Genomic DNA, 288,358 nt, shown 5'->3' with positions numbered 1-288,358 from the left:
CTATGGATTACTAAGTCATGCCTATTCCAGCTCAGTGGTTTTTGTTTATGCAACATGCACTTATATTACGTAAATTAAACAAGCCATATTATAGCGTAATGCAAGACCTGAAACTAGCTATTGATTGGCATGTTTATAAACTAGTTCAATTAACTTACATCCTCTCCAATACATTAACATTGTCTCTTTTCCCGAATTAACACTGCATTCTATCAGTGCCCTCAATTCATAGGTTTGCCTTAATTAGTTTCATAGTGCCACCAATGATTGATTAAGGCTAACATTTCACATCCATTTAATAGCACGGACGGAGATTAATAGTGGAGCCAATTGTTTTCTAAAATAGGGGAAATGGCATCCTTCCAGTTTTAAAAAGTGTTTTTTTTAAATCTTTTGTTGGCTGGGGTCTACATTTGCAATTATAAAGACACGGCATTCTGTTCTCTCTGTCTCTTGGGCATACAGGAGTAAGTTGTCTTTGAACATAGTATAGGTGGTATCTTGCTCAATAGTAGTAACTGTGAGAGGGATCTCGGAGTCCTAGTAGAATAGACAATCACTTCAATAGGAGCCAGCAGTGTGCTGCAGCTGCCAAAAAAGCCAACACAGTGCTAGGCTGCATTAACAGAGGGATAGAATCAAGATCACGTGAAGTACTAATACCACTTTACAATGCTTTGGTAAGGCCACACCTGGAATACTGCTTCCAGTTTTGGTCACCACAATGTAAAAAAGATGCCGAGACTCTAGAAAGGGTACAGAGAAGAGCAACAAAGATGATTGGAGGACTGGAGGCTAAAACATATAGGGAACAGTTGCTGGAATTGGGTATGTGTAGTTTAACAAAGAGAAGGGTGAGGGGTGACATGATAGCAGTGTTCCAATATCTCAGGGGCTGCCACAAAGAAGAGGGAGTCAAGCTATTCTCCAAAGCACCTGAAAGCAGGACAAGAAGCAACGGATGGAAACTAACCAAAGAGAGAAGCAACCTAGAACTAAGGAGAAATTTCCTGGCAGTGGGAACAATTGATCAGTGGAACAACCTGCCTCCAGAAGCGGTGAATGCTCCAACACTGGAAGTTTTTAAGAAGAGACTGGACAGCCATTTGTCTGAAAAGGTATAGGGTTTCCTGCCTGAGCAGGGGGTTGGACTAGATGACCTCCAAGGTCCCTTCCAACTTATTATTATTATTATAACATCAGTCTTAAATTCAGTACAGGTAGTCTTCAACTTATGACTTCCAAGGAGCTCAAAATTTCCATTGCTAAGCCAGACGGTTGTTAAGTGAGCTTTCAAAATTCCGATGCTTGGTGACTGGTTCATATTTATGATGTTTGCAGTGTCCCAGAGTTATGTGAATACCTTTCGCCACCTCCTGACAAGCAAAGATTCACTTGTTACTAACTTAGCAGCTGCACGGTTCACTTAACAACTGTGGCAAGAAAGGTCGTAAATAGGGCAAAACTCACTTAACAAACATCTCACTTAGCAGCAGGAGTGTTGGGCTCAATTGTGGTCGTAAGTCGAGGACTTCCTGCATTGCCCTATCCTGCCCTTCACGAGACAGCCATCTGCTTTCTGTCGGGGGGGGGGGAGGGCTGACTTCAGAAAGTCTCAGCCAAAGCCAATTAGCAGAACTCTTGAGACCAGAGTACCAAGCAAACATTTTTCATTTCAATTCCCTGAAATGAAAAAAAATTGATTGATAGGTTGTCATCCTTTCCTCTATCTGGCTCTCTCTTTTAACCACTTGTTCTTTTCAATTAATGGGGAAAAATATTTTAATTGGGTTGTTTTGCAGGCGAAGATTGTTGTGCTACTTGCTTGTTTATTAACTCTTGTGCTTGAAAATTGGTCTCAAAAATCAAAGTGGAATTTTAAAAACAGAACATTATTCAATTCAGATGCATTAAAACTCCAGTCTGGATGCAGCCCATGAATGCACTGGGTATGACCCCTAAAAACTATCCGAACTTAGTTAAAGCTTTAATTTGAAAGAAGGGAACAATTATTCAATGCATGTTTGGGCAGTAATCAGATGCAATGTATTTAATTCGGACTGAATATTTGTGCTAATGAATGAATTCAAACTCAGCTTTTGTCCTGACAAGTTTTTAGGGGAAGCAAGTCTTTAATTCAGTTGGTGACTGTCATGATTGGCCCCTGCATGGTAAGGTTTTTCAGAAGTGCATTGACATTGCCTCCTTTCTGAGGCTGAGCAAGAGGGGCTGGCACAAGGCCATCAACTGGCTTCATGCCAAGGTGGGCCTAGAACTCACAATCTTCCAGTTTCTTGCCTTGTGCCTTAACCATTACATCAAACTAAGTCTCTTGTCCCAACACTATTTCAAAATGTGATGGGTGGCAAGTAAATTTAATGATAGACAGATAGATAGATAGATAGATAGATAGATAGATAGATAGATAGATAGATAGATAGATAGGTAGGTAGGTAGGTAGGTAGGTAGGTAGGTAGGTAGGTAAATAGACAGACAGACAGACAGACAGACAGACAGATAGATAGATCTTCCATACACTAATATTTGGAATATAGCCCACAGTCTGCTTTTCAGATGCCAAGTATGGCACTTAATGCAGAAAAAAATGCAATCTTCCTTGAAAATAGATATAAGTAGATTTCAAGATAACGACACATGGCATCACTGCTGAAAAAAGTTTGAACTTTTTCAAGTTCATTCAAGTTTAGAACTTGAATGAAAAAGTATCAACAAATGTCAGTGCTGTAGGTTAGACTGGGAAGTCAAAAAGCATATTAGATAAATGTATAATGGGAAACCATGTTTATATTAGTGCCCTGAGAACCAGGGCTTTTTTTCTCATAGAACACTCAGAACGGAGTTCCGGCACCTTTTTTGGATGGAACCTTGTAGGGCAGGCAAGGCGGGTTGTATGACATGTGTGAGTTCCGGCTCCTTTTTCTTTTACAAAAAAAGCACTGCTGAGAACTATATATATTGTACATGTGGTCCTCGACTTACAGCCATTCATTGAGCAAGTGTCAGGAGTTACAACAGCACTGAAAAAAGTGAGTTGCGGCTGGTCCTCACACAACTATTGCAGCGTCCCCAAGGTCATGTGATCAGAATTTGGTCACTACTTGGCAACTGACATGCATTTATGATGCAGCATGCTGGGATAATGGGGTTGCCATTTTTGGCTTTCACAGCCAGTTTTGGACATGGAAACTCAATGGGGAAAGCAAGATGTGTTTAACAACTATGTGATTTGCTTAACAGCTATGTGATTCACTTAACAACTGCAGTGATTTGCTTGACAACCATGGCAAAAAATATTGTAAACTCCCTCCACAACTGTCTTGCTTAGCAAGGGCAACTTCTGATCCCAATTGTGGCTGTAAGTTGAGACCTACCTGTAGATATATTCATGAAGTCATCAGTAATCAAACCAGCAAAGTCTTTGTCTACTTGGATACAGAATTGTTCTTCTTTCTGAAGAAGCTCTGACTGATTTTTAGTATTGTCTTTTAAAGCAATCTCAACCAACAAAGGTTCATTTTCAAAAAAGAGAAGCTATGGAAGGCAGCGTGTAAGAGGTCATCTAATCCCGATTGTTTATTATCTTACCAAAATCTTGGTTGAACTGTATTGTCTAAAAGAAGACAGCCAGGTGAAGTTTTCTAACTGATTGTGGATTCTCTTTTACTAATTATGGCCTAAAGTTGTGTTGAAAGAAAAATCTTCATCGGGGTCCAGTCCAAACCTGGAATAAACAAAATGGAGACTGCTTTAGGAAGAAGGTTGTAGTTTATTGAAGAGGAGAACCACAAGACATGTGACTCTGGAGCAGCTGACCACAGGTTGCTGGGAGTGGTGGGTTTTTATACCTTCTTGGGCTTTTGTGTTTGGAGCTGTTCCTGTTCCTGTGGCTTTGTATTTCCTGTGCCATATACTTTGACTTGAGTGTGCCCTTTTTGTATTCTGATGGTGGTGGGTTAATCCTATTATGTCCTAAATAAGGTCATGTCCTGCTTTCCTGGGGCTGGGGCTGATGGCTGTGTCCTGTGTTGGATGTGGTGAGGGGTTGCTGCAAGCTTCCTGGCTCCAGTCTTTCTGAAAGGATTATCAAATTTGCATTTCTACACAGCTGGTTTCTGCTTGGGGCAGAGAGACTTGGGGTGGGTGGGTGGAGTTTATTTCTTTCTCTGCAGGGTGTGTGTGTGTGTGTGTGTGTGTGTGTGTGTGTGTGTGTGTGTATGCTGTCTTCCTCTAGTTGGAAGGTCATGCTGCCAAAATTAGACATACAAAAATGATGCCAGATCTCAAAATTGAATATCCTAAATTATGTTACAGTCTGCACCTGATGAATTCCACACGTCTGTGTTTTGCTTAGATAATTAGGAACTGACATACATGACTTACAACAGATTAGGTGACCAAGTTCATTTCAAAAAGACATTTTTAGTGGATTCTATTGTTATAAACATCACATCATCTCCTGGAAACCATCTCTGATTATCTGTCTTTTGAAGCAGAGGTGCTTAAATCAAAGGTGTTGAAATTTCAATGCAGACAGAGGGGGAAAAATACTAGTACTCTGGAGCAATATCTGAGCACAAAACTGGAATAGAATTCTAAATTCCCTCTTGGAAGAAGGAGTGATTTCTTAAGTAGACTAGAGATGGCTATCTCACTTTGCAATAAAGTAAGGCAATTGTTTATTTAAAACAAAAACAAGTAACTGTATTTTAGTTGGTATATTTCTTTAGCTTGTGGGCAGAGATGGACTAGAAGACCTCCAAGGTCCCGCCCAACTCTGTTATTCTGTATTCTGTGAAGTGGGAAAAGATTGGTCTTTGTTACTGGAATTCATAACCTGTAAATAGGGACGCGGTGGCTCAGTGGGTTAGGATGCTGAGCTTGTCGATCAGAAGGTCGGCAGTTTGGCGGTTCGAATCCTGAGTGCCACGTAACAGAGCGCCTGTTACTCGTCCCAGCTTCTGCCAACCTAGCAGTTCAAAAGGACGTAAAAATGCAAGTAGAAAAATAGGGACCGCTACGGTGGGAAGGTAACAGCATTCCGTGCGCCTTTGACGTCTAGTCATGCCGGCCACATGACCACAGAGACGTCCTCGGACAAGCGCTGGCTCTTCGGCTTTGAAACAGAGATGAGCACTGGCCCCTAGAGTCGGAAACGACTAGCACGCATGTGCGGGGGAACCTTTACCTTTTAAATACCCCAAGAATATCAACTTGAATGCTTTTATCTGAGTAGTCCATGGAATCTTCAGGGAATTTGAACAAACCTTATAGTAATGTTTTTTTTTAATTTAGTGTATCTGACTCCATTGGTTGTCTTGGCAGCATCTGGTGATAGCTTGGCAGTATTTCTTTACTGGAAAAGGTTGATGCCATTTCTGGTGAGCAGAACTTTTTCCTTCTGATGAGATTTTTAACTGCCTCACTCTGCTTTAATCCGATATTGATTGTAGAGCCGGAGGACTCCTCTGGCAGAATAATCTACTCTGTCAAAATGAGTGATCAATGCAATCTTGTGAGGATACAAAAGGTAAGCCTAATACCTGGTTTCTTGAACATACTTGGAGCTGAAAAGGTCACATCCTTCCTACATTAAAGGCAATTGTGCAGAGGGAAAAAGGAAGGCCAGGGATGTGCTAAGCTTTCATGCCTTCATGTCAGATCTTAGCAAAACTCTGAAGAAAACTGAAAGTATGAGCCATAGACCATTTCACCTCAGGGCAACCTTGGACATCCCATTATACAGCTAACCAGAATTAAAGCTATGGTGGCACAGTGTTTAGAATGCAGTATTGCATGCTAACTCTGCCCACAGTCAGGAGTTCAATCCTGACCAGCTCAAGTTTGACTCAGCCTTCCATCCTTCCAAGGTCGGTAAAATGAGGACCCAGATTGTTGGGGGGGCAATATGCTGACTCTGTAAACCACTTAGAGAGGGCTGTAAAGCACTGTGAAGTGGTATATAAGTCTAAGTGCTATTGCTGTTGCTAATTACCCTGCGGTAAGATGGGTGGCCAATACATTTGATAAATAAAGTAAAATAATAAAATAGAATAAAATAAATACTATTTCTGTCTCGGATTATTCAACATAAGTTCTTCTTTACTTCATTTTTTATGGCTTTGGGTTTCGAGAGAGATACAAAGTTCTGGTTTTGGTCTTCTGGCAACCTCAACCATTGTTATTTGCTGCTGTTGTAGTTTGATGTTGTCTCTCTATCTTCTTCTGGGTCTGCTTCATGTTCTTTGACCTTCTCCTCTTTTCATATATGCCTTGTACAGTATATATGGTATTGTATGGTATAGTACAATATAAGTAGTCCTCTAATTAGGACCATAATTGGGGCCAGAACTTCCATTGCTAAGCAAGGTGGTTGTTAAATGGTTGTGCTTAATTTCACAACCATTTTTTCCTTGGTCAGTAAGTGAATCACAGTTGGTAACCAAATCAAATAGTTGTTCAGAAAATCCAGCTCTCTCCTCACCCCCCCTGACTTTGCCTGTAGGAAAGTTGCAAATGGTGATCACATGACCATGGATGCCACAATTGTCATAAATACATGCCAGTTGCCAAGAGCCCAAATTTTGATCATGTGACCGTGGGGATGCTATGATGGTTATAATGCTGATATTTTGAACAGTCACTAAATGAATGGTTATATGTTGAGAACTACCTGGACATGCTCATCTGTTGTAGACTAACTAGGACTTCTAGGGAGATACTTTCATTGTTTCTACAGACCCAACATTAGAAAGGACCCTGAGGCTTCAGAGAAGCCATGTGCTTCTGAATTTTAAGTCAAAAATGAAATAGCTTTCAGCCCTTAGTTGACCACAGACATAAATGGAAAAGGTTTTAGAAATATCTTCACACAGTTCTCCTAGATTTTGAAGACACCTTGTGCAACAGTAGCCTAGAATAATGTTTCTCAACCTGAACAACTATAATAGGTGTGGACTTCAACTTCCAGAATTCCCCCATCCAGGACAGGTGGGAAAAATTCTGGGAGTTGAAGTCTACACCTCTTAAAGTTCTTGAGATTGAAAAACATGAGTCTAGACTCTAGACCAAATGATGCAAACAAGACAACATCTCCAGGTATTGTTGAATTTCAGATTTCATCAGCCCTTACCTTTTACATCAGGACTTTAATACTTGTGGGCATCGACACTCAGAATTCCCCAGCCAGTTCTGGGAGTTGAAGTCCACAGCTCTGAATGCTGCCAAGTTTGGACTCCCCTGTTTTACATAGTTCCCAGGGATATTAGTCAGTCAAGGTAATGATTTAACAGCTAACCAGCTTATGTAATATAAGATGTAAGATGTAATGATGGGAATGACTCAACAGGGTCTGTGTCTCTTTAAGAGCCTTTTTATAAGGGAAGGCTCTGCTGATGTGTTCTCTCTCTTCTGTTTCCTGCTATAACTGTGGTTTGTTGGATATTGCTGTATTAGCACGTGTATGTATATTGTTCCTGGTGTATGATATTGTAGATAGTGTAAGATAAACCACCATTTAATACAAACCACTGTTTACTGTGTTTACTCTTGGGTTTTCTCAGTGTAATAAGACTGTGCACGCTCTGACATAGTCTTCATTAACATGCAAAGGTCTGTTAAGCAGGAAACCAGTTCTGGTTCGGCATGCATGAGGAGGCAGGGGCCAGATTCTCTTTCTAAGTCACATGCTTATTCACTGCTGGACAAAGATTGGTCCTCCCATAGGGCTGGAAGAACCCCCGAATGCAATTCAAAGCATATATATTTACATAAGCAGCAAACATAGTTCATAGCAGATAAGGCATAAAGGTTACAAAAATACTTGTTCACTGTATTGTCCATGGCAATGAACACATGCTTGATTGCCAGCCTTGTGGTTTCTTTATCAAGGACTTCACAAGGTCTTCACAAGTCTAGACACCTGCTTTATTTCTGTCATTTCAACATATGGATCAAAATGATTAGACCAGTTTTGAGACCAAGAATCAGAATCCTGATTAGCAGGTCCATTGGCTACCTAAACCTGCCCTTATTCAAAGTCCTCGTGAAGGTTGATGAAGTCCAGGATCTTGAGACCATTCCAGAACTGTTCTCAAAATGCTGCTCAGGTATCTTCACCATCCAAGCCTGGAGAAAGGAAGAAAGCTGTCACCATGTAAAATGGGAGGAAGAATGTTATTTTTAAATCCTGGTTTAAGCATTTAACTGGTTTAAATATGGCTTGACTCCTAAATATTGCAATGGCTAATTATCTTTGCTATTATCTGTAGAAGCTTTAATAAAAGCAACCACTCTGCCAGACTTAAGCTACTTCGACGCAGACAGCTTTTAAAGATTTTCCCCTCTTCCAACAAGCAATTATAGTTTCTTGGCCTGTGCTCTGTGCCTGTCCCCACAAATTATATTTCTAGATGAATGTGACTTGGCTCAGAGCCTCATGATAACCCCACTGTATTCCCACTGTGCTGGCCCAAGAGAGGATGCCATCTGCAAAGCCATCCTTGGTAAACAAGAACAACAAAAAGGTGTTTCTTGGAATACCAAAAGTGTGACTTGGATTTTTTCCCCCGCCTGTAGCAACTGCTTTGTGTTTGTCACAAACAGCCTCCTCCTTTAACTGAAGCATGATTATGAATTCACACCGGTGTGGAGGCTGCCGTGGGCATTCTCAGCATTTTAATCTCCTGATCCACAGTCTTACATTCTGGCAACCTATTTGTAACCATACCAAAAAAAAAAAAAGAGCTCCTGGTTTGGTACAATCAATTCAGTTGGAGGCACAGCGAATTTGTTTTCTCCTTTTCTCCTCCAGCCCAAGATTAAGCAATAGGGTGAATCTACCACTTTTCTTTTATTTCACATGAAATTGTATCTTTCTCCCCACCTCATTTATGAAAGTACTTCTTAGGGCAGGGGTCAGCAACCTGAAACAGTGAAAAAGCCACTCGGAACCGGTTCCCTCACAAAAGGAAAAACTGGGAGCCGCAAAAAATGTGCGCATGCGCGTACATGCGCACATGCGCAGAACAGGGTTTGACTGAAGAGTAGAGCCAAGGCGAGATATGCATGTACCCTGCATATTTGAATTGATTGGTTGAACTTTTTTAGTCCCACTTTTTCTTTTTTTTTTGGACTGCACATGGCAGAGGACCGGGAGCTGCAGGAGTTGGCTGAAAGAGCCGCATGCGGCTCCGGAGCCGCAGGTTGCAGACCTGTGTCTTAGGGGAAAAAACCCTACCCTGAACCTAGGATGGCCAGCTTCAATAGATACAGCTATTCAGTGCTTTTTTGTGAAAGAAAAAGGTGCCGGAACTCACACATGTCATACAACCTGCCTCGCCTACCCTACAAGGTTCCATCCAAAAAAAGGTGCCGGAACTCCGTTCTGAGCGTTCTATGAGGAAAAAAAGGCCTGTAGCTATTCTTTGCAAGGAAAGGACCATACAGGTAGTCCTTCCATTTACAACAGTTCATTTAGTGATGGTTTGAAGTTACAAAAAAGGGAAGTATTTCTACCACTTTACAATGCCTTGGTAATGCCACATTGGAATACAGTTCACCACGATGTAAAAAAGATGTCGAGACTCTAGAAAGAGTGCAGAGAAGAGCAACAAAGATGATTAGGGGACTGGAGGCTAAAACATATAAGGAACGGTTGCTGGAATTGGGTTTGTCTAGTCTAATGAAGAGAAGGGTGAGGGGTGACATGATAGCAGTGTTCCAATATCTCAGGGGCTGCCACAAAGAAGAGGGAGCCAAGCTATTCTCCAAAGCACCTGAAAGCAGGACAAGAAGCAATGGATGGAAACTAGTCAAGGAGAGAAGCAGCCTAGAACTAAGGAGAAACTTCCTGACAGTTAGAACAATTAACCAGTGGAACAACTTGTCTCCAGAAGCGGTGAATGCTCCAACACTGGAAGTTTTTAAGAAGAGACTGGCCAGCCATTTGTCTGAAATGGTATAGGGTTTCCTGCCTGAGCAGGGGGTTGGACTAGATGACCTCCAAGGTCCCTTCCAACTTTTATTATTATTATTATTATTATTATTATTATTATTATTATTATTATTATTGTTGTTGTTGTTGTTGTTGTTGTTGTTGTTTGTTGTTGTTCTGTTATTATTATTATTATTATTATTATTATTATTATTATTATTGACTTATGTCCAATTTTCACACAAACATTGCAGCTATCCCCATGGTCACATGTCAACTGGCACATATTTATGATGGTTCCAGGGTCCTAAGGACATGTGATCCTCTTTTGCAATCTTCTGACAAGCAATGTCAAGTGAGATTCACATAATAGCTGTATTACTAACTTAACAATGGCAGTAATTCACTTAACAACTGTGGCAAGAAAGGTCATAAAATGGGGCAAACATAACAACTGTCTCACTTAGCAACAGAAATTTTGGGCTCAACTGTGGTTATAAGCTGAAAACTACTATATCCTGCTTCTCATTATGGCACTTAAAGAACCCCCCCCCCCAAATGAGACATCACAGCAAATTGTTTATTCGACCAACTGCCCTTTTTGCCTACTGTTGGTACTCAAGGTGGGAGCTACGCATTAGAAAAAAGAGCATTTCTAAGGTTCAGATTATTTTATATTTAATTCTGATCATTAAAAGTTACTGCTCACGTTATCACAAAAGAACACAAACACCCAGCATGACTCAAGTATCAGCAACCATTCCTGCTTCTCCTACACAAGTCTTTTAAAGTGTTACAGTCCTGCCTCTGGAGATTTCACAGCACTGTTGTGATAGGATGTCCATCACCAAGGCATCACTTATTCATTGCTCTGAGCTTCATGTTTTGTCACTTTCTAAGACAGTGTTTCTCAAGGTTGGCAACTTTAAGATGTGCAGATTTCAACTCCTGAAATTCCCCAGACAGCCAAGAACATTGATCTAAAGCTTACCTTTTATGTGTTTGGAATTTTCTGTTTCTTCCTTTCCTTCCAGGTTTGTGCTCTACAAACCTAACATTTAGAGAGCCAATAGGGTCTTGTGCAGGGGTTCCCAACCCTGGGGGTACAAGACGATATTCCGGGAGGTGGAAAACCATGGGTTTAGAAGTTTCAAAACTATAGTGTATATTGATAATTCGTTGCCATTATTTCCAACTTTTCTAACGGGTGTGAGAATATATCAAAAGTGTTCTAGGGGAGTGGGGTATAGAAAAGGTTGGGAACTGCTGGTCTAGTGGTTAAGATGCCAGTGTCATGGTTCCAACAGATGAAACTCTTCAAAGAACTCCGAGGCATTGTTTACTTTAAAGAATCTTTATTCGAGTGGCATAGCATCGGCACGTACATGGTTGAAGCCAAAATCTGAATTCTTTTCCCCTGAACACATACAGTAGTATCAAAAAACAATTCCCTCCTCTAATCGGCAGTCATAAATCACATTCTCCAATTAGTTTCAAATGCAGACTTTCCCTCCAGTTCTCCAACCTGCCATTTCTTATTGTCTCTTATTTCAAACAACTTTGAATCATACACTACTATGATATTGTTATGTCTAACTAATTCCCATACACATTCTTCCTCCCCCCCCCCGAATATCATCTAATTCTAACTCTACGAGTAACACACAAGTTAAAGAAAAAGGCTGCCTGTCCATATGTTGTCAAGGCAAGAACATCCGATGTTAGCAGCGTTGACAGCCAGACTAGAAACTAGGAGACTGTGAGTTCTAGTCCTGCCTTAGGCGTGAAAGCCAGCCAGGTGACTTTGGGCCAGTCTCTCTCTCCTAACCCACTTCAAAGAGTAGTTGTACAATTGCTGTTCTGGGGAAAATAGGAAAAGGAAGTGTATTAGTTATGTTCACTGTCTTGAGTTATTTATTAAATAAAGGTGGGATGTGAATAAATTAGAATACGACTCATTGTCTTTCCTCCCAAGCACTCATTTTTTAAACTGAAAACCTTCAAATTCTTTCCCCTTTAATAATGCATCATGTCAACTTATAGATTCCATTAAGTATTTGACACTGATTAGGTTGCTGTGTTGTGTTGCACTGTTGAAATGTCATAGCTGCTTGCTGAGATCTGCAATACATAAATAGAAGGATTTTTTTCCCAGTGCTGCACTGAAATATCCAACTATGCCTATTATTCTAACCCTACCGCACAATATTCTGCAGAACCCAGCATTCTCCCTCTGAATCATCTCCCACATTTTTTTAAAAATAAATCTACAAATCTCATGTTTTGGATTTCCTCATACTGTATACGTGGGTGGTGCTGTGTTCACTATATAAGTGTTGGCACATCAGAAAATTGGTACTGTATATAAGATTATTAAAATGAAATGAGGCCAAGGATTTCAAAGCAGCCCAAAGTGTCCTCATTCTTTTAGAAAGATGGACTAAAACGTGTTGCATGAGCAATGAAACGTATTTTGCAATGTTAGGTTTCTCCTGCAAATAAACCCTCTGCTCAACATTGGTTTTTTAATTTTAAAAAGGCATACTGTTTTTCAAACTGAACTTCAATCATTGATCCTTGTTCTGTTTTTTTTTAATATTCTCATCAACAAGGTAGTAGTCTCTTCAGAAATGAAGTAATTTGCGCATTGATTTCTTTTAAAATTCTAGCAGGCCCTGTAATTGAGTGGCACGGACACATGGAGTCTTATTGGAAAAATAATGAAATGGAATTATGTTGAGTTAAAATGAATGTGGCTGATGAATTGATTGCATCTGTAAGTGTTGTAATTGCACAAATGAATGAATGAACAGTGAGGATGGTGAACACTTTGTGGTACCCAAAGAAAATTTGGGGTGAAAAAAAATTGCTGTCTCATTGGAGAGGGGAAAAATTCCTTGTATTTTTTATTATTGTTATTGTTTATAACGCTTTTATTTGAAATGCTGGTCTGTGATTGTAATAAAAAATTGATTCATTGACTAACTTTTTTTCTTTTTATGACCCTGTAATCCCTTGATTTGAGGTGGGGTCAGGGCATCTAAATGGGGCTAAGTGTTCACTGGCTGGCTGTGCTTCCTGATGCCTACACGGAGTTCACAGCAGATATTTTCTCTTTGCACCCTGATAAACATCTGTCGCAGCCTAGGAATGAACTCTCAACTTTTTGACTGGGTGGCAAGTGTCTTCCTCTCTAGGCCACCACGCTGCTCTGACTTAACTATGCTATTAATAGCCATTAATTGGAAGTATTTTGAAATAAAGGAAATTTTACAGGAGGAGGCAATGGGGTGGTTGCGTGCTTTCAAAAGATTGTAGAGTGGCGATTCTTGGCTTCACTAAGCTATATTAATCTGAAACCTTCTCTAAGCATATTCCATTAGCTAGAAGAGGCATTTGACTGTGCATTGTACAGAAATCTGTGTAGGAGAAGAGCAGGCAGAGCTGGGGGCAAAGTTAAATGTGTCATCGCCTTAGAGTAATTATGTTGCCACAAATGATCCAAGTCTATACCCCTTGAATTCCATTGATACTTATCTGGTGCCAATCTAGTGTTGAAGTTTAGTTGATTAGGTTCTTGTATATAAGCTAAGCAATAAGCCCTTTTTGAGCTGTAAGCTAAGGTATGGTCCTGATTCTTTGTGCCTGTCAATCTCTTTCTTTACGTCCTTTACATCTGTCGTAATTGACTGGGAGTGTTGGAAGAAGCCTCCATTCGCAGGCTTCTGGTCATGGGGAGGAAGCAACATGGCTACTTTGCCTACGTTTATCTTGAAGACCCCTTAGATGTTTTGCACAAGCCTACTGACTGACTGTTATTGTAATGTATTGGGGGTTTTTGCTTGTACTGATTCACGTGTCTGTTTAAATTCTGCTTAACGGTTGCTTAATGGTGTGTATGTGCAACGGCTACTGGCTTAAGCCAGACTTGTTGTCTCCAGGGCTATCATTGGTAGATTTGGGGCAGGAATGGCTTCCTTCAAATCTATTGGCCAACCATATAAATAGCCACGCAGCAGCCACTGTTTCAGTTCTGTTCTGCTTGACTTCAGTAAAGCATGTTACTGTTTGGAACCTTCGTCTAGCTTATTGCCTGCAAAGAACCGACTACACAACAGTTATGACATGTTAAAAAAAATGTAAACCAAAGAATCAGCAAGAATTGTTAGCTTTCTTTCCCCCCCCCATACTATTTCTAAGCTTAATACTTATATCCCATCCTTTCCCAAGAATTCTAGAGAGCCTACTGTATATGTGTCATGGTTCCAACAGATGAAACCTATCAAAAGTACTTCAAGGGAAGAATTCTTCCTCAAAGAACATTTTATTCAGGAATCAAAGTATCGGCACTACATAGTTGAACCCAGAACTAGATTCCCTTCCCCCAGATACAAAGTAACAAATTGCAAGTCCCACCCCCACAAAGTAGTCATAAATCACATTCTCCAATTAGCCAGGAGTGCCGGCTCTCTCCTCAGCTCCTCAGCCCGCCAAAATGTTATCGGTTTGTGTCCTTGAGTTCCCACGGAGCTGCATTGTTATTTTGGCTAGCTGAGCTCAAGCATTCACCCCATCCCCTCTTCAACACCTAATTTCTAAACAGAGGAAAAAGCATGTTAAAAGCAAAATAAAAATGGCTGCAATTTCCTTCTTTTGTCAGAGCAGGAACATCCAATGTTACAGCGTTGACATCATGGTGTTTTTCTCTTTGTTCTATCTATACAACAGTAACCATGTGAAGCAGGTTGGGTTAAATGACCCCATTTTCCTTTATCTAAAAATAGTGTCAATAAAAAGAGCCTCTTCTCTAATTAGGTAGCAATTTTCACACACACACACACACACACACACACACAAATTTTTTTGGGGGGGGGTGTCTGTGAAATCTTCACTATCCGCTTCTTCATTCATCTGTGCAATTAAAGCCTTAGAGGGTGAGGTCAATTGAGCCTTGGTGGAGCAGTGGGCTAATGCCTCCTTAAGTAACACCAGCTGCCTGCAATTAGTGCAGGTTCGAGTCCCACCAGGCTCAAGGTTGACTCAGCCTTCCATCCTTCTGAGGTAGGTAAAATGAGGACCCAGATTGTTGGGGGCAATAAGCTGACTTTGTAATAATGCCGCTTGGGGGGGGGGCTGAAAGCCCTAATAAGCAGGCATATACATAGAATGAAGGCTATTGCTAAGCACATCGATTTGTGCTTTAGATTGTAAGCTGCCCTGAGTCTTCAGAGAAGGGCGGGATATAAATGGGATAAAAAAAAATTCCTAAGCCAGGTTCACTTTTCCTAGGGTCACCTTGGTCCTGTTTCAGCACTTTAACCACTCTACCTGACTAACTTTCAGTCCTTTGCAGTGAACTGAAATCCAGGCTGGTTTGGTGCTTCTCACATTTCCATCAGCATCTGAGGAACCTGAGGAGATCTTTCAAGAATGTTAAGGTGGGAAACATCTGCTTTATTTCGCTCATTTCAGCCCACCCAGTGCAATAAAGGGCCAAACATTTTGACCCCACTCATTTAGGGCAGGGCTAAATGAGGGGCGGGGGGGCGGGTTGGTGAGCTTGCCTCAAACTATTGGCTGAATGTTATGAACTGTGACAGAAGCCAGCAGGCCTCTTTCAACATCTGATGTGAGATGAGAGGAGTGTATAAATTTGCCACGCATTGCTTATGACTCAACGCTTTTGAATCCAAACAGGGTTTGTGACATTTTATCTCTCCAGTTCTTTCTATAAAAGGCACCCCATCCTTCCTCAGGCAGCAACAGAAACGCTTTCCTCCCCCCCACACCCGCTTCCACTTGTGCCATTATTCTTAAATCTTGATGCCTAATAATAATCTATTTTCCATTCTGTCCCCTCGGCTGTTGCTTTGTGAACCAAGCTGCTTTAATGAAGCTGGGAGAAGCTTTTGAAAACACGCTAAATGTCCCATTGTGACAAATATCTTGAATTCAAAAAGGTGGTTAGGATTTGGGCTGGAGGGATGGAAAAACCAAGATGGGGGGAAAAGCAAATGAAGTAATTGTTTTTAAGAGGCAGCATTACAAGTGGATGAATCATTAAGGGTGATAATTACTTACAGAATTAGACTCCCCGTAGATGAAGACGAGTATGCACAGAATTAAATTATTTTCATCTGTTGCCTGATGCTGTTTTCCAAATGACTTTTCAAAAGCAAATGTGTGATATTTTCCCTCCAGGGGGAAGAGGACATTATTCTTGGATTCCCTAACCTACTTTAACTTGGCAAACTCACTTGCATCAAGGATCCTACCCCAAAGTGTTTGTAGACGCTGATCAGAAAAAAGCAGCCGGTGTTTGAAAATAAATAAATAATAATAGCCCAGTTGAGGTGTGGTTTTCAAAGATGCATTGTGTGGCATGGTTAGGCAGTACAAATAGTAATCCACTTGCCTCTGATTAAAAAAAAAGACATATAAAAATTTGTATCTCCCTTATTTGGGGAGATGCAAAAAAAATTAAAAGACTTTCTTTTGAAAGTTACACAAAAGGGCTGTTCTGAAGATTCCCTGATCCTTTAGAACAGGGTCCCCAACCCCTGGGCTGCAACCCACGAATAGGCTGTGGCTTATTTGGATTTGGGCCACATCAGTGGCTGGCCGGAGCACACAGGTGCACACAGCTCAACTTGCACAAGCAGTGAGCTGGTGGGCACTTGCGTGTATGTGTGTGACAGCCTGCTGCTCTTTTCAGTGCACAGCTCATTCAAGGGCTGCATATGCGCACACACCAGCCCACGACTTGTGGAAGGGCGTATGCATGTGCATATGCATGTGCACAGGCCTGCCACTCGTGTGGCCCACTTCCCCTCTTCCCCACCCTCCCAAGCCAGGCTGCTAAGGTGGAAAGGTTGCAGACCGCTGATTTAAAAGGACTGGGGTGATATGATAGCCGTCTTCCAATATCTGAGGGGCTGCCACAACAAAGAGGGGGTCAATCTATTCTCCAAAGCACCTGGAGACAGAACAAGAAGCAACGGATGGAAACTAATGAAGGAGAGAAGCAACCCAGAACCAAGGAGAAAGTTTCTGACAGTTAGAACAATTAATTCAGAAGTTGTGGTTTACTCCATCAGTGGAGGTTTTAAGAAGAGATTGTCTGAAATGGTATAGGGTCTCCTGCTTGAGCAGGGGGTTGGATTAGAAGACTAAGGAGGACTGGAGGCTGAAACATACAGGGAACGGTTGCTGGAATTGGGTATGCGTAGTTTAATGAAGAGAAGGGCAAGGGGTGACATGATGGCAGTGTTCCAATATCTCAGGGGCTGCCCCAAAGAAGAGTGGGTCAAGCTATTCTCCAAAGCGCCTGAAGGCAGGACAAGAAGCAACGGATGGAAACTAGTCAAGGAGAGAAGCAACCTAGAACTAAGGAGAAACTTCCTGACAGTTAGAACAATTAACCAGTGGAACAACTTGTCTCCAGAGGTGGTGAATGCTCCAACACTGGAAGTTTTTAAGAAGAGACTGGACAGCCACTTGTCTGAAATGGTATAGGGTTTCCTGCCATAGCAGGGGGTTGGACTAGATGACCTCCAAGGTCCCTTCCAACTTCTTCTTCTTCTTCTTCTTCTTCTTCTTCTTCTTCTTCTTCTTCTTCTTCTTCTTCTTCTTCTTCTTCTTCTTCTTCTTCTTCTTCTTCTTCTTCTTCTTCTTCTTCTTCTTCTTCTTCTTCTTCTTCTTCTTATTATTATTATTATTATTATTATTATTATTATTATTATTATTATTATTATTATTATTATTATTATTATTATTATTATTATTATTATTATTATTATTATTATTATTATTACCCCCAAGGTTCCTTTCAACTCTGTTAATTCTATATTCCATTCTTTTTCTTTTCAACCAAGCCATTCCATTACTTTGTGCCTCCTAGCTGCCACAATTTTTTTTCAGACGTCTTTCTCCGCCTCAGACTAGCTCAGACTGAAGGGCAGGAATCGCCAAAGAAATGATTCAGAGAAAAAAAATGGATCTGCATGCCTTTCAGACATTTAGTGTGTATATATTATGCCCGAGAACCATGCTTGCATGCACAACCCCCCACCCCACCCCCGCACTTATATTTATAACGAGAAGAGACAAAAGCAGTTTTGTTCCAGGGAAATTGAAGGGGCAACTAGAATGGTTGGGGCCAGGTGTTGGACAGACTGCATGGCTAATCTTTAGGTAAAACACTTGAGCTCCCATTTCTTACCTATTTACTTCCAGACAGAGGAGGCACTCGGTTTGAGGATGATATGAAAAAGCAATAAATAATGTATTCTTGCTATGGGTTTCCTTTTCACTATGGGAGAAGAAATGTATTTGGGAGGTTTTCTGCCTTAAGAAGCAGAATCTGTGCTTCGAGCTAGAGAAATTGAGGATGCTATTTGCAACCCTCAGGCAAGAAACTGGATGTAAATAGCACTCGTGTATTGCTTGCTTTTCTGGGCAAATGAAAGACAGAACACCCCAAATGGCTAATCAAGTAAATAAACAAATGAGCCAATGGTGGACCAATGCTTCCCATGTAAGCGGGAGGAAGGGATGGGAGAGGTTTGCTGGAGAGAAAAAAAAGGAAGTGATGAAGAAGGAAGAAGGAGAAAAGGAAAGGAGAAAGCAAAGGAGTGGGCCACTGTCTTCTGTAGCTCCATTTTGAGCCTTTTGGTTTCCATCGGTGACTTTGCTTTCTGTATCTGCCTGTGGCTTTCAACAGATCTCTATCCCCTACTCAAATTCAGATCCCCCCCCCCCGCTTGGCCTCAAATCTTCCTTCTTTAAGAGGATTCCACAGATGATTTCGTCAAGGCCACCTTTAAGAACAGCTCTAGCTATTCAGAAAGCTGGTGCATTCAGTCACTCCTTGTTATGTATAATGGGTCTCCAGGTGCTTCTGGAAAATTTACACCGGAGATTGATGGCAATAATGTCCACTTGCTGCTGTCACTGCTTTCCAGCAACTGGCCTTCAATGGCATATTGTCTTAGAACCTAGAGACTCCGTTAAAAATCCTGATTAGTAGCTATTGTAGAGGCAGATTTTGTCCACTGGCATATTTTATGGCGGGGAAAGAGACACAACTTTGCCTTCCTTCTCTGGAAGAAGACAAAAACACCTCTTTATATTCAGTGGCATGTGTTTGTTTTGGTGCTTTCATCAAAGGTTGACTCCCAAGAGTCACATAAACAAGTCCATAAAGTTTTCTTGACAATGTTTCTCAGAAATACCTTAAATTAGTATAGAACTGGAAGGGACCTTGCAGGTCTTCTAGTCCAACCCCATGCTCTAGCACAGGAGTCTTCAAACTTGGCCCTTTTATGACTTGTGGACTTCAACTCCCAGAATTCCTCAGCCAGTGTGCCTGGCTGAGGAATTCTGGGAGTTGAAGTCCACAAGTCATAAAAGGGCCAAGTTTGAAGACCCCTGCTCTAGCAGGAGATTTTATTTATTTATTTTTTATTTTAATCCCATTTATATCCCGCCCTTCTCCGAAGACTCAGGGCGGCTTACAATTTTAAGCACAAATCAATGTGCTTAGCAGTAGCCTTCATTCTATGTATATGCCTGCTTGTTAGGGCTTTCACACACACCCCCAAGCGGCATTATTACAAAGTCAGCTTATTGCCCCCAACAATCTGGGTCCTCATTTTACCTACCTCGGAAGGATGGAAGGCTGAGTCAACCTTGAGCCTGGTGGGATGCGAACCTGCACTAATTGCAGGCAGCTGGTGTTACTTAAGGAGGCATTAGCCCACTGCTCCACCAAGGCTCCTATAGCATTTCAGACAAGTGGCTGTCCAGTCTCTTCTTTAAAACCTCCAGTGATGAAGCACCCACAACGTCTGAAGGCTGTCCCACTGGTTATTTGTTCTCACTGCTAAGAAGTTTCTCCTTAATTCCAGATTGCTTCTCTCCTTGATTATTTCCCATCCATTATTTCTTGTCTTGCTTTCTGATACTCCAACACTGGAAGTTTTAAAGAAGAGATTGGACAACCCTTTGTCTGAAATGCTATAGCGTTTCCTGCCTAAGCAGGGGGGTTGGACTAGAAGACCTCCAAGGTCCCTTCCAACTCTGTTATTCTATATTCTACTTTGGAAAATAAGTTGACCCCTTCTTCTGTGTGGCAGTCCCTTAAATCCTGGAATATTGCTATCATGTCAGCCCTAGCCCTTCTTTTCTCTAGACTAGCCGCCCATATCCAGTTCTTGCAACCATCCTTCATATGAACAGTTAAAGGCAACTTGCCATTGCCTTTTTCCTGGGGTTGAAAGAGGAACCAGCCACCGTAGTTGGCTTTATGCCCAAGACAGGATTGGAACTCATGTTCTCCTAATCCAAAGCCTTTAACACTACACCAAACTGGCTCTCTCATATTTGTCTATGGAGATTCTCAATCATCCATATTGTGGTTGTGCCAAAGGTGCTTTTCTAAAAGGCAACTGGAATTCCTTGCTTTTTCCCCCCCTTGAAAATGTATCGCTTCTTATCCAGAAAGCTTCTTCAGTGAAAATACCTTTGGGACTCTCATACTTGTTGATAGCCTGAAAATGTCCCCTAGAAAGTTGTGCCTTTTTCCATCTTTCCATACTACCTTCCAACCTGTGAAGATGTACCTTCAGCTATCTTTGTTCCTACTTCAAGCTTTGACTATGAAGCAAGGGAAGCGATTAAACAGGCATTTTCTGTGGCTTCGGTAGCCAGAGATTGAACTACAAATATTTTTTTTAAAATTCATGTAAGGTCCTTCTTACTTGGCTGCCTTGGAAATGCCTGCTCTTGGCCATCTGGCCAATTTTGTTCCTGGAAAACTGCCATGTGAAGATTGTTGTTTCATGATCAGAGCTAACAATGTTGTAGTGAACATCTGAACATATTTTAGTGCCAAAGGGGGGGGACACAAAAAAGGAGAGCACGGCAGACGTCTTCTTTTTAATCATGTAAACAACATTGCCCACTCTCAATTTCTTTCCTCCCAGAAAGGCATATATTAAATTGTGTTCTGGAGACATTTATTTCTTATGGAAGGGTGTGATTTAGTGGGTAAAATACAATGTATAATGAAATAGCTTTTAAGGTGTGCAGCATGAGAGGATGAGGATTGCAAACAAAAATAAGATTGCCAGAAGAAGAAAAAATTAAGCCTAACTGGAGCAATGTTTTAATAAGGGCATTGAAGTTTGTTAGTTCTGCTGGTAATGAGTAAGATAACAGTGATAAAATGCTGTCTGAGGATACTTTATAGAACTTAGAATTATAGGGATGGAAGGGACTTCAAAGGTCTTCTAGTCCAACCCCCTCCTCAAGACAGGGGTAGGCAACCTTGGCTCTTCTATGACTGGTGGACTTCAACTCCCAGAATTCCTGAGCCAGCCGTGCTGAGGGGAAAGGGAGAGGTTTCCAAGCTGAGCCATGCTGGCTCAGGAATTCTGGGAATTGAGGTCCACGAGTCATAAAAGAGCCAAGGTTGCCTACCCCTGCCTTATACTATCTCAGTCAAATGGTTGTACAGTCTATTTTTGAAAACTTCCAGGGATGGAGCACCCATAACTCTGGGAAACAATTATTCTAATTGATTAATTGTTCTCATTGTCAGAAATTTTTTTCTTACTTTTAGGTTGGATCTCCATTTCATGAGCTTTCACCCATTGCTTCTTGTCCTGCTCTCTGGATAACTGGAATGTTGTGATCTTCACATTATTGAATACAAGTTAGTGTATTAAATTTTTATCCTGCCTTTTCTCCTTAAATGATGTACAAAATGATGCGTGGACTAATGTTAGAATGTCTAATATTAATTTATAACTAATGTTCTTATTAATCTTTTTAATGACTAACATTAAGTCCTTCCATCCCTGTGGGATGGAAAAGAAAAACGATCTTAAGTAGCTCAGTTATCAAGTTTATTATAATATGGACACAGATTAAGCACACATAAGTTAAAAAATACCTTACACTGCATCTAGTTAAAAAGAGAGCAGCCATAACCACAACCCTACTCTTCTCCTCCTCCTCCTCCTCTTTCTCCTCCTCCTCCTCCTCCTCCTCCTCCTCCTCCTCCTCCTCCTCCTCCTCCTCCATCTTAGCCATTGTTTTTCCACTGCAGGATGAAGACCTCTTCCAATGTTTCCAACCAAAATGGTCCTGAGCTTTCTTTTGCAAATTGGGCCTATAATACTTGCTGATGTCATTGATCCATCTTGTTTCAGATCTCTTTTGTGGACACTTTTTATCAAGTGGATCCATTCTATGACTGCCTTGGTCTACCTGCCCTCGGTTCTTCTTGCTATGTGACCAGCCCATTTCCAATTCAATTCTTTTACTCTCTTGATGATATCACATATTTAAACCTACTATTCATGGCCCAATGTATGCCTGGAAAACAGTTGGGTTCCCAAATTTCTAATTCTCATGGTAATGTCACAAAATTTAGCCCCACAGTTCTGGATACTTCCTGATTCTGAGTAGGAAGCATTCACTGGCCATAGAAGAGTGAACTGAATAGGTTCACTCATTGATTTGAAATTTGAATCTTTTCTTCCCCTTTCTGGAAAAATAATGAGAAGTGAGCCAGTCAGAAAGAGCCTGATCTGGTCTAAGGCAGCAATTCTTACAGATTTCCTTAGGAGGAATTCCCTTAAAGGTTTCCATGGGCTGCATGACTTCTGTGCTCAAATGCAGAGGCTACAGACAGATGATTGCATTGGTTGCTTTTCTCTCTATGCGTAAAACTTTCTTTAGCAAACACAAGGGCTTTTCAGCTTATATACAAAAGATGCTTCAGGCCTGTGGTTGGAGCTTTATCTGGGGTAGGATGAAGACATAAACAACAGAGGACAGTAGACTGCTGTGTACACCTGAATACATGCTGGGAAGGCAGGTGCTTGTAGTAGCAATGAAGAAGACCATTGTATGTTGAGGAGTTTAATGACATATTTTTTATTTCTCCTACATATTAAGAGAAGATTAGAAGTTTAGAGTCATCCTAAGCTAAGCTGACTGTTTTTTTTTACTCGTTTACTGAATAAAGGAAAGGGGAAGAAATCTTCACATACCTTCAAACCTGTGAAAGTCTTAGACTTTCAGTTCCCATCCCAGATTCATATACCACCCAGTCAAGGTCAGGTGTTGCAGTCCTATTACAATAGTAGGGTCATGAAATCATGGCACTGTCAGGCACAAAGGAACAGGACCATATGTTAAGTGGCAGTTCAAAAAGGAGTTATTGCTCATCTTATACACAAGCATCTAGTCAACTAAAGTTTAGTATTAAATTGGTGCCAGATAAGGGCCAACAGAATTCAAGAGGGGTTAGACTTGGACCATTTGTGCCAAATAATAATTCTAAACTGATGACATGCTTAACTCTTCCCTCCAACTCTGCCCGCTTTTCTCCTGAGAGCAACTGTGAGCTGGGCATATTTAATTTGCAGAAAAGCAGAATAAATGGGTGCATGGCGGCTATTTTAGATATTTGAAGGATTATCACATACCAGTAGACTTCGACTTACAACCATTTGTTTAGTGACTGATTGAAGTTACAAAGGCAGTGATAAAAATGACGTGACCATTTTTTCACATGTATGATTGTTGCAGCATCTCTGTGATTATATCATAATTAGGATGCTTGGCAACTAGCATGTATCTAGCATGTATCTATGATGGTTGCAGTGTCCCTGTTGTGGGACATGTGATCACGTTTTGCAACCTTCTGATAAGTGAAGTCAATGAGGAGCAACCTTGTTACTAACTTAACAATTGCAGTGATTCACTTAACTGTGGTAAGAATGATCATACAGTAGGGCAACTTATCAACTGTCTGGCTTAGCAACAGAAATTTTGGGCTCAGTTGTGGTCGTATATCAAGGACTACCTGGAATAGGAAAGAGACTCCAACCAAGGACGAAATGTTATGGAAGTAGATTCTGGATGATTGTTAGGAGAAAGTTCCAATCATGGGATCTACTGTCCCAGGGGACTCGGCTGGAGGTATTTGAATTGAGGCTGGAGGTCAGTAATATTAGTAATTCTTTAATGAGATCAATTTGTTTTATGTCCTTACTAAGCCATGACACAAAACAAACACTGGTTACTATGAATATAAATAAATATTCATCAAGATTATGGCCAAAAATATTAGCTCATAATCCATCAAGAAAATGTAAAACCAAAGGGAGCAAAACAACAATATTTTATTTAAAACATCTTCAGGAATAAAACTACACACACACACACACACACACACACACACACACACACACACACACAAATTTAAGTCAAGTGTTAATCTGGAGATGCTACATAAGAGAACAGTGCCTTTCATTAGGGCAAAACAACTGCAAGTTGTCAGATTATTGTCTTTCTCTAAAGTCACAATATCTCTTGTTTACACCTTCCTCTCCCGTAGTATAAACATACGGAATCCCTCTTGTCTTTATGCAAAAGGCTAGGGATCTCCTCTGGTCTCATTCTGCAGTCCTCCAGCTGGCAGCAGAAAAGATGGACAACCGAACATCTTTCTGACAATAACTTTTCAGTTTGCCCCAAGCTGCTATAAGTTTTAAGCAGCTTGTAAATTACAAGCCACATTAATACCCATCAAACGGTTCAGCTAAACTGCAGGGAAAGCAATAAGATAATATGACTGGTGTCCTAAAATCAAATAGGCCATATTGCAACTAGGGTGTAGGAACAGAGAGGAAGGGGGAGGGAAGCTGCAGTGTTCCCTTGAAATAGTGATGAGAGTTCCTCCTTTTGCAGATTTATCTCTGCATCTGGCTCATATATTAGGGCATTTTAGGGTGAATCACTCTGGTCCTGCAGCTAAGGGGAGCAAAACTGATGGGGGAAAAATTTTGTTTCTTGTTTCTCCTTTTCATTATCTCTTTTGTCTTTGTCCCTTCCCCAGTTAGAATTGCAGTTTTCTTGGCAAGATTTCAGATTTGCCATTGCCTCCTTCCTGGGGCTAAGAGACAGTGACTGGCCCAAGCTCGCCCAGCTGGCTCCATGCCTATGGTAGAATTACAACCTATGACAAGTCTGATGCTTTCACCATTCCACCAAACTGGCTCTCTCTTTAACATTAAAGGTAAAGGTAAAGGTTCCCCCGCACATGCGTGCTAGTCGTTTCCGACTCTAGGAGCCGGTGCTCATCTCCGTTTCAAAGCCGAAGAGCCAGCGCTTGTCCGAGGACATCTCCGTGGTCATGTGGCCGGCATGACTAGACGCCAAAGGCGCACGGAACGCTGTTACCTTCCCACCATAGTGGTCCCTATTTTTCTACTTGCATTTTTACGTGCTTTCGAACTGCTAGGTTGGCAGAAGCTGGGACGAGTAACAGGCACTCACTCTGTTACGCGGCACTCGGGATTCGACCCGCCAAACTGCCGACCTTCAGATCGACAAGCTCAGCGTCCTAACCCACTGAGCCAATAGGGGATCCTGGAAATTGCAAGGGGAATTTCCCAGCCTCATTTACAGGGAGTTAATTAAGCTGGAATCTCTTTGAACATGTTGACAAAATTCCCAGATTTTGCTTCACCTGGGTGAAGTTGCCATTTATGAGTCACCCACTGTCTCTTGATTGTTTATGTTTGTTTTCTCATATATTCTTTTCCCAGCCTTCTCACAAGGTCTGGCAATGTGTTTGCAATTGTAAAAAACAAAACAAAAAAACAACCGAACTCAAACATCTTGCAGTGTCTGGGATGATACAATGGACAAGTGCCATTTTATTGTTTCGATTCATGTATTCTATAACCATAACTGTTGGTAAATATGTGGGATCCTATTGTAGTCAGGTATAATTCTACGTTGTTGTTTTTTTTTTAAAAAACCCAGCCCATCTGCTTTCAGAAGTCTGCTACCTACTTAGTAAAAAGAAAGAAAATTCTAAATAAAAAATGTCAAAAAGAAAAGGAAACGTTTTTAAAGTTTATTTCTTATTTTACTGTATCTACATATCCAACACAATATTCCCTTTTAGGATAGGAAATACTTGTTCTTAAATCAAGATGTTCTGCTTACAAGCACTCAGATCTTTGTAGTCCTTGATTTATAACCACAATTGGGAGAAGAATGTCTGTTGTTAAACAAGGCAGTTGTAAGGTGAGTTGTGTCCAGTTTAATGATTTTGTTTTGCCATGGTTGTGAAACAAATCACTGCAGTTGTTAAGGGAATCATATTCCCCCCCCCCGACTTTGCATGTTGCAAATGATCACCTGACCCTGGGATGCTGCAGCCACCCAGGGGTCATGTGATTATACATGCTGGTTGCTGGTTGACAATTTTGATCATGTTACTGCAGGAATGCTGTGATGGTCATATGTGTGAGAACAGGTTGTAAGCCGTTTCAGCCCCTTTCGCCTATGTTAATGTTTGAACCAAATGCTCTTCATCAGGTATACATTTTTCAACATTATTCCGGAATGCACTGTGTGTATAAAAATTCAGTGGTAATTTTTGGCTTGGCTCCAGAAGTCTAACTTAAAGTCACTAGCATTTATCATCCATAAAAAGTTACCTGTTATTCAAATTTTGGGCCCCCAAGTCCAACACAGCTATTCCTTGACTTACAATCAAATCGAGCCCAAAATTTCTGTTGCTAAGTGAGATAGTTGTTAAGCACATTTTGCCCCATTTTATGACCTTGCTTCCCATAGCTGTTAAGTGAATCACTGCATTTGTTTAGTTAGTAACACGGTTGCTAAGTGAATCTGGCTTCCCCATTGACTTTCCTTGTCAGAAGGTCACAGAAGGGGATCACGTGACCCCAGGACACTGGAACCGTCATCAGTATGAGTCAGTTGCTAAGTGCCTGAATTTTGACCACGTGACTATGGGGATGCTGCAATGGTGAAAAATAGTCATAAATCACTTTATCCAGTGCCGTTGTAACTTCAAATGGTCACTCAACAAACTGTTGTAAGTCGAAGACTACGTGTATCATAAAAAAGTTGATTGCTACTCCGATTTTTGACCACCACCCCCTCCGCCCAAGTTGTCTATGGACTAGAAGCATTGTTCAGCGGTTTAGGCTTCTCGCCTTTTCTTACTGAATCCTGGGGGTTGAACCATAGATTTCCAGCTTGCAAAACAGATGATCTGCTGCTGAGTTACGGTTCATTGTTTCACTGGGCTTGAATCCAACCCAGCGTAGACCAGAAAGAAGCCAGATGACAATCCCCATTTGCTCCTTCTGACTAAATAAAAAAGAAAAAGAAAGAAAAAGAGAAGGCAAACAACTTCTGAACCAACAGCCTGACGATGTACATATTAGAAAACAAATTTGGATGCATACTCAGGAGCCAAATTAACAGCTTTGTTTGCGCTTGACATCTGGGCCATGAATGAATTAGATGCCTTGAATGTATAACCATATAATGACATCACACTGAATCAAATCACTGCAAACTTACATCTATCTTTTCCTACCCTCCAAAGCAACCCCTTAAAATGGTAGATTGTCTCACACTTTCTGATTCACGCTTTGTGTGCAGTGTTATGTACCTTTAGGTGAATCAATGCTCCATCAAATCACAAAAGTTCCAGCTGATAATTTCTTTTCACCTAATAGATTTTGATCAGTTGAAGATGATCTTGATACTATAGGCAATTGGTCAATAGATAGTGGTTTCATCTAATTCTGTACTAAAATGAGCAACGCCCTATATTATTAGTTTCCTCAGAAAAAAAATTAATCTACCACCATGTTCCTTTCTAAATAAGGGAGAGGAAATTCCATATCTGTAGATGGCAACTTCAATCTTGCATATAACAGATTAACAGCATTGGAAGGGGCCTTGGAGTCTTCTAATCTACCATCTCGGACAAATGGCTGTCCAATCACTTCTTAAACGCCTCCAGTGATGGAGAACCCACAGCTTCTGGAGGCAAATCATTCCACTGGTTAATTGTTCTAATTGTCAGGAATTTTTTCTTTAGTTCAGTGTTGGATCTTCCCTTGGTAAGTTACCATCCATTACTTCTTGTCTTACCTTCAGGTGCTTTGGAGAATAGCTTGACTCCTTCTTCTCTGTGGCAGCCCCTCAAATATTGGAAGACTGCTATCATGTCACCCCTCGTCCTTGCATATAACAGAATAACAGCGTTGGAAAAGGCCTTGGAGTCTTCTAATCTCCCATCTTGGACAAAATGATTGTCGAGTCTCTTCTTAAAAACTTTCAGTGTTGGAGCATTCACAGCTTCTGGAGGCAGGTTGTTCCACTGATCAATTGTTCTACCTGTCAGGAAATTTCTCCTTAGTTCTAGGTTGCTTCTCTCTTTGGTTAGTTTCCCTCCTACCTGTCCTGCCCTCTGGTGCTTTGGAGAATAGCTTGACTCCCTCTTCTTTGTGGCAGCCCCTGAGATATTGGAAGACTGCTATCATGTCACCTCTCATCCTTCTCTTCATTAGACTAGACCAGGAGTAGGCAACCTTGGCTCTTTTATGACTCATGGACTTCAACTCCCAGTGGCTCAGGAATTGGAACACTGCTATCCTGTCACCCCTCATCCTTCTCTGATTGATTACTCCAGTAGCAGAAATTGTTTTCCATAAGGAGAAGAGGTTTTGGTAGAATTCTCATGGGCAAAGTCCTGTTCCTTCTCTTGGAGAAAAGGCACCAACAGGAGAATATTCTGTACAGGAAGGAGTAGTCCTTGATTTACAACCATTTGTTTAGCAACTGTTTGAAGTTAACAACAGATCTGGAAAAAGTGGTCCCTGCACTCATGACTGTCACAGCCTCCCCACAAACACATCATCAAAATCTGGATGCTTGGCAACTGGTTCATATTTATGATGGTTGAGTGTCCCAGGGTCACGTTATCACCTTTTGTGACCTTCTGACAAGCAAAAGCAACGGGGACACCAGATTCATGTAACAACCGTGAATTTAATTTAAGACCTGCAGTGACTCATTTAACAACTGTGTATAGAAAGGTCATAAAATGGGGCAAAACTCACTTAATGAAACATTGGGCTCCATTCTGGTGGTAAGCAGAGGACTACTTGTATGCCTTTTCCATGACTGGAACTCATTTAAAGAAAAGTCTTTGTCTGCTCTCGAAACAGTGACTGCATAGGGACAATACTGTTCCACTCAGCTAAGTGATGTTAGCACATTCCACCCTATTCCATCTAGGAAGTAAATTATATCACCCATATTTCAAAGTAGAATTGTCATTGCTGACAGGTCTTCATTCATCTGACTGAAATAAGAAAGAAGGAGAGGCAACCATCTTCCCCTACTCCGGAGATCTAGCATTATTGAAATATGCTAATTATCCACATCTTTTTTTTCTCCCCTCCATTCTCTCTATGTATCTGACACATTTCCTCAAAATTGTATTTTAAATTTAGGGGAATTGAATTGTTTCTGTGGCGCTAAAAAAAGCGTGTTTGCTTAAATGTTGCACATGGCTGCTTATCTGTAACATCATAACTTACAAATAACTTCTGAAATTATTATATCTAGTGGCTTAGAGGGAAGTGTGAGCATGCTCCCATCTTGACCGAGTTTTCACTTGCTCCCTGTAGTTCCAGTGGAAGGTTATGAACCAAATGATAAAGAATCCACAACAAATGATTTGAATTCTTCAAATCACCATAACTTCAACATGATGTAGACCAGCGGTCCCCAACCTTTGTGGCTTGGTGGCCCTGCTGGGGGAGGAGGAAGGGGGACCAGGCTGCGTGAACAGCAGGCCGGCACACACATGCAGCTCAACTTGCGTGAGCTGTGGGTCAGTGGGCATGAGCTTACAAGCCAGCTCGGCGCTCACGTGAGTTGTGCTGCATAGGTGCCGGTTCCAAATAGGCCATGGCCTCGTAGTGGGACACAGCCCAGGGGTTGGGGACCCCTGGTGTAGGCTACTGTCGAAAGAAAAAAATCTTCATCAGGGTCCAGTCCAAGCTGGGAATAATCAAAATGGAGACTGCTTTAGAAAGAAGGTTGCAGTTTACTGAAGAGGAGAGCCAGAGAGAAAGATGGCTCTGGGAAAAATTGACCACATGTAGTAAGGGGTTGGTGGGCTTTTATACTTCCTTTGGGCTTTGTATTTGGAGTTCTTCCTGTCTGAGGCTTTGTATTTCCTGTGTTGTGTACTTTGACTTGTGTCTGAGTGTGCCCTTTTGGTATTGGTGGGTCAATCAGAGCCTTGGTGGAGAAGTAGGCTAATGCCTCCTTAAGTAACACCAGCTGCCTGCAATGAGTGCAGGTTCGTGTCCCACCAGGCTCAAGGTTGACTCAGCCTTCCATCCTTCCGAGGTAGGTAAAATGAGGACAATAAACTGGGGGCAATAAACTGACTTTGTAATAAAGCCGCTTGGGGGGGCCTGAAAGCCCTAATAAGCAGGCATATACATAGAATGAAGGCTATTGCTAAGCACATTGATTTCTGCTTTAGATTGTAAGCCGCCCTGAGTCTTCGGAGAAAGGGCGGGATATAAATGGGATTAAAATAAAATAAATAAATAAATCCTATTATGTTTCCTGTCCTTAGAATTTGGGGGGTGGGGTGGGCGGGTATGTAGATTTTAGGTGTCTTTGTCTTCCTAATCTTTTCAGTTTCTAGCTGGAAGGCTCAAGCCTTTTTTCTGAAAGGGTTATATTGGATTTGCATTTCTAAAAGCTGGGTTTTCTGCTTGGGGGGAGAGGGGCTGGGGCTAGTTTCTGTCTTTTGAAAGATCTTCTCCATTATTCCTTTGGGGAAATATATGCCGCCTTTTTGAATGTTCCCCAAAATATTTCTTTCTCTGGATTCTTCCCACACTACATTCTGTGGAATGTGAGACCTCTGCTATAGTAGTGTGCTAAAGGTCGAAGCATCCAGTGTTGCACTTGAGTGCTTCTGAAGGTGGGAATCTGACATGTGAGCAATGATTAATGAAACAAGGTACATTATTATGTCAGAAAGGAGATGTATGTGCAGTGTATGCCTCCCAGCATACACAAAGGACAGCACAGCAGGAGGCTGATGGTGCAGATCAGCAGAGGGGCTGGACAGCTCCGGGCGATGACTGCTCACTCAGGATAAGCCTAATGACTTAAGCTGTTGACAGCCCCAGGCATGGTCAGCCTGGTGGGAAGCCAGTGTTCTGAGTCAGCCCTCTTCTGGCCTTGTAATTAGGCAAACCCCTATTCAGAAAGAAGAGACTGGAGAGCGTCCAAGGCTAAAAGGCATCTGCCAAGATTTATTACGCAGTTAACAAAAACACTAGAGCTTGTCTTCTCAAGCGGAAAAGTTGCTTTCAGCAACCAGCCCCTCCCAAACACTCCTTTTATAGAGAGCTCAGGGCGTGGTCTCCCTGTGCCTCCTCCCGAGGAGTCCTGCAGCCTTTCTTTGTTTGTTCCTGCTCGACTGCCTCCTGCGTCGGGCGTCCTTGAACAGGGCCAGCTGTGGGTCATCTTCCTCCGCACTCTCGGGCTCACGCAGCTGAGAAGAGGTCCCCGGCTGAGGACTCTGCAAAGCCTCCAAACCATCATCAGCCGGTTCGTTTCCCTCCTCCCCCTCAGAGTCATCCGATACATCGGAGCCGGCTGTCGGACCCACAGGCTGGCCCTGAGTCACAACAGCCAGGATCTACACCCATTGTCACCTGCACTGGCAGGAAGCCCAGGTTTGAACTGATTGGATGCCATCCACCTGGGCAGGTACAAATAGACACCAGGCTTCCCTGTTTCCCCAGTTCGTTCTGTTCAGAATAAACTCATCTCTACCCCAGCTCTGTGTCTGTCTCTATGTGAAGCACGCAACTTTACACTATGCATAGGAAATACTGACAGAAGGGAACATTAGTCGCTCAGGGTTAACACGAGGGGGGTCCTTGGTGCTCTCTGAGCTTGGTGCTTTTCTTGCAGACATTTCATTATCCAACTAGGCAACATCATCAATGATAATGAAATGTCTGCAAGAAAACAACTGCATAGGAAATATATTATAGCAGTGCTTTTCAAACTTGGCAACTTGAAGATTTGTGGACGCCGACTCCCAATGCGCACAACTCCCAATACTCTCTCTATTTTCTCCGAAGGGAAATGAAGGTATAATTAGAAGCATGGAGCTGCAACTCAAACTAAACCAAGGAGAACACTTAGTAATTTAAATCAGTTCAGATCTCCAGGGTTAGATGAATTACATTTTAGGATCCTGAAGGGATTAACAGAGACAAACACAGAAGTCTTAATTATAATCTTTGAGAACTGGTCCAGGTTTTAAAAGACCTGGCAGAGATATCTTTAAAAAAAACACAAAAGAAAGGTCCTGATAAAGGTAACCCTGGATTTACAACCATTTGTTTAGTGGCCGTTTGAAGTTACAACGGCACTGAAGTGATTTTTGATCATTTTTCACACTTACAAGCACTTGGCAACTGGCATATATTTCTGATGGCTGCACTGTCCCGGGGTCACGAGCTTTTGTGACCTTCTGACAAGCAAAATCAATGGGGAAGCCCATTTCATTTAACAACTGTGTTACTAACTTAAGAACTGCAGTGATTCACTTAACAACTGTGGCATGGAAAGTCATAAAATGGGGCAAAATTTGCTTAGCGACTGTCTTGCTTTGCAACAGAAATGTTCTGCTCAGTTGTGGTCATAAGCAAGGTCTAGCTGTAGCAGGAACTATCAACCTTAAACTACGTTCCTTTTAAATTCCCTTCAATAAAGGATTACTGATGCTGCTTGCCATCTGTCCAAAATGGCTTTTCAGATAATAATAATAATAATAATAATAATAATAATAATAATAATAATAATAATAATAATAATAATAATAATAATAATAATTATTATTATTATTATTATTATTATTTAAATAATTGATAAAGTTAAACTGCTCTGGGACTTCAGAATTCAAACAGACAAGCACCTGCAACATAACACCCCAGACTTAACAATTGTCGATAAGAAAGACAAAAAAGTCTGGATAGTGGATGTGGCAGTGCTTGGAGACAGCAGAATAGACGAGAAAGAACTGGAGAAGATAACAAAATACAAAGACCTACAAATAGAAATAGAAAGACTGTGGCAAAGGCAAGCAAGGGTAGTACCAATAGTAATAGGTGTCTTGGGAGCACCACTTGAACACCATTGGCATTGACAAATTTGCCATTAGTCAATTGCAAAAGGCGGTCTTACGAGGAACCGCTTCCATCCTGTGACAATATCTGTAATACCATCCAACATCCACATCTGCCTATCCCAGGTCCTTGGTAAGGACTCGATAGGTAGACAAAAATGCCAAATCCAGTCAGAACATCTGGATGACTGTGCGATGATCAATAATAATATTAATAATAAAATGGAAGGGACTTGGAGGTCATCTAGTCCAACCGCCTGCTCAGGCAGGAAACCCTATACATTTCAGACAAATGGCTGTCCAGTCTCTTCTTAAAAACTTCCAGTGTAGGAGCATTCACAACTTCTGGAGGTACGTTGTTCCACTGATTAATTGTTGTGTCAGAAAATTTCTCCTTAGTTCTAGGTTGCTTCTTCTCTTTGGTTAGTTTCCATCCGTTGCTTCTTGTCCTGCCTTCAGGCGCTTTGGAGAATAGCTTGACTGCCTCTGAATCCTCCCCTGAATAGGGGGAATGGACTACTACATAACCCTCAAGTTTCTTTACAGTTCTATGAAATATGTAATAAATAGTTAATGAAGCGGAATAATTTTAAGTAAAGGCAGTTCTGATTTGATATAAAATATTTCCCATAATCTGTTCCCTTTAGATAGAAACTTTAGAACTTCACTGAGCAGGAAAGAGGATTTTGTTGTTGTTGTTCTTTTAAGTGATTGATATTTAAATCAGCATAGTTCACTTTGCACCTATGAACCATTTCATTTATTTCTTGTGAACATGCACTTTGTGCATTCAAGAGTAAAACCCTGCTTCTGTTTAATCTTGTCATATTTTGGGTAGTTTGCATTATAAAGAAAATGTAGGAAGAGAAAGCTTTGACAAACAGAAATGGCAGAAGCAATAAATAATTTCTAAAGGTAGATTAAGCCCAGAAAGTGCAAAACTAACATGAACTATTTTGTTGTATTATTCCTGAGCTTTCATTTGCATTTAAATTAAAATTTCAGTTTTTAAATCATGAGGGTATTAATATAAAACTGCAATTTAGTACACTGTCACTCTGCATTGCCTTAGAAAATGATTTTGTGACTTTTAGTTATTATTTAACCCACGGGCACACACAGATTGATAGTTGCTATTGTTATCAAAGACCAACACACTTTCTTGAGTCACTATGACTTGCAATATTTACTGTCCTCTGAATTCCCATAGTGTTTTTTTAACAGGACGCTAGGCCTTTGGTGAGCCAATATTTAGCGTAAAATTCCTTACTTGCTGAATTTTGACAGAAAGTGGAGCTTAAAGTTAGGCTTATATCCACAGATTTTTCATTAAAGTCAATGCCCGAGTTAGATTTAGTTTCAGTGATTAAATGTGCTTCTTAATTTGCATTGTGGTTGAAAGAAAGTGAGCACATTGGATTTTGAAGAAGCAGGATAGGGGGAGTACAGTATTGATGTTGGGGAAGACTCCTGGCGATGGTGGGTTCCATGGTGCTCCATGATGGTGGCTTTCTTGCAGACGTTTCATCACCAAACTAGGTAACATCATCAGTGCTGGTCAGGTACTGAAACAAGAAAATCACCAAACTCGGGGAGCACCAAAGAAAACCACAGTTCGGCCCGGAGCCACAAATGATCTCTTCTATATGTCGTCCTGAGAATACCGTGGCCAGCTAAGAAAACAAACTTTGGAGTTGAGTGACTGTAATAATAAATAAGCAAATCCTTGAAGAAATCGTCCCAGAGTTCTCACTTGAGGGACAAATTACAAGGGTCAACTCATATTGTGTACCTCCAAAACATTATGGGAAGATCCAACATCCTGAAGAACACTAATGCTGGGAAAGGTGGAAGGAAAGAGACGACAACAACCAGCAACAGGGTGAATAGACTCAGTTACAGATAGTCCTTGACTTAACAACCATTCACTGTTTGAAGTTACAGTGGCAATGGAAAAAAAAAGACTTATGACAATTTTCCACACTTACAACTGTTGCTGCACACCCATGGTCATCTGATCGAAATTCAGGCACTTAGCAACTGTCTCATATTTATGATGGTTGCAGTGTCACGGGCTTACCTTTTGCAAACTTCTGACAAGCAACTCCATGGGGAAGCCAGATTCGTTTAACAGCCATGCAACTAACTTAGGTGCAGTAATTCATTTAACAAGCGTGGCAGGAAAGATCACAACAGAGGGCAAAATTCATTGAATAATTGTCTCGCTTAGTAACAGAAATTTTGGGCTCAAATGTGGTTGTAAATCAAGGACTAGAGCTGTGATATGTGTACACATTGGAAGATCTGAAAGAAAATGGGAAAATCTTACCTACAGTATGTGGTCACTAAGAGTCAATAACAACCTGATTGTACATAATCAAAAAGTGAACATATGTTGTTGTTTTTTGCCAAAATACTATTAATGTTGGGATGTAATCATTGCTTTGATCCCACTCTAGGGGAGTTCATTTCCAATTTTTCTCCTTCACTTTCTTTGTTTTTTGGTTAGTCTAATGGTTGTAAGAATGGTTTCAATATAATTGAAATAATTGAATTGAATATTGAATCTACTGAATATAATTTCAGTATAATTGTTATTGTTAGGTACACCGAGGGATGGAAAAGTCAGAGCAACGATGTTGTCATAACTCAAGAAGATTTAATAACATGTACAAGTTATTTGCCTTGATGGAAAAGTGAACTACTCATAGACAAACCTGTTGGACCTGTTGGACCATCCTTTGAGAGAAAGGTAGTAATGGAGGAATAATGGTAATGGTAGACAAACTTCAATAGTAAAGGTAAAGGATCCCCTGGGGATCTTACTCCACTAGTCATTGCTGACTATACGGGTTGGGGCTCATCTCTGTTTCAAGGCAACTGAGCTAGCGCTGTCCAAAGACATTTTTGTGGTCATATGGACAGCATGACATCACAGAGCACTGTTAGCTTTCCACTGAAGTGGTACCTGTTTATCTACTTGCATTTGCATGCTTTCAAACTGCTAGTTTGGCAGGAGCTGAGGGAAGTAATGGGAGCTCACCCCGTCACATGGTGCTCAGGTCTCAAACCTGGGCTGCCGGCTTTCTAGCTGACAAATTTAGTTACATAAAGAGATAAACAGAATGACCACAGGCTGGCAAAAAAGCAGGAGGAGGAGGAGGTATTTCTGATTTCCTGCCAGCTTCCCCATTGACTTTGCTTGTGGCTGAGAATTTAACCGTGAGTTTTAGTAGTACATAGACAAGTAGCATAAATATTACTACTTGGCTTGATCAGTTCCTCATTTTAGAGCATTCAGTTTCGTTGGCTCCTACATTGGGTCACTGATATATTATCAGAAGCTACGCAAAATATATGCATATTTTCATGGCTTTTTCTCCATATATGTGTGTGCTTGTCTGCTAAGCTATGCATCCTTCCAAACCATGTTTTTGAGTGCACTTTTCTGGGTGCTTTTACGTAATAATGGCCTGGGGTGTGTACTTTTCTTAACACTGGCATTGCCCATCACAGGTACCCATTAGAATTTAGGTCCAGGGGTTTGTGTCTATTTAATAGTGGGGCCTTGAAATATTAAGGCATATTATATGCTTGCATGGCTGGACATTGTTGCCCATGGCAACAGTTCCATGGATTTCCACACACAAACATCCTTTGGTGAGTTCTTATTAATGTATGAAAAGAGAAAGCAATGAGTCATCTTCTCAAAGTTGTGTATTGAAGATACAGTAATTGCATTTTTTTTTGCAGAGACCACATGGTATCATCAGTTTTGGATTTTTAATATATATTGACCATGCATGATGAGCTGTTGTTTTTTTCTTTTGGAGAATTAAAAGACTTGCAACTCCAGATAATGGTGGTGATAAAAAGTTAGTGGGAAGACACAGGAATATATATCCAGGGGAAAAAACAGAAGGTAATTTTCTGCTTCCCTGCTCAGCTATGAATGGAAAAATCATTTGCTTGACTTTCACATTGCATCACTCATACATCTGTCCTATCTTCTTTTCCAATGAATCTCATTATTAATTTATCCCATCCTTAATTCAGTGGCAAAGGTTTGATGCAGCTGTACTCTAGGTGAAAAAAACACAATCAGCCCTCAACACATCACGGTAATTCAGTCTGGAATTACAGTCATAAATCATTACAATTATAAGTTGAGGCATCACAGGAGTAGACCCGATTTTTGCAGCCGTCGCTAAATGAACACCACAGTCCTTAAATCAATTTTCCTCAACAGTGGGGATTTTTTGCCAGAAACTGGAAGTAAACATTGGAAATTGGCAAAAAAAACCAAACCAATGGCAAATTGTGGTCATATGACCATGAGATGCTGCAAACAGCTATAAAAGTTCTTAATTTTTGCAATTGTTGTATTGTTATTTTGAAAACCTTGTGAACCGCCCTGAGTCCTATGGGAGAAGGGCGGTATATAAGTCTAATAAAGATCAAGATAAAGATAAAAGTGAGCCAGTTGCCAAAATACAAATCACATGATCACAAGGAAGGTGAGGTCACCATACCGTGTTTTCCCCAAAATAAGAGCCAGACTTATATTTTTTTTGCCTCCAAAAGAGGCAGTGGGTCTTATTTTGGGGGGGATGTCTTATTTTTCCCCCGACACCTGTCTCGCCTTGTGGCAGCTGCAGCAACAGCCCCGTCCAGCTGGGGAATTCTGGGAGTTGAAGTCCAGATCTCTTAAAGTTGCCCAGGTTGAGAAACACTGCTTTACATCATCCCAAACAGATGAAAATCCAGCCTTGTTGGCAAAAACCCCAGTGAAGGGGAAAAAAACCTACCATGCGGGACCTATCCCATGACTGACAGCTCTTCCTATCAAGAAATTCTTTCTAATGCAGACCAGTTCCCGGGGACCTCTGTCAAGTAGACTCTTCTTCTTGCTATCAGAAGGATCTCATTGGATTGAAGACCTTTGGCTTGGTTCTGACACTTTTCTGGAATGTTTGATGGACATATCTGGATGGTTCTATGAAGTCTACAGCTGTGATGGTGAGTGGAAAAAAGTTGACTTCTAGTTAAGAGCTGCGTGTGAAATTTGGGTTCCAAAGGGAGAAAGTGCTGGGGAACATTGCAGATATTGGTCATCCATTCTAAACTTGTCCAAAATTTTGCAGCAGTTTCAAATTCCCCCCAAAAGTTGTATCTGCTTACAAAGTTTCAGATGATGCATTGTTTGCACTTTGCACCTTTTCCACTTCTGTTCTGAAGTGCTGCACAGTCCTGATAATTCGTTTAAATCAGGCCCTAGTAATGGGTGCATGTCTTAAAATCCATTTTTCAATAAGTTGCAGATAAGGGCATCTACCGGGAGGGGGGGCATCCAAAGAATCATGATAGCAACTGCAGCCACATGATTGTAGCCCCATTCCTTTTTTTGTACATGTGTCAATGCATCTGCTGCCGGGAACGAATTCCCATCGCCCAGTACACTCACACAGAGAAGGCCTCCTCAGGGTACCGTCGGCTGACAGCGATGTCAGCTGGCGACCCCCAGGGCAAGAGCCTTCTCTGTGGGAGCGCCAGCCCTGTGGAACCAGCTCCCCCCTGAGCTTCGGATGGCCCAAGATCTCCAGTCCTTTCGCCGCGGCCTCAAAACACTCCTTTTCCACCTGGCTGACCTGGACTGACAGGGATTTTAATTATGTTTACAATTTTTAACTCTAATCTTTAATTTATTTTAATTTTTAATTTTAATTTATTGTACAGAGACCTTTAATTTTGTTGTTGTTAGCCGCCCTGAGTCCTTCGGGAGATAGGGCGGGATATAAGTCCCATTAATAAATAAATAAATAAATATCATGTTCCTGTTGTTTGATCTTTTTTTTTTACTGATTTCATTTTAAAACAAAGCAAAATAGAAGTGTCAACATTATCAGATACTCAACATGTCTGTTTCATTGCTTACTTTCTGTTTTGTTTTGCATTTAGTAGAAAATTATGCTACTAAATTCTGATGATGTGATTTGAAAAAATTCATAGAGCTGCTGTTTCATCTGAGTGTTCTTACACACACACACACACACACAGAGAGAGAGAGAGAGAGAGAGAGAGAGAGAGAGAGAGAGAGAGAGAGAGAGAGAGAGAGGGAGAGAGAGTACACAAAAACAGCTTGTATTGAAGAAAAAGTTTCAGCCAATCTATTTTTCCAATTGTGACATGTTTAAGCACATTGACTTAACTATGTTTCATCCTCTTAACTACAACTCAATTACTAGGTTTCTCTGCTTGTTTTAAAAATTGCTGCAGGCATAATATTCTTGGACAGGAAGAGGACAATCATTCTGATAAGATTCAGTGCACAACACTCTCTTGTTGGTACTTATGGGTATGCTTCTCCTTTTATTTAACAGTGGGGGCCCATTAAAATGTGCTCATCTCATGTACAGTCTGCAGCTTCAAATAGCAATAGCATGTAGACTTATAAACCGTTCCATAGTGCTTCACAACTCTCTCTAAGCAGTTTACAAAGTCAGCATATTGTCCCTTACAATCTGGGTCCTCATTTTAGAAGGATGGAAGGCTGAGTCAACCTTGAACCGGTCAGGATCAAACTCCTGGCTGTGGGCAGAATTAGCCTGCTATATTGCATTCTAACCACCGCACCACCACAGTACCATTCAGGACTGTCTCAATTCATTCTATATCCAGATCTTTGCCCACCAACCCCACCCCCCTAAAGCAGTAACATAAAATCTCAGTTAAAAACCTCTTCAAGTGGTACAAAATTCCTATAGAAAAACTCCTGAATTTTTCCTGGCAAAAGAACTGAAATTGTTCCAGTTTCTTCTAGAATTCTAAATTTGCACAAGTGCTGGAATTTTTTTGCTCATCCCCTGTCCACGTACCAAGCAATCCTGCTTAGTTTCTGAGGCCAGATAAGCTTGGCAGGAGGGCTCTGTCATATGCCTAGGAAAATGGGTTGACATATTATAAGAACATTCATTACTCAAAGCTTAATGCATTTTGTATTGTACCAACCCAACCATTATCAACATATGTCCATTGAGGGGATGATTTCAAAAATACCAGGGCGATAAGAAAGATAACCTCTAGGTATCTGCATGCAAGCCACCTGGAGATTTTCTGGCTGTGGGTTTCCTGAGTCAATGTTCAGGTTTAATTGGATTGAAACTGAAGACAGGCTACAGAAAAGTATGGAGAAAGGATTTGTTTTTTCTACCCTTTGATGAGATTTCAACAATGCTTTTTCTTTCCGTCTTTTGTGAAAGGTCAGACCTGATTTTATTTCTTGAGTGAAATGAATAATTTATGCAGTCACTCAAGAGAACAATACCTCTTTAAACGGTAGAGGCCTCTTCAGCTGAACTGAAGCACTCATGTTAACACCACCTGATTTTTCTTGGCAGTGCTGCAGAAGGGGCTTCATGCTACGTTCCTCAGGAAACGTTTATTTATTTCCTAAACCAGCCTATGGACCATAAGAAAGGCTGAGCGCCAAATAATTGAGGCCTTTGAACTATAGTGCTGGAGAAGACTCCTGCAAGTCCCTTGGACTGCAAGGTGATCAAACCGGTCAGTCCTAGAGGAGGTCAACCCTGACTGCTCTTTAGAAGGCCAGATCCTGAAGTTGAAACTCAAATACTTTGGCCACCTAATGAGAAGGAAGGACTCACTGGAGAAGAGCCTAATGCTGGGAAAGATTGAGGGCAAGAGAAGAAAGGGACGACAGAGAATGAGGTGGCTGGATGAAGTCACTGAAGCAGTAGGCGTGAACCTAAATGGGCTCCAGAAGATGGTAGAGGACAGGAAAGCCTGGAGGAACGTTGTCCATGGGGTTGCAATGGGTCAGACATGACTTCGCAACTAACAACAACAGCAAAGCCAGCCTACACATTGATATGTCCACATAGTCTCCTAAACAGGCATTCAACAGCTTTGATCCCGCTTAACCCTTTGGAGATCGGTTAGATTGGCCACAGGGCACCAGTTATCAATAAAATCCTAGAATTCCCCAGCCACACAGCTTAAAAATGCTGAGGTTGAAAAACACTGCACTAATGTCCCCCATCCAAGTATTTCAGTTCAAAAGCCCAACAGGCATATCTTACACATAGATCTTGTTGGTGTGGCATTCTGAATTAGATCACAGGTCTAAGAACATCTTAACCAAACCTAAGACAAAATAACTTTCCTGCCCAATTTGGCCATCTCACTTAAAGAACAGAGAAATTGGTTCATTCTCGCATTTTGAAGATGAGGGGTTTTGCTGATATCAACACACTGGACACGTTGGCAGCTGGTAGCAGGCTCTTCCCACCCCTCAAGCATTAATTAATTAAATATTAAATTAATAAATTCACTCATTCACTCCATTCAACCATTCAGTTCCTTTGTTCATTCACTTACTCCCTCCATCCATTCATTCTCTGCGTTCATTCAGTTAAATTCATTCATTCAGTTAAAGGGGACAATTTAGGACTTCTGCTTCAACCCCTTACTCAGTACAGGAATCCAAATAAAATTGGGAACTTCCACATTGCGGAGGGGGATGTTGTCAAAAAAGTTGAAAATGTGGCTGTAGAATCTTGTTGACTTTTTCGCCCACAGTGAACACTTTTGGTTTAGCCTCTATTGAAATACAATCAATGAGCAACTTTTCTGTGTACTTGATTCAAGTTCTGAACTGCTACCAGCCATCCATCTTTCCTAATATTCATCTGAATCTGTCTTTCTGCAATGTAAATCTATTATTCTCCTCCATTCCTTCTACTTCCTTATTTTATTGCCTGTTCATTCCTATGCCTTTGTTTCTGCTTTTTAAATGCATAATTTTTGTTCATACATTTTTCTAACCCTTCACAATCTCTTGAATGTTGTTTCTCTTCTTCCAGTTTGGTGTCACTGCAAATTTTGCCTTCACCTCCTTGTGCAAATTATTCTTTAAAAAAATTGAAAATAATAGAGATTGGATTGAAACTTGAATAGTAGTGCCCTTACTTGTTATCTTCCTCACTGGTGGAAGAATTGTTCATGAATATTCTTTGAATACAATTTTTGCTTAATCATCCTGCTCTGCACCTTTCAGGTTAGTCCTGCAGGGCAAATCCATGGTGACTTCTGGTAACGTTTAGTGCCTTCTTTCCAAGGTGCTTATGTATCAATTGCTTTATGATCTGCTTTAGAATATCTCCAGGGTTCAGTGTTGGAGTGATTTGCCCCCATTTCCCCTGGTGAGTCAATTTCTAGGATTACTCAAAGATTATTCATAAAATCTTGGCCAGGTCATCATCAGTTTTCCTCAGAACTCTCGTTCGCATTTCTTCTGGCCCTGGAAATTTAAAGTCATTCATAAATATTTCTTTGTCATGACCTGATCAATCCCAAGCATCAGTCCTTCTTCCTGAACTTCGTGGTTTTGATGGAACATGCATTCTCTTTCTTCTGGGGAACATCAAACCACTCAAACAGCAGGAGACTGGAGAGGGGTAAATTGTGTAGTGGTAGCGGCAAAAAAAAAGAGGAAATATGGGTATTGGCTGATTCTTTGTCCTCTAACATCTCTGCCCTCCCCAGTGTTGTTCTACAAACTTTTAGCCTAAGATCTTTCCTGTAGACCTGAATAATAGATGCACACTGCCCTTAAAAATGATAATAACATCTTTCAGTTAAAATTGATTCCATGTATCCCTATGGACACAACCATAAAGTTTTCTGGGCAACAATACAGAAGTATTTTGCCATTGTTATTTTTCCCCCAAGATGTTGGCAAAGCCTTTCTTTGTCTTTCCACATTGAACTCTATTCCAAGCAATGCATTCTAAATGGATGAAGCATTGCATGGAAAACAACAATCTGCTTTTTATGCATGTAAATCAGTTCTCTATTCTATGATGCCATTTAACAGTATAACAGAGTTGGAAGGATCCTAAGAGGTCTTCTAGTCCAAAGCCCTGCTCAATCAGGAGACCCTATACTACAGTATTTCAAACAAATGGTTGTCCAATCTCAACCGCAACCTCCGAAGGAAAGCCATTCCACTGATTAATTGTTCTAACTGTCCAGAAATTTCTCCTTAGTTCAAGATTGGTTCTCTCCTTGATTAATTTCCATCCATTGCTTCTTTTTCTGCCTTCAGGTGCTTTGGAGAAGAAGTTGACCCCCTTCTTCTTTGGGGCATCCCCTCAAGTATTGGCACACTACTATCATGTCATAATATCATATCGTGTTAGGGCTATAGACAGTCTATGTTACTATTACTGTCCACTGTTACTATTACAAGTTATCTTAGAGATTATTATTGTCTGAAAACATTCTATGAGCAGGATAACACCCCAATGCAGCCAGACTGGAACCTTAATGCCACTGAAGGCAACAGAGGACAGTTATGAGTGTGGCCCAGCGTTAACAAATAGTTTCGAATGGGATGAATATTACACAAAGTGAGTTATTTCTTAGTGTTTTGCAAAATCCTTACCCTAAACTCTGCCATAATTATGGCAAAAAAAAGTAAAATTGGATGTGACTTGCTTAACAATCACCTTACTTAGTAACAGAATTTCTAATCCCCATTGTGGTCATAGGTCAAGAACTACTTCTATATGCAAAAACAACACATTCCACCCATGAGTTTCCACAACCTTTTTAAAAATATTTTTTAAAGCAAATTGTCTAAAGGTTTGTTTTGAAGCCATTCACATCAAACTGAATGAGAACTGAAAGAAAAATGCTAAAGCCAGTTCTCGATCAACCTAATAAAAAGGAAATATCGCATAATTCATTGACTGCATTTTATTGAGCCCACTATGCCACTGAAATATGAATCCTCCTTAACTTGACAAATGATTTCACATCAACCCCTGTTCCAGACAACGCCCTAAATGGATTAGAGATTGTATGGGGAATGCAAAGGGCCACCTGATTTGCAGCTTCTATGAGGGCCAGGCAATAATAGCAATACAGAAGTGGCTGAACACCCAACACTTAAGCAACCTAAGAATGTAAGTCATGCCTGCTGGACCAGACTAAATGCCTATGCAGTCCAGCATTCTGTTTTCACAGAGGCCAACAAGATGCTTCTAGGAAGTTGTCAAGCAGGACACAAGTGCATCTGCAATCTTTCAGCTCTGCCTCATGCAATCTCAGTTGCCTAAAGCCCAAGGAGCTGCCTTCTGAGTAACCGTGGAGTACTGGTACAGGTTCATATCTACAGTGAAGAACAATCAGTTACATCTTTGTTCCATGATAGAGTTCCTGAGCAGATGTACCAAAATGTTGCAGAGTCTCTTGGAGGTACATATAACAGAACAGTCAGGAAAACACCCAAGACGTGTTTACAAGGAAGGATTTTGGGCTGCTCAAGACCCTGGTTTGAATTTGTAGTCTCCACTATTTATGTTGCTTTGTGATGGTGGAACATTGAGGAAAATGAGACTTTGCAAGGAGGTTGCTCGCCATGGATCATGGCGAAAGCCGGGATGAAATGTTTTTGTCAGTTTCCGGTGTTCAATCTCTTTCCATCTAGAGTTCATAGTTCTCTGGAACCAGGAAACCAACTCTTGTTATGGAACCATGGTTTCCTTCTTTTCCTGGCCTTTTGAGAAGCAATATAGAAGGAACACCACTGAACAAGGCATGACATCCACAAGAATCTAGCCTGCACTGCCAAATAACACTGATTACACAGAGATTAAGTCACCAATGGTCGAATTTTGTATCATGGGTTCATTGCTTTCCTGGTTTCTTCAGAGGCAATGATTTGATATTCCAACTTTACAAATCAAAGGCTATTCTTTCTTTCTCCAAATAGATAACTAGGTTTTGTAGCCATTAGAAAGTTTGGTTTAAAAATGTATGGCTTTTTAAAAATATCCCATTTAACTACTTTGGGAGGCTTCCACTGAAGCATAGCAACTGTTAAAGCGGGTTCTGACACTGGTTTGTCAAATGCATATAACGGGTGAGAGAAGGAAGGCAGAAGCCATCAATCAGACCCTAATTGGTAAAGCTAAAGTTAAAATATCTTCAGCAAAGCAGAAACAGATGCCATGAGTTTTTCAAAACATTTGAAGGCATTGATTTCAGAAATAAAAAAATGTATATGTGCATATGGGCATGAAGGGGCACACATACACAGCATCCATTTACAGTAGTGGCCAAAATTGTGGAAAACTTTTGGGAAAAGTGTACAGTAGAAATGCCACCTTTGGTTAAATTTCCACCAATTTTTCTTCTAATTTCTTTATAACTGTAGCCTTGTTCACTTAATAATACTATTTTACATCGCTTTCTGGGCAACCAGTCAACTCTTTACACCATTACTTTAATTTTACTACGTTTTACAAGCTCACTAAATGAAAGAACACAAAAAAACCCAACCAACTTGATAGTGATCACATAACACACCGACAAATGTCCTCCTCTCAGCTTCGATACATGACCTCAATAACTGAATCCTACTGTGATCTGATTGGCTCATTGCCAAAACAAGATGACACCTGATTGGCTCTCTAAAGACTCGTGCTCATTGGCTACAGTCAGGTGAAGGAAAGCTACCTGATATCGACCTAAGCAAGTTGTGCTTCCTTTTTCTGGTTATTTGGCTATAACTTTTCATAGAATACAGTACAGATAATTGAACAAACTTTGTTGCACTACATTCTTGATTAAATTGTCTTTCCATTGATATATAATTTTATGGTACTACTCCAAAAAAGAAAGTGGTGTTATTAGCCATTGAACCTCAAAAATACACTTTTCCCGAAAGGTCTACAGAATTTTGGCCACTACTGTAGTGCCTCTTGGAGACTTTGTTCAAAAAAATTAAAGATTTCCGAAGAAATTTGAAGCCATATAACAATTGACAAACTGAGACCTTTTTGCAGAACAAAAATTTGGCTTGTCGTAGGTCAAACAGGGGGTGGGGGGAACCTAGCATGTCTTTCCCCAAATAAATGGCCCTCCACATACAATGGAAGTGCTTAATAGGAATTTGGAGAACTGCAGTCCCAGTGTATCAGCTTTGCAGAGTGATGCCCTAAATTACTCTGAACAGTTCACAAGATTTGTGGTGGTGCCTTTTCCTGAACGGCTCCTGGATCAGTTCAGGCTAAAATTCTGTAGTGCTGACCTGGGTCACTTCAGAATGCAGCTCTTCTCCTCTGCCTCCTCTGCTGAAGCCTCTTTTGTGGCTGTCCATGTCTAGTCATGCTGACTTATGAAGAACTTCTGAGGGAGTGCAGGTAGAAACACGTTCTCTGGTGCTGTTCCGGGCCTGGCTAAAGCTGCTCTGCTCCATCCGTGATCGGAACGGGAGGCAGAACTCCCTAAAACATCTCTTGAAGTTTTCATCCAAGAAAGCATAAAGGACAGGGTTGAGGCTGCTGTTAGTATAGCCCAGGGCGATACAAAAATGCAGGCTGGCTATGACATACGGGTTGTCCCTGTCAATGCCCACCAGGGTCCAAACAATGACAAAGATCTGGATGGGAGTCCAGCAGATGATGAAGGCAGCTACCACAATGAGCACCATGCGTGTAATACGGCGCAGATTGCGGTCCTTCTCCTTGGAACCTGAGAGGAGACGGACATTCTTCAAGCGGAGAATCATGAGCCCATAGCAGATGGTGATCACCAAGATGGGAACCAAGAAAGCAAAGATAAAAACACAGATCTTGGTAACAGTATCCCAGTAAATATGAGGTTCAGGAAACTGAAGGAGACAGATTGTAATGCCACCTACATAAAAGGAGGAAGAGTACAAAGATGAGAGATGAACAAACAGGAGGACCATAGCTCAGTGGACAATGGTATTGCTACTCTCTTGGACATAGGGAAATATATCCGCATGATGGAGCCCCTTTCGACAACAACCTAATGGCTATGTTAATGGGCGTTTGGGAGTATGCTGCTGTTGTTCAGATGCTAAATTGTGTCTAACTCTTCGCAACCACATGGACCATAGCCCACCAGCACCCCCATCCTCCACTGTCTCCCACAGTTTGCCCAGATTCATGTTCGTTGTGTTGATGGCGCTATCTAGTCATCTCTTCCTCTGCCTTCCCCTTCCCCTTCTGCCTTCCATCTTTCCCAACATTGGGAGTATATTCCTAGTGAATTAGTTGACCTTTATTGCTGGCAGGGTCCAATTCAGGATGAGTGGACCAGCTAAAGAACAGCCATGCTGTTAGTCTTCTCAGCCACTACGAAAGAGGTTGGAAGGCCACTGCAACCTTCCAAATTCCTTCTTTTTAAAATAGGCTACAGATGGTTGAGAAGGGAGATGTGTACCCTCTCATCATTTCCACTCTTTTTCATTCCTCCTTATGGATGCAGAGTGGGAAACGGTACAAAGCAAACCATAGAGATAGAGTGCCTAGAACAACTTTGTTTTCACAGAGTTTCTCTAGGACTTTGTCTCAGTTGACAAAGTTTCAGAGACAGCTACTTATCAAGTTAGTAGCTTGTAAGGGACCAGGTAGGTATTTGATTAGCCCCAAATAAGCCTGGGTCTCTTTGTAGTTATTTTTTCTGTCTGGATTAATTGACTGGGATTTGGAGTTTGTATGATTTTCTTATCCCTATCCCACAACCCAATTCAATATTGGTGTGAACAGGATTAATGAATGAACATAGAATTCTTCAGATTATTTCCAAGCCAGTACGTGCAGGTCTGTTATTTACAAGCCCCTCTTGTTACTGAAATATGAACATTCTTTCCTAAGTGTTATGTACGTAAGCCTGTTTCCTACATAATGGAATCATCCCTGAGAAGCGAACTGAATATAAGATCCTCTGCTACTACAGGACAGAAAAAGTCGGAGTACCCCAAAGGTCTGTATTAATTTAGCAGTGGGAACCACAGCCTGATCACTGCCCAGACTGAGTGGTAGTCTTCAGGGAAGTCGTTGGAATTAAATGGCAGCCCACTTGCCTTGAGATTTAGTGACAGCCATGACCATGATAGGCACTCCAACCACAGAGGAGAGAACCCAGATGCAAACATTGATTAACTTTGCTTTAGCTGGGGTCCGGAAATCCAAGGCCCTGACTGGATGGCAGACAGCAATGTACCGGTCTACGCTCATCATCGTGAGGGTGAAGATGCTGGTGAACATATTGTAGTAGTCAATGGAGAGGACGACTTTGCAAAGCAGTTCCCCAAAAGGCCAGGTCTCCATCAGATACTTAGCGCTCTGGAAGGGCAAAGTACTGGTGGCCAAGGCATCTGCCAGGGCTAAGTTGAAGATATAGATGTTTGTGGCCGTTTTCAACTTGGTGTATCTAGAGAGAGGAGATAAGGAGAATATGACATGAATTGCAACTGACACCGGGGCTCATTCTTTGCAAGAAATACATTCATTCTTACTAAATAAGCAAAGCAACACAAGGTAAAATGGAATAGAACTGTGGCTCGTGTTTAGATTGAAGTCAAGTGACAGACAAAATGCTTCTCCTGAATCCTTTCCTGGTATCAGGGTTCAGTTAATGGCGCTAGAAAATTACAATCTAGTTTGGTGGATTTAATCTGAAGGGGAGCACAGGAATGCCAAGAATGTAAACATGGTGTCAACCATCCATCTAGCAAATTCAAAATTAAGGGATCCTCGTGGCTTTGGGGTGCGAGAAAAAATAAATTTTATTGAATACACATCCCAGTACTGAAGAAGCAAATCCAGTTCTAGTTTTCTAGCACTAAAAATCTGGTTAGTTAACAATAGCTTTCCATAACCTCCACCCACCAAGTTGCCCAATGACACTTCCTTGATTTGTTATGACAACAGTCCACTTCTCCGTCAGACACATGGCTCCAGCAGATAATAGGAAGACAAGAGATAAGAAGAAATTCAAGCCAACTTATCAGAGAGGGCCATACTGAAGGAGAACATGAAGAGTTTAAGTTCTGATTAGCTATAAATTCTGAATTATCTTTTCTGCTTGCAGAGAAATGGTCAGTTATTATAATTTACTAGGATACATTCCAGATATATATTCTAGTTTCAATTTCCCTTGTTTCTTTGACAGCCTGATACCCAACTTACATAAATACCCTTGCTAGCTTCTTCACCAAATACCCTTGCTTGCTTCTTCACTGATCCATTTCTCCTTTCTTATCTCCCATCTAGTGGTATCAGATCCTCATGTTGTATTTGCCACCCGTGCTCGTTTCCTTGTGCTTTTAATCAATTGATTAAAAAGGGGGAAATCATCCTTTTAGTGTAATCTGAATTTCTGAAGGATGTAAGCAGCAAAAGAAGCTTCACCTGTGCTGTGTCATTGTTTAAATGGTGCTGAAATCCATCCTTCCTGTTCCTGAAAACATTCTGTTCCTTGAGCAAGAGATTCTGTTTTTACAGCTGATTTTCAGTCTATATTTCTCTAAGGAGGCCGAGACTCCTGCTGTTTTTACTGCTGACGCTCAAGTTCTTTAGGTCAGCCTGCAACCACCTCTGCTGATCCTTGATCTGAGAAAGCTCCATTAGAGGAGCCAACACAGGACCAAATCCTTTGTGAAAAATTCATTATTTTTTCCTACTGCTTTCTTTCTTTCTTTCTTTCTTTCTTTCTTTCTTTCTTTCTTTCTTTCTTTCTTTCTTTCTTTCTTTCTTTCTTTCTTTCTTTCTTTCTTTCTTTCTTTATCTATCTATCTATCTATCTATCTATCTATCTATCTATCTATCTATCTATCTATCTATCTATCTATCTATCTATCTATCTATCTATCTATCTATCTAACTATTTGGCCAAATTTGCTTTCATAAATCTCTCCAGTCACACTGGAAAACTGACCATCTGAATAAATCCATGGCTGAGAATGTGTGTGTGAAGTTTCAAAAGATGCTACAAACTATGCATAATTGTCATGGATTGACAAATTGCAAATGTCCAACATCACTGCACCTGTTAGAGGGAGTGAAAAATTCAGGATGGAGGAAATCATTGTTGAGTGACAGAAAAAAAAAGGAAAGGGATTTTTCCAATGTTTGTCTTCAATCTGTTGACACTTTTCCTTTTTAAAGCCAGCCTTTCGTTTAATGCCAATGTTCTTGGGATCACTGGACTACATATTTTTCTTTTTCTTTGAAGGACCCTATACTCCCTTGCATCGTGGTGGAGTCGGGGCAACTGAATGGAGCTGAGTGTTTACTGACCTGACGCCCTTCCTGATGCCTATCTGGAGTTTGCAGCAGAGAGATATATCTGCCATTACCTAGGATCGAACTCACAGCCTCCTGTGAGGTGAGAGGTCCTCTTCTAGGCCACCACGCTGCTCGGTGGACTTTATGAATAAAGGCTATAATGATTAGCTGAAAATGTTGTAGCAATAATACGATGAATGAAAAGACTGAGAAAATTAAAAAGAAAAATTAAAAGAATGCTGCCCAAAAGATCTGGGGGGAAAATTCTACAGATGGAGGCCCCCAGTGAAAAGACAGGGACCTCATTCACCTGTATTCCTACATCCAGTGGTGGGATTCAGCCGGTTCGCACCACTTCGGCAGAACCGGCAGCTAATTTTTTTGTTGCCCAGCCCCAAAATGGACTTCCGGAAGCGGCATCCACACAGAGAACCAGTTGTCTGAATCCCACCACTGCCTACAGGGGTTTGCAAGAGTTGCATTGGGAAAGTTTCTGAGGTTAAAATAGGCTACTTGAAATCTCAATTCAAAATGGAGCCATTCTGGAGGTTTCAGCAATGTTCTTGGCTTGGTCTGGAGGAGGACCACTTCAAGAACTGTTGGAATAAACAGTTCAGTGGTTCATCCTGGAGCTACAAAATCATGGCTCAAATACATGTGCTGACCAAGTATCCCTGGCAAGTTTGAAATGACGATATGAGAATCTTATAAATACATTTAAAATAAATACAGATGGTCCTCAACTTACATCCATTCACTTAGTGACAGTTCGGAGTTACAATGGCACTGACAAAAAGTGATTTATGATGGTTTTTCACACTTGCCATAATTGCAGCATCTCCATGGACATGTGATCAAAATTTGGACGCTTGGAGATTGGCGTGCATGTATGACCGCTGTAGTATCCTGGGGTCATTTGATCCCCTTTTGTGACCTTCTGACGAGCAAACTCAATGGGGAAGCCAGATTCGCTTAACAACCGTGTTACTAACTTAACAGTTGTGTCAAGAAAGATCCTAAAATGGAGCAAAACTCACTTAACAACTGTTTCGCTTAGCAGCAGAAATTCTGGACTCAGTTATGGTCATAAGTCAAGGACAATCTGTACACACAGATTCTGCTTCAACCTGAAACTAGGGAAGCTCACTGATTAATATCTCTCTCAATCTCAAACTCCCAGGGAAGTGGCTAGGTAGAAAAATTAGGAAGGAGTGCCATGTGTGTATAGTCTCTTGATCTCCTGAATGAAAAACAGGCGATCAATTGATGAAATAAATAAAATCTGCATCTGATCAGAGCTACTCTGCATCCCGTTGTATTAACAGAACCTTTCTTAGGAGAATCCTCTTAAGAGCCTTCCTTTTTAGAAAACTCCATCGGCATTTTGCTTTGAATGATTCTGGTTATTTTAGAGTAAGGGGGCATGATGGCTCAGTGGTTAAAGATGTTGAGCTTGTTAGCTAGAAAGCTTGACAGCCCAGGTTCGAGACCCCAGCACCATGTGACAGTGTGAGATCCCCTCACTTGTCCCAGCTCCTGCCCACCTAGCAGTTTGAAAGCATGCAAATGCAAGTAGATAAATAGGTACCACTTTGGTTGGGAACATAACAGCATTGCGTGTACCTCTGCGTATAGTCATGCTGACCACATGAAGCATGTTTGGACAATGCTGGCTCCCTCCGTTGAGAAACAGAGATGAGGACTGCCCACTAGAGTCATACACAACTGGAGAGGCGAAACATTTACCTTATTTTGGAAAAGGATGTGAGGACCTGGAGGGAGCTACATCATTCCCACCCAAAAATAATATTTGAGGATATATTCTCTAATTCTTCCATAAAACTAAAGACTCCTTGGCCCTTAATAGACACTGCCAGGTGCAGTGTGGAAATAGAATCTATATAACCACCGTGAAATCTCTCTTGAAATACATTGATCAAATCCTACCATATTTCCAGTTGCATATAAAATGCCCCTGAAAGCTGATTTTGCTACCTTCGGAGAATCTTACTGCCAAGAAATACCAGGAAAATGGGAAGGAACAAGAAAACAATGAGAAAAATACCTTCCAGCCATCATAACCGAAGCACGTTCTTTAGAGAAGATGTGTCACCTTGATTTTGATCTATACCTGGCAGGCTTCTATAAAACAGCAGTGATTTATTGACTGCATTCTAGCCTGAAACCTCTGGTGCTTCTGTGGGTTGCGGCTATGATGTAGAATTGTTTATATGGAATGGAGGAATCAGTGGGAATAATAACTCATGCACATAAATTCACATTGGTAGGAGCTGCAGGAGGAAATGGGGCTGTAATCATTTGTCCATCTCTTCTACGAATCCTGATCTCTTCTATTAAACCCTAAAGGGATATCTGCCAAAGGATTGGATGAATGGCGGATATTTCTGCATCTGCTTTCCCAACCCCACAAAAAGATGCTCATCCTCCAAAGCAGGGATGTCAAACTCAATTTCATTTGAGGGCCGCATCAGCATTGCAGTTGCCCTCAGGGGCCGGGTGGGTATGGCCTGGGTGGGCGTGGCCTACTGGGTGGGTGTGGCTAGAGTGTGTATGGCCTACTGGGTGGGCGTGGCCAGCTCTACATCATTCGCATCAAGAGTGCCTATGGGGGCCTGGGCAGGAGTGGGACAGATCTGAGGGTCTCTGGCAGAAGGAGGGTCTGTGGGCCAGGGCCAAGGCAGTGGGGGCCGTTCCTTTCACTGTTTCCAGGATGGCTTTGCGGGCCACATGAAACCACTTCGCAGGGTGGATCTGGCCACCGGGCCTTGTGTTTGACATGTCTGCTCCAAAGGGAGAACCAACAAAGATGCAGGTCTGCATCAAATTTGAAAATGTTGGGGTAGATAGTCCTGTGTCTGAAAGATTCATTCCAAATAGAAGTAAAACACCTCCCTTGGTGGACAAGCCCCAAAGCTAAAAGATTCTGGTCAAGAATACACATATAGTTAAAGAAAATGACTAAAAAAACATATAGATTTTAGGCCAGTTATTTTTGTTAAGCATAATTGTAGGAAATTATGAGAAAGAGCGTATATATCTAATTTTATATGTATTAGCCACAGCGAGAATTGTATTCGCTCAATATTGGAAAAAAGAAGATTTACCAATGGAGGAAGAGTGAATTAAAAAAAATTAGATTGTGCAGAAATGGATAGATTTGACACTGAAAATGAAAGAGAAAGAAGAGTCAGTATACTTTAGAACATGGGGTACCTTTTATCAATGGTTAGAAAAACAAGGTAGAGAGAAAGGAATTTAACTTGTATTAGTAAGTTAAATGCTGGAATCTAGACAATGTGTTGCTGATAAAATATTAAGCACTTCTGATTATAAAAAATGCCCAGAAAAACAGATTATCTACTAATTCTAACTTTACATGTAGATTTTAGCAGTAGAATGATGTTATATACATAATTTTAGATTTTTGTTCCTTTCTCCAAAGCAAGTATACATAAACATTTATACTGGACAATACTGTAGTTTCCATAACTTTATTTTAGCTAAGTATGAGCTTTGTGCTAACATTCTGATTGTAGTTATTTTTTCATAGTTTATGGAAGGGAAGGGTTGCCATTGTTCACCATTCTAACATGAATTGATGCTGGTCAGTGGCTAAACTCAAGGTTTTGCCTGGCCTTGCTTGCTTTTATGGTAGCTAGTTCTCCCCCAAATGCTTGGCTTCCTGAAGTTTTCGTTTACTGGTTCAGATGCATCCTCAGCTCTTCTTGTGTATGTGTGTTCACCATGAACCACTTGGATGGCAACTAGACATGTGAGATTTCACTGAGATTTTCACTAGAGATGTGAAAAGATGCCACAGAGACTGTGGAAAGAATGCAGAGAAGAGCATCAAAGATGATTAGGGGACTAGGGGCTAAAACATATGAATAATGGTTGCAAGATTTGGGTATGGCTAGTCTAAAGAAAAGAAGGACTTGGGGTGACATTACAGCAGTGTTCCAATATTTGAGGGGTTGCCACAAAGAAGAGGATGGGTCAACTTATTTTTCAAAGCACCAGAAGGCAGGACAAGAAGCAACAGATGGAAACTAACCGAGGAGAGAAGCAACCTAGAACTAAGGAGAAATTTCCTGACAGTGAGAACAATCAACCAGTGGAATGACTTGCCTCCAGAAATTGTGGGTGCTTCATCACTGGAGGTTTTTAAGAAGAGACTGGACGTCCATTTGTCTGAAATTGATACAGAGTCTCCTGCTTGAGCAGCGGGTTGGACTAGAAGACCTCCAAGGTCCCTTCCAACTTTGATGTTCTTCGTTCTACTCATTCTATTAGGAAGAGAATAATCCATTCAGGCATTCATAAAGAATAGTTGGGTTCATACAATGGACGTAGCATGTTTAAAGAACCTGGAGACACCAGATGAGATGGCATATAAAAGGGGACATAGCTCAATACCTGGCTACTATTTTCAACATTTTGTTATAGTTTGGTTTATCCTTCAACTCCTTTAATAAATTTGTTTTGATATTTAAGTGGGCTTTTTTTAAAAAAAGAACATATTTATTCTGACGGGACTTGAGCTTTGCCATAGTTGGCAATTCCCTGTATTTCATCAACATCTGTCTTTGCTTCTTTGAATGTTTCCCTTGTTTTCAATGTTTTGCAGAAAAAAGCATCTTCCTACAGTGAAACGTCTGCAAAATGATGAAGACCAGAAGTGCATCCTTTGCACTCCCTGTATATGTTTCATAATGTGTCAAGAGAGGGGGAGGGGGAAAGGCCAATCAATACTCAGAGCTTAAATGGTGAAAGGACTGAAATGATGCTGATCTTCTGTAGGGTAAATCAGGCAGAGAAGGCAAAGAAGAAGTCAGGAAGATAAATAAAAGATGAGTAAAATCTCTCTCTTCTTCTTCTTCTTTTTTTAAAAAAAGATTTGTGACTGTAACCTAATTTTACTTGTTCTCATGAATATGCTCATTAAATTGCTGTGCCAAAGGAGTGGTAGCCTTCTCAGAAGCAGAAAAGTTTCTTTGCAGCAGCATATATTATCTTAGCCATATAGCTTTTGCAATTACCCTGCTTATTTCGGTAACATATTCAACTTATAGTTGGGAAAATGCAAAACAGCTTCTGTTGAAAATTTTCCTGCCGCTCCTGAGATATTGACAGTTCGGGGAGCACCTTCCCTTCTTCCCAAAACAGTCTAATCATGATGGAGTTTATTCTATGGCTGTGAGATGGTGCCCAGGGGGATAGGAGGGTACAGGGGTATAAAAGCTCATGAAAAAGGATGTAGTAAACCAGAGACAACCTGAAAAAAGCACTGAACACTGAACACTTTTCTTTCCGATTCCATGGTATGCATTGGTGTGTGGGTGTTTGTGTGTGTGCCCATTCTTAGTGCATACAGGTAGTCCTCAACAACTGAGCCTGAAATTTTCGTTGCTAAGCGAGAAAGTTGTTAAAGTGAGATTTGCCCCATTTTATGACCTTTCTTGCCAAAGTTATTAAGTAAATCACTGCAGCTGTTAAGTTAGCTACAGGAGGGTTGTTAACTGAATCTGGCTTCCCCATGGACTTTGGTCACCAAAGGAGATCACGGGACCCTGGGACTCTGCAACCATCATAAATACATGGCTGTTGCCAAGCGGCCGAATTTTTGATCACGTGACCGTGGGGAGGCTGCGATGGTCGTAAATGTGAACAATTGTCCCTTTTTTTTCATTGCTGTTGTAACTTTGAATGGTCACTAAATGATGGTTGTTAGTTGAGGACTACCTGTATTTCTCTACATTTCCTGTCTCCATTGGGGGGCAGAGTTTTTGTGGGTATTTTGCATACAAACCAAGTAACCTCTCTGGTCCCCTGTCTTACAGGTGGTCCTTGACTTACAATCATTCATTTAATGACCAAAGTTAAACAGCACTGAAAAAAGTGACATATGATTTGTTTTTCACACTTATGCCAATTGCAGCATCCCCGGGGTCATGTGATCAAACTTCAGACAGTTGCAAGGGGTTCCTATTTATATTGGTTGCAGGATCCCAGAGTCATATGATCACTTTTTGTGACCTTCTGACCAGCAAAGTCAATGGGGAAGCCAGATTCACTTAACAACTGTGTTACTAACTGAACAACTGCAGTGATTCACTTATCAACCATGGCAAGAAAGGTCTTAAAATGGGCAAAACTCACTTAACAACTGTCTCACTTAGCAACTGAAATTTCAGGCTCAGTTCTGATTGTAAGCCAAGGACTACTTGTGTTATGACCTATTCATGCCTCGTTAATCACTATTAGATTTATTATATTTTTATCCTATCTCTAATATTTTGTAAGTAACTCAAGGCCACGAACGTATCTAATACTCCCCCCTCGGCCTATTTTCCCCTTTAACAACAATTCTGTGAGGTGAGTTGGGTGGAGATCCATATTTATTCAACATCCATTCTTGCCTGCAAAACTAAACTTTTATATTGCTCTCAATATAGTCAATTCTCGGTTCCTCATAATCAAGTGGGTAGGAGCACATTCTTATACGCAGCCCTATTTCTGTCCTTCAACAAACATTCATTCCTTGCAAAAAAAAAACACAAATTAGTTGCTACATTTCTGCCAACATTTGTACGTCTTGAAATGTCCCCATCCAAGATAGGCAAATTCACTTACTTATTCTGATTATGACTTTTAAGTGCTAGGATGACAGATGGAACGTGTGTGAATTATCCAATTGAATTGGCAGGGCTATTGTTGTGAGGAACATGCAAAGGGCTTGTAGAAGTGATATCAACATTCGCTTGAGCTCCTGAATGAAGAGAAGGATATAAATCTAATAAATAAATCATGTTGTGGATAAAGCTATTGAGAGCAGCCTTACTCCATGAAGTGATAAGAACTTTCCATTAGTCTTTAAAGGTTTTCAATCAGCAAAAAAAAAAACTTCTAGACTACACAGTTTTATGTATGCCTGTTCTGCCTTCACTTTTATGTGGAAGAATCCCTCAGAAAGTTTAGTCCCCATCTGTAACTTGAAGCAATACGGACTAAGTACAATTATCCATTCTGATAATGCTAGGCTCATACAGCACTTGACACAGTCTTTCTGTTTCTAGTCTTTTTCCTAAATGCTAGCTGAAGTACCATTTGCAGTTTTGCAATTGCAGTTCTACTGAATGTTTATAAATAACCCTGGAAACAATTTGAAGACTGCATAATCCTCCCTCTGATTTGCTTATCAATAATGGTACCTAATGGCCACCTAATGAGAAGGAAGGACTCACTGGAGAAGAGCCTAATGCTGGGAAAGATTGAGGGCAATAGAAGAAGGGGACGACAGAGAATGAGGTGGCTGGATGGAGTCACTGAAGCAGTAGGCATGAGCTTAGATGGACTCCAGAAGATGGTAGAGGACAGGAACTGAATTGGACGGGACCTTGGAGGTCCAACACCCTGCTCAAGCAGGATACTTTATACCATTTCAGACAAGTGGTTGTCCAATCTCCTCTTTAAAATCTCCAGTGTTGGAGTACCAACAACCTCTGGAGGCAAGTCGTTCCACTGATTGTTATAACTGTCAGGAAATTTCTCCTTGGTTCTAGATTGCTTCCCTCCTTGATTAGTTTCCATCCATTGCTTCTTGTCTTGCTATGGAGAATAGGTTGACTCCCCCTTCTTTGTGGCAGCTCTTGAGATATTGGAACACTACTATCACCCCTTCTTTTCATTAACCTAGATATACTCAATTCCTGCAGCAGTTCTTCATATGTTTCAGCCTTCGGTCCCCTAATCTTCTTTGTTGCTCTTCTCTGCAATCTTTCTAGAATCTCAACATCTTTTTTTATATCACGGTGACCAAAACTGGATGCAGTATTCGAAGTGTGATCTTACCAAGGCATTATAAAGTGGTAGTAACACTGTCAGGCAGAATGATCAAAAATGAAGTCAGATAGGAGCTAAACGCAGCTTTCCACAGAAATGCCCGAAGCTTCCTTGGTCAATATTCCCAGACCAAGTCTGAAATAATGAAGTTGAGCTGATGTTAAACTTTTAGCTATAAGGAGCCTTTCTATCTATGCTCCAGGGTAGACAGCAGTTGAGTCCAGGAGTAAAATTTCAGTAGGTCTTGAAAAGCCATAGGCTTCTTTATAACTGAATTGCAAAATTTAACTCATCAAAGCTACAGACCTCCCTCCAAACCCTAAGCTGTGGCCCTTGGGACTTTCAAAAATTCTTAACGAATGGTATTTTAATGTGCCAGGGAAAATATTTAAATGCATCACCGTAGAATAATCATATTTACTACAGTGAGCTTAATTAAGTACAAGCTGAAGTGAAATTATATTTTTCATTTGTTCTGATGCCATTCATCATTTTTTGGAGTATAGCCCAATGGGATACAATGCCATGTCACTCAAATACCCAATGCTGCCTTTAATCAGGAAAAAGTCACACGACTGGGATTTTATATGGATTGATATCATCCGAGAAGCTTGTTTTGTCTTAACATTTGTGGAAAGCTAGCTTCTTCTAACTTTAGGATATTTTTACCATAATCAGAACAAAACTTTAAAGAAGTGGAGCAAAACAGCAAGAGGGAAAATGAAATTTCAAGGTACAGCTAACTTTATGAGTAGAATTCATAAGAGTCATGAGATTGACTTGCGAGGCTGGTGTGTTGTGCAATTACCTCACATGGTGTAACAAGACGGTGGGTTTGTTGTCACTGTGAGTTGTGGGGGGGGGCACAAATGGAGGCTCAGCCAATCTCAATGCATACATGGTTGTACTTTGACCATAAAGTTTCATTCATTCATTCATTCTTGGTTCCTTTCCAACTCAGCAATGCAGCTTCTTGTGTTTAAAAAAATGCAACTGTAATTCATCAGTATTAGTATTATTATGGATTTATTGAATCTTCCAGAATAATGATTCCAAAAGGATGGACTATTTATGGTGTTTGAAGTTCTTTAAATCACATGATTTAGTCTTGTTCTCTTCTAACATTGTTTTGGAAATATTCCATACCAGACACAAACACCTCGCTTCCTAACCTCCCTTAGAAGAATTAGGAAATACCTACAGTACTTTGATCATCTAAAGAACACCTCCCTTGTGTTACTCCTGTGAAGACATCTATGTGCAGTTGGAAAACTGGAAATGAAATACTGCTGCCTTTTGTGACTGAAAACCTGGTCACGTCTCCGGTTTATCCTAGAGCAAATCATTTGGATTCCACATCTAGCTCTCACCATGTGCATGAAATAAAGATGCCTCATTGATTTTATTTTGCTACGCTCATTTCTATTTCTTGGGGAGAAGGGGAAAGAAGAAGAGGAAACTGCAAGAAAGGAAGAGTGCTGGAGTACTACTCAACTTTTGGAGGCCTTATCCACCTTCCTTTTTAGCTGCTGAGATTTCAGCAGGTGTTATCCAAACCAAAGTAGACATAAAGGCCCCAAACCTGTTTGTTTTTTTGGGTTTTTTTTGCTTTTTCAGTACTAAAAATGCAGTTCACAGAATTTGTAAAGGGTTGAAGAGCTGGATATGAGGAGGTTAGATGGCCTGTTGAAAGATTTTTGTTGATTGTTCTCAGTGGTGGGATTCAAATATGTGAACAACCGGTTCTCTGTGTGAATGCCACTTCCGGAAGTCCATTCTGGGCCTGGGCAACAAAAAATTTAGCTGCCGGTTCTGCCGAGCTGGTGCGAACTGGATGAATCCCACCACTGATTGTTCTGCTTGATGACCACTGTAGGTTTTCCCTCCTAAAACTTCTTATTGCTGGGTTTTTTTATTGTTTTACATGTTGTTAGCTATCTAGAGTTGCCATATAAATCAATTAAAAAAAACAACTTGGATTCTGATGTCTCCAGTCCATTACTGCTATAAGCAGGAGATCAGACAAACTCACTTTTACCAAGGTTCTTTCCAAGTTTGTATTTTGCAAAAACAAATGAACAAAAACAGGGTGTGTGTGAAGGGACAAAATTCTGAAGATTCAAGGAACATTTAGCAGCCTCTGATGCTAGCAGCTCCTCCAATACCAATGAGCTTAAAATAGCCATCACACTTCTTTAACCAAGCTTCTTTAAGCCACATAGCACATCTTTGATTTCTAATTGCAGTAATAGCTTGTAAATTTTTGAGATTGTTCCTTCTGGTTGTTCCACATTGTGAAGGATTGAATTCTTGAGTTTCAGACCACGTTACTGAAACTCTAATATTTCTATTGCCCAAAAAAGATTTGAGTGGACACCAAAAGAGCTATTTATCACCTATTCATTGCTCAGTTTGATCTTTATCAAGAGGTTCCTATAAAAAAACTATAAAAATATTTCAGTCTATAAAGATTATCTCAAAATTTCATTTTAACCAAACCATAAAGATTATTCTAACCTAACCTATATAATGTTATTAAAAACAGTTAAAGGAAAATTAAAACTGTATATATACTGTACTCTTCCAAATCTGAAGCATTATTCTAGTGAAAATACTTCCAGTTCTATTATTAAAAAGTATTTTGAGTGAAATAAAATGATTTATATCATTATTTGGCTCTAATTAAGTTTCATTTTGGTTTCCTAAAATATTAAAATGTTTTGAAGACCAGTTTTATTTCCCTATTTAATTTCTTCCATGTTGGCATATAATAGTAAAAATTGTATTAATATTCTTAGCAATAGTAATGCCTAAATATTTTCAAGATTTATCTACCATTGGAATCCCTAAAACTGTAGAGCTTTCCTTTTGAATTTTTGGGTGTGTGTGGAGAAAATATTGATACAATTTCTGGAAAATTAACTGATAGTTCTGATACCTTTGCCCATTCCTTTAATTCCTTAATATAGTTAATTGAATGGGGAGCATGGGAACCTATTAAAAGTGATTTTAAGTAAGTGAACCTATTGAGAGAAAAAATATTCAAATGGAACAATCTGGTTTTATTCCAAACTGAAATATATCTATCCTTAAAAAGAAGTTATTAAATATTAGACCAATCAATAAATCTTTACTAGCCATATGTTCTTTCGATATATTTAAAGTCTTTGATTCTCTGAAACTACCATTTTTAAAAGAAATATTAAGTACATTTAAATTTGAGGCTGGCTTTGATTGAATCCTCCTTATTATTCAACCTAGTTGGTAATAGATCCAACAATCAGATTTGCAAGATAAAAATTGGGACACAAGACTTATCTTTTAAATCTATTTGCAGATGATACGGTTCTGACGCTCTCCAATGTTATACCACTGATAAAGGCTTGTGAAATTAATGCTCTACTGAAAACTAGACCAACATGAAATCTACATCTGGGGGCTAAACCAGAGAGAAGATTATTAAGTTTTTGGCCAGCGAATGTGCAGATTGTTTATGACTTCAATTCAGACCATACTTTATAGGGAGGGTTTATTTATTTTATTTATTTATTTATTTATTTGTTTTTATAAACCGCCCTTCTCCCGAGGGACTCGGGGCGGTGTACAGAATAAGGTGGGCATACAGAATGAACAATAGTGAAAAAAACAATAGTAAAATACAAACTGGGACCCCAATTAGAGCTATCAGGCCAGGCCGGACTGGTGGAACAGGTAAGTTTTTAATTCGCGTCGGAAGGTGCGGAGGTCGGGGGCCATCCGGATTTCGGTTGGTAAGCTGTTCCAGAGGGCTGGCGCACCCACTGAGAATGCCCTCCCCCTGGGGGCCACCAGCCGACATTCCTTGAGCGGTGGCACCCTGAGGAGGCCCTCTCTGTGGGAGCGCACAGGACGGTGGGGTGCTGACATTGGCAGAAGGTGCTCCCGTAGGTAGTCCGGACCCATGCCATGTAGGGCTTTGTATGTCATTGTTAGCACCTTGAACTTCACACGGAAGGCAACCGGAAGCCAGTGCAGCGCACGGAGGAGAGGTGTGATATGGGAGTATCGGGAGGCTCCCAAGAGTGTCCGTGCCGCTGCACTTTGCACCAGTTGAAGCTTCCGAGTGGATCTCAAGGGCAGCCCCATGTAGAGAGCGTTACAATAGTCTAGGCGAGAGGTCACAAGAGCATGGGTGACTGTACGTAAGGCATCCAGGTCCAGATAAGGCCGTAATTGGCGAACTAGTCGAACCCGGGAGAAGGCCCCCTTGGTCACAGCTCCTATGTGATCTTCCAGGGAGAGCTGCGAGTCAAGGAGGACACCCAGGTTGCGGGCCCTATCAACAGGGGGTAGTAACTTGTCCCCGATGTTAAGGGATGGGATGTTCTGAGTATCCTGGCTTGCCGGTACGTACAGCCATTCAGTCTTGTCCGGGTTCAGTTGAAGCCTGTTCCTCCCCATCCATTCCCGGACCGCTTTCAGGCAGCTGGACATCATGTCGAGGGCATCACTGATGTTGTTTGGAGTTGAGATGAAAAGCTGGGTGTCATCAGCATACTGATGGTACCCTACTCCAAAGCTGCGAATGATCTCGCCCAGCGGTTTCATGTAGATGTTGAACAGGAGAGGCGAGAGGACCGACCCCTGAGGGACTCCGCAAGCGAGAGGCCTCGGGGTCGACCTCTGTCCCCCTGCCAACACCGACTGCGAGCGACCCTGGAGAAAGGAGGAGAACCAGCGCAGAACCATGCCTCCCACTCCCAGTCCCCTGAGGCGTCGCAGCAAGATACCATGGTCGATGGTATCGAAAGCCGCCGAGAGGTCTAATAAGACTAGGACAGAGGAATGGCCCCTGTCCCGGGCTCTCCAGAGATCATTTATCAGAGCGACCAATGCCGTCTCCGTGCTGTAGCCCGGCCTGAAGCCCGATTGGTACGGGTCTAGATAAACCGCTTCATCCAGGATCTGAGGGAGTTGGTGCGCCACCACGCTCTCAACAACCTTCGCAAGGAAGCGAAGATTGGAGACTGGACGAAAGTTATTCAGTGAGGATGGGTCCAAGGTGGGCTTCTTGAGGAGAGGTCTCACCACCGCCTCCTTCAAGGCGGTGGGGAAGTGACCCTCACTCAAAGAAGCGGAGATGACCGCCAGGAACCAGCCTCGTGTCCCCTCTCGAGCTGCATATGCCAGCCAGGAAGGGCACGGGTCCAGTAAGCATGTGGAGGAGCTCAACCTCTTCATAATCCTGTCCACTTCCTTAGGAGTCACAGGATCAAATTCCTCCCAGATGACGTCGACAAGACTGTCCATGCCTTGTTCTTCCAGCTCAGCCCAGTTGGAGTCCAGGCCGGTTCGGATCCGAGCAATTTTATCCAGCAGATATTGACCGAATTCCTCGGCTCGACCCTGCAAGGGTTCCTCCCTCACCTCTTGGTTCAGTAGGGAGCGAGTCACCCTGAACAAGGCAGCCGGGCGATTATCTGCGGATGCGATGAGGGTGGAAAAGTAGCTGGATTTTGCCACCCTTATCGCAGCGAGATAAGACCTGGTGAGGATTCTTAATCGCAATCGGTCGGATTCGGATCGACTGGATCTCCAACGGCTCTCTAGGCCCCGTCTCCGACGCTTCATCTCCCGGAGCTCCGCGGTGAACCATGGGGCTCGCTGGGATCTGCGCCGGGTCAGAGGCCGCAAGGGTACAACTCGGTCCAGAGCCTCCGTGGCTGCCTTTTCCCAGGCTTCCACTAAGGCATCCGCCGAGCTGTGAGCAGGGAGTGCATGTGCGTCCCCAAGCGCTGCCTGGAATCTATCAGGGTCCATTAGGCGCCTAGGGCGGTACCATCTGGTTGGCACCGCGCACCCACGGCGGGGGGTGGTAAAGGGGAAGTCTAGCCGCACGAGGTGATGATCGGTCCATGACAGGGGCATAACAGTCGTGGCACCCCCACCGATATCATCGCGCCACCGTCCAGACAAGAACACCAAGTCTGGGGTGTGGCCTCTCTCATGAGTCGGTCCAGAAATTATTTGCGACAGGTCCATGGCCGCCATGGAAGCCATGAACTCCCGAGCCAGATCGGACGATCCTCCCAGGGACGGTAGGTTAAAGTCGCCCAAGACCATGAGTCTTGGGAATTCAACCACCAACCCTGAGAGGGCATCGAGTAGCTCGGGCAGGGCTGCCGCTGCACGATTAGGTAGTAGGTATGCCAGCAGCAGGCCCAACTGCGCCCCCGGGCCGTATCTCAGAAGGAGAGACTCACACCCGACCATCTGAGGGACGGTGATCTCTCGCGGGCTAAGGGATTCCCTGATGATAACTGCCACTCCCCCGCCCCTCCCATGGGTCCGAGGCTGGTGCAGCACCTGGAAACCTGGCGGGCAGAGGTCAACCAGAGGGACACCACCCTCTTGGCCCAGCCAGGTTTCCGTGATGCAAGCCAGGTCCGCGTGCTCGCTCTCCACTAGGTCACGAACAAGGTGTGCCTTGTTAGCTACGGACCTGGCATTCAGGTAGACCAGCCTTAGCATAGGAGGCTGCACACCTTCGCTCCCGGGTCCTCCGGGGAAGTACAGAGGGTCGGAGCGTCTCACCGCTTGTACAGAGCGGAGATGACACTCCCGGTGACGATACGGCCCTCTGTTTGTGCACCTTCTGCCGTTCCCCACCGTCCTGGGAATAGGATGTTCGTCAGTACGCCATTGGTTATTGTCGGCGACTGGTCCTCGTTTCTCACCATCGCGAATGGTCGTAGGCCTGGCCTGCGTAATGGTACCCGGAAGGCCTGCCTTCCCCGAGCAGCCATACTCTTTTCCCGCCCCCCTCCCTAACCCGACAAAAAACTTAACAAGAAACTTAACCAGGGGCCTCTTGTTGGTCTTGTGATGGAGGCCCCTGACCCTGCCTGGCCATCTCTCAGAGGCCCAATGGTCGGGTTTGCTTTTCTCCTGTAAATCTCTGCTGATATCAATTGTGCTGAATGTTGTGCCTAACTGTCCTTGTGGGCTGATTGCTGTGTTCCAGTTGCGATGGCCCCAAATCAATAAATATTGTTTTAAAATCTGGCAATGCCTTGATTCTAGTCCTGTTGAGCTAAATTCTCCTAAGTTCCCCATTCAGCATACCATAGCTCTTAACATGTTGTGGTGCAAAGATCTGTGCTGCACATCTTCTCTTCTCTTCTCTTCTCTTCTCTTCTCTTCTCTTCTCTTCTCTTCTCTTCTCTTCTCTTCTCTTCTCTTCTCTTCTCTTCTCTTCTCTTCTCTTCTCTTCTCTTCTCTTCTCTTCTCTTCTCTTCTTTTTTCTCTTCTTTCTTTTTTCTCTTTTTCCTTTCCTTTCCTTTTCTGACATCTTTTAAAGTGTCCTAGAAAGGAAGAATTTCACAAGCCCAGCATTTGCAAACATGCTTAATTTGGTTCCTGAGTTAATCCATATCCTGCACTTTTCCAATTTACTGAACTGTAAAGAAAGCTGCATTTATGCAGATCCTTAACCACCGAAGAATAAACAAGGCCGCCTCTAACTAAACTAAATCTGAGTAAATGCAATTAAACTTTTAACTACCATAGCAAATGGTAGACTAAGCAGCTTCTGCAAGAATGCTGATCATTAACTTCTCACTGTCCTACAGCTTGGCTTTGGTGTCTGTTTAGCAGAAGACAGACATGAGAAGAAATGAGTTTCTTAGATGCTTTTCCTGATTTTAGCAGTTGAGTTACTGCAATGCATATTTTAAAAATCAGCTGGAAATTATGTGTGTAAAATAACTATTCAGATGTTATAATTCTGGTCTATGCAGTTCTGGTCACCACAGTACAAAAAAAATGCTAACACCCTAGTGCATAGGCAAGATGATAAAATGACGGGAGGTTAAATCATATGATGAACTTTTCAGGGAGCTAAATGTGTCTAGCTTATCGAAAAGACGGACTGGGTGGGAAGGATATGAGAACTGTCCTCCTGTATTTGAAGGGCTGTCACAGAGAAAGGAGATTGACTTATTCTCCAAAGCACCAGAGGGCAGGACAAAAAGTCATGGGTGGAAGCTTGTTAAAGGGAGACCCAACCTAGACGTAAGGATAATTTTTCTGATAGTGAGAACAATTGATCAATGGAATAGCTTGCCTTCTGGAGTTGTGATTGCTCCATCACTGGAGGTATTCAAAAGTAGACTAGAGCCTAGACAACCATTTGGGATTGTATAAGATCTTGCAATGTATGGCAGTGAAAGTTGGACCATAAGAAAGGCTGAGCGCCAAAGAATTGAAGCCTTTGAACTATGGTGCTGGAGAAGACTCCTGCGAGTCCCTTGGACTGCAAGGCGATCAAACTGGTCAGTCCTAGAGGAGACCAACCCTGACTGCTCTTTAGAAGGCCAGATCCTGAAGTTGAAACTCAAATACTTTGGCCATCTAATGAGAAGGAAGGACTCACTGGAGAAGAGCCTAATGCTGGGAAAGATTGAGGGCAAGAGAAGAAGGGGACGACAGAGAATGAGGTGGCTGGATGGAGTCACTGAAGCAGTAGGCGTGAGGTTAAATGGACTCCAGAAGATGGCAGAGGACAGGAAGACCTGGAGGGATGTTGTCCATAGGGTCGCAATGAGTCGGACACGACTTCGCAGCTAACAACAACAACAACAAAGATCTCCTGTCTTGAGCAGGGGGTTGAAGACCTGAGGTTTCTTCCAGCCCTATGATTCTATATTCTATCTTATCTGGAAAGAGAAAACATTGATACCAAATCAGGTTTGACCTTCAGAACCTTCCATTTCCTATATACTTACCCTGGAGGGGGGAAAATGGTCTGATTCATTGCCCTGGGGGAGTTGGCCTCACATGATGAAAACAGAAGACATTCTTTGTGGCGGTGCCCCATGTCAGAATGGTACCTTCCCCAAAGAGATTTGGCTAAGATTCACTTGTTCCTTGTGCATTTAAGAAGGGTCATTGATGACTGGTTGATGGCTTGTTTCCTTTGCTAGTGTTTATTTAGCTTCGTTGGTTTTAAAGTTTGGCAATTAGCCTTTCGTTGCTTTATGTGACTACTTTATTATCGCAGCTATCTGTTTTGTGATTTTGATGAACAGCCAAATATAAATAGAATTATACTGAGAAGAAGCAGCTGCTTTCTGAACCAAGCACCGTCTCTAAGCTGCTTTCTAAAGCTGCTCCATTTAGAATAGCTCAAAGGAATAAGAAACATGGGTAGAAGACCAATTACGGTCAAGCAACGGCTTCTTTAGCAAACGAGCCATCTGAAAGCAATAGGGCAAGGATGCAAAAATGGAAGTTTAGTTCATTGGACTTCATGAACGATGTATCTTGGGGAACCCCCAGCCCTGTTTCTATGCACGATCATGAAAATCCCCAGTCATTGGCAGCTTGTCATAAATTTCTAGATTTGGCTTTTTGATGTTTAATGAAATGGATTTTTCTGCCTAAGTGTTTTCCATCACTGATTACTAAAATGCTTACTTATTAACATGAGCAAGAGAGTGAGAGAGTGCACATCAGCAAGGAAAAAAAATACAATGGAAGATTTAGATCTGTACATCTAAATCCATACATCTGTACATCTAGATCTGCATACTTAAACTATTTATATAATAAGACCTCTCCAAAAATTTCTCTTGGTTTTGATTTTTGAGTGTAATTGATATTGAGTGTAATTCAATATGCAGGGAAATATCACATGTGCTGCTTTTAATGAATACAGGTAGTCCTCGACTTACAACAGTTCATTTAGTGACTGCTCAAAGTCACAATGACACTGGAAAAAGTGACCTACGAGTGTTTTTCACACGACCATTGCAGCATCCCCAGGATCATGTGATCAAAATTCAGATACTTGGCAACTGGTTCATACTTATGACGGTTGCAGTGTCCCGGGGTCTGGCGATCCCCTTTTGTGACCTTCTGACAAGCATAGTCAATGGAGAAGCAAAATTCACTTAACAACCAAGTCACTAATTTAACAACTGCAGTGATTCATTTAACAACTGTGACAAGATAGATCTAAAATGGGGCAAAATTCACTTAACCAATGTCTCCCTTAGCAACAAATATTTTGGGCTCAATTGTGGTCGTAAGTCGAGGACTACCTGGATGGATAAAGATGAAGCACTTTAATGAGAATTCACAATGGCTAAGTGAGTGGGAAAATAAACAGTTGATCACAGCATGATAGGTTCTAGAATTATGAGTAATATGGGAAACTATCAAAATATTATATTTCAATCATTCTAATCTGCAGAAGGTGACATGTTTGGTAAAACCAAGCATTCCAAGACTCATACAGCTTACCTGTGGAATTCATTCTCACAGAATATTGTGACACTTTAAAAACAAATAGGCAAAGTAATGCACCAGTCACTATAGCAGTCATACTGTTCATTACGGCAATCAGGAACCAGCTTATGTTGATTGTTATCTAACTCAGGGGTCATCTAACTCAGGGGTCTTCAAACTTGGCCCTTTTATAACTTGTGGACTTCAACTCCCAGAATTCCTCAGCCAGCGTGCCTGTCTACAAGTCATAAAAGGGCCAAGTTTGAAGACCCCTGATCTAACTGCTTCCTATCCATGAACTGACTGTAAAATCTGAAAAGGTCACTAGGTCAAGTATTATTTTTAGAACTGGTGTCTGAGCTTGGTGTTGGATTTTTTTGTATTTATTCTCTTCCTTGTTCATCATTTTTTCTTGACTGGCCATTCTGGAAAGAGTCCCAACTCTTTGAAAGATGAAGTTTAATTGGTGATTGAGGGACTTTTCAGTTTTATGATTCTATGTCTATGTCCCCATCTTAGCAACCAAACAAATTTGGTTAGGGTTAGGGTTGTGCAGCAGTCCGGCTTGAAGACAAAATGTGATTGTGCTGTGCAATTTTAAGAGCAGACACGTTTTGTTAGTTCCTGACAGATGCTACGTGCACATCCATGCTTGCTATGAATCTTATTTTGCCTTTCAAATCAATTGTTCCAAACTTTAATCCTTGCATGTTTCCGTAGGTGACTTCAGAACATGGTAGTTTTATCAGGAGGAGAAAAGTTTTTAAGATAATTTGGCTCCAAATTAAGTATGACGATCAACATTAGCAGCTTGGGTTGGAAAAGAAAATGGCAACACAATTTGTTAATCTCTTGGCATTTCACAGCCAAATGAACAAATAAAGGTTTGTAAACCTTTATAAACTGCATCAGGCACAGCATGTAGAGCAATATGGTTGATAATTTAGGCAAACTGTTGCATAGATATTCAGCACAGCTACCAGTACTGGGTTGCAACAATACAGATGTGAGCAAAGAGTTAGGTCATGGGTCTTCAAACTTGGGCCTTTTATGACTTGTGGACTTCAACTCCCAGCATCCCTCAGCCAGGCCCGCTGGCTGAGGAATTCTGGGAGTTGAAGTCCACAAGTCATAAAAGGGCCAAGTTTGAAGACCCCTGAGTTAGGTTTTCTAATCTCCATCCTTGGTGCACTCTGACTTTGGTTGTTTTCTTGTAGATGTTTCAGTACTAAACTAGGTAACATCATCACTGCTAGGAGGGAATGGGGCTTGTTTTCACTTTATATAGTAGTAGATTACCCTGTCAGTGTTGGGGGGGGTGTTCCTAGACTGTTGTTTGATTATTTGTCTGAATTGGTAATTCCTTGATTGGAGTGTTGTTTATTTCTTGTACTCTAATCTAACTTCAATGAAATAACAGTCTAATGAAGGAACCACTAGTTGGGTAATGAAACATCTGCAAGAAAACTATCAAGTTCAGCGAGCACCAAGGACCACACAGTTCAACCCTGAGTTGTAATTTTTCCGCTGCATCTCTTTGAAGCTATCTAATTGTCATCCAGATTTTTGCAGAAATCTTCCATCTTCTGAAAGAACAAAGCCCTATAAGGAGATGCTAGTATTTGGTCTTAATCAAGGAGATGCAGGTTCCAAATTCAGAAATCAGTTACACTGAATCTGCTAGAAATTACTTATCAATAGTTATATAAGGTTTTGCACTTAATGTCCAATTCTCTATGGAACTCTCACACAAAGAGTTTTTCAGAATATTTGATATCGCAGCTCCCATTTGCAGAAAAGATCAAGCTATTAGACCTCATGAGTCTAGGAGAAAATTGGAAATTGTATAAAGGCTTGAAAATAGCAAGGGAATTTTCTGGTGAGGGTTTGTGAATGCTAACAGATGGAATATTTCCCTTCAGTAAACCTAAATTTTCTTTGTGATTGCTCCAAGTTAACTATACTTAAAGTACTTTCCTGTTCTATTGTATCACTTCGGTCAACCATTGGGAAGTGAAATGGGAAAATACAGAAAATAAATGTTAATAGACACAAATTACAACCTTGGGGTATTCTACCCCAGAACAGATTTTTTTTCATAACTTGAGCCCAAATACAATTTCCTTGGCATGCCAAGTTCTGAGTCCCCTGAGTTCAGGGTCACTGCATATTAGTGGTGATTTTGCCAAAGCTTTTCTCTGCCAATTACACAGGCAAGACAGGAATCTGCAGATGGGTTTTTGAATTGCTTGCATGAAAGCAAACCATTTCTCTGCTTTGTATGACTCAGAAACAACGAAGCGGAAAAAACCCCATATTGGCACTCTTGTCTCAGATTAATGTGTGAATGCTGACTCACACAGCCTCTAAGTGAGCAGCCCAGTTCACAAAATGGGGCCTGTTTGTTTGCATAATATGCCATTTGAAATATGAGAGGTCAGTTCTTTGCTTGGCTAGACCTAACCAGAAGTTACAGTATTTTGATTTTTTAAAAAATGAAAAGAGGCAGAAGCAAGGAAGTGGAAATGTAATTCTTAAGTAACTTTCTCGTCGCAATTCTAGACACAAAAATAAAGGGGCTGTGACTCTGTGAAGAATTCCCAGGTTTAATCTCAGCATTTCTAAATAGAAAAGAGACTTGGCGGTAAGTCTCATAATTGGTACTTGTCAGGATTAAAAATATTTCTCTGTTGGGACCAGTGGCTGCAATGCAGGTTCATTAGACCTAAACCAAAGTGATTGCAGAAGTATTTAATGCCACCATCAGGGATCTAAATTAATTTGGTAAGATTTCACTTTGGAGGTAATAGTACTATTAGAAAAAATACCTGTGAAGTGAAATCTTATCAAATAAATTCAGATCCCTGATGGTGTCATTAAATATGAGGTATTTTGGAAATTTCTCAGTACAATAAAAAATGACTCTCAGAAGCTGATTCCCAAAGTTATGAAATATTCTTGCCCCCCCCAACCAACTATCCTTCAGATAGGAGGGACTACAGTTTCCATAATTTCCAGGCAGCCTAAAATTCTGGGACTTGTAATCCAACATATTTGAAGGAAGGTATGCTGAGGACAACATACTGACAAAGCACATATTGTTTCAGAAACATTGATGTTTATGTTCATGATTTCTATTTGTTCGACATTTTGAACCTTTCTTGCATTTCTAGAAAAATTGATATGTCCCATACAGGAACATGCATGTCTCTCTTGATAGATGAATTGAAAGAAAACAATGTTATCTTCACAAACTGAGAGTGAATATGTCTTGGAGTTTATTCTGCCTGACCAAGATGCTCCTATTTGAAAAGTCATTGCATTTTTGTTGCTGTTGTTTGAGTCTCTCCCTTCATTCATATATAGCCATATATAAAAATCATAGTGGGCAGAATTTTTAGCACTGTAAAATCTACATTGTTTCAGAGATGTACCAGCCACGGTAATTTTCTAAAAACATAACAATAGCTACAGAGGATGCACTTTCATTTTGCAGTTAAAAATGCATGCAGTGAAGCACATCATTTCTTGAGTCACATTTTAAATGCTCACATTTTAAATGTTCCATTTCTATCCTAATTTCCACATGGTAGTGCATTGCTGAATGCACAGACATGGCTCTAAATTTCCTTCACCAACTTCAAATGTTCACTCTATTTCCACTCAATGCACAACAAGATTTTTTTTAAAAAAATCCTGGTTATTAATGCATTTGGCATGCAATGACTTTTCTTTCACTCTTTCACACAGACTACATTAGATTACAAGTTTATGTCACAACTTCATGCTGCACATAGTTCTCCCAATCTCCCTACACATCTACTTCATGTCTTCTTTCTTTCCAATGACCCTGGTGGCATCCAGCCAAATCACATAAGCATAAAACTTCCTCTCATCTAAGTCAAAGAACAAACTGGGCTTGTTAGTTTGGAACCTTTTTCTTACCTGACAATGCCGTACATTACCAGGATATTTCCCAAAAGTCCCACCACACATACGACAGAATACAGGGCGGTGATAGCAATAGCTATGATGATTGAAGTAGTATCTTTCATTGGCAATTGATTTGTGGCATTGGAAGTTGGGAGAGAACTTGAGTCCTGGAAGGTGCTGTTGTAAAAGATTTCAGCACCAGGGATGGTGGACAGCTCCATGGTACCAGGTGGCTCCAGAGTCCAGTTTGTGGTAGGACAAAAGGATCAGAAGGCTTGCAGTCCAAAGACTTCGTGGGAACTGTCCCGTTTTGATGGTGCTGAAAAGAACCAGCTCTTCTCCTCTCAAGTAGGCTTACTCTCTCCCTTGCAAAGCACATTCAGATAAAACCAAAACTTCAAATCAGAGAGAAAGAGGGTGCTGGGCAGCCAAGGCAAAAGTAGGAGCTCTCAAAAGCAGTTGCACTAGCCGGTGGAATCTGACATCTATTCTAGCAGTTCTTCTGTATCAACCCAGCAACACACTGCCTCCCTCCTTTATCTGCTGCCAAGCAGCTGAGCACAGGAAACTGAATTCACAAGCTCTCCTAACGATGGTGATTTCTTTTTTGAAAAAGATTGGGTGTGTGTGTGGGGGGGGATTTGACATCTCTCTTGGACATTGGAAACAATGTACAAGATGCAGATCAAAGGAAGGGGGCAGTCAATCGCAGTCTTTAAGGGTTGTTATGGAGAAAGTGCTTCCCACTGCTTAGTTCCATCATTTAAATGCTGTCTCCTTGGCTAATGTGTTTTTAGGGAGTTATTGATGTTATTGTGGAAGTGCGTCTTTACGCACACGTCCACAATATTGTTGCTGATGGAGACAGCTATTAGAGATTGTTAATTGTGTTTAAATGGAGGTAAGGAATGGGGAGGCAGAGGAAGAGAGAAAGGTTCCAATAACTGATCATGGCATAACCCAATAACATTGGATAACTTTCATTTTTTCTTTCTTTTTCCAGATTAACTGTGAACCAAAGATACATAGGTAATCTGTTCCCACAAAAGTGGAGATCTTACTAGCATCACCTCACACATCACAAACTCACTCAAAAGCCATCATTCATCTCTGTCATAATTCTTTGATTCTGAAGACTTGACAAAACTTTAGCTGATGTCGAACAGAAGTAATATGGTTACTTCTGGAAAAAAATGGTATGAAAAGGCCGTAGCTCAACACCATTCTTGCAATAGGGAATGATCCTGCCCTTACTGAAGTCTTGACGATCTGATGTTACTCCCGGAATGGGTTTACTTTTAATGTTATATGCCAGGATTTTCTAAATGGTGACTTGTTAAACAAACTGTAGTTACTTCATTTGCAGCAACTGTAGTTACTTTCATTTTCATTAAGAGACAAGTTCCTACATTGTTCCTACTGACTTGAATTTACAAGGACTTTCTTTGCAAAAGAAATTGTTAGTGGAAACGATCAGGCTTCTATGAGTAGCTTCATGTTGTGAAGGTGATGTGATGTGCCTTGTTGAAGCGGAGACACAATGTGACTTGCCTCAATTCATAATCTCTCCTAGCAAAGCCACATTGTCTTCTGAAAAAGCAGTTTGAGCTGGTTCTCCTTTGAACCTTGATCGAAGGTAAGGTAAGGTAAGCCATTTTCAAGTTCCTGTTCCACTGAAGTTAAAAACGAGAAAGCAAATTTAGTGTGATAGAAAGAGCATCCTTCACCTGCTTGATAAACAGGTGATTTTTTTGCCTGTTGAGACCCCATCCAAGCCATCATTTTTTGAGAAGGCAAGTCATCATCCATGGTGGCCAGCTGGTGATAGTGTCCATAACACGTTCCCAAAATTCCAATTTGGTCTATTGAACCTAAATTATTTTGCTTCCTGGCATAAATTATGCACAGGAGTATTTTCAGGTGGAAGGCTGGACTGTGGATGGATGTGGACAAGGAATGCAATAATTTAGGATAATATAATAGTCAGGACTCCAAAACTAAAGAGAAGGAAGAAACAAATGATGTTGATACATATTAAAATTTGACTTTGTCTTACATAATTATTTTCCTGTCCCATCTGGCATTATTAGATTGTGAATCAGTTAAATTCACCAGACTAAGCTATAGTTCTAACTTCAGTCTTCAGCGTGTAAGCCCTTATTCACATGCATGGTTCAAGGTAAGACAAAAAGCATGATCTGTTCCATGAACAGTATCCAAAAAACCCTTGGCACAAATGTACAAAGCACACAAGGATCAGACCATACAGGACTGGAGCAACATGTGATTTAATTTCCAGGAGTATCACTCTCTTCCTAAATATAGCTGGGGCTCATCAGCTCTGACCCCTAGAATGAGGCTACTCTCAGGTAGACATACACAAATCAGCCATCAATAGATACATAAAGATAAACTACATTTACACATCATTCAAAAGAGCCAATGCAAAACCTAGGAGGAAACAAAAGAACTAGAACATCCCCCCCCCTTCTAGCTGCCCACATGCAGATGAGCAGAGAAGAGCACCAGACAAACAATCAGGCAGGGAACAATACTCTAATCAAGGAACCACAAGGAGGAAATTATACCTCCACCAAAACTGGCAGGGCAAGCTACTGCCTATAAACAGGCAGCAAACCTCACAGTTACTCCAACTGATGTTACCAACGTAGGCGAGGAAACATCTGCAAGCAAAAAACTAAGCTCAGAGAGCATCACAAATTCTAGAGGCTTGTAAGTATTGTTTTAGAACATTATACTGGATGCATAAAGCTTTGGCAGGAGACTAGGAAAACAGGGAAATTGGAGGAAAGGTTTACACTAAGCAGGCAGCCAGTGACACCCCAGAGCGGTCTTTCTCAACCTTGACAACTGTAAGATGGCTGGCTGGGGAATTTTAGGAGTTAAAGGCTACACATCTTAGAGTTCCTATGGTTGAGTAACACTACCCAGAGGATGCTAAACACAACTGCCAACATCTCTCATCAATGTTCAGGCTTTATCTTGAGTACCAGAGATTTTCTTACTCTGCCTTACAGCCCTGCCTAACCTAATCAGCTTGTATCTATATCCAGATAAATTCCTACCTTCATGTCACCTGTTCTCCAGAAAGGCTCAGCTGACATTTACATTCATTCCTGCCCCAAATCAAATCAGATCCTTTTAGATGCTTGGTTTCTATATATCTTCTTTCTGTGTTATATCTTTTAGCTTCAAAAAATATTTTTATTTTAGACTCTCATGTACCTCTTATGCTTTTTTAATTGACCGTACCCCACTCTTCTTAACGCTGGCCCATGACTGTAATAATGATCTGCTTTGATCCAATTTCCTGTCCCAAAGGAAGCAGTGACCAGCTTGGATGGGCAGAATCAGCATGTCAGAAGGCTGCCTCTCAAGGCTCCGTGGTTCTCCATTCCTAGCGGATGGCAAACTAAAAATTAAAGCTTTTCTTTTCTGACATTTAAAAGAAGTTTAAAAGGCCTACCTTTCCTAGCTCACAACAATCTAGAATTGCCATGATCCTTGATTGTATGGTAGTCGTTACACTATCAATTTGTCCCCAGGACAATCCAGCAGTAATCATTCCAAAAACATCGAATTTGTTCTTCTGTTGATTTGAAGTTAGGTCTCTCCAATCGTAAAATCCGGGGGCGTTCAAATATTTTCCTTCACTCCAAATCCACTGTATTTGGAATGGAAGACAATTCTGGCCAAGGGAAGTCTTAGATCTTGTTTACTTGGAGTTTTGCTTTCTCATTCTGTTACATAACTGAACATGTCTTCTCACCTAAGAGGAGCATGAAAGATCTTTACTTATTAGCACAGAGACCACTATTGCAATATTAAATAAGATAAAACCAGTGAACTAATAGGTTGGAAATGCTTTTCTTTCCTTCCTCTCATTCTTCAGCTTCTCCTTGGAGTGTTCTTCGGTTATAGAAGCAAACCTGTTTAAGCTACCGATATTATCATTGGAGACAGTCAAAGACAAACTAAAATAAAACGAAGTTGGATCTCTAAAACCAATTTATGTGAAGCAGTTAATTATATCGCAAAGTCAGGCACAAAACTATCCTCTGCTTTCATTTAAACAAAGAACAAGGCATGATTGTTCTCTTGTGTGTTGATTCCTCAATAAAAGAAACCTCTGGCTATTTATCAGCTTGTCTCCTCATAATTCTCTCGTCTTCCACCTTTCCACCTCTCCAAGTTTTGTAGTAGTTATCCAACTGATGCTCCACTCTCTCACAAGGGGCTCTGAATTTGTGGGAATCATCCCACCTCATCATGTGTTGAAAGAGAGAAAAAAAGAGGGAGGCTAAAATTCTATGATTTAGGAACTCCACTGAAGCTGAAACCTCTCCCCATCTAGGAATCCAAATTAAGACTTTCTGGATAGATACAGTAGATAACTATCTTCTGTTTGAACATTCAGCTTTGCGTCTTCTAGAAACTCAAATCACTTCATCACTTAAATATGAGCCAGTAGTGTGCAGCGGCAGCCAAAAAAGCCAATACACTCCTAAGCTGCATTAACAGAGGGATAGAATCAAGATTACACAAAGTATTAGTACCATTTTATAAAGCCTTAGTAAGAGCACACTTAGAATACTGCATCCAGTTTTGGTCACCATATTATAAAAACGATATAGAAACTCTAGAAAGAGTGCAGAGAAGAACAACAAAGATGATTACGGGGCTAGAGGCTAAAACATATGTAAAATGGTTGCAAGAATTGGGTATGTAGTGAAAAGGAGGACCAGGGGAGACATGATAGCCGTGTTCCAATATCTGAGGGGCTGCCACAAAGAAAAGGGGTGGTCAACCTATTCTCCAAAGTAGCTGAAGACAGGACAAGGAACAATGAATGGAAACTAATCAAGGAGAGAAGCAACCTAGAATTAAGGAGAAATTTCCTAACAGTGAGAAACTACTTTTTTTAAGATTAAGATACCAGTAGTTCTTATTTAATTACATTAATTGGGACATATTATTGTGGACATAAGGCACTAGGTCACTAGGCAAGAAAAGTTGTAAAATGGGGTGAAACTCAATTAACAAATATCATGCTTAGCAACAGAATATGGGGTTCAATTGTGCTCATAATTCCAGGGCTACCTGTACATACATCCCACGAAGGAGAGCCCTCACCTCTCTGGATAAATGGTTCAAACTATTCTTACTAATAAGAAGACTTTTAAAAATATTCTGCTGGAATCTGTCTTCCAGTAATTTCAATCCAATATTCTGTGCACTGAGATGAACAGGCTTTGACTTTCTTCTTCGTGATGTTTTCCAAGGTACCTGAATAGGGCTACTTACTCTGCTTGGATGTCTCTTCTCAAAGCCAGACTTTCCCCATTCCTTCATAATTCTCTGTGCTTCCTCCTCTTCCCATATTATATATATATATATATATATATATATATATATATATATATATATATATATATATATATATATATATATAATAGTTCGATAAAACTTTTCAGAAAGTCTCTGAAGCCTGCACTTTAGGACATCTAATTCCCTACCTCAATTTCATTTTGATTGGAAGCTGAACTCCAGAGGCTTGTCAGGGGATCTTCCCCAGGTCCCAGAAGTGAAGGCCTGTGTGTGTGAGTGCAAATGATATGCAACACAAAAGCACAATTTTTTTATTCACAATCGTGGCATGAAAGCAAAGCAGTCTGAAGAGGGAACAACTTGGCGTGTTTAATTGCTTCCAAGTTGGGTGAAAGTATTCCACAGCAATATTAATATGAAGATGAGAATATGGGCCAAGAGAACGGTTAGTGTCACCTCCTTATCATTGACGTTTTGAGAGATTCCAATCCTGGGTTAATCGAAGTTCAACATTTCTATTTTCAACCAAAATAATCAGAGTTGCAGGATCCAATCTGGGTCATTCTCTGGGACCAGAGGTTTAGTATTCTGAGCTTTAGGATTCATGCTGAAGCCCATCGGGAAGACTAAACCTCTGGTCCCAGTGAACCACCCAGATTGGATCCTGCAACATTATCCTGGGACACGTAGATTTGTCTTCATTCATAAAATAATCAGAGTCTTACATTACCTTAAAGACCAAAGGATGATGTTAATTCATGGACTAAAGACAAGTTTATTAGCTCAATGAAGTGCTGTGTTTCAAGTGTTCAGAATATGCATACTTGAGTGAGAAATCATGAGTAGAGAGAAAAGGGATGAATAAAATACAATTATCTCCTATCAGCTTTGTGACCTGACAACCTCTGTGAATGCCACAATTAAAAAGGCACTCGTTACTGATCTTACAGCATTTATATCTCTTCCTGTCATAAAGATACATAGCTGCTATCCAGAGCCCCATTTCTTCTATCTGATAATTGTTCCCAATTGAGAAAAACATGCCCCGTAATAAATATGTTACCTTTCAAACAGCTATATAAATTTGTGTGTGTGTGTTTGACACATCAGAGAAATACAGCTGCTCTTTTGCAAAAGGTTCCATAGTTATTAAGGACGGGGGTTTTTTTGTAAAGATAATTCCTTTTTCCCACAAACTGTATTTGTAATTTATATATTACATTTTCTGTACGCATCCTCTGTAGTCATCTGTGTCAAATCTGTCCCTCAGTGCCAACAAAGGCTGAAATTCTACAAAGTTTGCCAATTGTCAGTTGCCTCTGTGTATTTTCTCAGTAAGGTAGTACAGTATTCAATCTTATTCCCAGGTACCTAAAAATTCAGCTGGATCCCTAAGAGGAAGCATGTTTAGGACTGTGCTGCCAAAAATAATATCTACTATGGCCGCTCAGAAAATATTTTTTTAAGTATGATCAGTAGACAATCATCACAACCTGTACTTCTTTGTAAGGGGCTGTGAGACACCTTGGAAGACAGGAGGAAGAGCCACAGTCTAGATAATGGTCAGACAAGAGATATCTCAGCCCATAGAAAGAATGGAGGCATGGGAAGTACTACTAATAAAGGAGAATATTTGTAGCTCATGGTTGACATGAGGGGTCCTTGGTGCTCTCTGAACGTGGCTGTTTTCTTTCAGACCTTTCATTACTCAAACTAGGTAACATCATTAGTGCTGGGAAGTGCCTCAAAACGGACCTTCCCCAGTTCTCTGTAAAGTAGAAGCAAGAAAGGAGAGAATTGTTTGCAAGATTGATGCCAATTCTTTGAGATAATCCAGATAAGAAACTAAAACCATGATTACTAAGACTGTCTTTATTGTAAGAATCTGGTAATTTTGAACACTTCTCCTCTCCTTTACCTTTACTTTCCAGAGAACTAGGATGAGTCCCTTCCACTCTCATTCCTTCTGTGAACTAAGATAGCTTTTGCCTGACCACTGCCTAGGCTGCAATTCTTCCTCCTGTCTCACAGCCCATTACATTCTTGATATCTATTAATTTCTTGGTGTATAATCCACCAATTAACCAAACTGTGGGTATATTTCAATTCCTCACTCAAGATAATTTACCATGCATCTGCGGACCTACACTTGCAGTCAACAAAAACGTATGCTGCCATAAATTTGTTAGGCATTATAGAATCACATGACTCTGTAGTTTTAGCTGCTGTGAATTCATGTGTCTCTATACATTATTAGGTAAATAGTAGGTTGTTGGGTTGCAAAAACTCAGAAAACCATTAGATGGCAGCAAAGGATTACAAAAATAAATCACCCTTTGCTGCCATCTATATGGTCATCTGATTTTGCAGTCTAGATAAGCTATGCTTATTGTTATGGGGCGATAATAGAGTAATATTTGAATTTTATGCAAAGTTGCATTCCCTTTGGTTGAGGAAGACTTTTTGTCCAAATAAAAGCTTGCTATGACCTTAATATATACAATTAATGTCTTGCTGATTTTGTACCTATCTATTTCACCATCTATGCCTCTTTTTCAAGCAGGAAATTTTTTCTAAGGTAGCCTGTTGGTCATGTAACTGTTTCACACTCAGGAACTGGCAAGCTATATTTTCTTTGTTTCACACATCCATTTATAAAACAGAAATTAATGAAAGCATAAACCTTTCCAATCAGTAGCTTGCACAGCTGCCAAATCTGCATCAGGTCCCAGGAGAATACAAAAGAAATCTCAGTTGCTCTGCATGCTTCTTTCTTCTTCTGAGTAGAAGCAACCTCTACTTTCTCACTAAAGGCTCCCTAGAGAAAGCTTTACTTCTTTTCCTTTCTCCTTCCTTCCTATCTTCCCTCTCCTTCTGATACACACCTTTCTGTAGAACTCTGGAGACAGAACCATCCAGAAGGCAGGATCATCCTCAGGATAGAAACCCATCACTGGAACATTGTCCTCTACAAGATGTAATAGCATCATGTAGAAACCAAAAGCTTCAAGAATTGCTCTTCCAATGAAACTACTTCCTTTTACAAATAGATCTCTTGACACAATATGGGTTTGCATTGTCTTCTCCTACTCTGTACCCACAGTCTAGCTTATACCCTTGCAGTTCCCTGGTGGCCTCCCACCCCAATCCCAAAAGTGCTTTTTCAAAGGCAACTGGACTTTGTTTTTCCATGAAGACATTTTGTTTCTCATCCAAGAAGCTTCTTCAGTTCTGACTGAACGGTGGAGGATGGAAGGATTTATATTCCTTGCAGTCATCTGGTTGTTAGTGCTCCTCCTGAAAGTCGTTGAGGCCACTTGGAGGTTTATCTGTGCCCTGAGGGTCACCCGTGCCCAATGGGTATGGAACCTTCTTGGAACAGCTGAAAGGTTTATGTTGTAAGGAAAAAGGTGGTGTCATATCTCTGCCCCTCTGTTGAGAGAGGGCTGTTCAGTTTTAACACAGATGGCCTCTTTGTTCCCTCTTTCAAACCAGCAGTCCTCTCTGTCCAGAATGTGGACTTTGCTGTCCAAAAGAGTGACCTTTGTCTTTCAAATGTAGATGGACTGCCAAATCTTGTCCTGATGGGTTTGTTCTCCTATCTTGTGCCTTGTGTTTGTGAAGTGGTTTTGTTTCTCCAATGTACAGATCTGTACATGTCTCACTGCATTGTACTCCCACCCCAGTGCTAAGCAAGAGTTCATCACCGCTAGACTTTTGTGATCAGCCAAGGTTGCTAAGTGCTCTCCAATGCAAAAAGAGAGAGAGAGAGAAAGACTATCTTGATGTAATCATGTATAACCATATCAGGATTAAATGTGTTTGTGGCATCCTTTGGGTGGTGTGAAATCAAAGCTTGCACATGCTAATGAAGACAAGGCATAAGGATGCAGATAAACTGGGGAGAAAAAAATGAATGTCCTGCCCACGCACCGTTCGTGCTAAAAATCTGTACACATGGAAACATTTTGTGCTAATAATAATTGACTTGCCATCTTGAGCTTGAAATCCTCGGTGCACAGCAGTTCTTGTCCCTGTTAATGAGGAGAACATTTCAGTTCTTGGGAGTTACGAGTCAGGAACCAGGCAGTGGTGCTACACCACCTCCCACACTAAGTAAGAATTATGTTATTGTTACACTGCTATCCCTTCTGGAGGACTCCCAAATTGTGTTCAAAAACAGAACCCACACCCAAGCCTTTTCCATAAAAACAATTTGATAAAAACAATCAACAAGAAAAGCAAGCCCCCATAGAACTGTATGATAAAATGAGGGAAGGTTGACAAGTTAAAATGGAGTTAATTTAAAATCCTGTGGTTTGCCGACAAATGAACACTGTTGTCTTCAGCTGATGTTTACAGCATGACGTAGCAGAACTGACTATGTTCCCCAGGGAGTGAGTTTCATTATCAGGGGGTGGTTGCTGAGAAGGCCCTGTGTCTAACTACCTGTTAGCCTTACCAGGTAGTCCAGGCAGGAAACTCAGCCAGATAGGCTAATTCTACTTTATTGTAAGCCCACATTAACAGAAAGAGGCATGATGGCTTAGCGGTTAAAGACACTGAGCTTGACAGCTGGAAAGCTGACAGCTCTGTTCGAGACTCAAGCATTGTGCGATGGGATGAGTTCCCATTCTTGCCCCAGCTCCTTTCCACCTAAGAACTTGAAAGCATGCAAATGCGAGTAATTTAATAGGTATCGCTTCAATGGGAAGGTAACGGCATTCTGTGTCTCTTTGATGTATAGTCATGCCAGCCACAGGACCATGGATATATCTTCAGATAATGTTGGCTCCCTCAGCTAAGAAATGAAGGTATGTTTCAACTCAGGTCTATGGAAGAGTCAACATTGGGTGGATAAAAGAAGTACTAGTCCGAAAAGGCATTCCTTGATTATAGAAGATATAGGTTATGTCTAGAGTTGGGAGCACTCAACCTTCCCTTGTCTCAAAGGTGCTTTTTCAAAAGGCAACTGGGCTGTTTTTTCCTTGAGGAAGAAGAACAAAACATTTTGTTTCTCTTCCAAGAAGCTTCATCAGTTGTGAATGGGAGATGGGGGAGATGGAAGGATCGGTACTGTCAGACCTGCCACCCCTTAAACTCCATTTGCTAGAAAGGTATAATTTTATTAGAAGTCAAGTATATTGCAGTAATGCATAGCCAGAACTGAGAATTTCATACCAAAATCTTTAAATTCAACTTTTCCCTCCCTTAACTGTCTTCTGCTGCTGACACCCCATGACCAATCAGGTTCAAGCAAGACGTTTTCAGAATGGTCACTTCAAACTTAGGTTGGTATGCAGCTGCCTTCTTTTCCCAGCTGGATGACCTTGAAGCAGCATCTTAGTCAGATACAGCAATTACTTTCATTCCCCCCCCCCCCCGCAAGCATTCCCCCTCACATCCACTGTCCCCAGAGTTGATGGCAGACTGTCACCACATGGTAGAGTAGCACAAGTAAGCATATGGTGGCACCTTACAGGTACTGGCAGTGGAGGCTGGATGGTGGGGAGATGGAAGGATAAGTTGTGTACCTACCCTTCCATCTCCCCACCATCCAGCCTCCACTGTCAGTGCCTATCCTTCAACACTCACCCACCCACCCACCCACCCTCAAATACAACTGATGAAGTTTCTTAGATGAGAAGCAAAACATTTTCTTCTTCTTCCTTAAGGAATAAACGGTCCAGTTGCCTTTTGAAAAGTCACCTTTGAAGCAACCGTGACCAGAATGACTGAGAATCTCCAGAGACGTTTAAGCCTCCCTTCTTCTGGGCCTCTTGCTTTAAGTTCAAGTGGGTCTTCGATAAGAAGCTTTATTGACCGTGGAATCTCTTCGAGAGGCCCCGCAGGATTGCTCTGCGAGAGCAGCAATTTATTTGAACACATCTGAGGCAGAAAAGCAACCAGGAAGCCTGTCTGTCAGATGAGAGCTGAGTGAAAATAGGGCAATGGCTGGGAAACTAAATTAATTATTTGTATTTCTGGCCACCTTAGATAATGTAGGGCGAGAGATGTTTACTCCTGGATCATTTTTTTTCACACCTAAAGAACAGTGTAAGACAGAAAGTTCTAGGATTTCTCAAGAAATTGAAAGAAAAATAAAATACAATCAGGTCACTGAATTCCTCAAGAATGTTCTCGGCCTTCAGGTGTGATATAGCTGATTCTTTAATTTGGTGGCCCTGCTTGGAAGAGTACAGGAGTACAAATCGCATAATGGGGTGTAAAATTGCTGCCTCGCTGTGTAAAGCTCAGGGGGTGGCAAAGGGCCGCCTCAACAACTATTGCATAAGATGGAGCTGATAATCAGAAAGCTTCAAATTTGTTCCTATGGGAGGAAACTTTCCTCTTAATGCAAGGAAGGAAGGCTGTTAGCTATTCAGATGTTTGCCCGTCTATTTGTTTGCTTGCAAATATGTTTTTCTCCCTTCATTTCCCCCCCCCTCAAACCTTTCTTCAAGCTAATTTATAATTGAAAAGGTTCTGGAGATAGCCTCTCGCTATCCAGATGTTTTCATTGGGGCAACTGGCAACAATCTCACCTGTTTTACCTGTGAAATGGAAACAGGAGTTTCTATTGCTGCTGGTGAACTTTGAAAATGACAGTTTTATACTCTGCATTTTTTTCACAGTTGGCAAGAATTCTTTTTTGGGGTCAGCTGGGATCCTTGACTCCCAAAATGCTGGCTTGGCTTGTCCTCCAGAATTCCTTGCTTGACACATGATGCTGTACTGTCAGCTGAGGATTGGAAGTTGCCGTTGACCCCTGCTTTAAACCTTCACCAGACTAGGACCAAAGTAGACAATAGAACTGTATTCCTCAACTTTAGCAACTTTAGACCCGTGGTGGTGCAGTGGTTAGATTGCAGTATTGCAGACTAATTCTGCTGACTGCCAACTGCCAGCAGTTCAGCAGTTTGATCCTGCCAGCAGTTCGGCAGTTTGATCCTGACCAGTTTGATCCTGACTCAGCCTTCCATCCTTTCAATGTCGGTAAAATGAGGAGCCAGATTGCTAGGGGGGCAATATGGTGACTCAATAAACCACTTAGAGAGGGTTGTAAAGCACTGTGAAGTGGTATATAAGTTTAAGTGCTATTGCTATTAACCTATGTGGACTTCAACTTCCAGAATTGCCCAGCCAGCATGCAGACGTAGTTTGCCTTTGCCTTCCTCCCAGGGCTGATGTCAGGTGCAAGAAGTCAGGAACCAGGATAGAGTTCACAAGCACTACAGGTTTATTCCATGCTACCTACACACAAGAATCTAATCTACTAAAGGCCAAGGCAAATTGGTGCCAGATAAATGTCAATGGATTTCAAGGAGGGGCTGGACTTAGATTTCTTACGGGTATGTGTAGAGATTCCAAACTGATGATGCACTTGACCCCACCCTCAGGCTTAGACAGGTCATCTCCTGTAGCTGAAAAAGAATGGCCCAAGGTCACACAGCTAGTTTTGTGCCTAAATCAGGATTAGACCCGAGTTTCCAATCTGGAGCCATTCTCACTACACCAAACCAGCTCTTCTTTTCAACTTAAAAAAGCTTTGAAATATGACCTCTCAATTCTGGATTGATCTCCATCATTAATCCAGATTTTTGGAAAAGGCCTTTGTTGACAAAGCATTTTCATATTACTGGAACTATTAAGTGTGCCGCTATTATTTGCCACAGTATATCACCTAGGAAATAATTTATTGGCCATTGATGGAAAAACTCATCATGCAAGGGGAAAGGATGATTTAATACCTCTGTGGAAAACTGCAGTTGTGATTTTGTAGAATGCTTTAGATAGTCAGATAGTGAAATTTTCATGCTTTGCAAATTATCACTTTTGTCCTTTAATATTTCATCCACAACGGAAGCATTTCCCAAGACAATAACTCTTGTATGACCAGAATACCAAATGTGGCTTAAATATTGGATAGGTGAGCAAAAAGGCACATTCCAGATGTTTTGGACTAAGACCCAAGACAGGATAGCCAACTGTTAGGGACTTAGGGAGTCATACTCCAAGTTATTTCAAGGATATAAGATTGCTAACATAGACTTAGATATGGAAAGGACAAAAGTGATAGGCTACATCTGTCAAGACTCAGGCCCATGAGAACAATTATCCAGAGTGAGCTGGAAATCAGAAACCAGAAATCATGGTTCCCCAGAGACTCCCTAGAGTCAAAGAAGAACACAGCTTGAAACTATATATTTATTGTATTCCAGGAAATGGTAGCTTATAATAGACGGTTGACAGCTTCTGAGCAAGTCGGAATGGTAATTAAGAATTCATATCCAGTCAGATATTAAACCTTTCATGCTTTCTCACAGTGCCATCCTCTTAACAGCGACGCCTTGGATTTCCTCTTATCTCTAGCCTGCAAGGAGTCCTTTGATGAAGGATGCTTTCTTCTATTTTGTGCTTTTCTGCTCTCCCTTTCAAATGAAATTTCCAAAGGCGGCTGGTCTTGTCCAGCTACTAACTGAATTTTGACAAGTCAAACTTACAGAACGATCAGCTCTAGGGGGCAGAACAAGAGAAGAAATGAAAACACAATAATGTAGACCTTCAACCCAGGCAGCGAAGTGTATAGAAATTAGTCCTCTAATATTCCTTCCTACCTAAGAAAAAGAACCAATGAACAGCCAAGGCAACCACCTGGATGTGTACTTCAGAAGATGTTAACAGAATAACAGAGTTGGAAGGGACCTTGGAGGTCTTCTAGTCCAAACCCCTGTTCAGGCAGGAAGCCCTCTATCATTTCGGACAAATGATTGACCAATCTCTTCTTGAAAACCTCCAGCGATGGAGCACCCACAGCTTCTGAAGGCAAGCCGTTCTACTGATTAATTGTTCTGTCAGGAAATTTCCCCTTAGTCCTAGGCTGGTTCTCTCCTTCATTTGATGCTTCTCTTCTTTACTCTTTTCTTTAGTGATCCTCTTATCTTTTGAAAACTCTGCAGCCCTCCTTGCTATACACAAATTTTGCAACTCTGCATTAACCTAAGAATAGGTAAAGGTAAAGGTTCCCCTGCACATGCATGCTAGTCGTTTCCGACTCTAGGGGCTGGTGCTCATCTCCGTTTCAAAGCCAAAGAGCCAGCGCTTGTCCGAGGACGTCTCCGTGGTCATGTGGCTGGCATGACTAGACGCCAAAGGCGCACGGAACGCTGTTACCTTCCCACCGTAGTGGTCCCTATTTTTCTACTTGCATTTTTACGTGCTTTCGAACTGCTAGGTTGGCAGAAGCTGGGACGAGTAACAGGCACTCACTCTGTTACGCGGCACTCGGGATTCGACCCGCCAAACTGCCGACCTTCTGATCGACAAGCTTAGCTTCCTAACCCACTAAGCCACCGCGTCCCTAACCTAATAATAGTACTGGGCTAATATGGGCTTTGGAGTTTGTCTATATGGTGCATGGATTTTACAGGTCTGCTCCTCCGATCCTAGGCAGCTCATAACAGTGATTAAAACATACAATAACATATATTCAGCAAAACAAAGCATGTAATCTGATCTCTAGATGCCAGCAAACTATAACATCCTGATTCCGATGTTTCCAGTTGAACTGTACATTCCATTCTTAAGACTTACTGGAAAGGTTAAATTTGAACTTCTTTCAAGAGGGAAGGGACTATTCTAAATGGGAGGGCGTTTACAGGACTGCTACCAGGGGAGGGGGAGGGGGAGGGGGAGGGGGGATGCTACCAAGAAGACTTCTTTCTGGACCTCATTTCCCTTGTTACTCAAGGAAGAGGAATGATCAACCTGTCTTCTCAGTCCCTGGGAATGCGCAGGAAGGCTCTGCCTGGATCAGACAGTGCTGAAGATAGTGGGGAGGGCCAGAGTTATAAACAGCTTTTGATAGCCAGCACCCTGAATCGAACCTGGAAATGTGCAGATAACAGAATTAGCTTCCCGTGTTTGGAGTTACTCTGCTGTCCCCGTATTGATCAGTCTGCAAACGGGCAGCTACACCGAGTTAGTGGTAGCTTCTTAATTATCTGCAAGGGGACCCCTATGTAGAGGGGAATCTGGTGGTCCAAGGGCAAGATGGTAACGTTCCTGGTGTCAGAACTTCCTGATCCAAAATTGCAACTGGTGCTACAGATGAAGCTGAGCAAAGCCTCTGAAGTTTAGAAGGTTGGAGAGCTGCTCTTTGAGGGACAGAGCAACCCCATCCAGGGGTAAAGAAGGAGAACTCCTGGAACTTAAGGACTTCTGAACAAACAATATCTTGTTGTTGTTGTTTTTTCTTTTCCTGGGGTTGCAACCCCATCCTCTTTACCAAACAGTTATTTCTTTCAGTCTCCATATCTTTTACCCCTTCTTCTCTTGCCTTCAACACGTGCAGAAAGTACCACTATTCTTTCTGGGCAATGCTGTGGACTTGCCTACCAGCAGTCAAAGGGCATTCAGCAAGCAGTAGCTTCAAGGATTCCCAAGGCCTCGAAGCTGCTACCTGGATACAAGACAATCATTTTGCAGAATTTGAGATTTTGCTTGTAATCACCTCTGCTAGCCTCATAGAGACTCACCCCGGCCTCCGAAGGTAACATTTGCATTCCAATAACTGGTTCATTACAACACAGCAATGGGAGCGCAAAAGAGAAAATAAGCACCATGCAGACTTTGTTGTCAGCAAACACGGAAAATTAAAAACTAGGCTGCTCAGTCAAGTTGGCTGGATTTCAGTTCCAGCTCAGCATAAAGGTCGTTGCATCTTAATGCAGCTCCATCTTTCAGGGGAAAAAACAAACTTCTTTCGCCAGGATAGAGTGATGTTTATGGTAAAAAAAAAATGCCACTGCAAAGCTGTAGGATAAAGCCCAGAATCCCCTTTTCTTTGAAATAATCTCATTGCTCCATATGAGCTGTTTAATGCTATCATTTGGGTCCCAGGGAGGGGCTATAAATAGCAGGAGGCAAGCAAAACAAGAAAATCTGGGCAGGAAAGGGATGTTATATAAATCATCAAAGAAAGAAACCCAAGGAAGACAAGGAAGGGAAGGAGGGATAGCAGAGACCATCATTCCTCAACTCAATGACCTCTCTGTATTTCAGATTAAAATTTTTGATATCCATGGCCATTTACAGCCATGGGAATTATAGTCCACCAAGCCTCAAGGGCAGCTAAAGAAATACAATTTGAAATGGGAGGGGGAAGGGAAGGGAAGGGAAGGGAAGGGAGGAAGGAAGGAAGGAAGGAAGGAAGGAAGGAAGGAAGGAAGGAAGGAAGGAAGGAAGGAAGGAAGGAAGGAAGGAAGGAATCTTTAGGTCAGTCACTTACATAATGAACATGAAATACTTGGTAATACTTGGATTCTTGGTATTCCCTGAGTTTGGCTATTTCTCTGCAGATAGTTGATTACCACTCACAATCAGATAATTCCACTCTCCTGGGCTCTGATGATGTTACCTAACCTGGCAATGAACTGTCTGCAGGAAAACAAGCGAACTCAGAGAACATGAAGAACCCAATATATTCTCTACTATTGGAGCTTCCAAGTTCTAATATATACAAATCAAACTAATCACTTACTTTGTTGGCACTGCATATATTGATCCTAGCACTGTGAAATGAACACAATGAGTATCTCATTTACAACATCTTAGTAATAAAGTCCTTCTGCTCTCTTCAAAGTCCAGCTAAAACAATTCCTTTCTAGGTTTTGTCCTCTAGAAAAGATGAAGACAATATAAAACTATATTTTGGTTTACTTTCATAAATCACATTTTCTCTTTCTTTCCTTGCTCTTTCTACATCTTGCTGAGCATCAAAAAAATACATTACATATTACTGCTAGCAGGACAAAAGTTCAAATCAGAACAATTTTTTTTTCTTATCATCACTGTGCATAGATGAAATTCCTAGAATCTCCTCTTCCTCAAAGTATTTCCCTATGTTATGAATCTAAGAGACTGTATGGAATCGCAAAGAATTTTCTGCATTTTAAAAAAGTTATTCTGTCAACTCATTTTCATAAGTACACGTCTACATTTGTGGATCTACATATCTAAAATTTGATTCATAAACAAGTCATAAATAAATATGGATAGTTACAGGTGACCGAGCACATCTTAGTAACAACAGCTGCGGATTTGCTTATTTTTATTTTTGAAAAGGTCATTGCTATCGGAAAGGAGCAAAAATGCTTAAAGTCAAGCCACAGTAGAGGGGTAAAGCAAAACCTTTCCTGAAACCTAAATCCTGAATTAGTGATCACAGAAGGGGAAAGGCGGACGTGGATTTTTGATTCAGCCCTTTGCTCTCCAACATTCACATTGACCTGAAGGCTGCCAAAGTTGCTGTAGAAAAGGAACATTTGTTTTAAAGGTCAAGTGAGGCGATGCACCATGGCAGCAGCGATAATACGGAGAGAAGTAAAACTCCCCCCACTTCCATCTCATCATTGTCGTTGCAGCTTAGAGGTTTGCAGAAGCAACAATGACAACTAGCATTTCTGGCAGTTTGTGGAACTCCTGCATAGATTCCACACCAGCTCTGCGCTTTGACCTGACTCACCAGCCCTCCATTCCACAAACAAGCTGAACTGCACACTATTGTGACATTCCAATGGCGTTGTGGCCAGTAGCTGCCTCTTTGTCATAAGTGGATACTTGCACACATCTCGGGCTTTTATAATTACCTGAGTTCGGGCCAGCTGCAGAAGGGATGTCAATCACGTTGTCCACCCTGATATGTGTGCTTTTAAAATAATGTTTAAAAAGACCCTCTCTCTGCACAGGATGTATATAGGTAAAGCAGGCTGAAACCTTACAGGCTGTCTTGCACCATTGTGGACCAAAGAGTCATGAATGTTTCCAAGGTGAGACAAGGGCAGGAAGAGGCAGATGTTGGCCCATGCAGGTAGGTATGACGTCCTACCTACTTGCAGCAGGCGTTATGGCCTCACTACATAATCTTGCCATCTGTCTGATGATGCTATGGCACTTGAGTGATGGTTTTGATGTTTAATTTAGTTTAGTTTAGTTTATTGAATTTTATTGATGTCTTGGTGGCTTGTTGGTGATATGGCTGCAAGGACTGTAATCATTCTGTTGATAGCATAATCTTTTTTAGATCCAGCCAAATTATAAGATTGAGGTTGTGTATTAGGTGCTACACACGATTATTTTAAGGCTTTTGGTGCATATCTTGAAAACTGATCTAATGTTCCCTTTTCCCGTCTTTTCATGCTTTGGATCAAACTTGGGCAAAGATTAACCTTGAAGATCCTTCCTTCCTTCCTTCCTTCCTTCCTTCCTTCCTTCCTTCCTTCCTTCCTTCCTTCCTTCCTTCCTTCCTTCCTTCCTTCCTTCCTTCCTTCCTTCCCAGGGCCATCAAAGGCTGCAAAAATATTTGAATTGACCTTGAATTAAAGACAGGCAGTTAGAGAATAGTACAGTATTTGAAAATTACCCTAACCAATCAGTACACTTAGATTTGAACCTTTGCCATTGTGTGTGTATATGTCTTAAGTCAATATCAACAACTGTCAACTCTGCTCCAACTTAAAGCAATTCACTAAGAAACCTTCTACAGACTCTGACCTACTTTTGCCTGCTTTTAAACTTTTAACATCTGGGCAACATGTCCCCTAATGTTTGGTTATTCTGAAAAGTACCCTCTATATGGATAGCAAGCTGTCCATAGAAACAGTGCATTAGTTCATCACACACATGGGATTTATTTAGCTTGGATGCCAGGTGGCCTACACCAAGGGAGGGTCCTCCTTCAGCATCTTCATCCTCCATCTGGTGATAAATAATTTGTCTCCGAGAAAGAAATGTGGCATACAGTAATATCCCCTTTAAAATGTTTAACGTATTTGGTGAGCGTAAGACAACCTGTACTACCCCAACAATAGCTTTCTTGCCCATCATCAAAGATAGTGAATAAATTCAGAGTCTATTAAAATAAGATTTTTTTTAAGAACAAAGTTATTTTATTTATTGACTTCTTTCCTGAGGCTTGGGCAGTAGCACAGTGTGATATAAAACAGAATAGATGAATACATTTTTTCATGGGGTTTGTTTTTTTTTTTTGGTAGTCCTTACAATAGTGATAGTCCTAAAATAAAATGAAACAACCATTATTTTTCTGTTTTTTTTTAAAAAAAATTGGTTGAAAATGATCAAAAGCTTGTTAGTCATAGTTTATTTTGATGGTGGAGCAGAACTCTTCCCCCAGTTAAAAAAAAGAATAAAAATCAATAACATGACTAAAAATCATGGTTATAGCATTATTCATAAGCAAACACTTCATTGTTGCCCAAACTTTGGCATTTCAAATCATTTGCAATGTCTCATAATGATAGTGATAACAAAACATCAATTCCCAGAGTATTAATTTAAGGAGGTGTAATTCTTCTACATTTTATCTCTATTTAGAAGAGGAATTATGAGATCTACTGTATGTGATGTTCAGAGTGAAAGGAGCAGCCAAACTCTACTGCTAAGCTTGTAAGCCGCCCTGAGTCTTCGGAGAAGGGTGGGATATAAATGGAATTAAAAAATAAATAAAAATCTGTGTGCAGAATCGGGATTGTTTATGTACGTTGTAGCATAACATTTTTTATTGAAGCCTATAGAGAAGAATCAGGTCAACTAATGGTCCACACTAAATTGACACTAGATAAAGGTCGAGGAATTCAAGGGGGGCTGGACTTAGACCATTGCCATTTGTGGCAATGTAAGGATTCTAAACTGATGACACATTTTATTCCATCCCCCAGTTCTGCTTGCTCTTCTCTTACATCGTGTCATTAAGTCAGGTCCTTCAACTCAGCAAAAAAGGGATCTCTTCAGATTTGGAGATGTTATCAGATTTTCCAAGGGCATTAAAAGTAGAATGTTGAATTGGGTCAAAGAGAAAATATTTCCTATGGACCTACAAGTATTTTGCAGAAATGAAGAACCCATCACTCTTCAACTACATAAAGCTGGGCTACAAATAAGTCTTTTGAATAGGCTAGGTCAAATACTTGCTATTTAATTTCTGCTTATGTGCCATTAAATCTCAACATTGCCAAACATTCCCTCACATTTGGTGAAGATCTTCCCGGATTCTTTCTTTTTTTAAGGCCAAGATAGAATTCTCTTAGAAAACAAAAGAAACTAAAAGGCCAGCAGTGAGGGGAAAAAGTCTAAGGCCCAGATTGAGCAGCTGCATCTAAAGAAATTATTGTTCCTAGTTGAAAAAGATAACAATGCCTGGATTGAAAGGATTACATTGCTGACCTTTCAAAACACTTCCAAGTGACTGTTTAGGGCAGTTCTCACATTTTGCCTCCTGGCGATGACAGTCCTGTTTGAAAAACATGAACGCCAGCCTTGGAGTTCTAGCATCAAAACGCAAGCAAAGATTGCAGTTTATTGAATTCAGCCTCCTTTATATGAAAGCCATCTGTCAGCAACATCAAAGACTGTTCTGTTGTTATGTCCATGCCTTCCAATTTTCAGGAGGTTTCTTCCTCTGCCAAAGAATTTTTCTCTTCCACAGTTTCATTCTCAGAATGCAGCAGAAGTTGTGGAGTTAAATCTTTGAGTAGTTCAAACAGACAGATAACTTGACTCTTAGAAACACTTTTGTGTTGCTAGCTAGTCCAGGAGACCAACTGCTGTAAGCTGTTTCGGGTTCATTAGATGACGATGGCTTAAACTTTAAAAAGAAGAGGTTTCTACTCGAGTTTCTAGTTTACAAGCCTGGTGCCTACAGAGCCATCCTCCTGTCTCGCAGCATGAGACAATCTGAGGCAAGATGTCTCAACAGACATGTCCAGATGCCTCACAAGACAAGATTCCAAGAAATAATAGGAAGAAGGTTGCATGGCTGAGCTGCTCAGAAACAGAATGGTCAGATATCGTACGCCCTGCGTATGGTCACTCATGCGCTCGTGACCTCTCGTTTGGACTACTGCAACGCTCTCTACATGGGGCTGCCCTTGAGAACCACTCGGAGGCTCCAACTGGTACAGAATGCAGCCGCGAGAGTTGTGCTGGGAGTCTCCCAATACTCCCATGTTACACCTCTGCTCCGTGAGCTGCATTGGCTCCCAGTTGTCTTCCGAGTGAGATTCAAGGTTTTGGTAATGGTTTTCAAGGCCCTACATGGCATGGGTCTGGAGTACCTCAGGGATCACCTGCTGCCGGCATCAACTTCCCTCAGCCCTGTGCGTTCCCACAGAGAGGGCCTCCTCACGGTGCCACCGGTCAGAGAATGCCGACTGGTGGCCCCCAGGGGGAGGTCCTTCTCTGTGGGCGCCCCGGATTTATGGAATCGGTTGCCGGTTGAGCTCCGGATGGCGCCCGACCTTCGCTCCTTCCGGCACGATCTGAAGACTCATTTGTTCGAACAAGCCGGTCTGGCCTGATGGGGGATGGGTTGGGATTTTATTGTTGTTGTATATATTTTTACCTATTGTTTTAGCCTGGGCAGTTGTTTAATTCTCTTTTAACTTTTGTATCTTTGTATTTTTATATGTTTGCCCTGTTCACCGCCCTGAGTCCTTCGGGAGAAGGGCGGTATACAAATAAAATTATTATTATTATTATTATTATTATTATTGTTGTTGTTGTTGTTGTTGTTGTTGTTGTTGTTGTTATTATTATTATTATTATTATTATTATTATTATTATTATTATTATTATTATTATTATTATTTGTTTCTTCTTCCTCTTCTTCCTGTTCTCTGCATGGGTCTCCAACCTGCAGTGCTTTTTTTGGTCATAGAACACACTGGAACGGAGTTCCGGCACCTTATTTTGACGGATTTTCCAAGTTTTAAAAGTAACTTATGAAAATTTGATGTTTGATCCACATGGACGTGAATCGCTCTGTCGAGCGTAGCAAGTCAGCGGCAAAATCATTAAAATGGTGCATGCGGGCTGCTTGTGTGTCGAGTCCGATGCATGCGTACTTCATCTGTGCTGATTGTGATGGTGCTGCTCAGCTTGTGGCACTGCTCGGCTTGTGATTGGTCATGTGGTCACGCGCTGAGTGCTTACTGCGGGTGGCGATTGTTATGTTTCATTACACAACTGATGTGTGTGGGTGCGTGTACAGTGATTGACTACGTGCGAAAGGTAAATAAAAGATTAACAAGATGTGAGTTCCGGCACCTTTCTTCTTACAAAAAAAGCACTGCCAACCTGACTTCATAATTTTCAAAATCTCTTGGAGGAAAGTTAAAACCTGCCACCTTCTTTGGACTTTTCATTGAAGCAGAGGAAGCCAGGCAATCTGTTGGAACAAGCAAAACCAAATGCACAGATATAGAATAGGTGGCACCTGGCTCAACAGTAGTAACCATGAGAGGGATCTTGAAGTCCTAGTGGACAATAACTTAACTATGAGCCAGCAGTACGCTGCAGCTGCCAAAAAAAGCTAACACAATCCTAGATTACATTAACACAGGGATAGAATCAAGATCATGTAAAGTGTTAATATCACTTTATAATGCGTCAGTAAGGCCACACTTGGAATATTGCATCCAGTCTTGGTTGCCACAACGTAAAAAAAAATATGTTGAGACTCTAGAAAGAGTGCAGAGAAGGGCAACAAAAATGATTAGGAGACTGGAGGCTAAAACATATGAAGAATGGTTGCTGGAATTGGGTATGTGTAGTCTAGTGAACGCGGTGGCTCAGTGGGTTAGGACGCTGAGCTTGTCGATCAGAAGGTCGGCAGTTTGGCGGGTCGAATCCCGAGTGCCGCGTAACAGAGTGAGCGCCTGTTACTCGTCCCAGCTTCTGCCAACCTAGCAGTTCGAAAGCACGTAAAAAATGCAAGTAGGAAAATAGGGACCACTCCGGTGGGAAGGTAACAGTGTTCTGTGCGCCTTTGGCGTCTAGTCATGTCGGCCACATGACCACGGAGACGTCCTCGGACAAGTGCTGGCTCTTCGGCTTTGAAACAGAGATGAGCACCGGCCCCTAGAGTCGGAAACGACTAGCACGCATGTGCGGGGGAACCTTTACCTTTACCTTTACCTAGTCTAGTGAAAAGAAGGACTAGGGGTGACATGACAGCAGTATTCCAGTATTTGAGGAGCCACCATAAAGAAGAGGGGGTTAACCTATTCTTCAAAGCACCAGAAGGCAGGATCAAATGGATGGAAACTAATCAAGGAAAGAAGCAACCTAGAACTAAGGAGGAATTTCCTGACTGTTAGAACAATTAATCAGCAGAATGACTTGCCTCCAGATGTTGTGGGTGCTCCATCACTGGAGTCTTTCAAAAAGAGACTGGACAACCATTTGTCTGAACTGGTATAGGAGCTCCTGCCTGAGCAGCAGGCTGGACTAGAAGACTTCCAAGGTCCCTTCCAACTCTATTATTCTGTTAGATGACAAAGTGCACATCCATACAGACCAGACCTCCTTGACCATCTTATTATTGGGATAGGTCTCCGAATTACATTAATTTCACAATATTTTTCATAATGGCGATTCCCCATGAAAATTGGTCTAATCTTTTGAATGAAAATGTTTAATTTCTTCTGGGGTGAGAAGTAGTCTGTGTATTCAAGAGCGAGGAATATGGAAACTCCAGTTCTGAACTGCAAATTAGAATGGCCAATTGCCAAGTAACATGGGTGCTGTAGTATAATTCCCTATCTATGTTTTAGAAAATCTACCACGTCTTATTGAATTCGAGTAAAACAGAAAAACTATGCATCTTATACTAATAAAGAAGTATCTTTTCCCCTTCCATTTTGCCTTTTTTATTGATGTTTAATTAATTTTGATGTATATTTGAGGTATTTTATGTACTATATAACAGTTGGTCTAAAACCATAATAAAGCTTATGTTAATGCTGGCCTGTAACATATTTGTTTTGAAAGCCAACGTAAGTATTTTATTTTAAATCTGGACTTCGCTTCTGTTTAACTCACCTGTGAGAGAAATGATCAGAGCACGAGAGCATTTGCTGCATGACTGAGGCAAACAAAAATCTCATTTGTCTGGTCAACAACCTTGATCAAATTAAGACAGTTGAGGAGGGTTGATTCAACACAAGATGCCTCCTGCCTCAAAGTGTAACTACCAAAATATTTTATACATATAAACATAGTCCTTGATTTATGACAGTTTGTTCAGTGACCATTCAAAGTCAATGGAACAGCTTGCCTTCCAGAGTTGTGGGTGCTCCATCACTGGAGGTTTTCAAAAATAGACTGGACAATTATTTTGGATGGTTTAAGGACTCCAGGCTTGAGCAGGGGGTTGGACTAGAAGACCTTGAAAGCCCCTTCCAGCCCTACGATAAAACCCTGATGATAAGAGTTGATCACAACCTCTATGTCTGAACAAACTTTTGTGTAGGTTTTGGACAGGCCACTGTGTTTCAGTTTTAACAAACACACCTCCCCCTTGCTGCCATTTGCAATTCCCAAGGAGAGCCTCGTCTGAAACATCTGAATGGCAGAATCTGTGTTGGGAAGCCACTGCCAGCTGTTTTTTTTTCCCTAGGAGCGACTACCAGATTTGATCCTATTGGTTTCTCAGAGGTCCAAGCAATAGGACACAGTTTGGGTGGGACAGGACTGAAGCTGCCATTCATAAAGACGAAGCAGGGACATAAGCCTGATGGACAAAAAGTCAAGAATCTTGTCTAAAAGATCTCTTAGGGGAGATCATTAAGAAGAAACCAAGTCATTAAGGAGGCAAATGAAAAAAAGGTCACCTGAACCAGACAAAAGAAGTTGAGCCCAAGCACATAGGAATCCCTTCCCCAAGTCCCATCAACAGCTACCAGACTTGAAAATCAACAAAGCAAAAGAAGCTGCCAGTTCTTCTGGATCAACAAAGCAAGGATTTGGGGGATAAAAGAGGCCCAGAAGCCACCCACACTTTTTGAGTCATCGTTGGATTCAGATGTCTATGGAGATTCTCAGTCATTCAGGTCACGGTTGTCCCAAAGATGCTTTTTCAAAAGGCAACTGGACTTTGTTTTTTTTCCCTTGAAGACGTTTCACTTCTGGTCCAAGAAGCTACTTGGATGAGAAGCGAAATGTCTTCAAGGAAAACAACGAAGTCCAGCTGCCTTTTGAAAAAGCACTTTGGGGAAATTTGGTTTCAGACTTGGGGATTCTACCCCTCTGCCTAGTGCCTGACTGCTTATTGAGAAAGACGTGGGCAGATGTGGATATGTGCATATGCACATACGGGAGAGAAAGAGCAAACGTACTTTGTGACCAGTGAAATCGTGCTGTTATTTTAAATTCACTGGGTTTCCATGTAGCCTAAAAAACCAGCTGGGCTCCAGTATCCAACTGAAAGTGACTTGAGTGTGAGCAGGGTCATGAGTATGTTGATTGGGTGAGCATAACCTGAACCTGGAGGCGTGTTTAACACTTGCTGGCAAGGTCCATTTCTCCAAGCAGCAATCCTTGATGTATTTGAGGCCTCCATTCACCTTCCTTTTTCTCGAGTTACAACCTGTTCCTTGGCAATCAAATCCACCAGCTACTTCCCTGTGGTGTCCAGTGAGGTTTCAGTTATAGCCAAGAACATTTCCCCCATCAGACCAGGGTAACATGGCAACTGAGAAACCGCTTCCCAGATTCATCCATCTGCTGGCAGAGAGACTTGGGATGGCGGGGGAGTGTTGAATAGAAGGATGGAATTCAAAGGGTAAAAATTCGTACGGGCTTGCCAGAAATAGAAAAGGGAAAAAGAAAAGAAAAGAAAGCTTTTGAATGAGGCTGAGCACTGGGCTTCCTTTTTCCCTACACAATCTGTTAAAGCAAATTAAACCAGGGCTGAGTTAACCTGAAGCAATCAAGTGTTCTGTTAAGTTTTTATATTTTGGGCATACCTGGAGCCTTGATTCTCATGCTGCCACGCTAATGGAATAGGAGGCTTTGAAGGGCTGCATTTTGCTTTGTCTTGCTTCTGTGGAACGTCTCAGGAAAAGCAGAATTAAGTAGCTGAACTATGGATTTCTTTATTTTTATTTATTTTGCTGCATTTCTAGGCTGGCCTGCTCCCGACAGACTCTAGAGGTTGTATTTTATTTAACTACGCTGAGCCAGTAGTTTCCATAATACCATAATGTGCCCCATTTCAAGCACATAAGCAGATGCACTTAGAACATAGAACATAGAATAATAGAGTCAAAAGGGACTTTGGAGGTCTTCTAGTTCAACCCTCTGCTTGTCATATTTGATACCATTTCAGATAAATGATTTTATTCTATTTCTTCTCTTCTCTTCTCTTCTCTTCTCTTCTCTTCTCTTCTCTTCTCTTCTCTTCTCTTCTCTTCTCTTCTCTTCTCCTCTGCTCTGCTCTGCTCTGCTCTGCTCTGCTCTCCCTTGCCCTTCCCCCTCTCTTTCTTTCTTTCTTTCTTTCTTTCTTTCTTTCTTTCTTTCTTTCTTTCTTTCTTTCTTTCTTTCTTTCTTTCTTTCTTCTTTTCCTTCTCTTCTTTCTTCTTTCTTCCTTCTTTCTTTCTTCTTCAGAAATAAGTGGCAAGAATCCTACGGTGGGTTTTTCACCAGGGTTAGCATCTATTCTGACATCCTTTGCAAATGTACATCAGGACTGATCAGCCACATTTAAAATGGGATTCCATGCTGCTTAATCCAGAACTGCCTATGCCACGAAAGATTTCCCACTTACAACAAATATGTTACTTGTTCTCTCAGCTTCTTTTTCTCCTAATAAAGTGCTTGAAACATAGTATACATTTTATTAACTGAGGCAAAAACAAAGAGAATTAATTGAGGGCTATCATAAAAGGCTCCATTAGCTACAGTATAATAAATCTGAAAACAGTGGGGAAAATGGAAGGGCAGAATATATAATTAAAAAAATGTATTTGGGAAAGGTTGCATGCAAATGTTAAAAGTGATAAATTTTGGCCTGACAATAATTCAACCACAAAGCCACAAAACTTTCAGCTTTATGAGCAGTCATTCCTCAACCATAACAGCACATTATCCTTAGAGTTATGTTAGGAAAATCCTGGCAGTTGCTATTTTCAGTCAAGGTATGCATACATTACCGAACAAATGAAAAATGAATCCCAAAAAAATCATTTGTATTCAGTCCAAACGCAGGAGGAATGAAGGGCTAAAAATAGCTCCATCTGTAATCCCATTGACCATTTATTGGAGGAGGTGGACACAATGGTAGTCATCGGCTAATTTCCTTCCGAATCTGCAATTTCACTTTTCTGATAAACGAGCTAGAAAAATGAGCCTTGGAGAAAAAAAGAAAACAAGAAAAAAGCAGGTGAGAAAAGAATTGCGTAGCTCCAGTCATAATGGAAGCCAATCAGACTGGAGAGAAAATCATTAGGAGCAAAAATGCAAAAGAAGAGTCAAACTATTTTCCAAAGCATGAAAAGGCAAGACAAGAAATAATGGGTGAAAACTAACCAAGGATCGAAGCAACCTAGAACTAGGGAGAAATCTCCTAACGGTGAGAACAATTAATCAATGGAAGACTTGCCTTCAGAAGTTGTGGGTGCTCCAACAATAATTTTTAAGAATCTGGACAGTCACTTGCCTGGAACGGTGTAGGCTCTCTTGCGTGAGCAGGGGGCTGGACTAGAAGACCTCCAAGGTCCCTTCCAGCCCTATGATTCTATGTTCTAAGAATAATCATTGCATTTTCTTTCTTTCTTTCATTCATTCATTTATTCACACATTTTCCATAGCCACCTTAGTCAACAAAGTATCTGGCAGCAAATACATTAAATAGATAGATAGATAGATAGATAGATAGATAGATAGATAGATAGATAGATAGATAGATAGATAGATAGATAGATAAATTCTAAGACAATTTTAAAAATTAACACAGTAAAAACACGAATGAATGAATGAATGAATGAATGAATGAATGAATGAATGAATGAATGAATGAATACAGCCACTAAAATATCATCCCCGGCACAAAGTTTTCTGGGTAGATTGCTGAATTATTTGTGATATCTTAATCACAAATGTCCCAAACACATGAGAAAAAAATAGGCAGTAAAATAAGAAAATTTAATGAATGAGGAATGTGGGAAAAATAGAAACTTACTGCCCCAACCCAGAAAACACTGGAGCGGAGAGAGATTCTGGTGCTTCAGCCAGACAACAAAGAGGCTTTTTGTATTGCTTCCTGTTTAGGAGGACCCAAGAGATAAATGGGACCCTTTCCAGGTTTAGTGAGAAGTTGCTTACCAGAAACAGATCATGCCAGACAAATCTTATTACATTCTTTGACCAAGTGACAAAATTAGTGGACCAGAGGAATGCTGTAGATATAATTTACTTGGACTTCAGTAAGGCATTTGATAAAGTAGATCACAACCTACTACTTGATAAGATAGAAAAATGTGGGTTAGATATCTCAGGGGCTACCACAAAGAAGAGGGAGTCAAGCTATTCTCCAAAGCACCTGAAAGCAGGACAAGAAGCAACAGATGGAAACTAGTCAAGGAGAGCAGCAACCTGGAACTAAGGAGAAACTTCCTGACAGTTAGAATAATTAACCAGTGGAACAACCTGCCTCCAGAAGTGGTGAACGCTCCAACATTGGAAGTTTTTAAGAAGAGACTGGACAGCCATTTGCCTGAAATGGTATAGGGTTTCCTGCATGAGCAGGGGGTTGGACTAGATCCAAGGTCCCTTCCAACATTATTATTATTATTATTATTATTGTTAAAAAATAGTTCAGTGGTTCATGCTGACCCCTAATGAATACAGAATAAGAGTTGGAAGGACCTTGGGGGGAATTCTAATCCAACTCCCTTCTCACGTAGGAGACCCTACTATACAATTCCAGTCAAATGGCTGTCCAGTCTCTTCTTAAAAACCTCTAGTGATGGAGCACATAAAACTTCTGGAGGCAAGTTGCTCCATTGATTCATTGTTTCCACTGTCCGGAAATTTCTTATTTTAGCTTGGATCTCTCCTTGACAGGCTTCCATCCATGACTTCTTGTCCTGCCCTCAGCTGCTTCGGAGAATAGGTTGTCCCCCTTCGTCTCTGTTACAGTCCCTCAAATATTGGGGTTAAATAATGAGACTATCCTACTTTGAGATAAATTTAGCCATAACAATCTGCTAGACCAGGGGTCCCCAACCCTGGGTCCATGGATTGGCACCGGTCCGCAGCATGACAGCAATTGGTCCGCACAAACGAGCAAAGCTCCATCTTTGGGATACAGGCAGTATTCAAAACCATGCTCCCTCTGGTCCACGGAAAAACTTTTCGACATGGCACCAGTCCCTGGTGCCCAAAAGGTTGGGGACCTCTGTGCTAGGCTCTCAAGCGCACTTCTGCACACTTCCTTTAATTGTTCCCCTTCTCTCTTTTTTTTCCTACCCAAAGCACTGTCGGGTTTTTAGAGATTTCCCTCAGATAGAAAATAATTCTTTTCCAAGGTTCAGCTCAGACAGCCTTCTTAACACGATTTACTGAAATGAAAGAGAGACGGTTACAAGAATTCCAGTAACTGAACTCTTTCCCTTTTACAAACAATTTATCTCCTAAGAAGCTAGCAAGTCTAAGAATATTTTTTTTCATTGACCATGGATGAAGGTTTAGATATGTTATTTTTTTTAAAAAACAACAACAACAAGTCTTCTCTCTCTCTGTTATTCTCTCTGTTACGTTTTGCTGTTGCTTGCTGATTATTGTGGTTTGTGGGTTTGCTACTGTTTGCTAAACCTGAAGAACTGTGTTTTGACTTACGGACTGGTAAGAAGACTCTGAATTGGATACTCCTTGGACTATTGTTATTTGCTATCATCTCTTTACTCATGTATGACCTGGACTGTTTTATATGGGACTGTGCTATTGTATTATTCCACAAGTAAACCTTTTTTACACACCTCAGTGTATCTGTGTGGTTGCTGCGTAAACTTGACTACTCTCAGTATCCTCTTTTTCTGTGCACGCTCTTGTTAGCTCAAGAGGTACTCTGCACATCCTTATCAAGTCTCATTAAAAATCATTCCTTGAAACAGTTACAAGGACATTCTATGCAATTTCATGTGCTTATTATGCAGCCCTTTCCTTTCCTTTTTCCTTTTTCCTTTTCTTTCCTTTTCTGGCTCTTTCCACATTGCCAGTTTCTCCATCTACCCTCAAATGGTCAGAAAATACCAGCATGACTGTAATAAAAAAAAATGAATGGAAAATAGCAGCCCAAAATTCGCTATTCTTCTAGGAGAAAAACAGGCGGAGCCTGGGGGCAGAGTCAAAAGAGCTATCAGCCTGGTGTCTTTACATTCCTGCAAACAGTCCAACCCCTCTTGGATTCCATTCACTCTTATCTAGCCCAGTTTAGCGCTGACCTTTAGTTGACTAGATTCTTGTGTATAGGCAAGAGCAATACATTAGCTGAACTGGAATTTCACACATGGTCCTGATTATTTGTACCTGACAGTTCCCAGGTAATCCCTGTATTGGAGTGTTGCCAGATGGTAGTATTAGCAAAAGGTGATCAAATGGCCCTGGGACATTGCAGCCGTCATAAATATGAGTCAGTTGCAAGCATCTGAATTTTGGTCACATAACCATGGGATGCAGCAACAATCATAAGTGTGAAAAACAGTAAGCCGCCCTGAGTCTTCGGAGAAGGGCGGGATATAAATGGAATTAAAATAAAATAAATAAAATTTTTCACTGCCGTGGTAACTTCGAACGGTCACTAAACAAACAGTTTTAAGTCAAGGACTACCTGCATTTTGCATACTTTTCTGCCAGCTCCTCTTTATCACAAAAGGGACCGATGCGCATCCTTCAAATTGCTGCATTCAAGGGCAAGTCTTGTACTGCCTTTGACCCAGAGATACCCCTCTACTTCAGGAAGAATTTCTTCAAAGCCAAACTAATATTCTATTATTCTTTGATAACCACCTCAATTCATTCCTCATCCCATTTGTGTTGCTATGTTTTCTGGATGGAATGAAATAGGCATTCATTTCTCAGACAGAGTTCAGTGTCTTTCTTTCTAGCTTTCACAGTTCAGTGAATAGAAGTGAGTGTTTGTGCTGACCTAAGTATTCTTCTATTATCTTTTGATAGCAGTATAAGTAGGTACATGACTGAGGCATAGCTCTTTTCCCATTTTGTAAGCTTCCAAAAGCAATCTCTATGCTCAGATCTTTTGTCCATGCCATAGCCTGTATTCTGCCAAGAGAGGGGTAAAAAAACAAAACCAAACTTTAACACTTTCTATCCACTGAGATATTAAAAACTGCCCGAGAAGCCACAGTGATGAAAATCTATCTTGCCTGCACTGGATGGCCTTCTCTTAGTAGCCCTCTGTCTCCTGCCGCATCAATTTTTTATTAATTTTATCAAAATATAAAATACAAAGGCAAATAAAAAGTAATGGAAAAAGGGAAGAAGAGAACATGTGGGGTGGAAAGGGAAAAAGAAAAAAGGGTATTGACTTCCAACTCTCTCTGGCACAGCAGAAGATAATAACATTACTGTTATGTACTGGGTTCTTGTGATACACCACCTGGGTTGCTGGAGCAGCTAACGACTCTCCAGCAACCCAGACTACCAGTCTCCTGTGCTGCAATTGGCTATCCCCAGGCAGCAATGGTTTATTCAAACCTATTGGCTGCCGCCTAGGGGCTAGACTATATATTGCGGCTGGTTACAGCCTCTGCCTCAGTACAGTTCCAGCAATAAATAAACAATGAGTTATCCTGTACTCAGCTTTGTGTTGTCATTCCTGCACCAAAGAACCCGCTATTTAACAATTACAACCTCAACTTTTTATTTTTATACAATATTATACACTAGCCATTTCTATAACAACAAACCTATCTAATCAACAAAATCAAAATCAAAATTTCATTTTTTTCCTTTGAATCTTTTTTCCTCATATAGTCCCTCTTTATCAGAATTGTATATTTTTTTTTGCAACACACACACACACACACTTCCACTTTAACGGCTCATTCATACCTTAACATATGTTAACAGGTAGTTTTAATCAAGAATGTTCTAGTGGAGAACGTCTTGCTAAGTGATGAGTTAAACTAAGGAAACGTTGATGTCATTTTGAAGGTATGAATCTCAGACTGTCTCTGACAGTCTTCACCATTTGGCTACTGGAAACACTCCAAGAAATCTAAGCCAATATCACTCCCCAGCTACTTGTTCAATCCATGTCCTTCTCTTCACTAGACTAGCCATGCCCAGTTCCTACAACCGTTCTTCATTTCGCAGACTTTGCCAACATAGATTGAACAGGTAGCTGGGGAGTGATATTGGCTTAGATGTTTCCCATGAAAACACTTCGTTTCTCATCCACAAACTGAAGAAGCTTCTTAGATGAGAAGCGAAATGTTTTCATGGGGGGAAAAACAAGAAAGTCCCATCTTACTCTCTGCAAAAGAATTTTTTAAAAATGGCTCTACTCTTGATTTCCTTGGTGTCCTGGGAGGCATGATTGTGTTTTTTACCTTTCCCCCCCAATAAAACTCATATTAAAGAAAGATCAGAAGAACCAGATGAAAGAAAACAAAAGTCCCACTCCCCGAAAGATAAGTGTAGGAATCAATGTTCTCAATTTTCCTTTTATATATATAAAAGGACACACACATATGTGTCTGTGTGTGTGTAGGAATCAACATGCTTAATTTTCCATTTTTATGTATGTATATATATATTTGAAAGATATACTGTATATATCCTTCAAACATTGTTCTTTTATATTCTCAGGAGAAAGAATTGCAATTCTATTGAGAAATGTGGCAATATAAAGGTGACTCAAAGTTCCTGGCATCTAAAACAGGGATTCCTAACCTTGGCAACTTTAACATGTATGGATTTCAATTCCCAGAATTCCCCATGGCTGGGTCGGGAATTCTGGGATTTGAAATCCAACCATTTTAAAGTTGCTAAGGTTGGAAAACCCTAGTCTAGAAGAATAAAGCAACAAAGAAGAAACGTGTTTAACATCGTTTCAATTTCCAGAATCACTCTTTTCAACAGCAAATTGCAATCCAATGAAAAGACATCAGCATAAATCAACCTAAATAAATCCCATCAATCAAAATAAAATTAATTCACTGCATAAATCAATCCAAGCAAATCCCATCCATCAGAATAAAATAAATTCTCAGCCTAAATCGATCTAAACAACTCCCATCCATCAGAATAAAATAAATTCTCACCCTAAATCAATCTAAATTAATTCCATCAATCAGAATAAAAAATTCTTCCATTTCAGAATGAGTTTCTCCAGTCAAAATACATTTCCAGAGGTGTGGCAATACTAACCTATTATATCAAAAGCAGTAAGTGGGATTTCAAAGGGACATAGAATGGGTTTCAGTAGAAGAAATTGAAGTTGCCCCGAAATTATGTTACAACATTTTGTCTGTGTGTCTGTGTTTTGGCACATGTGACACTTCCTCATTTATCATGAGATGTTGCTGACAATTCATTTAGAAATCATTTCTTTTAAAAAAAAAGTTGGGATTAGAAAATAAAATAGATATACAGTAGAACATAGAATAATAAGAGTTGGAAGGGACCTTGGAGGTCTTGTAGTCCAAACCCCTGCTCAAACAGGAGACCCCATACCATTTCAGACAAATGGTTGTCCAATCTCTTTTTGAAAGCCTTCAGTGATGGAGTACCTACAAGCTCTGAAAGCAAGCTATTCCATTGGTGGATTGTTTTAACCGTTAGGAATTTTCCCCTTAGTTCTAGGTTGCTTCTCTCCTTGGTTAATTTCCATCCATTGTCTTGCCTTCTGGTGCTTTGGAAAATAGTTTGACCCCTCTTTGTAGGAGCCCCTCAAATATTGGAGTGCTGCTATCATGTTTCCCCTAGTCCTTTTTATTAGACTAGACCAGGGGTAGGCAACCTTAGCTCTTTTATGACTTGTGGACTTCAACTCCCAGAATTCCTGAGCCAACCATGCAGGAATTCTGGGAGTTGAAGTCCACAAGTCATAAAAGAGCCAAGGTTGCCTACCCCTGGACCAGACATACCCAAATTACAAAAATATATATTTTTATTATGATTTTTTTTAAAAAAAATTTTTTTTAAAAAAAGAATGATGAAAAATCAGGATGTATAATTAAGATTTGTTTCTGAAGTTAAGTTTCACAAATGTGTTGGATGAGATCTTTTCATGGTTTCAAATGATATTTTTACTCTTCTCAAAGGTCCCTTGTAGTGAGCAAATATACAGAGGGTACTTCTGTGTTTTAATAGGTTGTTTTTTTATCTGACTTCATTCATTCATTCATTCATTAGGGGACTGGAGTATAAAACATATAAGGAACGGTTGCAAGAATTGGGTATGTCTAGTTTAATGAAGAGAAAGAGGAGGGGGGACATGATAGCAGCGTTCCAATATTTCAGGGGCTGCCACAAAGAAGAGGGAGTCAAGCTATTCTCCAAAGCGCCTGAAAGCAGGACAAGAAGCAACGGATGGAAACTAATCAAGGAGAGAAGCAACCTAGAACTAAGGAGAAACTTCCTGACAGTTAGAACAATTAACCAGTGGAACAACCTGCTTCCAGAAGCGGTGAATGCTCCAACACCGGAAGTTTTTAAGAAGAGACTGGACAGCCACTTGTCTGAAATGGTATAGGAGGTTGAGCAGGTGGTTGGCCCACCCACTTTGGAATGCAACATTTGACAGGCCTCTCAAGTCTGAAGGAAAAGGCTCTACTTCCAATTTGGTCTAGTCCAGGGGTAGGCAACCTTGGCTCTTTTATGACTCGTGGACTTCAACTCCCAGAATTCCTGAGCCAGCACGGGAGGAAGAAGGTGTGTGGATATGCTCACCGCCTTGAGCTAACACAGTAACAGAGTTGGAAGGGCCTTGAAACACAGGGCAGCTGAATTTCCTTCCCTTTTGACTCACCTCCTCAATTTTGCACAGTCTATATTTGTTACATGCATTTGATGGACAGTAAGTGCAATGTGAGACATTGATTATATTCTTGCCACTGGCAGTTAAACAAAAGAATGGCTCAGCAGCAGAACAATTCAGTCAATCTCTTATTTATTTATTTTTTTAAAAAAATACGATTATATCTGAAGACATGCTGTGCTGGGAAAAGATAGGAGGGAGGAAAAAAATTAGATACTGGACCTGCAAAATAGAGATACATTTATTTATATTTGTTATGAAAACAGCAGATGTCAAAAAAAATATCAGGATTTGTAGAAAAAATGATAGGGGAAAATATGAAAGGGGAAGGTAACAGTGCATGAGGTTGTACAGAGGTTTGGTCTTCAGTAAAAACAGTTCTCCAATAAAAGCAATTTAAACTAAAACAGTTTCAGGCAAAATAATGTCCTCCCATCAAACGTAGAGGTAGCCATTCGGAAACCAATGAGAAGTGACAGGAAAGTCACGGCTGAGGTGTGCCTGAAATGTGAGGCTATTCCCCACAGCTTTAATATTTATATTTCCCCAAGTAATTCCTCACCACCAGCAGAAATGTGTTTCCAGAAAAACACAAAGCTTTACACAAAACCAAGTGATATTTGCTCCAATGTTTTCTCTCTATAATGGCAATCAAAATGTGACTGGGAGGCTCAGAACAACAACATAAAAATAAAACCAACACATGGTAATTATACCTAATCCTGGGAGTAGAACAGAGCAATAGCAACAGCACTTAGACTTATATACCACTTCACAGTGCTTTACAGCCCTCTCTAAGCAGTTTACAGAGTCAACATATCTGGGTCCTCATTTTACTGTCCTCAGAAAGATGGAAGGCTGAGTCAACCTTGAACCAGTCAGGATGATTTAAGGGAGGGAGGGATTTAAGGGAGATAATTCCAGCTTTAATCTTTTTGTGTACAAGGCAATAGCAGAACAGAGATGATACCTCCTCTATGCTGCACCATTAAAGAAGCAATTTGGTGGATATGGATGAGGAATCCAATTTAGCACTTGCATGGGAGACCTGAAAAACTCCAGGGCTGTAACTTTGGAGATCTGACTTTTGAGAATTTTTTTTAAAAAAAACTTTGAAAGGTAAAAATAGTGCAATTACATATTATTGCCAAGAAAACTGCCTAGACGTGCCAAGAAGCCACCAGGATTGAAACTCAACTTCAAGAAAACTTTGTTTTTCTTATAGCGTTTGGATTTCACCAGTACAACTTGAAAATACTTATATTCAGAGCTTAGGATGGGTTGTGGGCACATATGTATGACAAGGCATCTCATTAGCAGGTTGTGCTTTTATCTCTGTGGTTTGATCCTGCCAGGTTTGCGTGGTGCCCTGGGGAACAATGACTCATGTCCCTGTGAATATTGCGATGGATAAAGAAATGGAGCTTGACATCAATATCCTCCAGCTAGCTAGCTAGCTGAAATTTCTTCCTAATTCTGCACTCCTTCAAGGAAGTGAAAATAAATGAAGCATTGATAGAGATGCACCTGTCAACTGCTGCCTGGTATTTTTCACTGGTGAAGATCTGCAACTTTCTGCATTCAATAAAACTAATTCTCTTACACACACATTTGCACAACAAGTTGAATCAAGTCCTCGTGAGGAGCAGCTGTCTGGAGCAAAAGTGAGTGATCTCCTTCCTCTATTTGGAGAGGTTTTGTGGGACACTCTAGTTTCCAGTCCTTCAGTTGTGACCACAACATCTCCGCTCATTCAAATCATGTTAGCTTGCTATTCTTTACCCAGAAGTCTGTTCTTTAAAAATAGATGCACAGACTCTGCAACCATCAAAACAATTAGCAAATATGCAATATTGCACTTTTAAGCATCTCCACATTGTGCTCATCCTGGTTTGCCTGAAGTCTTTTCTTCATTTAAATTCGTAGGCAACAAAATAATTTACTTTTTTTTATGTTACCCTCTTCCTTGGCAACTCATATAGTAGTTTTAATCACTTTGTTTGTGGAAAAAAACCTTGCTTTATTTGATATTCAGTTTAAGGATGAATGCAACTATGGTGATTCTCAAAAAACTATTGACTAAACCACACAATTACCTAATGTCTGAGTTACCTAGCCAGTTATTCCTAGGATGAGAAAATACAATTGCTTTGCTTGATTATGTAAATATTTTAGTAAAATACTTAAGCAAACAGAAAGCAGGACAAGAAGCAATGGATGGAAACTAATCAAGGAAACAACCAACCTAGAACTAAGGAGAAATTTCTTGACAAAGAACAATCAACCGGTGGAAAGGCTTGCCTCCAGAAGTTGTGGGTGCTCCATCACTGGAGGTTTTTAAGAAGAGACTGACAGCCATTTGTCCAGAATGATATAGGCAGGGCTTTTTTTCTCATAGAACGCTCAGAACGGAGTTCCGGCACCTTTTTTGGATGGAACCTTGTAGAGTAGGCAAGGCGGGTTGTATGACATGTGTGAGTTCCGGCACCTTTTTCTTTTACAAAAAAAGCACTGGATATAGGGTGTCCTACCTGAGCAGGGTGATGGACTAGAAGGCCTCCTAGGTACCTTCCACACTCTGTTATTCTGTTATGTCACATCATGTTAACAAATCAGCTACATCATGATAGTCTGGATCACCAACCAGCTGTATCACAAGCAGTCCTATCCTGTTGTAGTCTAAAGTCAGTAGGGGGCCCTTCCATCAAAAGTATCCTGTTCAATGAGTCACAATGTCTGTCTCTTGCATGAAACCACTAAATGTCTCCTTCAAAAAAAAAAGATTATGAATCAATGAGGCAAATGTTGAAACACTTCACTCCCAGAGAATTTTTTTCCTTTACCTTATAACTTACCTTTATAACCTGGCAAGCCAAAGTTATTACCTTTATAACTTGGCAAGCCAAATGATCTGGAATAGTTGAACTCTAATCCCACCGGTCTAGCTAGTCTAAGAGATGAAAAATCTTCCTACATTACAGCCCTATGTAACCATGGCAAACCAGGATAGCCTATCAAAACATCCTCCTCCTTTGGGCAAATTGACTGATTGCTAAAAGTTGCACTGCAACCAGAGGAACATTGACTATCCTATCCACAATGTATTACATACGGATCACAGTTCTCAGAGTGTTTCAGGTTATTAACAAGTACAAGTAAAGCCAACTAGGTCAGCTGGAGCTGGAGTAAGTCTTGGGTTTTGTACTTACCAGCCTCTCTTTCTCTCCTGTTCCTTCACAGGTGGAGCTGTAGCATATTGGACAAGATGGATCTTTTATCTGATCCAAACTGAATGCAGTCACACAACAGGTCTAATCTGGTTCCTGAATTTTGAGTTTCCATTATAAATAATCAACTAACCAAATGGAGTTGATTTGTTCCACTAGACAAGCTGAAACAAAAAAACACCAAAAAAACAAATGAAGGTTGTTAAGGTTAATCCAAACGTAGCATGTGGGAAGGTTGTACCCAGGAGGTTTTCAGCTGACTTGATTAAATGTATGAGGCAAACACAGCCAATAGCTGTTCTCACACTTTTAGAAATCAAAGGAGTAAATCTAATCCAACTTTCAACCATTCATAGTTGCACAGGCGACCTGTCCTGAATGTGACAAGCAGAATAACAGAAGACATAAGAAGGTCTTAATTGTCTATTTAGAGTTCCTCTCCATCTATTTATTCTTTGTATTGGGGTATTTCAGATCCTGAAGTCTCACCTAATTGGCTTCTGTGGGTATAACTGGAGTCAGTGGCAGCAGTGAGAGCTAGTAGGACATTCCAGGTGACAGATTGACCTACCCTAGTGAGATCACAATTTGATTTCCTTCTGGAATAGGAAGGTTTTTTTCTCTCTCATGTCTTACTGTAAAGGCAGGTCCCACCAGACATCAGTAGGATCAGAGAAGAATTTATTTTTGACTAATTTGTGGATTGGAATATAGTGGTCATCATTCCAGATGGGTTCAAAATGCTGATTTAGGGCTCTGGCATGGAATATCTATCTATCTATCTATCTATCTATCTATCTATCTATCTATCTATCTATCTATCTATCTATCTATCTATCATCTATCCAGTGTTTTTTTTGTAAAAGAAAAAGGTGCCGGAACTCACACATGTCATACAATCCACCTTGCCTACCCTACAAGGTTCCATCCAAAAAAGGTGCCGGAACTCCGTTCTGAGCGTTCTATGACAAAAAAAGCCCTCTATCTATCTATCTATCTATCTATCTATCTATCTATCTATCTATCTATCTATCTATCTTTCTGTCTGTCTACCTACCTACCAACCTTTATCTATCTATCTGTCTGTCTGTCTGTCTGTCTACCTACCTACCTTTATCTATCTATCTATCTATCTATCTATCTATCTATCTATCTATCTATCTATCTATCTATCTATCTATCTATCATCTACCTACCTACCTACCTTTATCTATCTATCTATCTATCTATCTATCTATCTATCTATCTATCTATCTATCTATCTATCTATCTATCTATCTATCTATCATCTATCTATCATCTATCTATCATCTATCTATACCTATCTATCATCTTTTTTCTTTTCGACAGTCAATTGCTTAGGAAAAGAGGGAAGAAGGTTTCAAGGTCTCCTTTTGGTTGACTTTTCCTGATTTACTTCTCACTGAATCATAAATCAACTGCACAGGTTTGGGTCAGCATAAGGCAGTTGGCGAGTTTGTGACTTGCCTTTCAGATCCTGCCACACCACTTTGGTTGAAGGCTTTCTGTCTCCTTCTGATGAGCCGAACCCTCGGCTACATCTAAATGAGTGAGAAGCTAAAGCAGACAAATAAAACACTTATTCCAAGGAGGCTTCAAAGCGCTGACAGTAGAAAGAGGTTGCTGAAGAGGCTGACTTCCACCTCTTCTCTCAAATTTAATGTACCCCCTGTGATCACCACCTGAGCCAAGGGAGATCTTAGCTGTGATTGCATTCTGCTGTTTAGAATAAAATACAAGAGTGACTGAGAGAGAGAATGCTATAGGGGAAAATGGAGGCGGCTTTAATATTCCTGTGGATAGAATTGGTGGAAGATAAAAGCAAAAAGCACTGATGGGAATGAACGGTGCCTTGACTTTATGTTATATGCAATTATGAAGTGAAAAAGGGGGGACAGCATAGCAGCCTTCCAATATCTCAGGGGCTGCCCCAAAGAAGAGGGAGTCAAGCTATTCTCCAAAGCACCCGAAGGAAGAACAAGAAGCGATATATGGAAACTAACCAAGTAGAGAAGCCACCTAGAACTAAGGAGAAACTTCCTGACAGTTAGAACAATTAACCAGTGGAACCACCTGCCTCCAGAAACTGTGGGTGCTCATGCTCCAACACTGGAAGTTTTTAAGAAGAGATTAGACAACCATTTGTCTGAAATGTTGTAGGGTTTCCTTCCTGAGTAGGGGGTTGGACTAAATGACCTCCAAGGTCCCTTCCAACTTTATTATTGTTGTTGTTGTTGTTGTTGTTTCCCTTTGTCTCCTTTCTACAAGGAGTTCTTCATGTGTGTTATTTTGAAATTCCCACCTAGGTGCCCTATCTAGCCAACTTTGCAGGAGTGAACATAGTTAACATTTGAATCTAACACCTATAGGTTGAAAAAAAAATCCAGGTTACAGTGGTGAGTGATTTCCACACTTTTGCAAGAAAAGTGTTACCTGGCCATTATGACTTCTTTTCACAGAAGATGATTCATTAAATGTAAATCAGGAGAACTTCCTTCTCTTGTTTTACCATGAAACTGTCTTCAGTCAGTTTTCTTCATTGTTCTTCCATACTTCAAGGAACTTCCTTCCTCTTTTATGTACTATACTTATGTAATTTATATAGCACCCATTTTACACACCTGACTCTGGACAGCTTCCAAGATTAAAATACACCCAAATCTACCAGATATAACTCCTTAGTGCCCAAGGATAAACCATGACCCATTCACCATCAGTAACAACAGAAATCAATTACTTACCTGTCTCAAGTGCCTGGGGGAAACAGTGAGGTCTTCAACACCTTAGGAAAAGGTAAAGGTAAAGGTTCCCCCACACACGCGTGCTAGTTGTTTCCGACTCTAGGGGCCGGTGCTCATCTCCGTTTCAAAGCCGAAGAGCCAGCGCTTGTCCGAGGACGTCTCCGTGGTCATGTGGCTGGCATGACTAGACGCCAAAGGCGCACGGAACGCTGTTACCTTCCCACCATAATCTCGAGGGGAGAGCTGCCCCTAAGGCAGATGCATAATGAAAACGTAGCATTTCTTTTCAAGTTAGTAAGCGATGCAATTGGTTCCATTCTTAGATCTTGCAAACTGTAAAAATAAACCTATAAGAGGAAAACCTAATAACTCATTCATCTCCAAGGTATGTTAGAACAGAGGTCCCCAACCTTTTGGGCACCAGGGACCGGTTCGGTGGAGAGAGGTTTTTCCTGTGGACCAGAGGGGGCGTGGTCTTGTGTGCTGCCTGCATCCCGTGGATGGGGCTTCTCTTGTTAGCGCGGAACGATTGCTGGCATGCCACGGCCCAGTCCGCAGACCGGAGGTTGGGGACTTCTGTGTTAGAATACTGCACACACACACCTGCCTCCAATTACAGGACAGGGTGCCATGCAGTGTATATATGAGTGCCATTCCATTCTCTGTGTACATGTGTGAAAGGAAGGGATGTCAGCAGGAAAACAGCAAAGGAGACATGGAAAAGAAGGGTAAACGTGTGCTGTATTACTTTAGGAAAGCATTGGGGAATTGCATTCTCTGATGCAATGCAGAAAGAGACAGAGAGGTGGAACAGCATCTCCTGAGGTTTGTTTCTTTGAATTTAAATCCTCCAACTCAGTTCAAGAGAAGCATCATTGATCATGTGAACGATAACGATGACATACAATTTTCACTGCCCTCAAAGGCTTAGAGATCCAGGAGACCCGTGATTATTATGTTAATCTAATCTATTTGCAGAATACACTCAGAAATGACATTTCATTTATGCATCAAACATACATTATTTCCACAAGGAATTTCTAAAATAGTTTTTTTTTCATTCTGCACAATCCTGATTCTATGAAATATATACGTTGGTGAAGCATTTCTCAATTTCTCCCTGCCAACAGAAGAGACGCTGATTAAACTGTCACATGTTGTTGAATAAATTGTCCATAAAACTGTTGATTCTACTCCAAATATGAACTGCAAGCAATGCTCTAATTTACGCATTGTTCATCTGGTCTGAGAAAGCATACTAGATGTCAAATTGGATTACAAAGCGAAGGGGCCTATAATGTTCCTTATGGCTTTCCCTAGGGTCCTTAAAAGCTACTTTAGCCCACTTGGCATCCAGAATCCTGGAGGAATGAGTGGATTTTATGCAAAGCTTTTGCTCTTAGACATGAAACATTCCAGGGCCTGCACAGAAGATAAAAACTGTGTAACTGCAGTGAAAATAAAAATGAAGCTACAAATGATAGCTTCTTTTTTTAAAAGAAATGAAATATGTTTTTGTAATATTGCTGAAGGTTGATCATAAATAAAGACAAGAAGCATGCAACTTCATCACATATAATAAACGAAGCAAGGTCTGTTCACATCAGAATTGTCTACCTATTATCAATCTATCCATCTATCTATCCATCCATTCATTATCCATCTATTTATCCATCTATTATCCATCCATCTATCCATCTATCCCTGGGGCTAGATGATTCCCCACTGAAATGAATCAAGTAAAATGCAGAACATGTAAAGGATTTTCTTAATCCTCCTTGATTATATGGAGAAACTATAGCTATTAAACATTGTTACCAATGAATAACAGAACAGAGTGTTGAACTTAACAAAATATAAATTGCTCTAGAAATCTAAGAATGGTGGCAATTTGAGAAAGCCTTCTAAAAACTACATCTGTTCAGAGAAGATACAGATAAATAAAATGTAATCCTCCTCCTGCTCCTCCTCCTCCTAATTTAAATTTGGACCACCTAAAAAAGAAACTAAAGGAAGATTCAAAAATAAATTCTGCAAACCAACGTCATCAAAGGAAAACTGAACACATTTTCAAACACTAGATACGATGAAGGATGAAACTGTAGATCATCTCATTGGTGGGTAGATGTAGTCCTCAACTTGCAACCATTTGTTTAGTGACCATTTGAAATGACAATAGCAATGGGAAAAGTGATGTAGAATTTGTCCTCGCATTTATGACAGTCGCAGTGTCCCTATGGTTACATGGTGAAAATTTGAATGCTTGACAACCCATACGTATTTATAATGGTTGCAGCATCCCCGAGTCATGTGATCACCATTTGCAACCTTCCCAGACAGCCTCTAGCAAGCAAATAACAATAATAAAGTTGGAAGGGAACTTGGAGGTCATCTAGTCCAACCCCCTGCTCAGGCAGGAAACCCTATACCATTTCAGACAAATGGCTGTCCAGTCTCTTCTTTAAAACTTCCAGTGTTGGAGCATTCACAGCATTCACAAGTCAATGGAGAAAGCCAGATTCATTTAATGACCACAGGATTCACTTAACAACTGCACAGATTTTGCTTAACAACCATGGCAGGAAAGATCGTAAAATTGGGTGTGTGACTCCCTTTAAAGCCACCTTGCTTATCAGTGTGAATTTTGGTCCCAATCACATCCATACGTCAAGGACTACCTGCATAATAAAATCACTCAAACACAGTATAAACAATGCTGCAAAAATTGAACATTTAAAATTTAAACAAAAATTCAACTGTGCGGTTTGCAAAAACCACTAGGATCATATCCCTGGAAAAGTTTCACAAAGGGGATCAAAATGTTGTGTGATTTCAACATTCAGACCAATAGAGCTTTAAACAGAATAGACACATCATTACCGTTATAGACAAGAAAATGGTCTAGTTCAGTGTTTCTAAAGCTTGCTGGCTGGGGAATTCTGGGAGTTGAAGTCCACATCTTGACGTTGCCAAGGTTGAGAAGCACTGGCTTAGTTCATTGATCTAGCAATTCCCAGAAATAGTCATATTGATGGAATACCACAGGAAAAAATAATATAATATTGTGATTTACAAATTAAGGTTGACAGATGATGGGGGGAAAGATTGGTTATTGTATCTACTGGACTCAGAGCTCCTGGTGCAATGCCAAAAGAGCTCGTGAAATATTTGGATATATTCAATTTGCTGGACTTTATACCACTAGAAACTTGCAAAATATAACTTTATTTGGAATAGCATGCATTTTACAGAGAAAGTCAACCTAGAACTAAAGCAAAATTTCCTGCCAGTGAGAACAATTAATCAATGGAAGGACTTACCTCCAGACATTGTGGGTGGTGTTTTTTTTTTTAAAAGAAGAAACTGGACAGCCATTTTTGTCTGGAATAGGATGGGGTCTCCTGCTTGAGCAAAGGGTCTTCCAAGGTCCCTTCCAGCCTTATGATTCTATGTTCTACACTAATACCTGTGACGTCCTTGACCAATTGATGTCGACCCCCCAGTCATCAGCTGGTGATTTTGATTTGGACAAATAGAATAATCATGTATTATTTTGTAATGTTGGCAGCAAATTAAGGGGGAAAAGCCATCATTTATCTCGTGCTTGTAATGAGGGCTCTACTGAAAAAATGAAATTAGTCACTAATGCTTCATATCAGATTTACTGTTTGCCTCCAGACAAGCAATCAGTGCATATTTTTCCCCTTAAGCAGTTTCATAATTAACACTCTCTTCTTCCCTGTGCTTCCATCGTGACTTACATTTTCAGTCGCTTCTTAAGCACTTTCGTACTTCCGCTTTGCAAAAACCTTTGCCTGAAGCAGGAAATAATGTCATTCTTTCACATGTCCCTCCCTTGCTCTCTCGCCCCACCACATAAAGTGGGAATTTAGAGTTTGAACAATTGATGTTCATGATAACTGTTCACCTCAGCCAATCAGTCAGTATAAGGAGTATGGATTTCTCTTTGCCCCATCATTATGTATCATCTTTGCAGTGAGCCATCCTCTCTGGAAGAGTTTTCAGGAATCCTGTGTTTACCTCTTCAGGAGGAGGGTGTTATATAGCCCCTAGATAGTAATAGATGTCCTTTTCTGCATCCTTTAGAACAGGGGTTTCCAACCTTGGCAATTTTAAGACCTATGGACATCAACTCTGGCTGGGGAATTCTGAGACTTGAAGTCCAAAAGTCGCCAGGGTTGGACACCCCTGCTTTAGAAGATCATGCCAACAGATAATAAAATTTTCTCCCTTTGTGTTAAGGCACTAAGCCAGGGGTAGGCAACCTTGGCTCTTTTATGACTCGTGGACTTCAACTCCCAGAATTCCTGAGCCACAATTCTGGGAGTTGAAGAGCACGAGTCATAAAAGAGCCAAGGTTGCCTACCCCTGCACTAAGCCTATTATAGGCTTAGCAACCCATCCCAAAAATACAGCTAAAGCCAACTTCTGTTCCACAGCAGCTCTGGCCACTTTAAAACCCTTGTTTTAAAGTATTCAGTGAAAATAGCACATTCCTCTTGTAATACTTTAGAGGTTGTGATTTATATTTGTTGTTACTGCTGAGCAGAGTCCTTGCAGTTTTCTTGGCAATGTTTTCCAGAAGTGCTTGGCCATTGCTCCTTCTGAGTGCTGGTTTCATGACCAAGGCTGGACAAGAACTCACTATCTCCCAGTTTCTAGCCTGATGCCCTAACCCCGTGGTGGCGAACCTGTGTCACACGTGCCACAGGTGCCACGCAGAGCCCTCTCTGTGGGCACGCGCTCCGTTGCCCCAGTCCTAGGCCTTCAGCTGGGTTTTATAAAACCTTTTCACTTTAGGCCTCCGCCACCGTGTGCAAAAAAAAAAGGTTCAATCAATCAATCATTTTCAACTTCTCAAGGGGAAAAAAAAGATCTCGCAAAGTTGGAATTGATTGATTGATCTTTTTAGTCCCACCTAGTCCCACCGCAGCCACGCCCACCCAATTGGCCACACCCACCTGGCACCCGACAATACATAATTGGGTTTTGGGTTGCAGTTTAGGCACTCGATCTCTAAAAGGTTCGCCATCACTGCCTTAACCACTACACCAAACTGGCTCTCATTCTGTAAACAGGACCATGTAAAATTTCTACATTCACGGGTTTACATAGATATGCCTACACTCATTCACTCATTCATTCTCAACAATGAAGGTGATTTCGGTCCTCACCAATCGGGTGGCATTCAGCACTACGCCCGAGTATTTTGTTCTGACCTCAACTGAAACATTCAGCTGGGTTTTAATGATCTCTTTGAAAAAGACTTGTTAGTCATTGGGCACAAATAAAGAAAGTGGCATATTTATTAATGCTTGTTTGTGGGGATCAAGAGATGGAGAGCTATAGGAGAAGTAAATCTCCATAAAAGCCTCCATAGAAGGTATTCGTTTCTTTAAATCTTGATGCAAGTAGAAACCTAACCAACAGAGACATGCTATCAAGCGTAAATGAAAAGAACACCATAAACTCAACCCTTGGGAAATTTAAAGCTGGGCATGTTCTGAATATCATCTACAAGCTTGCTTGTTTTCACTTCCGTTCAAAAATCGTGAAAGTCACCCTGTTGTATCAAGCCCAAGAGTCCTTCAATCCAACATTAAATTCCACACAGTGGTCAGTCAGAAAGCAGCGAGGCACACTCTACCACACCTTAATCTACAGGTAGTCCTTGACTTATGACTGCAATTGAGCCCCAAACTTCTGTTGAAGTTGAACAAGGCAACAAGATTACGTGAGTCGCATCCCATTTTATGACCTTTTTGCCTTGCCTTGGTTGTTAAGCAATTCGCCAGAGTTCTTAAATGAATCGTGCAGTTGTTAAGCAAGTCTGGCTTCCCCAATTGACTTTGCTTGTCAGAAGCTCCCTAGGAAGATTGCAAATGACAGGGCGGTTGTTAAGCGGGTCGCATACAATTTTATGATCTTTTTGGCATGGTCCTGCAAATGAATGCCAGCCTAAACAGAATAGAGTCTATATGCCCTTAAAGATTCAAATGTACAATTAATGTCGGGTGTTTGTTCTTTGATTGCTTTCAGGACTTCCACCCCCCCCCCATCTAATTGCAGTAAGCTAATTGTTAGATTGCAAACTCTATTAATTTAATTGACTAGAGCTTTAAAAATGGTGTGCTTGTAGCAATTAAAGGAAACAGCTAACTGGACAAGGGCAGAAGGATGAAGAAAACTAACAGTGAAAATGAGCTGATTCCTGAATTTGACCCTATTAAATAAATCGGCTTTCAAGCCATGAGATTTCAGTAGCCAAATTAGTAGGGGAAGCAAACAACACAAAGTGTGAGAATTGTACTTTCTCTAGAATAAACCACATGGAAATAAATTTGGCTTTACTGCTTCTTATTCTCTCCTTCCTTGGAAGCTGGACCGACCCTTCCTTTAATAACAGGAAAATCAAACTGCTGAATTAAATGAATATAAATCTTCAGTCAATTGATGCAGAACAACATGTACAGATTTTTTAAAAAAGATTAAAATCCGCATTGCTTGCTGACTTTTGTTTTTAAAAACTATTATCTTAAATTGCATTGCAGCAAGGAACAAACATAATTGCTAGTGAAAGGAACAGAATACAATCTTGCTTTTTGCCATAAAAATGTATTTTACTTGTTTTTAGTGTATTGTGTGAACTCTGTCTAGGGGCTTTGTAAATTGTGATTCATAGTTTGTCTTGAACAGACTTTCAACAAAAATGGTTCAATGGATTAAAAGCTTTGCATGGCATGCGAATCCAATCACTATGTTATAGAGGGAAATGTTATTTCTGATAGAATAAATCAGATCAGAACTGGATACTATATTAAGATGTTCCTTTGAGAGTCATCTCAGGAGGCTGCTACAAGTTTTGTTTTTTTACAGAAAACTCTATACAGAGATAAATAGATCGATCTTTTAGGTTGATATTTGTCCTATCCATTCATTCAAGAATCAAGGCCGTGTATATGTCATTCTTTCCTCTGATTTTTCCATACCTGTTACTAGTTAATTTCAATTTTGCAATTCAAATTTGACCAGATGTCAAAGAGGATATTCATAGGAGAAGATACAGTAATTACAATTACTGTAATATGAATTTATTAATAAAAATCCAGGACAGCATCAGAGAGATTCCTGCTACAACTCTGAGCCAAAATGATAGGGAGGAAATACCATGGAATCGGTTCACAATGGGTTGTTTCTTTAGACAATTTTTATAGCCCTTCAACCACTCTCTGCCTCCTCCCCATCTAGTTGCTTAGTTTAGGCAACAGCAAGGAAAGGTTAGATATTAATGACAAATAGCTATCTTGCTAAATGTTGGACAGGTATATTGAGCATCTGGTTAGGATAACGTGGGAAATAATTATTAAATTGGGATTAAAATGGGAAATCTGTTACGTCACAACTTGTGAAAGTAAATAGAAAGAGCTAGCTTGTCTAACATGCCTTGCTTCTAGGTATTAATTTTAAAAATGCAAGTCAGTCACAGGACACCATCACAATACCTCATGGTAGACCTTGGGTGGAGAAAGACCAACTGGCTCCATGAGCTTCTAAGACCAAGGATGGGTTCCAGTAAAGGATAATATTTGTAGCTCAGGGTTGAAATAAGGGGCCCTTGGCACTCTCTGAGCTTGGTTGTTTTCTTGCAGACATTTCATTACCCAAACTAGGTAACATCATCTGTGCTGCTGATGTTGCCTAGTTTGGGTAATGAAACACCTACAAGAAAACAACCAAGCTCAGAGAATACCAATGACTTTTCAAGGGTGGACTTATTTCTTTAAAACAGGGGTCCTCCAACTTGGCCACTTTAAGACTTGTGGACTTCAACTCCCAGAATTCCCCAGCCAGCATTCTGGGAGTTGAAGTCCACAAGTCTTAAAGTGGCCAAGTTGGAGGACCCCTGCTTTAAGAGATCTATATGGTTGCTCATCGTAAGAAACACAACTCTGGCCCTCTCGTGCTAGTTGTACAAAGTCAAAACCCCACGACAATTATATAAACAAAAATCAACAAAAGCAAAACCACAAAAACCTGGCCCCACAACCCTCCCTTGAGGGAGCCAACACCACCATCGTCATGTTCCAATCTCACCTTATCCCAGTGCTTGAGGGAACCACTTAGTGGATGTGATCTTGGGTCTCTGAGCCCTGAATTGCTATGCCACATGTGGAAAATGTCATTTCTGATAGAAAGTCTGTTGCTTTGGATCACTCAAGTCTTCCACAGTTTGAGTTGAGGGTCCTAAGGGAACTTGATGTCTCTGCATCATGCTTGGAGTTTCAGCCTTATTGGATGTCTACATTTTCGAGGCAATAGGTGTTTACTAGGGAAAGCAGGAACATTCCCAGATTGAACGTATTCTACAAAATATGCATTTACATTCAAGAAAAGTGAGAGCCTTGATAAAAGTTGCTCTGGATTTGGCTTGGCAAGACTGAGAACCTCCGTGATAGACAGATTAAAATTTCATTATTAAAAAGGGATCGCATTCATTTCTTGCTCAGCTCTGATACCAATGAAATCTCCTGTTTTATTCATCCAGGGGTGCAGGCAGAGCACCGCACGGGTTCATTATTCATTTTAGGAGGCTGTGCTCCTGTAAAGTTTCAGAGTTACTGCCTCAAAAAAAAACACCAGTTTTGCTAACAGCTTTCATCAAAGGTGCACGCTTTTGGTCAGGGAGCCATTCTGCAAAAAAAAATAAATATGGAGACAGGCTACAAATCTTTTCTCCCTTTACAGTGATCCCATAAAGAAGAAATGCTGAAAGATTTTCACTGAAAGGTAGCATCTGAATGGGCAAGGGTTACAAAGTTGCCATGGAAACAACCAAACTAAGTTGGTTGGCTATTGAATTTGGCAGTGGGAGGGAGAAGACTATCTTCTAGTCCAGCCCTCTGCTCAAGCAAAGAAATCCTATTATAGGATTTCAGACAAATGGATGTCCAATCTCTTCTTAAAAACCTCCAGTGATAGAACACCCACAACTTCTGGAGGCAAGCCTTCCACTGATTAATTGTTCTCATTGACAGGAATTTTCTCCTTAATTCCAGGTTGCTTCTCTCCTTGATTAGTTTCCATCCATGGCTTCTTGTCCTGCCTTCAGGTGCTTTGGAGAATCGCTGGACTCCCTCTTCTTTGTGGCAACCCCTGAGATATTGGAAGACTGCTATCATGTCACCCCTCACCCTTCTCTCCGTTAAACTATTCCTATTCTGCAACCATGCATTGTACGCTTTAGCCTTCAGCCCCCAAATCATCTTTGTTGCTATTCTCTGCACTATGATTGAAGTAATCCATGACTTCGTATGATGTATGAATGCAATCTATCTGCCTTATTATTGCATCTCCCTGGGGGAGGAAGCTAATTCTATTTCCCCCCCCAAAAAATGCCTAGTTGTTAAAGAGCTATGCATCAGTTAATTCCTCTGTGTGTGTGTGTGTGTGTGTGTGTGTGTGTGTGTGTGTGACACAGAGAGAGAGAGAGAGAGAGAGAGAGAGAGAGAGAGAGAGAGAGAGAGAGAGAGAGAGAGAGAGAGAGAGAGAGAGAGAGAGAGAGAGAGAGAGAGAGAGAGAGAAATCGGGTAGAGAGAAACACAAAAGACACAGATCTCATAAGCCTTTGTGTCTTCTTCCATTTGCTCTTCTCATTTCTAGCCTCAGGAATGCCAGTCATCTCCTATTTGAATCCTTATACATTTTTTTTCCTGCCCAACTACACAGCAGACTGAAAACACATTTTCTTTGAAGTGCTGGAGGCAATTCTCTGAATCCACTACTTCCCACAGCTGCTGCTATACGTGATCACCGAGGTACCTCCAAGGTACTTTTGTCAACAGTGTTGTTTCTCTGCTTCTTCCTAGTTATTTATTCGTTCATTCCAGACCAGACTCCCGTGTCATGGGTAAGACCCAACACACTGCCATCCTCTGGACACAACACGGCCTTTGTCACTGGGATAGCAGGAGTAATCCTTGTGGATCTGGAGTAGGGAAATAACATCAGTCAATTGAATGTGACGGTTAAGATTAGCATGGAAGCTCACTTGTTAAATTTGGAGAAGCAATTCTCTCTCGGTCCAAATTACCCCAGGGTTGTTATGGGACAAATTACAGAAGAGACCTAAAAGAATGTCACCTTGAACTCCTGGAGGGAAGAAGGGAATGTATAGTATGGATATATAGATGGATGGATGGATGGATGGATATTTTAGTTCTCCAGCGTAGCAATTTTCTTGATTTTCATGATCCCAACAGGGTGAGATAAGGCCGTTGGATGAGCAGGCACAAAAGTAGCCAGGGAAGTGATTGAAGCCCGAGAAATGGTCCCTTCATCAATCAAGGGGAGTGTTGATTTATCTCCAGCTTATTAAGTACTTAGGAGGCAAGGACTTGGCAGCACAAGCAAACAACAGCCATCAACATCTCAATCAACATCTAAAAGAGCCTTGGTGGAGCAGTGGGCTAATGCCTCCTTAAGTAACACCAGCTGCCTGCAATTAGTGCAGGTTCGAGTCCCACCAGGCTCAAGGTTGACTCAGCCTTCCATCCTTCCAAAGGTAGGTAAAATGAGGACCCAGACTGTTGGGGGCAATAAGCTGACTTGTAATAATGCCGCTTGGAGGGGGGGAAACCCTAATAAGCAGGCATATACATAGAATGAAGGCTATTGCTAAGCACATCGGTTTGTGCTTAAATTGTAAGCCGCCCTGAGTCTTCGGAGAAGGGCGGGATATAAATGGGATTAAAATAAAAATAAAATAAATAAAATAAAAAGCCACATACAACAGGAACCATATAAATACCATACACCTATGTTGTATATAGTATGTTTAGGTGTGTGCCATGTATGTGTTCACTTTGAGACCTGGCAACTAAATTTCATTTTTGATGTGTGTTGTTGTGCCCACAGTAAAAAAATGACAATAAACCACGCCCACCCCATTGCCGACAATGGGAAAAAAGTCACGATATGTTGCGACATGTCACACGACGTTGCGAGTTTGACACCCCTGACCTGGAATGTAACTTGTGGTTAGTTGGACAATCCAGAAAGCTACCATTTTGTATTCACCATTCAAATCAGGATTCTCAAAATTCCATAATGATAATTCCAGGTACAGACAACAGTGATATAAAGTTTGATTGAAGAGTTAGAAATAACAGGGGCTAAAAAAAGAATACAGACTCATTAATTCAGCTTCTTGCTTTAGCACACGGTCCAAGCTTGGCCAACACAAGTTCAATGGCAAGGCAAATGTGGAAAAAAATGTCTAAGCTTTTGGCTTATTAACACCACTGCTCCCAAGATGTCAGGTTGAGCTTTACTGCTTTGATTTCAAGTGACAGTTTGGCTGATTGATGCTTCTGGAGTTTTTGCCAGCCCAAGACTTGTGTTTCATAGCTACCTGATAAAGAAGGGAAAGAAGTATTTAAACATTTAGATGCTGACATGAGCAATTCTCTAGTTCATTTACTACCGTGTTATATTGCTAATGTTCTGTTATCTCAGCAGACTTTGAATGAAAGGACCTATAAATCGCTCCAGATGAAGTTCCTTCCCAGTAATTACAAAGAAACCTCAAAAACCAGGAGAATAGATGAGATCCACTTTGTTTTGAGGAGGTAGGGAAGTTGATGCCAATGAACATCTTAAGAGAATATCTTTGTCTTTCAGTAGAAGGGACTATTTGTAGCTCAGGGTTGAACTGTGGAGTCCTTGGTGCTCTCTGAGGGCTGTTCTCTTGGAAATGTTTCATTACCCAACTAGGTAACAACATCAGTGCTAGGAGGGAGTGGGGATTTGTGGAGTGGAGGAAGGAGAAGGAGAGAAGGTGGAGGTGAAGGAAGAGGACAAGTAGGGTACTCTCTGAGCTTGGTTGTTTTCTTGCAGACATTTCATTACCCAACTAGATAACAGCATCACCATTGATGTTTCCAAGAACACAGCAAAGCTCAGAGAGCACCAACGACCAATTTATATTTTCAAATGCTGTTTAAAATTATTAAAATGTTATGAGGTTCCCAAGTCTCATAGATCTTAGTATGCCTGCCTTAAATTTGGTGAAATCTTAGGCCAGAATACCAAAATCTTATCAGAATTGATGACATCATGAAATTTTGACCATGGAAATGAAAGCATTTTGTCTTGTTATTTTTATCCACAATCAGAAACTATCTGCATTGGTCCAGAAATCCATTGTTTTCAGATCAATGTTTATTAAAATCATTATTCAGAGCTGTAGAAAAGAAAAATAATATCCATGCATTCACATTTCAGTAAAATGTATATTGAGTTAAAATAATCAGTATGCCTGTAAAACTGGTGGTTCCTGGAATCCTAGGGGGATTTGTTAATGAGAAATGAAACCTTCTGTCTCCACTTCATGTCACTCTCATATATATATATATATATATATATATATATATATATATATATATATATATATATATATATATATATATATATATATATATATATATATATATATATATATATATATATATATATATATATATATATATATATATATATATATATATATATATATATATATATATATATATATATATATATATATATATATATATATATATATATATATATATATATATATATATTCACTCCTCTGCTTCTGTCTTGCATTAATCTCAGACATTACTTTAAAAAATGCATTCCCCCGCCAATTACAAAAAAAGGTAATTATTTCAATGTATCTTTTAAAAAGCATTTTTTCCCAGAGTACACATCTTTAAATGAGTTTTTAAATAGCTGAAAACTACATTGGAATAACTGAGAAATCCAACAATAGGGAAAATGCAAAGGCTTAGAGACAAATTCTAATTTGCACCTAACTCTAGGTCTCATTCACAGAATAACAGAGTTGGAAGGGTCCTTAGAGGTCTTCTAGTCCAACCCACTGCTCAAGCAGGAAATCCTATACCATCACAGACACTTGTTGTCCAATCTCTTCTTAAAAACCTTCAGTATTGGAGCATTCACCACTTCTGGAGGCAGGTTGTTCCACTAGTTAATTGTTCTCACTGTCAGGAAATTTCTCCTTAGTTCTAGGTTGCTTCTCTCCTTGATTAGTTTCCATCCATTGCTTCTTGCTCTGTCTTCAGGTCCTTTGGAGAACAGGTTGACCCCCTCTTCTTTGTGGCAGCCCCTGAGATATTGGGACACTGTTACCATATCACCCCAGTCCTTCTTTTCATTAAACTAGACAAACCCAATTCCTGCAACCATTCTTCTAGACTAGCACTGATGATGTTACTTAGTTTGGGTAATGAAACGTCTGCAAGAAAACAAGCAAGTTTAGGGAGCACCAAGGACCCCTCCTGTCAACCCGGAGCTACAAATATTCTCCTTTATTAGAACTGTTCTTCGTATGTTTTAGCCACCAGACCCCTAATCATCTTCGTTGCTCTTCTCTGCATTCTTCCTAGAGTCTCTATTCTTTTCTATATCGTGGTGACCAAAACTGGATGCAAAAATCCAAATGTGATCTTACCAAGGCATTATAAAGTGGTATTCTGGGTCTCTCTCTGTGGGTATGTATGAGAATGAAGATGTGTGAGGCGAGCACGCCATGGACCACCTGCGCAATGATATAATGTGTTTGCCTGCAATCCAAACAGATTGTCCAGCCCTAAGCTTAACATATGCCTAAGAATTCCCAGCGGTTTAAGTCCTCTACATCCAGGTTTCTTGCGTTCTTTTTCAGGAGAATCCATTCCACTCCTGCTCCAATCACCGAGTTTTTCATCTCACCCAAGATACATTTAGCGTTTTTACAGATACTGAACATTTTTATTAGGCTTATTTTGAAGGGGGGGGGAGGGAGAAAAAAGACGTTCAAGTAGCTCAAGGGCTCATTCACTCAAAGTTCAAGAGATTGCCTGATTAACCAGGATGGGGGCAGAGAGCTATGCGCCCTCCTCCATCTGCGCATTTCTTCTTCCCCCTGGCAACCTGAATTGCCTGTGCAGTGTTCGGAGTGTAGCCAGTGATGATACATATGCAAAATGACAAATGAGTTGCATGGCTTTTCTTAGGGGGAAAAGGAGCTTTGGCCATGTCACTTTAGGCCATGAGCACATGCTAAGAAAGTCAAGTTGATGCCCTAGGACGAAACTTCTCGTGCTCACGTTTTAAGGGCTGGAGATTGGGACTTCAGATTGTAACTGATCTAACTCTTGGCTCTAAAAAGGAAGTTGTAAGAGCATGTCTCGGAGAAGCGTGATCATACCTATAGTCCAGGGGTCTGCAACCTTGACAACTTGAAACTATGCTGGCTGAGGAATTCTGGGAGCTGAAGTCCACAAGTCTTAAAGTTGTCAAGGCTGCAGACCCCTAATCTAGTCAAACACCTCCAGGGGCAACGGGCTTCCCTCAAACCTTTCAAATTTAGTCAAATGGACGAAGCAAGGTCACCACTATAATAGTTTTGTGAGCAGCTGTTCCTCCCTTATGCTCTTTCATTATTTTTCTCCTCTATCTGTGTGCCACCCCCGCCCACAAATATCCATGCTATCAAATGGAATAATAATAATAATAATAATAATAATAATAATAATAATAATAATAATAATAATAATAATAATAATAATAAAGTTGGAAGGGACCCTGGAGGTCATCTAGTCCAACCCCCTGCTCAGGCAGGAAACCCTATACCATTTCAGACAAGTGGCTGTCCACTCTCTTCTTAAAAACTTCCAGTGTTGGAGCATTCACAGCTTCTGGAGGCAGGTTGTTCCACTGGTTGATTATTCTGTTAGGAAATTTCTCCTTAGTTCTAGGTTGCTTCTCTCTTTGGTTAGTTTCCATCCATTGCTTCTTGTCTGGCCTTCAGGCGTTTTGGAGAATAGCTTGACTCCCTCTTCTTTGGGGCAGCCCCTCAAATATTGGAAGACTGCTATCATGTCACCCCCTCGTCCTTCTCTTCATTAAACTACACATACCCAATTCTAGCAACCATTCCTTATATGTTTTAGCCTCCAGTCTCCTGATCATCTTTGTTGCTCTTCTCTGCACTCTTTCTAGAGTCTCAACATCTTTTGTACATTGTGGTGACCAAAACTGGATGCAGTATTCCAAGTGTGGCCTTACAAGGCATTGTAAAGTGGTATTAACGCTTCACGTGATCTTGATTCTATCCCTGCTTCCAGGGCTTACAATAGATTACAGGTAATCCTTCATTTACCCACCAGAATTGGGGCCAGAATTTCTGCTGCTATGCAAGACGGTTACGAGAGTCACGCCCGATGTGGCAGTCTTCTTTTTGCCCCAGTTGTTAAGCAGATCACTGCAGCTGTTAAGTGAATCATGTCGTCATTAAGCAAATCTAGCTTCTACATTTGATTCTGCTTGTTGGAACCCAGCTGGGAAGGTGGCAAAGGATGATCATGTGACCTTGGGGTTCTGCAACCATTGTAAATACATGCCGGTTGCCAAGTGTCTAAATTTTGATCATGTGACCATGGGGAGGCTGTGAGAGGTCATAGGTCATTTTTTTTCAGTGCTGTTGTAACTTCAAACTGTTGCTAAATTGTTTAGTCAATGACTTCCTGTATATGCATGGATGAATATCTATATCTATCTATATATCTATATCCATATCTATCATCTATCTATAATTTATATCTCTATATATATTATTTATCTATCATCTATCTATCATCTATCTCTATCTCTATCTCTATCTCTATCATCTATCTACATCTATATCTACATCTATCTATCCAGATATATTTATCATCTATCTATCTACATCTATATGTATATCCATTCATTCATCCATCACATCAATCCATTCAGTGGTTTTATATATGGAATGAAAGTTTATCCCTCCTAGGGGAAATCTAATGCTTTGATTACCTTTTCTTTAAAATATGTGGAGGAAAAAGCGAGGGGGGGGGGGAAGCTTCAATGTTTAAAGTCTTTGGATCCCATTGATCTTTCCCTGAATCAGACAAAATCCTTTTTTAATGTCATTGATTCTAAATGTAAATTTCTCCTTTTCCTAATGAACCCTGATATTCTACCACTTTTAACTGTCTCAATCAATTAGGATGGGTCCTTCGTAAATTTCTTACTCCGACTGCTAAGACACTGGGGATGCTCCGTCTGTCTTGTCTGCTTGTTTTCTAGGCAGCATCTCTTCTCCTCCTTCCCCCAAGGTCGTCCACACATCCCATTTGCATGCTATTGGTAAATCTTGAACGAAGGCAGTAGAAAAAAAAGGGGTGTAATATGGACTTAGTATTTTTCTCCTGCCATTTTGGGTGTTAGAGAATCCAGTTCTTACGCTATTTTAGCACCGGTACTAAACTAGTCAGCAACTACTAGACCCAAAGCTGCATACTGCCCAAAAAAAGTCTTCCTTTTTTTTACAGCCTCTAGATACTGCGTTTTCCACTTTTTGAAACACACTGAAGAGTTAGAGCGTTTGGCTTTTGAAGAGCAAAAATGTAAACCAACATTAGGCTTAATTCAAAAAGATAAGCAGAAGCAAAATATTTAGCCTTATCCCGCTTTAAAAAAAAATCCTAGGGGGAAAAAAAATTTAAAAAAATGGCCTTGCCACCTTGGAGCAAATTGCCCCACCCACTCTGCAATCATCTTCTTCTTTACAAATCCTCAAGGCCCATGGAAGCCGTTATATGCCGCTAGCCAGCGTGGATATCTTGATTTAATTCACTGAATCTTCAAGCCTGGACTGACAACAGATTTACCTCTCTCTCTAGAGAGAGACAGAGAGAGAGAGAGATTGTCTAGGTAAAGTGTTCCACTGCAGAACAAAAAAAGTATTCTGTAAATCAATACATAATAATGAAGGTAATAATTCCTATCTTGTCTGTCAGCTCACCAATAAATCCAAGAAAAGAAAAAAAAGGGAGGCTGGGGGAAGGAGGAAAGAAATGCCTCTGCAGCCAATGAATGCTGCCGTTGGGATTGAATTAGCATGTTTCACATCAAGAGTTTTCGTCTCCCCTTAATATTACAAAAGCACTTGTAAACTGTTCCTTGTTCTGCTTACACCCAGCAGAGACATTTGCTTGATTTAATACAGGGAGAAGAGTGAAGGGGAAAAAACACAAAATGAGAAAAGTAGGGAGATGTGTGTGGAGAGGGTGAAAGCAAATATTTCAGATACACTCTCCTTTTTTATTTAAATTGGAGTTTCTACAAAAGCCAAAAGCAGAGGACAGGAGGGGGACTAAGAACCACACACACACACCCAAATGTTGCAAAATTAAAATTATTGGGATTCCTATCACTGACCATGCTAGTTGTGGCTACTGGGAGATGTAGTTCAGCAGCATCCGGATCAGTGTTTATCAGTCTCAGCAACTTTAAGACATGTGAACTTCAACTCCCAGAATTCTCTAGCTAGCATGGGGCTGAGGAATTCTGGGACTTGAAGGCCACACATCTTAAACTTGCTGAGATTGATAGAGGGGAAGGAAGGAAGGAAGGAAGGAAGGAAGGAAGGAAGGAAGGAAGGAAGGAAGGAAGGAAGGAAGGAAGGAAGGAAGGAAGGAAGGGGAAATGAACATTGGCCTTTGCTTTGGATAGGACTAGTAGTTTTGGCCTACAAACATCTAGACATTGCAGGCTCAAACATTCTTTGTTTTAGAAAAGGGAAAAAAATCTCCAGTAGTTTTAAAAAATAAGATGGATGATGCCATCTCAAAGTGGCCTTGCTCTTAATCACACCTTGTCACCTTTATTTGTTCAACCTCCTCCTGGGACAGACTATCTCAACTTGAATTACAAACCTTCTTCCTCAATTAGGAAGTCCAAGATTAAATGTTTTGAAGCATCTCTCTAGAAAACTTCAGATATTAGCTGTTTTCCCTGATAGACAGATTGTGATAGGACATTTGATGGGGACTTGCTAAATTAAAAAAAAAAAACTCTGTTGAAAAACTCTGTTGACCATCATCAAGCTAAGCTGGTTTTATCATTGCTTAACACGGTCATCAGCAAAGACTATGTGCTCATCTTGGTCAGCTTTAACCCTGGATTGCTTTCTGTGTCTCTGCAGAAATGAAGCCTATTAGATCAGTATATAATTCAACACAGTGTGCAAATTCAGAAACCGGGTTATTTCAGGGTATGTTGTATGCTATTCCAGGATTCCAACCCTCTCCCTTTTATTGGACCCAACTTGGCATCTCCAGATGTGTAAGGCTTGTCATGAGTATGAAGAATACCTTGAAGGACAGAAGGAAGATCCATTATGAAGGCAACTAGCAGACAATTGAAACTTAAGCCCAGGCCAAGAAAGTGGTTTGTGAAAATGCTTCAGACAGCTCACCTCTTGAATTCACATGAAGAAAATTGCCTCCAGAAGTTGAGGGTGCTCCAACACTGGAGGTTTTTTAGAAGAGATTGGGCAACCATTTGTCTGAAATGGTATAGGGTTTCCTGCCTGAGCAGGGGGTTGGACTAGATGACCTCCAAGGTCCCTTCCAACTCTGTTATTCTATTATTATTCTGTTAAAATTCCTTCTGCACCAGAGACAACTTCCTTGTGAATCTAATCACATTTGGCCAACTCTTCGGAGAAGGGCGGGATATAAATGGAATTAAAATAAATAAATAAATAAAATAAAGCATTCAATTCAATTCAAAGAGAGGGAATAAGGGAAGCACATTTTTAAATTAGTAACCCACTTGTTAAGTGAATCTGGCTTCCCTATTGGCTTTGCTTGCCAGAAGGTCGCAAAAGAGGATCACATGACTCCGGGACACTGCAAACGTTATAAATATGAGCCAGTTGCCAAATGTCTGAATGTAAATCACGTGACCACTGGGATGTTGCAGCAGTCCTAAAGAGTGAAAAATGGTCGTAAGTCACATTTTTTCCAGTGCCGTTGTAACTTTGACCGGTCACTAAATTAACTGTTATAAGCTGAGGACTACCTGTAAAAGGAGTTTTAGGTCTACACGGTGTCCGATTCTTAGTCTGGTCTACCTTCTAGGGCTGACAGAGCTGCAACTTCTAAAATATGCCAGTACAAGCAGTCTCGACACAGCCGGGAGCAGTGGTGTGCTGGAGCCAGCTTGTATCACCTCCTGAGAGCCAATTATTAAATTTTCTGGAGTTTTGTGAGCCTGTGGAGTGCTGAGCTGTGCCACAATTCCTGGCACGCCCATCAGCTGCTTGGTGGCTAGCAGAGGCAATTGCGCTGACAGCATCCATGAGGACTGGAGGCCTGTCTGGGAGGTATCAGGTTGGGGAAAGCTTTTCTCTCGAATAAAACAGTACTGACACATCTGAACCGATTCGGTAATACTAAATCAAATGCGGATGTTCCCTGAGGCTGCTTGTTCATTTGGTGAAATGCTGCTAGCCCAGAGTTCATTTAGCCTCACAATTCATGTTGATTGATTCTTTTTTTTTCTGGGCTGCTGTTCATTTCCGCCCCTTTCCCTCCTCTTTACTCTCCTCTTCTTACTCAAAAAGGCACAACAGGAAGGACAGGTACCACTGTGGGGAGGGGACCCCTCGTGGTTTCTCCCTCCCATTTAGCAGGCAGCTTCTGCTCTAGAGCTCCATCAGAAGAAACATTTCCTCGGATCTCATATTTCAAGAATGCATTGGCTTAGGACTCTCCTCCACTGATTATTCCTGCCATCCTCAGAAAGTGCTCCATCTCTGGCTGGAAATTATTTTTACCACCTCGGTTTCTAAGAAGGATTATTCTGTGGCTCTGCCCTTTTCATTCCTCAGTGCTCGGAAAGAATGTTTGCTTTCTTCCAAACAGCCCCCCTACCTTTTATTTCCTAACGCTGTTTTTATCTCTGTTGTAAATCAGACAGCTGTAAGGATAAACAGTTGGAGTTTATGCTAATACCCTTCTGATGATAATCAACCGTTCTCTGGCAGCAACAGAAATAGAAGGGCAGGAATCTCTGCTGCTCTAGCCAAGCCCCTGGGAAGCCACATCTACCTCCTTAGAAGACCTTAATGATGCCTCCAAGTAGATTCCATAACCATGTCTCCTGGGATCTCTTGGTTTTCTGCTAAATACTATTTGATGGTAACATTCCAGCTAAAAATGCGATAGTACCACACAAACAACTGCAGATATGGAAGAAAACAGTAATAAAATCTCACCATCGCCGCAACCTGAGGAGGATAATTTCCATGATACCCATGGAACTGATGATGCAGAGAGAGACGTATGTCCTTCAAAGCAAAGCAGCATTCATAAAGCCTGTGGCTTCTACTAGTGAAGCAGCCATGTTGTTCTTTGGAAGAGCCTCGTCCAGTTTAATCAAATGCACCATACATGCCCAATGCAGGCACAGAAGTGTCTCATGGGCAGTGAAGTTGCCAGAGGAGACATAAAGGAGGCATCTCCATTTTGGAAGTAGCACCAGCTGATTAAAAAGGGCAGCAAGGAGTTTTGGAAGGAAACTTATACAGTTGCGATCTGAGAAAGAGATACTGCTTGTCTATAGGCCTTAGGATAGGGGTGTCCAACCTTGGCCAGTTTAAGACCTGTGGACTTCAACTCCTAGAATTCCACAGCCAACCATGAATTGAAGCCCACAAGGCTTTAAATTGCCAAGGTTGAACTTGGTTGCCTTAGAATTTCAGCCTATTACTACATTAATTAGAGTTTCCGGCACACACATTTACAGAAAAGTGGTTTTATTTATCAATCACTAAACACTAAAAGATGGAGGTGCCTAATCATTTTATATAATTTGTGCTATTTAATGAAACTTTCATTTCAGATGCATTCTTTTTAAATAAAATAAAATATCAGTAGGCTTTTTGCCCAGACTTGCTATGAGGCAGAGATGAACCCCCCCACACACACACACAAATGTCCCCCTCCCCAGCTGAAATAAGAAGTGCTAGAGTTTATCCATCTTAATTTACATTTCCACAAATGCCTTTCTGTGCCATCTTTTCTCATCTATGGAATTGCTGGGTGGTTAAATATTAATTTTCTTATATTATGCAAAATGTTTTTGAAAGCTTCTACTTTATTTTTAGTCAACATGCTGAATTTTGCAAAAGTCCAATTAGCTCCTTGTGACATGAAACCATCCCTCTCCTTCTGTTCCCATCTGTACCATTTTTCTGTGTTGGTAGCAAACTAGATGTTACAGCTAGTCCTTGACTTAAGACTGAAGTTACAAGCAACCAAAAATGGGGATTTCATGAAGTTCTGACAGTCAAAGTGCTTTGCAGTCCTCTGTAAGTGGTTTATAAAGTCAGCATATTGCCCCCGATTTGGCTTCTCATTTTACTGATCTTGGAAAGATGGAAGGCTGAGTCAACCTAGAGCTGGTCAGGATCAAACTCTTGGCAGTGAGCAGAGCTAGCCTACAATACTGCACCAATTCTAACCACTGCATCAATATGGCTCTATAACTTGAAACATGGTTGCAACTGTGGGAAGAAAGGAATAGCTAAGCTATTGGGAATTTAAGACAGACACTGCAATATCTAGCTAGATTCCCAATTCCCAATGGCTAAAAGCATTGTTACTTTCTTTCCCCTTATTTTTATTTTGTTAATTTATAACTGTCTTAGGTATAATAAACCAAACCTCAGAATGTATACAAATTCAGCAGTGGAAACAATGAAAAGTTGCACAGGCTGAACCCTTAAATGGGGCCAGATGTTTTCATGGGTTTCCAAGAGGGACCTATGACGGGAGATTTTTCAACTTCATGGTCACATAAAACTGCAAAATTGGGACACACAAGCTGCAGAAGGCTCTGATATTGTTCACCAGGATTCCAGCAGATGCTCCTTCAGTTCATTGAGTGGGACATATGTTGACATCCTATCCTGAAATACTACCTTCAAGATTGATAGCTGGCATTGGAGCAGTTCCAACTTTAATTAAAGGCATTTTTATTTAAGCCCTCTTGAGAGAAGTTCGTCTAGCTGCTAGAACACAGCAATCACTTTTTCTGAAATCCAGAGGGAGATATTCCATGCAGAAGCAGAGAAACCCAGAGGACCATCCTAAAGAATTGTAATGTGGGTTGGTGGCGAACCTATGGCACGCATGCCAGAGGGGGGCACTCAGACCCCTCTTTGTGGGTATGTGTGCTGTTGCCCCAACCTCACCTCCCCCCGCAGCCCCCTCCTCACCAGTAGCCCCCCCCCCCCGGAGGAGAGTCATCCCTGGGCACGGCCCACGCAGAGCAGCGCAGCCAAGGACATGGCAGCCAGGCAGCAGGGAGAAGGCTCCGCCTTTGCACCCCGTCATGTGTACAAGATGCTGTGGGGTGTGGGTGGAGGGCATGGCTGCTATGGTGTTGCAGGGCCACCTGGGTGATCTGTGGCAGGTGGTGGAGGTGGTAGGTGGCTGGGCGGGGCGGGAGTGGGGGCAGAGCAGGTGGGCTGGGGGTGGGCTGGGGGGGCGGTTTTTGGACACTCAGTTTCTAAAAGGTTTGCCATCACTGGGATAGACTTACCATACACAAGATGCAATAATGTAAATGGCCATTGGGGGCAATAAAGAGTACTGGCCACCTAGAGGTTCTCCGAAGTACTGCAGCCCCTATAGAACACACCTTCAAGTAACCCGCTCCATTCTAACCAACTAACCAAATGTGTGGTCAACTGAGTTTAGATTGGTGCGTTTCACAACCGATGTGGACCACCTTCTCCTTAATTGTGATGTGCATTATTCCATTTACATCAAAATGCTTTAATCCGGTTTGGTTTTGCTTACTATACACAACTGCACTACAGGTAGTCCTCAACTTTTGATCACAACTGAGCTCAACATTTACGTTGCTAAATGGAACATCTTTTAAGTGAGCTTGCCCCATTTTACGCCCTTTCTTGCCCCAGCTGTTAAGTGAATCGTTGCATTTATTAAGTCAGTAACATGGTTGTTAAGTGGATCTGGATTCCTCATTGACTTTGCTGGTCAGAACGTTGCAAAAACTGATCAAATGACCCCAGGACACTGCTGCCGTCATAAATATGAACCACTTGCCAAGCATTTGAATTTTGATCCTGTGACCATGGGGACGCTGCAACAGTCGTGTGAAAAATGGTCATAAGTCACTTTTTCCCCTGCCATTGTAACTTTGAACGGTCACTAAATGAGCCTTGGTGGAGCAGTGGGTTGATGCCTCCTTAAGTAACACCAGCTGCCTGCAATTAGTGCAGGTTCGCATCCCACCAGGCTCAAGGTTGACTCAGCCTTCCATCCTTCCCAGGTAGGTAAAATGAGGACCCAGATTGTTGGGGGCAATTAAGCTGACTTTGTAATAATGCCGCTTGGGGTGTGTGTGTGTGTGTGAAAGCCCTAATAAGCAGGCATATACATAGAATGAAGGCTACTGCTAAGCTTGTAAGCCGCCCTGAGTCTTCGGAGAAGGGTGGGATAGAAATGGAATTAAAATAAAAATAAAATAAAATAAAACTAAATGAACTAAAGTCAAGGACTACCTGTATATTTACTTTCCACTCTGCCTTTCCAGCCAGCCAGAAGGATCAAGAGGGAGGATAGCCTTTTAGAAATCCGAAGGTGAGATAAAAGCCAACTGATTCACAGGTTCTCTGTAGGTGCATAAAAGCTAAAATCATCAGAAAGCAATTCAGGAGAGCAGGTGGCCACATTTCCCTCACAGTCAAGGTCACCTGATTTACAGGTAGAGAATTATTTGCTGCAGTTTCTTCATTTTTTTTATTTTTTATTTTAATCCCATTTATATCCCGCCCTTCTCCGAAGACTCAGGGCAGCTTACAAGCTTAGCAGTAGCCTTCATTCTATGTATCTGCCTGCTTATTAGGGCTTTCACACACACACACCCAGCGGCATTATTACAAAGTCAGCTTAATTGCCCCCAACAATCTGGGTCCTCATTTTACCTACCTCGGAAGGATGGAAGGCTGAGTCAACCTTGAGCCTGGTGGGACTCGAACCTGCACTAATTGCAGGCAGCTGGTGTTACTTAAGGAGGCATTAGCCCACTGCTCCACCAAGGCTCCATGGGTTAGTTGAACTGGTGAGACATTATGATGGCCTTTCCCCCCCCCCCAAATACACCATTTTTTACTGGGGTGGCTTGCTTTCGCCTTCATCTAAATATTTCTGATATTCATTTGCACTTACAGGTAGTCCTCGACTTACAGCCATTTGTTTAGTGTCCATTCGAAATCACCACACCACTGAAAAAAGTGCCTTAAGCCAGTCTTTGCACTTAAAACTGTTGCAGCATCCTCAGGATCACGTAATAGCACGATCAAAAGTCGGATGCTTGGTAACCGGCATATATTTATCACAATTGCCCATCCTGGGATCATGTGAGTGCCATCTGCAACCTTCCCAGCTGGCCTCTGACAAGCAAAGTCTATGGGAAAAGCCAGATTCAGTTAATGACCATGTGACTAACAACTAGTTTTTCACTTGAAGCCCGAGCCAAAATGGTCATAAAATCAGGACCGACTCACTTAAGAATCATCTTGCTTAGCAATGCAAATCTGGATCCCCGTGGTGGTCATAATCTCAAGGACTAGGTGGTTATATCACATTTGCAAAGCACAGAACCAAAAGTACAGGAGAATGACAAGAAAGTTCAGTGATGTTATTAGCTGAAAATTACTAGGGCCACTTGCTAACTGTAGGGCTGCAGTACAGCAATAGAAGAATGAAGTGATCAGAACAATCGCTTCCAACTGTTTATTACACGAATAAATTCTGTTTCATTCTCGCTAGACTTTCATTTCTTGAAGGTTAAAAACAAACCTCAACCACTTCAGTTTAATCCAGACCTGAATAAAAAGAATCAAGCTGTTCCATATGATTGTTATGATCTCTGGATGGGCTCAGCTGATTTCCTAGCCTACCTGAGCTGCAGGAAGCCACTCCTCACCAACACTCAAGAAAATGTTTTGGCAGGGGAGTTGTTGTTGTTGTTAGCTGTGAAGTCGTGTCCGACCCATCGCGACCCTATGGAAAACGTTCCTCCAGGCCTTCCTGTCCTCTACCATCTTCTGGAGTCCATTTAAGCTCACGCCTACTGCTTCAGTGACTCCATCCAGCCACCTCATTCTCTGTCGTCCCCTTCTTCTATTGCCCTCGATCTTTCCCAGCATTAGGCTCTTCTCCAGTGAGTCCTTCCTTCTCATTAGGTGGCCAAAGTATTTGAGTTTTAGCTTCAGGATCAGGCCTTCTAAAGAGCAGTCAGGGTTGATCTCCTCTAGGACTGACCGGTTTGATCGCCTTGCAGTCCAAGGGACTCGCAGGAGTCTTCTCCAGCACCATAGCTCAAAGGCCTCAATTCTTTGGCGCTCAGCCTTTCTTATGGTCCAACTTTCACTGCCATACATTGCATCGTCTTTTAAGATTTTGAATAGCTCAGCTGGAATACTGTCACCTCCACTAGCTTTGTTGTTGCTCAGCTTTTCTAAAGCCCACTTCACTTCACATTCTAGGATGTCTGGCTCGAGGTTAGTGACCACCTCATTGTGATTATCAGGGACGTTAAGCTCATTCTTGTATAGTTCTTCTGTGTAATTTTGCCACCTCTTCTTAATCTCTTCTGCCTCTGTTAGGTCCCTGCCATTTTGGTCCTTTATCATGCCCATTTTTGCATTGAACGTTCCCTTCATCTCTCCAATTTTCTTGAAAAGATCTCTGGTCCTCCCTATTCTATTGTTTTCTTCTATTTCTTTGCACTGTTCATTTAAGAAGGCATTTCTTCTGAGGGATTCTTGCCCACAGTAGTATACCTGATAGTCATCTGAATTAATTCACCCATTCCTGTCCATTTTAGTTTGCTGATATCTAAAATGTCGATGTTCAGTCTTGTCATCTCTTGTTTGACCACGTCCAGCTTTCCTTGATTCATGGATCTTACATTCCAGGTTCCTATGGAGAAAACATCTTTACAGCATCGGACTTTCCTTTCACCACCAGACACATCCACAGCTGAGCGTCCTTTCGGCTTTGGCCCAGTCGCTTCATTCTTTCTGGCGCTACTAGTACTAGCCCTCTGCTCTTCCCCAGTAGCATATTGGACGCCTTCTGACCTGAGGGGCTCATCTTCCAGCGTCATATCGTTTTGCCTTTTGGTACTGTCCATAGGGTTTTCATGGCAAAGATACTGGAGTGGGTTGCCATTTCCTTCTCCAGTGGATCACGTTTTGTCAGAACTCTCTGCTATGACCTGTCCGTCTTGGGTGGCCCTGCACGGCATAGCTCATAGCTTCATTGAATTACGCAAGCCCCTTTGCCACGACAAGGCAGTACTCCATGAAGGGGGGCAGGGGAGTAGGTCAGAGCAAAGATGGATAAAGTACAGCTGCCAGCATCTCTCATCAGTGGTCCATCTGGGATTGCTGGGAATTGTAGTTTAGCAACATCTGAGTGGCCACATGCATCCTATGTATTATTCTTGCACAGTGGGTCTGTGCATATACCCAGGGCTTTTTTCCTCATAGAACGCTCAGAACGGAGTTCCAGCACCTTTTTTGGATAGAACCTCATAGGGTAGGCAAGGTGGGTTGTATGACATGTGTGAGTTCCGGCACCTTTTTCTTTTACAAAAAAAGCACTGCATATACCTACAAGTCAACTGCTGCCTGGATGTGTCCCTGTAATTTTCTTGGCAAGATTTTGTAAGTGCTTTGCCACTTTCTCTTTCCTAGGGCTGTGTGTGTGTGACTGGCTCAAGGTCACCCAGCTGCCTTTGTGCCTATGGCGAGATTCGAACTTAGGGTATCCCAATTTGATGCTTTAACCACCAGACCAAAGTGGCTTTTGCATTGACAGTGTTTATGGTAAAAATCATCTGGATCTTTTTTAGAGGGAAGGCAGACCAAGGGGAAGCAGGACGACTGACTCCAAGGAGTTAGGGACAGGCTGTCAAATCAGAGCCACAAAATGTCAACTCAGCAGTGAAATTTTCAACCACTAAAAAACCATTCGTTTAGCTGACGTTCGTGCAAAATTACAAAAGCACTGAAAAGAAAAGACAGAACTATTTTTTTTCCACCTTACAGTAATGATCCTTGCAGCGTATCTCTCTCTGGTCACACGTTCAAAATTCAGATGCCTGGTAATGGACAGTCCTATTTATGAGAGTTGCAGTGTCCCGGGGTCATGTGATCATCTTTTGTGAACCAACCAAGTCAGCGGGGAAGCCAGATTCACTTCACAACCGCGTTACTAACTTGACTGCAGCCGTTCACTCAAGAACTGTGGCAAAGAGATGTCATAAAATCGGGCAACGTTCGCTTAACTGTCTTGCTTAACAACAGAAATGCTGGGCTCACTTCTGGCCGTAAGTCCAGGACTTACCTGTACTAAGAAGTTATTCCAAAGAGCTGTATTTTCCAACGAGAAGAGCAAGCTCCTGGTTCTGAGCCATTTTCTTGCCATCCTAATTTTGAACATCAGGAGGTACCTAAAAGACAGGTCTCTGAGGCAAACATTCCATCTGGCTGGCTGATTGAGTTTGGAATGAGATGCTGACACACGGCAGGAATTATTTTCCTGCCCTGTTAACCTCTCGGGCAGCTTGGCCTCGTGGCGAAGGCCACCTGAAAAAGCTAACAAACTTCCTTACATTTGTGCGAGTTAGAATCACCAGCTTTATACCGTCTGTAGAATAAAATGCAAAATATTTCAGGGTAAACACTGTATTTAAAGCCGCAGCTGCTTCTGCCCAGCCCTTTGTAATGTTGATAAAAAACTACGGATAGGCTTACGGTTTTATGACCTGCCTTGAGAACAAGTGAACTGATTTACCACAGCTTCTTCGTTTGATTCCCTGCCTGAATCTCATTAGGCTGCAAGCCTAAAATGAAAGGAAATGAGAGAATAAAGAATTCTAAGGGAGAATAAAGTCTACCGGCTGCCTTCATACCTTTCAACTAGCTCAGATAGAAAGTTCTCAAGGTTGTATTGTCCAGTGTGCAAAGCTGGATGAGGGTGAGGCTAGCTTGCTTTGTGCCTTAGTGTAGCATATTGTGCAAATCCAATTAAGTGGCCCCTTAACGTATGGTGTCATCCTAGAAAATGAGTTGATTTTTGTAAACATGTTGTAAAAGTACAGGCCAGGATAGCTACCAGAATCAGCCACCCTAATTTTCTAGAGAAAAAGAAGGACTAGGGTTGACATGATAGCAATATTCCAGTTTTTGAGGGGCTGCCACAAAGAAGAGGGGGTCAACTATTTTTCAAAGCAATGGATGGGAACTAATCAAGGAAAGAAGCAACCTGGAATTAAGGAGAAACTTCCTGACGGTGAGAACAATTAACCCGTGGAACAGCTTGCCTTCAGTAGCTGTGGATGCTTCATCACTGGAGGTTTTTTAAAAAAGAGATTGCACAGCCACTTGTCTCAATCTGTATAATAGGGTCTCCTGCCCGAGCAGAGGGTTTGACTAGAAGATCTCCAAGGTCCCTTCCAGCTCTTTTCTGACTGATATGCTTGCAGTAGAAAAAAACAACAACACAATGACCCAATGCATTTAGTTTGTTATTAATGAAGCTATGCCATCAAGTCAGTGTCAATTCTCGGGGACCATAGATTTTCTCCACAATTATCTGCCCCTAACTTGGTCTTTCAAGTCTTCCAGTGATGAACCCACCACCTCTGTAACTAAGTCCATCCATTCTGCTGGTGATCACCCTCTTCATCTTTTCCCATCACCTTTCCCGGCATTGCAACCTTCCCCGCAGAGCTGGGTTTCCTCCCTAATGGATTTGAAGTATGATCGTTTGAGCTCAGTTGCTTGTGCTTGGAGTAAGAACTCCGTGTTGATTTGGATCGATTGTGGGATTTTTTTTTAAAGTTAATTTAGCAAAAATGACTCATAATAAAAAATCGAATTTGATGAGCAATTGCATTATTAAGTTTATATATAAATAAATTAACGATAGCACTTGCATATATATATATATATATATAATGTTTTCTGAGGTTTTCGCGGGTGTTCGTATGTGGATCTTTGGTTATTCGGGTTTTTCCCCGCGTAGAACTAAAGGTGTAGGAGCGACGTTTCGACGGAATCCCATCCGTCATCATCAGGATATATATATATATATATATATATATATATATATATATATATATATATATATATATATATATATATATATATATATAGAGAGAGAGAGAGAGAGAGAGAGAGAGAGAGAGAGAGATACCATTGCCTCTCTACATACACACACACACACACACACACACACACACACACACACACACCATTGCCTCTCTACAATATGAGAATTCTCTGGAAACAGCAGAATTGCAATTACAAAATTAAGCAGTGAAGGGGGGCAAAGAGCTCTTCCGATGCTCGGCTACGAGATGAACGGAGAACTTTATGGGGGTCAGCGGGTGCTAGGCAGATATCCGCCCCCCCCCCCCCCCGGCCAAGTTTTCTCCTGCTCCGTTGGGCGAAATCGACAGCCGTGCCAACGTGCAGCGGCCCTCTATCGCCCTCTAGAGGCCAGAGCTGGGAGAGTTCCTTATGACGGAGGGAATGGCCAAAGGTCGGGGTCTCTGGGTAAGGTAAAGGTAAAGCCAAACTGTTGGCCGGGGCGGGGTGGGGGAGGGATATGGGGCGAAAAAGCAGTGCTTCGCGAACTGGAAGGATACAGGCACTTCGCGCAACACTTGCATAACGGAGCGGGACTTAGGATTCTTCGTGCAAAATGGGAGCGCTGCTTGCAAACTTTAGCAGAGGATCCTGGTTAGTATAGCATGTGCTCTCCAAGATCGAACCCTACCATTTAAAATTCATGGGGGCAGGGCGCCGTAATAGGTCAGTGTTGGTTAATCTAAGGGAGATAAGTGGTTCCAAAATGTGAAAAGTAAAAATAAAATCGGGGCAAGGACAGGATTCAGGGCTTCAGCCCAACTGGGCTATGGTACTCTACAACTACAGTACTCCTTTGACAAAAGTAACAGAAGTTGGTCATTTCCAAACTAAAACCCCTGTCCTAGAGAACAGAACATCACATAAGCATGGATTCTGTGATCTGTTGAAATGGAAGAAACTAAGACCTACCATCAAACTGGGATTCATTGCAGACCCAACCAGTTTTTGTAGGTAGGAGTTGAAGTATCTCATCTCTAGATTCCATCCCTGAATGCACGACTAAAGAGACCACACTTACTAGAGGACCAAGATCAGACTTATTTTCAAGCACAAATCTTAATAGTGCTAGTATGGAACAAGGGAGATGCTTAGCCTGGCTACTTAATTAACTTGTTTTCTAGGTTCTTACAGTACGCATTGCCAAACCAACTTAACATGCAACACATGGAGTCACTAAGAGGCTATCCCAACTTTAATCAAACTCAACATGCCCCTGCCAACTTAGTCTGCTGGTAAACCCATATAAAGACAAATCAAGGCTTACAAAGTCAATGGCTGAGTTCACACAACACACTTAAGTCAGGGGGACTTCAAACTTGGCCCTTTGATGACTTGTGTACTTCAACTCCCAGAATTCCTCAGCCAGGAATTCTGGGAGTTGAAGTACACAAGTCATCAAAGGGCCAAGTTTGTAGACTCCTGCACTAAGTCAAACCACTCACAGCTCATGATGGCTTAGTGTGGAGCACGAGTTCGTGTTTCCTCAAGATCAGCAGATTGTTCCTTCTACCAAAAGTTTCTCCAACCACAAGTCTTACCTTTCAGGGTGTCTGCAGAGAAATCCTCCTTTGACTTCATGTCGGGTAGCTCACATGGATATTCCATCTTGATGAAGTTTCTTCCAGGTAGAGAAGCAGTAAAGCTGAACCAGAAATGGGGAAGGCATAAATTCTAAGCCTCCCTTTGACGTGAGTCCCAGGTGGGTGACTTTAGGCCAATCTCTCCCTCTCAACCTAACCCAGGGGTAGGCAACCTTGGCTCTTTTATGACTCGTGGACAACTCCCAGAATTCCTGAGCCAGCACGGCTCAGCTTGGAAACCTCTCCCTTTCCCCTCAGCATGGTTGGCTCAGGAATCCTGGGAGTTGAAGTCCACGAGTCACAAAAGAGCCAAGGTTGCCTACCCCTGACCTAACCCATCTTACAAAATTGTGGGGACATAAATGGAAGGAGCATTGGGTATACCACCTTCAGTTTTATAAACTAGGCAGGATATGAGTCTTACCCAGTGTTTCTCAATCTTGGTAGCTTTAGATATGTGGACTTCAACCCCCAGAATTCCCCAGCTAGTCATGAGATGACAATTAGTTATATTTGCCCTAATATTATTAAAGTAGCCTAATTACTCTAGTTAAAAGGAACATGTGTTAACCAGGCAGACCAAAGGACATGAAAAATGTATGAGTAATATGCTTGTAAATGTAAGAGCAATACTAGTTGATGTCCAATATTTTGCACCAACAAAGCCAAGTCAAAGTTCATTTGCAGGAAGCAAAGAATGAAATGGGGGAAAACTCAAGAGAAGGTACCCTTGGTTGCCCAACATTTTCAAAAACAGACCCAAATCCAAGTTGTACCTTCCCCATTTGCCTCTACTCACAGATCACATTGTTGCTGCAGTGTGTTAGAGCATCAACAGCTTTCTGCTGTTATCAGCAGTTGCATCTTTGATAAGGACCAAACTCAGAGTTATGTTCTTAGACACCAACCCCAGATTTATTAACTTATATGCCATCAAGTTGTTTCCAATTGCTAGTGGCTCCACAGTTTTTCTCTGTGATGTTCTGGTCCTAACCTGGTCCTTCAGCTCTTCCAATGGTGCCCCCATCATCATTTTAACTAGATCTGTCCACTTTGCTGCTGGTTGTCCTCTTCTTCCTTCCTTCCTTCTTTCCATCTTTCCCAGCATTACAGCCTTTTCCAGAGAGTTGGGACTTTGCATAATTGCTGGAGCAGTGACAGATGGTGCTAAGTTATGACACATATTACACCAATGGAGGCACATTTGACAAGCTACTAGGAGACAAGAGGCCTTGAGGAACAGAATAAGCAAGCTGAGAGGAATACAAATTTTGTCCTTCATCAATGGTATTAAATTGACCCAAGGATGGTTGCATTTATTTAGCCTATTAAGAGAAATATGGACATGGAATTTTCATTCTAACCTTTAGGTTTCACCAAATTGTCAAAACACTGCAGGTGTACATAGTGAAGGGTTCTCAAAAGGATTAGAACCTAGGATTGGATTAGATTAGGATTGGTTCTCATATGGATTAGAACTAGGGGTTATAGGTAATACAATTCTTAGTGCCTGTAACTTTTATTGCTGGCTCTCCCAACATTGTCTCCTGTCAGACTTCAAGATTTTCAGCTCCCAGAATTCTCAACAGTGGCTGGGTTAGTCCAAGGCAATTCTGGGAGTTGGGGAAATGCTACTCTACAAGAGGTGAATTTTGCAGTCTGTTCCAGTTTTGAATGTAGAACCAGTGAATAAAAGAAACAATTAACTGAAAATTCAATTTTCCCTACAACGGAGGGAAATTTTACTTTCCCCATCCTCCCAAAACTTCACCCCATACTTTTTGAGTTGAAGCAACAGTGATGTGCTCCTTAGTTGCTTTCAGGAGACAGAACTTTGGAAATTAGAAGAATATTTTGTAACTATCTCAAGGCCCAATTGTTACAAGGATAAGCATGCAACAAAACTTGTAAAACAAAACAAACCCATTCACAAAATGGCTGTGCCTAACAGCCTCTCCCTGCTTGCTGCTTTCCTGCTACAAATTGCTGTAAGAGAAACACAGAAGTACTTTTTTTTTTCCAAAAGGCAACTGGACTTTGTTTTTCAAATTCCAGTTGCCTTTTGAAAAAAGCACCTTTGGGATAATCATGACCTGATGAGTGAGAATCTCCATAGATATTTATTGCAAGAGAACTGACTTGACTTCTCTCTATAGGCTGAGCATTAAATCTTTGAGCTGCAACTCAACATATGGTCCTCATCCTTTGAGCCTCTCATTAATTTAGTCAGCTAATTCAATACTAGATTGGTGCCAGATAAGGGTGAATGGAATTCAAGGGTAGGGCTTGGACCCTTTGTGGCAATGTGAGGACTCTAAGTTATCTCTGCCCCTCCCCCAGCTCTGCCTGCTCTTCTCCTACAATTACTCATTTGCTTGCCCAGTTTGTTGCAGCTCAACAGCAGAATCCCTGTTTTTTTATGGAAAAGGTTCCAGCATTTCAAGGTTGAGAAATACCTCTGCCTGAAACCTTAGGACAGGGGTCTCCAAACTTGGCTACTTCAAGACTTGTGGACTTCAACTCCCAGAATTCTGGAAATTGAAGTCCACAAGTCTTAAAGTGGCCAAGTTTGAAGACCCCTACCTTAGGAGCTAAAGCTGCCAAATAGCTGGTGTTTGATATTACATGGACCCAATCACTTTCCTTTGTTCTAAAGGGCCTTGAAAAGTTTGGAGTGGAGCAATAGTGAGGTACACAAATGGTTAAGCACTCCTGTCCAGATCTGATTCCAGTGTAACTTAAGCCAGAAAGTTGCTTACGTACATTTGCATGCAGCATTTAATTAGTTCTCAACATCCAGTGGGTTTTTTTCACGTCTGCCCCTCTAGCTTAGCTTTATCTCTGGTTTCTTCCAAATTAAAAGGGAATTCTCAGCTGTAATATCACATCAGCATACCTTGAAGATAGAACCAAACCATTTTGTTGTTAATCATTAATCAGTGATTAATCACAAACAGTGGAATGACCTCCATCCAGAAGCTGTGGGTGCTTCAACACTGGAAGGTGTTAAAAAGAGACTGGGAAACCATTCGTCTGAAGTGGTATAGGGCAGTGGTTCCCAACCTTTCCTTTGCCACGGACCCCCTTTAAATACCTTTTGTGGCCATGGACCAGCAAGAATTAACTCAGAATTTACACCATAACATTTCTTCAAGCCTTTGCGGACCCTTTGTAATAACATTGCGCCCTTCCTAGGGGTCCACACACCACAGGTTGAGAACCATTGGTATAGGGCAGGGGTTGGCAACCTCGGCTCTTTTATGACTCATGGACTTCAACTCCCAGAATTCTGGGAGTTGAAGTCCACAAGTCATAAAAGAGCCGAGGTTGCCTACCCCTGGACTATAGGGCTTCCAGCTTGAGCAGGGGATTGGAGTAGGAGACCTCCAACATGCCTTCTAACTCTGTGGGTTCTGTTGGAGTCCCTGACTTCAGAACCACAGATATCATAACACCTGGTATTTTGAAGTAGATCCCTGTACCGATTGGAGCAACTGGCATAGGAATTCCCATGTCCCAGAATGGATAGAGCCACAATGACAGGTAAGCATCAGTTTACTTCTTTTCATTGAACATTTGGTTTGGACAAGTCTAGCACTTGCTCTATCTACATGGCACAAAGTCATTTGAAAATAAGAGAAAAATAAAACATTAAAGTAACAAAAGAGGACATTCCTCATCGTGCAACAGCTGTACACATTTCGTTACTAGTCCTGTTTCTCCTAGGTAGAGGCAGGGCTTGAGCAAACTTGGACAGCCCAAACACTCTAAGCAGGATTCACCTGTTTGCTGAAAATCCTTGATAATTGCAATGGCAAATTTTTAACAGGGAACGTATCTGCCGTTTTGAATGATTTTACATCCCCATTACATCTACTAGGGCTGCTTCTCAGACCTAGCTCCCTCCCTACAAAAAATAAAAATAAATGTCCATCTTACCCCAATTTAACTGACCCCTAGAAACAGGAATCCAGAATCCCCATGCTAACTAGGGTACTCTGCAAGCCCACCTCCTCAGGGTGCCTCCAGTCAGAGAATGTCGGCTGGTGGCCCCCAGGGGGAGGGCCTTCTCTGTGGGCGCTCCGGCTTTGTGGAATCAGCTGCCGGTTGAGCTCCGGATGGCACCGGATCTCCGCTCCTTCCGGCGCGGGTTAAAGACCCATTTATTTGAACAAGCTGGCCTGGCCTGATGGGGAGTTATTTAGGGTTTTAATATTTATATATATTTTCTATTGTTTTTACTGTGGGCAATAATTTAATTCTTTTTTAACTTTTGTATTTTTGTAGTTTTATGATATGCCCTGTTCACCGCCCTGAGTCCTTCGGGAGAAGGGCGGTATAAAAATTTAATAAAACAAAAAAAAAAAAAAACATAGCAACTGAATGCCCAAGATGGAGAAGGCTGATAAGTAGATGAAACTAGCCACAGATCCACACGGATCCATTGATGGAGGATTCATAACTGCCTTATATCCAGTGACTGACATCCTTTTCTAAAAGAGGTATCGCAAGAACAGTTGCCTATTCAAAACTAGCTTCGCAGTGTTCTTAGATGACCCTGAATTTATCATGGCTAACTTCTTGTTATTTGCTTTTGCCTTTACAGGGATGAGGAACAGGAAGGGGACCAGCCGTGTCATCCCTTGCTTTACATGCAGATTCAGCCGGTGCCTATCGTCTCATATAAAGAATTCCAGGAAAGCAGCTTTGGGAGAGTTTGGAGTGACAGTGCCAACACAAAAAGGTCAATGCTTTGATTTAGCCTCGGTGAAAGTCCACAGGATAGGAAACCAAACATTTTGGTAGCTGAGAGCATAGTCAGCAAATGGGAAGAGAAAATACCTGGGCTGATGGTCTTTCCTTTAAAGGTCTCTCTTGCCCAAAATATACACCCCAAACCTAGCAAAATAAATAAAACAGGGGTTTCAGGGTCACTGTTGGGCCAAACAATGGGTGGAAATGCCAAGGGGATCAACCATTCCAGCCAATTAAAGGTCACACCTCTATGAACTTTCTAAGAGAGGCCATCTCTGGTAACATAGGAGAAGTCCAAGGCACGGGTCCTCAACCTTGGCAACTTTAAGACTTGTGGACTTCAACTCCCAGAATTCCTCAGCAATGCTGGCTGAGGAATTCTGGGAGTTGAAGTCCACAAGTCTTAAAAGTTGCCAAGGTTGAGGACCCCTGGTTTAGGGTATCTGACTCCAAATTACAGCCAGAACTGCGTCTATCCCATCCTTCCTTCTTCCCTTGCTGTTACAGATGCCGACTTTAAAGGTTACTTTCAATCTGCCTGAACAAACTATACTTTGTGATTTAAATAAACTGTTGATCCCCAAATGAGGCCTTCCAAATCCATGTTCTCATGACATCAGAATCTTCCTCTGCTTTGGAGACTTCGCTAGACGTTGCCCGCGCAGGCACTGCCAAACCAATCTTTGCAGGCTTAAGAATGGAAAATTTACATTTCCTCAAACAAAAGCAGGGAGCAACCCACAATCTGTGGCCTTCTAGGGCTCAGTGTTAATGTCTGCCTTTGCATAATGTGACTGCAGAACACACACAGCCCTCCCGGTGAGGGGACCAAATATATCACCTGAAATAGTACAAAAGGCAGAATTCCATTTTAGTAGTTCATTCAAACCTACTGCGTTGTTTTTTTTAAGAGATATCTGATGAGAGGGGGTTGAAACGTCAGCATTTCAACCTTGCAGGCTGTTGTTCTTTCCTTGCTTTATTTCATCAGTGAACAGTTCAAAGGTTCTCTTATCTTTGGCTGCAACAGGTAGCAAACATCCTCATGTCACTGGCATATGGGTGCAAAGAGCATCAGCAGAACTGTAAAACAAAATGTTTTCTCTTTAATAATGCAGGAAATTGCAATCCAGTTGTTTTTCCACTCTGCACCAGACTACTAAATTCTGCACCAGCAGTTAACACAAATTGGGCATAAGCCAAGCTCCCGATGAAATAAGGAAGGTGTAGCACCATCACACGTAAGAAAACATAGTGCCAATAGAAGAGAATATTTGTTGCTCAGGGTTGAACTTGTGGGACCCTTGGTGCTCTCTGAGCTTTAGGGTTTTCTTTTTTATATATAAATATTTTATTAATTTTCTATTTTTACAAACAAGTGCTTAACAGACAACGTGTTGATTGGGTCTATTCATAATTCTGTGGTACATAATAAGCTTCTTCAAACTAAATCCAATATTACACCATCCAATATCTCCTCTCTTCTTCCAGTAATAAACATTTTTCCACATTAAGCAAATACAATTCTTACTGTTATTAATAGATACACAGTTATGTACAGTTTATGGTTTTCTTGCAGATGTTTCATTACCTAAATAGGTAACAACGGACGTTGTTGCCTAGTTTGGTAATGAAACATCTGCAAGAAAACCACCAAATTCAGAGAGCACTACAGACCTCAGAGAATGTTTGGGTGGAATTGTGGGCTTGTGTGATGATGCATCTCTTGGTGCCTCCTTCAAAGGGCTGCCTGTTTGTCTGAGATTACACACTAACACAAGAAGACACTTCAGAAGAGATGTGTGCGTGCTTTCCAATGCCAAGATATATATATATATTTTAATTCCATTTATATCCCGCCCTTCTCCGAAGACTCAGGGCGGCTTACAAGCTTAGCAGTGGCCTTCATTCTATGTATATACCTGCTTATTAGGGCTTTTGCCCCCCCCCCAAGCGGCATTATTACAAAGTCAGCTTAATTGCCCCCAACAATCTGGGTCCTCATTTTACCTACCTCGGAAGGATGGAAGGCTGAGTCAACCTTGAGCCTGGTGGGATGCGAACCTGCACTAATTGCAGGCAGCTGGTGTTACTTAAGGAGACATTAGCCCACTGCTCCACCAAGGCTCTGCTGGGATCGCACAGCCACTGCACACGCCATGGAAAAGGTGCAATTTCTGGAAGGCCTTACTTCGCACTTTGTACAATGCAGACGCAAAAAGAACAGAGGTTGCGTTGCATTGGCACAGTGCTATTTGGGTCGCTTGCTCCCCCTTCCAGAACCTCTGAGTCTGGAGATGAATTACTGAATTTTTAAACTTTTTATCTATCAGATTTAGGGATTACTCATCTCACTCGGCTGGTGGGCAGTGGACAGCTCAAAGCATTAAAAAAACCATAAAAACATAGGTAATCCTCGACTTACACCAGTTCACTTAGTGACCATTCGAAGTTACAACAGCACTGAAAAAAGTGACTTATGACCATTTTTCACACTTAGCAACTGTGGCAGCATCCCAGTGGTCACATCATCAAAATTCAGTGACTTGGAAACTGACTCATATTTATGACGGTTGCAATGTCCCGGGGTCACGTGATCCCCTTTTGTGACTTTCTGACAAGCACAATCAATGGGGAAGCCAGATTCACTTAACAAGCCCATTACTAACTTAACAACTGCAGTGATTCACTTAACAACGTCCACTGTGGTGGCACAGTGGTTAGAATGCAGCACTGCAGGCTAATTCCGCTGCCAACAGTTCGGCAGTTCGATTCTCACCGGCTCAAGGTTGACTCAGCCTTCCACTCTTCCGAGGTTGGTAAAATGAGGACCCAGATTGTTGGGGGCAATAGGCTGACTCTGTAAACCGCTTAGAGAGGGCTGTGAAGCAGTATATAAGTCTTAAGTGCTATTGCTATTGCTAACTGTGGCAAGAAAAGTTGGGAAAGGGGCAAAACTCACTTAACAAATGGCTCAGCAGCAGAAATGTTGGGCTTCATTGCGGTCGTAAGTTGAGGACTGCCTGTACTGCTGCCCTTGGAGGTCTTCTGGCCAAAGGGAAGATGCATTACCTCAAATTTAGGGATTGCCCATCTCACTTCGCTGAACAACTCTGGGCAGCGTACAGCAAAAAGCATAAAAACCATATAAAAATACTCAGGCGATGCTAATCATCTGCTTCAAGCATTTACTAGCAACGGTACAAACCTTCCAGCGATTGCCGCACTCATTGCAGAGCACAAAAGTCGTCATAGGCTCGTCGGCGCTCCGGGTTTGCACCTGATTGTAGGTGCAGTTCTTTTTCTTGCACTTTCCGCACTGGAAGAGGTCGGTGGCAGTACCCCCTGTCTTTGCCATCTGGTGCTCTCGGATAGCTTCTTGGGTCATGGCGTTTCTTAGCTCCTTCAGTTCATCACTCGCCATTTCCTGCAACGCACAGCAGCATTCACTGCACCAACTGCAGCAGCGCCCGTTTAGTTAGGTAGCTGTCATCAGAGTTCAGTCTTGCTGGCCCTGTTCGGTTGCAAAGCTAGTGGGAGCACTGGCACACAAGGCTCTCAATTTGGTTTTGACCTTGGTTAGGAGTTTTTTGAGGGGGGGATGACTTTATCTGATAGATGAACCTAGTTAGTGAGTTATGCAATCCAGAAAATGCTTACTTTAAAAAGCTTGAAAGCAGGGTAAGGACACAGCCACAAGTTGCTACTTTGAGTTGAGAGATTAAAAGACTTGGATCAACTGGGCAGTAGGAAAGACCAATGGCTGAGCTAACCCATAATGTAGCCTGTTTGGTTTTGGCTTCAATCAGTTGCTAAACTAATGGTTGTAAAGTCAAGGACTACATATATACAGGTAGTTCTCAACTTACAACAGTTTCTTGAGTGACCGTTCAAAGTTACAACCTTTGCAGGTTGCATGAGCATTTTGCAGAGTTACAACCTTTGCTTGGCAACTGGCTCATATTTATACGGTCCAGGGGTCATGTGACAAACAGAATCAATGGGGAAGCCAGATTCCCTTAACAACTGGGATTACTAACATAACAACTGCAGTGATTAATTTAACAACTGTGGCAAGAAAGGTCATAAAATGGGGCAAAACTCACTTAACAAATGTCTCACTTAACAGCAGAAATTTGGGGCTTAATTGTGGTCATAAATCAAGGACTACCAGTACCAGGGTTACACTATGCTATGCTGTGCTAATCTATTTAGCCAATGACCAGCATAAAACTTGCATAAACCCAGATATGCAATAACTGTTATATATCATTAAAACAGCTGCTATATTTACATTTAAAAATGCAATTAAAGACATAAATTAAGGTAATCAAGCTTAACAAACAGATACATTTAAGATCTGATGTGCCAGATCTCGATGCAACAGACTTTGCACGCTATAAAGCCAATCACTGTGACATTATCCAGCTTTTGCAGAGCGACGCCATCATTCAACCGAAGTAAACTGCCCTGGTGACACCCTCTCTCATTTAACAGACAATCAGACGTTTCCTCCCCCCACAACTGATTTGTTAAATTCAAATTTTATTTGTATTATACAGGCCAGAGAAAAACAATGTACCGCCTCTTTCTACTGACCTCTGCCGTCATCTTTGCAATTAGGGCTGGCAGGATGGTTCCACACAGCACGTTGCGGCGCAAGCCAGGATTCTTGGGGTCCTTCAGGTTGCTAATTCTGCTCCTCACTCGGTTTCGATATTTCATATCTGTGCTCTTCAGTTCTTGGTAGATATGTGGCAGCATTAAGGAATAATGTTTATTTTAGTCTGGACTAGTTAGCTTGGTCTGGTGATTAAAATACCAGGCAAAAAACCTGTTGTGCCTTAGGCGTGCAATTTGGCTGAGTGACTCTGGGCCAATCCCCAGGAGACGGTGAGTTCTAGTCCCACTTTAGGCATGAAAGCTGGCTGAGTGACTTTGGGCCAGTGCTCCTCTTTCAGCCCAACCCACCTCACAGGGTTGCTGTTGTGGAGAAGAGGAGGAAAAATTATTAAGTATATTCTCTGTCTTGTGTTGCTGAAGGGATAATAAAGGTGAGTTAAAAACTAAATAAATATGTGGAAAATGAAGAGAACATGCAAAAAAAAGCATATCTAGGAATTATTGGGGTTATTTTTGCTTTCTCGTCTCACCCTTCTGCTCCAAGGTGTTCCCCCCATCCCTGAAGGTTTTGATTTTTGTTTTTTTGGGGGGGTATTCCTGCAAACCTGGGATCTTGCTGCTTCCTCCATCTCCCACACAGACAGAACAATCCTGCCCAAAGCAGAGACTGAGGATTGCCATTAGTCCTAAAACCTAGCTATATCCTTATATATTCCCATTACTCTCATTTTTAACAGTGCCTAATTATTTCCAGAAGAGTGCACTTTCTGTCCGAAGCAGTAGGCAATTAGTTGCCATACAAAATTTGGACCCATCTTTTTGTCCTCCTAAACGTTTAGGAAAAAAAAGTTTAAGAAAACATCTCCTGAATTTATACAATTCAAATGGCTAAAGTTTTTGTTTTTACCCATCCAGGCAACACCTGTCCAATCTTAGCATAAACCTTTCCCAGTCTGATGCATTCGCCACCCATACTAATAACCAGCAGACCCAAGTGTCAAAAAGATATGATCTTCAATCTCAGCTGCCATCTTATCACAGTTGACCCCAAATTCTTTGTAATCATCTTTGACGGTGATGAAGAAGAGAAAAAAATGAAGACGGGGACAGAAGGAAAAAAAATTGTTCAGCACAACCAGATGAAATTCAGTTTTGTGTCCAACCAAAAAAATTGAACTTCTGTGCTTGGATCAGGAATGTCCAACCTTGGCATCTTTAAGATGTGTGGACTTCAACTCCCAAAATTCCCCAGCCAGCGAGTTAAAATCCACACATCTTAAAGTTGCCAAGGTCGGATACCCCTGACTTAGTTTAAAAATAAATAAATGCATAAAATGAATAACTAGTGTAAGAGCAGCCATAAAAAATTATAATTTCCTATAGAACACCTCTTAATATCAATAATGCAACGAACAGTAGCAGCAGCAGAAAATAATTGTTTACTTCTGAACGTGAATTTTTTAACTGTGGATTGTAGTTTCCACTCTATTTGAACCAGAAGCATTTTCAGGTTCTGATGCTTTCATTAAAATGGTAAGCAGCCAACATCCATAAGCTCTGTCCCTTCCACACCCACATTTAATGTCATGACACACACCCAAAAGGGCAGAGCTTGCATTGTGATGCCTCCATGCGAATGCCTCTGATTTGGATTCACTTTTTATTTTATTGTTGCTCTTCATTTTATCTTATTTTACCGACTGTTTTTATTTCTCTGCATTGTCTTTTATTGTCCTTTCTTTGGAATCTCTATGTGCTGCTGCTACGTGGTGTGGCACCGTAAGTAAAATCGATTCTATTGGTATTATCAATCAACTCATGGCACAGTAGTTAGAATGCACTATTGCAGGCTGGCACTGCTTACTGCTAGGAGTTCAATCCTGACCAGCTCAAGGTTAACTCAGCCTTCCATCCTTCCAGATTCACTTAACAAGCACATTACTAACTTAACAACTGCAGTTGATTCACTTAACAACTTCCACTGTGGTGGCACAGTGGTTAGAATGCAGCACTGAAGGCTAATTCCGCTGCCAACAGTTCAGCAGTTCGATCCTGACCGGCTCAAGGTTGACTCAGTCTTCCACCCTTCCGAGGTTGGTAAAATGAGGACCCAGATTGTTGGGGGGCAAAAGGCTGACTCTGTAAACTGCTTAGAGAGGGCTGTAATGCCCTGTGAAGCGGTATATACATCTAAGTGCTATTGCTATTGCTATCTCTATATCAATAACTGTGGAAATGCCTTCATAGTTATGTAATCTAATCAATACTCATACACTTCAGAAATCACTGTTTGATCATTTCTCCTCTTCTGCATGTTCTCAATCTTTTGACATACAGGTAACTCCCAGCACAGTGGAAGCTAAAGAGTTCCAGATCAGATTGTAAACTCTTTAGATCCCCTTGACTTTCATCCTAAGTTAACTTCTGACCCTCCCACCACCCAGGATGTTTTTTCCCCCCTCACCATCCATTTTCAGGGCTGCAGAGACCATCTCAATACACTTGTCCCTAATGGAATCTCCGGTCAAGTAGCAGGAGGGCAAGAAGCAGACAGAAGTCCCAAATGTTGGCGTGACAGGGCTGGCAGGCATCCTGGGCACCTCACTTCGAGATCTGTCATTTGATCTGAGCAGGACATCAAGTGAGATTTTTGTTTTAAATGAAAAATGCTATCACGACGACCACTTTAATATAGCCTCTAACCCAAGACAGAAGGCCATTTGGGATCATAGAAGTCGAGAGCAATCAAATGATTTTGACAGCCAAACTATGCTACTCACCTCTTCCTTCCCTAGCTGCAAAAATCCAGTAGACAGACATCAGAAAGCTAATTATTTGCTTTCTTTTCTTGAAGCTCAGGTTGAGCAAGCTGGAGCCTCTGCTTAATGGCAGGGCCTGTCCCAAGTTCCAATCTGGCCTGTGCTACTTACACTGATGTGATTAATCGGCATGTTCATACAGCATGCTTAACCAATTAGGAAGATTTAAGAGATGTATTTGTACAACTTTATGACTCTGGTTAACATAGTTTTCAGTTCAATCTTTGGTGCTTAGCTTACAAATCCAGCCTGACTGGTTGCATTGGTAAACCCAGCAAAAGGGATAAATGAATCTCCGGATTACAAGCTTTGTATGAATGCAGCCAACTTTTTTCAAAGCCAGTATTGTATGAGATGAAAGCTATTTCTTTTGTCTCTCACACACAATATTAGAACTTCCCATGGAAAACTTGTGCAGAATTCATAAGAAGCAAAAAATGAAGGCTACACAAGAAGTCATATGCCAACAGCCACAGGGCATATCCTTTCACAAAAGGACAGTCCTCTGTTTGAACATGTGCTGTTTAAAAAGCTGCCAGTTCATATTCTGGCCTATGGGAAAACACCTATAAGGAGGAGCAGCCAGGGATCTTTAAGGAGCTTATCTTACATAAAAAACTGGCTATCAAACTGAATAGGTACTCAAATTATTTGTTCACATGAGATATTTCATGTTCCTTTTTAAGTATTGGTATTATTTTCAAACATAAATCTTTACCAGAAGTGCGCACCTCATACCCTGCAAATACCTTAGCCTGCAATTCTCATGATTTATGACTGGGATAGTGATTTATGACTGGGATAGCCTTGGTGGAGCAGTGGGCTAATGCCTAAGTAACACCAGCTGCATGCAATTAGTGCAGGTTCGCATCCCACCAGGCTCAAGGTTGACTCAGCCTTCCATCCTTCCGAGGTAGGTAAAATGAGGACCCATATTGTTGGGGGCAATTAAGCTGACTTTGTAATAATGCCGCTTGGGGGGGGGGCGAAAGCCCTAATAAGCAGGCATATACATAGGATGAAGGCTATTGCTAAGCACATTGATTTGTGCTTCTTAGATTGTAAGCCGCCCTGAGTCTTCGGAGAAGGGCGGGATATAAATGGGATTAAAATAAATAAAAATAGTGGAAGTTGTAGTCAAAGATATATGCGAATTGCCCATCTCTTATACAAACTACATGTGTAGCCTTTTTCTGTCCACTCTAAGCAGTTGCGGTGAAGTTGATGGCTTAAATGGCTTTCAAGAAATGTCAGATAAAAACATAGAGAAGACAGGAAGGCCTTGGGGAATGTTGTCCATGGGGTTGTGATGGGTCCCACACGACTTCGCAACTAACAACAACATGTCTATTAACAACTATTTGTTTTAGGGTGATATATGACACATCCAGTTCTAAAGCACTGTGACAGTGAACAGCAGCTCCTGCAGAAGCAACTGAAGAAGGGATATTGTCTGCACACTCCTTTGATTGATCTGTTAAACAATGCCAACTGGCAATTGAAGCCACTTAAATTTTTTGGTCCTGCTCCATTCTGATGCCTCAAGGTTTGGCTGTCCTCCTCCATGTAGCTAATTTGTTCTGTTTTTCCTTTGGTTTGGAACAGCCCCAGCCCAAAAATACCTTTCATCTTTGCTATCCTCTTTGCTTTTATGAGATCCAGGAGGTGAGGCTGCTGGGTTGGAGCTGGTAGAGGTTCTCCTAGAGTGGATACAGAGGGCTGTATCATAACAATTTCAGTTCAGGTCATAATAATTCAAGGCACAATTTTAGGTCTTTTTAAAAACAAAGATGCAACACAGATTCTCTCCATGCCAACATATGTGATCTTATCTCCTCTAAGGTAGGAGTATAAGAAGAGTTATTCCATCAATTTATCAGTGGAACGACTTGCCTCCAGAAGTTGTGGATGCTCCAGCAATGGAAGTTTTTAAGAAGAGATTGGATGACCATTTAACTCAAATGGTATACATTTCCCTGCCTGAGCAGGGGGTTGGACTAGAAGACCTCCAAGATCCCTTCCAACTCTTGTTATTCTGTATCTTGCTAGATCAGTGCGACCAATGTAGCAGAATTAGCACAAGGGCTTACCTGTCAACTGACAGTATCTTGGGAGAGGAAGTAGAGGAACCAGCAGTAGAGCTGGAAGATCTTGAATCTTTGGAATCCCTCCTTTATCAGGGGAAAAAAGGGGGATGAAGAATATTGGCAAAGATGCATACATCGTTAGACCTCCTTGCCATAAAACTGAGCCTAACTGAGCCTAACGTTGATAGGGCTCGCAACCTGGGCGTCCTCCTCGATTCACGGCTCAATTTTGAAGACCATATAGGAGCCGTGACCAGGGGGGCTTTTGCCCAGGTTCGCCTGGTGCGCCAGTTGCGGCCCTATCTGGACCGAGATGCCCTATGCACAGTCACTCATGCGCTCGTGACCTCCCGGTTAGACTACTGCAATGCTCTCTACATGGGGCTGCCCTTGAGGACCACTCGGAGGCTTCAGCTGGTGCAGAATGCGGCCGCGCGAGTTGTGATGGGAGTTTCCCGACACTCCCATGTAACACCTCTCCTCTGCGAGCTGCATTGGCTTCCGGTTGCCCTCCGGGTGAGATTCAAGGTGCTGGTGATGACCTATAAAGCCCTAAATGGCATGGGTCCAGATTATCTCAGGGAGCACCTGCTGCCAGCATCAATCTCCCATCGTCCTGTGTGCTCCGACAGGGAGGGCCTCCTTAGGGTGCCGCCGGTCAGTGAGTGCCGGCAGGTTATCCCTAGGGGGAGGGCGTTCTCTGTGGGCGCGCCTGCCCTGTGGAATGACCTGCCTGTGGAACTCTGGACCACCCCTGACCTTCGTTCATTTCGCCGGGACCTAAAAACCTGGTTGTTTGATTTAGCTGGCCTGGACTGAGGGGTTTTAAATTTTTAAATTTTAAATTAAATTTTAAATTTGGGCTAACGTTATTTAATTCTATTTTAATTTTAACTGTATTCTAACTTTTGTACTGTTTCAACTGTTTTTAACTTTGCCCTGTAAACCGCCCTGAGTCCTTCGGGAATAGGACGGTATAGAAATCAAATAAATAAATAAATAAATAAATAAACAAATAAACAAACTAACTAACTAACTAACTCAGTTTATGTGCTTTGCATGCAACACTCCTATTCGCTCCCTGAAAGCTCAGGATGCTGTGGGCTACCGCATTAAAACCCATTAATTCTGGCTACAACGGATGGGGAGGGCAGATGGCCATGTATATAGGATGCAACATCATTACTGCATAACGGGCCAGCCCTCATTTGTAGAAAGCTGCACTGCAATTACAAACTCATTTATAATGCAACATTTGCATACACAAACAACAAGAGTCACAGGGGCTTTTGTACTGATGGCGGTGGGGGGTGCTCCATAGATGTTAATTTGCCTGCAGTCATCTGAAGAACGGTTCTCCTTTTTTCCTTTCTAATTCTTTACATCTTTTAAGAACTTTCACTGGTAAAGGGAAGATCTCTCCAGAGCCCGGAAAACATACCTCTCTTTTTTGAGCTCCACGTGTGACTTTTGGGAAGTAGAAGCATCTTTGGGATCTCTGCATAGGGAGAACAAATGTTAGACTGTGTGACATCTTGACTCCACAATACTCAGAGGTGACATCTTGATGACATAATAAATAACTGCTGTCTCAGCTCTGTAATTCACGACCATAAGTCATTCCTCAGTCAATTTTCTCTAAACAGGATAATTACAGAATATCTGTCTTCTAATGACAAACAAAACAAAACAAAACAAAACAAAACCACCCGCTGAAGCATAAGATAAGGACACTCAAACTTTACAGATATTCGTGGACTTGTAACCGGTCACCTAGCAACCATCTGAAGATACAACAGACCTCCCTGGGGGTATTTAAAATCAGGTTCCAAAATTCCGATGCCCCAGCAGTCGTGTGACCAGGTTCAGCTGCCAGCCTGCATTTGTTGCCCATTTGCAGCACCCCACAGTCACATGACCAGGTTGTCAAGATTGACTCGTAATGCACCTCTACTTGCAGCTTGGCAACAGAGACAACCTGGGGGTGGGGGTGGGGAATACTTGGAATCTATTGGGAGCTGGGAGGGAGGTGAGGAATGTATGTGAGCCTTTTTCAGCCTGAGAAAATCCCAAGACTTCAATGCCGTGCAGCGGGGACCTTCTGAAGGCGCAGACTTTTCCCAAAACAAAGCGAACGTCCTGGATTGGTGGACGATTGACAGGGGGTGCCCCAAATGGGGAAAAGGGGAAATTAATTATGCTGGTTTTTGCACGAAAACCTCAGTGCTGACTTTGCTTCTTCTGTGCCCATATGGATCTATCAATAAAGCTATACTCTTGGTAAAAAAAAATGTCCTAAGAGTTTTTCTTCCGCTGCATATGCCAATGGGACGGTTGACACAGGTTTTACAATGGCTTTGCCAAAACCCAGCATTTCCTTCCAGTTTTCATCAAAACTGGCCATAGTGAACAATTGGTTCATTTAATGACCACGGCATTTGCTGGGAAAAAAAGGTCACAAAATTAGGTCAGGTACGTGGGTGAGCCATTTTGCAACTGGGCTCCATTACAGTGATAAGTTGAGGACTACTTGCCGTGGTGGGATTCAGCCAGTTTGCACCACTTTGGCAGAACCAGTAGCTAACTTTTTGTTGCCCAGGCCCAGAACAGACTTCCAGAAGCGGCATCCACACAGAGAACCGGTTGTTCACATGTTTGAATCCCACCACTGACTACTTGTATTTCTTCTTCTTGCTCAGCTTTCTCCAACCTGATTCCCAGAGCGAAGTAGATTTGAGTTACGTAAACCTGTCAATTGCAGGCTTCTTGTTTCAAGGAAAAGGCCCATTTCTCCACTGGTGTACAAGAAGGCTGTTAGAACAAAAATCACAACATCTCCACCTAAACGTACAAGGGGATTAATTGGTTCTAAGTGCAAAAGCTGAAATTGCTTCCCTGTCATCTCAGTCAGTCTTGCTTGGAAGACTTACTGTCAGTTTGAGGCAGCTGCCAAGGAACCTGAAAATAAACAGGGTTACAACTAGGATTCCCTGGGGGATTTCTAAACTAAACTTGTGGAAGTTTATATTAAGTTTATAAAGTATCTGAAGAACTGTCTTGTCCTGTCCTGCCCTTTCATCCTGGGAAAGGCGGCTGGAGATTTCCCATCTACCTTCCCCATCCAAGCAGAGGCAATTATTTCTCTGTGGTTGTCCCTCCCTTCCTTTAGAAGAGCCCCTCCTTCAACAACACCAACTTTTCCCTTGTTTAGAAAACCCATTAAAACAATGCTGTTTAATAGATCTCCCAGGATGTGAAGGTTATCAGAGAGATTGAGAGTCTATTGTGAATTCTGATTTCTTTTTTAACAGAGTTTATGATCTGCCATTTAAGAAATGGAGGTAGTGACAGATTTTATTTTCCTGGGCTCCAAGATCACTGCAGATGAAGACTGTAGTCAAGAAATTAAGAGACGCTTGCTCCTCGGGAGGAAAGCCATGGCAAATCTAGACAGCACACTAAAAAGCAGAGACATCACCCTGTCAACAAAAGTGCGTATAGTCAAGGCTATGGTCTTCCCAGTTGCAATGTATGGCAGTGAAAGTTGGACCATAAGAAAGGCTGAGCGCCAAAGAATTGAGGCCTTTGAACTCTGGTGCTGGAGAAGACTCCTGCAAGTCCCTTGGACTGCAAGGCGATCAAACAGGTCAGTCCTAGAGGAGATCAATCCTGACTGCTCTTTAGAAGGCCAGATCCTGAAGCTAAAACTCAAATACTTTGGCCACCTAATGAGAAGGAAGGACTCACTGGAGAAGAGCCTAATGCTGGGAAAGATTGAGGGCAATAGAAGAAGGGGACGACAGAGAATGAGGTGGCTGGATGGAGTCACTGAAGCAGTAGGCGTGAGCTTAAATGGACTCCAGAAGATGGTAGAGGACAGGAAGGCCTGAAGGAACGTTGTCCATGGGGTCGCGATGGGTCGGACACGACTTCGCAGCTAACAACAACAACATGATCTGCCATCTTTTATGGTTATGGCCTTCTTGTGAACCCCTTCCCCCCCCCCCCGCAGTCTCTCTGGAATGCAACTGTTTATACAAATTGCAAATAAATAAAATATGAGCCTGCCTTTACTTGGTAATCATCTGGAGATTTCCGGGGAGGTTATATGGATTTGACTAAGGTTTTTGCTTTTTTTCTGCAATAGTAACCCTTTGTTTTGATTAAGCACTACAACACATGTCCTAATAAGCATGCCGAGATATGGGATGCGTTTCAGGAAGGATTGGGCAAACATCTCTAGTCATCAGCATCAGGGGTGAGTAAATTGTCCTGATGACATTACAATGGAAGCCCTGCAATTTCTCTACAAGGGCTGAGTTTGCATAATGACATCGTAGCCTGTGAGATGTCATTTTTCCAACACCCTAACCTGGTCTTTAAGAGATGATGCATCAAAATCTACACAAAATGTGATTTACTAAAGCAAGTAAATAAACTGCATTTGGGGCTATAGAATGCAAAGAATAGGTGCAAAGAATCAGGATCATTCATAAAGTTGTAGCACAGAAGATTTATTCAAGCTTATACACAAGAATCTCCTCAATTAGTGATCGCCACTAAATTGGCTCTAGATAAAGGTCAGCAGAATTCAAATAGGGTTCAACTTGGCTGACAATGAAAGGATTCCAAAATGATGACGCATTTAACTCCGCCTCCCAGCTCTGCCTGCTCTTCTCCTATACAGATCTTACCTAGAGCTGAGAATTGGATCTGATGTCATCTGAGATTTTCCCCCACCCCCATTTTTACAATTTGGTGATAACCTGCATAACAATTACAGCTTTCCCCATCTTTCTGATGCCAACTTGACACCCAAGATGTACATGTCCTCTTTATAAAGAGGGCAGAACAAATCTGTCCTCTTTATCTCCTCTGTCCTCTGGTATCAAAACAAATACCCAGAGTTTCCAAAGTTCATTTTTCATGGTTGTAATGCATGCACAGTCTCTGCAAGGCTTTTTTTTCTGGATGTGGAAAGACACAATGAAAACTGCATATGAATAAGGCAAAATAAGTAAGCCTGCCGGTAAAGTACCTGGAAGGGGGGGGGGGGGAGGAGGGAGAGAAACATTTCTCTAGAACTGAATGTGGAGTTTAAACTTTTATGAGGTTACAAGTCAAGTGAAATTGCTAAAAAAGGAGGCAATAAAACATACAAATAAATCAGAGAGCAGAGGCATTTTTTATCTTTTAAGCTCATAGTTACAGAAGATCCTACACTTTGCTTAGAAAGGGCAATCTATATTATTTATGAGTTTTGGTAGTAAGGCAGCTGAGAGATGAACACCCCGTAAGCAAGAAATGTACTGAGTCTCTCTTAATTTTGAAGGCAGCTGTGGGCCAGCAATTTTTTTTAATACAACTGCCACTCAGTGAGGACCTATTAATGCCATCTCTCTCTGCCTCAATAAAGTGCCACACTTCAATAGATTGTTTCTGCCATTGCCAGAGAAGGAAGAGGAGATGAAAAGGTCAGGTGGATGTTATCACCTGGCACAGCACAAGGACAAAGCTGTTGTATGCTGCTTTTGTTAAGGAGAGGTAACTACCATACATGGCCAACAGATGGCAGCACCTCTCAAGGCAGCACCTGATATGAAAAAAGCTAAGCAGGGACAAATGTGGCTAGGGTTTGGATGTGTTATCCTGGGGCTAAAAGATAGACCAACTATTTTCAAACTGTATACTCGATGGCATTCCATGAGAGACAGGGAAGGAAGGAAGGAAGGAAGGAAGGAAGGAAGGAAGGAAGGAAGGAAGGAAGGAAGGAAGGAAGGAAGGAAGGAAGGAAGGAAGGAAATCAGTTGAACACTGTCAATATTCTATTATTAGAGCTTTGCCTGGGAATTCTTTTTTATACAACAGTTTCCACATTCAGCTTAATATGCTATTTAATTAAAGGGTAAAATGATATACAAATGTAAATGTGTTGATTTATGTAAAAAGCCATCACTGAATAAAAAAGGCCCAAAATTAATCTGAAGGAGAAAAAATGAAACATTGAAGGAACAAAGAACAAGGGACGAGCCATTGGGATCTGCATCTTATACCACCAATTCTATTACAGAATTGAAGGATATTCAATAAAAATTGGCCTCTTTTTACTCAGCTATATATATCCATCAAAGCAGAAGATGTGCTGCAGACTTCACTTAATAAACTTTGGAGGAACTTCCCAAAGCCATCAGCTCAGCTCACCTCTATCATCTTTCAAGCCGCGAGTTAGCCAGAGTCCAGGGACAATATCTGACTCACTAGCACTGAAGTGGAAAGTGAAATTAAAGAGGCTCTCCGGCAAAATAAAACTGGCATTTCACCAAGGACAAACAAGATCAAGGGAGAGACATTTTTCATCTTAAGAAACCTAGAAGCTGACTCCTATCCTGAGATAAGAATGGCGCTGAAGGCCTAATAATATTCTTTTAATTCAAAAAGCTGGTAATTACTTTTAAAGCTGTAAACCAGAAGGCGATAATCTTTTACAGACTGGAAGCTACGTTTCAAAACTACTATTTGCAGCTGTAAAGACTGTAATATTATTGGATGAGCAGAAATATTTTGGCTTTTTGGGGCGGATTTGAGGAGAGGTAACTATGTCCATTGTGTTGATAAATTTCAGTAATCCCAACTCATGGGGGGGAGGGGTGTTAAGGAAAGTAGTACCTTTTTAAACATGTATCAGGCAAATGTTGGAAATGTAAACACAACATAGGTACATATTACCATATTTGGTGAACATGTGATAAGGCTGAAGCCTATTGGAGAAAAATACATGTTTGGCTAGAAAATATACTAGGAGAACATGTAGCATTTAATATTTTTATTAGGTATATTACCAGAAAAGACTGATAAACAAAATACATACTTGGTTCTACATATCATAACCGCAGCAAGAATAAGCTACGCACAATGCTGGAAAAATGAACAAGGACCATCAGAAGAAGAGCTAATAAAGAAGATATTGGAATGCGCAGAGATGGACAGACTAACTGTGAGACTAAAAGGCAAAGAAGTAACAGAATATTATGAAAGCTGGAATTTATTTTATAAATGGTTGGAAAAAAGAACCAAAGAGTGAGATTTGTATATGTATTAAGGAATTATAAACTCAGTTCACATGTTGTTTGGAAAAGTAGTACCTGGCCAGCAAATCTTGTCATTTCTTTCTTAAACGGATCTACCCACTGTAAGGAAAGTTGGCAGAAAGGGAAATTCTTACTTTCTCCCCCACAGAAGCTTGCAAGTAGGGGAAAAAAGGTCTTTGGATATCCAGTGAGGAATCAAAATGCAGGTTCCAAAGCATCAAGGCTATATCTGTACTATTCATTGTTAAGAGTATACACCAAAAAAAAAACAGTAGGAAACATACCCCTGCAAACGAAGAGATGCACTCATATTTATGTATTTCAGAAAGGAAAATAAGGCATATTTATAAGTAATAATGTAAACAGATCTCAGGTTACTTCCTGCCCTCCTGTTAGAAAAAACATTTGCATCTTGAGGTTCAAGGATTGCTGTGGGAATTGTCTGATACACTCTTGAGTTGCAAAGACACATTCCTTACATCTTATCTATCAAACAGTCTCATTCATCTGAACACTTGATCTCTCCCCCCCCTCAAAAAAAAACCTCTTCCAGGTATATCTCATTCCTTTCACATCTTTTAAAATAATTACGTTTCCAATTGCAGAGCATACCTGTCTGGTTTGGAGACCAAGGAAGAACTACTCTTCAGCATGACTTCATGTGAGGTGGATTTATTCAGTTTCCTAGAAAGGAAAACTAGAGGCATGATCAAAGAACAATTGTCAACCTGTGGATGAGGTCAGAACTTAGGGATTGAACTATCTTGCTCTTCAACTTGAGAAATTCACACTTCTCTTCCAGGTGCCTCTGTGAAGCCGCAGGCTTTCAAGTTTTTCTCCCAAGGCTATAACAATAACTTATTGATCAAAACCAGAGAGTGCGCTTTCCGTCTGAATTCAGATAAATCAAGATTGGCAAGGGTTCTATGTGACTTTGAACACTTGAAACTGTCAATCAACAAGCAAACAGAAATCAGCAATCTGCTCCACCACCAACCCTGGAAAAAAATCACCTTCACCCATTTTTGTGATATTTTTTTTTTAAAATTATTGTGCAATGCCCTGCTTTTTTCCAATTCCCCCATCAACCATAATTTTCATTTAATCATAATGTCACCATTTACTAACCAAAAATTATCCAGTTCTGCTTTAAGGCGAGACAAAGACAAATATCCAGCTGAGTTTTTTTGTTTTGTTTACTAAAATTGTAAGATCTAGCAGTCAGATGCAAAAGATAAGTGACATTTAGGAAAGCCTGCAATCCCCTACATCAATTCTCCCCATTTAGGGAGTCCATTTCAGCACAGCCCAATTCTAGAAATTTGATTTCTGCACCAGAATTGAGCTGGAGACTTTAAGTATTAGTTAAAGCACTCCATTTCTTATACGTGTTCTTTCTTTCATGGGTTTTAACAGTCTGACGTAGGTGGAAAAATATTTTGTGGTCAGAACTATCCAACAGTGAAGAGATTTATGATCCATTACAAATAACTCACAAATCTACTTGTAAAACCTTAAAGCTCTTCTGATTTCAAGAGGCTGTCTTTACTGTGAAGGGGATGGCTGCCCCCCACAACTGCAGACAACCCTGGGAAAGAATGAACTGCCCCAATTTGTGCCCTCCATGCACTCTGAATCAAACCCAAAGCAACGCTCATCCTTATGAAATGCCTTCTCTTCACCCCTTTCTACTTTAAGCAAGTATCTCTAAGCCTTGATTCAGTAATTCCCCTCCACCTCAAAAGATGTCTCTTTTCCAGTCTGAGCAGTCCAGATACACTATAGCAAGTGTTTCTCATCCTCAACTATATTAAGATATGTGCACTAAAACTCCCAGAAAGCATTCTGGGAGTTGACGTCCACACCTTAACATGGCTGCGGTCGAGAAATGCTGCATTAGAATGCATATCCTGTAAAACACACTCCGTTGGGAACTGCGAATTTCTATGTCAGAATATCTTTTCTTATCCAGTTAAACTCAATCCCAAGGCAGTCCTTGACTTACTATCACAACTGGGACCAGAATTTCCATTGCTAAGCAAGATAGGTGTATTAAGAAAGTTGTGCCTGATTTTATGACTCTTTTTGTCACAGTAATTAAATGAATCACTGCAGTTAGGGGAATTATGCATTCCTTAAGCAAATTCAGCTCACTCTATTTGATTTTGCTTATCTGGGAATATTGCAAATAATAATCACATGACTTTGAGTGACTGCAACCATCCATAAATACACACATCAGTATGACTGCCACATGCCTGAATTTTGATATTGTGACCGTGGGGATGCTGTTATGGTTTTAAATGCGAGAACCAGTTGTAAGTCACTTTTTCCAGTGCCGTTGTGACTTTGAACAGTCACTAAACAGATGGTTGTAAATTAAGGACTACCTATGTAAGTGAAGACTTAAGCATCCAGGCCAAAAGTACCTGAAAAGGTTAAATCATGGCAACTGGACCAAAGTTTATTAAACCGAGACATTTCGTTACTCATCCAAATAACTTCTTCAGTCAAAATGATGATTTGGCCTAGATGCTTGAGTCTTCATTTACATATTGCAATACATTTTGGGGAGAAACCCATGCAGTTGGTATGGCAAGGATTACTACAGTCCAACAGTTCTCCGACTCTCTGCCTAACTAAATTTTTATTTTAACTGAAGAAGTTACTTGGATGAGTAACAAAACTTTGGTCTAGTTGCCATGATTTAACATTTTTAGATACTGAAGGACTACCTACATTCGATTCTGCTCTCTCAAGTTTACCCATCACAGATAGATAGGTAGGTAGATAGGTAGGTAGGTGAATGGATGATAGATAGATAGATAGATAGATAGATAGATAGATAGACAGACAGACAGACAGACAGACAGACAGACAGACAGACAGACAGACAGACAGACAGACCTTTAATGTCATTTTTTTACTTTGGGCACAATGGCACACATTAAAAATGAGATTTTGTTGCTTGCTCTCAAAGGTATGCACATACATAGCACACATTTAAACATGCTATATACAATATGTGTATAAACCTACACCCTTACATATAAATAGTAATATGAATATTAATCATTGTCCATCTTGAATACATAGTGGAAAGAGGAAGCTTGAACGAAACTGTGGCTGAATCTAGACGTTCTGCTTCAGATACCATGAAGCCTCCTCCCAGAAGGTAACAAGGAAAACAGGTCATGAAGAGGATGTGTAGTGTCCCAGGCAATCTTGTGGATTGTATTGCAAAACAGTGTTATTCTAGCTATTCGTTGCATGACTGACAGATTTGTGTAAACAGCTTGAGTATGCCAATACCTGTCTTTCTGCTTTTCATCAGGACTTTTGCAGACATCCACAGAGTTGGGAAGTGCCCCTTCAGCTTTCCAGCCGGAGAGAGCTTTGTCTTTCTCTTTTTTCCCTTTTTGTGTCTCGGATGACTCTGAAAGAAAAAGGGGGCATTCAGGTAGAATTGTAGCCAACTGAACAGCATAAGGACACCACACAGTCACCATGAAAAGTACCACAGTCACCCAAGACCTTGGTATTCTTCCTTAGGTTGGATGGGTGAGGATCAAAAACTTTAAAGTAAATTTCTTGTCTTTGAGAACAGGGGGTTGCAATAAAAAATCTGACTCCCCAATACTAACTCCCTCCCCAAGTTGTGCCATTACATTTCATTCTACCTGTCAAAGGGGGGGAAAAGTGGAATTAAGGGCAAATGTCACTTATTTCTAAATCCCTTCTTTCATACAATGATTTACATTTGTGCTATTTTTGTCCTGCATATTCACAGTTAAAAATAACAGGCAGGGGTGCAATACATTGAAAAACTAGTTGCAATAAATAAGGTTAAATTTTAAAAATAAGTTACACTATTTTTCAAAATTATTGTAGACAGATCATCTTTAAAAATATGTGACAGGTTATACCTAGTTTAAAAAACGCCAGGATAAAAGGACCACCAAGGCAAACAAGAGGAAATGGGGCAGATTAAAGCAAACTGCAAAGCGATTTTGTATGTATCCAGGATGCCAGTCCATCATTCCCTTCACATCTAAGAATTCCCCAGATCTGCATTGGCTGGTTGGCATTTCTCATCACCCATCATAAAGAACAGCTGGATTCTTACCTAATAGCCTCTTCCAGTTTTTAATAAGAAGTTTAGCCAGAGCCACCACTTCCTTGTCTGAGCAATGCTTACGCACTGTGTTGACAGCCACACCGATTTTGGTGGTCTGAAACAAAGCAAAGAAGAATTTGCACTACTGGAATCTTTTGTGGGGAGAAGAATCTCAGTATCCCCATTTTCAAGTCATCGTCGCAAGGGATGCCAAGACAGAGAAGACCTTTCCCTGTTCAAGATGCTGCATTTCCTTAGTTCAGGGGTAGGCTGCTGACTCAGGAATTCTGGGAGTTGAAGTCCATGAGTCATAAAAGAGCCGAGGTTGCCTACCCCTGCCTTAGTTCTTCCTCACCGCCAATGAAAACGATGGAAAAGCATGTGTCCAATTTATTTATTTACTAGCTTGATCCATTTACAACCCCACCCTCAACTGCCAAAGTGGTGACAATGCATTAAAAAGATCCACATGTGTCGAGGGTGTGTGTGTGTGGATTGTCAAAATCTGCACAATCAGGTGCAACTATTATGAAAAAGAGATGGGGGTCCATTTTGACATCATGCAGATTCTGGTGCTCCCTGACAAATAGTCCTGACTGAAACCAAGCAAAAAGAAAATGATAAACTATTGAACAAAACCAGAACAACAAGAGTTGGAAGGGACCTTGGAGGTCTTCTAGTCCAACCCCCTCCTCAAGCAGGAGACCCTTTACCATTCCAGACAAGTGGCTGTCCAGTCTCCTCTTAAGAGCACTCACAACTTCTGGAGGTAAGTTATTTCACTGATTAATTGTTCTGTCAACAAATTTCTCCTTAGTTCTAGGTTGGTCCTCTCCTTGATTAGCTTCCATTCATTGCTTCTTATTCTGCCTTCTGCCTTTTCTAATCCTGGTAATAACCAGTATTACCACATTGGGTAATGGGGAGAAAACACCTTAAATAAACAAGGGTCAGACAAACTCTGACCCAATTCGTTGCCACATTTGAGAGATGTGATCTTCAAGGGAAGAAGGGACACAAAATAAGTGTTAACATTCTCCTCAGGTTTTCCAACCATCCACCAGACTAGAACTGAAGGATGGCTGAGGGACATCAAACGCTGGATGGCACTGGATCGCTTTTCTTCTCTTCACCTCCCTCTCACGGTTGTTGAGAACACAAAGTAGATACATGGAATGAGGAAGTCCCCCTGCACTGCCTCTGCAGTTCCTGCAGGAAAGCTAAAATTAACCTAACAGAGGCTGACGACAACCGTTAGAGATGCCTCTCTCCCAGGCTGATTCTGCTGCCAGTAATTTGCACTATCCTTACCACGGGCATATCAAGCATGTAACAGTGTGCTTAACAACCATGCAGGGTTCATTTAACAGTGGCAACCGGAAGTGCTGTAACTGCTGTCACTAAGTGGCACGGTAACATGTCATCTTGCTTTACAACTGTGTTGCTTAGCAACAGAGTTGCTGGTCCCAATAACCATTGTTAGGTGAAGACTGCCTGTTTTAGTGCTGAAACACTGTGGAATGCTTGGAGTTAAATGGGCCGTGAAAAAGGTTTCAATCTACATTTCCCAACTTTAGGTGATGCATCTTAACTGAGAAAGGGCCCTGCAGGTGAGGAATGAAGAAGTCCCTTAGCAACTGCATTACTTGGCAACAGCCACCTCTTTGCTCGCTTGATTAATATTTTGAAGAGTCTTATAACTTAAAAAAAAATAGACACCAAGCTAGCATGCTGAGAAGCTCCAGCCTCTAGGCATTATATTTATTTCCTGCAGGGCTTTAGACAGACGTCAAAAATAAAAATGGTGTTTGGCATCCTGGCTTCGATATTTCTTTTTATTCTTTAAATTCCAACAAAAATAATAATAATAATAGTGGTAATGTGTGTGTGTGTGTGTGTGTGTGTGTGTGTGTGTGTGTGTATGTGTGTGTGTGTGTGATGCAAACAGATAGCTTCCAGGCTTAATGGGACATGCTGGCTGAGGAATTCTGGGAGTTGAAGTCCACAAGTCATCAAAGGGCCAAGTTTGAAGGCCCCTGTCCGAAGAGAACAAAGCAACCCCAGCCTTACCTGCAGCAACTCAATGGTCATGGTGCAGCTATTCAATTTCTTCAACAAGTCCAGGGCACCTTCCTAAGAGGGGGAGTGGGCAGAAAGAGCACAGAAGGCATCATTTAGACTTCGTTTTCTGTTTTTCTATCTTTTTTTCATCCAGGTCAAGTCCTTTAAAGGTTCCATGAGAGCAAAACGTGCCAGCTTCTGAAGCAAAGAGAGGTCGCAAATGCTCTCGTAAAAACGCCTCCCATCTTGAATGCAGCCGGTCACAAAACATTCGCTTTTAATTTCATTTTTAGCCCACCTTTATTTTATAAGTAAGTCAAGGGGGAGAACATACGTAATACTTCTTCCTTCTCCTATTTTCCCCCAAAACAACCCTGTGTGGTGGATTGGGCTGAGAAAGAGAGGCTGGCCCAAAGTCACTCACTTGACAGCTCAATAGCGCCTCTAATGGTGGTGGTGGGAAACTCCTCTTCCATAGACTCCATCCAGCGAGGAATCCTCGGTGCTCTCTGAGCTTGGTTGTTTTCTTGCAGATGTTTCATTACCCAAACTGGTGCAGTCAGTGCACTGATGATGTTACTTAGCTTAGATCCGTGGTGGCACAACTATGGCATGCGTGCCACAGGTGGCACGCAGAGCCCTCTCTGTGGGCACGCGTGCTGTCGCTCCAGTCCTAGGCCTTCAGATGGGTTTTATAAAACCTTTTTGCCTTAGGCCTCTGCCGCCGTGTGCAAAAAAAAAAAAGGTTCAATCAATTTCAACTTCTCGCAAAGTTGGAATTGATTGATTGAACTTTTTAGTCCCACCCAGTCTGCCGTTACCACCGCAGCCACGCCAACCCAATGGGCCACGCCTACCCAATGGGCCACGCCCAACCAATGGGCCACGCCCACCCGGCACTTGATCTCTAAAAGGTTCGCCATCACTGGTTCAGATAATGAAAAGTCTGCAAGAAAACAGCCAAGCTCAGAGACAGCCAAGGACCCCTCATTTTAACCCTGGGCTAGAAAAATTCTCCTTGTTTTTTGTACTCCATCCTGTATTAAAACACCGTAAGTAAAAGAAGTGGTAAAAAGCTTTCATAAAGTACTGTATACACCCAGATATCTTTTCCGAGCCTGCTAGTAAGTAAGCTCTGTTTCAGCAATATCATCTCCCATCTGAATGCCTTTGAGGGCTAAAGATAAATCCAATATATAATTTTGCCATCTGTCTCTTGCATAGATTTAATTCCTAGCAATTGCCAATCTTCTACTCATTTGGAAAGCTAAGGAAGAGCAGAAAGGAGGGGGGAGTGGAGGAGGAAAGAGAAAGAGAGAGTGATAAAACATATGCTTCTTTTTGTTCTTGTCTTCATGCTGTAATGTATGGATATCAGAAACGGAAGGGACATTACACTGGGCCATTTTGGTCACACGATGATCTAGAGCAGGGGTAGGCAACCTTGGCTCTTTTATGACTCATGGACTTCAACTCCCAGAATTCCTGAGCCAGCACAGCTGGCTCAGGAATTCTGGGACTTGAAGTCCATGAGTCATAAAAGAGCCAAGGTTGCCTACCCCTGATCTAGGGATAGGTAAAGTTTCCTCGGCTAAAGGCCACACATTATTCATTCATTCATGCCTCTGTACACCACCTACTCCATATTTCTATGGAGCTCACAATAAAACCATTAAAGCATCAAGAGACAAAACATTTAATACGTCGTCGTGTGCTTGCTAACTCCATCTCCTTGGTGGTGTAGAGTCAGCAAATGGTAGACCCCTGCAAATGGCTTCCCCACCAAGACTGGCTGGGGAAACCAAAAAATAGCCTGGAAGAAGGCAGTGGCACATTAAAAACCCAAAATGCAGTGGTGGGATTCAAGTATGTGAACAACCGGTTCTCTGTGTGGATGCCGCTTCCGGAAGTCCGTTCTGGGCCTGGGCAACAAAAAAAATCAGCTACCGGTTCTGCCGAAGTGGTGCAAACTGGCTGAATCCCACCACTTCCAATATGCATGTGTCCATGACGTGATCAAGAGCCAAGCTTAACAGGACGAGATTTTTGTTTTTCTACAAAAAGCAAAATGGAATGAGAAACATTGACAACACTGCAGTTGGGACACGTTTCAAAAATGAGCAGCATGTTTGCTTTACTGTCATCCTTATCCCCTTTGGCTTATCCTTTTTATTCCAGAAACATATTGAAGCTGAAAGCTTGCAGCCTTTTCAAGGTCCACTGGCTGTTGCTTAATATTGAAGAAAATTAGTGGCCTGTTTCACCCAGGCTTGCCTTCCCCAACTCAAAAGTTCTAGTCCTGCTCCAAAATAGGACGTCCACCTTTGCAATTGAAGGAGATCTAGGAAAATAAGATTAAAGAAGTTGTTTGTAGTCCACCCAAGCAAGAACAAAGTTTGCAAGGGAAGTCAAACATTAACCTCCAAGTCTAATCTTGCTGTGGAGAGTGCTCAGTGCTTTTCATGCTTACATTTCTGGGATTTAAAGGGCTAAAGCCTCCGATTCTAACCAAATGTGCTGCTTCTGCTGGCAAAAATATATCGTTCAGCTTAAATAGGTTTCTGGAGTAAATATCATAAACCACAGGGGATAAGGATGACAGTGAAGCAAAGATGATTCTCATTTTTGAAACGTGTCCCAATTAAGTGACTAGCCTTTTCACCTTTTTTAAAGCAGGGGCACCTTGCAAGAACAGAATAGCTGATAGAAGCAGCCCCCATGTAAGAATTATAAAATATTACAGGTGGACAAATTTTGTTCTTCACTTGTCGAAGTGTCAATTAGTCTTTTTTCTGCTTCCAGATTCAAGACTTCTTTTTAATTGAACCTTTGAAAATGCTCAATGTGAGCGTTTCAAGTCAGATGCTTTACCATTTTAATCTAGTATATGAATTATACAACTCTTTGGGGTTTCTGTACAGCATTGTTGTTGCTCTGTTAGGTCTGCATAGGTTCCAGAGGCCAAGGAACACATTTCGGGGAGGAGGCACCAAATGAGACAGACCACATCACATATATAGGAGAGAGTTGATTTTTGGAAAGGAACCAGATTTACTTTTTAAGTGTCATTTGTCTATTTGGGGATTTATTCTTTTTCATATGAAAAATGGTAGAAATTGTCTTGCATTTTCAACAATCATGCCTAGTGCGACTTCTGAGAGACCAAAAAGGAAAGATGAAGATCAGGTACAGTTCTTAAGCTACAATTAGCTTACTCTAGTTTAGGCAGTACAACAACAACAACATCGCTACCAGCAACAAAGTAACCACACTCACTATGAACAGAGGTTGGCCAGTTATAGAAGAGTGAGTCACTTTGGTCTAGTGCAGAGGTCTTCAAACTTGGCCCTTCTCTGACTTGTGGACTTCAACTCCCAGAATTCCTCAGCCAGCATGCCTGGCTGAGGAATTCTGGGAGTTGAAGTCCACGAGTCATAAAAGAGCCAAGGTTGCCTACCCCTGGTCTAGTGGTTAAGGCACCAGGGTAGAAAGCATGAGACCATGGGTTCAAGTCCCACCTTAGTCATGAAAGCTAGCTGGGTGACTTTGGACCAGTCACTCTCTTTCAGCTCACCTCACCTCACAGGATTGTTGTTGTGGAGAAAATAGGAAGAGGAAGGTGTGACGGATATGTTTGCCCCCTTGACTTATTTGTAAAAATAAAGGCAAGATATAAACAAATACAAAAAATATCAATATCAGCAACAAAGTAACCATGAAAAGAGAGGTTGGGCAGTTGTAGAAGAGTTGGCCCTGGAGTGGATTTGTTGAACCAACTTGAATACTGCCAGTGGAAAAGTCTACATACAGCCAAGGTCTGGCAAACATCTTGTGAAGCTGAAGCATGTACTGTTGGAAGAAAAGCAGGACTGCCTCCTACCTGCTGGCTCAAATCAAAACAGATTTTGTAGCTTAATTATACACCTCTTAAGATCTTGTTCCCTTCTCAACCTCCAAGAGCCTTTAGCTGAGACCTTGAATGTGGTCAATAAATAATCTACATTAACGTCATAGTTGCCAGTAAATATCTACTTGCCTCCAGATGTTGTGGGTGCTCCAACACTGGAGGTTTTTAAGAGGAGACTGGACAGCCATTTGTCTGAAATGGTATAGGGCAGGGGTAGGCAACCTTGGCTCTTTTATGACTCGTGGACTTCAACTCCCAGAATTCCTGAGCCGGCCATGCTGAGGGGAAAGGGAGAGGTTTCCAAGCTGAGCCATGGTGGCTCAGGAATTCTGGGAGTTGAAGTCCACGAGTCATAAAAGAGCCAAGGTTGCCTAGCCCTGGTATAGGGTTTCCGACTTGAGTTGGGGGGCTGGGCTAGAAGACCTCCCAGGTCCCCTTCCAACTCTGTTATTCTCTCATACTAGTAGGAGAAGGACTCTTCCTGCTTCACAAGGGTGCCATTGGCCCCTGGTGTCTTCCAAAATTTCAGGCTGGGTTGTGTCATGTTCTGTTTAAGAAATAGGGATGTGGGCCAAACCACCTTATTGAAAGCAGAGAGTGTACAGGGGCCCCTTCCCCTTTCCCCCCCCCCTCCTCCTCCTCCTCCTCCTCCTCCTCCTCCTCTGGTATTTCTACTTCTCCCAGACTATCCCTGCCTTAGGAGCCCTGCCCAAAGATCAAATTTAAGAGCTCCAGCCTTTGCCAAGCACCTGTTCCCCCAAAGCCTTCCCTTCCGCCGTCAGGAGGGTCTGGGTCTCAACGTTGACTGCAACTCAGATGTGACTTCTGCTTGGTTACACACGGGGGGGAATGGGGGAAAGAAAAAGCTAGAACTGAGAGGAAGTAGATAGGTCACCGAGTGACTGGGTACTGACTTAGCCAAGGTTACATGAAGGTAACCCCCTTCTCCTTCCTCCCCTCCCCTCCCCTCCCCTCCCCCGCGCGTGTTCCAAAATGCACGCCTCTCTCTGCCTCCTGAACAGTTTGCAAACCCACCGAAAGCAGGAAGCGCTTGAAAACAACAACGGCGGATTACACAGACTCCAAAGCCTGCAAAAGCCCGCCGCGGTTGTGTAGCAAGCGAAAGCGCAACCTTAGCCGCCGCCGCCACCCTCCCCGAGCCAACGCGGACACAAGGCGTGTAAAGACGAAGTTTTCGCTTACCGTGTTCTTCCTAGACACCATCTTCTCCAACTTTTTGGCCATCCGGATTAGCTCCTCCGCTTGCCCCATGGCTTCGGCCGTCTAAACGGGCGTCCAACAACGCTTATCCCCCTCCGCCCAGGTCCAGAGATACGTGTTGGTTGATGCACACGTATGGATCAAAACACAGCTCGGGGCGTTGGAGGGGGGGGAGAACGACCCGCCGCCGGGTCTGTTTTCATAACACGTCTTAAGGTTTCGGGGGTTCGATTTGTTTATTTAGGGAGGAAGGGGGGGGGGAAAGTGCTTGTGGCGTTAAAAAGAGGGTGGGGAGAAAAGAAAGGAAAAGTTTTTCCCGCTAACTAAAGTACAAGTTGGACCAAGGGAAGAGAGAGCAGGAGAAAAGGGGGAGTGGCGACCCAGGGACTTATAAACGACGGCCATGCAGTCGAAATACCACCCTGGGACTAGCTAAATATAGGAGCCAAGGATCAACTGGTGGGGAAAAAAATTTGCAGGCAGGGCGAGATGGGCGGCGATTGAGACCACGTGCGAAGGGATGTGCTGAGCTCCACAGGGTGGGGTTAAAGCAGAGAGACCTTCCGGAGGAGCTGTTTCAGGGTTTGAAGGAGGCCCAGCTGCTTTGCGATGCTATTGACGCCGCTCCCTAAGGCAGGGGTCTTCAAACTTGGCCCTTTGGTGACTGGTGGACTTCAACTCCCAGAGTTCCTCAGCCAGGCACGCCGGTTGAGGAATTCTGGGAGTTGAAGTCCACCAGTCACCAAAGGGCCAAGTTTGAAGACCCCTGCCCTAAGGCAGTGCTTCTCAAGTTTGGCAACTTGAAGATGGGTGGACTTCAACTCCCAGGCAACTCAGCAAAAAAAAAAAAAAATTCTGCCGGCTGGGGGGATTCTGGGAGTTGAAGTCCACACTCATCTTCAAGTTGCCGAAGTTGAGAAACACCCGCCCTGAAGGGTACGTCTTCCAGGTGACCTTTAAACTCCCATTCAGTGGAATGGGGTCCCACACGGCTCCCCAAATTGGAAGTAAATTCCCTCACCCCATTTTGAAGTTAAGTTATAGCCTGTTGTAGTACCAAGGGATCAAGAGCTGTGGCTTTGTGAGGTTTTGGTTTTGTTTGCTTTGGCCTCGGGTTTGTTAGCTAAAAGTTGTGTTATACAATCTTAGAAGGGAAATTGGCACCCGACTGGTAGCAATGGGTTGCTGATACGTTTTGACTGTCAACATTTGAATTGGATTTGGGGGAGGTGGGGAGAGAAAGAAGAAGGAAAGATAAGTTTTGAACAATATTGTTCAAAGTTTGGAGTCATTCTGTTTATAACCTAATTTGACACACCCTGTTCTCTTAATTATTAAAGCTGAAGGTACATGTTTTGGTTGACTGTGCTGAACACGTGCATACTTTTCTGTTGTTAATTAGTTCAGCACTATTTTAAAACCAAACAAAATGTGGGGTTCATCAAGGCCTCTTTGACCTTTGGTCACTGTAGAGACACAATCTTGATCTCCCCTGGACAACAGCCTGCAACACTTTTAAGGACATTCTTTTGATTCCACCTATTCATCTTATCTGTCTTCCTCCCATTCCTTGCCAAATATAATCCTTTTTTTAGTCTAGTATCCATTTGCATGACAGACTCAAGGTTTATACATTTCATCACTTCAAGAGCCAATCAATCCATGGTACTTTCAGTAATCAGGTCTGCATTCATTTGAGGATATCTCTACATCTCTTCATTTTCCTTGGCACTCTTTACAATACCACTGAAAAGGCTCTCAATAAAATTGTTATCTTCTGTTCATTGAAGTGCCCTTGTTCTTCATGATCTTGGCTCAGTCTGTGTCTCTTTTCCACCCTAGAATTAATCTCTTCTAACTTCTCCGGCACAGTGGCTTTTATCTCTTGTTCTCCTATCTTCATCAAAACGTTAAAAAGAAAACTTGTTTTTAAATGTTTTTAAAAATGTTAAAAATTAAGGGGAAGCAATTCCCCCCTTTCCACTAGAAGAATGAGGCTACAGCTTTGCTTCCCCACCTCATACCACAAAACCTTGGCCTCATTTTTCTGGTGATACCATCACTTCACAGGAAATGCCCCTGGGGTGCTCCAAGGTTTTATTTTAGGGGGGAAATGGGGTCACTTGTCAGTCATGAAGAGTTGGGACAACACAGTAAGTTCCAATTAAGAGGGTTTATTGCTCATGCCTATACAAAACAATTAAGTCAACAGTTAGTATTAAATTGGTGATAAAAGAGAATCCACAGAATTGAAGAGGGATTGGACTTAGACATTTGTAGAAATGTAAGGATTCTAGACTGATTACTTGCTTGACTCCATCTCTAAGCTCCGCCTGCTCTTCTCCTACATCCTTTGCATTATAATGTTGGAGGTGTATTTTGCCTAATCTGACAATGGCTCTATAGGGAAACACACAAATGAATTCTCCACAATATGATTCCTGACTGGGAATTATGAGAGGTACATTCAAAACTATTAATACAGAGCCAGCAGTATAAATATATTCCCCAAGGATTCCAGCCATGCCCACTCTCGCCAAAAGCAAGGAATGTTCTACCACACTCGATTGTCCAAAACTTTATAGCCAAGTGAGATCAATATGTCAAGAGTCGTGTTGTCTTTTCCTGTTCGCAAAGCCTTCAGTCTCTTAATACAAGGCTTTTCAACCTTTTCACCCATTGTACCACTTTTAGGATATGGCAACATCCGAGTACTACCAGTTTCCTAGCAAGGTGTCAAAAACTTGGTGACCAAAAAAAAAAAGGAAAAAAGTGACTTACAACAGTTCGCTTAGTGACTGTTCGAAGTTACAATGGCACTGAAAAAAGTGTCCTCCCAAGCCACAGCCGAGCAAGACACCTGCCTGCCTGCCCGCCCGGCGGTGCTCTTCCTCCTGTCCAAGGTTTTCATTTTTATGAGCATTTCTGTTGAGGATTGGCAGCGGGGGTGGGGTAGGTGGGGTGTTTGGTTTTTATTCCCCCCGTCTTCTGGGTGGTTGCAGCAGGTTTTGGTCACTTCACATGACCCTGGGACACTGTGACCATCATAAATATGAATCAGTTGCCAAGCATCTGAATGTAAATCACAAGACCCTGGAGATGCTGCAACATTCCAGCGGATCGGTGCTTCTTCTGGGCTCAGAAGTGCCAGGATCAGTGCTGAGCTCCAGCTGGAGCCTGGCACTGATCCTGGCGCTTCCGCTGAGCCCTGACAGCCCTGCAGCTCCATCCGTCTCTCGCTCAGGCTTGTGCGGTGCTGCCACCGGTTCAGCTCATTCCCCTCCCCTGCTACCACTTTTCTAGGATGGTCACGTACCACCTGCCAGGTGCCAACGTACCACAGGTGGTACCCATACCACTGGTTGAAAAGCCCTGTCTTAATAGACTTAAAATGGAAGATGTAATTCCTCTCTGATTACTTTGAAATGAAGGTAGAGTTCCAAAATCTTTTTCCATAAAAAACAATACTTTTAGGATCCTGGAGAACTTTCTAGCTGATTAATTAACTGTATCTTTCAGTAGAGGTTACTACCCCATTATCAGAGAAGAGATTGGGCAGACCCACAATAACTGTATCATATGGAACCATAGTGTTCAATTTCTTCATTGCACTTCATTTAATAGTCAGGGCTCTGCTAATCTTCTCAATATCCTTCAGTTATCTTTCACACTTTTAAAGACAACACACCATTAACATCAACAGAAGCTCCCAAAGCATCACATTGATAAGTCAAAACAAAGACTTTTGAGCAGAAAAGGAAATGCAAGTGTAATAAATAATACTACACTTTTCTGGAAGTTTAAGAATAGTGTGGGAAACTGCAGCAACATGAAAATTTCGCCAGCTCATATTAATGTAACTTGGAGTCATGTTTTGCATGCTTACAACAACAACAAAAGCATAGTGGTGAGTTATTTTACCTGGTGCATTTCTAGGTGTGGATGTTACCCTTAAAAGTTGTTGCCAGAATCCTCAGGGCTGGATTACTAGGAACAACACACACACACACACAATCAAACATGCATACACACAGAGAAACTTCAGCAAATTGGCAACAGTCCATTATTTATGTCTTTCCCAAACAGCCAAGTTTGTCTGGAAATCCTCATTTTTTCCCTCTCCAGAAGGAGCCCGTCTACAAAATACCATTGCAAGAAAGACGTTTGCATACATCTCAGAAGCAATAAAAACTGTTTTCTTTGGAAAAAAGAAAATATGCAACCTTTGGACCCCAAGGCCAAGTTAATGATATAAGAGATTGCACCTTCCTACCGTTCCTGTCTCTATGGCTCCTCCTAAGCCTCTGAAACATTCCCTCTCTAGTCTACATCCTGGAAGGAAGTTTGTCTGATTGGTTCACTCAACAGCCTTTATGACAGAGCTTCTCAATCTTGGCAGTTTCAAGATGTGTGGACCTCAATCTTCCAGAATGTAGGAGAAGAAGTGACAGAGCCTGGAGGTGGAGTCAGAAGAGGAATCAGCCTGGAGTCCTTACGTTCTACTACTAAGCGATCCAAGTCCAGCCACCACTGAATTTGGTTAACTCTTTATCTAGTGCCAATTTAGTGAGATTAATGTCAGGCTGGGGCATTAAGTTCCAGTTAAGATGATTTATTGCTAATTAAACACAAGAATCTAGTCACATTAATGTCAATACTAACTTGGTGCAAAATAAGAGTTAACGGATTCCAGGGGATGCTGGTCGTGTTGCTTGTGGGAACATAACTACTCCAGACCCATTCCTCTCTTGACTCCACCTCCAAGCTCAGCCTCTTTTTCTCCTACACCGAATTGTCCAGCCAGCATGCTGGGAGCTGAAGTTCAGGTGTCTTCAAGCTGTCAAGGTTTATCAGGTTAAATGCAAACCTTAACTGGTGGCCCACATTGCTAAGCTAGGTCTTACTAGGGATATACTGTACTTCAGATCCAAAGGTAAAAAGATCCATGGGGAGGTGAGTGGGGAGAGAGAGCAGCTGTCAGGACTTCCTTAATTCAAAATGCCCGTTCCTGAGATCACATGCTAATCAGGTGAACCTATGCAAGTTGCACCTTCTTTAAGGAGGTATCTGTCCCAAAACACCTTTTCAACTTCAAATCCCACATGCTGAATGGGTGGGGGTGGGGTGACTTAGCACAAAGGGTTTATTGGTTTATTGTGCAGGCTGTGTGAATCCAGAAAGGGATTTAATTTAGTAACCAGAGTAAGGAAGGTTCTGAGATCCTTCAAATGGAAGACTGACAGAGGATGGCTTGGGGCCTTTTGAATGCAAAACAAACCACACCACTGGAATTATGGAGGACCTCCTTCCCAATGGGCAACCTGGATATTTCCCCAGAAGTCTTAATGTTCATCCTAGACTTCTTTGGTACATATGCCCAGTGGTGGGATTCAAATATGTGAGCAACTGGTTCTCTGGATGCCACTTCTGGAAGTTCATTCTGGATCTGGGCAACAAAAAATTAGCTACCGGTTCTGCTGAACCGGTGCGAACTGGCTGAATCCCACCACTGCATATGCCCAAATGCTATTAGCTGTTTCCTAAAAGTATAAATCAGCCAGAGACACACTTTCTACATAGAACTGAGAAAGTAGAAATCCTGACTTCAAGCAGTGTTTTTTGTTCCAAAACAGAAGTATTTAAATGCAATTAATTCAAATAGCTAAATAGATCAAACATCAGTGATTAAAAGTGAATTCTGATCATTTACCCGGAAAGCTCTCTTTAAACTTGTGATTTATTTATTTTTTTTGTGTGTATGTGAACATTGGGAACGTAGCTATTACTTGCTTATATTTATCTTCAATTTTATACAGAACCCAAGTTCAGATACAAAAGTTTTGAATGAACCTTTGATAATGGACCACATAGCACCACCACTCTATATGTTTTTTTAAAAAACTTTATTAGAAACGAAGGACAAAAAGGCATTTTTGTTATGACACATTCGGCAATAAAAAAGAAAAAAAAAGTGACTTTTTTTTTTAAAAAAATGCATTAATACCACAAAGTTGCTGTTTGTTGTAATTTCATTTTGCAGCAAGAGATAATTGAGTCCAGCAAACCGATCATAGTACCAAAATCTCTTTTTCAAGAAAATCAATATTCTTGCAAGTTTCCAGTCTGAATAAATCTCGCACTATACACGAAGGAAATGAGACACCCTCGTTTTTTAAGCCTTGGCAACTAGTAAATATAGAGGTAAAAGCCCACAGCTGAATCATATCAGAAAAATGACAGTGCTAATTGTATTAACAATGTACTAAAAATCTGCCTTTCATTTTCTAAGTGTTCTTGCCTGTTGAAAAGGCTTCTGTTTCTTCTCATCATAGGAAAGCTGTTATTCATTCATTCATTCATTTTTGTTATTAATTTTTTATGCCACCCATCTCCCCTACAAAGTGACTCTATTCACGGGAGCAAAAAATATCAGGAAGAATCCGGTATCAACATTGCTGATTAACAAATCTTATTAAAAGACATAGGGTTACATGAGTGCACTTTAGTTACATGGAAGGTGATGCCTTTTAAGGAAGTCTGCTAGCCAGAAAAAGGGCTACCATTTTCCTTCTACCTTTTTCTTTCTTTATTTTTGGTTTGTTTCCCATGCAGAAATTATTGAGAATTTCTTTTGAATTTCTCAGGTATGTTTGAGCCGGCTTTGTGAGCGAGAAAGCAACTATTGTTGAAACTGTTTCTTATAATATAGATTTGTACCATTCTGTAGCCTTCCTGGCTGCTCACCCTTCCCAAATCTGGGAAAAAAAAATCTCACAGGATTTCTCTCCTGACGTCCTTCCTTGCGGCTGAATGGAAGTATGGTGCCAGCAGTGGGAATGAAATGAAGTAGACACTGGTGGGATTCAAATATGTGAACAACCGGTTCTTTGTGTGGATGCTGCTTCCGGAAGTCCATTCTGAGCCTGGGCAACAAAAAATTAGCTACCGGTTCTGCCGAAGTGGTGCAAACTGGCTGAATCCCACCACTGGATGTAGACCACTGGCTCTCAACCTTTTCTTCACCATGGGCCTCTTTTAAAAACCATTTGTGGCCATGGACCACCAAGACTTAATTCAAGATTTAAATCATAAGATTTCTTCAAGTCTTTGTGGACACTCTGTGACATCACAGCCTCCCATAGGAGTCTGCGGACCGCAGGTTGAGAATCACTGATGTAGGAGATGATCAGGTTGAGGCAGTGTCAAACGCGTCATCAGTCATGAATCACTTCATGCCCACAAAAGATCTAAGTCCAGCCCTCCTTGAATTCCTTCTACTCTTATCTCCCGCTAATTTCCCTTGGCTGTTGGTAGTTCAGATTCTTGTAGAGAGCTTAAGCTTGCAATAAATCTTTACACCAATTTGAACTGTCTGGATCTCTTGATTTTCCTGGTGCTCCATGACAGAAGGTGTGTGGATGAAAACACACACAACACCGGTCACACTGAACAATTGCCAGAATTGCATACTCTACCAAGGAAGAATTTGAGAAGTCCCTTTATCTTTCAAAGCACATTTTCTTTCCAGAAATTCCTACTAGATTGCAATACCTTTCAAAGGCTACTAGCAAAAAAATCTCTGCAAAAGTGATGGGCAATCTTAAAAGAGCTGCTGTCATGGTGCATTATTATTAAATGCTATTTGTAATCTGTAATTTTACTAATAAAGTAAAAGGAAACATATCTGACTCTTGGTGACATCCTAGACTTGTCTATATTATTTTCTCACAACAAGATGGAAGTGGTTTGCTATTATCTTTTTCCAGGACACTTTTTCCCCAAATTCACATCTAGTTAAGAACTCAGAGGTCTCCCATTAAAGTATTAACCTGGCCTGACTCTGCTTAGCTTCCAAGCCCAGACAAGATGAATCATGTGCTAAGATGAAAGTGTTTAGTTGACCACATATTTTAATGAATTGACACTGGCAAGCTATTGCCCTCCAGACATAAGGGATTAAAACAACTTAAATTCTCTCAATTCTTACTTAAATCTCTGACCACATTTAATCCACGCTTAATTGAAAATGATGGATCTAAATTCCTCAACGCTGGGAAATTAAAATATATCTCTGATCTAAACAGACAATTAATAGTTGTAATTTTGGACAGCCTTATCTAGGAAAAGCAATGAATATAGGAAGGTTGATTTTTTGATTCATAGTGTCGCTCAGTTACACTTTTGTCTCCAGGAATATTTATCTGGGAATAAGGACAATTCAGGATCCAAGCACAAGGACATTTCATTAAGCCTCAAGATAATAGAATAATGAAGTTGGAAGGGACTTGGAAGTCTTCTAGTCCAATCCCCTGTTCAAGCAGGAGACACTATACCATTCCAAACAAATGGTTGTCCAACCTCTTCTTAAAAACCTCCAGTGTTGGAGCACCAACAACTTCTGGAGGCGAGCTATTCCACTGGTTAATTGTTCTCACGGTTAGGAAATTTCTCCTTAGTTCTAGGTTGCTTCTCTCCTTGATTAGTTTCCATCCATTGTTTCTTGTCTTGCCTTCTGGTGCTTTGGGAAATGACCCCCTGTTCTTTGTGGCAGGCCCTCAAATATGCAGTTGTCCTATTGTGGACTGCAGCTTCATCACAGCATTTGGAGCTAAAATGGCACTTCATGCTTGAGTATATTTAGTGGTAGTTTTTTTTCCCCCTCTAAAATTGCTGAAGATAGCCAGAAGTCATTTTTAGAGCAAAACTAATGCTATTTGAGCTGCTACCCCAGATTGTGGAACAGAGAAAATCTGATAGAATGGTTAAAATGGGGCTTTCATTTTCCAGATAAATGCATGCTTTCAAATGTGCCATGCTCTCATCAAAGGTTTCATCCCTGTGCTTTCATTAGCATGTTAGCAGGAGACAAGAAAATAACTGAACGTACAAATTCTATAATAAGCAGGAACGCTGATCTCAAGATAGCGAGAACCAAGGCTGCTGGTAAAAGTTACAGACCTCAAATATGGATGAACGTCTAATGCCATCCAATTGCACAACATGGCCATCTGACATTGTGTACCAGTCACAACTATAATCGGGGCTACACAATACAGGCAGGCCCTTGCCTTACCACCACAACTGAGCCCAAAATATCCATTGCTAAGTGAGACATTTGTTAAGTGAGTTCTGCCATGCTTAACGATCTTTCTTGCCACAGTTGTTAAGTGACTTGCGGCAAGTGTTAAGTTAATAACACGGTTGTTAAGTGGCTTCCCCATTGACTTTGCTGGTCAGAAGGTTGCAAAAGGGGATCACGTGACTCCAGGCTGCTGCAACTCTTAATAAATATGAGTCAGTTGCCCAGCATCTAAATTTTGATCACATGACCATGGGGATGGTGCAACAGTTGTAAGCATGAAAAACAGTCTTAAGTGGCATTTTTCAGTGTTGTTGTAACTTCAAATGGTCACTAAACCAACTGTTGTTCAGTCGAGGACTGCCTGTAGAGCTATCATTCCTACAAGCAAAAGTCTTCTGCACCCAGAATTCATCCATATCTTTAAAAAAAGGGGAAAAAATCACCCACAGAATCCCAGATATATGATTAGGAGGGGCTAGGGTTAGGGTTGACTTCTCACCCACAGCAATTAGGAAGCCATGAAATGTCCCCAAAGGGAAATGTCATTTGTTATTTAAGAATCTTGCTTATAGCCAGCATCTCCTTCTCATTCCTCTTTTTTTAAAATGACTAATGTTGTAAAAGAAACGAAAACTTTTAAGTAAACAGGCTGAAAACCCAAAGCCAGCCTTTGTTATGTATGCTTTTTGTACTCAGACAGCCCTCTGCCTTTCGGCGTTAAAATATTTCTTCATAATTCTTTCTTCCTCTTATTAGTATGCACAAGTGCATTTCTCTCTAGGCTTTCATCTTTTGCCTGAAAATGTATCTGAACTGCTGGACATTTCTATATCATGATTAATTCTGCACGAACAAGAAAAATGGCAATTCCTCTTATTCATAGGACCTGAAGTAAATGGGGATTAAGTGGCACTGTTCTTAAGACACACCTTTCATCCATCTAATTTTCTATCCAGCCCATTTAACAATGTTCCTGATTATTGTTTGTTCAGGGAGAATGGAAAAAAAAAACTTCAGTTGTTGCCATGGCTAAAAAAAAAAAATTAAAATCATCTTTGTTGAGATCATGTTGTACCATAAGTTCAGCCTCTTTCTGTTTTAAAATCAGCAAGCATTCACTGTGTCACAGTATTTTTCTCTCTGTCTGACTCTTCTTTTTTTAATTTTGCAAATTTCAAATAAACCTACAGGCTGGCTGGCTGATTTTGCAAAAAACCTGACACTGAAAGGTTTGCACAATCATGAATGGAAAAAAAACCCCTATATGTAGATCGACTCTTTAAAACTGGTCAAACCAGACTGGGAAAATCCGACAGACAAATAGATTTGACCTCTTAAGGTTATATTAGAATTTTTTCATGACCACGTAGGCACTTTGCATGATGGCATATACTCCAGGACATTTGGTTAACATCTAAAGCTTTGGGTCAGCTGCACATGTTCAGAAGTAACATTTGAGGGGAAATACATACACCTGTTTTCATTACAAGGAGCCCTCAATTTACACCAATTCATTTAGTGACCATTCACGTTACAACAGCACCGAAAAAAGTGACTTATGACCATTTTTCACACTTACGACCATTGCAGCATCCTCGTAGTCATATGGTCAAAATTCAGATGCTTGTCAACGGACTCACATTTATGACAGTTGCAGTGTCCTGGGGTCATGTGATCCCCTTTTGTGACCTTCTGACAAGCAGAGTCAAATGGGAAGCCACTTAACAACTGTATTATAACTTAACAACTGCAATGATTCACTTAACAACTGTGGCAAGGTCGTAAAATGGAGCAAAACTCACTTAACAACTGTCTCACTTAGGAACAGAAATTTTGGGCTCAATTGTAGTTGTAAGTTGAGGACTATCTGCATCAGCATCCTTGTTTTTAAAAACAAAACTCTTAAAAAGTAATACTAAAGTTTCACTTTAGTGATGGCACTGGAGAGGTAAATTTGGGTTATCATGCATGTTAGATGGATATTTCTTCATAGCTGGATTTCCCCTGATGGATTTTGTTTTCACTTAGCTAAAACTTTCCTGCCCTCTCCTTGAGCTCAGGGAGAAGTAGAGAAAACTTGAAGTTATATTCGGCATTTTATGAAAAAGGCTGAATTCAAATGAAGCGAGTTGCATTTCACTCCCAGTGGATTCAGAGAGGATGTGTCAGGACTCAACCCATAAATTTCATGGAAATCTACATTGTTTTATTTAATCTAGATCCAATCATGATGATGAAGCTTGGGATAGCGGTACTTTTTTTCTACATCAGCAAGACCATTGAAATGTTTCCAAATTTCTACCTATTGAAAACTGGGATTTTTATTGGCTCTTCGTGTCACAAGCCCCTTCAAATTCTAAACATATAAAGTTCAACACTGAGGAGATAAAATCATAGCTGAGGACTACAAGCAAGCTTGACGGTGCTGCCTCAAAGATTTTTTTGCAGATTTCTTAAATGGCCCCTTGTCCCTTTCAGGCACTAGTTGTTGCTTGCAGTATTTGTAAAACAACTTTGCACAGCAGGGATTTTTTACCCAGCAAGGTGGGTTGTTTTTTTTAATGAAGTTGTTTAGAAAGACTTTGTTTAGAATTGTCCTAGAAGGGAGGCAAATTCTGATGAAACAAGGTGGCTTTACTCTGCTGAGTAGAGACCCATTTGGCTGGAGTTAATAACAACGTCAACCAGACGGAGACAAAATCCAGAATCTTCTATCGCAGGGAATCATTATTCTGCAATAGATGAATTATATTTCCCATGAACAAGGCACAAAGGTGACTCATACAACTGGAGCAAGGATTGCAGCAGCCCTTCCCAACCCCCAAGGCTTCCCAAACAATCTTCAGCATTGATTTCCCCCCCCCGCCCACCCTGCAAAAAAACTACTTTCTAAATACTTCTGCTCCCTCATGGCTGTTGACATGGAAACTGAGAGTGGTATAAAACCAAGTGGTGCACTTGAGAACTTGGATCCATTCTTCCACGGCTCAAAGTGGGCACAGGACACATTGAATGAGATCCGATGGCAAGGAGTAGAGTCTCCACATTACACAATGAATGTCACATACTACCTCCCCCCATGATTAAAAGGACAAAAAGTAGCCCATCAAGTCATATTGACATGTATGTCCTTTGTCCGTGGCCCCTCCCCTTTCTGTCTACAAAAATGACCCTCAAAAGCCAGATTCCACCATTTCTTCCTAGCCACATTCTCATGGAACCGAATAAGGAAATGACATCCCATGGAAGACCAGCTTCTGTGGAGATCCAGCAAGCCTCCACACATTGTCCATCTCCAGAGCAGATCATGCTGCCTCAATATTTTCAGAGAAGACCGATCTGGGTCCACTCAGTCTTGCAATGGTTGGACAAAGTTGGAAGGAAAGACACCTGTCCTTGTGCCATTACCTTCAATGAATCCAACCTGGAAGGAAAACATCTCATGAAAGTGAGAAGCTACAAATAAAAAACAGAAGCATGTTAGGCTCCAATCCCAGTTTCTTCCCAAAGGAAAAATGACAAGAACTTGGATGTGAAGCAATCCTGCTTCATTAGATCTGCAGCTGTGTAAAAGGTCTGCTCAAAATCTCTTTTTTTTTTGAACAGAGGACAAAGGCTTGGAAAAAGCAGGTGGTATCAAAGGCTTCTTTATTTCCAAAGAGGATTGTACACCTCAGTTCTCAGTTGCTCGGGGAGGTTTTGTTTCATCCTCTCGTTTCATTTATTATTGAGTTCACATTTTCCAAGCTGGCACCTTCTAGTTACATTGGGAATTCTAGTTCCAACACATCTGGAAGGTACCAAATTAGGATTGGTGGATCAAAGCCTAATAGAAAGGCTGAAGAGTGCCAAAGCTGGCAGGTTGTTTTCATTTGCCTAGTAAAATAATGGCTCTAACACAGACCCCCCCCCCCCAAATGAGAATTTCGGTAAATTCGGGAAAGCTGGAGAACCACTGTTGATTAGGTAAACCAGAAATCCACTTTGCAGGAAAGCTAAAACTATTTTTAATGAGTTTGGCTATTGCAAGAGAATCTTGCAAGCCTGATTGTGCTCAAGCGCCTCGACCATCTTATAGATTAGTGAATTAGGGATGTGCCACTTCCAAATGTAGTCTGGACCTTGAAATTGCATCCCCTTTTGCCTAGCCAACAGCTTGTGCATGTCTCTATCAAGGTCATTTTCTTTACTCTCTCTGCAGGTTGAATTTTGAGCTCTCCTTTCTCCCAAAGTGGCTCTTAAAAAGTGAACTGCTCTACAGGTAAAGATAAAACGGAATTCTCCTACATTAAGTCAGGGACTGCGTGTAAGCAGGAGATCAATTTTGGAGGGGAAGATGAACCAAAACCACAATCTAGACTAGAACTTGAGTGTCCTTTGCAAGAATGCTTCCCAAGTGGTTTCCCTAAAGAACAAGCTTCTCCTTCTCTTCTGAAGCTGAAAGGAAAATTGCGCCCTCATCCTAACCCCCTGAGGCAAAGCAGCAAAACTCACCCAATTTTGTTCGTCCTCTTCCCGTGTTACTACAATGACTTCGCCCTTGGAGAAAGTCAACTCCCGGGCCTTGCCCCCTTTGCAGTCCGCCAAAGCCTTGACTCGCTTTAACCGTCCTTTGGCCTGTGAAGGGCAGAACGGCCATTATCAGTTTTATGACAAGATCCTTTGCTTCCCCAGATGGCTTTTATGGCTGAAGAGGCAGAGAGGTGACAGCCGTGCTGGGTGTAAACAAAGTTGCATGAGGACCAGCATGGGGCGTTCTCTGCCAGAATGAACCATCACCACATCTCTCTAAGTTGCTTTGATCACACAGGACACCCACTTAGGCAATGTATGGACTTTAATTCCCAGAATTCCCCAGCCAGCATAAGCTTCACTGAAAATTCTGGGAGAAGTGGTCTAAGTCTTACTATAGGTGTAATTTTAAAAAAAAAAACACCTGGCTCTCATTTTTGTCTTTTAAGCCCTCCCCCTCCTCCTCAATAATTTTGGCTATAAGGATACTCATAGTATTTTATATGCAGAGAGATAAATGAACAACAACAATTTTAGCTGGAGGAGTCATTACTTTAAAAATGGAAAACTGACACATCCTCATATGTGTCTAAATTGACAGGGAGGCCTTTCAGATCCTGGAACCGTAACACAAACGGGCATTCAAAGGCAATTGCTCTCGCTTGCCAGCACAGTATATTACTCTACACCCGCTACGGTCTACAAAACACATGGTAGATTCATCACTGCCTCCTGGCATGTGTTCTTATTTTGAAACTTGGAGGAAGATGCCAACTACGTCTCCCCCCATCTGAGATCGCTGCCATCAGCTCTAAGGCTGAAATGGACACCTATCTATAACCAAGCCCAGATTGCTGCCCAGTAATACTATGGATAGCCTAATGCTAGAAAGGAGATCCCCAACTCCAGACCAGGCTGCTCAAGCTATAAAATATCACGACCTCTTGCTGTCTCTCCGCAACTCACTGGAGCAAATCTTCTTGGCGTTGGCACAGGCAGAGGCGTTGGCCCTGGCATCGCAGTCTTGCACAAAGGCCCTTCTTCTGGGCAACCGGGGCTCTGCGGGGAAAGCGGGGTGCCAGAAAATTTACTCATCGAGCTGCTACTAATCCGTCGATAGGACCTGGTACTCTCTGAGCTGTAGGAGAAAAGAAGCTGTCTCAGAAATCATTCCTGGTGGTGGGCAGTTTCTTCTCGTGTGACTGTCAAAAGGGAGACCTGTTCAGCATGTGGAATAGACTGCCTAAGCTCACGGTCCATCTCACCTTCATGGTAAGAGTGGCTTAAGGCTTCCTCAGAAGAATGACTCAATGGCCATTTCTCGGGGATGCTCCAGTGGTGGGTTCCTCCACTGAGCAGAAGGGTAGACGATCTCCGAGCTGCTTTCTAACCCTTCCATTCTCCAATAGTCACTTGGCCAAGCACAACGATTGGAGTTCTTCTGTTGAGTTGAGCTGTAGCGTTTAATCTTGTTGCACGGAACGTGTCCCAGGATTTAAATTCAGACAGAATGCTATGCCCTAAGCACTGACTTCCAAGCCATGGGAGTCTGAACACCACGCAAGGAGCCACACTGTGGCTTAGCCTGACATAGGAATCCTGCCAAAGTGTGGTGAGCTCTAAGGAAGACATGCAGCAGATAGAAACAGGAAGTAGGAAGATCAGGGAAGACGTGAGACAGCAAGCCAGGAGCATGGTAGAATATGAAACACTTCAGTGGAACAAATCAGAAAATGCACAGCAAAGTATAAGAAACAGTCATTGCTGTTCAGCCTTGCCACTGTTATTACTGTTAACTGGATGGACAGGAGAGCTGCTTCATCACAGAGTGATGGTGTCCTCCATTTCTTCTTTTGCAACCCATTCCCATCATAAATCATCATTGCAGAAACCCCCAAACATTAAGAATTGATTCCTAGTTTGTTTGTTTATCCTCATGTTCCTTTTCTTTCCTCAATCACTTTCCTTTTTAGGCTTGGTCAAAGATTTGGTCAAAAGCCTATTTTGTTTCTCCTTGCCAATTTATCAGCAAAACCTAGAGGAGGACAGAAGCCACATCTGGTACAGATGTTACAATAATGAATGTGTGCAAGCAGGAAGAAGGGGGAGGATATCTTCTCCAGTTACAATTTTGAATTAATATCTAAACTAAAAATAAGTCCTACTTTTTTGAAGAGAGATATTATGCTTTTATAGATATGAATGACTAGAAAGTGCAAGCCTAGATAGATATAATAGATACTACTAAAAGGAAGTAATATTAGAAATGATGCACGTGTGGCCTAATTTTGGATCTATTTATATATATAGCTTTTATAGTGGTGTTTGACTACAGCAAGCTGCCAGATTACTGAAGATTTTCTTCAGTGCCCCTCCTTTGCAAATACTGTAAAAATATTACAGCATGTTTGTTTATTTGAGAAATTAAATACTGGTCATCTTCATAAGGAAAACTATCATTGCGTCAAAAAAGGCAATGGATTCAAACATGTGAGCAACATATGAAGCTCCACACCTGGCCTGGATTCTCCACCAGCTAAATTCATGTGACACCTGATATGTAAGCAAAACAACCATGCTATGGAAGGCTTAATGCAACAGCCTGGTTCATGCGACATGCAGGGGAAATGGCTGGGTCGCAAACACAGAGAACTAGAAATTATTCTCTAAATTAGACAACTGCCAGACTACATACTGCACTAATTCATGGCCTGCTTACTCATACTATATTCAATAAACTCCAGTTGCCTGCCTCCTTACTTGCTGAGCCACTAATGATGGTTTACAAACTGTAGTGGCTGGGTTCTCATTAGCCTAAACCATTACATGATTGGCTTGCTCTGGCTTAATCAGAGACAACAGAAGAAACCCAAGTCCTTCCATAGATTTCAGCTGAAAACTATACAAACATTGTAAACTGCTGCTAATAATAGCAATAACAATAGCACTTAGACTTATCTACCACTCCACAGTGCTTTACAGCGCTCTCTGAGCAGTTTACAATGCCAGTGTATTGCCCCCAATAATCTGGGTCCTCATTTTACTGACCTCAGAAGGATGGAAGGCTAAGTCAACCTTGAACCTGTCAGGATCGAACTCCACGTTATGGGCAGAGTTACCCTGCAGTACTGCATTCTAACCATTGCACCACCAGGGCTCAACTTACTAAGCTGCTCAACTTACAACTGATTGATTTTTATTTTATCAATGAGATGTACATGGCCATCCTTCTCACACACAACATGCAGCAATCTGGTCTGATAACTTCTGGTCTCACCTGAACCTGACTGGGGGCATTTGTCCTGGCTCAGGAGAGGTTCCAGGGGAAGGCTGCAGAGCTATCATCTGGACAGGTTCTGATCTTCGCCGTTGTGAGGCACCCTCGGAATCAGAGCAGGTTTCCCAATAGGCTGTGCCTTTGACTTCCATAGAGTTACGGAAGTTGGGTGATTGCCGGAATGGGCCTCCCTCCAACGCACTGGAGATGCTGGAAATGGATGAGTTCCAAATGTCGGGGCTGTCTGGTGAATGGGGTAGTAATTCAGAGGCATCTGGAAAGCAAAGGAAACAATCACTCACGGGAGCAGCAGCTCTAAATCCATGCTAGCTGGGGAATTCTGGGACTTGACGTCCACAGGTCTTAAGGATGACAGGGATGGACATCCCTGCTTTAAATAGTTGCTTTATCCTGGCAATGAAGCCAGCCATTTGAAGAGTAATGGGGAATTTGTTGCCCATTGAGATTTCACGTATTATCACTTCACATCACTGGTCATTTGGACCCCAGTTCTTGAGCACTCTAGTTCAACCATACTTTCAAGATCATACATTTCTCAGCCCTGAACTGGAATATATCAGTCCAAATTCTTAATACGTATTGTAAAAAATCATTGAGTGTACAACCCGGAAGGATGCTACAAGCATACTGTTGGAATGAATGGGACGGCAGTGCACAGCTTCACCCATGAAAAGAATAGCAAGCTTTGACATTTCCTTTGGTTGGCTTGCCAATATTTTTGCTTCACCTGGTTTTGGTTTGCTGCTCCCTTTGGGGGGCTTTTTGAGCGGCAATGGTGGTGGGGTCTTCTCGCTGGTTGAGTTTCGCTGACCAGACTGCAAAGGGATCACAATGGTCTCGTAGGTCTTGTTGCTAATATCCATGCCAGAGCAGCCCCACCGATTTGAAGAGAAGAGAGTGGGCTGGCCGGTGGTTGGAGATGGTGAAGACCCAAAAGATCGCTGCAGTGGGCTAATCTATGTGACAAAGCAGAAGATGTCATCAGCACCTGGAGCCCTCTGTCACTTGCCCTGTATATCCCCTGCTTCTCCTTCATCCATTCCCAGCACTCTTATACCATCCAACCCTTCCCTAAAGAACTGAATCCAATAACTCTATGGCAGTTGATCCCCTCCAGGCTACTAAGACTGAAAATAAGGAAACAAATGAATAGGAATAGGGCAAACATGAAGGTTGGTGGGACATAAGCAAGCAGATACCAGAAAAACAAAGCTAAGAAGAACATGGTAGGATCAGGCCAAAGATCCATCTAATCCAACATCTCATTTTTCATTGTGACCAACTAGCCTAGGGTGAATCCAGGGAAAATATGAAGCCAAATACCCCACTGTTGCTTGACAGAGCAACAGGTGTGTCCTCTAAACTGGAGCTTACAGAAAGTTGGGTAGAAGTAAGAAGACAAAAGCAACGCAGAGAGTTAGATGAGGAGAAGATGGGGACCTTATTACTGAAGCAAGAGTCAATCTGGCTAAGTTCTCACAACATGCTAAAGCAGGCCAGGTGCTGATGTCATCATCTTCTTTGTCTGATAAGATTTAGCAAATGCACTTGTACAATATACGGAGCTTGTTTAGGGGGAATCTTGGTGGCTTAGCTTGTGATGAAAAATCAAGCTTATTTGGTCAATTTATGGTTCAGTAGAAAATGGGTTAATTCAATCACCAGCTTAAGCACATTGAGGGAATGCAGCCAATGTGTTGAAGACCTCCATAAAATCCTTCCTTGTACAGCCTAAGGTCAACCAACCTTTTGGTGTTCCTTTTCACAGCCAGCTAGAGGAAGCTGAAGGAAGCTACAGACAAAGCTTTAATATCACTGCCATGTTTCTTGATAGAAAGGAAAACTGACACGGGACTGTCCCACCTGGAACATTATATGATGTGACACAAAAACAAATGGAGTTGTTATCCCAGCACCTTTTCATCTAGCTCATCTTCACTGTCATACGAGAACTCCTGAGAAGTTTCCCAGTCGTAGTCCACATGCATAGCCAACTTCCCAGCCTGGGCCTGCTCCAGCTATCACAAAAGGATAAAAGAACATCCTTGGTCAGTTCATCATCTAAGAGGTTCTTCTATTTCTTCAAAGGTTATGATGTCGTTCTCCAGGCTGACACCATGCAGAGGAAATCCTCTGCCTTAGACAGCAGTCTGAGAAAAGCCCACCTCCTTTGGAGCTCCCATCCAGGGTCTGATTCCCCCAATATCTTGTTCTAACCATTCAATGACCTTGAGACTGGCTGCTCTCTCCAACATCTCACACTATGTACTCCTCAAACTGAGACCTTCCTGCTGTAGGAAAGTTGTCAGTGCAGCCTGGTCAAGAGGATGGCCATTGTGAAGTAACATTATCTGGAAGGCACAATTCTCCCACCTAAGGTCTTAGGCCCCCTTACCTCCACCTACCAAGTCTTTGCATTCAGCATTCTTGAATCTTCTTGCCATATCTACAGGCGTTTCACCAGCTGCATTTACTGGAGAAGAATCAAAAAGACACACCAATCTGAATCTGGAGATTTTCAAACAATGTGCTCCACAAACAGCTGGGACAGGTGCATCATAATTCTGTGGGGTGTGTAGACATTTGCAGCTCATAGGGATAATCACATTAAGCTTATTATATATTTTAATGGAAATATGATGGCATTACATTCATCAAAGCCCAGCCACCCAACCTTCCTGTATTTGCCACCATATTCTTCAACTGATCAAAGAAAGCATTTCTTTTTAAAGAATCCCCAAACTTTTCCATGGAAAACAAAAACTTTTCTGAAACTACACTTCTACAAGATGTTGCAAAGGATAATATTCTCATCCAGCCTGCAAAATTCCATTGACAGGACCTCACCAGACATCTATATTTTATTTTTATTCCAGTCCTGGCAATGGGCTCCAATCTTCTATCATGCTGAGAACAGTAGGCAGGCTTGGGGCCATAAAACAAGCTTGGCATACACAATTTATCCTCCAAGAAAGCAAGAATAAACAAGAAGCTTAGGAGGAAAATGTATGAGGGTTGCTTCTGGCCATCTGCCATCCAAGCTGGTTGCATCGCTCTGCCTTATGGTAGGATCAGCGGCAAAATCCTTGGCAATAAGACTCTGAAGTTACCAATCCTTCTCTCTGTTTCCAGCCAGGTGGGCATCCTACCTGCATTTGTGGAAGCCTTCCCTTTCAGCAACAACTTGATGCAATTGGGCTGATTATACTGGACTCCATAATGTAAGGCTGTGTTCCCATCTATAGTGGGTCGATCCAGATTTCCCCTACATACAGATAGATAGCAAAGTGGCAAATTTCAGGTTTGTTTTTTTTATATATGCTTTTATTTAGTATCCTATTGATTTATTCATATTAATAAATTAACAAAGCTAAATATTACTTATTTAGTAAGATTGCTTTTATTTAGTATCTTATTATGATTTATATTGATTGCTTATTTAATATCTGATGACTATCACTGAGTGTTGTCTCTTTTGATTTACGATGATTGTATTTTATGATTATGGTCATAAGTTACCATGTTGCTTGTATGTACACTGAGAGCTTATGCATCAGAGACAAATTCCTTGTATGTCCAATCACACTTGGCCAATAAAGAATTATATTCTGTTCTGTTCTGTTCTGTAAATCAGAGATCCCCAACCTTTTGGGCACCAGGCACCGGTTCCGTGGAGAGAGGTTTTTCCACAGACCGGAGGGTGCGTGGTTTTGTGTGCTGCCTGCATCCCGCAGATGGGGCTTTGCTTTTTTATGCGGCCCGGTTGCAGGCATGCCGCAGCTCGGTACTGGTCCATGAACCTAGGGTTGGGGACCCCTGCTGTAAATCATGGAAAACCTCAGTTCTTGAAAAGGACACAAGACACATTCTGCACAAGAGTTGTACTTCCAAAGTGAAGTGCAAATAGAAACACAGCTTTTTTTGAACAACCACCCCTTTTCTCCCCAGCTCTGCCAGTGCAATCTTCCAATAGGTTTTACAACTTATACCTCTGAAGGTTGCAAATAAATTTGGGGGGGGGGAGAAGGAATTAAAATGGGCAGCATCTATTGCAAACTGCATCAGCAGTCTAAATAAGTAGAGATGCTTGCTGCTTTGAAAGCATGTGGCCAGGGCTAGAAAGTTTAATTCTTTACTCTTCCCTCAACACAAATCATACTAGGAGCAGAAGGAGACTTCCCAGAAGAGGCCCCAGAGTCCAGTAACAAGAATCCTTCAAACTAAGATTTACCCGTTCTGAATAATGAAATCCACCAACGGAAGGGAGGTTTTGTTGGCGTAGCGTACTGCCCAATGCAAGGCTGGTTCACCTTGTTCCTATTAGAAAAAAGAAGGAGAAACACCCTGCAAAACTTTCTACGATAAGAGGTCAAATCGAAATAAAAAGAAAACATGAACCACAGACATCTGAATTATATTACATCAAGTTGATAGCAATAGCAATAGCATTTAGACTTATATATACTGCTCCGTAGTGTTTTACAACACTCTCTGGGCAGTTTACAAAATCAGCACATTGCCCCCAACAATCTGGGTCCTCATTTTATTGATCTTGGAAGGATGGAACGCTGAGTCAAGCTTGAGCCCATCAGGATCGAACTCCAGACTGTGGGCAGAGTTGGTCTGCAATACCTCATTCTAACCACTGCACTACCGGGGCTCTTTAATATCCTAAGTTGATATTAAAGGAAAGCCTCAGAGGTGTCAGATGTGAGCTTTTGTTATAACACCTATGCCATACTGAGCATTAGCCAGATAAAACTGCAAAAAAATGAAGTTTATAAAAATAGCCATTATTAAAATCCAAACCCTCAGAAGATTCGGATCACTGTAGTGCCCAGGAACAATAGAACTTGCCTGCTTTCAAGATGAAAACTTTAATGTTAAAAAAAAACAATCTAAATAAAAATCAGTTTCTCAAAGCAGCCATGTTTTTGCTAACTTCTGTTTCTTGGGCCTCACGGTTTGTCCCACTTACCTGACCTTCAGGACTCACAAGAGGTTTGGACAGATCGTGTCCTTCAGCAAAAGCCTGGAGCAGTGCCAAGAGATCCCTGCTTCGGATAGCTTCCCAAACTCGGTAAGGATCTTCCTTTGTAGTTTTATGGACATACTTGCGTTCCATATACTTTGCCATGATGAATTCCTTCCTGGTATTCCTGCATTTGGGAAAAGTTCTCCAAAAGTGTTTTGGGTTTTTTTTTTTAGACCTTAGAGCAGGGGTGGGGAACAATAGCCCTTTGATGACTTGTGGACTTCAACTCCCAGATTTCCTGAGCCAGCCGTGTGAAGGAATGGATGTTATGTACAGAGCATCCATCACTAATTCTGATCTACGGCTAACAGGTTGCTAGATCTATGGCTAATAAGATAGTCTTGATAGACGACGGCTGGGAAAGCATTCAGCTGGGAAAAGCAAAGGAGCAGATTTCTAAATATCAAGAGTTAAATTGCAAAGTCACACTTATTTGCTTATTTATTACATTTATATTTATTAAAATTGTGCACAGCTTGGGTAGCAAAATTCAAGTTTTCCTATTGGTAAAAGCAGATATTTTGTGTGTGTGGTGGTGGTGGTGGTGGAAATAAATGTAGGAAAAATAGCAAGACTAAGAAGCCGGTGAATGTTTTTGCAGTTTTTCAAATTTCCCTAGATTCTTCTTTTTTAGAAACAAGGCTGTGCCCATGCTAGGCAAAACCACAGACCCAGGTCAGGACCTTGTTTACTGATTTATTTAGAGAATTCATGTGGCTGCCCGTTCACTCTCAGTGGCTCTGAGTGACTTTACCCTTGTTTCTTCTTCTTGTATGCCAACAATAGAGATGGAGCCTAATCCTCTGTCCCAAGCTTGTCCTCATCAGATGTCTCCAAAGCCATCCCCCATCCCAACTCTGCCCCCCCCCCAAAACCAATGGCCATATCACTTACATATCGCTGCTCAAAGAAGGTTTGGGGCTGTTCTGGATTGGCAAGGTGGCTTCCATGACTTCATTAAACTTGGCATTTCCAATGCTGACTGCCAGCTGCGAGTGAGACAAGGGCATTGTGTCACTGACAGGATGGAGAACCATCGTATCATATCAAGAGTCAAGAGCAGGGGTCTTCAAACTCGGCCCTTTTATGACTTGTGGACTCCAACTCCTAGAATTCCTTGGCCAGGCATGCTGGCTGAGGAATTCTGGGAGTTGAAGTCCACAAGTCATAAAAGGGCCAAGTTTGAAGACCCCTGGTCAAAAGCATCCACAAGCCATCTTGGACTAGCCAATAAAGTAAAAATGAAGGCAAGAGGCTGAGAAAGAACACTTGGGGTGCTATTTTATACCCATCTCCATTTACAATCTAGAAGAAAGTTTGGCCAGTGTGGTAGAAGAAAATCATTACTATGGTTTGTCACATAATCTGCCAGATGTTCAGACTGAAATTGGCATTTTTCTCCATCTTTCGAGTTCTTCCAAAGGACCTGGGATAGGCAGATGTGGATGCTTGATAGTGTTACAGATATCGTCGCAGGATATAAGCTGTTCCAAGTAAAGCTACCTTTAATTATTATTATTATGGTTAGTTGCACAGTCAGCCAGATGTTTGGAAGGGATTTGTTGTTATTATTGCTGCCTTTTCTCAGGAGGTCAAAGTGAGATATTCTGGCTTGAAAGAGAATGACCAGTTCAAAAGTCAGTTTCCATGGTTGAGAGTGGACATGAACCTTGATCTCCTTCCCTTAAGTCCTTAACAACTATGGATAGTCCTCAAATAGCAGAAAGGACATGTTCTCTCCAATCTGAGAGTTAGCACTTACCAACAATTCCGATGTGCTGAGCACGTCTAGTGTCAAAGATTGGATGCGGGAATAGTGAACCCCTAACTCACGGTGAATCCCTGAGCACTCAATACATGTCAAGATGCCAAGGTTGGTGGAGAGCCAGGTGGGATCTGCAAGACAACAACCCAGGAAGAAGCTGAGATATACACATAACAACACATCCTTCCCTTACTCATTCTGCAAACAGGCATTTCTTTCCCAGCTCAATGAAACACATAACATGCACCAGTTTTCTACTGCAGATGAGATGCTCTTCACAACCTATTGAGACATTCTGAAATTTGTCCTTTAAGCCTGCTGCAACAGTTGCAGTCTAGCATGACCTTGGCCTGGATTCTACAGTTGTGCCTTTTTGCATTCTCTCTCCCCTGCCCTTTACTACACTGAGCATTCTCTGCCCACTGATTTCCGGGTGATTTGTCAGTCAAATCATGTCAGGCCACCAGAGTGGTGGGGAAATTATCCTGCTCTCTCAAGCACAATCTGAACTGATCCAATCTCAATCCAATCTCATCAGTCCCAAGTCCCCTAAATTTACAGGGAGTTCTCAACTTACAACCATCCATTTATAGTGACTATTCAGAGTTACAATGGACCTGAAAAAAGGGACTTGACCCATTTTCACACTTATGAACGTGGCAGCATCCCCACATTCATGTGATCAAAACTTGGGCACTTGGCAACTGGCATGTATCTGTGACGGTTGCCCTGTCCTGGAGTCATGTGATCATCCTTTGTAACCTTCCCAGCTGGCTTCCAGTAAGCAAGTCAATGGGGGAAGCCAGATTCGCTCAATGGCTACACAACTCACCTAACAACTGAAGTGATTAACAACTGTGGGGAAAAGGTCATAAAATGGGGCACAGCTCACACAACAACTTTCTCACATAGCAGTGGAGATCTGGGCCTCAATTGCAGTCTTAAGTCGAGGACTGACTGTAAGCAGTGGTGGGATTCAAATAGGACAGGTGAACAACCGGTTCACTGTGTGGATGACACTTCCGGAAGTCCGTTCTGGGCCTGGGCAACAAAAAATTAGCTACCGGTTCTGCCAAAGCGGTGCGAACCGGCTGAATCCCACCACTGCCTGTAAGTGCTTGGACACATGGGAGCCCTTGCACGAAAAAGGATGCAGTGGGGTGCTGCAACCCACCTGGAGCTCCACAGTCACAGCACCATTGATTTCCTGGCATGTTTTTCACTTCATCAATGATCAGCTTGGTGAGTTCTTGCAATCCGCTGTTGGCCATGCCTCCCGCTGAAGACACGGAACCTCCTGGGTCGCCCTGGAAAGCATTGCTAAGGGCTTCATCCTTACTGTTCTGCAGCACCGAAACCCACCTGTCCAATGGAAGAGAGCACCAACCAGGATGCAACTGATTGAATGAAGGAAGTCAACATCTATGATGCAAGTGTTTAATCCAAAGGCCACAATTCACATCAACGTATGTATTATGCGTGGGCTTGTACACAGTCGGCCAAAAAGGGAATTTGTCCCATGCTGTAATCAGCCACTTTGGAATGTCAGATCCCATAAATATAAGAACGGGTGGATGAGAGTCAAGTATTTACCTTCCTGAATTATTTGTCGTATTCCTTCTACAACAACAGCAAGTATATTAATTGTGCTTAATTGAATAAATTGCCTATATACTGTATATAGAACACTTACCCTATTATTTCGAATTGACGTTTTTTAAAGTAAACGATAACTTATATGTAATTTTTTTAACTCCTCAAACCTTACAAAATTGACTATGTATTTCCATCATATGTGTGCCATAGTATTATGCGCTCTTTCTATATAGTTGCATTATTGTTACCCTTCTGCTCTGTACTGTATGCTAAATAAATAAATAGCATGTATATTATCCCTGGCTGGTAAGTTAAGTTCCTTTTGGCCACATTCCCTCCCTGTGAAGTCATCAGAAGAGCATTACAAGGAAATGGACCTTGTCCTGCTTCATTATAATGTAAATACATTTCATGAAGAGCGCCAAAGAATTGAGGCCTTTGAACTATGGTGCTGGAGAAGACTCCTGCGAGTCCCTTAAACGGACTCCAGAAGATGGTAGAGGACAGGAAGGCCTGGAGGAACGTTGTCCATGGGGTCGCGATGGGTCGGACACGACTTAGCAGCTAACAACAACACATTTCATGAAAGGCCTTGTCTTAGCAAGCTAAGCACATGTATTGGCATACCCACCAAATGTGTGGACTTCAGTTGACAAAGCTGGCATGGTGAATCCTAAGAATTTTGCGGGTTGAAGTCCATATGCCTGGATAACCTCTAGGACAGCGTTTCTCAACTTTGGCAACTTTAAGCTGTGTGGATTTAAGCTCCCAGAATTTCCTAGCCAGCATTGCTGTTTAGACTTCAGCTCCCAGAATGCTGCTGGGGAATTCTGGCAGTTGAAGTCCACACAGCTTAAAGTTGTCAAAGTCGAGAACAGCTTTCCCTGTGTCTCATCTCAGCTGTTGGATAAGCTCCTCTATTTGGTAATGTCCGTGCTAGATTAGTTGTACCCCACCTTTACAGTGGCCTCTGCTATTGATAACCCCTTCCTGCAGTGACTTTATCAAGATATTTCACCCTTCCATCTGCCTTCGCTAGCCCATTGGCTTGCTCAATGAGTCTGCAAATTTGGCAGAAAGGAACTGTTGATTCTCTGTAGTGTCCAGGTCTTAAATTTATTACACAAATATAGTAGACATAAGTAAAGTAGAAGACATATTCCATTACTTCACTCCTCAAGTAATATTTCTAGTTCATGGTTTTCCCATTCAAAAATGCGACAAGAGACTGAGAATCCTTAAACTTACGCTATACAGTCCTGCTCTTCTTCTGCTTGGAAGTGGTATGTTCTATTGTCTGCAAAAAGAGAGAGAGAGAGAGAGAAGAGAAACAAGAGAATCCTTTGAAGATAAGAAATGGATAAGTAACAGTGGTGGCACTTTAAAAAAATAATCTTTATTGTTAGCGAGAAAAGCTGGAGAGAGTACAGAGATAACATAATGAAAGAAATATTAAATATGCAAAGAAGTCTGCACTGGGTTTTTTCCCCAGCTTTTTACACACACACACACACACACACACACACACACACACACACACACACACACACAGTGGTGCATGGGTAATATGCCTGTCCTCTTCCCCATCAGCAACTGCAGAAAGCTCAAAATTATGGTGTAAAAATTCAGCAGCAAAATTCCTTATTTTTGGCAGCATTATTTTGTATAGGCTTTAAATACGAATAGTTATAGGCCGGGGAGCTCTCCAGAGACCAAAACCGTTGCTTATTTATACTAAAATATTCTTGAATCATGCAACAGGATTTTGGAAATTTTGCCTCTGAATTTTAGTTATACAATTTGAGGCTCTTCTGGGCACAGTCCAGAACTCTGTCCTAGGGATTCATACTTCATTAAAAAAATTAACTATATCCACAGGGTGCTTATTAATACAGAGGGTTTCCCGGTGACACTCTATACAGACTTTGAGGAAATAAAAAATAAAGACTATTGTCATTTTTTACATTTGATGTTGAAGAAGCTTCTTGAAAACACCAGGGATAGCCAAACAACCACATGGATCACACAGCACAAGCCAGAATTGTCACAAGGCTTTGATATGATAATTATGTAAGTGTTTATCATGTTTTGGACACATTATTTGAAGACCTAACTCTCTGCAGCAGTCCATAAAGCTAAGAAAAGTGGAAGGAAAAAGAAAAAAAGGACAATGATGGATGGGTTCAATTGAATCAATGATGAGGACACCACTGGAAGAGCTGAAGAACCAGGCTGAGGCTAGGTGACCCTGGAGAAAATCTGTCTACATAATTGCTAAGAGTTGACACCAACATAATGCTGTGTATCTATTACAATCATATCAAACTGAAACAGAGCAAAACTCATGAGCAGTGTAGACAGAATGAGGACTGCTATTGGCAAATAGATCATAGTTCAGACATGTCAAACACAAGGCCCGGGGGCCGGATCCGGCCCGCAAAGTGGTTTCATGTGGCCCGCGAAGCCATCCTGGAAACAATGAGGGAATGGCCCCACTGCCTTGGCCCTGGCCCAGAGACCCTCCTTCTGCCGGAGACCCTCAGATCTGTCCCACTCCTGCCCGGGCCCCCATAGGCACCCTTGATGCGAACGATGTAGAGCTGGCCACGCCCACCCAGTAGGCCATACACACTCTAGCCACGCCCACCCAGTAGGCCATGCCCACCCTGGCCACACCCACCCAGCCCCTTGAGGGCAACTGCAATGCTGATGTGGCCCTCAATGAAATTGAGTTTGACACCCCTGTCATAGTTACTCCTACGTAGACTCTTGCATATGTTTCCCTGTAAAAAAAAATCTCTACATTTTGTAGCCATGAGTAGGCGGCGATAACAATTTCTTTTCACTTTGATCTAGTTCCAATCATTTCAAATAACTGTCTCCAACCAATTTTAAACTTAACATGAAAGAAATGTGAGAAAAAGCATTCTGTTCTGAGCTATTCCAGTACAAGATATTTAAAGAGGACAACGCAGCCCAAGTAATATGATAAAATATTTACTTACGGGTCACAAGATCAAACGATTTTTTATCCTCTGGATGAGGCCTCACTTGGCAAGTCAAGAGATTTAACTTTACTGGTGGACGGTTTATCTGTTCAAGAAAAGATGGGATGATGAACCAGTATCACCTGTCAAATACAAATATTCCAGGTAGTCCTCAACTTACTACCTCAGTTGAGGCCAACATTTCTGTTGCTAAGCAAGACATTTCTTCAGTGAATTTTGCTCCGTTTTAGAAGCTTCCTTGCCACAGTTGTTAAGTAAATCAGTGTAGTTGTTAATTTAGTAACATGGTTGTTAAGTGCATCTGGCTTCCCCGTTGATTTTGTTTGTCAGAAGGCCACACAAGGGGATCACGTGACTCCGGGACACCGCAACTGTCCTAAATATGAGTCAGTTGCCAAGCTTCCGGATTTTGATCATGTGACCATGGAAATGCTGCAATGGTCGTAAGTGTGAAAAACAGTCATAAGTCACTTTTTTCAGTGCTGTTGTAACCTTGGTCACTGAATGAACTGCTGTAAGTTGAGGATTGCCTATGTTTCCTAATTTGTTTATCACATTCTTGGATTGAGTAATAATGGACAGATATTACCAATAAATCAAATTACAGACATTTACTATAATTCTATATTAAAGATATTTATTTGCCATGTGGCACAGAAGGACACAACCAGATGTACAGCAGACAATATAGCCAGATAAAGACTGAAAGACTGGATTTATAAAAGAGTTCACCAAAGTTCTCAGTGAATTAGTTTCTTAAAACCTGCCTGGAAGTTGCTATCGCATAAATATCTCAGTGGATTTGTGTGCAATTCCCAAGGTTTTTAAATACAATTTAAATAGCCATCTTTTCCACTTTTTATTCCATTTCTCTCTAAACTTTACTCATTCACTTTCAATTTTCATGAATGGTTGATTTTTTCCCCCCTAAAGTTTTGTAGCCAAGGCAAGCCAGATAGTCAACAATGTTCATTTGCTACCATCTCTTCAGAGAAATCTACTTTGCAGGGATCCAGCCTTTCAGTGTCAAAGACAGCCATGATGGATTACATCTTTAAATTCCTCATGTGAGAAGACCTGGGGCTTACCACAGCACATTCCAAGAGAATATGATACATTCTCATTACAGAAAACAGTACTTTGCACCCTCCTTGGAGGCCACGATCAAATAAAAATGCAGGACCTTTTTCATTCCATTCTCGTTGGCTATGTTCAGGCAATAGGTTTAATCAGGTCATTATAAACAGAAATGTGCAAAAGCCCTCATTCTGGGAACAGAAAGTTCTGGAGAAATCTAGAATGTTCTGTTTATTTCCAGAACACACCGGAACCTCTTTCCAAACTACCGTATGCTGGGCTGGGGATAGTCATGTGGCATAGCTTATCCAGAAGGAAATGGAGTGTTCTGGACAAGCCTATCGGCTATGTTCATACAACAGACTTTTAGTTCTTTTGTCCAGTCTTAGCATCTTCTTTGCATCCACCCTGCTTGATTGATGCATGGTTCAATGTACTATGCAAAACCAAAACATGGATGACACCAGAGCCAGGTTAAGCATATGAAGAGATTAGTTTGAATATCTCCCAATGGTACATCAACACAAAGCAGAATAGAACAGAATAACAAAGTTGGACAGGACTTTGGAAGTCTTCTAGTCCACACAAACAGACCCCCGCTCAAGCAAGGGACCTTATATAATTTCTGACAAGTGGCTGTCCAGTCTCTTCTTAAAAGCCTTCAGTGATGGAGCAACTTCCACCCTCCACCCCACTTACTGTGCTGTGAGAAATAGTGAGACATCCGTATTTCACCCCACACTTTCTCTTCTGCCACACCTTCCGAATTCTAAGACAAGCAAAGAGGAAGGACAAATGAACACAATACTGACAATTAGCCTGTGTCAGAGGCCATCGAATGGACATGTTATAGTTCCTGTTTTTAGAGATCTGGGTTTGCCACCCTCTGCTACCAGAACATCTTATCAGGAATCTATCTGTCTGCCAGTCTACTACTAAAGGTATAGGCTGCCCAAATCTATCATGAAGCAAACAAGGTGGTGGTTAAAAAAAATGAGTAAAATGCTTTAGCACTGTAGAAGCCAAACAGGAATGTGCCAAATATACCATTTAGAGAATTGAACTTTCCAGGAAACAGAAGGATGATTTTTTTTTTGGCCTTCCAGACAATGTTAGTCCTTGATGCTCTCTGAGCGTGCTTGTTTTGTTGCAGACGTTTCATTACCCTAATTAGGTAACATCATCAGTGCTCATGTAGTTACCTGGTTTGGATAATGAAATATCTGCAAGAAAACAAGCAAGCTTAGAGAGCACCAACGACCCCTCATGTCAACCCTGAGCTACAAATATTCTCCTTTATTAACGTCAGTCTGGCAATTCCAGGGCTGATCCAACATGATTCGTGGCGTCACAGACATGGTCTGGCAACAGCACGATCCAGGGGAAATAAATGAGATTCTAGTATTCCTGAAACAATTCCATTTCTGAAAACGATAGCTTTTGTACCCATCCTCACCTAACATTTTCATTGTAAGGCGAACTTTCCCGAGCAAAATATCCTAGGCCTACTTTCTCAGATGTAAGAAATGGGATAGAACTAGATGACAATCCTTTTTGGGAGCTGTGCCTAAATCTCTAATTTCTGAAAGATGTTCTCTTGATGAGATGATGACAGCTTTGGGAAGAAGAACTGAGGGTGGGCAATCTACAGGTTGCCCTTGAAAGCAGGGGAAATGTTTGATCTCTCAGAAATAAATGGGTCAATTAAAATAAAACGTTGATAAGGCATTTTGGAAGATGCTGTCTTCCTTTCAATCCGTGGGCACTCCCATTTTATGTCAACTTCAGATCTCTGTTTCTGCAGAACATTGGCTAGTTTTCAGATCTGGGTCAACTTTATTTTATTTTCTAGCTCCCATGGTAGTTTATTTGAAATCAGAGCAAAGCCAGGGTTTCTTTACAAGTTTGCAGTCTGTGGGCAGTCCTTTCCTCCATTTGCAGCATAGATATAGATAGATGGATGGATATATAGATACACACAGAGACACAAAACCAAGCAAGTACACTTAGCATAAGTATGTGGTTTGGAGGGAAGAGAGTGGGTTTTAATCTGTTTATTTTATTTCCCTTTCAGGTGGTGAAGGAAAAAGGACATGTTTGTTCTCAAATATCTGTAGTGGTTCGGAAAAAGGTCATGATTCTTTGACACGTAACATCTTCCACTTGCACAGAAGGACTGGGAATGGAAATAACCGTGGCTTACACATGCCTACTTCCACCCATCCCACCCTGTGATGCAGCACAAAGAACCCTGAGAACTTACCCATCACTTTTCTTATATAAGAAGCCAGACTTCTCAGTCCCGTACTGTTTATTGCCTTGATACTGATGGATGCTGTACCCACTGCCAGAGTTCTTTCTGTTGAGGTTCTCCTGAATGCAAGAGAAATAAATTTATTTCATAGGCTAACTTGGGCATCTCCCAACATTGTGTCAGCACTCTGAAGATTTCGATAAGAGTTATGGGTCCCCTGGCAAGATGGCTACCAGTGGCTCACAAATTCGTGCAACAGAGAATAATCCTGGTTTACCATCTTGCTATTTTAACCCATCCTTTAGCCCAGCGTCTCTCAACCTTAACAACTTTTTAAGATTTGTGGACTTCAATTCCCAGTATTCCCCAGGCTAGTGTGGCTGGATGGAGAATTCTGGGAGTTGAAGTCCGTAAAAGTTGCTCTGGTTGAAAAATACTGCTTTAGCCTCACCTTCATAAATGCTCTCAATTATTCTGGCTTCTTGCTGTCCATTTTGGAATGCCAGGTAGATGCATTTACCCAAGAAAGCCTTGGGATATATGCAATTACTTATTTATTTATTTATTTGTTAAGTTTATATGGCTGCTCATCTGATGAAAAAGTAACTTTGGGTGACATAATAAAATTCATAAAGCAACTAATATATTAAAAAAGTTATTTTTTTAAAAAAACTAAAAACAGAAGGCCAAGAGGAAACAGGAGCTGTTAATAACAATGGAGCCACCTCATAGACCATCTCACTGGACCCCTGGAGACCCCAGGCCTGATGGCATAACCAGGTTTTGAGTGAGTTCCAGAATATCAGCAAGGATGGAGCCAACCTCACTTCAGGGACAGAGGGATGACCCATAGGGCAGACACCACAGCAGAGGACACCTATCTTGTGAGACCCACCAAATGTAGCTTCCTAGCCAACAGGACCCATAGCATACCCCAGATCTGATCAGACAGGCTGATATAATTTGGGAGAAAGATCCCTCAAGCAATCCAACCCATGCCATGATGGGCTTTTAAGATCAAAACCAGCACCTTGATTTGGACCTGGGAACATTTCTTTTATTTATTTTCTAAGAAAGCTAATAGAACTTATTTGAGTCCAAGCGGCCTAGATAAAAATAAAGCTGGAAGTTGGCAAATAATTTCCTCTATTAAAAAATAAATAAATGTATTTTTAAAACATCTCTAACATGCCAAGGAGCTAAGAACTGGTAGGCACCAAGGCAGAAGTCCATACTTCTGTTGGCACCCACTAGGTGCCACACAACAGATCCTAGGCTATTTCATGGCATCTCGTGATGCAGCTGCTACTGCTCGAAATCCTTTTTTGAACTATTTGATGGCTTCCTTCCACATACCGGCAGGCCAAAGCAAGCTATTAGAAATCCAGTCTGGCAGACTGGACTTGTTTGAGCTGAAAAAAGATAGCAAAATAAAAATATTCTTGGACAGTTTTATAGATGCGCAGCCTGTTAATTAGCATTGCTGAAAGAGCATACAAATCAGGGATGATGGGGAACAGTTGGATTCAAAAACACTCTTGTGTTTCTCCAAAATAAAACCAGGTCTTATATTAATTTTTGCTCCAAAAGATGCATTAGGGCTTATAAAATGTAAAGGTAAAGGTTCCCCCGCACACGCGTGCTAGTCGTTTCCGACTCTAGGGGCCGGTGCTCATCTCCGTTTCAAAGCCGAAGAGCCAGGGCTTGTCCGAGGACGTCTCTGTGGTCATGTGGCCGGCATGACTAGATGCCAAAGGCACACAGAACGCTGTTACCTTCCCACCGGAGTGGTCCCTATTTTTCTACTTGCAGTTTTACGTGCTTTCGAACTGCTAGGTTGGCAGAAGCTGGGACGAGTAACAGGCGCTCACTCTGCTACGCGGCACTCGGGATTCGCCCCGCCAAACTGCCAACCTTCTGATCGACAAGCTCAGCATCCTAACCCACTGAGCCACCATGTCCCCTTAGGGCTTATATTCAGTACTAAATGCGTCTGTTTGGCTGATGATCTTAACTGGGGCTTATTTTGGGGGTGGGCCTTATATTACAAGCATCCTGAAAAATCATGCTTATTTTCCGCTTGGGTCTTATTTTGGGGAAAACACAGTATCTAAAAACAGGTTTTTTTTCAAACTTGGCAACTTTAAGATGCGTGGGCTTCAATTCCCAGAATTCTCCAGCCAGCTGAGTTCTTTGCTGAGCTGCCTGGGGAATGCTGGGAGTTGAAGTCCACACATCTGAAAAGTTGCCAGATTTGAAAAACTTTGAGCAACTAATCAATACATTTAACTTTCTGTGGTGTAGATGGATCAAATCAGAATTTAAATATTGAAAAACAAAGGATAAGAGAAATTCAGGGAAATTTCTTTGCTTTTCAGCTATTACACCCTTTTCTTTAGTCAATTCACAGACACACATATATCCACACACATCACACCACCCGGATCAACACTCCTGCATTCTGGTAGACCTCAACTTACAACCAAAATTGAGCCCAAAATTTCTGTTGCTAAGCGAGAGAGTAGTTATGTGAGTTTTGCCCCATTTTGCAACGTTTCTTGCCATAGTTTTTAAGTGAATCACTGCAGTTATTAAATTAGCAACAGTTGTTAAGAGACTCTCGCCCTCCCCACTGACTTTGCTTATCAGAAGATCACAAAAAGGGATCACATGACTTCAGGGCACTGCAACCATCACAAATGTGAACCAGTTGCCAAGCTCCTGAATTTTGATCATGTGACCATGGGGATGCTGCAACGGTTGTAAGTGTGAAAAACGGTCATAAGTCCCTTTGTTCAGTGCCGTTGTAACTTCGAACAGAGGGAGCCAAAATGTAGGCAGTGCAATCAAACTGCAACAGCCTGATTTAATGGAATAGATTAATATGCACAGTGCAGTGCTCAGGCGATCCTTCAAAATGCACGACCAAATTTTTGCAAAAAAAGCAAATCACGGCCTCCATTGCAATTTGTCATAGACCCCAGAAGTCCTGATTAAGCAGACCCCCATTTCACCCTCTTCCTGCCCTCCCAAAGGACCCTTGAAGCTTTACCCCTTTGTTCTCCAGCTGCAGGATGCCTCGGAGAGAATCACGGATGCGAGTGAGCTGTTTTACCTCTTCTTCCTTAGCCTGACGAAGCTAAAAATAAGATTAGAAATGGCTAAGGATGAGCAAGTTGGAGCTATCCTATCACTCTAATGCGCTCAAGCATCGCTCTCTTCAGAGACAAGATCACAGGATACAAAACAACATCAGGCCTTACAAGGAGCCAACGTACAGGTAGTCCTTGATTTATGACTACAACTCAGTTCAAAATTTCTCTTGGTAAGCAAGACAGTTCTTAAGTGAATTCTGCCCCATTTAACAATCTTTCTTGCCACAGTTGTTAAGTGAATCACTGCAGTTGTTAAGTTAGTAACACAGTGGTTAAGTGAATCTGGCTTCCCCGTTGACTTTGCTCGTCAGAAGGTCGCAAAAGGGGATGATCACGTGACCCCGGGACCCCGCAACCGTCATAAATACGAGTCAATTGGCGAACGGCTGAACTTTGATCACCTGACCATGGGGATGCTGCAATGATCGTAAGTGTGAAAAATGGCCAGAAGTCCCCTTTTTTCAGTGCCATTCTAACTTTGAACGGTCACTAAACGAATTGTTGTCAGTCAAGGATTGTCTGTACATAGGTTCAGTAAATTTGGGGGAACAGAAAGTGGTTTGGAACAGAAAGTGGCTCACGTAACAGAAAAATATAAGGTTTCTTCCTCATTTGCCTGTATGGAAATTGATTTTTAGGTAGACAGCACCATCTACACCAGACATGTCAAACACAAGGCCCGGGGCCCGGATCCGGCCCGCGAAGTGGTTTCATGCGGCCCGCGAAGCCATCCTGGAAACAGTGAGGGAACAGCCCCCACTGCCTTGGCCCTGGCCCAGAGACCCTCCTCCTGCCAGAGACCCTCAGATCTGTCCCACTCCTGCCCGGGCCCCCCTAGGCACCCTTGATGCGAACGATGTAGAGCTGGCCACGCCCACCCAGTAGACTATACGCACTCTAGCCACGCCCACCCAGTAGGCCACACCCACCCTGGCCATACCCATCCGGCCCCCTGAGGGCAACCGCAATGCTGATGCGGCCCTCAATGAAATTGAGTTTGACACCCCTGATCTACATAATGTGCCAATTAAATCATACTGTTCCCCCCTTCGTGTCATTCTTCCCCAGCTTCTCATCACTGCCAACCACCATTCTTAATTCTTCAGAAAGTGAGTCAGGTAGTAGAGAACTGTTCATCTTTCCAGATCTCCTTCGGTTTGAGGAAACAAAAATTGGTCTAGGGTTTTATTTCAAGAGAGACAAAAAATCCCAAAGAAATTATCCTGTGGGAATACAAGACAGGGCTTGTTTAGTGACAATTTTGGCAAGGGAAGTGCTTGGCTCTTCTCCTTTCCAAAGAATAGTCTTTCCCCCAACATTCTTGTAATATTCTTGGCTTGGATGAAATCTCAAAAGGAGACAGGAGGCAGGAGCCCCTTCCGTTGTATTTTCGGAGTTGCAATGCCCCTGTTAAAAGTAAAGCATCTTGTCCCTGGATAATTTCTTGTTCTCCAGTCGAAAATGCAGGGGAGAAATAATTCACACCAGCTTCTCCACTGGGCAGCTTGGTGGAGTAGTTCACGAACTCATTTGCAGTCAGACTGTTTCTCAACCTTGGCAAGTTGAAGGTGCATGGACTTCTCACATTCAGGGAATAGGCAGAAAAGAACAGAAAACCAAGTTCCGATGTGGGGTTTGAAAGAAACAAAGGTGACGCTTTCATAGAAGGAGCACCATGCATGTAGAGGAAACCCACAAGAGAATGGAAAGGGTATAAGCATGGTGTTGAATGGGTCAGGCTAAGCATGGGGGGGGGATAGCAACAGCAATAAGTACTTAGACTTATATACCACTTCACAGTGTTTTATAGCCTTCTCTAAGCGGTTTACAGAATCAGCCTATTGCTCCCAATAATCTGGGTCCCCATTTTACTAACCTTGGAAGGATGGAAGGCTGAGTCAACCCTGAGCCCGGTGAGACTCAAACTGCCTAACTGCAGGTAGCCGGAAGTCAGCAGAACTGCATTCTAACCACTGCGCCACTACAGCTCGTGCAGCTAGTCCTCGACTTACGGCCAGAATTGAGCCCAACATTTCCATTGCTAAGCAAGACAATTGTTAAGTGAGTTTTGCCCCACTTTGTGACCATTCTTGCCAAGTTGTTAACTGAATCGCTTCAGTTGTTAAGTTAGTAACAGGGTTACTACATTCCGGTAAAGGTTCCCCGAGGATGGGTTCCAGCACGAATCTGAAAGCTCAGAAGACTAAACCGCTGATTCTGGTGACCGGCCCAGATTGGATCCTATCAACAGGGTTGTTAAATAAATCTGGCTTCCTCATTGACTTTGCTTGCCAGAAGGTCACAAGCGGGAAACACATGACCCTGGGATATTCCAACCGTCATAAATACATGCCAGTTGCCAAGGTCCAAATTTTGATCACCTGACCATAGGGATGCCGCAATGGTTGTAAGTGTGAAAAACGGTCATAAGTCGCTTTTTTCCAGCACTACTGTAACTTTGAACAGTCACTGACTTACAAACTGTCATAAGTCAAGGACTACCCGTGCTTACTCAAAATCTAGCCACCCGGTTCTTTTCGTAGCTAAGAAAGCCATGCTTGCAAGTCAAGAGCTGAACGTGAGTTCGTAGCGAAGTGAAAATCCAGTGACAACTTACTGCATGTAAGGAGACGGCTAGTTTTTCGATGAACGGGTAGAGGTTCTGAGACGCCTTCCAGCCATCTTGGAAGAAACTGGAAACATTTTGAAATCAGCCGAGAAGTATTGAAAAACCAAGGATGGAGAAGGAAAAAAAAAGAAAACATGGAAAGGTTAGTTTATGGGCTGCCACAGAAGCAGGTGTTCAGCCACATTTCATATTGTTTGAAACAGCCTCGAGGACTTGAGCTCTACTCAAGAAGCCCATCGAAAGGAGTCGTGCTGACAAACTGCAGACCCAACTCTGCAGTACGCTTACTTACACAGGAGCTGAAGAAGCTTCTTGGATGAGAAGCGAAACGTCTTCAAAGAAAAAACAAGGAAGTTCAGTTGCCTCGTGAAGAAGCATCTTTGACCTTGGATAACTATGACCTGGATGGCTGAGAATCTCCATCGACATTTAGCTATACACTTACTTATGTTGCGCATGATAAAACTTGATGAGACTCTGCAGAAAATCTGGCCCTTGCTTCATCTGGCATTCGTTGGCTTTCAGAAGATACTAGGCAAGAAAAAAGCAGATGAGAACAGCAAATTACAATCCAGTGACAACAGCTTCTTCAAAATGTCAATAAGTTGTTAGTAAAAGAGCTACTCTGTGAGCCAATCTATCTGTTGTTCATTCACCATCTAGTTAGAAAGTAGAAGTTAAGAATAATTAGGGTTAGAAGAGACCCAGGAGGTCTTCTGGTCCAATCCCCTGACTGTCCAGTCTCTTCTCAAAAACCTCCAGTGATGGATCCCCCACTGATTGATTGTTCTCACTGTCACATTTTTCAGTGCTGCTACAACTTTGAACAGTCACTAAATGAACTGCTGTAAGTTGAGGACTACCTGTGTCATGAACCACAATATAAGTACTTAGCCTGACCAAGATGCTGCCTTCATATCCTGCATCCTTTCCTGAAATAATTTCTCAGAAGTATGAACATAGAAATATCAGTTATGCTGATATATGTAGTCCAGGATGAGTGTAGAAGTACCACTTAGGTTGAGTTTGTAGAACATACCACTGTTGTGATTCAGGGTCAGCCTGTGGGTTCGGCAGTTGGGTCGGACGATTCAGAGGAGGAGGAGGAGGAGGGGTTTGGAGAGCCTGCAGAGGACAGTTCTGAGGCTTCGCAGAGCTCTCAGCCAGGCCCCTCCTACCTGGTTACGACGCAGACCCAGCTGTGTGAGCCTGACAGCGTGGATGAAGATGACCCACAGCTGGCCCTGTTCAAGGATGCCCGACGCAGGAGGCAGTCAATCAGGAGTAAACAGAGGAAGGCAATGGGGCACCTCGGAAGGAGGCAGAGAGAAGCCACGCCTTGAACTGTGTAAAAGGGGAATGTGTGGGAGGGCTGGTTTGCTGAAGGCAACCGTTTGAATAGCTCCTGTTTTAGTGGTTCGTATTTTGTTTTGCTCAGTTTGCTCTGTTTTGGATCTGTTTTGTGTAAATAAATTTGGCGGGCTTACTACCAGCCTTTTGCCTTTTGTAAAGGGGTTGTCCCTGCCTTTTCTGCAGGGCAGGTAGTAGGCTGGAACAGAACAACCACACCTGTTGTTATTTTATCACTGCATACATTGTACTCCTTGGTTTCCAAAGGCTACGGAGTACAATTCATTTTTATTGTATGTGTTTTTTTTAGAATGTAAAGTGCCAAGGGTCACTAGGAGTTGGGCATTTTTAAAATGGGTGTAAATAAGTAAACCAATAAACATTATGCAGATTTTTTCCCCTATGAGTTTTCATTCAGTTAGCAGTTAGATGCACAATCTTTTCTGCAGCTCCTTGGCTTCCCATGCTCCAATTAAATCCCAATGGAAAACATGGAAGGGTGGATTTTTACCTGGAGGTGCTTTAAGATTGCAAGGTTTTAGGTAACTAGGAAGATTTCAGAGCAGTGGAATGTCGTGTAACAAAAACGACTTCCTCACTACCTCCACGCTTACACAAACTTTAGACAACCATCAAGACAAATGAAAAACCAAATCTGAGCATTAATGCGGAATGCACAGCATACAATGGATCAAAACTGCCCTTTGGTCTTTCACAAGGCTGGGATCCTTTTTCCCATGGTAAAATGCATTCTCACAGACACGTATCCATGGCAAAGAATCCATGCCCCATCTGGTCAGTTGAAACATGCCAAGTCTTGTGAGAAACCAGAGCCATTTTAGAGTCGGACACAGCCCATTGTGCTTTCCCACCACAACTATCACAACCTCTCTCCCTTCTTTAGAATGCAACCAAATGTTTCAGCTGGGGGGGGAGATGTCACAGGGGCACAGTGAAAAAGCACTCGGCAAAGCTTCGGCCAGATGCCCCCAAATGTTGCAGTGGGGGTCTTCCAGAAAACCTGACGAACAAGACTCGGTGACATCCCACAGGGGGAGGTGTTGGGCTTTGAAAACGCTTCAGAGTGTTTTCTGTACAGCAGAGCTTTACAAGCTAAGACAGCAACAATATTTATGTCTTTCCCTGTCTTCCTGCCAACAGTGTGACTAAATAAGAGCCCAGAGAATTGGAGATTCAGAAATATTAGAGCCAGAGTAAGCCAAGCAAAAGGCTAAGGAAAAGGAGGGGTGTTTGGGAAACTGACTTATTAGCATGGACATTCAATAGCTCTCATCTGCATTCTACTGTAGCACTTAACTGGAGGAAGACCACAACAGTATAATTTTGTTTAAACTTAAAACATAATATGTGACTGAGTTCTTGGGGATTTAAAGCTGGGTGTATGCGTGCATGCATACAATTTCTCTGATTTGCAAAAGCAACCAGTGACCAGGCCGGCTCATCCATATTGCCCCAAATATGGCTTATTTTATTACTTATATATTACTATTGACATTAATGCTAAGCAGAGAATTTTCTCTGCATTTCTTTGAACCAGCTGTGTCCAATCCAGGGCCCATGGGCCACATGCAGCCCTGGACAGCTAGCAATGCGGCCCCACAAGATTGTAAACGTTTAACATTACGATGTGATTTATGTACATGAACTATATATTTCATAAGCGGCCCAAGACAATTCCTCTTCAGTCAATGCAACCCAGATTGGGGCCCCACACTTTACACAGTTCTCACTTTTCTGGATTGAAATAAATTTGCTCGCAACCTCTCGTTCTCAGGAGTAGAGAAATACAAAGCGTGTTCTTGCCCTTATTTAATAAAGAGGTGTGTACAAAATCCTGCTGCTCATTGTAACATCCCTGTCTCTGGTGTTCTGTGATCAATTTGGCTTCCGAATGAAGGCAAATATACATGTCCCTGGATAATGTTGCAGGATCCAATCTGGGTCGGTTACCAGGACCACAGAGGTTAAGTCTTCCGAGTTTTTGAATTTGTGCTGGAGCCCGTCCTGGGGGAACTTCTCTCTTACCAGAATGTGTGCTTAGGGCTATTCTGTTCTATTCTTATTCTTATTATATTCAGTACAAAGTCCGAAAGATGGGAAGATTAAACCTCTGGTCCCCGTGACATCCAGATTGGATCCTGCAATTTGGCTTCCAAATGTAAGAATTCAATCTCAAGGGCACACATCACAAAGGAACTCCATGGGGCTGCTTCCTTATTGGTACCAAATAGGTAGTCCTTGACTTACAATGGGTAGTTTAGTGATGTTCAAAGTTACAAGGGACCCAGAAAAAGGTACTTAACAACATAATTTCGAAGTTCTGCCACCCCTCCTCCACAGTCACGTGATGACATTTTGAGTCCTCAACAATAGGAGGGGTATTTATATACTGCTATATTTTATTTATTTGCCTATTAGCGGTATCGTGCGGTCACTTGACCTCAGTTTATTATGATTTCTGGCCAAAAAAAAAAGCCCACTGCAGATAATGGCTCAGTTAAACACAGCATTTGCTTAACGACCACTTTGATTCACTTAACAACAGCTGTCCCAAAAATATGGTCAATCACGTGATGACTAGCTTAATGACTGGCAATACTTAATGACCATAATTCCAGTTATGGTCATAAGATGAGGCCTGCTTGTAGTTTTCATAAAAGCAAAATAGGAGAAAATAGAAAAAATAAATTCAGAGAGATTTCCCAATTTGAAGGAGTATTTCAAAAGGTTGTTGGCACCCACCTTTAGCATATATATGCAGTGCTTTTTTTGTAAAAGAAAAAGGTGCCGGAACTCACACATGTCATACAACCCACCTTGCCTACCCTACAAGGTTCCATCCAAAAAAGGTGCCGGAACTCCGTTCTGAGCGTTCTATGAGGAAAAAAAGCCCTGTATATAAGTCATACCTTTTTGGTATATGGTTTTTTCCCTCTCTCTCTCTCTCTGGTCCACGGGAAAAAACTCTCTCCACGGAACCAGTCCCTGGTGTCCCGAAGGTTGGAGGCCACTGCTCTAGACCACTGTTTCATAACCTTGGCAACTTTAAGAAGTATGGACTTCAATTCCCAGAATTCCTCAGCCAGCTTGCGGAGTCCATACATCACAAAGTTGCCAAGACTGGGAAACATTGCTCTAGGCCAGGGGTCGGCAACCTCGGCTCTTTTATGACTCGTGGACTTCAACTCCCAGAATTCCTGAGCCAGCATAGCTGGCTCAGGAATTCTGGGAGTTGAAGTCCACGAGTCATAAAAGAGCCGAGGTTGCTGACCCATGCTCTAGGCCAACCCTTTTTTATAGCAAGAGGAAATCCGGACTTTCCCACTGCCTCTTAACATGATGACTCCTTTCCTGATTCTTGATGGGAGGCCAACCACAATTCATAATGTGCTTTATTTGGTTTTCACTTAGGGCACTGAATGCAATACATATTGAAGAATTCAATGATCCGTGGCTAACTGTTAACAAACTGAGTTTTACCTTTATCACCAAGGCTAAAAAGCACACAGCTGAGCCAGATCACTCAACGCAACATGACACTTGTTCCTAGTTCCTCTTGAAACAGGATGTCATAGAGACATTGAGGAAAGCCAGGCCAGAAAGGAAGGGTGCAAAAAGTACACAATACAGCGCGACATGGGCCAACCAATGGCATGGCTTAACCTACCGCTTGCTTCCTACACTTAGAATGCTTCCTACAGTTAGAATGCAGTATTGCAGGCTAACTTACTGCCCACTGCCAGGAGTTCGTTCTTGACCGGCTCAGGGTTGACTCAGCCTTCCATCCTTCCAAGGTCGGTAAAATGAGGATCCAGATTGTTGGGGGGACAATATGCTGACTCTGTGAACTGCTTAGAGAGGGCTGTAAAGCACTGTGAGGCGGTGTATAATTCTACGTGCAATTCCTAGTGCTACTTTTATCTGCTATTATTATAATCATGGGAGCTGCCAAGCTAGAATCTGGTCTTCTTTTACTTTACAGTAAGAGTTTTTACTCATTTTTACTCAGCTGCCCAGAGTCACCTTGTAGGGGAGAGGGTAGCATAAAAATGTAATAAACAAACAAACAAAAAAACAAATGTAGTCCTCAACTTACAACCACAATTGAGCCCCAAATTTCTACCACAGTCATTAAATGAATCACTGCAGCTGATCAGTTAGTAGCAGGGTTGTTAAGTGAATCTGGCTCCCCCACTAACTTTGCTTGCAATGAAGATCGCAAAACCGTCATAAGTATGAGTCAATTGCCAAATGGCTGAATTTTGATCACCGGACCATGGGGATGCTGCAATGGTCATAAGTGTGAAAAATGGTCATAAGTCATTTTTTTCGGTTGGTCACTAAATGAAATGTTGTAAGTTTAGGACTACCTGTAAGTAAATACATTTTCCTTCCTTGTTTAAAGAGCTAACCCTAAACCTGGCCTTAAAGCAGGCGTGTCCAACCTGTAACCCACAAGATAATAAAAATATCTTTAAAATGAAGCTTGCTATCTAAATACATTAACTATATTATGTGCTTCATACGCCGCCCGAAACAATTGTCTTTTCACTCAATGTGGCCCAAGCAAGCCAAAAGGTTGGACAAAGCTTTAGTTGAACAGTAGGTGGCAGCACTCAACCAATCATATCTCAACTAAGCAAGTCAGGCCCTGATCTAGGTGACAGTCATTCAAAAAAGTCAGGATTACAGACTAGACCAAGTTTAGAGAAATGTGCTAAAAAAAGACAATGATAAACCATGTCTTTATTACTGCCAAGGAATATGTCTCCATGAAGTTATTAAAGTTAAGAAGATTTTACCTTATTTTTTCCAACCTACCATTCAATCTAGAATCCAAAACCAATGTGCCCGATGACTGGGAATATGGGGAAATATAGTTCTAACTCATTTAGCATATGCTACATGAAAGAAGGCTGATATACACCCTTCTCTTCAATGGCTGGATTCCATTAGAGTTCATGTATGACTTCTACTGGGGTGCCTCTCCCACTGCAAAAATCCAGCTGCCTTTGCACTCATCTAAGTCCTTTACCTGAGTTGGCCAGATCTAATCATTTGGGAGAGAGACAGCCAGTTCAGCGTAGTGGTTAAGACATCAGGCTAGAAACTAGGAGCTTATGAGTTCTAGCTCCATCATAGGCATGAGGTCAGCTGAGGGACCTTAGGCCAAGCCCTTTCACTCAGCCCTAGAAAGGAGGCAAACCACTTCTGGGGAAAAACTTCCCAAGGTGTCCAGGCAGTCTCCGAGAATTAAATGTGATTGAACAGGAGAGGGGGGGAAAATCATCTGGGGACTGGTATATTTGGGGAACCAGACCTTTTTTGCAAACATGTGTAGGCTGGCAATTCTTGCTCAGTCAGATCTGGAGGGGTAAATGGCTGGGAAAAGCTGATGACATGAACAAAACAATCCAAGATTGAACTATTATCCTCTGATTTTTACAGGCAAAGCTGTCTGGAGGAATTAGCCCTATGAGATAGATCACTCAGCACACAGCCTTCCCAGATTGGCTGAGCTACAACTTCCAGGTGCTGATGTACTAGATTAGTAGTGGAAGGCTATTCCCAGAGAGAGAGGAACAAATGCCAGACTCCAAGAGAGATGCTGATCTCCTCTGAGTTCCCCTATCTGTTCTGCTAGTTGCAAGTGAATCCTTGAGTGCTTCCATGTGCTGTTATTTATTTAACAGTGAAGCTATTCAAAGAGATGACTCACACTCTGGCCCAGCCCCAATCCTTCCATAGAACCCAGAAGAAGGAAAACACACACACACATACACAAATGGAAATCACCACCCGCCTGGCATCACAAAACTTTTTAACCCTATCTGGAACGCCCAACTCCTGCCAACGCTTCCCTAGCAGTCACAACTCTTTTACTTCTGTACAAAGTTGGATCCCTTACCTTGGCAGACTGAGTACCTCTTTAAAGCCAAAACATCCATTAAATCTGTATCAGGCAAACAGTACTGCGATGAGAATTGGGGTGGAATATCCCCCCTTTCTATGATGAACACTATAAACCTTTATCACAAAAACACATCTGAAAACTGCATCCAACTATTTGTCACTTGCTGTGATAAAGGTAAAGGTAAAGACAAAGGTTTAGGACACTTGGTTAGGAAACCACTTCCATGGTTATGTGGCCACTTCCAACCACTTCCACTTTCATGGTTATGTGGCCAGCATGGCTATATGCCAAGGCGCACGAAACACTGTTACTTTCTCACCAAAGTGGTACCTATTTATCTACTTGCATTTGCATGCTTTCAAACTGCTAGGTGGACACAAGTAACAGGAGCTCGCCCCATCGTGTGGCGCTTGGGTCTCAAAACTGGGCTACCAGCTTTCCAGTTGAACAGCTCAGGATCTTTAAACACTGAGCCATCAAGCCCCCAGCTTGCTCTGATAATCATGTTAATAAGCTCTTCTCACATGAAGGACTACTACTAAACATATCCCACTCATAAATTATGCTTTCTAAAAACAGGGAGCACCTTCAGAATTGTGCGGAACCTGTATAAGAGGCTCTTCCTCCCACAGTTACTGAAACCACCATTTTGTGCTTTCCACAATGCATCATGAACGGCATTCTGGGAAATGGAAATTGCCCACTTCCTACAGCAAGACATTGTGGAAACTTCCCACAGGGTGGTAGGTTTGAATGTGGCAGATGCTGATGTGGGCATATCAGAAGACTACATTAAAGAGAAGGTCCTTTCAGCTAAGATATTTCGGCATTGACTATGTCATTCTTTTGTCAATAGGGAGGGCAAAATGTTTTGAATTCCAAACACCCTACTTGGAGCACCAATCGCTCTGTTTCACTCTGTGCAAAATAGGGTGTTTTAATTATTCTGGAGGAGTTTTAAGCTGATTTTATAGCATTTTGAACCTGAAACTCTTCTAAAATGATCGAAAGAGTCTTTTTCAGGCTTGAAATCAGGTATTTCTGCCTCAAAGAGAGATTTTTTTCCAATTCAGATCCCTTCTTATTAAAAGGAGACCGCAAAAATTCTCTCACATTTTCTTTGACGTTTTCATAAATTCATTGGAGAATTCTTAAAAGCTGTTTGCATTCAGTTCTAGTTTTAAGTGTCTGCATAACTCTAGTGCAATTGTTTTTCTTCTTCTTCGCCCATTAACTAACGTATAGCTTTCACTGCTTTAAGTATTTCAAAACATTTTCCAACTTGCTTTAGAGAACTGGGGCATATTAAAAATAAAAGATATAGTAGTTTAGATTTCCCCTTTTTCCTTTCTTCTGTTGTTTCTCTGTGTAAAGGTAAAGTTATAGGTTCCCCCACACATGCGTGCTAGTCGTTTCTGACTCTAGGGGCCAGTGCTCATCTCCATTTCAAAGCCGAAGAGCCAGCGCTTGTCCGAGGACATCTCCGTGGTCATATGGCCGGCATGACTAGATGCCAAAGGCGCACAGAACGCTGTTACCTTCCCACCGTAGTGGTCCCTATTTTTCTACTTGCATTTTTACGTGCTTTCGAACTGCAAGGTTGGCAGAAGCTGGGACGAGTAACAGGCGCTCACTCTGCTACGCGGCACTCGGGATTTGACCCGCCAAACTGCCAACTTTCTGATCGACAAGCTCAGCGCCCTAACCCACTGAGCCACTGCGTTCTCTGTGACAGCCCCTCAAATACTGGAAGACTGCTATCAAGTTACCCCTAGTCCTTCTCTTTGTTAGAGTAGACATATCTATCGTGTTTCCCCCAAAATAAGACCCCTCCCCCCAGAAAATAAGACCTAGTATGATTTTTCAGGGTGCTCGTAATATAAGCCCCGCCTCCAAAATAAGCTCCAGTTAAGATCATCAGCGAGACCGACGCATTTAGTACCGTATTTCCCTGAAAATAAGACCTAACCGGAAAATAAGCCCTCATGTGTCTTTTGGAGCAAAAATTAATATAAGACCCAGTCTTATTTTTGGGGAAACATGGTCGTTTCCTCAATCATTCATCATATGGCTTAGCCTCTGGACCCTTAATCTCTGCACTCTTTCCAGAGTCTCAACATCATTTTCATATCATGGTGACATTGAGTCTGATTCTCTCCAATATGAAATTCAGGGGCTGCACATGTACTCTGGGACATGTATTCTTGCCCCAATGAACACTGTAGTGCAGTGTTTTTCAACCTTAAGCAAATTTAAGATGTGTGGACTTCAACTCCCAGAATTCCAGATCTAGCATGCTGCTACAAATACAGATAATCCTCGACTTACAACAGTTCATTTAGTGACTGTTCAAAATTACAATGGCATTGAAAAAAGTGACTTATGGCCATTTTTCACACTTATGGCCATTGCAGTACGACCATGGTCCATGTGATCAAAACTCAGCCTCTTGGCAACTGACTCGTATTTATGATGGTTGCAGTGTTCCGAGTTCATGTGATCCCCTTTTGTGACTTTCTGACAAACAAAATCATTGGGGAAACCAGATTCACTTAACAACCATGTTACTAACTTAACAACTGCAGTGATTCACTTAACAACTGTGGCAAGAGAGGTTATAAAATGGGGCAAAATTCACTTAACAAATGTTTCACTTCGCAACATAAATTTTGGGCTCGATTGCAGTTGTAAGTCGAGGGCAATCTGTAGTCCTCACCTTACAACCACAATTGGGACTGGATTTCTGGTCTTACGTCATTACAGTCCAATCCAGTACATTACTTACATCAAAACACATGATCGGATCCAGTTTTTTTAACATTCTTTACAGCAGTCGTTAAGCAAATTACTCTGTTCATAATGTGAACCTTTTGCAAATGGACATTTTCTGCTGGAAACTAGCAAAAAAAATGCAAATCATGGTCATATGACCGTGGAACACTGCAACCGGTCATAAGGGTGAGTCATTTGCCAAGCAACTGAAATACAGCCAGTTGTCAAGATTCTTTAATCCCCAATTCCTGGAGGTAAAGCATATTGGAAAAAGAGCACACGAACCTTGCTTCCTTCATCATGTTTTGTAGCTAAGGGGTTTGGCTTGCTTGTAGCCAGAAACTGTGATCAAATATATAAATATAGCAAGTCCCTTTTCACAATAACTGCACCTACGTGCTGTAATGAATCTATTTTGTGTGCAATAGCTTGGGCAGCAAGCTGAACAAGTCTCAACGCATAGACCCAAGCAAGGTTTTGTAAACCACCAGGAAGTAGCCTTAATGTGCACAATATACAAAACACTCAGCCTATTACAACACACACACACACACACTCTCACACACAGGCTCCTTGGCCTATATCAAAGGCATTTTTTGGCAATCGTACAGATCAGGTGCTCCCCATAAGTACACACAAGTCATCTTGCTCTGCAAAGCAAACAGGATTTGCAGACTGCAATGGGGAAAGTCACGCCACAGCGGGGAAAAAAGGAATAACTCGAGCAGTGTTGGCTGTAAGACCCAGTCCCCTAAATATTGGGTTCAGCTATTCAATCAAACGAGCTAATACACTTTTGGGAAACTGTGGCTTTATGCAACGGATTGGGAGAATGCCAGGAGCAAGCATGGAGTGTATGCACAGCAATCCGAAAATGTTTCCAGCTGTTTGAATTCTATCCAACCAAGAAGGCCAATTTTCCATTAGCCTGATTTCATCTCCATCCTATACCAAATAACAGAATTGGAAGGGACCTTGTAGGGCATGTAGTCCAACCTCCCCCTCCCCCCTTTTTCATCCTGCTGATTTTTGTTTCTCAGACTCCTCCTTTAGATTTTTTTTTTAGATTTGTTTGTTTGTTAAGATTTTTGTTTTATATTTTTTAGCTTTTTATGCAATATTACTTTTGTAGATTTATGTTTTTAAATTCCTTGTACCTGGACCTCCTTATGCTGCTTTCTGTAATAAAGATAGATTTTGATCATACGAACTGCTCCTAAGTCACTTTTTCACTGGGGTTGTAACTTCGAATGGACACTAAATGAATGGTTGCAAGTTGAGGATTCACCTACACTCCAACCCTACTGAAGTTATATCAGCATTCAGGGCAAAAATAGAAACAGCAATATAGCACTTAGACTGATATACCACTCCATAGTTCTTTAAAGCCCTCTCTAAGCAGTTTAGCAAGTCAGCCCCCAACAATCTGGGTCCTCATTTTTATCTCGAGCTGGTCAGAATTGAACTGCTGGCAGTCGGCAGAATAAGGATGGGATGGGATGGGATGGGATGGGATGGGATGGGAAATGGAGTGGAGTGGAGTGGAGTGGAGTGGAGTGGAGTGGAGTGGAGTGGAGTGGAATGGAATGGAATGGAATAGAATAGAATAGAATAGAATAGAATAGAATAGAATAGAATAGAATAGAATAGAATAGAATAGAATAGAATAGAATAGAATAGAATAGAATAGAATAGAATAGAATAGAATAGAATCTGGAAGGGACCTTGGAGGTCTTCTAGTCCAGCCCCCTGCTCAACCATCTCAGACAGGTGATTGTCCAGTCTCTTCTTAAAAATTTCCAGTGATTCTAACCACCATTCTGACCACTGCAACACCACAGCTCTTGGAATACTAGAGTTTCTCTAGTCATCTCTGGAAGCAAAATTAAAATAACTAATTAATTGCACATTGACTCTTTCATGACCACCAAAACCCACCACTTGAGGCAGCCAATCCCCTCTGCCTCAGAGTAGGGCCAGCCTTGTCTGCTCTGCTCCAAGTGTGACTCCTGACTTCTGGATGTGGCTGCCATACACAATGGGAGGAAATTCAGGCTAATGAAAAATTTCTTCCCATAGCTAACAGCTCAGCTGTTATGTGTGAACAAAAAAAAATCACTGCAGGGTCACCAAAGTGTTAAACAAGTTTGTTGATGACTGTAAGCATGCAGAGGGGTTGCTTATTCCAAGGCAACGAAGTTATTTGCTGGGCCAAAAGTTTCTTTTCCCACCTTAGAGGGAAATTAAGGCACAGCTTAGAAGAAGCCATTTCTTACCTCACACATCTGCAGCTGGAAAGTACGGCGTTCCTTCTGCAGGTCCTCCGTGATTTCTGTGGCTGAAGGTTCAGTCTGGATGACTCCAGATATCTTGGCTCGCTCCTTCTCCTTCTCCAGCTTTGCTCTAAGGCAACAGAGAATCCCAGCGGCAACATGATGGACAGATTCGGAATAATTTGTGAGGTACGAACGGTGTGCGGGGAATTCCACAGGTGGATGTTGCTGCAATCTGTCTGTACTCGTGGTCATATTTTAATACAGGTTGCAGTACGGGAAAAGGCCTTAGGTCTAGGGCGCACCGTGATCTACTTGGCTCAGTCCAGAACACGAGACACACTGGCAGCTGCTGCTAACTGGCTTTTTGGAATGGAGGCTTTTCCTCAAGCTGAGGCATTTTGCAACAATTACCTGCATTCTTCTGCTGAGCTCTATAGCTCAAAGAAGATTCCAGCTTTTTATAGGTAGTCCTTGCCCTGCAACCACAATTAGGACCAGAATTTCCACTGCTGAGCAAGGGGGTTGTTAAACAAGTCACAGTCGGTTTTACGACCATTTTTGCGATGGTTGTTAAGAGAATCGTGTAGTTGTTAAGTGAATCCACCTTCCCCATTGACTTTGTTCATCAGAAGCTGGCTGGGAAAATCACAAATGGTGATCAGATGACCCCAGCATGCTGCAACCATCACAAATACACAGCGGTTGCTGAGTGCCTGAATTTTGACCACGTGGCCGTGGAGATGCTGCAACAGATGTAAATGTGAAAGCCGGTTGCAAGTCACTTTTTCAGTGTTATTGTAATTTCAAAAGGTCACTAAATAAATGGTTGCAAGTCTAAGACTGCCTGTACGCCTTAAAGAGTCAATTTCATCAGGAACCTAGGAAGCTGCCCATACCAAGCCAGTCCTCCCACCCGTATTGTCCATACTGAGTTGCGGTATATATCTCAGGCTTTACGCAGATATTTTTCCCAGCTCATTTTCGAGATCCCAAGTTCAGCATGGAAATGATGCCTTCAATTTCGGCTATGCACTGATTTGGGTTCAAAAAGAAAAAGATGGTTAGCTGAGTGCCCTTTTGTGGGCATTCTCCTAGGCCAGGGGTCTCCAAAATTGGCAACTTTAAGACTTGTGGGACTTCAACTCCCAGAATTCCTCTGCAGTAGTTCTGGGAGTTGAAGTCCACAAGTCTTAAAGTTGCCAAGTTTGGAAACCCCTGGCCTAGACCAAGGGTAGGCAATCTTGGCTCTTTTATGACTCATGGACTTCAACTCCCAGAATTCCTTTGGAGGAGTTCTGGGAGTTGAAGTCCACAAGGCTTAAAGTTGCCAAGTTTGGAAACCCCATTCAACCACTCCTTGCAGCAAGAATGAGGATTGCGTGGCTGTCTTCCAGAATTGCAGTGCCATCCTGAGAAAATATGTGGCATTTGTTAGGCACAGAGGTACAACTTCTTAATAAAAAGTGTGTCTCCAGGAATTGCCCTGCAGCTGCAGAAGACAACATTGCAATCTCAGAAAAAGAAGCAGCTGCTTTAAGAAGTGATTGACAGGTATTAGGTGAGCTCCAAGTGCCCGTCAAAGCACTTTTTGCTTTTGGGATCCATAGCTCTTTACCACTACAGCCAGAAAGATACCGGACAGCCCAGAGGCACATTATAAAGCAGGAGTCGCCAAAGTTGACAACTTTAAGACTTGTGGACTTCAACTCCCAGAATTCCTCAGCCAGCTTTGCTGGCTGAGGAATTCTGGCAGTTGAAGTCCACAAGTCTTAAAGTTGCCAAGGTTGAGGACCCCTGTTATAAAGGACACTCTGGTTGGCGGGTTGACCCAAATCTCACAAGCTCCCTTGTGGCTTGTCCACAACAAAACACTTTTGTTTAGGAGAAGATGGAGGGAGAAGCCCACTCCTGCCAGAGGCAGCAGGGGTTGGTTACTCACACTTTGGTCTCGTAATCCTTCCAAGCCTTTTCAATTTGCTTCCTGGAATCCTGCCCAGGGAAAGAGAAGAAAGCAGAAGGAATCAGCAAGAGAGTCACTGGAGGCTAAGAACACGAACACACAAGCACCCTTATCACTGGGCAAAGTTCCTCCTGACCCCAAAAATCTGCAAACACATACTGTTTCCCTGCACTGAGGGCCAATATTCGAACCATCTCCATGGGGACTGGAGGCTGGAAATCTGGGTTTCTCAGGCATCTTCATAGCAATATAGCGTTTCAGGCTTACCTTATAACAACAATAACAATAATAAAGTTGGAAGGGACCTTGGAGGTCATCTAGTCCAACCCCATGCTCAGGCCAGAAAGCCTGTACCATTCCAGACAAATGGCTGTCCAGTCATTCCTTAAAAACTTCCAGTGTTGGAGCATTCACAGCTTCTGGAGGCAGGTTGTTCCACTGATTAATTGTTCTAACTGTCAGGAAATTTCCCCTTAGTTCTAGGTTGCTTCTCTCCTTGATTAGTTTCCATCCGTTGCTTCTTGTCCTGCCTTCAGGCGCTTTGGAGAATAGCTTGACTCCTTCTTCTTTGTGGCAGCCCCTGAGATACTGGAACACTGCTATCATGTCACCCCTCGTCCTTCTCTTCATTAAACTAGACATACCCAGTTGAGATTATCTTCAATTAGGCGTTCCTCTGGAAGCAACTTGCACGTTTTTCTTTACTGACTTCCCCCCCCCCCCAATATGGTATCCACCAAAGCATTTATCCTAATTTTAAATTGCAGGAATTTTTCAGGTCAAGCATGGATAGGAATAATAATAATAATAATAAAGAGCTGATCACAGAAAGGGCCAAAGGTGTTTCTTTTGTTTGTTCCGCTTGTGCTGAGGTGGGAGAATTTCTTTCTGGTTCTCAGCATCTTTTGCACAATCCCAGAAAGAGATGTGACTGCTTTAATGAGTCATGCACAGCTGCTACAGTCACAGCCCCAGGTTTCAAAACACCTCTTTCTGAGTCAAACCTTTCAAAGCATTGCACAGCACTAATGCATAAAGTGTTATTTAATTGGAGTGCAATTTCTGAATATGAAGCTACATCCATCTACAGATGGAAGGCATTTAGTTTGGTCTCCCATCCAAGGAGTAGCCAGATTCATCCCTGCTTAGCTTTTGCGAGACCAGCTAGGGTCAGCTAGAAGATCATTCAACAACCAAGAAGGCAGGTTAGAAAATATTTCCAAGGAAAAAAATCAATCAGCTATAAGGTTTATCAGATGCCCTTTGGTGGATCAGGCCCATGGCCCATCCAGTATAGCATTCTGTGTCTCACCTACAATGGGATTATTATATAAATTTTATTCATAAAACATGAAACTCAGTCAACTGAACACTCAAATTGACTGGCACTAATGGTTGACATGGGTTGCTGCCAGCATCCTAGGTATCAACCAGGTATCTCCTTAAAATGTAAGATGTTCCAAGTAGCGCAGTTTTTGTAGCTTTGCTGGAGTGATTGCAGGAAGTTTCAATTTCTTGATGTGTTTTGCAAAGTTTTTGGACATAGTTCCCAGTGCCCCGATGACAATGGGTATCACTGTTACACGTTTCATTCATAATCGTGCAGTTTCGATGGCCAGGTCGTGGTATTTCATAATTTTTTCCAGTTCTTTTTCTTCAACTCTGGCATCTCCTGGTACAGCGATATCAATCAACTGTATGCTTCGGTTCTCTATGACTGCAATATCTGGTGTGTTGTGTTCCAAATGGCGATCTGTCTGTATTCAGAAGTCCCACAGGATTTTCACCCTCTCATTCTCGACAACTTTTTCCACCCTATGTTCTCACAACTTTTCGGACACAGGCAAGTCGTATTATTATTATTATTGTTGTTGTTGTTGTTGGTTATATCCACAATAATGCGAAATCACCCCTGCTGTTTCTTTAGCTGGTGTTGGCCTCCATACAACTGAGTTCTTCTCAAGGATCTAGTGCATGTGCGGATCCATAAATTATTAATAAATAAATTATTATTTATAAATTATTAATAAATAATAATAATAACAATGTGCCCTTTTGTAACCGACAGATGGAAATGTTGTCAGTGCACAGATTTTCGAAGTACCATTCAAGATTTTTTGCCATCAGTCTGTTTATGCATAAAGCAGGATTAGAACTCACAGTCTCCCAGTTTCCAGCCTGAATCCTTACCCATTACACCAAACTGGTTGTCACAGTGGGGAATAGCATGCATTTATTTATTATTACATTTATCTGATGCAATAGATAAATTATATTACATTTAGATTGAATTTAGATTCGGATTTGGAGTAAGATTAACATTAGGATTATTATTAGATTGACTACCAGATTTGTATCCCCAGCAATTAGAGACGAATGGGCCACTTACTATAAATCAAAAATCAAAGAAGAAAAGAACAAAGCAACCAGTGCTGTCTTCAGGGTACAGAAAGTCAAGGAAGTCAAACAGAACAGCAATAACAGCGTTCTCACAGCTCTTTATCTCTTTTACATGCATTGCACATAAATTACAGAGTTTCAATCACACTCTCGCAGCCATTTATTGGACAGTTTTGACTACACTGACTGCAGGCTCTCCTGGAAACAACCTTACCCACCCCCATGCACTTCAAAATCTAAGGCTCTCCAAAATAATTCCGTTTTTAATTATGCACGAAAAGCCAACAATGTAGGAGGCAATCAAATCTCCAGGGTGCAGTCATTCTACAACACAGGCACACCAAGAGGAAGACAAGGCCGGTCGACTTCCAGCCCTTTTGCCACCCCAAAGTGGGGAACTGCTAGCACGTTTTCTCAGGACATACAAACCAGGCAGGTTAAAACTGGCTAGAGCAGAGGTCGCCAACCTTTTGGGCACCAGGCACCGGATCCGTGGAGAAAGGTTTTTCCCTGGACCGGAGAGTGTGTGGTTTTGTGTGCTGCCTGCATCCCACGGATGGGGCTTGCTTGTTTGTGCAGACCAGCTGCTGGCATGCCGTGGCCTGGTACTGGTCCACGGACCAAGGGTTGGGGACCCCTGGGCTAGAGCATTTGAAAAGCTCATAAATCTGGTTTAGAAAAGAGAATGAGAGACAGACAGAGAAACAGACAGAGCCCTTCCACTGTCACTTCCCAGAATTCAGCATTAAAGCAAGTTGCCCTTGACTCACTAGTTAGCAAAAGGGTAAAGATTTCCCTGTCCAGTTGTGCCCGACTTTAGGGCACAGTGCTCATCTCCATTTCAGCATTGTCCAAAGACATTTTCAGTGGTCATGTGGTCAGCGTGGCTATGTATGCCAAAGGCACACTGAACCCTGTTACTTTCCCACGGAAGTGGTATCTATTTATCTACTTGCATTTGCATGATTTCAAACTGCTAGGTAGGCAGGAACCGGGGCAAGTAAAGGGAGCTCGTTGCACAGAGTTTGGATCTCGAACCTGGGCTGTCAGCTCTCCAGCTGACAAGCTCAACATCTTACATTGCTGAGCCATTACAACCCACTAGTTAACAAGCAACCTTTAACGCCGTCAGCCACCATATCCTGACACTTCGTGAATCTACCCACTCTCCTTTTAAAACAGGCTGCCTTCATCACAACAGACAGCAGTGAATTCTGCAATTTAATTATGAACTGAGTAAAAAGTATTTCCTTTAATGGTCGCGGGTCTCTCTGACATCTGCCAGCAGACTCCTGGAAAAGGGGTGGTCAGCGGAACACATTCAGGTATTGCCTCTTAAGTACCGTAGTGAGGTAAGCAGCCTTTTTAGATCTACTATTCCCCACCCAGCCTGCTTTGCTTAACCCATTGTGATCTGTTAAGTCTCACTGGTTGGCATCCCCCTAAACAAAACCCACAGCGCTACTAAAGAATGGGTTCCTTAGATGCAGCACACAGGGAACTATTTGATGTAAAGAAATGGCCCGTAGCAATGGGAAAAAATCTTTCCCTCTGCCAGAAAATAAAACACCACAGAAGGGCCTGCAAAGAAAACAGAAAACTGAGTGAGCCTGTTTTACAGAACAAAGCTGGTTTTCCTGTTTAGCCAGTTTACAATGGATTAGGCATCGGAGGAGAAGGCAGAGAAACACAAAAAAGAAAAGGAACAACCCGGAACATTTGTGCTTGGTTTTTAACTGTGTGCACACAGCCATAGTGCAAACCCTAAAGAATCATGGTTCTGTAGATAGAGCAACTGTGTTATGCAACTGCAGAAGCTTGAAATGAAATGAAATGAAATGAAATGAAATGAAATGAAATGAAATGAAATGCAAAAAGCAAGTTACTGGTTGTCCGATAAGAAATAATTCTGAGTCTGGAAAATCTCAGAATGGAATGGGAAGTTAACAAAAACTTAGAGTAGAGCAAAGTTAGCATTTTCTATTACCCTGAAATAAGCCTCTATTCTTGGTCTATCTTATGTTGCAAGAGGTGTTGTAAGCATTTTTGCTAGCAGGGAAAAAAACAATCTTTCCACAAATTAACATACAAAGCAATCATGCAAATGGGTTGAGTAATTTATATCAGTTCCTACAAAGGTGCCACTTTCTAAATCAGAAGTCATGCATCCCTTCAATCCAAATTCCGGTTAAAGAAATAAACTTGCAGCCTGCTGATATTTCCAAAGCTGCAGTATGGAATGAGGTAGCTATAAATAAACATTCTCCAGAGTTACTATGGCCACTTGCAACCTGCTTCTGAATATAAATGCATAAATCAAAACATAAATAAATAATCGTGCATATAGGCAAGTCCCACGGAGTTTAACAGAGTTTGATTCCCCCACAGAATTGCAGACGACAGCAAGTCTTACTAAACATGATATGATAGTTTTGTGCAGTTCAGCTCAATGGACACTGTCAGGATAATGATTTAAAGGCTAAACAGCTTATGTAATGATGTAATGTAACATAAGGTGGATGATGCAATAATAGGAATGACTCAGCAGGGTCTGTGTCTGTGCCTTTAAGAGTCTGAGTATAAAAGGGAAGGCTTTTCTGGAGTCTTTCTCTCTCTCTGGTGGTTTCCTCCTGTAATTGCTGTGTATTGGAGTTTGCTGTTTCACCATGTGTATGTATTTTGTTCCTAGTGTATATTGTAGATAGTGTAATATAAACCACCATGTAATTACAAACCACTGTTTGCTGTATTTACTCCTGGGTGACCTCAGCGCAATAAGACTGTGCATGCTCTGACAGAGACCTCTTTACAGTGATTTAATTTTCCAAGTTTTTTTTAAAAAAAGGATCTTCCTTTTCCATGATATCAGAGGAACTGAAGAACTATCTGAATAGCACTTTTTTTAAACTAAGCTAAGCCACAAGCCAAAAAAACACAGGAACTCATACGCTACTGTTTGCAAATCATGGGTTTACCATGCAATGTGCTGCATAAATTAAAGCATCATAGTGAGTTCAATAAATCTTTGCATGAACCAAGGTTATCAGTTCAGGTAGTCCTCAACTTACCACCATAATGGACTCAAAAAATCTGTTCCTAAGTGAGACAGTTATCAAATGAATTTTGCCTTAATTTACCACCTTTCTTGCCACAGTTGTTAAGTGAATCACTGCAGTTGATAAGTTAGCAACATGGTTGTTAAGTGAATCTGGCTTCCCCATTGACCTTGCTAGTCAAAAAGTGATCATATGACCCCAGGGCACTGCAACCGTCATAAATATGAGTCAGTTGTCGAGCATCTCAATTTTGATCATGTGACCCCGGGGATGCCGCAAGGGTTGTAAGTGTGAAAATTGGACATAAGTCATTTTTTTACAATGCCGTTGTAACTTTGAATGGTCACCAAATGAACTGTTGTAAGTCAAGGACTCCCTGTGTTGTTTTCTCCCATGGTGACTCACTGTAATCTCAGTTCATGACGAAACACAAGAAGGGTTAAGCATCTTGAGAGAATGTTGGGGAAGGAAACAAAAAAAGCCAAAATGGTGTCTGCAACTCATGACCGGAGCCCCGCCCTTTTTTATATGTGTATTACAGTGCACATAAAGAGGAGCAGGACTTTGATAATGCAATTGCAGTCATCATCTCTTTTTTTGACAATCTCCCAACACACACACACACACACACACACACACACACACACAAAAGCTACTAGGTAGTAGAGCATTAAGCCAATCATCTTTGGTCCAAGATACCTCAAAAATATGCCATTTAGCATAGCAATAGCATTTAGGCTTATATACCACCCCATAGCAAAGTCCTCTCTGGGCACAGGCAGCACATTGCCCCCCAACAATCTGGGTCCTCCGTTTTATGGACCTCGGAAGGATGGAAGGATGAGTCAACCTTGGCCCCCCTCAGGATCGAACTCCTAGCTGTGGGCAAAGTTTGCCTGCGCCACCAGTTCTCTCTCAAATATACGTCTGCCCAATTCCAAGCCTGCATTTCTCTATGTAAATCAGAGGTCCTCAACCTTTTGGGCACCAGGGACCAGTTCTATGGAGGAAGGTTTTTCCACGAGCGCAAATGGGGCTTTGCTTGTTTGTGCGGACCAGTTGCTGGCATGCCGTAGCCCAGTACTGATCCATGGACCCGGGGTTGGGGACCTCTGGTGTAAATGATTCCCAATTCCTTAAGAGGGGGAAAAAAATCAAACCTACCAGCCGGGTGTCCTTCAGCTGCCCTTTCAAAAGATTGTCCAGAGGAAAGGAGACTATATTGTTCAGATTCTGCACCTGGAAAAGACAAAAGAGGAGACTCACTTACACACCTCCAAGCAAAGAAAAAGCAATCATCACATCTGCCCAGGCACATCGGTATTTGTTACGGCCAGTTTACAAACGGCTGAAAATAATCCCAGTTGGTAGGAAAAAAATTACTGTTAAGTTCAAAACGGCATTAAAAGCTACAGTCAGAAGAGCAGCAAAGAAAACTCTATGTAGCCTTTCTCAACTGCTTTGTATTTAAAATCATATCAATGAAATAAAGTACTGATCGTAACGACGGAAAGAGCGTGCAGATACTACAGGTAGACTTCAATTTGCAACCATTCATTGAATGACGGTTTGAAGATGCTGCTGAAAACAAAAGATTCATGGCCAGTCCTCTCACACTTATAACCATTGCATCATCTCCAGATTTGTGCAATCATGATCTGGGTTCCTATTTACGATGGTTGCAGCATCCTTGGGGGGGGGGTATTTCACATAATTGCCATTTGCAACCTCCCCAGCTGGCTTCTGACAAGCAAAATCAATGGGGAAGCTGGCAGGGGAGATCCCAAATGGCGACCCTGTGATTTCTCACATAAATGACCACACCATTTAAAGAAAAACTTTCGAGTTCCAGTTGTGGTCATAACCAAGGACAACCTGAATAGATTCCACCAAAGCTTTTGTGAATGTTGATGTCCCATTTTACAACCCTTTTCCCATGGTTGTTAAGTGAAGCACAATAATTGTTAAGTGGATGAGGCCATAAGCTTTTGCAGCCTCCTTTTCCTTTACGGCTAGAGAAGCTTTTCCCCTGTTCCAGAATTTTCAGGACGGCCTCAGAAGAATGTCGGCAGCTGAATCCTGCCGCAAACCATCTTTCCTCTTCAGCCATGCAAGCAATCAGCCCTTCCCCAAAGGCCACATTCTAAAACTGGGGTGGAGATTCCCAAAGCTCCAAATCAAAAGATGCCAAAAGGCAGAGAAATCCATTCGATTCAGCCAGAAGTCTGAAGAGCTGGGAGAGAAAACCACAACTGCAACATCCAAGTCTCCAGCTAACCTGCATGGGAAAGAAGGAATGGGTTTGGAACAGGAGAAGAATTGCAAGGGGGGGGAGGAAGCAAAGCCACATCATCTGAGCCCAGATGGCTGCCCCCCCCTCTTTTTTTAAAAAAAATGCCACCCACAGGCTTTGAAATAGACGGAAGCTGTGGGATAGTTTTGATCAGGTACAGATGTGCTAGAGACACTGCTAGGAAAATCAAAGCCTCCAGCTAAAAGTGGCTTTTTCTACTGAGCAAGGAAAACATAACAGCCTGGCTATCCAAGAGGCATCAGCCATTTCATGAAAATGACACAAATGCTATAATGTGCACTGAGAGCTTATGCACCAGGGACAATTTCTTTGAGGGTCCGATCACACTTAGCCAATGTTCCATTCTATTCTAATGTGCACCCTGAGGCCACAACATACAGTTCCCAACTTATGACCACACTTTGGACCAGTCTCACTGATGCTAAGCAAGATGGTCGTTCAGTGTGTTGTGCCTGATTTTCCAACCCTTTTCCCATGGTTGTTAAGTGAAGCACAATAATTGTTAAGTGGATGAGGTGGTTATTAAGCAAATCCAGCTTCACCCATTGATTTTGCTTGTCAAAAGCCAGCTGGGAAGGACTCAGATGGCAATCACATGACCCCGGGATGGTGCAACCATCACAAATACATGCCAGTTGCCACGTGTCTGAATCATGTGACCTGGAAATGCTGTGAGGGTCATAACTGTGAAAAATGGTCATAAATCCTTTTTTTTCAATAACTTGGAACAGTCACCAAAGGAATAAGTTGAGGACTGCCTGTACTTGATATAATTCACACTTCCAACCAGGAAGCTCCAGCAGCTTCATATTAACTAAATAGACAACAGCAGCCTTTCCTAACCTCATGGGCTGCAGATGTCCTTCAGATGCAATTTCCATCAACTTCTTCCAGCAAAGCCAACAATCCTGCTGGGTAAGGATACTGACAGAGAAGAGCAACAAAGATGATCAGGGGACTGGAGGCTAAAACATATAAGGAACGGTTGCTGGAATTGGGTATGTCTAGTTTAATGAAGAGAAGGACGGGGGGGGACATGATAGCAGTGTTCCAATATCTCAGGGGCTGCCCCAAAGAAGAGGCAGTCAAGCTATTCTCCAAAGCGCCTAAAGGCAGGACAAGAAGCAACGGATGGAAACTAATCAAGGAAAGAAGCAACCTAGAACTAAGGAGAAACTTCCTGACAGTTAGAACAATTAACCAGTGGAACAACCAGCCTCCAGAAGCGGTGAATGCTCCAACACTGGAGGTTTTTAAGAAGAGACTGGACAGCCATTTGTCCAAAATGGTATAGGGTTTCCTGCCTGAGCAGGGGTTGGACTAGATGACCTCCAAGGTCCCTTCCAACATCATCATCATCATCATCATCATCATCATCATCATCATCATCATCATTATTATTATTATTATTATTATTATTATTATTATTATTATTATTATTATTATTATTATTATTATTATTATGTAGTATTCCCCCCTATTTTTACCTTAAGGAGAAAAACTCCCCAACTCAGGATGGAGGTGGCTAGTAGAGGACCTCTTCATGCCTAACGAATTCATGTGTGCGGAAGAACTTCCCACAACTTACAACTTACAAAAATGAATCATTCAAGATCAGTTAAAAAGATGTGGAAATCACCCTGAAGTAACCCCCTATTTTTGAAGCCAGCCATCACAGACTGTAAACCATAATTAGGGCTTAGCGTAGCAGGAAGATTCCAGGCATGGATGATTCTTCAACAAGTCATGCTTCAAACAAACCATGGCTGGTTTACACATCACGCTAAGTCAACATTTGGGTTTTCAAGAGAGGATCTGCAAAGGTAGCCATTAAATGTGGCAAAGCATAACTAAATCTACCACCTAGCCATGGGGTTGGAAGGGATCATGGAGGTCTTCTGCTCCAAATCAGTAAGGATTTATTCCAGAAGCCAAAGTTAATCAAACCATGGCTTACAGCATAGCATGAGACCCGTTCAAGTCTTCTTCCCAAAATATGGACGGATGGGACATAGAGGTAGCAGAGAAGATGACTTCTCATATCTCTTGCGAGACTTTCAAAAACAGATATGGTACTTTGTTACCTAGGGTCAGAGTTAGTCATTTAATTTGTCTGGTTGCTTAAAAAACTCAAGGAGTTCGTAGTCCCCCCGGATCTTTCTCTTCCTCTTTAAAATCCATTTGTTCTTGAGCTACCAGGGAGCTGTGGACTTGGGTGATGGTGGTGCTAGAGGTAGCTTTGTTAGAGGCCCCTTCTGCCTGCCTGCTTTCCTCTTCCATTATCCCTTCCTTAGTGGCACCCATGGGCAGCAGGTGTTGCATGAAAGCACCCGCCAGCAGTCAGCCTGTATTGCCACAGCCACACCCCATTTGCAAAAGAAATAATTCGTTGAACTATGTGGCAAGCAGGAGAAGAAGGTCTGTGAAGATTATCTGGGACACTACACCTCCTCTTCACAACCTTCTGGGAGGAGGGGGCTTCGTGGTATCCGAAGCAGAACATCCAGATTCAGCCATAGTTTCATTCCATACAGCATTAAACTTGTGAACTTTCAAGCTTCCTACTTCCATTATGTATTTAAGATGGACAGTGCTTAATATGTGTTACGTATATGTAGGGGTGGGGGTCTATACATATGTTGAGGTGTGTGTCATGTACTTTGAGAGCGGGCAACTAAATTTCATTTTTGATGTGTGCCGTTGACTCCACGGTAGTAAGAAAAAAAATGACAATAAAGGTTATCTATCTAAGATGTGGAATAGGAGGACAGCAGGCACCAATGCCTGCCCAGTGGCCATGAAACTGGAAATGTGACATCACTCTGGACATTTCAGACTATTACTCCTCTTAAAAAGATGGGTGGTTGCTTTTTGTCTTGGATCAACTGTCCAGCAGGCCCTCATCTCTGATCTCTCTCTCTCTCTCTCTCTCTCTCTCTCTCTCTCTCTCTCTCTCTCTCTCTCTCTCTCTCTCTCTCTCTCTCTCTCTCTGTGTGTGTGTGTGTGTGTGTGTGTATTTCTGGATCACAGGAATCCAGAAGCTGCTTTGCAGAGTGAGATTATTTATTCCATAAATAAGTTTAAATAAATAAACTCAGAGCAAAGTTACCTCTTCTCCAATCTGCCTCTGTGGTGCTTGGCTCTTGGGAAGCGTGCACTGCACAAGCTCTCTCTCTCTCTCTCTCTCTCTCACACACACACACACACACAACCAGTTCCTTTAAGATCAACATGATTTGCTTCACTCGTTCATCCCCCAAAGTAATTCCATTACATCAGCCTGTCCCAGCGGCTCAACCAGTGGTGCGGTATCTTGCAGACCCTGTCAGCTAAAGAATGGTGGGGTCTAGGAAGAGAGGCTTCCCTGCCATTGCCCCCACCTTATGGAATATTCTTCCCCCAGAGGTGAGGGAGACCCCAATCTCCTGGCCTTCCCAAAAGGAGTTCAGACAGAGGCTCTGCAGCCTTATGTGTCAGAAGCCCAGGGGAGCACACAGCCATAGGGCTGGTTCATTCCCTGAAAGCCCTCCCTTCGCCTTTTAAGTAATTTTAATCTCTTACCTCTTCTTAAAAGTTTTTTAAAAAAACAAACAAAACCTTTATATACAGAAAGTCCTCAGCTTACAACCACAATTGAGCCGCAAATTTCCATTGCTAAGCAAGACAGTTATTAAGTGAATTTTGCCCCATTTAACAACCCTTTTTTGGCCAAGTGATTCATTGTTAAATGAATCACTTGTTAGTTTAGTAACATGGTTGTAAAGTGAATCTGGCTTCCCCATTGACTTTGCTTGTCGGAGGATTGCAAAAAAGGAGATCACGTGACCCCTGGACCCTGCAACCGTCGTAATTTCCTACTGGTTGCCAAGCGTCCATTTTGATCACGTGACCACGGGGATGCTGCAGCAGTCGTGTGCAAAACGGTCATAAGTCCCTTTGTTCAGGGCTCTTGTAATTTTGAACACTCCCTGAACGAATGATTGCAAATCAAAGACTATCTGTATACTGTTTTATATTTTAACATTTTATTGTATACTGCCCAGAATCCAACTTTCTGGGAGTTGGGCAGTGCAGAAATATGAAAAATAAAAATCCACATCAATGGCTGTTTCCCCAGCCATTGTATCCAGGTGTTTCCAGCAGCATGATGTTCCTACTTCCCACTACCACCCCAGCACCCAGTCCTGATTTTGAGAAATATATAAGACTGTTATTGCAGGCCTCTCTTCAGGCGTAAAGTCCCAGCTGTATATTTGCAATGCCATTCATATTCTCTCTCTCTCTCTCTCTCTCTCTCTCTCTCTCTCTCTCTCTCTCTCTCTCTCTCTCTCTCTCTCTCTCTCTCTCTCTCTCTCTTAATATACTGTAGCTGTATTAGACATTTTCTATTCCTCTCTGTCTCTCTGTCTCTCTCTGTCTCTGTCTCTCTCTCTCTCTCTCTCTCTCTCTGTCTGTCTCTCTCTCTCTCATAATATATCTTTATTAGACATTTTACAAAAATACACATAAACAGGGAAGGAAAAACGAACGAAAAACAGGGATAAAAGAGTAGGCTACAAATGAGTCAAGGGATTTGCAAATATCATGGAGACTATAATTTTCTAGCATGCTGTGAATGATTGTGAATAACTGGATACATCATATCATTTCAAAAGCTTGACAACTGCTATTAAGCTATGAGCAAAGCATAAATACCCAGAACCAGGGTCAGCATAGTATAAATCATAATTCTGTAAATTGCAATAAATCCTATCATACTACTAAAAGATGATTATTTGGGAAGCTTTATAACATTAAAATACAGGCTTCATGTGGAGAGAAACCCAAATGTTGGACACAGTACAAATGCAATTGCAATTCCATTCCTATGCAATTTCTTCAACCCCAAACCTCAGGCTTGGAAACTTTTCTTCTCTTCTTAGCAAAAATCCCAGAGAATACAGGGGGGTGAATTTGATAGGCTTAGCATAACTTGTCCTCTTCATCTCCAGATTTGCACCAAACTGGGCTGGGGACTTTTGACCTTGGTGTCCATGACTGCTATCCAGGCTGCTTAAAGACCTCTCCAGAGCAGAGTTTCTCAAACCTTAGCAACTTTAAGAAGTCTAGACTTCAACTGCCAGAATTCCCCATGCTGCTGGGAGAATTCTGGGAGCTGAAGTCCAAACCTCAAGACTGAGAAACATCACTCCAGAGAGTTAGCCCCAGAAGGAGCGCATGGGTTTTCTGACGCAGGAAAGGCTCAACAAATGCTAAATTGTGCCCAGTTACTGAGCAGGAGGGCTGCACGTAACCCAATTAAACCCCAGAGACTTCCAGCTGTAAAGCAAATCTCCTCTTATCTTACTCCTTACCCTCCCATTCAACAGACCACCTTGAAGCAGCTTCTCGGTGATCCCTCGCTGGCAGTCATTCAGCTCTGGGGAATTGGCAGCCTGCCAGGAAGGAAATGGTGTATTTGGGATAGCAGCGACCAAGCTAACATAGGAAACCATTGCCCACAATGAGGCAGGCTTTTTCGTGACTGCCTCGGCAGGAATTTTAACCATCATCATCGTTGCCTTCTAGAGACTTTGTCTTGGCTATGCTTACTACTTTTTAACTGGGGGAAGCTGTGCCCAGGGGCCTCCAGCTGACATTTGCATGTTTAAAAAATAACTAAATCAGCAAACCCACACTCCATGCCCAGCTCTGCCCCTTACCAGGTTTTTGAAAAGAGCCGTGACTTCCCTGGTGAAAACAGCAAGGTTGAGGAAGCCAGTGGAAAGTTCGTGATTGTTCTGAGATAGGTGGTTATTCCCAAAGTGCTCCAGAGTTTCGCTGTATTGTTCCTCATTCTCCACGTGAGCTGAGGGAATAATCAGGGCAGAGGAAAATAAAGGTGAGGATAGAAGATCTCGGCAACTCCGAGATCCTCCTCAGCAACGGCGTGAACATGAATTTAATGAATTGCAACAGAAGAGCCAGTCCTTTTTTTTTTTTTTACTATGGGTTGACCACCGCCCTTTTAGGGCAAGAGTTCCTACTGGTGGAAACAAATGGCAATGCATAAATGGCTTGATTCCCTTTGCACAAGTTGCTTGTTGGAATTCTTGCGAGTGTTTCTAGATAAGTCAGGGCTCTTCAAACTCGGCCCTTTTATGGCTCATGGACTTGAACTCCCAGAATTCCTCAGCCAGCGTGCCTGGCTGAGGAATTCTGGGAGTTGAAGTCCATGAGTTATAAAAGGGCTGAGTTTGAAGGCCCCTGAGATAAGTGATCTGATAAAGCAGGGCTCTTCAAACTTGGCAACTTTAAGACTTGTGGACTTCAACTCCCAGAATTCCTCAGCCAGGGCTGGCTGAGGAATTCTGGGAGTTGAAGTCCACAAGTCTTAAAGTTGCCAAGTTTGAAGACCACTGTGATAAAGCAATCCCTTGGTATTTTAAAATAAGGCATACAAACTACAGAGAGTCCTCGACTTAGAAAGTTCATTTAGTGACAGTTCAAAGTTACAACGGCACTGAAAAATGTGACTTATGACTGTTTTTCCCAGTGACGACCTTTGCAGCATCCCGATCATGTGATCAAAATTCAGACGTAAAATGGGGAACCAGATTCACTTAACAACCGGGTGACTAACTTATCAGCTGCAGTGATTCACTGCCACAAATTGTGGCAAGAAAGGTCATAAAAGGGAGTAAAACACCCTTAGCAAATGTCTCACTTCACAACAGAACTTTGGGGCTCAAATTATGGTCATAAACTGAGGACTACTTGTTATGTCTGAAAAGAGAGACGCTGAATCAACTCCTTGGTTTGCGATACTGACTTTGACTAGTGCAGGGGGCTTCAGACTTGGCCCTTTTATGACTTGTGGACTTCAACTCCCAGAATTCCTCAGCCAGCCTGCGTGGCTGAGGAATTCTGGGAGTTGAAGTCCACAAGTCGTAAAAGACCCACGTTTGAAGACCCCCTGGGCTAGTGAATCATAGCAGACCAACATTGTTAGCCCTGAAGCGAGGCTAGGTATCGCAGGCCACCTATGAATCCAACCCCCAACTTAACGTAATCTGAGAGAACAAGCAGACATTCTTGGCTGCTGAGGAGGAAACCAGCTGTCAAGGAATGTTTATAAATGGTGTAGCCACTGCAAGAAAAGCAGAAAAGTGTGAGGCGTCTAGAGAGGGGAGGCAATAAGCAAAAAGAAAAGGACCAGGGGAAGTCTGTGAGACGGAGAAGGGAGGTCCATTGGCTTTAGTTGAACATCAGGGTGAATCAACATTTAATGGCAATATTTCGATCAGTGTTTTTCAAAGCTGACAACTTTAAGATGGGTGGACCTCAACTCCCAAGATTCCCTAATGGGGAATTCTGGGAGTTGATGTCTACATCTCTTAAGTATGAAAAACACTGATCTAATCGATCAGATACACATACTCCTCTGATGTTCCTTCTATAGAGCTATTCTGAAAAAAACATATCCTCCCCATAATTGATGGGTATCCTGGTCATTCGGAAAGTATTTATCTCCAGTGGCTGCTTAAGGACGAGCAGGCAGTGGCCACAGTGCCGATGGCTAGATTCTGCACAGCAGCATTGGGGATTCGCCAGAAACATAAACATTTTAGATCGTTTTAATAATCTTTTTATAATTAATTTTATTAAATGTTTTTATCCAGCACTGGACTACTATACTCAGTGTATTTTTATTGTCAGGTCAGTATGATTCAGTTTTTCTGAAGGTAGCTAGGTTTTGTTATACTGTCTGTAAAACTAGGCAGACCTTGGTCACCCACTGATTACATCATTAATTGTAATACATTGCTATGTCTTCTTGTGTTGGTTCTGTTTAGTTTTGTTTTATTTGAATGTTTATGTGTTGCCCTTTGGCTGTAATAGTAAATTGATTGATTGAAATCAATTGATACCTTTATAAGTCTTTGACTTGCAGCCATAATTCAGCCTGGAATTATGATCCTTAGGCAGGGCAGTTGTTAAGCAAGTACCACATAATCACATCCAATTTTACAATCTGTTCTGCAGCAATCATTAAACAAACAAAGTGATGGTTAAATGAACCCATTTTCCCCAATGGGTTTTTTTTTGGCTAGAAACCAGAACTAAATGCCAGAAATTAGTGAGAGAGGGGGGAAAAATCACTATCGTGTAAACTCAGGATGTTGCAAAAGGCTGTAAATATAAAAGGTTTTACTTTAGAGATTCTGCTTGAGGGTATGAGAGTTGTAATTATTCTCCTCCTCCTTGGTGGGGGCAGTTTTTGCCTAGGTCAGGGATAGGCAACCTTGGCTCTTTTAAGACTCGTGGACACAGCACAGCTGGCTCAGGAATTCTGGGAGTTGAAGTCCACGAGTCACAAAAGAGCCAAGGTTGCCTACCCCTGGCCTAGGTCTTGTAGATGGCTTGGATCAGTGTTTTTCAACCTTGGCAATCTTCAGATGTGTGGACTTCAACTCCCAGAATTCCCCAGCCAATATGGGACTCCTAGTGCAAGGATAGGCAATCTCGGTTCTTTTATGACTCATGGACTTCAACTCCCAGAATTCCTGAGTCAGCTATGCTGACTCAGGAATTCTGGGAGTTGAAGTCCATGAGTCATAAAAGAGCCGAGGTTGCCTACCCCTTTCCTAGTTGAAGTCCATACACTTCAAAGCAGCCAAAGTTAAGACACACTGGCTTTGGTGCATACAGCTTAACATACAACTGCTTTCAAACTTGTATCTACAAACCCACAACACGGGTGATCAGCCAGATGGCCTCTTTGGCTGATGCACCAGCTGATAAAAGAGCATTAACTTACTGAGCCCAGAAACATGAATCGCTTTCACGTATTTCCTGATCCGCTGAAGAATGGCTTGGTCTCCATCCAAATTCTGAAATACAAAAAGGGGGGAAAAATTGCAAAAGCTTTTAAATGTTGGGCTAATGTAGCTAATTTAAGCCCCCTTTCAAAACAAAAACAAAAACCGTGATGTCCTTTGGAAAACTGTATGTCACAAGTATTCTCTTAACCAGTGGCAGAGTTTATACAAAATAAAACTTTGAACCACTCCAGCTGGTTAACGCAACTGATTAATAATTGGCATAAAGGAGGTATAAACATTAACCTAGCCAGGATGATTGAATGTATGGCGACTTTGCATCAGCTGCAAAATATCTAGAAGAGAAAGGGGCTGTTTTCTGCCCATCTTCAACCTCTCTGAGGACTTCTTCTTGACCATGGTAGAAAATTTGGGCGCTAAGCTAGATAAACATTTAAAGACAGCTTTTTCACAGGGTTATTTCTAACCCAGACTTAAGAATCCCATCTGGCCTCATTTGTTTGTAATGCTGTTACCCATTCAAAAATTTTGGCATGAGATGGGATACATCCACCTCAAAATGAAATAGCAGACGAGTGCCTGGCTTAAATTTATGATGTGAGTCAATAAGCAAAGATTGCAGGGACAGATCTGAGAAGAATTCTAGGACCAACTTCAACCACAGAACAAGAGAGGGCAAGGCAAGGAAGGTCTACAGTTGCAAGAAAAAGTATGTGAACCCTTTGGGATTACGTGGAGTTTTGCATGAATTGGCCATAAAATGCGCTCTAAACGTCATGTAAGTCACAACAATAGAAAAACACAGTCTGCTTAAAATAATACTACACAAACATTAGCTGTTGTCATGTTTTAATTGAACATAAGATGGAAACATTCACAGTGCAGGGTGGAAAAAGTATGTGAACCTTTGGACTTAATAACTGGTTGACCCTCCTTTGGCAGCAATAACCCCAACCAAACGTTTCCTGTAGTTGCAGATCAGACCTGCCCAAGGACTATACAGATAGTCCTTGACTTACAAGCACTTGTTTAGTGATAGTTCAACAGCACTCAAAAAAGTGACTTGCAACTGTTCTTTGCACTTATGACAGTCACAGCATCCCCCACAAGAACATGATCAAAAATTAGGCACTTGGCAACCAGTATAGCAACAACAAGAGCACTTAGATTTATATACCACTTCACAGTGCTTCACATCCCTAAGTGATTTACACAGTCAACCTATTGCCCCCAACAATCTGGGTCCTCATTTTACCAAACTCGGAAGGATGGAAGACTAAGTCAATCTTGAGCCGGTGAACTGCAGGCATCCAGCAGTCAGCAGAAGTAGCCTGCAGTACTGCATTCTAACCACTGTGCCACCTCAGTATGTATTTATGATGGTTGCAGCATCCTGGACTTGTGTGATCACCATTTGTGACCTTCCCAGCTGGCTTCCGACAAGCAAAGTTAATGGGGGAAGCCAGATTTGCTTAACGGCCACATGATTCATTTATCTGTGGTGATTCACTTAACAACCATGGTGTAAAAAGTCATATAATTCAGCATGGCTTAACAACTGTCATGCTCAGCCACTGAAATTCTCGTCTCAATGGTGGTCCTAACTCGAAGACTCCCTGTATGTAGCATTGACCCTGAGCTTTAAAAGGGTTTTGCCATTGCTCTAAACAACAACAGACACAAATGTACAAGCGACAGGAAAAAGATGGGAAAGGCTTGAATCAGCAAAGAGTTAATTGCAGTTTGGCGAAGCTTCAGTCGTGATAACAGTGCTGGAAAATACTTGAGGAGTGTAATCGTTGGCAGGAAAGGCAAGTCATTGTTTAGGGTCAAACAAGGGATAACATTTGCAGTGATGAATAAAAGAAAGACCGTTTTATCACTGTTGGGAAAGTCAGCTTGGAGAACTATCAGTTCTTTGACTGCCTCCTTTGATCCAATGAAATGTTAGCATTTTGCCTCCTGATTTTAGAAGTTGGTAGAGGTGCAAGGAAAAGGGGCGCAATGGCTCAGCAGTTAAAGAGCTCGTCACCGCGCGATGGGGTGAACTCCTGTTCCTTGCCTCAGCTCCTAGCAGTTCAAAAGCATGCAAGTGTGAGTAGATAAATAGGTACCACTTCGGTGGGAAGATAACAGCATTCTGTGCGCCTCGGTGTATAATCATGGCAACTACATTACTACGGAAATGTCTTTGGACAATGCTGGCTCCCTCAGCTAAGAAACAGCGATGAGCTGTGGTGCTAAAGTCGGGCATGACTGGATGGGGGAAACATTTACATTTACCTTTACCTTTAGAGATGCAGGGTTAAAACTGGTGAAACCTATGGAATTCACTCATGAACCTGCCTCCTCTGGTTTAACTTATAACCATTCATTCAACAACTGTTCATAGTTATGATGGGGCTGGAAAAAAAGGGACTTATGGTCCATGCCCACAGCAATCTTACGGTCACAGGATCAAAATTTTGGCACTTGGCAACCGGCAGCATCCTAGAATCACGTGACTGCCATTGATGAACCTCTCCAGGGGGCTTCTGATAAGCATAAGTCAGCAGGGGAAGCCAGAGGGGGCTTATTGCCCACCTGATTCACATGACGACTTTGGGGACTGGCTTAACGACTGTGGGAAAAAGGTTGTAGAATTGAGTGCAATTCACATTACCGGTTCGCTTAGTGATGGACGTTCCGGTCCCAATTGTGGTGATAAGTTGAGGACTATCTGAATCTGGGATTTGGAGAATCCTGGAGGTTCTCACATTAACGGCTACCCCCGGGCTTCACTAGAAGAATTTTAAAAATCCATGCCTTTGTGGCAAGGAGTCTCCTTCAATCTGAGCTGGGAATTCCATAGATGTGTGCATATCGTTCCTTGGACATAGTAAACAGGCTGTTTTGCCACTGGCCTCTTCTGAAATGTTTTTCCACTTCCCAATCAGATCTGTAACTTTGGATATTCCCTGGAGAACTCCCCACCCCACCCTCAAGTCCTACCCACACTTCTAGACAAAGCATTGGGTTGCAGGAGCTGTCCCACTAAGCCTGCTTGCAGAGTTGATCGTATTAACTGCATTTTTCACAAGAGAAATTCCTGGAAACTATCTGTTTGCATCACACATGCACACACACACACACACACACACACACACACACACACACACACTCTTATTATTACCACTATTATTATTCTTTTTGTTGCTGGAATTTAAAGAATAAAAAGAAATATCGAAGCCGGGATGCCAAACACCATTTTTATTCTTGACGTCTGTCTAAAGCCCTGCAGGAAATAAATATAACGGCTAGAGGCTGGAGCTTCTCAGCATGCTAGCTTGGTGTCTATTTTTTTTAAGTTATAAGACTCTTCAAAATATTAATCAAGCGAGCAATGAGGTGGCTGTTGCCAAGGGATGCAGTTGCTAAGGGACTTCTTCATTCCTCACCTGCAGGGCCCTTTCTCAGTTAAGATGCATCACCTAAACCAGGGGTCTTCAAACTTGGCCCTTTGATGACTTGTGGACTTCAACTCCCAGAATCCCTCAGCCAGCATGCCTGGCTGAGGAATTCTGGGAGTTGAAGTCCACAAGTCGTAAAAGGGCCAAGTTTGAAGACCCCTGACCTAAACTCTAACACCAGATTAGACTTAATGTGTGTTCTTCTGCAGAAGCATTTACTCCAGTGTTTCTCAACCTTGGCAACTTTAAGGTATGTGGACTTCATCTTCCAGAATTCCCCAGGCAGCCAAACTGACTCCTCCAACTAGGAGGAGTCCAACTAGCAGGGTCTCTAGGCAGAGAAATCCTTTCCCCTCTGCTGCCAATTCTCTTTTGCCTGGGGCTGAACCTGGAATTCATTGCCTGCAAAAGATCAGAGGCGCTGTGAATTTGCCCCAAACTATCACAGTCAGACTCCAGTTTCTCCCATAGCTCACATGACAAGAGAGTTCACCTGGGCAAGTCAGACATGACAGCAGAAGTCTTGGCATGCCTGATCTTGTTAAAGGAACTGCAGGCGAATCGTGGGAGGGGTGTCTCTCCCAGGTGGGTCATGTGCACAACAGAGACAGGCTGTCAGGTTGAGGGATTATTATTATTATTATACAGCAAGTGCTGCAAGAGGAATCAGACTAGAAGGAAGGAAACACATCATTGCAACACAGTGCAAAGCTTGCACTGCTGTTTATTCTCCTATTAGGAGAGTGCAGATAGTCCTTGACTTACATCCATTTGTTTAGCAGCCATTCAAAGTTATAATGCCAGTGACTTACAACCAGTCGTCGCACATACAAGCATGGCAGCATCCCCAGGGTCACATGATCAAACTTTGAGTGCTTGTCAAAGAGAATAGAGAATAAATAGAATAGAATAAATAGAATAGAATAGAATAGAATAGAATAGAATAGAATAGAATAGAATAGAATAGAATAGAATAGAATAGAATAGAATAGAATAGAATAGAATAGAATAGAATAGAATAGAATAGAATAGAATAGAATAGAATAGAATAGAATCTGGAAGGTCTTCTAGTCTAGCCCCCTGCTACCATCTCTGACAAGTGACTGTCTAGCCTCTTCTTAAAAATCTCCAGTAATGGAGCACCCACGATTTCTAGAGGCAAGCTGTTCCACTGGTTGATTATCCTCACTGTCAGGAAGTTTCTCCTTAATTCCAGGTTGCTTCTCTCCTTGATTAGTTTCCAACCATTGTTTCTCATCCTTCCCTCTGGTGCTTTGGAGAATAATTTGACCCCTTCTTCCTTGTGGCAGCCCCTGAGATATTGGAAAACTGCTATCATGTCTCCCCTATTTCTTCTTTTCTCTAGACTAGCCAAACCCAAGTCCTGCAGCCGTTCTCCGTATGTTTTAGTCTCCAGGCCTTTGATCATCTTAGTTGCTCTTCTCTGAATTTTTCCCAAACTCTCAACATCTTTTTTGTGATATAGTGACCAAAATTGGCTGCAGTATTCCAGGTGTGGTCTTACTAGGGTTTTATAAAGCGGTAATAATAAATAATACTTCGCGTGATCTTGATTCTACGCCTCTGTTTATACCCAGATTGTATTAGCTTTTTTGGCCGCTACTGCACACTGCTGGCTCATAGTCAGATCCAATGCAGTGGAGCATCCCTGGGCACCCATCTCCAGACAAATGACTCAGCCCAAGAGATGAGATCCTGAATAAAGAAGAAAAGTAGACTCTCTTCAGAAAGAGAGAGAGAGGAAGGACATCTGCTCTGCAGCTGGAGATGTCCTTACAAAACCCCCTTTTCTCCAATTCTATTAGACCTACAGATCTCTCTGTGCAAGGATCCTATTTACACTTAGCATTCCAGAGGAGGCCTTGAAGCCCTTCCAATGGACTTTGCCAGCCAGCAAGAATCACAGTAAGCTTCAAAAAAGAGAGTCTCGTTGGAAGCATCTCTCTTTATTACATAATGGACACTAGTCAATCAATGGGTCCATTCTCCATCTTCTCATCTCAATAAAGTGGGTACCAGTTAGTACAGCATACACGCTGCCAATTGGCAAGGAAACCTGGCCTGAGAATGACAGCAATGTAATCTAAATTTAGTAGGAGCGTAATACATACTCACAAATAAACAAAAGGAAATCCTTGGGAGCAAGACAGAGACTGGCACACACTTCTCAAGTGTGGGCAGTCTGGGGAGCTGCCATGCCAAGGAGTCCATAAACGGAAATAAGGCCAATCCATGATTATAAGCACCAGCTCCTGTCCAAGAATTACAAGATGCCAAGAATTTGCATGCCAGCTACACACTGTCCGGTCACTGGTTTTTCACCTCCAGGAATTTGAATCATCAAAAGGAAAAGCAAATATAGAAACTGTACTTTCAAGCCAGTTCAGAATACACCACCTTACTCAACTTGGCAACGCATCAAGAGCCTTGGTGGAGCAGTGGGCTAATGCCTCCTTAAGTAACACCAGCTGCCTGCAATTAGTGCAGGTTCGCGTCCCACCAGGCTCAAGGTTGACTCAGCCTTCCATCCTTCCGAGGTAGGTAAAATGAGGACCCAGATTGTTGGGGGCAATTAAGCTGACTTTGTAATAATGCCGCTTGGGGGGGGGCGAAAGCCCTAATAAGCAGGCATATACATAGAATGAAGGTTATTGCTAAGCACATTGATTTGTGCTTTAGGTTGTAAGCCGCCCTGAGTCTTCGGAGAAGGGCGGGATATAAATGGGATTAAAATAAATAAATAAATAAATAAATAAATAAAATCTCTAGAGTCAGTTTGATGTAAGGCACCAGCTAGAAACTGGAAACCCTCTAAGTTCCCAGACACATTTTCCTCCCAGGAAGAATTAAGGCATGGAGGGAATTCTCCTTCCACACTTAGCAAGGCCCTGCTTCCCTCCAAAACATGAAGATTTCCTGTATATCAAGACATACTATAACTATTTCTCAGGGTACGTATGAATTTGCATCTGGACATTTCATGTAAAACAGGACCTCTTTGGGGGGGGGGTCATCCATTTTGTTTTTGGTGGGGAAATGGAGGTGGCATAAAAGTGGCTTTTTTCATGTTGCTTTTGCCACCATCACTATCCCATTAAAAAAAATTAATCAGTATACAGTGCATTGGACCAAAGCAGGGGTCTTCAAACTTGGCCCTTTTATGACTTGTGGACTTCAATTCCCAGAATTCCTCAGCCAGGCACAATTCTGGGAGTTGAAGTCCACAAGTCATAAAAGGTCCAAGTTTGAAGACCTCTGGACCAAAGGAACAAGAATGTGGGCAGCTTCCCAAGAGGAGAAAGGAAAGAGATTCAGAGGATTGCTAGTAAAACTTGATAGCCCAGAAGGTTATGAGGTCTTCTAACTTTATTGTTGGGGGTGGGGAGGAGAGAGAGAGACCTGGTAAATTTCCTAAACACTCTTCAGTCTTGGAATGTGCAGCATCCAGGATAAGAGCTTTGCCTCCAAACAAATCTAAGTTTAACACCACTAGGCCAATAGAAATTAATGTTTTAGTTCTATTTCCTTCATTGGAAATGCCATTAAGTCATTCTGCAAAAGAGGATTTTGAAGAGGGATCCAAGTTAGGTTAATGTCCCTCAACTTTTTTTCATCTATTGTTCATTTTTACAATTAGAGTCAAATGGTTTACATCAGTGATGTCTAATCTTGGCAACTTTAAGCCCTATGGATTTCAACTCCCAGAATTATCCAGGCAGTATGGGTGGCTAGGTAATTCTGGAAGTTGAGGTCCACAGATCTTAAAGCTGCCAAAGTTGGACACCCCTGGCCTAAACTATAGAGCTATGGAAGGATCAAACTATTAGGAAGCACAGCCTATATTAGAAGTCCTGATGATCCATAAGCACCATACAATAGCCATATCAAATTGATCCCAGTATCGTAGAGGTCTTGTTTGTATGACAAGCTTAAAGAGGTTCAAAAAGGGAAGAAGAATACAACAGCACTTAGATTTATATGCTGCTTCACAGTGCTTTACATCCCTCTCTAAGGGGTTTACAGAGTCAGCCTAGTGCCCCCAGCAATCTGGGTTCTCATTTTATCAACCTCAGAAGGATGGAAGGTTGAGTCAATCTTGAGTCAGTGAGAATCGAACTCCTGGCAGTCGGTAGAACTAGCCTGCAATACTGCATTCTAATCACTGCACCAACACAGCTCACCACGAATGTCATATAAATATCCTGATCCATTCAAAAGCAGGAATGAAAAAGGGTAGTTTTGACCCCAAATAGCTTCAGTCTTTGAGTGAAGCTTAAGTGTCTACAGTCAACCTTACCATGCAGACAAGGTTAAAGCTACCCCCAACAACAGGGTATCAGCTAGCTGTTTTTAGCACTTCTCCTGTGGTCACTTGGAAGGAACCATAACTGGTTGAAGGCAGCCAAAGTGAGAAGAATAGCACAAAAACTCATAGTCAGATTAAAGTCAACATTTGTGTAGAAGAGTTTTCTTAATCTCCAAATGCCCCATGGAATGGGCTTTATGATGATCCCTTTGGAATTTAATTGAAATCTTGGAAGCCTGGGAGATATCCAAACACTTGCAATGAAGACACGATGTTCAGAAACTCCCCTCTTGGAACTATCAATAGAATAGAATATTTCTGGCTCAGGATGGAACTGTGAGTCCTTGGTACTCTCTGAGCTTGGCTGTTTTCTTGCAAATGTTCCATTACCAAACTAGATCATATCACCAATGCACTGATGATCTTACCTAGTTTGGTAATGAAATGGCTGCAAGAAAACAATCAAGCTTAGAGAGCACCAAGGTCCTTTCTTGAACTTCATCATAAGGTGAACACCAAACCATCTGCACTGGAGTTTAATGGAAACGTTTCCTCCTTCACTCAACACTTGCCCCATCCCCAAATATCCAAAAGCAATTTCTTTCCCATCAAAACTCAAGAAAATAGAATAGCAGACGACCTCTTTGGCATGCCCATAATCCTTATTAATGTTCATTCAATGTATCATGATCTCCTTCAGTTAATTGGCAGGTGCATCCAAAGAAAGCCCAGATCTTCCAACTTTCCTTCTTCTTCTTTTAGGGCCAATGCAGATTCAGAAAACAGAAAAGCAACAACAGAAGCATGTGATGTAGCTCTCCGGGAATTGAAAGCAGGTAAGGACTCACCTGGTTTTTTTTTAAAGGGAACCAAGAGCCCAGGTTGTATGCAGGTAAGACAAGAGTCTTCCATTCTGAAATAAAGTATTTGATTGTCCCAAAATCTCACTCCAGACTCAGTTTTCAATCAACACAATGAATAGGAGCTTTCATGATAAACAGAAATAAATATGTGCCCTGCCTCCTGCTTCTAATCGAATCAAATCTTTATTATGGCTATAAAGCCAACAGGACAAGAAAAAAATGGGGGACATATAGCAGAAGAAAAATTAATACAGAATTGCAGAATACACACAGTAATGCGAAATTGTGCAACCCCAGCTGAACAATGGTCAGGCAGGAGCAAAAAAAGACAAAGTCACATGCTCGGCCAAGAAATTCTCTCCTGGTACATAATGTTAGTACTTGGGCAATATTTGTAGTACATTGAGAGCTGCCCAGAGTTGCTCTGGAGTCCAGCGGTACCAAAATAAAATTAAATAAATGTTCATTCAGAATGCCAAATGCCTGCTAGGCTCCCAGACTTTAACCAGCAAAAGTAAAGACCCTGTGTAGAAAGTTTCCCCTCTCCTTCAAACTGCCCCCTCCCCCTTGAAACAATGGCCTATAAAACATGTTAAATTATTTTGGTGCAGGAGAGATCATAAGAAACAGGGTTTGCCCAGTCTCTTGAATATTCAACCACGCACAGAATCCTATTTCCAAACCAGAGACAGCAGGGTGGGACAATGGAGAGAAGGATTAATTAATTAATGACACTGGCAAGCATTGCAAACTTGAGGGAGTCTGTGTTGCAAACTTCATACAAACCTAAATCACAAGAAGATTTAGAGGAAAGCAACTTGCTTTTTCGGTATTATCTACTTCTTGGCAATTCCTGAAGTGCCCAGAAACTGTGCTGTTAAACAGTGGAAACTTTCTATCTGAAGAGCCAGAGCGGGTAAGGCCAATATTGGATCAGTTTTAACACAGCTGAGTAATTAAACATAAAATCACATAAAATCCTAGAAAATCCCAGGTCACCTGGAATCTTGCAAAACTCTCTCTGGCTCTGGTATTTGGTGACGGAATAAATATTTATCCCAGAAGTCAGTAAGTTTATCTGGCCACAGACATGTGGATTAAGGGCACCGTCTCAATGCCAAATATTGAGACTCTGAGCACTCAAAAGCTTTACCCTAAATACCAAACAATTAAAAAAGAATGTGAAATAGATTTAGTTGCTTCCTTTTCCTTAGCTCAACCTTCTGATTTCTTCAGCTGACAATTTCCAACTCCTTTTTTGTGTTCTGCAAAACGCTGATTACTCTGAAAGGGAACAGTGTGATAGGTAGGCATATCGGTGGCAAAGTGGAAAAACAGTCTGTGATACAAGACTTTAGATATGACTATTTTTATTCATATAGTACTACACATGGAAATAAATTGCTTTTATTCAGATACTGTCGATACGGAGGAAAACGGATCCCTGTTTCTCAATACAGGTAGTCCTTGACTTACAACAACTGAGACCAAAATTTCTGTTGCTAAGTGAGACATTTGTTGATTTTTGGCCCATTTTACAACCTTTCTTGCCACAGTTGTTAAGTGAATCATTGCAGATCTTGAGTTAATACAACAGTTGTTACCGGTAAGTAAATTTGGCTTCCCCCATGGAATTTGCTTGTCTTAGAAGGTTGCAAAAGATGATCACGTGACTCCAGAATATTGCAACCGTCATAAATATGAATCAGTCTGAATTTTTTTTTTACATGATCATGGGGATCTGCAATGGTTGCAAATATGAAAAATGGTCATAAGTCACTTTTTTCAGTGGCAGTGCAACTTTGATTGGTCACTAAAGAAACCATTGTAAATTGAGGATTACCTGTGTTACAAACAAAGGGATGTTGCAAAAGAATTCACAGAGATCCTAATGTGATTTCACTGGCTTGTGGCCCTATCTCAGGAAAATGTGCACATCTCATAAAATGATAAGTCTTAAAAAAATGAATGCTATTATGCAAGAACTGGTAACTAGGTGCCCTACAGATGCTCTAAACTACAGCTCCCACAATCCTTTGCCATAGGTCATGTTGCCTGGAGCAAATGAGAGCTGAATCCATAATTTCCAAAGGGACATGACAGTGGAGATGCTGCAAAGGGAGAAGAGGACCAGTTGTAAATCGCTTTTTTCAGTGTAATTTCAGTCATGACATAAATAGTTGTAAGTTGAGGGCTGCATCCATGTGTATATAAACTCTTACCAGGAACAATTTGCCCTCCTGTTTAGAAACATCAAAGATGTGTTTTCCTTTTTGTTTCCTGGGGTATAAAAAAACTAAGCCCTTTACAAAAATCACCATTCTATTAATTAACCCAAAGGCAGAGTCCAGCAGGAGCAATTACTGAAACACAGCCACCAGAACAGGGATTGTTTCTAACACCAGAAGGAAAAGGCAATTCAGTTCTTCCACTGGCCTATTCCAGCTCCTGTGTAAACGTAATGCATGTAATTTAAAGTAAACATTTGCAGCAAGAAAGCTGCAAGCTCGTCAAGATACTGCCACAATTTCAAACAGACCGGATGTTTTACACTCAAATTATTGCTAGAATGAAAAAGGAGAAGGGGAAATGCCATGGAGACCGTTTACTGAAGATGTCAAAACAGATGTTTCAAATGAAATCCAAGATTAAATGCTTGAGCACATTTATTGATTACATTCATATTCTACTTTTTCTTCCAGGTGCTCCGAGGGAGAGGGTAGTCCATGATGCTGCCATTTCCCTACTCTTTTGTCCTCTTCCACACAAACTTTATGGCGGGCTAAAATGAAAAATAGCAACGGCTGAATGCTAATCTCACTAGCATCTGGATAAGAGAAACTTAAGATTCAATTCTCACGTATTTCCCCCCCCCCCCCAAGCAATACTCAGCTGGGACAAGGAAAGTGAGTTTTATCAATGAAATTTTGTTCAAAGCCAAAGATGAATTTTGATGCAATACAACAGCTTTGCATTTATTAAGTGGCCAAGAGGTACCAGAATAATAAACAAAGTTGGAAGGGACCTTGGAGGTCTTCTAGTCCAGCCCCCTGCTCAAGCAGGAAACCCTGTACCATTCCAGACAAGTGGCTATCTAGTCTCTTCTTAAAAACCTTCAGTGATGGAGCACCCACAACTTCTGAAGGCAAACTGTTCCAATGATTAATTGTTCTCACTGTCAGGAATTTTCTCCTTAGTTCTAGATGGGTTCTCTCCTTGATTAGTTTTCATCCATTGTTTCTTGTCTTGCCTTCTGGTGCTTTGGAAAAGAATGGGTTGATCCCCTCTCTTCTTTGTGGCAGCCCTTCAAATATTGGCACACTGCTATCATGTCACCCCTAGTCTTTCTTTTCACTAGACTAGACCAGGGCTAGGCAACCTTGGCTCTATTATTATTATTATTATTATTATTATTATTATTATTATTATTATTATTATTATTATTATTATTATTTATTAAATTTGTATACCGCCCTTCTCCCAAAGGACTCAGGGCGGTTAACAGGGCATATATAAATAACAATACAAAAATTAAAAAGGAATTAAACAAATGCCCAATTAAAAATTACAATAACAATAAAAGCAATAAAAGACCCATTAAAAGCCCTAACATTCCCCATCAGGCCAGACCAGCTAGTTCAAATAAGTGGGTCTTCAGCCCGCGGCGGAAGGAGCGAAGGTCCGATGCCATCCGGAGCTCAACCGGCAGTTGGTTCCATAACGCCGGAGCGCCCACAGAGAAGGCCCTCCCCCTGGGGGCCACCAGTCGACATTCCCTGACCGGAGGCACCCTGAGGAGGCCCTCTCTGTGGGCACGCACAGGGCGGAGGGGAGTTGACGCCGGTCCTGCAACTGTTCTCCATATGTTTTAGCTTCCAGGCGTGGATAAATGCCTTGCCTTCCATTGCACAGCCCTTTCTCAATCTGTCTGCACCCTCCCTGCTTTTTCTATTTGTGTTAAGTTCCAGAGCAGGAAATGCCAAGGGAATTCCACCCACAAGGCCTTTTCAGACTGGGAAGTAGAAGCAGCCAGGGAGGCTGTAAAGTGGCAGACGCATCCTAGGGCAGACCCACATTTCCAATTCATCCCGAAGGCAGCACCCACACTCAGCATTCTTGGAAATATGTATGAAGTTACCCTCAGTCCGCCTTCACCTCTGGGCCAGTCACTCCCCCTCAGCCCAATCCACTTGGCAGGTTTGTTATTGTGGGAAAAGTGAGAGGAGCAAGGCGTATTAGATGCGTTCCCCAGCTTAATTTATGAAAATAATAAAGGTGGAATATAATTAAACTTCTATTATTAAATAAACCTCTGTGGCGTTTGGTTTGTCTGCTGCAATTCAACCCTTTGTAAGCAAAGCTTTCCATTCCAATCAGCAAGTGTGCCTCTGATGAGAACTTCTCCCCTCCTCCTTCTCAGGGCCACTGATGGGACAATGCAACATGGAGATTTTTGGGTTTGTTTTAATCAAAGGAGAGCTAAAAGAATTTTGCCACTTTCCTTTCTAGCCCATAAAAAGAGAAAATGGTAAAAACTGGGGTGTCCTTCTTTCTCTTCTCTTTTTGTCTCTCCTCTTTCATTCCCTCTCTCTCTCTCTCTCTCTCTCTCTCTTCCCCCTCAACCACCCATCCTTCCATCCAGTCCACACTGGGTGGAAGACAATTCCATCCAGACAGTTCCAACCCCCAAAGACTATGGTAAATCCAGTCCATACAGAATATCAAGCCATCAGTATGGTGAAAGCCAAGAAAAGGTTGAAATCTGGAAACTGATTTATTAAGGCAACTAACTTCATTTCCACCTAATTTATGCCCGGCTGATAAATAGCCAAGGTTACAAAGCAGAAATGCCCTAACGTTTTTTTCTCCTCTGGTAGTCCTTGACTTACAACAGTTCATTTAGTAAACATTCAGTTTACAATGGCACTGAAAAAAAGTGACTTATCACCATTTTTCACATGACCGTTGCAGCATTCCCAGGGTCACGTGATCAAAATTCAGAAACTTGGCAACTGGCCCATATTTATGACGGTTGCCGTGTGCTGGTGTCATGTGATCCCCTTTTGTGACCTTCTGACCAGCAAAGTCAGTGGAGAAGCCAGATTCACTTAACAACCCTGTTACTCAATTAAAAACTGCAGAGATTCACTTAACAACCGTGGCGAGAAGGATCACAAAATGGGGCAAAATTCACTTAACAAATGTCTCGCGTAGCAACCAAAGTTTTGGGTTCCATTGTGATTGTAAGTGGAGGACTACCTGTACTATACCATCACCCTGGCTAACCCAAGGGTAGGCAACCTTGGCTCTTTTATGACTCGTGGACTTCAACTCCCAGAATTCCTGAGCCAGCCATGCTGAGGTGAAAGGGAGAGGTTTCCAAACTGAGCCATGCTGGCTCAGGAATTCTGGGAGTTGAAGTCCACGAGTCATAAAAGAGCCGAGGTTGCCTACCCCTGCTTAACCGCTCCGACCACCTACTAAACTCAAAAAAACCCAACAAAAGGAATGTGATGGAAATTCTCAACCAGCCCAAGAAACTGGTAGACAAAGAAAAGCCCCTTTTGCAGAGGGAAAAACGTCCAAGAAATGGGAATTCTTACTTCAGCATTCTTATAAGCTGCGAGAGAATTGAAGGAAGGAATAATATGAACTTTGTAGCGAGAAAAAGGGAAAAACTGTCTCCTCCGTTCCTCCGCTGAGTCCAATAAGCCTCGTCAAATGCTGTTATGTGCTATGCAGGCAAACAAAAAGGTACCGTTTGCTAACTTGATGGAAATCAAAGAAAGGAAAGATGAGAGATAAGGAGAACAGACTGAATCAAATAAATTACAGGACTGCCTTTAGCAAAATACAAGTTGCAACTGGAAATAACTCAACTGGCAATTGATCTCTCCTCCATGCTGCTATCAGGCATCAAATTTGATTCATTGGAATCTGGCTGATTATGACATCACCTCTTGTACCTATCACATCATTAAGCCCTGGCTAGCCTAACTTTCTCCCTTGTCCCTGGGATATAGCCCTTTTCTCACCTCCAAACCGTTAGTGAAACTGCCTTAAACTTAAGAACCGCCTTGCGGCGAGATGGGCAGCAAGCAAATTTCATAAATTTAATAAGGTGAGCTACAAAAGTACTTTGTCCCCAATTCCATCATCACCCAATGGCATCTACATAAAATCAATTAAGCCTACCACCCATTACCTTGGAGTGAGTTCAGATGACCTCAGGGAATTGGGAACAGAGACAAGTAGGGGCAGAAAAACAATCCTAGCCAGGAATAGCAAATGCCACGCTGGTGTTGCCTGCAGTAGATTTGATACAGGAGAGAACCGTGTAACCTTGACCAGTTCCAGAAAAGTCAGAGGAAAATATCATGCAGATGCACCAGGATTCTTGGGACCTTTTGTGAAGGACCAAAAATGAGAGCAGGCTTGGTCTTGGGGTTAAGGTACCTGGCTAGAAAGCAGAAGGCTGTCTGTATTCAAGTCCCACCTTAGCCATGAAAGCCAGCTGGGACAGTCATTCTCTGTCAGCCCAACCCACCTCACAGGGCTGTTGTTGTGGGAAAAATAGGAGGAGGAAGGTGCGCTGGATATGTTTGCCACCTTGAGTTATTTGTAAAAACAATCAAGGCAAGATACAAATAAAACAAATGGATGACACAATGCTAAACATGCAGTGGATGACACAATGCTAAACATGTCTCAAGCATATCTCCATTTGTGGGTCTTTGCACTCAGCCCCCCCTACACACACACACACACACACACACACACGACTTACTTCACTTTCACAGAGGACCAATGCACTGGGATAACAGAATTGGGAAAAGTTAACTTCTATGACAACGGACTACCCCCAATTTAAAGAATTTGTGATTAGATTATCACCTTACCTGAAACAAGGATTTAACTACAGGTAGCTGAATAAGCCCCAACAGACTACAAACCCATTTTAAATAAGCTTATGGCCTGGTCTACAACAGCAAAACAAACTATATCACTATGCAGCATGAGATGTAAATCCTGCAAGACAGATGAACTGCATGCACACCTTTCATAGGTTTCCTAGTTCAGCCCCAGGCCTAAAATCCAATTTCTATGAAGCTGAGAGTGTGAAGATCTCCTCAACGTACATTGCAATTACAGCAACCAGAATTTTTAGCAAGCAATCTTTTCCAGCAGACCAACTGGGAACTGTGGAGTTTAAAATCTAATGAGCTTAAAACAGAGCTCTTCAAACCTGGCAACTTTAAGGCTTGTGGACTCCCAGAATTCCCCAGCCAGCATGGGGAATTCTGGGAGTTGAAGTCCACAAGCCATAAAGTTGCCAAGGTTGGCCACCCCTGGTGTAGAGCCTTCGCCCCTGCATTTCAGCTTCATCTTCTCAATTATTTGTCCTCGGAAAGGGGAGCCCAACCTCCGTTAACTCAGCTGTGATGCCTTGCCAACTGGACAGGTGTTGCGTGGGCTCTGCACCACATGCAAAGCAGGATTTCTGACTTCCAGGTCTGAAACTCTTCCTTTACAGCTGGACTTGGGATGAAAGACATTAAAAGGTTGAGGAGGTGGGGGGGGGAGGTTTAAGGCAGCTAAAAAAAAAATTACAGGCCACGGAACATTGCTAGGTAAGAAACTTCACTCCTCTTTAACTTGGCCGGGGTCCCTAGAGAAAGCTGCCCCACGGTGAAGTTAACCGGGTTTCTGGAATTAAGCCAACGTTTCGGGGTTGCACGACTGCACCGAACTAGGCATTAACCATCTAAACGAGGTGGGGGTCAGCCAACCCGCTTAGGCTAAATTGTGGCTAGATCGTCTTTGGTTCGAGAAGGCGGGGTGATCGTCTCTTCCCCCAGCAGACTTTTTTTTAAAATAAAAAAAAATAAATTCCTATTAAGTGGCAGAGCGCTAAGGCGTCGAGTTAAGGCAAGGCGGCCGCAGAGCTGCTCACCTGCAAATACCTGCCCCACTGAACAAAGGGAAGGTGGCTTCCTTCCGGGTAAACAGGCTGGGGAATAAACACCGCAGCGGGTCAGGTGCGCACAGCCAGCAGAGCACCGCGCCTCGTTCCCAGCGCAAAAGGAAAGTTTTGGCAAACAAGAGAAAGTGAACTTTCTCCCCTGCCTTGCCCGGGGGGGGGGGCTGCTTCTGTGAGCGAGCAGCTTCCCCTTCTCGCATCTCCCACCCCCACCCCACCCTACCTCCCCCCACCCCGGTCTCACTCACCTCTTCCAGCGCCCCCACCGCGCCCCGGCACTTCTGCATCTTGGCGGCGAAGCCGGACACCAGCGGCGAGCTGAGGTCCTCCGAAGTGACGGCCACGAACTCCGAGACGCTGAGCTGTTCGGGCATGTTGGGAGCGGAGCGTCGCCTCGGCGATCCGAGGAGCTTCTGCGCCCGAAGGAAAAAAAGGAGGTTTGGGGGGGTGGGGGGTGGGGGGGGAGAGGAAGTCACCCAAGGCTGGGGAGGGGGCGAAGCCGAGAGAGCATGAAGGAATCGGTGGGATTGGGAGCTGCTGGAAGTGGGGTGCGGTGTGTGTGTGTGGGGGGTCTCTCTCGGCGCGAGGAGCGTTGCAAAAAAGGGAAACGAAGCCCCCACCCACCCACCCTTGTTTGGTTTGAGCTGTTGAGGAGACCCCAGCGGATCGGTTTCGCTTCACATCCCGCGCTCCGGCTCCGGCTCCGGCTCCGGCTCCGGTGTGCGATTGACTCGAAGCGCCTTCAAGCGCCTTTGGAAGTTACTCCCCTCCCTCCGCGCCTGCCTGTTCGGAAGACTTTCCTAGCGGTCACGTGAGTATACGGTTACGCCGCCCGAGCCGGAGAGCGCAACGTTTTGGACCCCCGCCCGTTAAAGGCAAAGTGCGTCCAGCTCCTTATGTCCCGCTGTTCATTTCTCTCTTTACACACACAGACACACACAGACACACACACACAGCGTCTTCCACGTTCGCCTCCCCCCCCCATCGGAACGCATCCCCTCTCAAAACAGCGACGAGGGAATTTCCAGCTGTTTGTTTGCAAACTCGATTGCCATTTTGAAAGGCATCTCCCGGTGCAAAAAGCGGCGGGGAGGGTGGGGTGGCTCGATTGAAAGGGAAAACTTCCGAGGCTTTCAACTTCCTCGGAGCAAATCTTGCGCGGGGTGGGGTGGGGTGGGGTGGGGTGGGGTGGGGGGAAAGGGCATGCACGGTTGGGCCAGAGTAATCTACCCAGCAGTGGTTGGGCAGGCTCACTCTTACTCTCTGGGGTATCCGTTTTTGGCTTTCCCAGGGTTTAGCTTGCTGTTCTTCTCTGCAGAAAATTTCCTTCAAGGGCCCTTGTGAAGGTGTCTGCAGTCGGTTTTTGGTTTTGCAAGGAGGTTTTTCAAGGTAATTTCCGCACCTGTGACTTAATAGTCTCTGCATAGGATAGCCAGGCCATAGGATTCCCCAGGTGAAGTGCTGTAAAGTTAGGCTTGTTTGATGGACGCAACGACGACTGGAGGACTCGAGAAGGTGCAGAAAAACAGTTGAAAGTCTGGTGGCCCCTTTAGACAAGAACAAAAGAATCGCAGCATTGATTCTCATGGGCTGCGCGTTGCGCAGTAGACAGGCTGCGGCTGCAAAATTTAAGCCAGTTGCTGGAAGAGGTTGCTGGGATCATGATGCAAATTGTCTTGTTTATTCATGTGTAAATCCTAGGGAGTTCAATGGATTTACTCCCACATACTGCGTGGGGGGTGTCACATCAGCTGAACCCCGTCATTCAGAAGTAAAACTCACTGATTGGAGGAATCTCTTTAATGTCTAGTGCTGTGTTTCTCAACCTTGACAACTTTAAGAAGTACGGACGTCAGCATGCTGGCTGGGGAATTCTGGGAGTGGAAGTCCACACATCTAAAAAGTTGCCAAGATTGAGAATTATTGAGGTGTTCAGTTCCTTCCATTTCCATTTTAAAGAGGTCATTGACTCATCCAACGCTGTAGCTGGAAAGATGGTAGAGACTGCCTGGCTCAAACCCCCAGCCAGGGTAGGAATCCACAATAGCAGGGGGTCTTCAAACTTGGCCCTTTTATGACTTGTGGACTTCAACTCCCAGAATTCCTCAGCCAGAGGAATTCCGGGAGTTGAAGTCCACAAGTCATAAAAGGGCCAGGTTTGAAGACCCCTGACTAGCATCTTCAACAGATGGTCATCTAGCTTCTGCTTATCTCCAGCAGAGACTACAGTCCCATCTTGTTCCTTGCTGGATGGCTTTTATCATTAGGAAACTCTGAAATCCAAACAAGAATTGGTAGAGGACTGGTTTTACAAATAAGGAGAAAAGTTGATATCTTGCTAAGAGATCCTGCAGGAAAGGGATAAGACATGACAAGACAAGATAACCTTTATTGTCATCTTTTTTACTGTGGGCACAACGGCACACATCAAAAATGAAATTTAGTTGCCCTCTCTCAAAGTGAACACATACATGACACACACCTAAACATACAACATATGTATAGACCTACTACACCTGTATATATACATAACATATGAATATTAAACACTGTCCATCTTGAATACATAACGGAGGAAGCTTGAGAGTTCACAAGGTTGACGCTGTATGGAATGAAACTGTGGCTGAATCGGGATGTTTTGCTTCGGATACCACGGAGCCTCCTCCCAGAAGGTAACAAGGAAAAGAGGTCATGAAGAGGATGAGTAGCGTCCCAGACAATCTTACGGACCCTGTTCAAACAACTCTTTTGTGCCATGTCCTGGATGGGAGGGAGGGAACTGCCAATGATCTTTTCGGCCATCCTCACCACTCTCTGCACCGCCTTCCTGTCCGAAGCAGTGATGCTTCCAAACCAGACTGTGATGCTTTATGACAGGATGCACAATAGGTAGGTTATCTAACTAAACCTCACAGGCCGTAGCAGCTGCCTTTGTAAAACATATACTGGTTTAGTCCTTTACTTATAACCTTTCATTTAGTGACCATTCAAAGTTATAACAGCACTGAAAAAAGAACGTGACCATTTTTCACACGACATTGCAGCATCCCCAGGGTCATGTGATCAAAATCTAGATGTTTGGCAGCTGGCTCACATGACGGCCCCCAAGTCACATTTTTCAGTGGTCACTAAATGAACTGTTGTAAGTCGAGGACTACCAGTACTTTGGAGCAAGTAAACCTATGGGGCATAATGTTATCATGGCATAAGCACCGGGTATCAGGAAGGAATTTCTCAGCCTCAGTTTAATCCCATGCAAGGAAATAAATTACTTGGTCAATAGGTGGCTGAACACATTGATCAAGTCAATCCCAGATATTTCAAATAGAGTTCATCAAATAAAGTGCACAGGAATTCTGCCCTTGGAGTCTGCAAAATTTACAAAAATATAATATAGAATAGAAAAAAATAGAATAGAATAGAGTAGAATAGAATTAGAATAGAATAGAATTAGAATTAGAATTAGAATTAGAATTAGAATTAGAATAGAATAGAATAGAATAGAATAGAATAGAATAGAATAGAATAGAATAGAATAGAATAGAATAGAATAGAATAGAATCTGAAAGAGGCCTTGGAGGTCTTCTAGTCCAGCCCCTTGCTCAAGCAGGAGAACCTATACCATCTCAGACAGGTGGATGTCTAGTCAGTAGAGTAGAGTAGAGTAGAGTAGAGTAGAGTAGAGTAGAGTAGAATAGAATAGAATAGAATAGAATAGAATAGAATAGAATAGAATAGAATAGAATAGAATAGAATAGAATAGAATAGAATAGAGCTGGAAGGGACCTTGGAGGTCTTCTAGTCCAGCCCCCTGCTCAAGCAGGTGAATGTCCAGCCTCTTCTTAAAAATCTCCAGTGATGGAGCGCCCATGATTTCTGGTGGTAAGCTGTTCCACTGGAGGCTAAATCTACCACCAAAGACAAATTGAGTGTCAAAGGCCCTAAAGGCTTCCTGTTCTTTAAGAAGTAGACAAACAAGGAAATGCTGGCTGATTTTTGCAGTATTGAGGTTGTTAAAATGTAACTGGCTAAATGCTTTCTTTATGAAACTTTCAAAAATACCTGCCTTCTTTCCGAAGCTAAATAAATGTCCTGCACTCTGGACACTCTGTCCTGGGCAGGTATCTATTTTTTTTAAAGTTCTGTTTTACATCCTTGTCTCCTTCCTAATAATTGGTGGAATCTGTGGGTCCCAGTTTTGGGTGGGGAGAGGCAAGGGCTATTATACCCAGACCCCTTGGCAGGCAGGTTCTATATTATCAAAAGGAGTAAGTGGAATGGAAAAAATGTTATTTAAATGAGAACTAAATATAATTAGCATTATTACTCTCCATGTCTGTAATTACCCTTATTTAAATTGTTAGCACACATAGTTCATCTTGTTCTCTTCCTGCCACGGAAATTTTTACAGCTTCGGAAGAACTTTGGTCGGCTCTGAGGGCTGTGCTCCCAAATTTGTGAGTACCCCACCAGCAGTTCTGGAGCCAAGGATTGTATGTGTGTCTAAGAGGCAAATTTGGTTTAGCCCTTTGTTTTGTTGCCAGCTGTTGAGGGGAAAACACCTGGCCTGACTGCTTCTGTCAACACTGGCTGTCAATGGAGAAAGCAGCAGGCCACGAGAGAGTTCAAGGTAAAACATCAAGCAATGGTTCTTGCAAAACAAGGCATGGCTGACAGCATAAAGATAGATATTTCTTCAAGTTGAGTTTCTCCCGAGGACACACCCAGGCAGTCTGTTTGATAACAGTACGAAAGTGACTTGCCATTTTCTTCTTCCTGAGTGTTACAGGGAGTCCCTGATTTACGGCCACAACAGTCCAGCATTTCTTTTTGCTGAGCAGGACAGCTGCCTGCAATTAGTGCAGGTTCGAGTCCCACCAGGCTCAAGGTTGACTCAGCCTTCCATCCTTCCGAGGTAGGTAAAATGAGGACCCAGATTGTTGGGGGCAATTAAGCTGACTTTGTAATAATGCTGCTTGGGGGGGTGGTGAAAGCCCTAATAAGCAGGCATATACATAGAATGAAGGCTATTGCTAAGCACATTGATTTGTGCTTTAGATTGTAAGCCGCCCTGAGTCTTCGGAGAAGGGTGGGATATAAATGGAATTAAAATAAAAAAAATAAAAAATAAATAAGTGAGTTTTGCCCCATTTTGCCACCTTACTCGCCACAGTTAAGTGAATCACTGCCGCTGTTACATTAGTAACACAGTCGTTTGTGAGTCTGGCTTCCACACTGACTTTGTCAGGTCGCAAAAAGTGATCACATGACCTCAGGACACTGCAACCGTCATAAATATGAGTCAGTTACCAACCTCTGAATTTTGATCATGTGACCGTGGGGATACTGCAATGACAGCTAGTGGGGAAAATGGCCATAAGTCACTTTTTTCAGTGCCAATGTAACTTCGAACGGTCCCTAAATGAACCGCTGTAAACTGAAAGTCCCACTGCCTCATGAAAAAGCATCTTGGGTACCTGGATGGCTGAGAATCTCCATAGACATTCACCAGACTATTTTGGAAATTCCCAGATCCGTGCTCGCACTGTCATTTCCTGCTGAGATTTTGGGCTCAGAGCAATTCTGCACAGATCTTGACTGGGCCCGTAGCCAGCATCTCAGGACCGGCTCTGAACTTCAGACTGAAGCAGCCAAATTTAATCTGAGAATTCCTTGCTTTTCCCCTGCTCCCCACTCTTGCATGATGAAACCATCTGGAAAACTCAAAACGCTTCCATTTCTTTTGTCTATTTTGGTTAACCCTAAGCAAAAGCATCACCCAGCGATGGATTTGAGATGTGGTTTCCTCCCTGGAAGGGATGCGGTGGCTCAGTGGGTTAGGACGCTGAACTTGTCGATCGGAAGGTCGGCAGTTTGGCGGGTCGAATCCCGAGTGCCGCGTAGCAGAGTGAGCGCCTGTTACTCGTCCCAGCTTCTGCCCACCTAGCAGTTCGAAAGCACGTAAAAATGCAAGTAGAAAAATAGGGACCACTACGGTGGGAAGGTAACAGCGTTCCGTGCGCCTTTGGTGTCTAGTCATGCCGGCCACATGACCACGGAGACGTCCTCGGACAAGCGCTGGCTCTTCGGCTTTGAAACGGAGATGAGCACCGGCCCCTAGAGTTGGAAACGACTAGCACGCATGTGCGGGGGAACCTTTACCTTTACCTTTACCTTCCTCCCTGGACCAAGGATTGTTTTTGACATTCCACTGTATCTGACTCAAAATGCCATCAACTCCTTTGCTCTGGTGTCATTGTGCCCAGCTTCCTGGGACCATTCCGGAAAAGATTCCCGGATGGAGGGAGCGTTGCAGCAAGCAGGGGATGTCTATGTGGATGTTGCAAGGCTAAAGGTTTGGGCAGGTTTGCTTGGCTTGGTCTCTCCTCAGCTGCCTGAAGATGCACTCCTGAGCAGAAGAATGTGAGAGGGTTGATACAAAAGGAAACATCTGATTTCATAACCATTATTTGTGGATGGTTTGCAGGAAGGCAACTGAAACAGTTGGCTGGCACTGGGAGCAAGAACATCTTCCCACCCAGCTTTTGTTCTCCACTCGCTATCCTGAGATTTCCCCTCAGCTTATCGGTTACGTCATTTTTCTCTCCGGTCCCTTGCAGGCCCTCCCCTCGTTTTGCAACGGGATGGTGACACGCCACTGTTGCAATAGCATCAGTGAGCCAAGACTGGTTTGACATGGCTGCAGTTCAACAACAACACTTGCAACGGAGACAAGAATTACTTCCTTGCTTTTATTTTATTTATTTTTATTTTATTTAAATTCCATTTATATCCCACCCTTCTCCGAAGACTCAGGGCAGCTTACAATCTGAAGTACAATGTGCTTAGCAGTAGCCTTCATTCTATGTATATGCCTGCTTATTAGGGCTTTCACACACACCCCAAGCGGCATTATTACAAAGTCAGCTTAATTGCCCCCAACAATCTGGGTCCTCATTTTACCTACCTCGGAAGGATGGAAGGCTGAGTCAACCTTGAGCCTGGTGGGATGCGAACCTGCACTAATTGCAGGCAGCTGGTGTTACTTAAGGAGGCATTAGCCCACAGCTCCACCAAGGCTCTTCACTGTTTCTCTCCTCTGCGCGTTCATTTTAACTTCATTTTCTCACCAAAAGTAAGCCCTTTGGTTTCTCAATTGCTCGGGGCAGAGATCCAGCGTTTGTATCCCATCAAGAGCCATGAGAATCAGTGGTTGATATTCATTCTGGTAGTCCTCGACTTACAGCCATTCAAGAACCAAAAAGTTATGACCTTTGTAGCATCCTCATGGTCATGGGATCAAAATTCGGCTACTTGGCAACTGGCATGTATTTATGAGGGTTGCCGTGCTCCTAGGTCATGGGATCCCCTTTTGCAACCTTCTGACAAGCAAAAGTCCATGAGGAAGCCAGATTAACAACCATGTTATTAAATTAACTGCAGTGGTTCACTTAACAACTGTGGTGAGAAAGGTCACCAAATGGGGCAAAACTCACTTAACGGCTCTCTTGCTTAGCAACAGAAATTGTGGCCTCAATTGTGGTCGTAAGTCAAGGACTACAGCTTTCTAGGTGTTATGTTCCATTTTTTTTTCTCCCAGATCAGTGTGGTTCACATTTTTACCCCTTTTCTTATCACAACAGCCCTGCAGGGAAGGCAAAGCCAAATGGCACCCACCAATTCCTTCTTCCACCCAGCTATTTTTCTCCCAACAAGTCACATTAGCCCAAATATTTTGTCTAGATTTTACCTTCCTTCCTTCTCTCCCTTCCTCAGCTTTGTTGTTCATCAGTGAATTCTGGTGGCATCCTTAGGACCAGCTGTAAGACCCCAACATTCCAAATTCTGGGTGGATTTCCTAATTTCTCATTCTTAATTCTGGCCTTGGGGGGGAAAAAAGGCTTCTTGGTTAGGATCATATCCCCACCAGTTTTTCCCTCATCTCTGCAGTCTGTGGTGGGTGGGGAAGAGAAAGAGCAGATCTCAATCTTTCATCTTCTGGCATGGTTAACAGAACATAATCCTCAGAGTTTCTCTCCTTTGCTGCTGCTAGTTTCCAGGAAAAACGCTTTATCTAAACCGACTAATTTTTTGCAGATGAATGAGATACCATTTGGGGAAACGAAGCAGGGAAGCCTAAATTCTGGGAAAGCAGTGAGGCACTCAAGATGAATTTACAGTAATTATAGGATTACTTAGCCCCCAATCCACTCCAAAATTCATTATACAGATTCTACTACAACGAAAAAGGGGAGGGAAGGGAAGGGGAAGGGGAGAAGAAGGGGAAGGGGGGGGAAAGAAAAGGAAAAGTTCTCTAAAAGTAGAGGATAAATCTTGGGTTAATGAAAACCCTAAATAAATGTAATAAAAATTACACTTCTTTTAACTTTTACCGACGGAATGGAGTAAACCAGTGTTTTTCAAAGCTGGCAATTTTAAGAAGTGTGGATGTCAACTCCCAGAATCCACACATTTTTAAAGTTGCCAACTTTGAAAACACGGGATGAAATCAAGGGATGGCTACAGTGGCTGGGACCATATTTCCCCAAATTTTCGAGGATTAAAAAAAAGGTTAAAATAACTTTTAAATGGTAGAAGACCAGGTATTCAGTCCTTTATGGTTTACAAATGATTTTTTTAAAAATATTTTATTTATATACCGCCCTTCTCCCGAAGGACTCAGGGCGGTGAACAGGGCAAATATATAAAAAATACAAAAATACAAAAGTTAAAAAAAAATTAAACATATGCCCGACTAAAAACAGTAAATACAAATATTAAAATGACCATAAAACCCAACCCATCCCCCATCAGGCCAGGCCGGCTTGTTCAAATAAGAATGTCTTCAGATCGCGACGGAAGGAGCGAAGGTCGGGCGCCATCCGGAGCTCAACCGGCAGCCGATTCCATAGCTCCGGGGCGCCCACAGAGAAGGACCTCCCCCTGGGGGCCACCAATCGACATTCTGATCGGTGGCACCCTGAGGAGGCCCTCTCTGTGGGAACGCACAGGGCGGAGGGAAGTTGATGCAGGCACAGTGGCGTAGCGTGGGTTGTCAGCACCCGGGGCAATTTGCGCCCCCTAACCCGGTGATGTCATGGCACCGCCGAAAAGACGCGCCCCGCAGCGGCGTAGACTTTCCAAGAAGAGTCGCGCGCATGCGGGATGCTTCCGGGTCCCTCTCGAGGGCGGCTGGGCGGGGCTCCGACCTGCAAGAGCCGCTGCATTCAAGCTCGCACGTGAGCCCCGCTAAATAAAGCCACGCATGCGCACGAAGCTAGGCCAGCCGGCCGGCGGGTCCGTCTTCGCTCGGCCAAGCCTGCCGGGGCGCCTGCGGGGCGCTTGCGGTTGGCCTGAGCCTGGGCGGAGAGTTGGGCGCTTCTATTTATTTTATTCAGTTTATGTGGCCGCCCATCTCACCTGCCGGACTCGTTTCGCTTTGCAAGAAAGAGCAGCTCGAGAGCGGAGCCAAGCCGACTCTGTGCAGCCCTTGGGGCTCCCTGAGCAGCTCAGTGCGAGCGCGCCCCCCCAGATGTTGCGCCCGGTGCGGCCGGCCCCCCCTGCACCCCCCACGCTACGCCACTGTGCAGGCAGCAGGTGCTCCCTAAGGTACTCCGGACCCATGCATGTAGGGCCTTAAACACCATTACCAGTACCTTGAATCTCACCCGGAAGACAACTGGCAACCAATGCAGCTCACGGAGCAGAGGTGTAACATGGGAGTATCGGGAGACTCCCAACACAACTCTCGCGGCTGCATTCTGTACCAGTTGGAGCCTCCGAGTGGTCCTCAAGGGCAGCCCCATGTAGAGAGCGTTGCAGTAGTCCAGACGAGAGGTCACGAGCGCGTGAGTGACCGTACATAAAGCATCCTGGACAGAGGGACAAGCAAACTGATGGTCTCTGGAGGAAGGAAAAATAAAGATGACAGCAGTTTGGACCTACAGGCTACTCACTCCTGGGTTTAAAGGAATTATAGTTGATTTTAACCTGTGATGATGTTTAATGAGGACAAAAGCCAGTGCTGTGCAGCGCCAATCCATAATTTGCTGCGGTATCTTTTGTTTTGGAAAGTGCTTCCAGTAAACAGCAATATTGCAATCAGCAGTGAATGACTGGACCAGCTTCCATCTCAGAAATTATCTTTGTGGGAGAGTTGTGTTAAGGTGACAGCCAGGCTGCAGTTTTCTGAGCCACAAAAAGTACAGCGCAAGTATGAATGTTTATGACGGTTTGCTTCCCTCATTCCCAAGTCCTTGAATCTTTAGCACAGCCTGCGTGTGGCCTGCAGCTAGGGAAGCACTGCAAAAAATCAATTGAAAGAAATTGCTGGCATGAAAAATGCTGAATAGAACAGGTACAGTCCCGTTTTCATTTGTGGGTGGTGGTGGTGAGGGGGCTCCCTACATGCTGCACTTTGGCCCAGATGATTGGCAAATTATTTTCCTAGCCTCCTCTTCCGCATTAGAGCGGGAAGACAGGGAATGTTGTCAGTCCCCTCTCCTAAGGAGCTCCATTTACAGGGCCTTCTCCGTGGTGGCTCCCTCCCAGTGGAATATCATCCCTACAGAGATAAGAATAGCCCACACTTTGACACTCTTTTGTAAGAACCTGGTAGGCAAGGTTTGGCCAATGGGCCTGGGTGGGGAAGAGCCCATTGAATTATTTGAGTGTTGTTGCTGGGTGGGGTGGGGGATAATTTTGTTGTTGTTGTTGTTTTGTATTTAGCATTTATCCTTGTAAGCTGCCCGGAGTCACCGAGAGTGAGTTAGGTGGCCATATAAATGTTCACAAATAAATATTATATATTTTTATTCTGCCTTTTCCGATCAAATTAAAATATTATTTTGCAGAAAGACAAATCGGGGATTCAGAAGGCTATGGAGAAGCATAAGAGATTGGACTCCTCCCTATCCAACTCTATTAAGAAAGCCAACAAGGGTCCTATCAAAAGTGCATTTTTAATAACTCCCTTGCAGATTGATTGCTATTCCAGATTCCTGATTCTGCAATAAGCTGACATGTGGCTAAGCTAAGGGACCTGTCTCCAACCACCTTTTATCCACCAGAATGCTCTGGGATTCCCTGTTGTCCCTGCGGACTTTCTTAAGGAATTTAAGTAATGAGGGCTGTGGTCCCATTTGTTTACTCTCTGCCTAGGAAACAAAGACAGGTGTGTACTACAAGCATCTCAGTGTTTCCTGATAAATGGGTGTCTGTCAATTTTTCATAGTCAACTCATCTTATGGCATGCATTTTGTAACAACCATAGTTTCAGGATGCTCAGATGTGGCCACTGGCTCATAAAAGAGAGCCGATTGATCTTTGGGTCATGTAACTTAAAAACTAACAACCACCACAAAACAAATGTTTCTCAATGTACTGTTGTAATTTGAGCCCAGAATTTTGGTCCTAAGTCATGGCAGTTGTTAAGCAGGTCACCACGTGACTACGGCTGATTTTCTGATCTTTTTTTGTGGCAGTCATTAAGTGAATGTGACAGTCGTGACAGGAATGCAGCAGACGTAAAGCGAATGGTCATTAAGTGAATCCGTTATTTGAAGTGCTTTTTTTTTGCTAGAAACCTGAAGTAAAGACTGGTTTTCAGAAAAAACAACAACCCTTCTTTATAAATTGCAGTCATGTAACCACAGGATGCTGCAAACAGCCATAAATATGGACCAGTTGCTAAGGGCACCAAAATGGGATCACGTGACCGTGGGTGGTGGGTGGGGTGAAGATGTCAGAACTTCAAATCCAAGTGATAAGTAGCCTGGGGAGGTCTGTTGTAACTTTGAAGTCACTAAGTAACCAGCCGTAAGTCGAGGTCTACTTGTAAAGAAGAAGAGCTGCGTACAGGAGACAATTCAGGATTAGTTTGTAAAGTTTGGGCATTTCAGTGTGGATTTCTCATGTCAAAATCCAGAATTTTCCCCATTGCATCAGATGGTTTGGCCAGGCTCTGGGGTGCTTAAAAACCTAGAATCATCCATTAGGAATAGGCCAGTCTCAGTTCAGCTCTACAATCCCAAATAAAGCATCTCCAACAAATGTTTTCTCCTGCGTGTTTGACTTTCACTGAAATGGAGTCCGCCATCTCTCCAGGTCACCGGTTCCACTGCCAAATTTCTCTGGCTGTTCAGTTTTTTTCCAACTTTTTTTATTGGAATTTGCTTTGTAACTTAAATCCAGTATTCAGTCTCCTGCCTTCTGGGATGATAGGAAACAGACCTTTTGAGATTCTGCTAGCTAGACTTCATCATTTAGCAGTACAATTCAAAACCGTCTTTCTAGCAGCTTTAAAATGTTTCCTCCTTCAGTCTCTCCCTCTCTGATCACTTTTGCTCATTTGACAGCCATGTACAGATAGTTCTCAACTTACGACCATAATTAATAAGGTTGGAAGGGACCTTGGAGGTCATCTAGTCCAACTCCCTGCTCAAGCAGGAAACCCTATACCATTTAAGACAAATGACTGTCCAGTTTCTTCTTAAAAACTTCCAGTGTTGAAGTATTCACAGCTTCTGGAGGCAGGGAGTTCCACTGGTTAATTGTTCTAACTGACAGGAAATTTCTCCTTAGTTCTAGGTTGCTTCTCTCCTTGATTAGTTTCCATCCGATGCTTCTTGTCCTGCCTTCAGGCGCTTTGGAGAATAGCTTGACTCCCTCTTCTTTGTGGCAACCCCTGAGATGTGGGAACACTGCTATCATGGAATTAGTCTTGTCTTTATACTAGATGTTAAACCATGTGACCAGACCCTAACTTATCACATTTTCTGAGGAGTGTAAGAGAATCCATTATACCCAGGTGAACTTTTTTTTCTTTGCTGGAAACCAGAAATAAATGCATGAAATGTGACAAAAACATTGAAAAATGCTATCACATGACCACTGGATGCTACAGTGGCCATAAAGGTAAGCCAAGTTGTTAAGGGGCCCAGATGTGATTGTGTGATTGCGGTGTGTGGCTGTTGTAACTTTAAAATCAGGTCATTACATATCTTTTGAGGGGTCTTTGAATAGTCACTACGCAACCAGACATAAATTGAGGACTATCTGTAATGGCAGATCATATTAATGTATCCCTAAACTTTTCCAAAACAATTCTATTGAGCAGGGAGAGTATTACAGTTAATAAATTTACTAGTTGCCTCAATTGTTAAAGCAAATCTAGGAAACATTAAATAATATACCTAAAAGATTAATAAGGTGAATGGCTTTGCTATCCTCCATCTCCTTCATTCGAGTTAACAATGAGTAAGAATGATATTTGAGCAAAATATGAATACATAAATCGTATTGTTAAAGGAAGGTCAAGATCAAACAAGGAAATTATTTAAATAAGTAAACATGGCCCAAAGAAAGTATTTCAGGGAAATCCAAGAGTTTCCAAAAATAGTGCATGGAAGATTAATTTCTGCATTAGCTCTGGAAGATGAAATTACAACAATCCAGGAGAAAAATAGAGAACAAAATAGAAAGAAAATATAGCATTATTTTTGCAGGAATCGTTTATTTTCCTTGACTGGAAGCATCATCTCCAAATACCAGATTGCTTTACTTCTAGAAAATAATTTGTATATATATATTGGCTATATATTGATCGTGTCCCTGGCTGCTCACATTGTGCCAAACTCCATATTGTTTAGCTTTGACATGTTTAACCCAGCCATTAAGGTTGATAAACACTGATTTATAGCCTAATAAGAGTCACTTTGGTCTACTAAGGCCAAGCCAAACATCACACACACAAAAAAAGCCTTAGAACACATTTTTAAATACTCTGGTTTCAAACAAAGCAAATAAAACCCACACGTGGCCGAACAAGCGTCAAAGATGGCTCCTGTTATAAATACAGTGCAACAATTATATACAACTTTTACAATTTTAAGACAAAACCCAGCAGTGTCACTGGGTCGAATGTATTGGTAAGATTTTAAAGGTGGCTTGCACAAGAAATCTCTCCTGCGCACGCATGTGTAGAATTAAGACTGGAGCTGAGCTGCAATTCATTAAATACAAGCTCAACCCAGATTAAAACCTGTGTGAGAAAGTAGCAACAAAAAACTCTGCTAACAAAACAGCGGCATGATGAACTAATTATTCTATAAGCCTAGCTCCCAAAAACAGCCTTCCGCAAACCTCTGCTTTTATGGAGCAACAGCTCTTCAAATCCATTTGCTGTACATACAAATAATTTCATTGACGAAGAAATCCACAAAGACGTGTCTTCAAAAAGCTTATCAAATAGTAAAAAACACATAGCCCTTTGTTCAAAGAGAACACCAGCACCTCTCCCACCCACCCCCACACAGACACACACTTCCAACACTGTGTACAAGAGCCCAGAATTTAACTAAGATGAGCTACACGCTAAGACAATTAAGTAAATAACTGTAGCAGGGACCAGCCATTAGCTGAAATTGCTACCATCTCCAAACTACTACTTCTCTTTTTTTAAGCAGGGGTGGCACAGAATGGGACAGCTCGCCACAGGACAGTTCCAATTTAATGATATAAAATAATTTTTATTTTTGTCGTTCACATTTCAGTTTGTCCCTTCTTTGGCATCCTTTAGTTATTCTATTCCACTGTTTCTTCGATATTAGTGTAACTCTTGCTCCATGGCAAGTTGTCCCGCAGCAGTTAGGTGTAGCGAGTTGTCGTAGATCTGGGGTGACAGGTTATGAACCAAGGACGGAAATAGCATCGATACATGTAAGTGTGCTAAGGCTCACTCTTGGGTTGTGCAAGGCATCTGTGTCAAGAGGTATACTGTGTGCAATTCTAATGAGCATCTTCAGCCTGGCCAGCATAGCTTTAGCCACCTGGAACAAATCTGGGACACCTTTCCGCTATGGCACCTTCTGCTCCCTCGTTTCTTGCTTGAGCAAGGAAATTGAGAGCGGGTGTAGCCAGAAAAAACTACACTGGGTTTAAACTGGGGCTCTGAAAAATAAGGCAGAGAAGCTGTCTGTGAACGACCACCACCTACGTCGTGAACATGGACCCACTTCCTTGATAAATCACTACGTTTTGCACAAGAAAAGTGCAAAACTAATTTGGAATACAGGGTGTAATTCAGATTTTAAGAGCTCAGCTAAGGAAAAAGCACAGATTGAGGATTCCCCCCCTTCCATAAGATAGGTGCCCGAAAACACTATACAGAATCTGACATCCACTTTTGAGTTTCTCACACTCACCCACGTGCATGCACAAACACACATTCATGCCTCTGGTTATTCACTACTGCAACAGCCTTCGTTCCAATTGAGATGAGATCTTTTTCCTACCGCAGCAAAGGAATTAATGTTTTGAGCAGCCCAACTATACATCTTTGCATGCAGAAGAAACAAGCATGTAAAAAAAAAAGGCTAGGCTGCCATTTCATCCTGAAATCTAACTGTCCTCTGCACTAAGTTAAGATCTTCTGACTTCCTGAACAGATTACAGCCTAGATACAGGGTCCCAACTTGGCAATAAGCCAACTCTACATGATGATGTGGTTAAGGCAGACCAAAGGCCCCTTTAAAGCTAGGCTGAATTTGCTCAAGGAATTCAGTCTCATGAGTTGTGAAGAACAAAAAATCAAGGATGGGTCCAAACTGTGCAAGATTGATGGCTTAAGGATCAGACCTTAAGCCACAGGAAGATCCCTGGATCCATGTCATCTTCTATCTATTTAGCATCTGGGGTTCCCCTCTATGCCAAAGGGGTCCAACCTTGGCAACTTCTAAGACTTGTGGACTTCAGCTCCCAGAATTCCCCATCCAGCATAATTCTGGGAGTTGACGTCCACAGGACTTAAAGTTACCAAGGTTGGACACCTCTACTCTACATGTTGATGAGAACAGAAACAACCCAAGTAACATTCTAGTTCCCTGAGAAAGGATGCATTTACTACAAATGGACATGTGTCAACCTAAGGCAGCTAGAAATGACAATTATACAGTTACTGGAAAAGACTTCCCCACCTTTTGATTTTTTTTCTCCCTTCCATCGTGCTATTTAAAGAAGACATGCATAACCGTTAACATCTCTTCCTTTTAAAAACCCAAGTCTAGAGCCGTTTTACCTTTCGTAGAAATAAATTAATTTTGAACTAAGTAGCCCCTTCCATCCAGCAGCAGCAAATATGCTGCCTAGCTCTGGATAAAAAAAAATGCACTATAATTTTATTTAGAGTTGCAGGTATGTGACCTTATGGCAGGGAAACACGTATAGCCTGAGATCTTGAATAATGAATGTATTTTGGTAGACAACCACATTTGGTTATCTGATAGTTGCAGTCAAATCCAGTGTCATCGATACAGTGAAGCTCTGCTCCGAACAGTGGGGGGGAAAAATAAACAAGTATTGCTAAGACACCAGCTTCAGAAGCAAAAGATCTGTAAGAGTACGGAAATTTTCAAACTGCAGGAAAAAATATGTGCAACTCCACCACTAGTATAACATTCCCCTGTAAGATCACATCCGCTTTATATATTGTGAGGCAGAGGCTGCATTATTACACTCATTAGAATATATAAAATGGCGGATGGGTCACCATTTTTTGATAGAGAAAGACATACTTCAGAATTAAGGCTATGGTCAGGCTTAAGGGACAAAACATCTGATCCGCTGAGATCCAAATCGTGGAGAAGTGGAGAATCACTACATCAGGTGGCATGACTATCAAGGGGAACAAACAGTTGAAGACTTGGACCCAACAAAGAATGAAGTTGGGTGATCAGGAATGGTCCAATTATGAGATAAACACAGCCAAGTCAAAAAACCAGACCTTTCTGGGGAAAGTGTGTTTGCATGAATTTAAAAATGTCCTCTTTTAACCTGACTCTTGGGAAAGAACGTAGCTGTCTTCTTAAACCAGGGGTAGGCAACCTTGGCTCTTTTATGACTCGTGGACTTCAACTCCCAGAATTCCTGAGCCAGCCATGCTGAGGGGAAAGGGAGAGGTTTCCAAGCTGAGCCATGCTGCATCAGGAAAATTCTGGGAGTTGAAGTCCATGAGTCATAAAAGAGCCAAGGTTACCTACTCCTGTTTAGACCTGTTTTTAGCAGAAAACAAATCAACCCCCTCTTGTTTTATTTATCCAGAGCTTGGGGCGCAACCATGATTATGACAAGCCAGGTGGTTAAATCTTCTCTTTTTCTTTCCTTTTTCAACAAATCCCTCTCCCTCACCAGGTGGACGGATGAGAAAGCCCCAAACATGCGGAGGATACCATATTGCCTCTGAGGTGGAAGGCAAGGCATTGTGAAGTTAGTTTCAAACCAGGCATGCTGGGATTTTCCGAAGTTCAGCTAGGGTAGTAAAATGTGGAATCCCCCCAGGTTCATTCTGCACTGAGCAGCCTCAGAGACATGTCTGGTTGACCTAGGCACGCTTAGATGGGGAACCTTGGCACCAGGAGGAGTTAGCCTAGCTCCTTGTTCATTTCCCCCCAGAGGGATGGACTGTAATATTTATTGGGAAGTTCTTACCAAGAAGACAGCCACTTTCGACTTCCTGTTCCTGATCAGGAATCTTGCAAATCACTTCCTATTCCACGAGATTTATTTTTGGACTATCTAACTACGTCTTAAGTGCTTGGGTCGGAGTGTTTTGTGTGTGTGTGCGTGTGTGCGTGCGCGCATACAGATTTGTGGGTCTTCAGGGGGTGAAGAGTGCCTGAGATGGAGGCCTGAGACGTGTGGGCTCCAACAAGAAAATATACAACTGAATTAAGACTTCCTGGTTTCTCCAAGGCATTGGCAATTGTGCATGCAATTTCCCATTGGGCCTGATGGAAGAGTCTAAAATCTGATCCTCATCCCTTCCAAAAAGACAGACAAAATGCTAGGAGGAGGAAGAAAGGCGAGGCTTCCCCACAGCAGCCTATGGGGTGCTTTACTGCACTGGGACCCATTCAAAATCCTTTGGGAAAGCCGTGAACGGGCAAGGATTTTCTACACTGAGGGAGAACGACTAAAAGAGGCAATCTTGCAAGCCGTTTTCCTTTGGACAAAATGCAAAAAGAAAAAGCCCAAAGCTTCGGAATCTGGATCTCAGTGTACACGCAGGATAGGTAACTGGTAACACCGCAGCAAGGGCCGGGGAGCTCTGGGTTCAATTTTTCAGCAAGTCCCCCAAGTCATAGGCATCAAACAAGTCACTTACACCCTCACCCTCCTCCAATCCCCATAGATAATCCTCTTGGTCAAGGGAAGGGGAAAAACTGACAAGGGGGCCTGGGTCGCCGTAGGCTGCAGAAGGGAGCTGGTCCTCCGTCTGCTGCAGGAGATGCTGAGGGGGCTCCAGGAGACCATCCTCTCCCTCCATCAGGCAGCTTGGCAGCTCCATCTTCACCAATTCCACTGGGGAAACAAGAGGAAGTCAAGATGCAACATGAGCATTGCAATAAATAAATAAAAATAAATAAATAAAATAAAATGGGGGCAGAAACCACCAAATAAATGTCTCATTTAACAACATAAATTTTGGGCTCAATTGTGGTCATAAGTCGAGCACTGCCTGTACTAGAAATGCATTTTACATATAGGTGCAATTTTCTATCTGCCACAAACCATCAGCCGTTAGCTGCAACATCAGGGGAGGGCCTTCTCTGTGGGTGCACCGGCCCTTTGGAACCAGCTGCCTGTAGAGCTTAGGACTGCCCCTGACCTTCGCTCATTCCGCCAGGACCTGAACACCTGGCTCTTCGAGGTTTCCGGCCTGGACTGAGAGTATTAACTGGGGTTTTAGTTGTATTTTAATTGGGGTTTTTATTTCAAGGTTAATGTAATCATTTTAATTGTTTTTAATTTTTGTAATTTGCTGTATTGTTTTTAAAAACCTTGTGAACCGCCCTGAGTCCTACGGGAGAAGGGCGGTATATAAGTTTAATAAAATAAAATAAATAAATAAATAGAGAGGGCAAGGCCAAGAGCTGGCACCCCTGGGCACCAAGTAACAGAATAACATAGTGGGAAGGGACCTTGGAGGTCTTCTAGTCCAACCCTCCGCTCAAGAAAAAAAAACCTAAACCATTTCAGACAAATGGCTGTCCAATCTCTTCTTTAAAACTTCCAGTGTTGGAGCACCCACCACTTCTAGAGGCAGGTTGTTCCACTGATCTATTGTTCTAACCGTCAGGAAGTTTCTCCTTAGTTCTAGGTTGCTTCTCTCTTTGGTTAGTTTCCATCCGTTGCTCCTTGTCCTGCCTTCAGGCGCTTTGGAGAATAGCTTGACCCCCCTTTTCTTTGAGGCAGATCTGTGAATACTGGAACTTTTCTAAGTGTCGAAGTCCCAAGATGGAGCCCAACTGCTGAATTCCAGGATCTAGCAGGATCCACCAGAGTCCTTAACGTTGACACCGTTTTGCCCACCAAATGAGTGAGCAGGCTCCACATAAAGAGAAAGTGGGTACTTACAGTTGCCCTGCCCCCTATTTCCTCCCCCTTTTGGGCCCAGAAAAGGAAAGAGCAGGCAGGGCGAGAAGCAACCATTTGGACTAGATCTGCCCCCATCCTTTTCCTAAGGATAACCTGGTCTTATATGAGCTTCCACAGCCAGGTGCAAGACAAGGGCAAAACAGACTTTGGTGAGTGTGTCCTATGATGGGATTCCCTCCCTAAATAAATTTGACTGGGCACTTACTTTTAGATATTTCCCACGATTGGTGATGGGCAGAAGACCGATTACAGCCTCTTAGTGGGCTACACAAAGTCTGTGGGCTGGGAGGAAATCCTGCACACATTGGGGTGAATGAATCTTCTCCTTAATCACAGAATCATGGTGTTAAAGCAGGGCTCTTCAAGCACGGCCCTTTTATGACTTGTGGATTTCAACTCCCAGAATTCCTCAACCAGGCACGCTGGCTGAGGAATTCTGGGAGTTGAAGTCCACAAGTCACAAAAGGGCCAAGTTTGAAGACCCCTGTGTTAAAGGGCTTCAGAGGTCACGGAAGGTGTATCTGATGGTGCAGGAAGTGTGTCACTGCAGCAACCTTCAACATTTGGATCTTCCAGCCTCCCACCAAGGGAGGAGAGCCATCAAGGTCACTTGGTTCCATTAATGAACCGCGAGTCTCTTCAGGAAGCTACAAGTCTGAATCATCTGATGGATCAAAGAATGATCAAAGGAGAAGCTCCCAGGCCCAGCTGTTTGATGACAGAAGCCTGTTTGAAGGGGATTTGCCCTCCAAATACAGTCAGTCCAGCAAGTAACCTCGGAGGACATCTTTCAGAATGAAGTGAGTTTTTCCCCAGAAGACCAAGATGAGCATCCCTTCAGCGTTGCCAACATTACCTTTCACCGTTGTAGGTTTAGTAACCTCCTGGTGTGCTGGAAGAGGAAAACAGCTCTCCTTGGCAGGACTCTCTTCCAGAATTTCTTCTGGGCACAGGTAGACTTCAATGGGGCCATTGGTACTCCTTAGGTGGAGCTGGACATTCTCCTGCAGGAGGAGGAGCAGGAGCAGGAGGAGGAGGAGGAGGAACAGATCAAGAAAGAGTACGATTTAGTACCCTCAAGCCAAGGGCACCTGTCTGGAGCAAACAATTACAGGTAGTCCTCAACTTATGACATTACGGTTGCAATGTGGCCACTCACATGACCAACTTGATCTTACCACCTTTTTTTTTGCAGTGGCTGTTAAGCGAAGCAACTGTTCTCTACGGGTCAGGTTTTGCCCCAAAAAAGTCCCCCAGAAGTAAATACTGATTTGGGGCAAAAACTTCGTAAAACACAGTCCCATTACTGGGGCATGCTGCAAAAAGCCGTGATTGTGGGCTGGTGGCTGAGCACCCAAAACTGCGGTCACGTGACCTGGTGGTGGTCGCTGGAACTTCGGAACCAGGTCGTAAGTGCCCCTTGGGGATCTGTCATAACTTCGTGCAGTCACTAAGCAGCCAGTTGCAAATCGAGGACTACCTAGAGTTAACAGATTTAGCAGCAACCGAAATGAAGAATAATGAACTTCCGTTCCCACCTCACAAACATCAGGGACCTCAAGACGAGTTTCAGGGGGCGCTCTCACCACAATCACCGTCTGCTCGTTAAAATTGCTGATGGCTCGGATATCCTGATAGGTGACATAGGCTGACGTAGGACACAGAGGAAAGTTAAAGAAAACACCACAAAGAGACACCAAACTCTGAATTACGATGGGCAACTACTGTATAGCAGCTTTACAGCCTGTGGCCTTCAACTCCCAGAAGTATTGAACCAGCAAATATGGCCTGTAGACTTCAACTCCCAGAATTCCTGAGCTAGAGCTATACTGGCTTAGGAATTCAGGGAGTTGAAGTCCACAGGCCCTAAAATTGCCATAGTGGCCCACTAAATTAAAACAAAATAAAGCCAAGACGTTTTGGTTCTATCCTTGTTAGAGGTATCTTGGGGATCATAAAGGAAATTTAGTCTAGTGGTTAACACATCAAGCTAGAAACCAGGAGATTGCGGGTTCTAATTCCACCTTGGCATGAAAGTAAGCTGGGTGGATTTTGGCCCAATCACCAGGCGACTGGGAGTTCTGGTCCCACCTTAGGCATGAAAGTCGGCTGGGTGACCCTGAGCAAGTCAGTCTCTCTCAGCCCAACCCACCTCACAGGGTTGTTGTTGTGGAGAAAACAGGAGGAAAGAGTATTGTGTCTGCTCAACACCTTGTTATTTATAAAAATAATGAAGGTGGGCTATAAACAAAGCAGGCGCAAGGAGATATAGTCAGCGCTTGGCTGCAGCCTGCAATCCTGGGCCTTATGGCTTATATTTAAAGAGTATAACAGTGCACCTCGCCTTAGCTGATGGAGCGAACCCCAAGAATTGCCCTGCACTGAGCCTTTTGGATTCTGCACCTTTGGCCACTGGTCAACACAGGGGGTACCAGGAATGAATTGACCCCCCCCTGGAAGTCTGTCTCTGTCCTCTGATCCTTGTCTTCTTCACCCACCCACCCACCGCACAAAAGGATATCTTTGGTTGGGTTCATCTTCGGTCAGATGCTTTAGCTGCAGAGAGGACTCCTGGATCAGCTTGTCCAAAACCTTCTCGTTTTTGGAAAGTTCGGCCAGTTCTTGTCGCAAGACGTGTTGTTTTGTGGCCACGAAAGAATCTTCAAAAAGGCCCGTTCCCCTGGATACCGTATTAATAACAGATCAGATGAGTCCATTTGCTAAATCAGGGCTCAAGGTTTCACTTTGAGCTCTCGTTTTCCCACCCCGTTTTTTGGGGGGGAGGGGGCAGATTATAAATCCTGATACATTGCGTTATTTCAACACAGATTTCAATGCGGTCGTATTTACGGGCTGGGATGAAAAACCATGAATATTCTATTATTCAGAAAGCTTAAAAGTATTGAAAAGAAAAGGGAAGGAAAAGTTAAAAAAAAATCTATCGGTATACGTTGCAACTTAGGCTGTCAAGTCTTGCAAACGTAAGATGGTGTGGCTTTTCATGCAAAGTTAAGCACAACGTGAAAAAATGCTTTCGGCTCTTGGCAGGAGGGAGATTCAAAGGGTTTTTAAGAGAAAAAAAAGAGAGAGAGACGTTAATCCCAAACATGAGCGAACACAAAGGGTTTCAGCCAAAGCAGAGGGAGAAACAGACTTAGGGAGATTGAGATGAAATGTAGACATTAAGGAAACTGTTTTGAAATGTGGCTCTGCCTGAAAAAGAAAAGCAAAGGGTATTAAGAAGCAAAATCTGAGAAAATAACCTCCGCCTCGTAGGGACAGCAAGGAAAACTGTAAACCTTCAAAGCAATTCTCCGAGAAAAGCAGCGTCTCCGTTTAAGAAGAGCAGTAGCCAATTAGTCCTTGGGATGGAGTTTGAAAAGCAAAACTCATCTGTTGGTTCTGCAGAAAAATGCATCATTTTGGCATTGGTTTTAATGCACTGCAGGCAGTCCTCGACTTACGACAGTTCATTTATTGACCGTTCAGTTACAATGGCAGTGCAAAAACCGAATGACGATCATTTTTCACACTTAACAACAGTTGCAGCATCCCCGTGGTCACGATCTAAATTCAGATGCTTGGCAACTGACTCACCTTTATGACGGTTGCAGCGTCCCAGGGTCACGTGATCCCCTTTTGTGACCTTCTGACAAGCAAAGTCAATGGAGGGAAGCCAGATTCACTTAACAACCATGTTACTAACTACTGCAGGGATTGATTCACTTAACAACCGTGGCAAGGAGGGTTGTAAAATGGGCCAAAATTCACTTAACAACTGTCTCACCTAGCAACAGAAATTTTGGGCTCAAGTTGTGGCCGTAATTCGAGGACAACCTGTATTTCTTGCCCGGCTGATTGCAAGGAAGGGTGAAATTTGGAACACGGGAGCCCCAGTTTGCAATATTCTTCTTCCAAACCCATTTTCTTTCCTTGCGTGTCTTTTAGATCAGAGGTCCCCAACCTTTGGGGCAGCAGGGACCGGTTCCGTGAAGAGAGGTTTTTCCACAGAACGGAAAGTGCGTGGTTTTGTGTGCTGCCTACATCTCATGGACGGGGCTTTGCTTGTTTGTGCGGACTGGTTGCTGGCATGCCACAGCCTGGTACCGGTCCACGGACTGGGGGTTGGGGACCCGTTTTAGATTGCAAGCCTCATGAGGTCTCATTATTGACCTTATCAGCTACTCCAGGAGCCAGTTTGGGTTAGAGAAGGAGAAAACCACTCAATCTGGATGAATGAATAAAAAGCGCTCAGCTGCAAATCCATATAAAGTTGGAGGGAGCCTGGTAAGACTTAAGACGACGTCAATTGACACAGGAATTCCTGTGGGTGAGGGAGGGGATTGTAAGGCGTGACTGCCATGCTTAGTGGCGGCACCTCCTTCAGTGTCAGTTGTCGTTGTTAACTGAATCCCACAGCCGGTCATTAGACGAGGCAACCTCCCACCAGCTTCCTGCCACCAAAGTCACTGGGGAAGCTGGCAGGAAGTTGAAAGTCCCAGGCTTGCAAACAGGTAAAGCGGCTGCTGTGAGGTGGGAAGGAGGCAGGCACTGGGGAAGTGTGCAAAGGGGTGCATGAGATGCGACATGCATGGGGAGGATGTATAAGGGTGTGAGGGTTGCAGGAGACAGACCAGGTTGGAGAGGGTCCATGGTATATGAGAAACCCAGTGCAGATTGTGTGTGTGGGGGTGGGGTGTGTGCCTGTAGGGTGTGAGGAAGGTGTAGTAAGTTTTGGGTAATGTGGGTGGGACTGCCTAAGTATCCAGCAGAACACGAGTGGAGAGGGGCTGTGCGAAGGTGCATGGGTGAAAGAAACTCACCCCTGGGACTTGAAACCTTATCTGCAGCTTCCCATTGATTCTGCTTGTTGGAAGCTGGCAGGGAAGGTTGCAAACTGATCATGTGAACACAGGATGCTGCAACCATATGTGCAAACTGGTTGCCAAGCACTCAGATCAGGTGGACATGAGGATGCTGGGATAGCCAGACCTCCCAAAGATCCACCATTTGTTCAGCTGTGTCAAAACTTTGAACAGTCAACACGTTAATGGTCCTTGGTCTCTCTGATGAAGCAATCTAGTTAAAAAAATACCTGCCAGATATATCCTTTCAAGCACAGGCTGGACAACCAGCTGTTTTTCCCCAAGCCTGATTATTCTCCAGATGTCTGGAACAACCTTTTCATATGGCAATGCTAGAATCCTGGGAACTGAAGCTTCTCATCTGGAGATCTTCTAGGTGGGGAAGGCTGACTTTATAGCAAACTGACGTTCCTGTTCCACATTTGCTCATCATATCCAACCCAATCTAGACTGGGCCTTCTCTGCAGACATCTGCACCTGAAGTCTTTCCAACCAACTTACATCCACTGGATGTTGTTCTTAGATTTCTTGCGAATCAGCTGAATCCCTTCTAGGACGTTGGTGATATCATAGATCCGTCTTTTTTGCACCTCCAGCACCTCAGCAGCCCGGTTCAAGTCCAGAACCCCGTCTTCCGATTCACTGAGCAGGTGGATAAACTTCATGGTCAGCAGGCCAAGAGACGTGTCGTAGCGGGTCTTCTCTCCAGGAGATTTGGGGGCTAGAACACACACACACACACAAATCCATGCAACACAATCAGACTAAAATTCTTTGGGATATTTCCCGCTTCTGAACCATTCTAATGGTATATGGAGGGGGTCTTCAAACGTGGCCCTTTTATGACTTGTGGACTTCAACTCCCAGAATTCTGGCTGAGGAATTCTGGGAGTTGAAGTCCACAAACCATAAAAGGGCCACGTTTGAAGACCCCTGGTATATGAGAAAGACCTCAGCAAAAAGACACCGCCAAGGGAACAATTCGGCAACAGACAGCAAAGACCACACCTGGATGGTGAGTGGAGCAAGAGGCTCAGGAGAGACCCTAATAGTTCCTCAGGCTGTAATTGAGACAGGGTGGGGTAGGATGAATTGTCCTTTCAGACTTGCAAGATTCTGTCAGTTTAATTTTACAATAAAGTAAGAATTAGTTCATCTGGCTTGATGGGGTGCAATGAAGGCCAGCCTCCTTGTGATGCACCCCAGGTAACGTGACTTTGTCACGGGTAAATAATCTACACATTCCAATTGCTGAACCTCAAAAGAATCTCCCAGCACAAAGAAGCTGCATGAATACCGAGATTTGATTCCTATCTCATTTACCTGGAAGGCCAACATCAATCTTGCAAATCTAAAAGTGCAATTCCCTCACCCCCCCACACCCTTTACAGCCCAAGAAACTAGGGAGAGTCTCTTTCCCTGCCCACTATCCAGATGTGGGCCATCTGTCTCTTATCTAACCATTCCTGGGAGTGGTTATGCATTAAATTTCCTGCAAATTTAAGTTTCTGCTTGAATTTTTGTTGCCTTTTTTAAAACCGTCTTCCTCACTCTAGCGCCTTCCAAGGTGCTCTGGAATACAACCCCCATCCCAGGCTGGATGATAATCTTGACCAGGGATGGTGGAAATTGCAGGAAAATGAACAAAAATAATAATTTTGGTTTATTTTTCATTTTTAAAATAAAATTTGTAGAAAGAGATTTTAAAAGATGTTTCTGAAATAGGGAATCCTTTCAGCACCTAGACCAGGGGTAGGCAACCTCGGCTCTTATATGACTCGTGGACTTCAACTCCCAGAGTCATAAAAGAGCTGAGGTTGCCTACCCCTGACCTAGACTAAAAGATGGTGTTCTGTTGCCCTCTAGTGGGCAATAGGGTTTCAGTGTAGCCATGCTTGTTACGAAACCAAGATTAGATCTAGGCTCCTAAGATAACCCAACAGTATTATGTAATGTTTCTTCAGGATGTAATGTTATTCCCAGAAGTATGACAGAAGGAAAAAGAAACGACAGCTTCCTTTACTGAAAAATGCCCTTGCTCTATACAAACTTCTGTTCTTGTGGGTAAAATCCAAACATGAATGAAGGCAAATATACCTGTCCCAGGATAATGTTGCAAAATCTAATTTAGGTCAGTCACCAGAACCAGATATTTAATCTTCCGAGTTTTCAGACTCATGCTAGAGCCCATCTTAAGAGAAATTCCCTGATGATGGGCTCCAGCACGAAAGATCGGAAGAGTATAAATCTCCGGTCCCGGCAACTGACCCAAATTCGATTTTGCAAAATCCAAACACTTTGTGATTTAA

General features: G+C 42.2%; 4 protein-coding genes and 1 long non-coding RNA gene across 13 annotated transcripts in view; all 5 read right to left on the bottom strand.

Moving 5' to 3' along the window:
- Positions 1-46,236: 46,236 nt before the first annotated feature.
- Positions 46,237-72,456, bottom strand: OPRD1 (opioid receptor delta 1; the record flags this gene model as incomplete). The annotated part of the gene is made up of 3 exons (XM_081334520.1): positions 46,237-46,769; positions 47,965-48,314; positions 72,248-72,456. 3 exons carry the CDS (start codon positions 72,454-72,456, stop codon positions 46,237-46,239), a joined length of 1,092 nt encoding a protein of 363 aa, XP_081190646.1.
- Positions 72,457-99,474: 27,018 nt separating this feature from the next.
- LOC308671958 lies at positions 99,475-110,722 on the bottom strand. Its single transcript, XR_014027312.1, has 2 exons — positions 110,657-110,722; positions 99,475-99,791 (listed from the first exon to the last, which is right to left on the bottom strand). It is a non-coding gene; the product is annotated as an uncharacterized lncRNA (long non-coding RNA).
- Positions 110,723-124,581: 13,859 nt separating this feature from the next.
- On the bottom strand, positions 124,582-177,422 carry TCEA3 (transcription elongation factor A3). 6 transcript variants are annotated; one of them, XR_014027308.1, is made up of 20 exons: positions 176,817-177,414; positions 171,716-171,778; positions 169,655-169,760; positions 168,841-168,964; positions 166,141-166,212; positions 159,882-159,938; positions 158,444-158,524; positions 157,976-158,053; positions 155,999-156,159; positions 154,545-154,600; positions 153,511-153,666; positions 152,120-152,338; positions 149,805-149,994; positions 146,920-147,052; positions 145,151-145,302; positions 144,115-144,218; positions 140,766-140,871; positions 129,558-129,678; positions 128,670-128,773; positions 124,582-124,867 (listed from the first exon to the last, which is right to left on the bottom strand). XR_014027308.1 is itself a non-coding variant. In XM_081334480.1 (13 exons), exons 1-13 carry the CDS (start codon positions 176,883-176,885, stop codon positions 149,986-149,988), a joined length of 1,251 nt encoding a protein of 416 aa, XP_081190606.1. In that variant the 5' UTR covers positions 176,886-177,414; the 3' UTR covers positions 149,759-149,985. The 6 variants fall into 6 exon arrangements, 2 of the variants coding, with proteins under 2 accessions (XP_081190606.1, XP_081190607.1); XR_014027309.1 differs by lacking the exon at positions 140,766-140,871; XR_014027311.1 differs by lacking the exon at positions 146,920-147,052.
- A 5,201-nt stretch (positions 177,423-182,623) lies between these two features.
- Positions 182,624-262,543, bottom strand: ASAP3 (ArfGAP with SH3 domain, ankyrin repeat and PH domain 3). 4 transcript variants are annotated; one of them, XM_081334479.1, is made up of 28 exons: positions 262,375-262,543; positions 261,999-262,163; positions 245,109-245,181; positions 242,011-242,156; positions 235,159-235,233; positions 228,518-228,567; positions 226,579-226,705; positions 214,691-214,776; positions 214,234-214,309; positions 211,514-211,600; positions 208,471-208,580; positions 206,907-206,976; positions 205,128-205,215; positions 203,371-203,419; positions 201,701-201,888; positions 200,524-200,657; positions 199,656-199,750; positions 198,705-198,903; positions 197,958-198,043; positions 196,876-196,991; positions 196,132-196,199; positions 195,643-195,744; positions 194,454-194,682; positions 193,706-193,979; positions 191,395-191,566; positions 190,411-190,533; positions 189,325-189,340; positions 182,624-188,648 (listed from the first exon to the last, which is right to left on the bottom strand). In XM_081334479.1, exons 2-28 carry the CDS (start codon positions 262,122-262,124, stop codon positions 188,644-188,646), a joined length of 2,970 nt encoding a protein of 989 aa, XP_081190605.1. In that variant the 5' UTR covers positions 262,125-262,163; positions 262,375-262,543; the 3' UTR covers positions 182,624-188,643. The 4 variants fall into 4 exon arrangements, with proteins under 4 accessions (XP_081190605.1, XP_081190602.1, XP_081190604.1 ...); XM_081334476.1 differs by having other exon boundaries at positions 182,624-189,340; XM_081334478.1 differs by having other exon boundaries at positions 182,624-189,340; positions 198,723-198,903.
- Positions 262,544-279,814: 17,271 nt separating this feature from the next.
- The window catches only part of E2F2 (E2F transcription factor 2), a gene marked incomplete at its 5' end in the record, with an annotated part of 41,123 nt that continues 32,579 nt past the window's right edge, over positions 279,815-288,358 (bottom strand). The window contains 5 exons of the mRNA XM_081334405.1: positions 279,815-280,107; positions 282,041-282,188; positions 282,723-282,832; positions 283,683-283,864; positions 286,551-286,770. Coding sequence (XP_081190531.1) covers positions 279,860-280,107; positions 282,041-282,188; positions 282,723-282,832; positions 283,683-283,864; positions 286,551-286,770 — 908 coding nt within the window. The 3' untranslated portion in view covers positions 279,815-279,859. The remainder of the gene's footprint in view (positions 280,108-282,040; positions 282,189-282,722; positions 282,833-283,682; positions 283,865-286,550; positions 286,771-288,358) is intronic.

The sequence above is a fragment of the Vipera berus genome (assembly GCF_964194415.1).
Source record: "Vipera berus genome assembly, chromosome: 9".
Taxonomy (NCBI): domain Eukaryota; kingdom Metazoa; phylum Chordata; class Lepidosauria; order Squamata; family Viperidae; genus Vipera; species Vipera berus.
Note: the sequence above shows the minus strand (reverse complement) of the source record. Positions and strands in the feature narration are given on the sequence as shown.

What these genes read in the sequence shown, in the direction of transcription:
- TCEA3 (XM_081334480.1), bottom strand. Translation starts at nt 176,885, where the DNA reads ATGGGGCAAGCGGAGGAGCTAATCCGGATGGCCAAAAAGTTGGAGAAG. An exon ending in AAACTGGAAGAGGCTATTAG is followed by an intron (nt 168,965 to 169,654) that starts GTAAGAATCCAG and finishes TTTTTCTTTCAG; the next exon opens with AGTCATCCGAGACACAAAAA. An exon ending in TGCAGCCCTGAAAATGGATG is followed by an intron (nt 154,601 to 155,998) that starts GTGAGGGGGGAA and finishes TCACCGTCAAAG; the next exon opens with ATGATTACAAAGAATTTGGG.
- ASAP3 (XM_081334476.1), bottom strand. Translation starts at nt 262,124, where the DNA reads ATGCCCGAACAGCTCAGCGTCTCGGAGTTCGTGGCCGTCACTTCGGAG. An exon ending in TAGCCGTCTCCTTACATGCA is followed by an intron (nt 211,601 to 214,233) that starts GTAAGTTGTCAC and finishes TCTTATTTTTAG; the next exon opens with CTTCGTCAGGCTAAGGAAGA. An exon ending in AAGATGAGCTAGATGAAAAG is followed by an intron (nt 194,683 to 195,642) that starts GTGCTGGGATAA and finishes TTTGTCACATAG; the next exon opens with ATTAGCCCACTGCAGCGATC.